Source organism: Amphiura filiformis, chromosome 12 (genome assembly GCF_039555335.1).
Source record: "Amphiura filiformis chromosome 12, Afil_fr2py, whole genome shotgun sequence".
Lineage (NCBI taxonomy): Eukaryota > Metazoa > Echinodermata > Ophiuroidea > Amphilepidida > Amphiuridae > Amphiura > Amphiura filiformis.
This window is the reverse complement of record NC_092639.1, coordinates 10,162,296-10,439,000: the sequence shown is the minus strand read 5'-3', so window position 1 is coordinate 10,439,000 and position 276,705 is coordinate 10,162,296. Positions and strand designations below refer to the sequence as shown.

General features: G+C 36.7%; 7 protein-coding genes across 10 annotated transcripts; 2 read left to right on the top strand and 5 right to left on the bottom strand.

The window, feature by feature from the left end:
* The first annotated feature begins 35,947 nt into the window (after positions 1-35,947).
* LOC140165771 (NXPE family member 3-like) lies at positions 35,948-50,064 on the top strand. The gene is made up of 5 exons (XM_072189096.1): positions 35,948-36,274; positions 42,892-43,642; positions 43,946-44,118; positions 46,457-46,515; positions 48,877-50,064. Exons 2-5 carry the CDS (start codon positions 42,893-42,895, stop codon positions 49,689-49,691), a joined length of 1,797 nt encoding a protein of 598 aa, XP_072045197.1. The 5' UTR covers positions 35,948-36,274; position 42,892; the 3' UTR covers positions 49,692-50,064.
* A 4,963-nt stretch (positions 50,065-55,027) lies between these two features.
* On the bottom strand, positions 55,028-92,841 carry LOC140165770 (mitochondrial carrier homolog 2-like). The gene is made up of 11 exons (XM_072189095.1): positions 92,697-92,841; positions 75,196-75,280; positions 74,204-74,310; positions 71,696-71,800; positions 70,805-70,914; positions 70,068-70,127; positions 68,766-68,859; positions 66,358-66,405; positions 62,648-62,715; positions 60,408-60,483; positions 55,028-55,669 (listed from the first exon to the last, which is right to left on the bottom strand). The coding sequence occupies exons 1-11, from the start codon at positions 92,793-92,795 to the stop codon at positions 55,577-55,579; spliced, it is 945 nt and encodes a 314-aa protein (XP_072045196.1). The 5' UTR covers positions 92,796-92,841; the 3' UTR covers positions 55,028-55,576.
* A 7,424-nt stretch (positions 92,842-100,265) lies between these two features.
* LOC140165769 (N-acetyllactosaminide beta-1,6-N-acetylglucosaminyl-transferase-like) lies at positions 100,266-114,249 on the bottom strand. The gene is made up of 4 exons (XM_072189094.1): positions 114,031-114,249; positions 111,696-111,880; positions 107,325-107,453; positions 100,266-101,545 (listed from the first exon to the last, which is right to left on the bottom strand). The coding sequence occupies exons 1-4, from the start codon at positions 114,218-114,220 to the stop codon at positions 100,616-100,618; spliced, it is 1,434 nt and encodes a 477-aa protein (XP_072045195.1). The 5' UTR covers positions 114,221-114,249; the 3' UTR covers positions 100,266-100,615.
* Positions 114,250-129,571: 15,322 nt separating this feature from the next.
* LOC140165768 (N-acetyllactosaminide beta-1,6-N-acetylglucosaminyl-transferase-like) lies at positions 129,572-157,087 on the bottom strand. Of its 3 annotated transcripts, none has more exons than XM_072189092.1 (4): positions 156,863-157,087; positions 138,507-138,691; positions 133,459-133,587; positions 129,572-131,228 (listed from the first exon to the last, which is right to left on the bottom strand). In XM_072189092.1, the coding sequence occupies exons 1-4, from the start codon at positions 157,059-157,061 to the stop codon at positions 130,311-130,313; spliced, it is 1,431 nt and encodes a 476-aa protein (XP_072045193.1). In that variant the 5' UTR covers positions 157,062-157,087; the 3' UTR covers positions 129,572-130,310. The 3 variants fall into 3 exon arrangements, with proteins under 3 accessions (XP_072045193.1, XP_072045192.1, XP_072045194.1); XM_072189091.1 differs by lacking the exon at positions 156,863-157,087 and adding an exon at positions 154,261-154,489; XM_072189093.1 differs by lacking the exon at positions 138,507-138,691.
* A 2,924-nt stretch (positions 157,088-160,011) lies between these two features.
* On the top strand, positions 160,012-163,074 carry LOC140165767 (NXPE family member 4-like). Its single transcript, XM_072189090.1, has 2 exons — positions 160,012-160,063; positions 160,321-163,074. Exon 2 carries the CDS (start codon positions 161,194-161,196, stop codon positions 162,607-162,609), a length of 1,416 nt encoding a protein of 471 aa, XP_072045191.1. The 5' UTR covers positions 160,012-160,063; positions 160,321-161,193; the 3' UTR covers positions 162,610-163,074.
* An 8,230-nt stretch (positions 163,075-171,304) lies between these two features.
* Positions 171,305-192,958, bottom strand: LOC140165766 (uncharacterized). The gene is made up of 10 exons (XM_072189088.1): positions 192,596-192,958; positions 190,876-191,054; positions 183,857-184,037; positions 182,822-183,052; positions 181,123-181,378; positions 180,570-180,632; positions 180,116-180,238; positions 177,273-177,628; positions 174,909-176,075; positions 171,305-173,719 (listed from the first exon to the last, which is right to left on the bottom strand). The coding sequence occupies exons 1-10, from the start codon at positions 192,944-192,946 to the stop codon at positions 173,585-173,587; spliced, it is 3,042 nt and encodes a 1,013-aa protein (XP_072045189.1). The 5' UTR covers positions 192,947-192,958; the 3' UTR covers positions 171,305-173,584.
* A 1,115-nt stretch (positions 192,959-194,073) lies between these two features.
* On the bottom strand, positions 194,074-214,094 carry LOC140165312 (sodium-coupled monocarboxylate transporter 1-like). 2 transcript variants are annotated; one of them, XM_072188647.1, is made up of 17 exons: positions 213,992-214,094; positions 210,602-210,835; positions 209,878-210,011; positions 209,157-209,222; positions 208,108-208,159; positions 206,289-206,356; positions 205,766-205,920; positions 203,196-203,336; positions 202,645-202,774; positions 199,161-199,249; positions 198,687-198,799; positions 198,071-198,138; positions 197,568-197,654; positions 196,994-197,229; positions 196,191-196,291; positions 194,987-195,111; positions 194,074-194,400 (listed from the first exon to the last, which is right to left on the bottom strand). In XM_072188647.1, the coding sequence occupies exons 2-17, from the start codon at positions 210,810-210,812 to the stop codon at positions 194,356-194,358; spliced, it is 1,821 nt and encodes a 606-aa protein (XP_072044748.1). In that variant the 5' UTR covers positions 210,813-210,835; positions 213,992-214,094; the 3' UTR covers positions 194,074-194,355. The 2 variants fall into 2 exon arrangements, with proteins under 2 accessions (XP_072044748.1, XP_072044749.1); XM_072188648.1 differs by having other exon boundaries at positions 194,987-195,032.
* Positions 214,095-276,705: the final 62,611 nt, after the last annotated feature.

The window sequence follows — 276,705 nt, the reverse complement described above, 5'->3', positions numbered from 1 at the left end:
GTAGTGGTTAAGTTGGATCAATATTTTCGGTTAAACAAAAACAAAAGCACGGTCATGGGCGAATTAATTAAGCTAGGAAAAATGAGAATTTCAACAATTGAATATTGATTTTATTTATTTATTCGAAATCACAATGAAATAAAACTACATGTTTTTATTTATAACAAAAAAAATCCAGGATATTTAAAATGGTTCTTGTTGTTGTGGTGAGACAATAGCTAATGACTAGACTATGCCATAGTCGAATTTTGATAAAAATATGTTATTATTATTTAATCATGATGAACGCATTCCGTTGAACTCAAATTTATACTGATGCTTATTAAACATGTTAAAATATTTTGTTCAATAGTAAAATGGTCATAAAGAGTTTATATAATTAGATGATTAGTGACAATAAAAGTTATCGAATGCAACATATCTTGCATAATAATATACTTTAGTAATGGGTCACTTCAATACTAAACAATTCTGATTTTGGAATCTATAGCGGTTTATTGATCGCGAAAGCCCGAGTAAAAAATCTGAAGCTAACAAACAGAGGGAGTATGGTGACTGAAAATATCAGATGTGAAAATCTATCAATTGCACACAAATTAATACAAATCAGCGTGTTATGCTTAAATGTAATAGCCAAAGTATGCAAAATGGGCAAGTGCACTACGGAGACGCTGATGACTGGCGGAAAGTTATGTCACTTCCGGTAGAGATGACTATAGCAGTCTCCATCAGTGGATCATAAACATGACTTAGATTGTAGATTCCTTTGTCTCTGTTCATAAATCCCCGTCCCCTATATTCATGCTATTCCTGACCTGAATCGACTGCGAAGGTGACATAACTTCCAACCAGTCATCAGCTGTTGGATTTTCATTATTTAAATCAATATATTATTGAAAAATAATATGTACGTTGATGTTGTGCAAAAGTTCATTCTACAAATCGTATACTTTAAAAACGTGCTTGATTTATTGTTGTTAATGAGTTATGTACGTTCTACAAAAGTTTTGTTGTTTCAGCCTCTTTTACAACATAACTCAAGAACCACTGGACCCCCAAAAGTATATCTTTGATATTTGAAATGATCAATGCAATTTTTGCCAAAGCTCACTACCATGCACAAGATACTGTGAACTACCAAATCGCAAACGTTTAAAATAGTGTATAATCTTAACTGTTTATATTTTGGGTTTTGGTTTGGTAAAAAACGTTTTAATAACATTAAATAGCGGGTTTTATAAAGGACATGGAAATCTTCAATGCTGCACTGTACAAGTCGTGTATTACGATAAAGTCATGAGTAAACTTTGCTCTCTACTATTCCCTAATCCAGAAAAATACAGCACTGCTATTTTAATTAATTAGTTAATTAATTATTAATTAATTAATTAATTAATTAATTAATTAATTAATTAATTAATTAATTAATTAATTAATTAATTAATTAATTAATTTATTTATTTATTTACTAATTAATTTATTAATTTATTTATTTATTTAAATATTTATTTATTTAAATATTTATTTATTTATTTATTTATTTATTTATTTCTATTTTTGATTAAACAATATTTACCTGTTTTGCCAAATGAAACATAGCTAAATCCTAATCCTTTAGTTAGTCCTAACTAGTAATAAAATTCAAATTTTAATATTTGATGAAAATTATATATACATTATGGCTTTAATGAAATAAATGACAAGAACATCTTCATGTATCTACCTTATATAAACGATTTGCTTTATCGTCTTTATATGAATGGTAATAATATCTCTACGGCATTATGAATAGACCGTTCAGTTTTTGCTGATGAAGTTTATACAGTAGGCCTACACATCAGCTGTCTGAATAACTTGTTTATGCAGTAAGAGGCCGGTCGAGTGCAGATCCGTCGGAACACGTTTTTCAATACGGAATAAATGCTAACCTCATCGTGACATCATCCAAGCAGCAAAGTTCATTTCCCATTGAAAAAGCGTTATCCGACATATCTGCAGTCGACCATTCTAGGTAAGGATGAGCCAATGTTACGTCATTATAAAATAGACATAAAGAGACGATTTAAGGCTATATTTTAAACTGTTGCGATTTGGTAGTTCACAGCATCTTGCGAATGGTAGTGAGCTTTGGCCAAAATTACATTGATCATTTCATAGTGAGTGTGTAGAAGAATTCAAATATCACAGATATAGTTTTATAGGTCCTGTGGTTCTTGAGTTATGTTGTAAAGAGGGCTGAAACAACAACATTTTTGTTAAACGTATAATACTCATTAACAACAATAAATCAAGTTTTCAAAGTATGATTTGTAGAATGACAATGTTATTTTTCAATAATAGGGCCTCTATATTGATTAAGATAATGAAAATTAATTTTTTGGGCTGCTTCGACCAACAATACATCGTGTACCCTTTAAAAGGTTACCCAGGACACGTCATCTTTGATATATTCGATCATATTTTATTAATTTATTTCCATGGGTTGTCTTTGAGCATGTTGACGCTTTCATCGATAAAGTATAATATTATAGCAATCACATTTTTAACCTTGAAGCAGATAAGCAGAAAGCAGCAATCTGTTACTCATTCATGATTGAAACGTCTTTTTGATTTCAATGTTCAAGAAAAAAATATTCCAAAACATCACGGAAGTGAAAATTGAACTTTTATTGTTGAGTTTCATTGCAAATTATTAAAAACTGATATTTTCGACATTTAACACTCCTCGAGGTAAACTAAATAAAAAAAGAAAACCTAAAAGTTTTAGGTCTTTTGGGGGGAAAATGTATATACGAAAGGTCAACATTTTCAAATGATGGACGGCTTTTCCTCCAAGTTACATAAGTACATATCATTTGATTGATAACGTTAACAGGTTAACTTCCGAGGACTGTTAAATATCAAAAATATAAATTTTTAATAATTTGCCATTAGGCATATATCGTGAATTTTAAAAATAAATCAAAATTATTTAATATCAGAAGGACATTCATTGTATTCAGAATGCAATTTGGTGTATCTGATGTGCTCGCAGGTTCCACAAAAAATACTCTGCAACTTAACAGTGGCGTGCGCAAAGGGGGAGGCACAGGCCCCCACTTTTGTTGGTCATTCGGGGGAAAATCAGTCATTTCCTCCGAAATGACTGATTTCGCCCGCACCTTACACTCCCAATCAGACACCATTCGGGGGGAACTGAACAACCTGCCCCCCCCCTTTCAATGTGCTGCGCACGCAACTGCTCTGCAAACGTTGCTACTCGATTCCTTAAACGCAGCTGAGACGAAAATACCTAAATTTAGGTATTTTCGTCTCAGAAACGCAGTATATATACAAAAGAAAACATACTAAAACTAAAAAACTAACATTTGGTAGATATAACATTTTTAATTAATATGATTAATTTGGCTATACTCAGAATGTCACTCTGGCCGTAATGAATGCACACTTACAATGCTTTTACAAACTGTTTTTCACAAGGCGATTTTGATTATTGTAAAAAAACATCATCGTTCCTGACATTGCCAAAAAAAACTAACATTTTGTAGATGCATTTTTAATTTGGGTGTACTCAGAATGTCACTCTAGCCGTAATGAATGCACACTTACAATGCTTACATCCATTTTGAGAAAATTGTCTTGCTTTTCAGAAAAAAGTAAAACACACAATGACAAAACCATTGTGTTGATTTCCAAATCACTTGCGGGTGACATTACTAATATAATAATACCAATCATAATATTTCCAAATTGAATTTTGGTTCACAGTAAATTGTAATATATATTTTTTGGTTTTATAATAATGGACAATCTAGTCACGTATTATTTGTAAAACATGGTGAAGCTAAAGAGTATATTGATTATATTTATTGTGCGGATTCGTATATTGGAGTGAATGCAATTGTGTTTTTACAGTGCATGTCAATTTTATAATGAAGTGATGAGAAATATTCGGTATTCTACGGAGTGAAATAATGTTGGTAAGGCAATGCGTGACAAGAGGCTTTTTAGCCCATTTTACACCATTTCTGTAAAATTTTGCCCCTCTTGCAAGTTGTAATTCCCACTTTGCCCACCTCTCATAATAAAGGGCACGTGAGATTTCACTTAAGATGGCACGCAGGACCACTCAAAGTGGGAAATTTTAGACATTGTTTTGTATTGTATCTTTAAAAATAATGGTGATAAGTATATAAAAGTATACATTTTCAGAAAGGAAATGATGCAAAGAATCCAACTAGCACAGCAGATTCCTGCAAAAATGATTTTCCATGCCAATTTTTTCGGTCAACCATAACAACTTACCCCAAATATCCAAATGGACGAAAATGGCATATTTGTGTTCTAAAGACACAAAACTAGATTCAGTTTTCTCAAATGTTTGATTTTTTCTTCATTTTAAACATATTGGTTAAAAAAAAAGGATCAAAATTTGGCTTTTTTTTTTCAATTTTGACCAAAATTTTTGGATATTTTAAGGTGTATTTTTAAAACGAAGAAAAAAAATTCAAAAATTTGAGAAAACCGAATCTACATAAGTTGTTATGGTGGACCGAAATTGTTGGATTCATTGCCTTATTTCCTTTCTGAAAATGTATACTTTTATATACTTATCATCATTATTTTTAAGATACAATACAAAACAATGTCTTAGAGCGATCCTGCGTGCCACCTTAAGTGAAATCTCACGTGCCCTTTATAATAAGAGGTGTATTAGGCATGGTAGGAAATACATCTTTAATTTAACTGATTTTAATACAAAATTATTGAACTTTTTTCAATATCCTTGAATTGCCGTGGTTTTACACTTCATCAGTTAAACATCACCATTAACTCAGACATCGACTGCTCAGTGCAGGCCCATACGCAGGATTTCATTGGGGGGGGGGGGGGCTGATTTTGAAAAAGTGGACCTTTTCCAAGGGGGGCGATTTTGTGAAAAGTGGACTTACTTCCTAAAATGTGGACCTTTTTTGTCCAAAAAAGCGTAAAAAACCTAAAATCAAATATGTTCAATTAAAGAAACATGGTTTGCCCGCTATGTATGTACTTCATGCCATTCAACATGTCACAAGTTAGTTCAATTGCCCTACTCTATACCCGTAATGAACTTGTAAATGTATGTTCTACTTGATGTTATCAATGTAAATTAAATTTGAAATGTAAGCTACGTGGTCACGCAAATTTCACTGATTTGATATAATTATTTGAACCCAATTTAACCATTTTGTTGATTAAACCCGTAGGGCATTGGACACGCACAAATATCTAATTGTACGTTAAGGTTTGATAAATCAATATTGCGAGTTAGTTTACTCCTATTCAAACAAATAGTACATTTCTTTCTGCAGTGGATATAATTGCAAGACTGGGTCATAGTTATAAAACAAACATGTTAAAAAAAAGTAACTAACCCCCTTAAATAATGACCATTATTCAAAAAGGGGCTATTGTATTACAAATCTGTAAAATGCGTTTGAAGCAGAATTTATTTCTGCGCATTTTGACACCTCATTTGATACGATAGCCCAGAAAACAGTAAAACACCGGTCAATTTAATGTAGTGAGGTCTAGATTTGAAAGTTGCACTTACATAAATTACAAATTTTTATAATACAAAAACACTCAGATATCATTACACAGATTTCCTTCCATTACACTGAATACAAAATCAATACAATTTACTGTAACTTTCAAATCTTGGGTTACATTGATTTAAATGTACGCTGTGATGTCAATATTGAATCAATTGCTGCAAATGAGGGGTCAAAATGTGCAGAAATAAATTCTGCTTCCAACGCAATTTACAGATTTGTAATATAATCACCCGTTTTTGAATAATGGTCATTATTCAAGGGGGGGGTTAGTTACTTTTGTTGAGATGTTTAGTTATAAAATGAATTAAGCAGGTGAGCCAGTTGCCTCACAGCAGCCACAAAAATGCTTTAAACCGTTAGAAACATGTTGTAAACGTGTTTTAGGATTGGTCAAAACGTTTTAATAAAATTTAAATGTCGGGATTTTATGTTTTTAAAATGTTTTACCTGAAAAAACAATACATGTACAACAACAGACTGTGACTCCCATATACATTGGTGAATCTGGACGCAAGCTCGAGAAGATGTTATTACAGAACATAATAAATCCAAAGCGGCCAGTTCTAAGTCAGCAATCAAGGAACATATTGACAGAAGTAAAGGGCACCATATTGACTGGGAAAACGTAAGAGTGTCAGAGAAGGAGTCTAAGGACTTCCCTCGTAGATTGTTTGGCAGAATTACTTTTGAAAGAAAATATCAACAATATTTCGGAAGTTTATTGGCATTAATTCGTTTCATAGACACCTGTGCACTTGAGCCGATAATTTCAAAAACGCCAATGCTTGATTTAAACGCTCAGGCTGAATTGTGAATGCATTTCTGTTTAATTCACAACGGGTTCCATGGGACATTATTACTCTCTCAAACGAATTCTTATTACTTGACTTAACTGCACAGGCCGGTGTGTCCCCTTGCACTCTGCCGAGTAAGCCTCCTCCATCCAGTTCTGTCTATTGCTTGTGTCTTTGCTTCATTTGGGGTCATTCCCAAGTCCCTCTGAATTTGGTCCTTCCATCTGGTTGGTGGACGACCTGGTGGTCTTTTCTTGCTGAAGTCATTAATGTAGGCTTGGTAGGGAAGCCGATGTAGAGGCATCCTGAAGATATGCCCAGCCCATTTCAAACGTCTCCGGCAGATAACATCATTGATGGAGCTAGTGATGTTGAGACTCTGTCTGATGGAATTGTTGCGGATTTTGTCAAGTAGTGAAACTCCAAGCATTGCCCTAAGGCATCGCATTTCAGAAACATCCAATCTGTGTCGATCGGATTCACGTAACGCCCAGGATTCTGACCCATAGGTGGCAATAGGGAGGATGAGCGACTGGTAGATCCTTACTTTCAGCGATCTGGTGATGTCATGGTTAGACCAGATGGTATTTTTCAATCTACCAAATGCCCAGGCTGCCAACTTTGTGCGACGTTTAATATCCTCTTCTACTGAGGGCACACTACTACCAAGAAAGACAAAGTTATTTACTTTGACAATGGGCATTTGGTTCAGCATGATATCTCTTGGATCGTCAGACATGATCTTGCATTTTGTGGGGTTAATTTTCATTCCCCAGTTTCTTATTAAATTAGTATTAAAGTTCAATTCTCTAACTCAATTTCACCTATCGAAGCTACAACACATTAAGCCCGTGAATTCAATTATTATCAATAAATATGAACTGAAATGAACTCAATGCCCGATAGGTTTTGATGTGATGCAAACTTCGACGAAACTGAACTTATGTCTTTAGCCACTATATTTACTAAGTTTTATACTATATATGTGAGCGTACACTACAGTGTAAAATGTGCGTGAAGGTCGTATTCATAGGTATCTCAATTAGGCGCGACATGTTTCTCATTTGATAGCGTTTAAACCAATCAATAATCCTATTGCTGAAGACGGTAATAATCTTCTACCTATTTCTATAGAATCTTTAAATAGTTCTAGTCTTTGTTTGCTTTGGCTAAATCCTGTTCAAGTGGTGGGTTACAATAATTTCATTGTATTTTGTCTAGGTATGTACGTATAACCAACAATTAACAATGAGAGGACATTCCTGAACCTCGTTGACTTGGGGATGATTTGAAATGGCCGGTAATTATGACTTTATTACTAGCAATGTGGAAAAAGAGACACATGTAGAACGAAAAATGTATCTTTGTTGAAGGAGCAGAGGTCAACAAACCATAACCCCGCTTCTGGATATCATTTGAAGTCAAATGGTATACCATTTTAAAGCTTATGATATATATTTTCTAAACACGAAATAAAACAAAATTGACCGGGGCCGACTTTACGGCTGATTCGTAGTGTCCGGTCACATATTATTGTATGAACTATCACGCATGAAGTGATTCGTTAATTCTATAGTATAATAGAGAAATACTAAACAATAGCATTGTGGGTAGGGGTAAAACTACATTGCATTCTAGAATATGTAGAAAAAGTACTCAGCGATGTGCAAGTAGTGATATCTACATAGAGTAATAATTATACTCAGTAGCGTAGCCAGCAGGGGGCAGAGTGCCCCCCTGACAAAAAAAAATGAAAGAAAAAGTGCCCTCTGACAAAAAATGAAAGAGAAAATCAGGAGGGCAAAGGAAAAGAAAAAGGGCAAGGAGTCCCTTTTCTAGCAAAATTCAGGGCCAAAATAGTGTAAAATACAAAATTTGTAACAATAAAGCCCTTTTTTAGCCGGATAATGGGCGAAAATAGTGTAAAATACCATTTTTTTCGTGCTACGCGCGCACATCATCCCAATAAGGCCCTTTTCGGGAAGCTCGAAGATATACAGTCTCTATGTATTGTATGATGCAACTGCAATTTTTTCGTTTGTGCCCCCAAAATTTTATTTTGCCCCCCCCGACCAAGAAAGCTGGCTACGCACCTGATTATACTATGGTATTGCCAAAAGTGATACAACTATATTTTTGGCAGAGTAATATACAATGGTATTGCAAGAAGTGGTAAACCTACATTGTTTGGTGGAGTAATGTACGATGGTATTGCAAGAAGGGTAAAACTACACCAGGCACAAAAAGAAACTCGTCAGTTATATTCATCCTTGCTGTTCAATAACTTGATAATTTTGGATTATTCTGAAATATACGTTTTGTTAATTGGACTTTGCTTTCTCATTTGGCACCCTGTTCGTGAAAAACAAACAAGAATTGACCAAGATATGCGTCTCCAAACCCGCAAACCCCAAAAACAAAAGTCGCATTTTCAACGATTTTCAATGGGAACGCATCGTTGTATAACACACAAGCACCACGGGCCAATCAATAAAGCACACAGTGTACAGGCACAATTGAATCAGTAAAATTGCAACTTTTCATTTTGGGGTTTGAGAGTTTGGAGGCGCATATCTTGGTCAATTCTTGCTCAATGTTCACGAACAGGGTGTCAAATGAGAAAGAAAAAATCAATTAATAAAATGTATATTTCAGAATAATCCAAAATTATCAAGTTATTGAACAGCAAGGATGAATATTACTGACGAGTTTCTTTTTGTGCCTGGTGTATATTGTTTGGCAGAGTAATCTACAATGGTATGAAATTACTATAGAAGTGGTAAACTTCTTTTGCTTTGCTTTTTTCTGTCTTATAAACGGGGTGGTCAATTCTGGCCTAATTGGCCTTTCGACCATTCACTCCATAATCATTTCGCTTCATCTTTCTTTGTAATAATGTATCTAATAAGTATTTGTCTGTTTGTTTGATCGTGGAAAATAAAGTTGAAGTTGAAGTCCGATGGTATTACTAGAAATGGTAAACCTACTTTGTGTGGCAGAGTAATGTACGGTGGTATTACGAGAAGTGGTAAAACTACATTGCTTGGCAGAGTAATGTACGATGGTATTACTAGAAGCGGTAAAACTACATTGTTTGGTGGAGTAATACAATGGTATTACAAGAAGTGGTAAAACTACATTGTTTGATGGAGTAATATACGATAGTATTGCAAGAAGTGGTAAAACTATATTGTTTGGCAGAGTAATATACAATGGTATTACTAGAAGTGGTAAAACTACATTGTTTGGCAGAGTAATATGTAACAATGGTATTACTAGATGTGGCAAAACTACATTGTTTGGCAGAGTAATATACAGTGGTATTACTAGAAGTGGTAAAACGTCTTTTGCTTTTCTTTTTTCTGTCTGTCTTATAAAAGGGGTGGTCAATTCTGGCCTAATTGGCCTTTCGACCATTCACTCCATAATCATTTCGCTTAATCTTTCTTTGTAATAATGTATTTGTCTGTTTGTTTGATTGTGGAAAATAAAGTTGAAGTTGAAGTACGATGGTATTACTAGAAATGGTAAACCTACTTTGTGTGGCAGAGTAATGTACGGTGGTATTACGAGAAGTGGTAAAACTACATTGCTTGGCAGAGTAATGTACGATGGTATTACTAGAAGTGGTAAAACTACATTGCTTGGCAGAGTAATGTACGATGGTATTACTAGAAGCGGTAAAACTACATTGTTTGGTGGAGTAATACAATATGGTATTACAAGAAGTGGTAAAACTACATTGTTTGATGGAGTAATATACGATAGTATTGCAAGAAGTGGTAAAACTATATTGTTTGGCAGAGTAATATACAATGGTATTACTAGAAGTGGTAAAACTACATTGTTTGGCAGAGTAATATGTAACAATGGTATTACTAGATGTGGCAAAACTACATTGTTTGGCAGAGTAATATACAGTGGTATTACTAGAAGTGGTAAAACGTCTTTTGCTTTTCTTTTTTTTCTGTCTTATAAAAGGGGTGGTCAATTCTGGCCTAATTGGCCTTTCGACCATTCACTCCATAATCATTTCGCTTAATCTTTCTTTGTAATAATGTATTTGTCTGTTTGTTTGATTGTGGAAAATAAAGTTGAAGTTGAAGTACGATGGTATTACTAGAAATGGTAAACCTACTTTGTGTGGCAGAGTAATGTACGGTGGTATTACGAGAAGTGGTAAAACTACATTGCTTGGCAGAGTAATGTACGAAGGTATTACTCGAAGTAGCAAACCTACATTGTTTGGCAGAGTAATTTACAATGTTATTACTAGAAGCGGTAAACCAACATTGTTTGGCAGAGTGATTTACAATGGTATTACTAGAAGCAGTAAAAATACTTTGTTTGGCAGAATAATGTACGATGTAATTATTAAAAGCGGTAAACCTACATGTTACGCAGAGTGATTGTGTATTGTGAGAAGTGGTAAAACTGCATTAGTTCTAAGAGTACGTCGTCGTTATCACAGTACCGGTGCAGCCGGTCCCTGTGTGAGAGGTCGAGCTTTCGTTAGATGTGTCTCAAACTGTAATGAAGTTAGAGACACATTTAAGGGTAGACGAGGTATTATTGGTCGAAGCAACCAAATAATCGATTTTCATTATCTAGATCAATATATTATTGAAAATTAACACCTTGATGTTTTGCAAAAGTTCATTCTACAAATCATATATTTTGCAAACTTGCTTAATTTATTGTTGTTAATGAGTTATGTACGTTTTACAAAAGTGTTGTTGTTTCAGCCCTCTTTACAACGTAACTCAAGAACCGCAGCACCTATAAAAGTATATCTGTGATATTTTAATTCTTCTACACGCTCGCTATGAATTGAGCAATGCAGTTTTTGCCAAATCGCACTACCATTCGTAAGATGCTGTGAACTACCAAATCACAACAGTTTAAAATAATTAATAACCTTAAAGGCCTGGCCAATTTTGTGCATATGTTTGCATTTTTCTCAAAAATTATAACGCATTGGTGACAAGTAAAATATGTATATTATAGGGCAGGGTCTTCAACTACTGTATTTTTTTTTTTTTTACTCTAGGTAAGTAGTTATTGATTTATTGATCATATACTGGTTTTCCCTCATTTTTGACTGTAACTCCACAACTGTTGTCTGTGCTGAAATAAAATTTACAGTGCAGTAATTGTAGTCCTTGCCCCTATAATATACATATCTTACTTGTCACCAATGCGCTATAATTTTTGAGAAAAATGCAAAAATAGGCACAAAATTGGGCAGGGGTGTAGTACCCCTTAAAACAACAACATTGTTAGGCAGATTAATGCACAGTGGTATTGCCAGACGTGAGAACACTACACTGTTTGACAGTATGCAATGGTGTTGCAAATATGGTAAAACTACATTGCTTGGCAGGGCAAAATACAATTATATTTCGAGAACTGGTAAAACTATTTAATTAACCTGAGTAATATGCCTATTCATAACATTAAAGAAACAAATTTATTCCATGTTCACATGGAATAAATTTGTTTCTTTTAATGTCATGTACACGCTCTCCTTCACAGGATCGAGCACTCTTTTTAATGAAAGAAGAAACACAACTTTATGTAATATGCCTATTCAATATTATTGCGATCAAACTACATTTAATTAGCCTGAGTAATAGGCCTATGCCTATTCATTATTATAATTATACGAGTACAGTGTACGCTATTGGTTCTCACGGTACCGGAGCAGATGTGTCTCTGATTGCATCAGGACTAATGAAGTTAGAGACACAATTAAAACTACATTGTTAGCCAGATGAATACACCATATGGTATTGCTAGAAGTGACAAACCTACATTATTTGGCACAGTAATGCACAATGGTATTGCGAGAACTTGCCGAGAAGTGTAATAAAAAAAACCAAAAAAACACTACATTGTTGCATGGTCGAACAATATACAATGGTATTGCCAGAAGTGGTAAAAACTACATTGTTTGGTGATGTAATAAAAAACATACCATGGTACTGCACGTTTAATAGCACGCAGATCAACCAGGTCAGGCAGGATGGTAACATTTATCACGTATATTATTAACTCTCTCCGCGCTGGTGTCGACTGCAGACGACAAGTTAAAAAAATATAAAAATTCAAAAAAATTCAGAATTTTAAATTTTCATGACCATATTTGGAATCATCACGAAAAATGGATTAAAATGAGTGCAAACAAGCCTAGAATTGGTTCAGTGGTTCTTAAAATAGTTCTTGATATTTTGAGAAAATATCTCAAAACTTGGGACTTTTTATAATATGGATGTCACGAAAAGCATTAAAGAACGTAACGAACAAACAAACACAACCAAGAACTCAATCAATCCGTTATGGTTATGTACACATTTTTCTTTGATTTCACATTTGAACATTTCAAGAACAATTATAACAAGCCACTAAACAAAAGCAATATCTCAGATAATTAGCTACAAAGTTGTAAATGCAAACTTTGAAAATTACAATACATCTACAACCTACCCCACTGTTATTGACTATCATCTTGAGTTCATACTCCGGCAGTATATCATCTCTTTCATTGATGTGATCTAGTGCCATTTGTGTCGCCGGGATAAACCCGCTACCATCGTAACTACTCCCAGGCATTGGAAAATAACCGCCGAGATAAAGAGGAATTTTTGTTGACATCGTTGTACTAGTAGTATTTCCATCCGATGATGCATATATAATACAAAGAAACGCTAACGATACTTGCAAAGGGAGCGACATTATTGCGTAGACCAACTGTAATAATAATTGATAGATTTGATCGTGCGACTCGACAACACAGTGAGCAAGGATGTTGTGATGCAGGACTTTGCAAGTAGAATACAAGTGGCCACACACTTCAATGCGAATCGTTGATTGGTTCTTATCTGTATTTGTTGTGTCGTCGTATTTGATAAATGATACTTAACAAAAAAATTGTGTGCAGGTATTTGTAAGTGAGACAACGGGTCCGCATGATGGATATCGGCGAAAGCAAATTTGTAGTAAAAACCAAAACAAAAATTATGACTGCGGCTTAATAACATGCATAACAGTTATTGATTTATTTTGGAAAAACCTCATATACATTCATATCGCATATCACCTCCTTCATTATTTGTTTCTTTATAAACGGTATCAAAACCTGGCAATGAATGTGTTATTTTGTCTTTTGAGACACTTAACTATTATATAGTTTAACTTTTCGGCACCAAATATGCAACTTTTTACTCTTGTTGTTCTGTTACAACGAAAATATTTTGGCGTATATAAAATTGAAATAAAATTCTCTGCCTCCTAAACCACATAAATTTTAGCACGATTGGGTATCACGAATCGTTATATATGATGTGCAGTTAATATTCATATATTCTTTTATACATAGGATGCTTCAGTTTTAACACAAAACATATTTCATTGAAAACCCTCCCACTCGGCGATTTCAAAAAGGTAACCACACTTCCCTAGAATGTGCAATAAATTAGCATTAAAATGTTTCTTATTTTAGCAGCATTCTAGAAACGCTGGCGTATGGCGAGTACTGCTGTAGACCAGCTCAGATCGCGCGCCAAATAAGTTTGCAGTTCAGAAATCGCATTTTTTTCTCAGCCTTGAAAAAAATAGGCAGAGGTGGGAATCGAACCCGGGACCTCACTTTTATAAAACTCAGCGCGTTACCACTAAGCCAACTGAGAAGCTGTAAGAAGTTTGATAGTAATCCTTGATATTGCTGAATAGAATAAATCAATACTGATAGGCTTATTTATCTAATGTAGGCCTACGATGCTATTCAAAATTAATAGACGTTCCATAGGGCCTATAAACTAGGAATATAATGTGAAATGATTATCAATCGACCAATCAATCAAGTTTTAAGTTATCAACAATCAATAATAAACCGATGAGTCATGGAATATTACTAATTTCTTACTTATCTACCAAATAAATAAATAAATAAGTCAGTAAATAAATAGGCATAGGCCTAAATAAATAGATAAATACAAAATGCAGTTAGTATTTTAGTAAGAAAACTCCAAACATTCTATTATAATTTTCTGCTATGCACGCAAAGGACTTGTGCCTTTAATATTCGCGCCTAATCAATAATGGGTCTTTAAACTACTGGCCATGCTGGCTGTATACCTGTAGGATTATCTACTGACCAGGTGCTAAACAACTCAGTAAAGTGGATGCTTTTACTATACCCAATCAAGTCTCCATATCAAGGTCATAGCAGGGCATTTACAAAGAATGGTCAAAGGTCAACGTTTCCAAAGAAGTATAGTTTAGATGTTGCATACTGCAGTTACTGTCCGTTTTCCTATACACAATACACAGTGCTCTTTCCCATTGACGCGTGACCTTTACAAATAGCCCTACGTTAACAGTATGGGGATATGACTAGTTAACGTCGCTGTGTGAAAAATAACCGGCCAATATTAAAAGTACTCTTCTAAAGTTCTAGAAAATATAGTTTTTAACATGTCCTAAATTTTTAGCTAATTTAGATGTTTGGAAATATTCGTACTTTGGTGTTTTAGTTAATGTTATAGGTAATAGTACATTGCCTAGTTAACGTCGCTGTGTGAAAAATAACCGGCCAATATTAAAAGTACTCTTCTAAAATTCTAGACAATATAGTTTTGTAACATGTCCTAAATTTTTAGCAAATTTAGATGTTTGGAAATACTCGTACTTTGGTGTTTTAGGAAGGATATGTAAACGACAGATAACACCAAAAATATGAAGAAATTATTTCTAAACCGTGTTAAGTCAAAAATCATTATGTTGCTCATTTTCAAGAATGCTGGTTTACAAAAAGCACGACATTGTCTGATTTCGTGAACAAAGCCACACATAACATTGTTTCCTTTCGTTTCCTTTATAATCGGTTACCCAACTGAAGCTATGAATACCAGCTTTATTGCGATATCGCACATGAAAACAGTCACTTGTGCACAACCAGAGAAGATCCGATTTAATCAGTTGAGCTGTTTCAATGAGTGTTATCTTGGTTTAATAGCTTTTAATGGGGTTAAGTCCTGCAAAGGTCGAGATGAATTCTACTGTAGACATGACTGCATCATGGACGCAAGCTTTCGTGCGGGAAACATAAAACCATACTCGCCAGTCGTGGCCTTTTTATGAGATACGGCGCTGAAGTCTATGGCTGTCCCAAAATTAGTTCCAGACCCGGTTTCCAGACGCAAATTTGTATGTTGTTACAAGGAATTCAAAGTAATTTTTATCATCAAGTGACCCACATAGAGCAATACGACATCTATCGTGAGCCAATCTGCATTATGTTGCCTGCAAAAGCCGACGATCAGGTAAGAATTCTAAAAGCAGCGTGACTATATATTCGCGTTAATTTCATGATAAGCTTAAAACGCATTGAAAACGCCAAATTGCAGTCACAAAATATATAATATTAGTAAATCACCAAAGCAAATGGTAACGTAGGTATGTGGAAAAGAATTGCAATAGCTATAACAAACTATGTACCCAAAGAGTTGTCTTTGGCATGTCGCTTTTTTGAAATATCACCAAAAATATCAAATTTTGGAAAAACGCCCCAAAATTTAAAACAAACACGAACCTTCCAAAATAAATAGATATTCGCACTCGCACTCGGCGGCCGCTGTGATTTGGGGTAACTCGTTGCTTCCCCTCTCCAGATACCTGTACTTCGTTATGTAACTGGGATATTTTAGTTAAAATATATACACCCCCTGTCTGTGAAAGACATGACCTTAATCTCTGCAGATTTCAAACGGAGTCATCCATTTAGGTAACGACATTTGACATTCACACTCCTGCCTTGTGTGGAAGATGTCTTCCATAGGAGCTGTATGGATTTCAACTGGAATAGCCCAATGTGACATAAATTTGGCTATTCCATTTAAAATCCACACTACCCCTGTGGAAGATTTTGGAAATATCTTCCACAGATGGAGTATGAATTTCAAATGGAATGAACACATTACGCAGCTCCATTTGAATTTCATATACACCCTCTGAGAAAGATTCAACCTGAACCTTGCACTGATGAGGGAGGATGAGTATCAAATAGAACTGCTAATATGTTCATCCACTTGAAATTCATACTCCCCCTGTGGAAGATATTTCCAAAATCTTCCACAGGAGGAGTGTGGTTTATAAATAGAATAGCCCATTACTAGTATTGACAATAAAATAATCTCATGAAATTGAACAACATTTTTCTAATAAGACTGAAGCAATTGACATTAAGAAGGATTTGTCAATGAGTTAGGATTCCCTTGATATCGTTATACTTCTGTATTGTACTGTAAGGACTGAGCGCAAGAAGACCGTAAGTCCACTTGGCCCCTCAACATGTATACACTAAAGTTACGTCTAGTTTCTTAGGGTTTTATGATGTTTAATACATGTTCCAGGGTGAAAACATCATGAAAGTTTGTGAAAGATATGTTTTGGCCCCATAACATGTATAAAACATTACCAAACTATACGAAACTATACGCAACTTTCGTGTATACATGTTGAGGGGCCAAGTGGACTTACAGTATTCTTGCGCTCAGGTCTGCAGGATTATGTTTCATGTCTTAGTCTTTGTAGTAAGTGGTAAGATACTATTCTACTAATCGCTTTATTTTAAAGCACTAACTCCAGACTTTGTATTGGAGCATGGAATTGGAATTCCCCTGTTCTTATTTCTCGACTAAGAGCCAAGAGCAAAATATCGTGTTGCATATCAATGGATAGCTACTTTATTCCCTTTTACAATGACACCACAATTAAAACAATCACTTTTTCACGGCTGAGTACACGTCTTGTGAATGTATTGGGGTCTCAAACAGAATGCGCTATTAAATTGACCATTATTCTGTGCTCAAACAGGGACCGTGTATAAAGGGACCGGAAACGGGATTATTGATAGCTATTGTCAAGCTATTGTTATCAGATTATCTTTCACGACCTTCGATTGTATGCGAGTTGCGCCGAGGGCGCGATGTTTGAATTTTATTATTTACTCATGTTGCTCTACAAAATATCAAAACGCATCAAAGTATTCCAATATCTTTTTAAGTTATGACAAATTGTGTAAAATGTCTATCCTTTGTCGAAAATAATTTCTGTGTAGCATCGAGAATCATTTACATAGGATTTTGGAGACAAAATGTGATAATTTTGTGGAGATACAGAATGCTAGAACAAACAAAATTATATTTTTCTGGAATGTGTACACCGTACGCTTGGTATTCCTACTGATTTCGATACTGAAATAATTCTTAAGATGATGTTCTTTGAAGATTTATGTTGGCATTTCTAGAGTGTGTCATTATACTAGCAAACATGTAGGCTCATTTCGCAATGTACAAGAAAAGCCAAGCGCAGTGTTGTAACCAACGCACTGAATGGTCTATTGTTCTATTGTGTCCGATTTGAGCGCTGACATATTGGAAAATGTTGCCAATCAATATTCATGAGAGTGTACATTCAACGTCCAATTTTCGAAATTGGGTGGGGTGTGCTTGGCAGGTGTAAAATACATCTGACCGGGCGTTTTTAAATACGTAACGCATATAAAGGCATTGACATCATCGAATGGCTGCCTATAGTGCTGCTAGTGTTAGGCCTATGCGTGTGTGTGTGTGTGTGTGGGTGGGGGGGGGTGTTTAGTTTCTATAATAATTATTATAAGGCCTACATTTATTTGTCATTCCTTTCTTTTCCTTTCTCTGTACTTGCTAAAGTATCACTCCCTCTTAATATCTCCCTTCCCTTCTCCATCCCCTCTTACGTTTTGTCCCCTCTCATTCCTATCATTTTCCTTACCTGTCTATTTATTTATTTCTCTTTATTTCTTCCTCTTTCCCTCTTCCTCCAGTCCCCTCTCATTCTTCGTATCCCCTCCTCCACCCTCATCCCCTCCCAAGACCTCTCACAGAAGAGCTGCCCTCTTCAGTACGCCACTGTTTATGACATTCTCCTTCTAAAAATAAAATATAATAAAATGTCAATTTGTGAAACAACTTTTATATAGGCCTATACCGGTATACTTATTATATGTTACATGTATACGTAGCTATTTAATACCATTATTGTACTATATATAGAAATGCCTACATGGCAGCCTTGATATGTAATCATTCAGCAAACGCATTCAATTTATTTAAATGAAGCACCTAATGTCAGTGGGGTGACAACGGACTATACATTAGCGGCTAATGTGTGCCTTTTGTGCTTACGGCTACTCAATCACACCCTTGGGTTTCATCGTAACAATAGGTACTTTTCGTTCCATTGGGCGCTTTCACGCGACTTTCATTTGATCACTTATTGACAGTGCTCTGCTAGGTAAAGCGTTAATACACTGTCGGGTCAGCTTACCGATTTAATAGCGGAAGCCCTTTGTCCCAAACAAAAGGTACCTTTCGATGAATAGCTTGTCAGATTTCAAATCGGCACAAGGTTTCAATGCGTTACGTAATCTATTTCTTCTCCATCTTTTAATAGCTCCATGGTTGTAACTGTGCTTGGATTCGTACTAGGGTCTATTGATCAACGTATTATTCATGCTTGCTCAACTGAGGATAATTTGTAAACCAGCAACTCGCATGGTACAATGGATGGAAGGCGTTTCCAGTCCCTCCATACAAGGTCCCTGGCTCAAATAATACCAGGGATCGATACAAAGGGATAGGCATCCTAGTATTACATAACAAACCGGAAGATGTAGTCTAAGTCTAGACAATAGGCGGATTAGCGGCCATTTTGTCTTCTACATGATTTTATTCACGTGTCCTTATACTTTAGTAGACAAATATATAAGTTAACAGGTTTACAATTTTAAAATTATATTTTGTGTATACAATATATTCTGTAGTAAATCGATCAAATGACGGTGATTGTTGAGGTATTATATATGCTTGATAGAATTAAATTGTCTGACCAGTTAGTATTCTCCTCCGCCGTCAGTGTGATTCCAGTCACTCCACGTACCGTGTTGCGAAGGTGGAGGAGACTAAAGCTGTATTGACGAACACGCATGCGTTAAAAATGATGTAGCCTTAGTCGAACAATAGCGTGACGTAGTTCCCGGCATTGGTCCTATGCACTTTCACCCTCCTGATAGTACTCACTAACCTCAATAGCCATGATAGCGGTTGGAAAAACCATACCATATATGAACTCCTGGATGGGGCAGCTTTAATTAGCATGAGGCCGCATTGATATGTAAATAGCGTATTGTTATTTAAATTTGTGCCCAGACGTATTGAGGGCGACAATCATGTTATCCAGACGGAGAATGGCTGCATATGCCGGGCATGTCAATTTGCTGAGTGAAGGTTGATAATCACCTTTCTGTATAGGTAATAAGCTAGTATTTCGTGTACCAGTTGGTTGTAACAAAAAAAAAAGAGCTTCGAAATGTAGCTAAGTCAGGTGATGTGAAATTCTGCTGCGTGACCCCCTCTGCGTGGTAGAATTATATTCATAAAACATTGAATTTAACAGATATCATGGGCAGCCAATCACGATTTATCAGCATTTAAAATATATGTCTTAATTAACAAAGATAAATAATAAAGAGTACAAATGGCAATTAACTAGTAAACAAGCCTGAAATCTTAAAATGTTGCCACGTGATTTCCCGAACACATGATATGTCATCATGTGACCACTATTCAGATTTACCGTAAATATTTGGAGTATGCTTGCACATCATTCACATACACTGTGCATTTCTTTACTTCCGTATAAAATCAATAATTCATGCTGGTAGCCAAGTAACATTGTCTGCTCAGTGCAGATTGGTATTTTATTTTACTTGAGAGCATAATAGAAATACATAAAGACGAATAAGGCGCCATGATGGAAGGTCAGGTCGGGTATCAAAGGTTATTATAACTTAAATACTACTTGTATTTCCCACCTTGCCTCTGTCACATATTTCCTTCATATTATTGACAGCAAGTCCTAATTTTGACTTTGCTATTGCAAAATGTCATTTCATATCAAATTAGTAGACTTTCTGAAAAAACATATCATTACATTACATTGTACATTTACAGGCATTTATGGCGCCATTCACAAAGATACCATGGCGCTTACAAAAATATACACAAAAAGTCAAATAACAAGAGAACAGTTGTGCCTGATGGGTACCCGTCCGCCATTTCATTAAACTGGATCGTTTTCGCCTGTTTTGTGCCCAGATGTATTGGGGGCGCGCTATACTCTCATTGAACAGGCAAAGTTTGCAAAACTAACAACGTTGTTATTTGCCAAACTCAATTAACATGATCCAAGGGGTCGAACATGAATTATTCATAACGAGCTATAACGGATCGATAACTGGCCTCACTTTCTAGCTAGTGTTGTGGCGATATATTATTTTATAGCCCGTGCCTTCTATTTTAATTTATTTATTTATTCAAAACTATGGTGTCATTCACCTCGAGTGAGATCACTCTCTCGTATCATTTCGATTAGACTATCGTTAAACGTCACAATGGTCTTTTGTGAACGAATGTCTTGTGTACGACGCAAACTGAGAATGAATTGTAGTCTGTGGCATTCACTCAGATGGTTAACATCTCTCCATAAACTCTCCGTGTGCGTCAAGATTTGAACACAACTTCTTAGTTTAGAGCGAGTACAATTCTCGCTAATTATTACTGGATAATGGAGTTTGTTCTACTCCTAGTTCTCTTGTTAGTTTTAATATAAAGTTTCATACCGAATGAAGAAGATGTAGTAAGTAATAAATATAACTTAATTAACAGTAAATTGGGTTTTGATTGTCTTCATGTTTGTGTGATAATACTCGTGCTTGGCTGATTCTAAAAGCCTAAATAAGTCCCTGGTTGAACCTCTGGTTCTATGAAGAACTTTATTTTAGCGCCCCTACTCAGGCCTATGATGAAGAGACGATGAACCGAATACCAATCTGAGGGACTAGTCGAGACGAGTGAACCAAGACGCATCTACCAAGCCGTGTGATTATTCCCTGGTACCTACCTCGCCGGTTAAAATATTTAGCGAGTCCTATTCCCAAAGTTCTTTATTAGAAATGGTGGAGAAAGCCAAGGCGTTTTGATATTTTTATATCAATGTTATTTTAAAGATCACACTTACAAGAGACAATTTTACCCAATATATTAATACATCTTGTTCATCGACGGCCGAAGACGTCAGCGGAGTTTCTGAGTGATGCTACGGGCTACCCTTACCATTTTTGTTTCAAATTTTATTTTGGTAAGTTAATATGATGGTGGTAAGTTTTATTTTGGTGGCATCAACATATATTGTGTGTTTTTATCTATAGTCTAGGCACGTAGTAGGTAGGCCTATTTCATTTCAAAATTTGGCGAGTTGAGTAATTTTGCGCTAAACATGGGCGTTGGCTGCCAATCGATACCAGCTGTGTGTGTGACGGGTTTGCTTTAATGTGTAATCAATGGAGTGTACAATTGTATTCATTGAATTGAAGCTTGCTTTCTTTAGTCAGTTATAAGCTTGGCTTTGTATTGTGTCTGATTGTTCATTCAGCCGTCATAAACTGTGGCGTGGCATGTATTTAAAATTCGCGCGCATATACTCATTCAATTGAATATGCTTTCTTTGTCAGTCAACCGGGTTCATTGATGGTCATCATGTTTGTAGTATGTATTATGATGGCTAATATGAATTATTTGGTCAGTGAATTAATGTCATGTAAATAGATAGTGGAAAATTTGTATATAGGTTATTTGCAAAACTTTGTTGATGTAAATTAATAAGTTGACTTTGAAAATATTCTAAATAATTGTGCTTTATTATTAAAGCGAGTCAATTTATCAACTTATTTTGATGACAAATATTGTGATGGATTTAATTTTTGTAAGCATCCATGGCTTCTGGTGATGATGAAATTAAATTAGAAGAAAAGTTGAATGATAGCTCTGAAGAAATTTCTAATACATCTGATAGTAGTTCTGATGATGAAATATTAGATTTTGATTTAAACATGGCTACTAAATACGACATGTACGATTTAAAAATCAAATATTCAGGAAATCCTGAAGATGATTTAGATTCTTTTATTACCAAATTTTCAAATTATGCTGCACTTCGAGATTATACTGCGCCAAAAGCAGCATTGGCTCTGACAATTAAAATTGAGGGCAATGCTAGCGTCTTTCTTGAGTCAATACCCGAAAGCGATAAGGATACGGTTGATAAGATTAAGGCTCTTCTTAAGGAGAATTTTGAGGGTGATTCGTGGCGTTGGGGAATTGAATCAAAATTGCTGTCGCGTAAACAACTCATCAATGAAACTTTGGATGTGTACGCGTCAGATATTATGCGCTGGTGCAGACAAGTTGGTAAAACAGATTCCGAGCAAATGTCAATTTTTGTCAGAGGTCTATTGCCTTCTTTGCGGGGATTTGTGTTTTCCAAAGAACCTAAGACATTCCGTAATGCCTTAGACGCGGCACGATTAGGTATCGCAGTGCAGCAAACCGCTGAAAGTGACACATCTAGTACTAAAACTGTAGAAAACTCTAGTAATTCAGTGGATGAAGTAAATGTAACATTGGATTCTGTAGCAAACATGGTTTCTAATATAAGTACTAGACTTGGGAAGTTAGAAAGTGACACAGATAGTAAAAAGGTTTCCTTTGCAAACTCAAGTCAAGATCATGTGCCCATCAATAGGTCTACCAAACGAAACATAACATGTTATAGATGTGGACGTATAGGCCATGGGTGGAGAAAATGTTATGCAATACAGGGAATTGACGGTAAACCTTTAAACTAATGTACCCATCTGCGAGGGATCGTAAGAGAAACAAGCATGTTCAAAAACATGCAGGTGGGAGTGAGTATAGTCGTAAGAATGAACATGTATTTGCCAATTGTGACAAAAAGGAGGACATAGCCCTTTACCACCTTTTGGACAGAGTGATATGAACAATTCCGATTTATTTGTTGAAATTAATTTGTCTGATTCAAATACCATTTCGGCTTCCATAAATTGTAATCCAGTTGAATGTTTGGTTGACACAGGTGCTTCAATTAATCTAATAAACCATGATTGGTTGTATTCAAACCTGCATTCTGTTCATCATATGATACAAAAACCTCGTATTAAATCTGCTCGAGTAGCAAATGGTAGTGATTTAGAGGTAACAGGATTTATTGTTTTGGTCATATCTGTCAATGGTGTACTTTTTCCGGTGCCTTTGAATATTGCACGCAATCTTAGTTCTTGCATCATTTTAGGCAAGAAGTTTTTGAAGAAACATTGTGCCATTATTGGTTGTGGTGATTGTAAGTTGAAGCTCAAAAAGCGTAGTCAGATTAGAGTGCTAGAGAAACAAGAAATTCCTCCTCACACTCAGTCTGTAGTTTGTGCAAAGATAAACAATAGGCTACCAGTACAAACCATTGGTCTCTGTCAAGGTGGTAGGCGTGTTACTGCCCTGGGAATTTTAGTTGCCAATACGGTGTCAAGTGTAATTGATCAATGTGCTCATTTAGTTGTAATGAATACAACTGATGAACCAATCATTTTGTATCCTAGGACTAAATTAGGCACCTTTACACTGATTGAATCTGAGAAAATAGTTCCATTTCCTAACTTGAAGGAAAAATTTGTCAATGAAATTCACTCATCACCAATAGATAGTAAGGATGAGGATCCTAGGCTTCAAGAAGTACTTTCTAAAGTATCTGTAAACACTGAACATTTGTCATCTTCAGAAATGTCAGAAATTACTAATTTGTTCAACGAATACATTGATATATTTAAAGTGGAAGGAGGTCCGCATGGAGATTATTCTGGTGTAAAACATGAAATAAAAACAAATGGACATCCACCAATTAGATATCGACCATATAGATATACTCCACATATTCAAGCGGAAATCAAGAAACAAGTCAATGAAATGTTAGATCAAGGAATTATTAAAGAGTCAACTAGTCCATGGTGTTTTCCTGTATGTATGGTACCCAAGGCTGGTTCTCCAGGTTCTTATAGATTTGCGATAAATTTCAAGAAATTGAATGATATTTGTCCACGTGACAATTTTCCTTTGCCAAACATTAACGACGCACTAGATAGCTTAGGCGCTGCCAAACCCAAATACTTCTCAACTTTAGACCTTGCTTCAGGTTATTGGCAAATAGGCTTAGAAGAGAGTTCAAAACCTCTCACCGCTTTTGTGACACAAGATGGTCTATTTGAATTCCAAAGAATGCCATTTGGCCTTCATAATGCTCCTGCGACATTTCAACGCGCTATGCAAGAAGTTTTGAGAGGTCTTAACTGGCAGTTTGTTCTATGTTATCTAGATGACGTCATCATTTTCAGTAATTCATTTTCTGAGCATTTATGTCATCTAAAACAAGTGTTTGACCGTTTTCGTCAAGCTGGTCTAAAACTACAGCCAAAGAAATGTTCATTTGGTCAGAAAGAAGTGAAATACTTAGGTCATATAGTGAGTGAAAATGGTGTTGCGACAGATCCTGACAAAGTCAAAATTGTAAAGGAGTATCCCCACCTACCAAGGTCTCTGAGGTCAGGTCATTTTTGGGTTTTGTAGGTACTACAGAAAATACATCAAAGATTTTTGTAAGATTGCAGAACCCTCACCAATTTAACAAGAAAAGAAGTGCACTTCGTTTGGGATGAAAAGTGCAAAACTGCTTTTGAAACACTCAAACAAAAGTTGCAAGAACCACCAATTTTGGCCTATCCTAGATTTGATGGCACGGAATTCATTTTACAAACCGATGCCAGTGGCGTAGGGTTAGGATTCATTTTGGCTCAGAATCAAGATGGAAAAGAACGCGTCATATCTTATGGTGGTAAAGCTTTGCACAAAGGTGAGAAGAATTACACGACTACAGAATTAGAGGCCTTGGCAGTTGTTGAAGGAGTCAAAAAATATGCCCCATATCTACAACATGGTGTAAAATTTACAGTAGTCACAGATCATTGTGCACTGAAATGGCTTTTCAGCAAGAAACAAACAATTGGTCATTTAGCTAGGTGGGCAATTAAACTTCAAGCATATACATTTGATGTAGTACATGTCAGGGGACGCAATAATGGTAACGCTGATGCACTTAGTAGGTTAAACTATGACTCTATAAACACCTGTGTCGATTGTAACCATTGTAAGTCTGATTCACAAAATTCTGAAGAATTAAACAATGTATGGATAGGTTCAGACTTAGACAGGATTTCGGAAGACGTCTTGTCTGAGCTGCCTGATGACAATGTAGATAGTGATGTTAGAAGTGACACAAAACCTGAAGTGAATGTTGTCAAAAATATACGTTATCAATATGGTAAACGTGTTGGGAATGACAAAAGGTGGAAAACAAAGATGTACCGCCTCTTCCAGCTGAAATCAATTTACAAGGGTTTAAAGATGCACTACTGACCGATACTTTTGCTAGTTCTATGTTGAATTTTCTAGAGCACGATCAATTGCCAGATGATGCTCTTAAAGCTAGAAATCTGTTGTTACAGGCTGATCAATATTATGTCCATGAAGGATTATTATATCACATTTGGCATACTCCAGCAAAGAGGCACATGCCAGAAAGGAATACTTATCAGTTGTATGTTCCAATTACTTTTGTTGATACAGTTCTGAACAACTGCCATGATCACGTGTTAGCTGCACATTTTGGATTTCAAAGAACTTACAGCAAAATTCGTCAGCGGTACTTCTGGAAAGGGATGTATCGTGATGTAGATAACTGGGTTAGATCTTGCATATCCTGTTCTCAACGCAAAACGCATAGGCACAAAGTTATCGCCCCAATGCAAATCATGAAAGTACCAGGTGCTTTCCAACGCGTTAGTGTTGATATTTTAGGACCTTTACCAATTACAACCTCTGGCAACCGTTATGTTCTTTGCTTTACGGATCACTGCACCAGGTGGCCCATTTTGGTACCTTTGAAAGTAACAAATGCTTCAACAATAGCAAGAGCATTTTTCGATAATGTCATATGTGTCCACGGTTGTCCAGAAACGTTATTAAGCGATAGAGGAACAAATTTTCTTAGCAAGATCGTTTTGGAAGTGTGTCGAATCATGCGAACACAGAAATTGAATACCTCAAGTTATCACCCACAATGCAACGCGATACAAGAGCGGTACAATGCTGTAATTTTAGACACCATTTCACACTATGTAAATGAATTCCATACTGATTGGGATCAATACATCACAGCCATACAGTTTGCATATCGTACAACTCCTGCTGAAAACTCCGTTGGATTCAGTCCGTTCTTTCTTTTGTATGGTAGAGAAGCGAGACTTCCTTTAGATGTAACGCTCACGTCAGGCTGCAATTATGCAGAACAGAATCTCAGAGAGCACATTCATCATCTAATCTCTCAATTAGAAATTGCGAGGAAGATCTCACAACGTCACGCAGAGCAAAATCAAAACAAGATGAAAGAACGTTTTGATGAGAGTGCAACGGAAGTTCCTTATCAAGTTGGAGACTCAGTATGGGTATATATTCCTGCATTGCAGCAAGGACTTTCACGCAAACTTCAGAAATTCTGGTCGGGTCCATACCTGCTTGTTGAACAAACAGGTCCAGTCAATTTCCGTGTACGTAATTTAGAAAACAACAAATTGATTACTACACCAATTCACGTCAATCGTATGAAATTTGCATATGATAGGTATGTCCGACCAAGCAATGATACTGAACCAACAGATTTAGAACAAAGAGATCCAATTCAGGACTTGTTCCGGACGATTGTCCTGAGGACTCTTTTCTTCCTCTTTTGGCCACACAAGAATCTGAGAAAACAAAGGTTCCAATCATTCCAGGTCTGCCACCAGTTCAGGATAAAACTCCTGAATATGTGATTGAGCATATTGTCAGAGGACGCTATAGAAATGGGCGTCTAGAATATCTCATAAAGTGGCGAGATTTTCCAAAATCAAGAAACACTTGGGAACCAGAGACAAACTTGAACGCAGCTGCTCTTGAGTCTCTGAAGACCAACCCTGTCAAAATTACTGGTAAACTGTAAAGGCCAGACTATGGAATCAGTATCATTGTTAGATCAGTTGTAAGCAACTCGATCAAAAGGCTGTGTAAAAAAAAAAATGATGTCTTGACAAATGTGAAATGAGGCATAATAATTATTATGTGATTTTATCAAAGAATACTTATAAAGATTTTTGTGTATTTACAAATTTATGAATGACTATTATAAAAGTCAAAGGATGTCAAAATGAAAACAAATATATTTGGCATTTGATAAATGTAGAAAGTTATATGTTGAATTGATTTTGAATTGTAATTTGAAAGTTTGTCACAATTGTACTATTTGTAATTGTGTGGAATTGGATTATCACAAAATAATGTATTTTGATTTATAATGACAATGAACCCGAATGTATATTTGGTTGGCGCGTATGTTGTGGATTTGTACATTATTGGAACAAATTGTTTGTAGGTAATTAAGTAATGAAACATTTAAGAAATTAAGAAATGTAGAATTGTAATGTTGATGCCACCATCATTTTATTTTGATTCAATTAAAGTAAGGTATATTATTGTATTTCGCGATATGTACTTCAGCGTGTTACAATATATTGCGATATTGAAGGAAATCAGTCCGGGAAAATCCTCAAAAGAAACATTCCCATCTCGATGTAATCATTTTGGAACCCCGGAGAAGAGTTTTGCCTAAGAATGTGAGAATATGTAAGGGATGTTTGTGTAATGTAAAATTTAGTCTTGACTTTTTCCGTGAAACCAAAATTACCTGAAAATTAGGCCTTATTAATAAATTTTCGGGTAAATTCGGTATCAGGAGTTCCACAGATGCAGATACGACAAGGCATTGATGAATTACATTTCGTAACAAGGAAACAATTTAAGCGAAGAAGAACTTACAATTATGATGAAGAACGATTTTCTACGCTAATTTGATGATCTTCGATAACTATTATTATGTTGAACATTTAAACATTGTATTTCAAACAGCAAAACTAAGCTGTACGCTGCTTTTTATAAAGAACTTTATATTATCTTAGCATATTGAAATCATTACACAACGAGGATACACTGACGAGGATAAGAGGATTTATATCGCATGGATATACCTTCATAAAATGTTGTTTAATAATCAATGAATTATAAAAATGTCCTGAACTGTTATCAGAGACAGTCAATGATTGTATAAACATAAATGAAATTTGCAATTTATTATGAACTGGAAAGTAGAACAAATTTGGTGTTCAATAAATTTACTTTTGTCAGGCGCCAAAACTTCTAGGGAGGGCGTATGTTGTGGCGATATATTATTTTATAGCCCGTGCCTTCTATTTTAATTTATTTATTTATTCAAAACTATGGTGTCATTCACCTCGAGTGAGATCACTCTCTCGTATCATTTCGATTAGACTATCGTTAAACGTCACAATGGTCTTTTGTGAACGAATGTCTTGTGTACGACGCAAACTGAGAATGAATTGTAGTCTGTGGCATTCACTCAGATGGTTAACATCTCTCCATAAACTCTCCGTGTGCGTCAAGATTTGAACACAACTTCTTAGTTTAGAGCGAGTACAATTCTCGCTAATTATTACTGGATAATGGAGTTTGTTCTACTCCTAGTTCTCTTGTTAGTTTTAATATAAAGTTTCATACCGAATGAAGAAGATGTAGTAAGTAATAAATATAACTTAATTAACAGTAAATTGGGTTTTGATTGTCTTCATGTTTGTGTGATAATACTCGTGCTTGGCTGATTCTAAAAGCCTAAATAAGTCCCTGGTTGAACCTCTGGTTCTATGAAGAACTTTATTTTAGCGCCCCTACTCAGGCCTATGAATGATGAAGAGACGATGAACCGAATACCAATCTGAGGGACTAGTCGAGACGAGTGAACCAAGACGCATCTACCAAGCCGTGTGATTATTCCCTGGTACCTACCTCGCCGGTTAAAATATTTAGCGAGTCCTATTCCCAAAGTTCTTTATTAGACTAGTAAACCAGCTGAATTTTTCATAGATTTTGCGTTGCTAATAGAACAACCGTGAATTTAGTGTCACCCCCTTGACCATACGCAGCCACAACAGCCAGGCACTCCTGCTCATGCTGCTCACCAGAATGGTCACACGTTGCTGTGGGATGGCATTCCGTTCTTCAATCAGAATTCGTCGCAGGTCATTCAATGTGGTTGCATTGGCTACTCTGGTACGCTGGTCCCACAAAAGTACAAGTGTTCAATTGTGTTGAGGCCTGGGCTGATGGCAGGCCATTCCATTCTCTTTACACCCATATTCTGTAGGTAGTCGTTGAATACCCTGGCTCTGTGGGGGCGAGGGCGAACGTTGTCATCTTCGAGGATTGCATTAGGTCCCAGATTGTGAAGATATGGGATTGCAGCTTGCTGCACAGAATATAACAAATGGGCAATTATTTGGCACATTCTGTTTGAGACCCCACTACATTCACAAGACGTGTACTCAGCCGTGAAAAAGGTGATGGTGTCATTGTAAAGGGAATGAAGTAGCTATATAGCCTAGATGCTTGTAAAAACTTTCCAAACTTTTGTTGAGAAGTTTATATCAGTTACATGCAGGCCCCGGGATGCAGGCCTGATATCACGCACATATCTGCGTATAGAAAATGTATCACAGCACAGTTCCAATATCTGTGCATGAATGTATCTGTGATATCACAATGGTTTTCAAACAATGCTGGGTTGTTTATGGACATGCCAAAAATTATTATTATACAATGATTACTTTTGTTGACTAAAATCGAATGATTTTGCTTGAATTTTGAAGAAAATCGCAGTTTTTCTTTTCTCCGGGTTCACAGTTTCCCCTTTTTACAATTTGAGACGCACCTGAAGTGCGTCATATTCAAACAGGACTCAATATAAGGCAAGCGGAAATTAAATAATAGTCACAATACACAAAAACATAACAAATCGCCTTATAATATCAAGTTATATGTGCGGTATGAGTCTAAGCACAAGACTGCATGGTCTAGGCTAACCTTTTCGCTGGTAACATTGCGACAATGAGACAGGCGGCAACCTTCCAGCTTATTTAAAATTTACCTCCAGGCTCCAACTGCCTTACTAAGACGCCTGTCGAGAAATTCGCATTCTTGTCCTTGCGGTTTGTATAATTTGCGACCCGTTCCATTTTATTAGTTTATATAAATCGAAATGATTCCTTAATTGTTGCGGAGCGCGGTACTTTACTACAAATTGAACTTAAAATGTTAAATTGAAACGTTTGTTTTCGTTAAGTTAGGGCCTATCAAATACCCAACTTTCCTAACAATATTGTTTGATATTAAACACCACAAACTAAACAAGAAGAAGAAAAATAAGAAAACGAGAGAAAATAATATATCTTTTATCCTTCAAATGGGTTAAAAGATGGGAGGGTCAACCGCCAAACATGAAAATATTATATGAAAACTGTTTTTGTATGGTCGAAAGAGCCATACTTTAGTTTTAATTTGCAACTTTTGTTCGCACGTTTGACGGGTTGTCTAGGCACTGTGTAGATAAGGCAGTTGCAGAGTAACTCCAGTCTCATTTGCCACTAAAAACTTCCCTCCCGTTCCTCACATGTAAACACAACCACTACCATACCATCACCCAACAACCTTACACACCAACCGCGCATGCCGAAAACCGCGCAACCCGAGAACCGCTCTAGTTAAAATACAAATATCTGAAGAATTTGGTTCGTATATTCGACAATAGTCATCATCATTGATTGGACACACGAACGCCGTGAAGAAGTTCAGAAATTTGAAATAACTCTCTTAGCCAAACATGCCAAAAGGCCGCATGGAAAATCTCTCAAGTTTGCTCATGCATCTTATATTGTCAACAATGCATAACATTTCATAAAAGTTTCTAAAGTTGCACAAAGAATGCTAAACTTTATAATAATATAATAATAATGAAAACTTATAATGCGCAAGTATCCGACAGAGCCGCTCACTGCGCAACAACAGGAAAATGAACACAAAGGGAACATGGTGAACAAAGCATAATACAGAAAATGTACAAAATACCATAATAAGAAAAACATTCTACACTACAAGTCATCAGCAAAAGCGATATTAAAAAGATGGGTTTTTAACGAAGATTTAAAAGAGTCCAAAGTAGTACAGTTTTTAATGTGAGTCGGTAGATTGTTCCAGAGTTTAGGAGCACAAATGACAAAAGAACGGTCTCCAAAAGAATTGCTAGATCTTGGTTCCTGAAGAAGATGTAGATTGGCTGAACGAAGTCCAGTGCGACCAGGTATGTAAGTGTGCAGAAGCTCGGAGAATACACAAATTTTACTAACTGACTTGCATTAAAAGGGCATTTCGTGATCCATAGCATCATCTCCCTACTTTTCTCAAAAAAAGTTGAGATTTTTATATCACTGGAAACCTCTGGTTACATAATGTTATGTACAAAAATTTTCTTGCAGATTAATTCGTTTGAATTTCGTTCTGGTACACCAGAACGAAATTACAACTCATTGTCTATTATATAGAGCAGTGGTATAATACACATAATCATGCATAACTCGCAAACGCAAAATCGAAATCAACTGGAAATTTGGGAATAAGCTTTTTTCGTGGATATCTACTAAAAATGTCATAAAAAGAGGATGCTATCACGAAATACTCCTCTAAGTATAATTATAGGTTCCGGATGCATTGCGTGTAAAAACATATCAAAATAAATTATTCACATTTCGGTATAATAAAATGAATATGTCTAGTCCTTCAAATTGGAGGCATAAAGTAATGCGAACAAGTCAGATATCAAATTTACCATGTTCATGTCCTTCGTGACTGTGTTTATAAACGTGTTAGGCCTATATAAAAGTCCGCGGTTTTTTTTTAACATATAGGGCCTACATTAAAACAGTTTTATATGAAAAAACACTACATTGCATTTTTAAAATGTTGTGAAAATGTTATTGAAAAATAGTTTTTAGCAACAATATTTGCAAAATATTTTGGCAGCATTGTTAGAATGTTTTGCATTAAGATTTCAAAAATGTTTTCTGAATATGTTTAACACATTTTTATCCTTTATATAACCCGACATTTAACCGTTTTCTGTAAAACGTTTTGTGTTTGTTGAATACGCATAATGTTGTAATCCACTGGGCTATTCCAGAAAATAGATGCACACACCCTATAGAGGAGTCCGAATTTCCGGACTTTTTGTCCAGTCGTGACTGTTGGAAATCAGACTTAAAAAGTGTCCAAAGGCGAAAAATCCGGTGGCTCAGTGGTTACGGCCTTGGACTCATAATCCGAGAGCTTGCTCGACGTGCGTGGGTTTGATTCCCCGTCCCACCACCGTAGCCTCACCGTGTTGCGCCCTTGGGCAAGGCGCTTTGCCTCGCTTGCCTCACCCCACCCAGGTGCAATGGGAAGCTGTTAGGGTTAGTCACAGTCGTTGTACTGATGGACCCTGCGCCACTTGTAGGCTGCAAACGTGGTTCCGACATATTCTAATGACTGCGGAATAAATGTAAAGCGCTTTGAGGCTGTTTACGGCATAAAGCGCTATATAAATATCTACATTTACATTTATTTTTTATTTTTAAATCATAAATCATAAATTTGAGATCTCATTTTCGACATTTCCGTGATTTTTCCTTCATTTAATTGGATTTCCAGGCTTTTCCAACTTGACATTTGCAACTGCAAATCCAGTCGTTTTCAGAAAGCAGACCTGGAAATCCAGACATTTCTGTGATTGAAAAGTTACTCCTAGACCCTCTATAGGGGGTGTGCACTTATTTTCTGGAATAGTCCATATCGTCAGTGCCATCTTTGCCTATGTTCAGGAATAACAGAAGTCGACCATTAAGGGTATACGATGTATTGTTGGTCGAAGCAGCCAAAAAAAGTAGTTCGCAGCATCTTGCGAATGGTAGTGAGCTTTAGCAAAAATTGCATTGCTCAATTCATTTATTTATTTATTTCATTCTTATTTAACCTGTGTTGACCTTTCAATGCACTGGCATTGTTCTCCCAAGGTGCCCAGGTGCTCAATTCATAGCGAGCGTGTAGAAGAATTCAAATATCACAGATGGCCCATTCCATGTCAACTCCAGGGATGTGCACCGCAGCACCTCTTCAATTTTTTCTTTTTCTGTGTGGTGGTAGATATTGATGAGAAAGTAAAATCCTGAAAATTTGAGCTTCATACTCCATTTCGTTTTCCCGTGGCATCAATTTGAAATTTAGGGGGTCAGCGTAAAAATGTGTCGCAACGCAAAAGACGATGTTTGGAGGTCCATAAATGTATAAAGGGAACCCTTTAAAACTTTGAAAAGTATGTATCCTGGTGTACTTTTTGGTGTAGAATTCAAATCTGCTATCAGAAAACTTGTAATTCCTTTACTTTAAAAGATATAGGGCCCTCAAAATGCAACTTCGTCCAACCAGGACCAACTTTGGGGGGGTCAGAACTCCAAAAGTAAAAATAATTTTTTGTCCATTTTTTTGCCAGTCAGAGCCCTTTGGTAGGACATTACTCTTATCCAATATTGAGCATATTAGAATACATTTAGCTGAGATATTACCCATGCAAAACCACTTTTTTTACATTTTGACCCCCCTGAAAACCAATGTCAGACAATTTGCCCCACCATCAACTTCAGGTATGTTGAAGATATGTTCTTGGACAACATTTCTGAGAGATATTGGCTTGGGGTCTTGATGGCTTCAACACATTAGTTAGGTTTGCCTTCTCCATAGAGTTGTACATTAAATCATTATACATGCAAAATCAAAAACCATGATTAAATGTACTTGTTGTATAGGCTATTTAGAGAATGAACTTGGGACCTTCTTTCTCACACAAGGAAGGAAGGTCTGCTGGCAATAAAATTCTGGGTCTGACTTATTTTATAAACAAGTGGAGTTGGACCCTTCTTCCAATTAGGTATTCCATTATTTCGCCGACTTTAAATGAACAAAGCTAATAAAAACCCATAAATGAAATTATTAGATGGCTGATTTTAGGGCATGTTTTGTATGCTATAGTATCAGTTGGCTGGATTGACAATCATATTACAATTTGACGATAGCATCGCCAAGTATAAAACCACGTTTTGTACAGCAACAAAATATAAGGCAACTGATGGTCAATTTTAGGCAATTATTCAATTTCAAGCCCCATTTGGTCAGTCATCATCTAATTTCTTTTCTAAAAATAACTTCCAAGTGTGAATTCTTATTGTCTTTTTATTTGTATATTAACTATTTATATACATATGTTTTTTCTAATTGAATAAAACTTTAAGTAAATAATTAAATTGCACCAGAGAGGAAGTGTGAAATTAAAGGAATGGAAGACGGAAGGCATTTATAAACATGATAAATGAAGACAGATTGACCAATGCAGAAAGGCTCGAAAAAAAAGAAAGAAAGAAAGAAAGAAAGAAAGAAAGAAAGAAAGAAAGAAAAGAAAGAAAGAAAGAAAGAAAGAAAGAAAGAAAGAAAGAAAGAAAGAAAGAAAGAAAGAAAGAAAGAAAGAAAGAAAGAAAGAAAGAAAGAAAGAAAGAAAGAAAGAAAGAAAGAAAGAAAGAAAGAAAGAAAGAAAGAAAGAAAGAAAGAAAGAAAGAAAGAAAGAAAGAAAGAAAGAAAGAAAGAAAGAAAGAAAGAAAGAAAGAAAGAAAGAAAGAAAGAAAGAAAGAAAGAAAGAAAGAAAGAAAGAAAGAAAGAAAGAAAGAAAGAAAGAAAGAAAGAAAGAAAGAAAGAAAGAAAGAAAGAAAGAAAGAAAAAATAATGTTTTTGGCTGTCTTAAAATGACATTCAAATTTTGTGCAACATATTGATGTTTACTTTCGCCAAGTTACATCACAATACTATTAATACTGGTAATGTGAAAGCAATTTATCTTTACTAATTTGACCTCAAGATTTATAAAAGCACCTCTCGTGACTTTACTTTAAAATGACCTTTTAATTATTTAGAAATATTTAATATTTAATATAAACTTATATCTGACACCAAGTTTCATCATTATTATGTTTTGATGGATCCAAGTGTGTGAAAATATTGGATCCAACACATAATAATGATAAAATTGGATGCTTTACGCCCAATATTTATTGGTCTCGCTATAAATTTAAAACTCATAGCTCGACCAATAAATATGGGCTCAACCATCCAATTTTATATCACAATAAGATAAATGAGTAGGAAAATATCAACAACAACAAAAGTAACCCTAACCAAAATGGAACACACGCCCGCCCCACCCTACCCCCTGTTCGGTAAAAAAAATGCATGCAGTCTCTTCAATGTGTGCTTTACTTAATTCTTCGAGGAACAAATAACGTTAACGTATCTTTCAAAAGAAGAATAAAGGAGGTAATTATCATTGTAAATTTTGATATACAACACTCCCTACATTTGTACTTTTAATAATGGGTAACCCCAGACTTTTTCCCCTTCCCAAGTTTTCATATTGGTGGTTTCCAACTATTCAACACTTTGCCTTGAATCCTATACTATAATCCATTCAGGACGCCAGGAATCTGTATGACTAACGTACATGTGCTAAGTTCCGGGCTTCAGCATGCACTATAACTTTATGGTCGTTCTAAAGAAAGTTCTTTCGGTCTTGGATGCTAGCAGCAAAATAATTCGGGATTACAAATCAACATAATGAATTACTTCAGCATTCTATGAACAGCACGGTGTATCTTTCTTTATAGCTTTGCAAAAGGAAATGCATGTTTTTACAGGTTCTGAACAACATGAACAGTTGAGATTCAACTTTAGTTCAAAGTTACTCAACGACGTATATGACTAACAGACTATACACATTGTGGATATAGTGTTCGGGAAATAATAGTGAAAGGTAAGTCTGCACATGCAAATAATTATGATACAGAAACAAAATTGTGAATTAAAAATTCAAGCATATGTCATCAGTGTTAACAAAACGGATCTGTTGAAACTGAAATTGAGGTTTCGTCCATGATATAGACTTAGAAATTAGTAATTTCGTATAACCATATAGTACATGTGCTGAAAACAAGTTTGGTCCTTACTTACATAGATAACTTAGCTAATAAAAGTTTATACAAATTACAATGTCGTCGCTGCATATTAAATTGCTGGTAAATCATTAAGTTGGCATGGTCATGATATTCCCAGCAATCAAAACGTTTTATATATAAAATTTAGATGTCTCGCAGTTGAAGGGTATAAAGTGTACAACATGTTTTTAATAATATTCAAAACTATTTTTAATATATACTTAGTACAACATATTATAACATATTTTGTTGACAAAATATTTTTCAAACTTGTTTGAAGAAAATACTTCACAATAACATGTTGACATTTAATTGTTAACAAAACGTTTTAACCAAACCTAAAACATATTAATCGCACATTTATAACGTTTTAAAAATATTTTTGTGTTAGCTGGGTATGGGTTATCAGGATTATAGACATAGCTACTCATTTAAATGCAAAACACGAATGACAATTTGATTAAGAATATGTTCAGCGATTAATTCAGAATTGGCATAACTAAAAGTAATCGACATTGTACTATTAATAACCAGAGGGGAAAAAACTTAATGCTTTAAAAGTACCGGGAAAAGTACATGAACTGTGCCTGGTGTTCTACTGGTAGTGATGATGACCATGATGACATTTCGCACAGCATTAAGTCTTCATCATCACCATCTCCTATTACACAATACACATGTTGAATTCATTTTGTTACTATTACTCCACACGCCATTGCAGATTTTTTTTTCAGCCAACAACGTAACAATTAAAAATTTAGGATATTTATAAAGTTGCCATATTGGCCCTACAAGCATTTCATTAGTTCAATTACCGTACTATAGCACGTTTTTATGGTATGAGCTATTACGTTAAAATATATGTAAAAAGGGAAAAAGTAGAAAAAGAATACCCACAGGCCCGCACGGAGCGACTATTTACAAACAAACAGCATTTATAGCACAGAGAATGTACTATTTAAAAAGATTTGGTCACTTTTGAAACAAGGTAGGCTATATTTTACGGAACGGTAGGCCTATAGCCTGACCATCAAACACAAACGTCGTACAGAATTAGGACCACTTTTGAGTCCCTTTTCAGGTCCTAAAGCAATGACTATAAGCGAATGTGAAATGATTTAAAATGAAAATATATTTATGGGTCTAATATAAAATAATGTAAAATAGTAAGTAAAAAAGTACTTTAACAACATTTGATAAATAAATAAATATGTAAAATAGTAAGTAAAAAGAACTTTAAAAATAAATAAATAAATAAATAAATAAAATAAATAAATGAAAATAAATGATAAATAAATAAATAAATAAATAAATAAATAAATAAATAAATAAAATGCATTTTCACAATACTGACTATAATAAACATGTTGAGTTCGTTCTTACTGAACGTAAACAAAGCAACAATAAGTCACAGTTGTTCAGTTATCTTAATAGAGTGGAAGTGAAAATAATAATTTAATTACTGGTATCACTAAGTAACAATAGTCCAGTGGTCACTTAACGGAAATCGATCATTGGTGTCTTCCAATGGCAATTACCCCAAAATAGGGTCAAAGCATTTTATTAAAAAAAATGCGGAACACAGTGATATACCGTGCATAATTACATTTTTCAACGTTTTTTAATTTAATCAAGATGTTTCTTTGCATAACTTTTGTGGGTTTATTTTGGTCTAGGGCAGCAAAAAAATTAATTACATAAATTACGTTGTTCCATAAGCGGTCACTGTGCTGTAATTTTATTCTGTTAAAAGAACATTTACAAATTTGACAATATTTTTGCAATATAAGCAACTGAATCTGCAAGAATTTTTTGCACACAAACATTATGTAGCCAGAGGTTTCCGGTGGGTCATGAAATATTATTATCCTTTAAATGAAACAAAGAAAATTGCTTGAGTAGTATGCATATTTTACTTTGGACTATAAATACTCGTACATTTATAATGAAATATATAAATTGAATATGATATGAATATAGGCCTACATATTATTTAAATGATATAAATATGATAAATAAATAAATAAATAAATAAATAAATAAATAAATAAATAAATAAATAAATAAATAAATATTAAAATAAATAAATAAATAAATAAATACATAAATAAATAAATAAATAAATAGCACGATAAATTTTAAAATGTTTTGTTAACAACATACATAGGCATAATAAAATACATGTATGATATCAGTATTCATTCATATTCCTATTTTACGAGTCGTAATGACTAAAGGCCAAAATCACCTTTTACCCGAATTCACACGAATGCACAACAAAAACACACTGTTTGATTTAGTTAACAAAATCTAAGACTTTAATTGAAAGTCAAACATGATTGGTATTCACTTGTCTTGCGAAAATCACTGTTCAGCGAAGTCCACTGTACACTTGCATTTATAATCCTTTGCGTATCAAAATCCTCGCTCCTTTCTCCAAGCGCAAGCACTTAATTCTTTGCACAGTTCTCCAAACACTTAACTCCTTGCGCAGTTCTCCAAACACTCAACTCCTTGCGCAGATGATAATCTCCAAAAAATGGTGTTTTTTTCACCAATCACTCTCTTTCTCCAGGAAATAGGCTTCTTTCTGCACTGCTCCACTTTATTGATAGATGTGTTGTTTTATAAACCAGACTCCAGCAAGTCTTTCATACACTCAAAATCTCCCTCGCACACCGACATCGCCTGGCTAATAATTACTTTGTCAGCAGAGATACTAAAATAAATACCCGGGGATCGATACACGTGAATTTGCCATGCACGAGTTTGATATGAGAAGAAAATCTTTGGATACCGGGGTAGAAAATGATGAATATCTCCCGTAAATGATTTGGTATAAAGAAACCAGATGTGGTTCCTTGCACATGAATATATATTTTGAACAGATATGATAGTCGTTAGCTTGCGTCTTGAGAGAGTAGCTTGCGTCTTGAGTCAAAAACTGACTATAATTCTGATTTATATGTGCCGAATTATATAGCGCAGTGTATAGGCCAATCGTGGGGGTAATCTAAAAGCATATGAACTACCCAGCAAACACAAAACGTTTTCGACATCATTCGCAAAAGGTTATAAAAGGTTGTCAGAAAACGTTTAAATGTCGGGTTATATAAAGGGTACATTAATGGTATAAAACGTTTTCATAACATTATATAACATTTGTTGGTAATTTACTGCAAAAGCAAACACAAATGTTTTACAGAAAACATTTAAATGTCGGGTTATATAAAGGGTATAAAAACGTTTTAATAACATTCCAAAAACATTTGTGAAAGCTTGGTACAAATCATTCTAAACAGAATGTTATTTTGGGGTTGACAAAATATTTTGCAAAAAATGTTTGCCCAAAATATTTACAATAACGTTTTTAAAATGTTTTCACGACCTTTATATAACCCGACATTTAAATGTTATTAAAACGTTTTGTAAAAAACATTTTAAGAACATTTCTGTGTTTGCTGGGTGCAAATATTTTAACATAATGTTATTTAAGTGTTGACAAAATATTTGGCCAAAAATGTTTACAATGACATTTCGAAAATATTTTAAAAATATTGTTGTAGTGTGTTTTCATACAAAACGTTAAAACGATTTTATGACCTTTATATAACCCGACATTTTAATGTTATTAAAACGTTTTACCTAAACCAAAACCCAAAATATAACTTATTTAAAACGTTTTAAAAACGTTTTTGTGTTTGCTGGGTATGGCCTACCATGCTCCACTGACACACAGCGAGGTCAGTCACCGAGCTAATCGGGGCTATTGTCAGTAGCCTTAGTCAGATGTCCTTCGGCCTATTATGCGACTCAAAACTATTAAACAGGTCGATACAAAAATGGCCATGCGTGGCGGTGGATTCAACCTACCATGGCGATTTCTGCCATGAAGATATCGGGGCGATGACACTGTGCCTCGTTGCTGTGATAACCAAATGGACAAACATAATGTGTCGGTGTAGATAATACACATCTGGCGTAGCCCTGTGAGCCATGGCCTCCCTGATATTTGAGATCTTTATGCTTTTATTTATTTTATAGCCCATTTTTGTGATTTTCCCCCTTGCATGATGCACGACCTTTGCCGGACTTTTAAGTTTAAAAACCCCATTAAACCAAGATAGCACTCATTGAAAACAGCTCAACTATGTTAAATCGGATCTTCTCTGGTTAAATCCACACTAGGCCTACACATGTTTCTGTTTTACCTGTGCGATATTGCAATGAGCTGGTATTATAGTTTCAGTTGGGTGAACGATTATAAAGCAAACGAAAGGTAACAATACTGTGTGGGCCTTTGTTTCCCAAATGAGACAATAGTCTGCATATTGTTAACCAGCATTCTTGAAAATGAGAAACATAATGGATGTAGACTTAACAGTGTGTGGAAATAATTTCTTCATTTTTTTGGGTGTTATCTGTCATTTACATATCAGGGGGTACGACCATTTGCAGATGCCCAACCTACTCAGTTTTAAGCCTACGTGTAATGTACCCGGGGTAATGTATTCATTATTCTTGATTGATATCAAGTACAAAAAATATCCGTCAAGTGGTTTAGCTTTAATGACCTTCGCAAGAGAGCGGTACACAAGTGAGTGATAGTCAGTAAAAGATGCATTCGATTTACACAGAAAATTTTGCAGGCCGTGCCGTGCCCTTCCTTCCTAAAACACCAAAGTGCGAATATTTCCAAACTATATTTTCTAGAATTTCAGAGAGTACTTTAAATATTGGCCGGTTATTTTTCACACAGTGACGTTAACTAGCCAATGCCCTATACTTACAATATACATCACGCAAACTGGTGAGAGTACTGTGTATTGTGTATAAGAAAATGAACAGTAACTGCAGTATGGGAAGTTATCTACCACCCGTCCCCCACCCCATTCCGAGAAAGTCTTGACTACGTCACTAATAATTTAGCCTAAATCCTTTACAAGATGACCCGTCAGATGACTAACAGAATTTTCGCGAGGTCTTTACTGAGACGTTTCATTTCCCATGTATTTTTGAGACAGGAAGAAGTCACTTTGCTCTGAACATTTTCCATGCTCTGAACTAGTAGATATACCACGATTCGTTATACATGTTCACTCTTTATACTCGCCTAATAAATAGCCTAGTTTGCAATAAGGCCAATGCATATTACTGCCATACTATAACTATGATATGACCTAAATTCTCTTGGCGTAGCAAGCGGGTGGACAGGGTGGGCGAAGTCAAGGGCCCCCAAGCAGAAGGGAACATGAATTGGTATATTACTGCCATGATATGACCTAAATTCTCTTGGCGTAGCAAGCGGGTGGACAGGGTGGGCGAAGTCAAGGGCCCCCAAGCAGAAGGGAACATGAATTGGTATATTACTGCCATACTATGACCTAAATTCTCTTGGCGTAGCAAGCGGGTGGACAGGGTGGGCGAAGTCAAGGGCCCCCAAGCAGAAGGGAACATGAATTGGTTAGGGAAATTGTGGGATAGGTTTTTTCGACGGGAATTCATAACAATTAGTGGGTTTTTAGCGGGTTCGCCGTCGGACAAGTTTAGAACTGTCAAGCCGTTTTTCGTCAGGAGTAGCTCTGACTCGAATGAGACATGTAGGCCGCCCCTTTGCCTACTGATGGCTCTGAAAAGCCATCAGAGCCACCAAACATTTAAAATTAGCAGATAGGTCTGTTTGTTTTCTGTAGACAAGGGGCAGTCTTCAGTGAACGGCTCTTTTCAGCACCACAAAACCTTTAAAAAATTAGCAGATAGGCGAGATCTGCTTGTTCTCTGTTGGTAAGGGAGGCTGATTAAGGCGATGTTAAAGGAAGTACAATCCATTGGCAGCCAACTTCACAGGTCGTCCGTCGTCGGTACAAGATGGTCCAGGGGCCATGTGTACCGACAGTTCACATATAGGGTGTATCAACATGATTGTTATCCATCAATTTCCATTAGTATGGCAACAGTCACATCAAAATGCAGGACATGAACAGTCACCTCATTTATATTATATATATAAAACGTCATAAAACTATTGTCATTTCAAGAGGATCTTATGATGATTTTGGAAGTAGCATGCATTTCATTAAACAAAGCTGATGGGTAGGGTCTACCAATCATTTTGATACACCCTGTATACCAAATTTGACCAACTCTGCGACGTGCTTCTTACATTTTGGTCCGATAACATGATTACGTATTAATTTTACAAATTTTTTCGCACTTCGCGCGTAATTGTCCGAGGAAAGTAATTCTAAAATTTCTGAACCGGGACGATACCAAAAGCTGCTCGTCGGTGAAATCATGCTTTTGTCGGTAATTATTCAAATCTGTATAAGTCTGATCCCCCTTCCGAAAACCTTGCTACACTGCTATAATTCAACTTGATTTGTTCTAAAATTTGTCGGCTTGATCAATTTTTGTGTTCTTGTTCACTTTCTTACAGAATGCCTAAAAGAAGAGTCAAATACCACAAATGGCAACCGTCTGCAAGACCACCGGCAGTCATGTCTTGTAACTGGAAGTATACTCGCCATCTTCTCTTTGGTTGTCTACTATTATACATCTTTCTATCTGTTAACGACGTTGTCTACCACCCAGGTCATGCCGTTCATTTCCTCATATTTGACAGTGGCTTGTTCCGAGATCGTAGTCCACTTAATATTCTACCTAACGGAGTGCTGTCCAACTATCATTTTGTCTGTCCGCCGAAAAAAGAGAAACGAACTCCTATGAACCAGCAACATATACCCATGTTCATACAACAACCAAACTTGATGGAGAGTACTAGTGTTACTAACTCAACGTATTCAATTGTGAACCCCAAATCATCTTACAATCTTTGCGATGAAATAGAAGTATTAATCCAAGCGAAAGATTGGAGAAATTCTCGTAAAGTTTACGGTGGGGATTATTTTCGTGCTAGAATTTATACCGCCAGATATAAGGCGAGCGCAGCATCAGATGGTGATATTGTTGACAATGGGGATGGCACTTATAGCGCTTTCTTCACTCTTCGCTGGCCGGGAGAAGTCAAAGTTGGCGTGAATCTAATACATCCAAGTGAAGGTATTTTTGTCCTGAATAAGTTACGTGAGGAGATGCCGACAAGATTTGCCTATACCGGAAGATTCATTTCACAAGACGATAATCACATGGAAAATGTGGATTGTCATGTCAGTATGGAAAAATATAAGGTACAAAAATCATTATAGCATTAAATCACGCATGCAGTTATACTCTCCATGTCCTAAGTATTCTCATACATGCGGTTAAACAGAATTTTTACACTTGTCCTCAAGGAAGCAGAGTCAAGTAGGAAGTATTCAGTGCTATTATCTACATTTTTTTTCTCAAAAATGTCGTTTATATATATAAAAAGGAGCGGACCAAGAATTGACCCCTGGGGTACACCACAGTCTATGTTTTCTGTCAATGAAAAACTCGAGCTTGTTTACCATATAACAGCAATCTTTGTGGCATATTTGCTTACTTTACAGGGTCCTGTCTGTGATTTCAGTCACAAAGCAACCGGTGCTACATGGTATTGTGTCAAGCCAAAGGACACCAACCTATCTTGTGATGACTGGCTATGGCACGTGGGCAATACAACTAAGTCACACGAACAGGCGCTGACTTTACTGACAAATTCAGAGGCGATGCTGTTTTACATGTAAGCTGATTTATCTTTAGTTTAATACTGGTCGATAGTCTGAAGGGCCATTTGACCCAATGACTCCGTTATACACCATAATCCTTACCCCAAACGTCACTCTAACCTAACCTAACACAAACCCTAATGCTAACCTTAACCCTAATCTAAAACGCCCTAAATCCTAACTTTAACCGCCTTTTGTTTACATAGGCCCCCTAGCCCTTTTTTGATTCTCATTTATGTATGCCAGTCCAGCAAACACAAGACATTTTCCTAACATTTTCAAAATGTCAAATGGGTATACCCGGTAAATAAGGGTTATCAGTAAACGTTTAAATGTTACGTCAAGGTTTTAATAACATTCTCAGAATATTTTTTTTTTAATGTTGCCATGCACAAACGGGCTAATGTGCTGTTCCTCAATTTTTGAGCATTTTAGTAACGTTGGGACCAATGTCGATGACTAGTTAGGCACGATATTAACCATGCCCCTGCAAGGTCTAACCCGCATAAGCATCAACTCAGCAAACACAAAAATGTTTTTTGAAACGTTATACACGCGTTCTGGTTATAGTCGAAACGTTTCAATAACATTAAATATCGGGTTATATAACTGTCATGAAAACGTTAAGCCACTACAACAGCATTTACAAAATGTTATCAAAATTTTATTAGAAAATATATTTTGATAAACATTTGTGCACAATATTTTATTAACACTTCATAACATTACGTTAGAATGCTTTGCATCAAGTTTTGAAAGATGTTTTATGAAATTATACAGGGTGAGTCAAAAAAGTGCAATAGAGCAAAGAATCGATATTTATTTAAGAACCAAGTTGAACTTTCCAATTATTGAACGTTTCTATAAATGCCACACTCAATAGTCACCTTTTGTGAAAAAATGAAGTGACTCACTGCTACCGCTTAATTTCATTTCATTATTTGTCCACGAGGTATGTATTGGAGCACACAATGCACGATAAAAGCTCTGAAACTGACTTTAAACTAAATAAGGTTGATTTTTGCGTTACTTTTATTTCGTTTTTTCTGTTCAAACAAATTTTCTAACATTACTTTAAGTCCTTCATACCTCACTCGACTCCAATTCCAGTTTTTTTAAATCCTAATATGTCCAACTTACTGGATGTTTTGAAATTCACTCCACTCCAATTTGCGCGCATTTCATTTCGACATTTGAAAAACCCGCCTACAAATTTATATGGTTTTGATAGAGAATAGACATCTTTAAAGTAAAAGGGAAATGAAAATAACAACAAATAATGTTTCTTCTCCTTAAACAAGACAAGGGCAATAACACTTTGGGTGTTCCATTTTATTTCAATGCCAATGAGGTTAAGAAACTGGCAGTTGTTCCAACTATACCTTACACAGAGTGGGCTGACATTCAAATTTTAGGTGTATCTTGGACAAACATTAAAATTGGGTATCGCTATAAAATGTGTCATAAAAACAATGCGGTAAATGCTAATTTCCTTGACTTTTTCGCACAAGATCACTAATGGATATGTTATTTATAAAATGTTTTAAAACCTAAAAGGTTCAACTCGGTTCTTAAATAAAAATTGATTCTTTTCTCTATTGCACTTTTTTTGACTCACCCTGTATAATTAAACGTTATACAATTTATAGAACCCGACATATATAAAACGTTTTGTGTTTGATGGGAAGGCGTATCCCAGCATGCCCAGGGGCGTTTCAAAGAAATCGCACTCAAGTATTTTATCTCGATTTTCCTTCATGTCCTGGCTGAGCTCCTTCATTCTGTAGTCTTCGTATTTCTGATGACTTCTCTCGATATCTTGCTCTTTTCTCAATGACCTTGTTCTTTTTCTCGTGCATCTCTTATTCTTGTCACTATGGACCACAATGGCCTCATCCCAGTGGCATAGTTCAATAACCTCAATTAAACACTGGTTGCGCAAAATTTGACCTCAAGTTGCAGAGTATGAGTTTTTGTACCCAAATTTTCAAAGGTCATTCAATGAATGTAAAATTGTATTGAGGTTAAAGAACTGTGCCCTGATAGATGAGCATGTTGTGGATCCTAGTGTGTTGTAGAGTTGAAATCCATACACCCCTATGAAGACATGACTTTAGTCTTCCACACAGGAGTGTGAATTTCAAATGGGGTTACCTGAATGGGTGACTCCATTTGAAATTTACACTCCTGTGTTTATGGTGAGGAAAATTAAGGTCATGTCTCCCATGCGGGTATTTGAATTTCAACTGTAGCCCATTGCTTTGTCGTCACTTTCGTATCCACTTGAAAAAAATACTTAAGCAACTTGCCTTGTTTTTTTAAAGTTTAAAATATTTCCGCATTTATTTTCAGACAAAAGGCTCCAATTCGAAGATTACAAACTTTCGCCGTTAACGTATCGTGGCCGTCACGTAAGTACATTTGAGTATTACTGATAAAAGGTGACCGTACACCACGAATGAGCCGTTAATTCTGCCCGGCCAATTTTGTTTTATTTCGTGTTTAGAAAATATAAATTATAAACTTTAAAATGGTAAATCATTTGACTTCAAACGATATCCAGAAGCGGGGTTATAGTTTGTTGAACTTTGCTCCTTCAATAAAATGGTATACTTTTTCGGTTCTACATGTGTCTCTTTTCCCACATTGCTGGTAATAAATATCAAACAGTCATAATTGGCGGTCATTTCAAATCATCCCCAAGTCATCGAGGTTCAGGAATGTCCTCTCATTGTTAATCGTTAGTTATACATAGGCCTACCTAGACAAAATATAATGCTTTGTAACCCACCACTTGAACAGGATTTAGCCAAAGCAAACAAAGACTAGAGATATAAGAAGTCTATAGGCATAGGTAGAAGCTTATTATCCTCTTCAACAATAGGATTATTGATTGGTTTGTTTGACTAGCGCTATCAAAATGAGATACATGTAGCACTAACTTGAGGTACCCATGAATACGACCTTCATGCACATTTTACACTGTAACTTAGAATACAATTTAGGACATTTGCGGCTCATCGTGCACAAATAACCATGCTGACAGACACACGCTATAAAACAAATACTGTCATATAATATTGGTTTAATGAAACGAACGGCTGGTTCTGAACGCGTTCAAATTTATTATTTTTCCCATTTCGTCCAAATATATATCCACTGCGCTTCTTAGTTATTAAACGTTTTATCCAATTAATTTAAATACCAAGCAAATGTGGCATTGTATTGAAATATGTTCAAATTCAAAATTGAACACAAAAAGTGATCAAATAGTGTTACACATAATGAGCCGCAGTATCAGAACGGTGTTGCAAAAACTGTGTGCAATGGGGTTGACATTCCTTTACGCCAGGTATTTATTTCATTGGTTTATTGTAGTTGAAATCCTATACACCCCCTTTGGAAGATAAGACCTTAATCTCCTACATAGGGGGTGTAGATTTCAAATGGAGTCGCCCATCCAGGTAACCCCAATTGACATACACACCCCCTGTGTAGAAGATGAAGGTCATGTCTACGAGGTGGATATGAGGTGCATATGAATTTCACCTGGAATTACCCGTAATAGAGTGCAGCACTGATAACTTGGAAAGCAGAAAAGATAGTAATGGTCTCGAATATTAGGGCATACCGTAAAAACTCGATAATTAGCATATGTGCTTACTATCGAGGGCTTTTGAAAACATGAAATTGTACCAAAGTCCGGCTCTTTACCAACTGAGCTAATGGGGTTGAGACACAGGTTTACTTGTTCGTATATAACTATGTGTATCGATGATTTGCTCAAAACCCTTTACACTTTTGTGGATGGGGCACTTCATGTTTGCATGTTTTAAAAGCGCTCGATAGTAAGCATATATGAAGAGCTTTGTTGCAAAACCCCTTACATCCACTTTTGACTTTTTGAGAAAAACAGCTTTTTTTTAATTGTGCAAGTATTACTTGTTCGATTTGATTCAATTTGGGATTGGATAAAGTGTTGATGAATAGAAACTAAAAGAATAGGTTTGGGACAATTTTCAAGGCTTCCTATTTATTTTATTATTTCTTTTATATCATACCTTTTGTGGATGTAAGGGGTTTTGCAACAAAACAAATTTACCCCTTTTCTAGAACCCACCTTTGCAATCAAATTTGAGCCCATTTGTTTGCACTACATTATGTAACTTGACTAATGCTTTGAAAATCAAAAAGAAAAATTGAAATATCTCATTTACTTTTTTAATTATGAATTTTTAATTAAATTCAGGAAAATGGCATTTTTGGGTATTTCGAAGCTACACCTTTTGTTAATTAAAATGATTTTTTCAAACATAGTGACCCAAAAACAGTTCCTTTTGTTTAATAGTAGCCTGGAATGTTCTTTACCTATTAAAACCAAAAGGAACTGTTTTAGTCACTATGTTTGGAAAAATCATTTTAATTAACAAAGGTGTAGCTTCGGAAATACCCAAAAATGCCATTTTCCTGAATTTAATTTCCAGGCTACCATTATACATCAAAAAAGATTTCCCAAACAGGAAATATGCGATAACTCCGGAAGGGAAGGTAGTATGAAGGTCAAACAACCACCAAAATGTGTATTTTTACCCACACTATAATATTATGCCAATAACTCAATTTGGCCAAAAGTGGATGTAAGGGGTTTTGAAACAAAGCTCTTCATATGCTAACTATCGAGTTTTTACGGTATACGATTTTGCATATATATCATTCAAAAATCGTTAGTCTATCAAACTAATAAACTACGACGTGTTTGTTCTTTCCTTCAGCCACAGAGTTGAGAGCCTTGTCAACACGACAACTCCCACCGTGCAAGCCAGGTACACCAATGACATCACCGTACGCATCTGGCTTCTTTTGGCATGACGTCTGGTTTTCAAACCACTGCAGTATACACAAATTCTCAATTTCTGAAGCCCGTGAATGCCTTCAACATAAAACTCTTCATTTTCTTGGAGACTCTACAGTCAGACAGTTCATGCAATTTTTCTTATCAAGGCTTGGTAGAACTTTAAAGAAGTTACCTCTAGAGCCTTTTGTCAACTGGAAAGTTGGTCCATTTGGCGCTTACGATGAAACTAACAACATCACTATGTTATATCGACATCACGGGTTTCCCATACGTAACTCATGGACTGTATCATCACACGTGGATTATATGGTTAATGTTATTAACACCATCCACGGCGGACCCGATACAGTTGTAGTTTTAACAGCATGGGCGCATTTTACAGCAACAAATTTGACATATTATGCCAACAGAATGCAATCTGTTTTACAAGCAGTGAAAGAACTGCACCAACGGAGCCCTGATACACTCGTAGTGGTTCGTAGTGCAAATACAAGAGAACACGATGGTACTTATGGTGCCGTGTATACCAGTGATTGGTATGCCAGAGCTTTGGATGATACAATGAAGGATATATTCTCTCAATATCCAAAAGTTGGTTTCTTAGATATGTGGGATATGACCAGCTCGCATTATTCAAACGATGTGGTACATCCTCCGGAGGTGATAGTAGCAAATGCCATCAATCAACTTTTAACTTATATATGCCCATCACAACCAGAACTAGATAGGTAGCAGATCAGTGACATTGCTCATTACTATTTTGTTTTTAAATTTATCACCAATTTATTACACAAATTTGTATAGACTCAAACATGTTAACGGCAGCGATGCTAACGTTTTTCGAACCTAGTGTTTTCAAGTTGTGCAACATGCGGCTTTTAATTTACAGTACTTTTTGTTAAGTGCCTTTGTTTATCCTTAGCTTGTGCTCCAAGCAACCCTAGCTGCTAATCTTTTGTGCTCTAAGCAGCCTTAGCAGTTAACACTTTTGTGTTCCATGTAGCCTTAGCAGTTAACCTTTTTTGGGCTCCACTAGCATTTGTGCTCCAAGCAGCCTTAGCAGTTTTAACTGTTAAAAAAGGTTAACACCTTTTTGTACTCCCAAGCTAGCCTTAGCAGTTGACACATTTGTGCTCCATGTAGCCTTAGCAGTTAACATTTTTTGTGCTTCAAGCAGCCTTAGGTGTTAACATTTTTGTGTTCCGAGCAGCCTTAGTATTTAACCTTTTATGTGCTCCAAGCAGTTAACCTTTTTAGTGCTCCAAGCAGTCTTAGCAGTTAACATTTAGTGCTCCAAGTAGCCTTAGCAGTACCCTTTTTTGCTCCAAGCAGCCTCAGCAGTTAATTAATTTGTGCTCCAATCAGCCTTAGCAGTTAACCTTTTTGTGTTAACACTCTGTACTCCAAGCAGCCTTAGCAGTTAACCTTTTGTGTGCCCCAAGCAGTTAACACTCTGTACTCCAAGCAGCCTTAGCAGTTAACCTTTTGTGTGCCCCAAGCAGTTAACACTCTGTACTCCAAGCAGCCTTAGCCAATAACCCTTTTTGTGCTCAAAGCAGACAATACATTTGGGCTCATTACAGCCTTAGCAGTTACACTTTTTTTTATACCCCAAGCAGCCTTAGCAGTTACACTTTTTTATACCCCAAGCAGACTTAGCAGTTAACACTTTTGTGCTCCAAGCAGCCTTAGCAGTTAACACTTTTGTGCTCCAAGAAGCCTTAGCAGTTCACACTTTCGTGTTCCATACAGCCTTAGCAGTTAACCGTTAGTGCTCCAAACAGCCTTAGCAGTAACACTTATGTGCTCCAAGCATCCTTAACAGTTGACATTTTTGTGCTCCAAGCATCCTTACCAGTTAACCTTTTGTACTCCAAGCAGCCTTAGCTATTATTCTTTTTGTGCTCCAAGCAGTCTACATCAATGGTGAAAATAAGTGGGAGCTGTTTGGCCCCCAGTAATTCTCAATTTTAGTTGACCAGGGGACACTTCTCATGAAACTGGCCCCCTGGATAGTGAACCAAATTCAAAGCAACTACCGGTAATGCTTATTTAACTCATCCAGCACATCTTTATTTGTGATTGGAAATGGCCCCTAGTTAAATTTATTGAACCGGGTGCCATTTTTAAGTGGCCATTGGTTCATCCAAAGTGACCCCCAGTTCACTCCAAATCTTGATGAAACGGGCCACTTTTTTGCCAAAGTGGCCACTGGTTCAAGCGCTCTTGTTTTCACCATTGGTCTACATGTATATTTTACAGAGACGTTGCAATACTGTAATCACTGCAATAAAAACAGCTCTATTTCAGATTTTGTCAGAATTCGTAAGTAGTATGTTGCAAACAAATATTAAGTGCAATAATGTAATTTTCAATGTTCTGGGAGCAAAGAACAATAAAGGTTGTCATGAAAAAAAAAGTTGAACTACAAGTGTATAGAAATTAGAATAAAAGACATCTTAAAGGTGAATTTAGTCTGCAAATAGGCATTTATTGTACCAGTTTCAATGATATTCATGAATATAAAATGCTATAGTCATATATTGATTGATACCGAGTAATATTGTTTAATTGAAATAAAATATTCACACAATTATAAATAAATGAAGGCAAAACATTTAATTATTTGCTCCTTTCCAAAGAAATCAATGTTTAATCAGTTTACAAACAGAATTTAACAAAGATCTGCATGAAATATAATAAGGAACAGTGCCATGATGACTTGTTCCATGTTCTCTATCTGTAACATCATTATCATTTTTACATTCCAACCCCGACCTTTAGCCTACAATAACATTCTGTGTACATTGCAAAAAAATAAAAATAAGAATGCAAAAAATCTTCATTGGATTTCTGGCTCTATGTTAGTTAAGGAATTTCCCGATGCTGCATATACCTGTTGATGTAAGTATTGCAAGTCAAAGAGCTGTAATCCTTTAGATATGCAAGACATTTTCAGGTGCTTCATTTTCAGATCATTATCAGAACAAAGAACATTTGTGACGTGTCATGTCAAAAACAGACACTTTTGGGCAGGTTATCAATTTTGAGGTTTTTACATATCTTAAATATAAACTGAGCTCAAAAAGAAACTTATAATTTTTCACAAGGTCATATCTTGAAATCCTGTCCATCAAATTGAACCAAAATTACACACAGATTTACTTCAATACTCTACTCTTAACACATGTCAGTAACCAAGCAGTTTTCCAACTGACATAGCAGTAAAATGCACTGACATGGGACAGCTTCCTGGACCACATTCACAGCCCAGCCCTGTTTCATGAAAAAAAGTGTATGAAAAGCAGAAAGCAGCACCGTTTTATCATCTGTGCAAGGATCTTGTGTGCATTCTCACACTTTTTTGCCCTGGGTGCCACATGTTGGGCTGTGAAAGTAAAGGAAGCCCAGGAAGCTGTCCTATGACAGTGCATTTTGCTGTTGTGTCAGTTGGACAACTGCTTGGTTACTGACATGTGTTTTGAGAAGAGTATTAAGGTAATCATGTGTGTAATTTTGGTTCATTTTGATTGACAGTATTTTAAGATATGACCTTGTGATTCACAAGTTGTAAATAATTATAAGTTTCTTTTTGAGCTCAGTTTAGATATATTTAGCTCCACAATGCCGTTTACCCCAATGAAATCAGACATTCCTAGTTTGTAAGTTATGGCATTATAAAATGGGAAATTGAGATATCAGACATTAAAAATATTATTGACAATGTTGAGAGTAGGAATTACCTTGAAAAATGTCTCAAAAACACAAGATGCCAGTTATATTCCGGTCTGAAACTATCAGACAATATTTTATACATCACAAAATCGCAACAAACCCACATTGTGAAAATTTGGGCAGATTTTTGGCTATTTCTCCATTTACGATCCTGCCCAAAAGTGTCTGCCTTCGATATACCATGTCACATTTATTTATTTTTAAACATGTTTAAATATGGTTATTTCTGCGGATTTGCATAGAGTAAATTGGCCTTGAAGCTGTTATTTTGTGCAATAATATCAAGAATATCAATGTAGTGGGAAAAATTGTACACAATTTGTGTCATGTATCAAAAGTTTCAACTGTTTTAACAAACTGTTAAAGCAATGAAGACAATACATTATACATAGTAATACATGTAATTAGGATGTAAAAGTCAATTCCTTTCCTCCGAGTAGTCAGTGTCCATCAATGTTGGAAAAAAAAGTGTGTGTACTACACAGGATTCGAACCACAGAACTTCGGATCTTTAGACTTGTTGCTTTAATACCAAGCCACGAGTACTGGTGATATTGGGGCACTCTGAAATCTTACTTTTGACTCTTGTGTTTGATTCCACAATGGATTGGGTTAGAACAATACAAGTCATGTTGGTTAGGTAAATACATTACCTTGTACTCGGGTCAATTAAGACATAAAATGTCTATCTTTCCCCACAGTGGCCAGCACACATAAACATCACAAAAAAACCATGTGCACTCCACATCATTTACCCTCTGTATTTCCTTGCACCATTGTCTTGTTCAGTCTTTCCCCCACCCCCATCTCCACCTGGCACAAGTAAATCTTTTTATATTAACTTACCCTTCACATTGACAATGAACATATTAGCAATATTTTTTACAAGGACAATCGTTATAGATTTCTTTACGCTGGACTGTCACTAGGATCCACAACATGTTCATCTATCAGGGCACAGTTCTTTAACCCCAATACATTTGTACATTCATTGAATGACCTTCAAAAATTTGGGTACAAAAACTCATGCTCTGCAACTTGAGGTCAAATTTTTCACTATGATTGTTTAATTGAGATTATTGAACTATGCCATCGGGATGAGGCCATTGTGGTCCATAGTGTGTGCAACATATGTAAAATGGGCTATTCCAGTTGAAATCCATACACCCCCTGTGGAAAACACAACATTAATCTTCCACACAGGGAGTGTGAATTTCAAATAGGGTTATTTGAATTGGCAACTCCATTTGAAATCGACACCCCTTTGTAGAAGATAAAGCTCATGTCTTCCACAGGGGTGTATGGATTTCAACTGAATTGCCCAATAAATGAATAATAAGACCGGTATCACAATGCTTTTCCTAACACTGAATATTTGAACAGAATGTTTTCTTAAGCAATGTAATTACATCAAGTAAAAACTATTAATTTCAATATATTGCCATACAGACCCTTATAATGAAAACATTGTATTGCATACGTGCATTTGTCTATTATATTTCCCTGTAAAGTAAACGGTTGACGGATATTGGTAATAAGTATCGTTTTCGATGTTTTTCAAGAAAATAAAATACTTGGTTAATGTTGGTACGTTTTGTGGCCATAACGTTGAGGAATCGATTTCACTATTTTGAATTAACCGAAACATTCTGCTTTATTCAACTAGTAATAGGCAGGGTTGTAATTAGTCACCAAAATGCAGTTCGAGTAAAGTCATTTAGCCTAATTTTTTTAGCTCAAGTCATATGTCACTGTACACAGTGATTGGGGTTGAGTCAGCTGAATATCATTTGAGTCAGTCGCTTCATTTTACCTCGAGTCACAACTCTGGTAATATAGGCCAGACTCATAGCATTGTGGATTGACATTACAAGGCATACACAACACAAAGGTGGGTGCAGCATCTAGGCACAGAGGGCTTCAATGTGTATATTATATGATCGGTCTGGGCTTTGGTGAATTTACATGAGCGTACAGTTTGGAATTCATTACTCTTGATATCGACAAATTATCAAAGCGGTTCTCCAACCCAAGAGTCTCACCTGCTTTCATGATCACCTGGAACATTGCAAAGGCTACGTTTCATGAAAATTTCATTATTATACATGGACATCAACAAAAAACAACAACAAAAACATGTTTTTGCCTATTACTAGATGAATAATTTTGATGAGGTTACAGCAAAATGTACTTACAAGTGGAAATCATATTATTTAGGAAAAGTAAAAAAAAATCAACATTTGACATTTGCTTTATCAATTACATTTCATATCATTGGTAAATTCTTTATATCTGTTGAGCAGTTTGCTTGTCTTTGTGTTTACGCGAAAGGGGTTTTCATCTGTGGCACTTCATGGAATGATCAGTCCTCATTATCGGGTGATGTTGAGACTTTGACTGCTGGAGTTCATCTGTATCTCCATGATTGGTTATCTGCCTGACTGGCAAACGCTGAAGAAAGTTCAACCCACTGACACTACTGCTTTCTTACATGGCACCTGATTGGTTAATTACATGATATAATCATCTGAGTAACCAATCAAAAGAGAGCTTTTAGATCTCTTAGCAATTTTAAGCTTAATCCCTTCAGGCCTACTGACTATTCTTACTTTACCTCTGATTGGTTCAATACATGATATAGCCCTCTTTGTAACCAATCAAAATAGGTCTTAGAGGCTGATTATTGGGCATATATTGCCCAAGACACCTCTGTTGCTCGAGATTAATCAATTGTACAATTTCTTCTTTATCTTAATTAAAAATAAACTATTTCATACCGCTCATAGCCAGTTTTATAATGTTTTTCTTTAAATGAAGGATACATAAAAACTATTCCTTGATCCCAATTCATATATACATATATATCTTTAGGGAATAAAACTTCAATCGAGGGGAGTCAATGCAACATTGTGTATGCCTCCAAGTTTAGTAGGAACTCTTCTGAAGAATAAACTATTTCCTCTCTTCAGTAGATTCTGCACAGGGAAGAAAACAAAAATGAACACAATACATCAGGCATGTGATTAGGGAATTCCCAGAATGGAGGAAACTTGCGAAGCGGAACAAGCGTAGCAAGTGAAGCTGTCGTCCATCACGGCTGGGGGTCCAGGGGCCCGCTTGTGGTCGGGTCTGGGGACGGGGTCGAGGGGCGGAGCCCCCGAAGCCAGAGGGCTTCTACACTGTAAAAATCCTATTGAGGCCCTCTCAGGAGAGCAATTTTACAGGGAAAAAAAAGACACATAAATGAAGACAAAATGTTTAATTTGAATGAAAAAATACCACATTTTAGTACAATGTGAGTGAAAATCAAATACTTAACCTCACTCATTACTCAGGGATGTAAGTGGGGTATTAAAAAAAATACGGAAATTAATATACAGAAACTATGCGAGCGAAGCGATCATCCCGAGCGCTTGCGCGAGACGTCGCCGGGGGTCCAGGGGGCAGAGCCGAGCGCTTGCGCCAGGCGTCGCCGGGGGAGGGGGCAGAGCCCGCGGCGGGGGTACGGGGGCAGCGCCCCCTTTGGAAAATTTTGTTATTTTAGCCTCAATTATAGTCAATTTAATGCACAAAAACTGTTAATTTCTTTCATTTTCCATTCATTGAAAAAAGGGAAAAGTTACCATTTTAAGCAGTATAAACATCATAAAGTACATTGACATCATTCTCGATACTTCAGGTCCAATAATTATTTCCAAGAAAATCGGTCACAATCCATTGAGCCAAATCAAAACAAACTTTCACGTGTGCAATTGTTACGATGTCAGCGCCCCTGGATGTCAGCAGAATTCACCTCCGTCAATCTCTTACACAAGTAATACACAACACGCACAAGCTATCGTTTCACCGCTATAGCATATCAGTTGTCAAAATTAAAGATGGCCGAACAATGTTGATAGAATGCAAGCTTATCAGTGATTGGTTTATATCAGCAAGTGACGTCAAAATGGACCAATCATAGAAATCGTTAGTAAAATTACAATAGCGTTTGTTTGGGCAACTTTTAAAATAGTAATTCATGAATAATCGGCAGTTTTTCCATTCATGTTCGCAGGAAAAACACATTGGGCAAATTTTTGCGTGTTTTTTTCAGCAGGTATTTGCCTTATGACTTGGCAACCATGGTGCACACGACCGAAACATTAAGTTCATTAAAAAGAGAGAAATGTTCTTTGCCAATGTTCAGGAGCTTAGAGGGGGCCTTTCCCCCCCCCCCCCCCAAATGTCTCAACGGATTTACATTGATCTCAGAGGGGTCGGATTTTGGTCTCAAAATCCGCGGAAAAATCACATGCCTGATACATTATGCATTATGTGTAGGCCTAAAGGGGTATTCTTAAACACTTGAGAATGTTCTTGCAATCTTATTGGTTCTTACCCGTGTGATATGACACAATATCACACACTTTAGCGCATGTGTGTCGACGCAATTCTCGTACGCGCTATTTGAACCAATCGGAGGTGCATAGCAACAACGGGACTGATCGATTCTAAGGCCTACAGTGCAACAGAGCATTAATGCCCAAAATTTACAAGCTATATAATTTATGAACAATATACACTACACATAAAAAATAATACTACATGGGATTTTCAACATATAAGAATCCTAACAATCAAGTACCAACATGCACAATTTTGTTCTTAGATCACTTTTGGGTTTTTAACAAAATGTTATCAAACCTCTACTGTGATTGGCAGCTGCATAAGGCATCTCTTTGATAGCTGATAATGCCCAGCCATTCAGCAAGTTGCTACTAAATGGCATTGATAGGCTTGAATGAGCACTGTCATCTGCTACAAAACCATCACACTCAAGGACCTGGTCACTCCATAATGCTGCAGGGAACACAGTACTTTGACAATAGGATGAAAGACTTCGTTATTGATTAGGCGCGGATTTTAAAAGAACAGCTCCTGTGCGTGTATAGCCAAAAATTGGAATAGAATGTTTGGAATTTTGTAACTAAAATACTAAATGCATTTTGCAAAATGTGCTCTGACAAATCTATAAAGCATTTCATTAGCTTTAATTTGACACATTCCTTGACATGTTTGGAATTATGGTAAATTATAAAAAAAATATTTATCATCGCAAATTAATTAATCAATATTATGTCCATTAATTAAAAAAATAAATACAAATATGCAATTTTTCTCTGACAGAATTGTAGGATTTGACAAGAGTCAATCTTTCCTGTAAGTTTGATTTTTATAACATAATTTACTTTTGACGAAAAAAAAAATAAATTCATTTTTTTCATACATTTCTTTTTATTATGCCAATTATATGAAAATGAACGAAAACGTGTCAAATTTGGCAACCTTATTAAGGATCAGAGTTTGATCAAAATCTGTTGTAAGTGGCATCTTTCACTTTAATCTAGTTTTTAAATTATGTGTCAATCTGTCCAAAATTCAGTTTTGGGCATTTATGCTCTGTTGCACTGTAGGGAATTCCTTGTAAAATGTAGGATTTAATTTGATTAAAATTTGGTATACTTATGATTAATATATTTATTTGAATTGAAGTGTTTAAGAATGAGAATAAAGGTATTGTTTTTAGCCGCTGTCGTGCATCTATCGTCTTATATCACACGCAACATCATTATACAGGGTGTCCCAGAATGATTTATACCGGAAAAGATGGAATTTTTTAGGTATGAAAGGCATTTCTATTGGTCATATTGTTTTGCATTTTAAGTTCTACATATATTTAGCTTTCTCAGATTTTTTAGATTTTAAGAATTGGACGTTTCTAGTAGAAGTTAGAGAGGATTGGGTAAAAATAGTGAATTCCAAGTTTTGTCAAAGCAACCTATTTTGAAAATCTGTAAAATTACTAACCGTTCAGCACAAAGTTATTTGGAAAATGTTATGCAGTATATTTGCTGTGTCCTGTTCTTACTTCTACTAAATAGTCGATATCTATCGTTTATTTATAATGTTACGAAGCTATCCTTGTATGGAATAAAGGATTTGCTACCCTTGAGTGACCTTAAACTATTCTTTCTTTGGCGGCAGTTTTGAAGACAATTATTGCGGTGTGTGAGTTTCATCATTTGAAATGCCGGCAGAGATGGACTTTTCATAAAAGTATAGAGAAAGTTCGTCCTTAGTGTCACAGCATGCATTTATGTCCACAGTATATTGGCTAACCCACAGCTACGTAACGAAGAAGATTAAAATTTACTGCGGAGGATCCTTGAGGAAGTTATATCCTCTGTAACAGTGACATTTTTGGGTAAAAATTGTGGTAAAAATCACATAAAAAGTATGTTTTTCAACCTAAATATCTGATGTCATATTGAAATGTTTCACTTAATCCCATATCAAGAATTATTTAGCGTTGCCAGCTCTACATCTGTGCCAAATTTGGTGTATTTCCTATAAAAGAATGTAGGATTTCTCCAATATATTGCACAGTGCGGCTGGACGATGGTGATAAAGGATTCATGTGTTATGATGCCTTTGCACTGTAAATTACACACATGCAGTTTTTGTCCATTGTCAGTAATAGCAATGTCACACCAAAACGAATCAAGCTATTTCCATGAAAGTCACAGAATAAGTAGGAGACATGTGTGGCATTGTATTGCACTTATTAAGATTAGATACACTGTTGACTATATATTTTTGATGTTTTGTTCAAACACGGTATAAATCATTCTGGGACACTCTGTATTTGGCATAAAACAACTCGGCTTCACCTCGTTGTTTTACTTAAAATAATGATGTCACCCGTGTTATATGAGACGATAGATGCACTCCAGCGGCTAAAAACAATACCTTTATTCTCTAAATTTAGGATTTTAATCCTGCTACACAGTGGTTCATCAGAAATCAAAAAATCGATGCACCCAAGTGGTATAAATATATGCAGATGTGGCAGGTGCTGAGGTGCATCATTGTTAATTTTTAATGAACCACTGTGTAAACAAACTAAATAATTGTCCCGCTATAAGTATATATCCCACCGATAATACCAGGCCAAAATCATACAACCGGAATTTTGGTTCCGTCTTTGCTCCCCCAATTTTTATTTTGCTCCACCTGACCTAGAAAACTGGCTACGCCCCTGAATCCACCCCTGACAAAAAGAATCCCCATGTGCTCATGTAATAAATTAACACAGGTGGGACTGAGTAGGTGTAGTTCTTAATCAGAGCCCCCTGTAAGATGACACAAGTCCAGAGACTGAAAGTCTGGTGACGTCTCCTTCCATATAACTATAGGCAAGTCCACTGATCACAAACCTCCAGTGACCACAGAGCTCTCATGAGATGGCACAAACCCAGCAACCATGAAAGTCTATACCATTTTTCACCCTGATGTGGCAGTGACGTTAGGTATCCCACATGATGTGACGTCAGTGTGCATTTCATTGGGCGCAGCTTATAATCGCAAGTGTGGGCTTTAAAGTGCTGGCGTTCACATGCTCATGTGACACAGCTGCATCAGCATGTTGACATCACTGCCACATCAGGTATAGTGGCCACCCGTTCCCAATAACCATATGCAATACCACTGATCACAAAATTCCAGTGACTGCCAAGCCTCTGTATGGCACAAGTCAGGTGATCTTAAAAATCCCAATGACAGCATTTTAACAGTGACTATATGGTGCAGGTCTTGTCGAGTACCCTTTTATTAATTAGTACATCCTCACTCATGTGGGTTAACAACCAGAGCAAGAGTAAGGGTGGTACTTACATTTCGACTGAGGTCCCTCCAGCAGTCTAGCCAGGAAGTATAAACAGGTGTGAATGGGGCACTACCAGCAACCAACCTACAAGCAAATAGCAAATTTTCATCAGTACGTTTCATGCTTACTCCCTATTCCAGAAAAATACCTTGACCTACCTTGACCTATGGCGTTCACTCCAACTTGGGGTTGAGTGGTGCCATCTGCTTCATGATGTCCTGCCACTTCCTTCTGTCTTGAGCTAGTCTGCTAGCTTTGACCAAAGAGTTGATGTTTACTTTGCTACAATCGGCTTTCAGGCAGTCACTCCATCTTTTTGGTGGTCTCCCTCTTGGGTCATGGATTTGCCAGTGCTAATGAAAACGTATGTGGCCTCAAGTGCTAATTTGTTGATATTCTGTCCAGGATGGTAAACTCCATGTCAAGGGTTTTGCGAATGGTGGTGTTTCTGATCATGTCGAGACGTGACACTCCCATTATTTTACGAAGGCACATCATTTCAAATGTTGAAAGTCTGTTTTCATCTTCTTTCTTTAGAGTCCATGTTTCCGCTCCATACAGCAGTATTGAGAGGGTAAGTACTTTGTAGAGCTCGATCTTAGTGCTTCTCTGTATGTCTTTGGCGCCCATATCTTGTGGAGTTTCTGAACAGTCCCTATGGCTTTCCCAATGCGTAATTTCACGCCTTCTGTGCAGGATCCCGCTTGACAGAGCTTCCTCCTAAGTATGTGAACTCCTCAACCTGGTCTAGTGGTGTTTCATTGATTTTTATATCTATCTTTGTGTACTTTTGGTGATTGCCTGTACTTCAGTTTTTCCTATGTTGATTTTCAGTCCCAGTGATGTGCTGCTTTTATGCACAAGGTCAACCAGTGTTTGCAGGTCGTTTTCACTCCCAGCAACAAGTGCAATGTCATCCGCATGAAGCGTAGATTATTGATAAGCTGTCCCTGAATGTTTACTCCTATGTTTGTGTCGTGTAGAGCATATAACATGACCAGCTCAAGAAGGATATTAAATAGCTGAGGTGAGATCACGCACCCTTGTCGCACTCCAACTATAGTAGTAAACCATTCTGTTAACTCTCCGCTCACTCTTACAGCGCTTTCAGATTTCGGTAGAGTGCTTCAAGGAGCTTAATGATTTTGTTGGGGAATCGAAGAACCGAAAGTGCCTTCCACAGGCCCTCCTGCCACACAGAATCAAAGGCCTTTTCGAAGTCAATGTAGCAGCAGAAGAGTCCTTTGTCCTTTTCGAGGTGTTTTTCCATCATCTGTCTCAGGGTGAACAGTTGATCAATTGTTGACCGTCCTGGTCTAAACCCAGCTTGCGCTTCTGAAAGGATTTCTTCAGCCCTTTTCATGATGCGTCTTTGAAGAATTAGGGTGAGAACTTCGCATGAGTGACAGAAAAATACAGCACTAATTTTTTGGGATAAAAAAATATTATTCTGTTTTGCCAAATGAAACATAGCTAAATCCCAATCCTTAAATTAGTCCTAACTAGTAATAAAAGTCAACTTTTAATATTTGGCCAATTTTTGGAAATAAGGGCCAAAAACATGCATTTTTAGGGTGTTTTTTGTATACTGTTGCAATCAAGCCCAAAGACTTGTACTGAGACTAATTTCAGTTTATGCATTCTAATTGCTGGAAAAGATATGTTTCATTTTAACTATTTAATTAAAGTACCACAAAAAAGTGAAAATTAGATCCAAATTTCGGCATATACTCAAGATTTTGAATGCTTAGGCTTGTTCCAAGTCTTTGATTTTTGTGACTCGATTGTCAGAAAACATGCCGAAAATGCATGTTTTTGGCAAAATAGTGAAATGTTTCTTTTATCTCCAGTTAGGACTAAATGAATGATTAGGATTGAGCTGTGTTTCATTTGGCAGAACTTGATAATATTTGTTTAATCCCAAAAAATTAGTGCTGTATTTTTCTGGAATGGGGAGTACAAATTATCGTATAACCCCTACTTCTAATCAAACAAATTTCATACCAATATGAAGTGGAAAATTTTACTACTATGTGTTCAATTAACTTAGACATGCAGCTTTAATTGTCTAAACGAAAACATTGTCATGTTTTACGGTATCGTGGAAGTTGAGTTTTTTTACATTGCTTGATCCAACAGGTTTTTACGTTTATATATCATACTTATACATGTGGTGTAGACTTGGGAATGAATTGGATAAAATAAGGTCCTTATTGGTTCCAGCACTATAGCATCTAAGTATACTTACCCCGAGTCATTAACAGCCATGATATTGCTAACTAGACCAAATGGATACGTCACCATGCCTCCTGCAAACTGTTAATGAATAAGACAATGACAAATCATTTTGAAAAATACATCCATTTTTGTATTTTGTGGATATTGCACATCAAAACACACCCAATTTTGAACACTGCAGTCTGCAAAATGTTCACGGAAGACCCGGAAGGGTAAACATCCCGGGCACTCACATGAAGTAGTAGCATGCCCAGGGGAAGTGGGCTCTTGGATCACTTTAAATCATATATTGTTAACTGCAGTCCCTGGTAGTTGTATATACAAACATCCTATCATAAGTGATGCTATAATGAAAGACAAAGATATAAAGACTAGTTTGCGTCTGACGTCATCTGTCAATCAAAGTCGAGCACGGTTTGTTTACAAGTGTCGTGATGATATGAGTTGCTTAACACGGCGGTAAAACCGGGTGCCTTATTGTTAATTTTGCACCTTCAAACATACAAACCATCTCAAAAGTTATAGTAGCAAACTTTCTTTCGCGAAGGCACCATGTCAACAATGCCTAGAAAAGTTGCTTTTTGCCTTGTAAAAGTACGTAATTTTCGCCATGTTCTGCTATTCCTTTTCTCCGATCGGCACCAGATAAATCGATCTACATTTTACGCGCTATTAACCAATCAAATATCGTAGGGAATTTGATTGACAGTGACGTCAGATGCAAACTAGTCTTTTTACCTCTGTCTTCCAGTATATGAGCAAGATACTAACAATGAATAGTTATGCCAAGAATCAGAATCTCAAATCCTCCATGAATGCACAACTTGTCTGTACTTTACAATGTATGTGTATATTCCTTCCCACAATGCAATATGCAGGTTCTAACAATGGGCTATTCCATTTGAGATCCACACCCTACCCCCTGTGCAAAAATCTGGTTGGATAAATCCATCTGTTTAAGGTTTGATTCTAGCTGAACAGTGTGGAAGATTTTTAAATCTAACATGATTCCAGTTGGATCCTGTGCAATTATGCATCCATATTAAGGCACCCCACACATGCGATCAGCGGAACGTACAGTATGCGTTTATGTGTACAGTATGCTATGAGTTGTTCTAAGATACGCAAACCCATGATCCACATATTGAAATGTATTTGTTCCATTGCATTCATACACCAAACCAACTATGCATATTTGGTTTTATACTGATTGAGGGCCAGGCTTCCAGGCATGAGAATGATTATCCATGAAAAAAGTGTTTGAAAAAGCCTGAAAAAGTGCGTGAAAAAGTGAGTGAAATTGGGCTAAAAAGGACAAAAACGGGCTGAAATTAAAGGGGGTAACCCTATTGGTTTTGGATATGGATTGTCTTTAAAATTACATAATAATATCAAATATCTCCCCTTTATGCTGCTTTGTGAAAAAACGAGAGCATTTTCAGCGTAAATGTGAATAAATAGCCAAATTTGCAATCCAATACCTTGTATACGTGAATTGCATTCTGGGTAGGCATGCAACAACAACAATTCCCGTTCAGTATGATTTAATGCTGACATGCTGCAATGCCGGCCCGTATTGAACGGAAAATATTTGGGTTTTTTTGTTTTTTTTTGTTTTTTCATAACAAAAAAAAAAAAAAGGAAACAAAATATATTTCCCCTTGCAATATGTACATTTCAAATGAATATTTAAAAAGTTTGGGTTAAAAATGGAGAGGAAAAAAACCTTCCGATACCGGGTTTTGAACCGGGTACCTCGCGGGTAAAAGAACGGCGCGCTAGCCAATTGAGCTATTTCACCAACTGAAATAATCAAGGAATTGTTTTAATTATATACGGCAGACCGTCTCCTCAGCACTTAGCGTAGTCTCCTACACAGCCAGTTTGCGTCGGTCTGACACTCGTCGATCCTCGTGATAGCCACATACAGTCTGGCCGCGAGACTACACTTAGCGTAGTTCGCTTTTTTCTCTTCCCATGATCCGAAGAAATTTTTATTGTTTACAAACTGGTAACCTGTAAAAACCGCTGTGATTCATGATTTCTCGAAATACATCGACTTGGAGCGTCAAATTTCAGGATAGTAATGAGAAAAATAGTATCTATTATGTGATACCAAAACCTCATCAACAATGAAAAAAATCGGGGATGATGCTGTCGATCGGGTTACGGACCTTTAAAAGAAAGTGCGGAAATTTGGACAACAAAAAAGCCTGAATTCAGGCTTAAATCTGAAAATTCTCATGCCTGGGGCCAGCTTGGAAAGCAGTGCTGGTCACTGAAGTTGTTACCCTCAATAAAGATAGACTGAACCGAACAAAGACAGGTAAGCTGCAGTAATACACTTAACATATGAATGACACTTACCCCAGTGACAGCATGGGCGTAAGACAGATAAGCCGCAGTAATACACTTAACATATGAATGACACTTACCCCAGTGACAGCATGGGCGTAAGACAGATAAGCCGCAGTAATAATACACTTAACATATGAATGACACTTACCCCAGTGACAGCATGGGCGTAAGACAGATAAGCCGCAGTAATACACTTAACATATGAATGACACTTACCCCAGTGACAGCATGGGCGTAAGACAAATAAGCCGCAGTAATACACTTAACATATGAATGACACTTACCCCAGTGACAGCATGGGCGTAAGACAGATAAGCCGCAGTAATACACTTAACATATGAATGACACTTACCCCAGTGACAGCATGGGCGTAAGACAGATAAGTGCAGTAATACACTTAACATATGAATGACACTTACCCCAGTGACAGCATGGGCGTAAGACAGATAAGCATGATAATACACTTAACATATGAATGACACTTACCCCAGTGACAGCATGGGCGTAAGACAGATAAGCCATGAGTAATACACTTAACATATGAATGACACTTACCCCAGTGACAGCATGGGCGTAAGACAGATAAGCCGCAGTAATACACTTAACATATGAATGACACTTACCCCAGTGACAGCATGGGCGTAAGACAGATAAGCCATGATAATACACTTAACATATGAATGACACTTACCCCAGTGACAGCATGGGCGTAAGACAGAGACGCCGCAGTAATACACTTAACCTATGAATGACACTTACCCCAGTGACAGCATGGGCGTAAGACAGATAAGCCGAGTAATACACTTAACATATGAATGACACTTACCCCAGTGACAGCATGGGCGTAAGACAGATAAGCCGCAGTAATACACTTAACATATGAATGACACTTACCCCAGTGACAGCATGGGCGTAAGACAGATAAGCCATGAGTAATACACTTAACATATGAATGACACTTACCCCAGTGACAGCATGGGCGTAAGACAGATAAGCCGTAGTAATACACTTAACATATGAATGACACTTACCCCAGTGACAGCATGGGCGTAAGACAGATAAGCCGCAGTAATACACTTAACATATGAATGACACTTACCCCAGTGACAGCATGGGCGTAAGACAGATAAGCCGCAGTAATACACTTAACATATGAATGACACTTACCCCAGTGACAGCATGGGCGTAAGCGACAGTAATACACTTAACATATGAATGACACTTACCCCAGTGACAGCATGGGCGTAAGACAGATAAGCCGCAGTAATACACTTAACATATGAATGACACTTACCCCAGTGACAGCATGGGCGTAAGACAGATAAGCCGCAGTAATACACTTAACATATGAATGACACTTACCCCAGTGACAGCATGGGCGTAACTCCTTAGCTCTCCTACATTTGCCATCTGTATGATCAAATCAAAACAGAATAGTTATGGGTTATAAATGGACACCCACTCGCAACGCACAAAAAAGAGTGAAAATAATATCATTGTTATATACCATGAGAGTATTAACAACTCAGTAAACACAAAATGTTTTACAGGAAACATTTAAATGTCCGGTTATATATAAAGGGTATAAAAATTTTCGGTAAGATTTAGGAAACGATGCGATAACTTGATGCAAAACATAATGTAATTTAGCATCAACAATATTTATTTTGTAAAAATATTTACCTTGTAAAAATATTTATGTGAAAATATTTTGCAATAACATTTTGAAAACATTTTTAAAATGTTGTTGAAGTGTTTTTCACATAAACCTTTTAATGACCTTTATCTAAACCAACATTTAAATTACAACGGTTTGACCATAACCAAAGCGTACATAACGTTTTAAAAACATTTTTGAGTTTGCTGGGTTATATTTTCCTTTCTCATTGTATTGTCTACATCTGCCCAAGCTGACGCTGACCCATCATGATTCTACTGATATTGACCCACCACAAGCCAAATAGAGACTTCTCACCCAGGAATGGCATAATTGCATTGTACAAGGATGTAAATCTTCCGGAAATTGCTGGAATTTCGGCGCGGCCACCTATCCAAGGACAGGGAATCCCTCATTCAACAGTAGCTTTAGCATTTGCAGCTGCAGTAAGCGTAGATTTAGTAGAGACATACATGTAGATGAGTATTTTGCTGGTTGCTGGAATTACAAGTGTGGTTTGTCAGCACGCTGGCGCTGCAAATTGTATAAAAGCGTTGATGTCACTACCAAACTTCAGGTGAAATAAAGTCCTGAATGACATTTGCTATATGCATAATTTCATGATTAAGTGCACTGCAACGGTGCAGTCAGGGATGACAGTGGCCTGAAGTGACTTTCCAGGAAAAGCATGAAAAAGCGCACAAATTTGGACAATAAAGCCTCAACGTGGGCTGAAGGTAAATTAGTAAATTAATTAAAGTGAGGAAATTTGGAGTAACAAAAAGTAGGAAATCGAGCAACTGCCAGAATACTGGCATCCCTGGGTGCAGTATTTACACGGTTTTAAGTTTGGAAAGTCTACAGAGCACTACGAATTTACACACTATACTGCTGTATCTAAATACTCGACAGCTTTGTAAGGTCAAACTTTTCACTGTGAGGTTACCACGCTTGTGCGGAAGCTGTTTTGTGTGACCTTTATGCTAATTCAGTGACCCGTGTTCACTCATGCTGCCCCGCACTTCCCGCCGTGAATCAAATCATCCTCCAGACACGCTCCATAAGATATGCTAATGCATGGAGTACAAAGAATTACTTTGATCAATACCAGTTAAACAGGTGATTGGTATTGTACTCCATGCATTTGCATATTATCTGGAGCGTGTCTGGAGGATGATTTGGCCGAGTAAAAATAAAAACATGTTTCTCGTCCGGGTTTAAAAAAGGAGGAAGAGGGGCTTGAGGCCCTTTTTTTTTTTTTTTTTTTTTTTATTGTTCTGGTAGGTACGCCCCGCCAGTGATCACAGAACCATCCAGAATTGTTTCTTGCATATTAGCAAGGCTATAGAAAACATCTCATCAACTTCCAAGACATCTTTCTTCAAAAGTTTTGACTGAATTAAAAAAAACTGAAAATAAATTTGAAGCGGCCTCAAAAAAGGAAGCGGAAGGGGACGAGAAACATGTTTTATTTTTATTCGCCTTATGATCTTCCGTGCAGTAGAAACGGGAAAATCCGAAATATTACTCAAATTTGGTCCAACTTTGGCCTAAATGTAACACAAAAATCGAAAATGTAACACGTTAAAACTAGCAGTGTTATACTGTGTAGTTTTCCGATGATGCAAAAAATCAAAGTATTCATCGAAAAAATCCAAGAAATTGTGAATCTTGCGATGAAATTTATACATCAAAATGTTTCAGAATTGTCAACTTGCCTAAAAATTCGTTGATCAAAAACATGTGCCCTGAAAAATGTCATTATTTTCCTTATCTCTTCACCGATTTTCAAGGTTTAAAAACTTCGTGTAGATTGCCATTTTGTCTAAATGGGAGTAGAAAGTTGTCAGATTCAAAACATTATTCAACCCTCAAAGACCTTTCTAAAATCCCCGTGCCGAACACACAAAGATTAAAAGTTCGGCTGGTCATTCGGCAAACATCGGCAGAAACTCGCTGAGTCGACTGTGATTGGTCAAGCAGGCTGGAGCATGCGCGAGTAATTTAACAAGCATTTGGATACAGTAATATTTGTAGTGCATAGGAGCACTAATTAAGTTGATTCCATGATTCAAGCTAGGAATGAGCCTGGGAGACATCTGTGTCCACCTACCTCGTCATCTAGCAAGAGAGTATTGAATAGATGATAGAGAGTCCTGCCTATCCATAGAGACAAGATATCTAACAGCATCCTTGGTATCAAACCACTGTAAAACAAAATCATACGACACACGCTAATTAGGCCTAAAAAAATTGTTTTATTGTTTGGCGTTAACCCGATCGACCCTAAAATTAGGCCCAATCCTGACTTTTTTTCTTCTTTTTTTTCCTTTTAAATTAAAAAAACCCTTTTTTTAAAGAAAAAGGAAAAGGCTTTTACCAAATGCAATTTACTGCTTTAAAAGTAAAAAATAAAAAAATCCCTACCTACCTACCCTAATTTTACGTCAATCAAACAATTTTATTAGGCCTTATGTTTATGATATAAAGAGATTTAAAAAGCCTGAACTCTGCCATGTTCACAGGTCGATCATGGAGGGCAAAATAGCGTGCTTGCGAATTATTTCACCAGATGCATGTCACACTTTGATTAAAAAATGCATGCTTGCTTGCTTTTTGTGTGCAATGCATTGCGCCAGAGGATGATTTAAGCACTTCCCAGCAAGTCTTGCGGTTAGCACAGCTGTGTGAGTGAACATGACACCACTGCCCGCCCACTGCATACACACGTGTATGGTTAAATTTGAATTTGGACAGATATATTTACAATAAAAACACCTTCAAAAAGTTGGTTGATTTCACATTTTATGTTATCTACAGAAGGTGTGAATAATCCTTCATGCATACATCACTTTAGATCTGAAATCGACCAAGTAATAATGACACACGGGCAATTCTAAAACAACATCTTTTGCACAGAGTTCAATGGGATTTGAAAAGTAAAGTGGCAGTTGAAACCCTAGTGATAACACTTTTACAGTGCATGATGGGGCTTCCTTAAATCATCCTCTGGCATTGCGCGGATAAAGTGTGGTAAGCACTGCATGCGCAACCTCAACCTCAGTGTAACACTCAAGCTTTAAAAAGCTTCAAATTGGATTCAAACTTTTTTTTCATCATCAAACGTGAAGTATTGCAACGGAAATTAATATGTACAACTGGGATTTTTCTAGGCCTAGTAAGCCCTTCTTACATATCACCTTGTAATTTGGGGTCATCGTGATAGCCGTAAACTGTTTGGTACAAGCATGACAACTACAATAAGCTTCAGTTATGAAAATCTATTACGAATTTTGGAGATCCAACTGCCTGGCCCAGCCAGAACTGGCAGTTTTACCCCCATTCTATTGTTCTGAACAATCAAAACCAAGCCCAACCAGTCTCTTAATGAAAATATTTTTTAAATCATTCTTACGCAAAAAAGCCCAAGATTCCATTTTGTTGATACACTTCTGAGTAGGGAGAAAACCAGCCACTGTAAATAAAAGAGAAAATTGTTATCATTTGAGAGTAATAAGTCGGGCGCAAACTTAACTTGCTAACTGGTTTCATTATCAACACTATACAGTCATGTTCATCAATAGAAAGTGCCAGAAGTGGGTAAGTGGTATAGTTACCCTGTGAACTTTTGGCAATTTACACAGTTTATTGTACACATGGCAGCTATTACACTTACACCCTTCTGGCACTGAGCAGTCGAAAAGATCAAAGTTTTGTTGTATCCTGCAATCAAGGGGAAAAGTTTGCACACTTGACTGTCTTTTGGTGAATCTCCACCCCCCCCTTCCCCAATTCAATGTTGGACAAAACCATGTTGTCAACAGGTCGGCAAAACATTTTTTCGCTGCTTGTAGAAGCAAAATTACAAACTCATTTAAGCACATTGCTGGTGCCATATTCTCAACAAGAGCTTTAGACAACCTAACAAGGATGTGCTCTGGGTCCCGATCCAGTCAAGTTTCACTTTTCAGTTTTTTTTTTTACTGTATGCATGTAAAATCATCTATCTTTTTTGTGCGTGCAAAATTGATTGATTTTGACTGAAAAAAGACAAGAGAAGGAAGTGACATTTTTTTTTCTCACAGATTTTGTTGATTTTAAGTCATTTATAAAAAATATTAAAAACATAAAAAACATTTTTCACTGCCTTACCTGTATTTTGTTTCCCTGCCAACAAATTGAACCATAGACCTAACAGCTACTACATGAAATGGATGAGAGGCTATCACTGCACAGCAGTGCGACACCGTCAGCTTTGATGTCTGTAGAAAAAAATAGCAATTTTTACATTTAGTACTATTTTTTTACATTTCTTTGGCATTAATTCTGCCCATATCAATCCAATTCTGCATGCAGTACATGTAAGTTACAATGCTCAGTTGATTTTCACTTATTTCTTACCAGATGGGTTTGTGAGAATCAATTTGAATTCATACAAAGCGGAAGGAAACTGAGCCCTTGAATCTCAATATATAAACTGAGCTCAAAAAGAAACTTATAATTTTTCACAACTTGTGAATCACAAGGTCATATCTTAAAATAGTGTCAATCAAAATGAACCAAAATTACACACAGGATTACAATGTACTTTAATACTCTACTCAAAACACATGTCAGTAACCAAGCAGTTGTCCAACTGACACAATAGTAAAATGCACTGTCATGGGACAGCTTCCTGGAAGTTCCTCCACCAGCACAAAAAATCTGTGAGAATGCACACAAGATCCTTGCACAGATGATAAAACGGTGCTGCTTCCTGCTTTTCATACACTTTTTTCATGAAACAGGGCTGGGCTGTGAATGTGGTCCAGGAAGCTGTTCCATGTCAGTGCATTTTGCTGTTGTGTCAGTTGGATAACTGCTTGGTTACTGACATGTGTTAAGAGTAGAGTATTGAAGTAAACCTGTGTGTAATTTTGGTTCAATTTGATGGACAGGATTTCAAGATATGACCTTGTGAAAAATTATAAGTTTCTTTTTGAGCTCAGTTTATATGAAAAACACAATGTTGAAAATTCTATGTTATACAGTATCAATACTAACCTGTGCTAAGAATGTTTGTGTGGATACTTTGGCAGTGCCCTTTGGTTTCTTCTTCAGTGCCTCCCTGTCTTTCTCATCAGAAACTGGGAAAAATTCATCCATTCTCTGCACAAGATGATAACAAATTATTGAAGAATTAATCACAGCATCAATACATGAACATGATTAGGCCCCCCAAAAAATTGTTTGTTTGTCCTCCACAGCTTTTTTTTTTAAATTTTTTTTTCGGATTTGACGCATTCCTGGACCGAGCTAGAGCTAAATGCTACAATCATTCATGGTGACTTTAAAAAACCAACATTTTGTTTCATTAATATGCAGTTAAAGTTATAATTTGTGTTCATATCATAGTCTTTTAATGATTTCAAATCCAATGTATTTTGAAGTCACAAAAAATAATAGACTATGACATGAACACAAGTTATAACTTTGCATATTGAAGACACAAAATGTTTTCGGTTTTTTTTTAACTTTTCAACCATAGTAATCTTAGTATTTAGCTCTAGCTAGGTCCAGAGATACTTCAAATCTGAAAAACAAATTGAATTTTACTTATTTTTATTATAAAAAAAATTGAAAAAAAAAAAAAAATTGGTCAGGCCTTCATCTGAGGAGCGGGCGGTGGAGGACAAACAAACAACTTTTTTTTTTGGGCCTTATGAACATAACCTGAAAAACACATTCCCTTTCACTGAGGAGCACTAACTAGTCTCAGCATAGAAGATGTTATTTTATGGATGTGGATAGTGTTATACCCAACAAAATTAGACCCAAAGAGTACCAACTCTGCCATGTTTGCATGTCGCTCACAGCCTCACACACGGCATAATAATAATAGTGAGTTAAGGTGGTACTACACTCCTTGATAAATTTGTGACTATTTTTGCATTTTTCTCAAAAACTAATAAAACGCTGACCAAAAGTTATGTATATTATAGGGGCAAGGAATCCAGTTACTACACTGAATTTTCAGAAACTCAAGACAAGTAGTTATTGATTTATTGATCAAATATTGGTTTCCCTCATTTTTGACTGTAACTCCACAACTGTTGTCTGTGCTGAAATAAAATTTTCAGTGCAGTAGTTGTAGTCCTTGCCCCTATAATATACATATCTTACTTGTCACCAATGCGCTTTCATTTTTGAGAAAAATGCAAAAATAGGCACAAAATTGGCCACGGGTGTAGTACCACCTTAAGTCATAACTGAATTCATAAGTTACTAGTTCATGCTTGGTTTGCACACCCGTTATCCCATTGTCTTAACATTGTGACCATTTTGATTGTGGTTTCGAACGCAGATAGCATGAACCAGTTGACCTGGCAAAGATTGACTTTTGAAATCTATGCAACATTCTTAATCAGTAGGTGTCTGACAGGAGCGCCATACTGGGCTATTCCATTTGAAATCCATACAAATCTCACACACAGGGGGTGTGGATTTCAAATAAAGTCACACATTCAGGTAACCCCATTTGAAATTCACACCCGCAGTGTGGAAGATAGATAAGTCATGTCTTCCAGGGGGTGTAAGGATTTCAACTGGAATAGCCCATTATCATGGCACTTGCATGACTTCTCTGAACATGGAAGTTAGCATTCAAATCCACAATGAATATGTCTGCTGACTCCTTGTATATTAGTAAAATAAAGTGATCACATAAACCGATGATGTCAGTTACACATCTCCAGGGGATACCGTAACCACTCGGGTATAAGCCCCCCCCCTCCCCGAGATGGCAGATTTCACTTCAAAAATGGGGGTGGGCTTATAACCAGGGAGGGGCTAGTACTTGAATTTAGAAATAAGAAAAATCATCCCCATTTGTATATGCCCAATCAGTAATTTGTATCATCTATGTCAATTTTCTTAAAATTCTAAGTGTGGAATGTTAATTATCACCTGATATTTTTATATACATTTGTTCTTAAATATGAGAGAAAAGCATTGATTTGATTTAAGAACTTGGCCAAAATTTAGTACTGGGCTTATAGCTGAGTGCACACTTGTTCCCAGAATGTTTTGAAAAATAGGGGTGGGCTTATACCTGAAGGTGGGCTTATACCCGGGTGGTTACGGTATTAGTAGACTACCTTTCAATTCAAATGTTTTCTTACTTCGACGAGATCATGGCTTGTTTAGTGCATGAGTGCGACAGAGATTTGTTGGGATATTGACTTGAGGACCTCTGGCAACCTCTGTAGGTTAAATATACTTCCGCTCTCCCTATGGTTCATTTAGAACTTGGTAAATGATTCATGAAAGTGCTCCAAATCCTTTGGAGGGGACGTTAAGCCGTCGACCCGTGTACAGAGAGCCATATCGGTACATGTATCTTGCAGCCAGTTTCGAAAAGAATAGGGTGTTAACTCCTGACTGTTCCCAACGCGTCCTTGTGTTCGAATGGACCCCAATGGAAATAAGCTTTAATAGAGGCTTTCTTGGGTTATCCAGGGTTGGCAAAACCCAAACAATTCAAATCAAATCAAATAAAAAAAAACCACTTACCTCACCAACAGTTTTGGACACTGCTGCTCCAACAATGGTTCCACAAACTCTAGGGAAGAAGCCACGGTATAAGCCAAAGAAGCCATCAACTTTGCGAATATGAGAAGCTGCAAAAGTTTGGGAGCAATGTTAGAGAACAACAACTGACATTCAGTGATTTATTTATATATTAAGTAATAATTAATTGCCATATACCTTTAATGAATTATAAAACTCAAATCATTTTGATCAGTAACATCAGTTTGACAAACAAGGCTACTCCAGTTGAAATGCATACTTCAACACAGGGTCAGGGTGTGTAAATTTTCAAACGGAATGACCTGAATGGGTGACTCCATTTTAAATCTACGTACCTCCTTGTGTAGGAGATCATAAGTTCATATCTTTCATAGGGGGTGTGTGGCGTTCAAATGAAATAGACCATTTATGCGAGTCATTGTAGTGAAAGCTCAAGTACCAGTACATGACCAATCATAGCCACATGAAAACTAAATGCCTTTTTACCTTCTATCCAGTAAATTAGGAACTTCTTATCATAATTTGTTTGTTTGTTTGTTTACTCAGGTTAGTCCATAAGGGACACATGCTAATCCATGGGAAATCCATGGACCGTTCCAAGCTCATACAATAAATGCACAAGCCTGGATAGCCAGTGTAGGCCAATTAGATCCATGCTGGCCCAGATAATATAGCTTTGATAAACAAAGCAAGAAATGGAAGAAAATAGCAAGGAAAAGGAGAAAGAGAGAGGGCCACTCCCAAACACAATTGTACAATTTTACTCAAGATTAGCCCATACTTTGTGAGAAAGGAAATTGGAATTCCAAACTCAAGCACCGATGCAATAATGGATAGCCCTTGAGTAAATGAACAAAACCAAAACTGAGTTTGCTCTTGAAACAAAACTAAATAAATCATACTGATTGAAGACATTGTGATAACACACGTTATCACAGAAAAAAATTAACCAAACCAAAGAATGACTGCCTTACCATAATCAAAGAATCCTGGTAATTGCCAGCATTGCCGAAAAAAGAGATTCCGCCCCAACTTAGGTGGTAGAGGTTCAAATCCAATCTAGATAAAAGCAAACCAAAATTATGTAGGCCTACATCATGTATACTGAGTGCAAGAATCTTGATTTCATTTTAGTCACTTTTGCAGTAGTAAAGCGTTATTGTGATTACCCATAGACAGAGAAAGGAAAAACCAAACGGAAATCACATTTGCCACACATATCAGCCATCCAATAGGATCGCATTTATTTTGCTTATGCGAATCAAATACATCATCAATGAATAAGCATTTAAAGATATTTAATACAACATTATCAAGCAAAATTGTCTAAGGCTTCAGCAAGCAAGCAATAAGCATATTAATAGATGGCACATCTGAATATATAAAATAAGGATACGGTATATATCACAGGACTGTGTGAGATACGCAGGCCAAAACCTGGGGAAGCTCGAAGTTAATCAAAACACATGATGAGACAATAAGGGGAAAAGCTGCCCAAAATCCTCCCAGACGAGTTGCCTAAAAGTGATGCATATGTGTGACTAGGGTGATTTACTCTAGAAGCTGTAAGGGAACCTGCTTACAAGCAAAGCAAAATAAGCAAAAAGCTGAAGCCTTAGAAGCATATTAATTAATTGAATATTTCTTGGAGGTCGCGAGAAGTTTTCACGATCATCCTTGCAACTGGCTGGAGCTCATGAGAAGTTTTCCGAGCATCCTTGAAGACCAAGTTGTCTATATTTAGAAAAATATTATTAATAAATGAATACATGTATAAAAATAAACATTTGTAATTTACTATTTTCATCTTATTCCATAATGTATGCCTTATATGGCTATTTTAATATAAATTATTTGATTTTTGCTACATCATTTTCCTCTCAAAATTCTTAAACTGCACATTAAGTAGACACAAAAATATTTCCATGCAATGGTTGGAGCTTGCGAAAAGGCTCCCAAGCGTCATTGTAGGAAAACCTAACGAAAGAAGCCTACTATAAATAATGTCTTGTTTAAGGACGATGAGAAAATAATTGTAGCTTTAATTACCATATTTACTCCTTTTAACACAAATATAAGCGTTTGTCCTTTGTAGCGAATAATTTTTTATTAATTACAAGATGCTATTTTTTCGCTCACATTGTTGAAATGTTATGCGAAAACTTCCTCATGAACCACTGTCGCCACTTCTAAACTTGCCCATTCTTTCAAAATTGAACACGAGATCCGAGCATGAGAAAACACCAATTTTTGGGAGTGGCGGGTGGGAAAATAAATATTTTGGATCCTTATCGGATGAAATCTGAATGTGATGTGATTTTAAGGAGACAACCCGAGCCGACCTTTCTTTGAAAGGCCTGTCCCCATTGGTCCACGCAACAACCCGACCAGAACACGCAATATGATTGGACCAACCCACACAAGCCCACACGCGCCAAACAGGTCATATGACAATCTCACCGGGTCGAAGCAAGATGACCTTTTTTGAGGTCACCAAAAGGGCGATAACCTTTCTCTGCTTAAGTAAATTGGTTTCTTCCTGACAAGCATTCAGAAACCTTAAATTATGAAATTTATGCAATGTTTAATTTTTAAACGGGCATCAAATGGGCATTCTTATTCGGCAGAAAGTTTGGTTTCAATAAATATCAATGATTTATTTTTAATATTTAATATCAATACTTAATATGAAGAATATCACCGAGCGCAGTGAGAAGGACATCTTGCACCCTGTGTTATAGACTATGCCATAGTCGAATTTTATTAAAAATATGTTATTATTAGTCATGATGAACCCATTTCGTTGAACTCAAAATTATACTGATGTTTATTAAAATTAAAGTATTCACTAGTAAAATGGTCATAAAGAGTTAAAAATATCAGATGATTAGTGACAATAAAAGTAATTGAATGCAACTTTATCTTGCATAATTATAATGGCTCACTTTAATACTGAACAATTCTAATTTTGGAATCTACAATGTACCAGTTTATTGATAGCGAACCCCGAAAATTCGACTATGGACTTTGAATTGTAAGCAGAACTTTACCCCCTGGACTTTGCTCTCTAAAAACACACTGTCAAGCATACTTGCTTATCATTCCATTAACCACAAGTACTAAACATGGTATAGTACAAGGCAGCGCTAGATGTTTGATGAGAGATTAACTTTCGGCGTCAACACAAAAGCGCCATAAATACCACAGACAGTTGTGTATGCGGTGTAGTTAATGGTAATGGCGCTTGGCCAAGAAGATTTTAAACCATAGCGAGATATGGGCGACCAATCACAAGGCAGATCCATTTAAAGATGCATTACATCATGGCCAATTTTAGTTAGGCCAGAAATTGGCCTAACTCTCCATAGAGTCCCGTGTTAAAAATCTTAACCGCAAGGCAAAGTCAGTAGTCCACTTGGGAAGCTAACAAAGAGAGGGAGTAGGGTGACTGAAAAGATCAGATGTGAAAATCTATCAATTGTGCACACATTAATTAAATCAGAGTTTTAAGCTTAAATACAATATCCAGAGTATGCCCAATGGGCAAGTGGACTACAGGGTAGTCTACCTGTGTTATCACTTTAAAAAGTTTTTAAAAAAGTTTAAAAAAACACCTAAAAATTAATTCCAAGTAAAAAGGATATGCCAAATGTGCCTAACATTAATAAGCCAAACTGGTCATGGTAATATTGCAACAGGTAAAGCAACTGCTGACTCATTTAATCAATTCTTCACCTCAGTAGGTGAAGAACTTAGTAAACAATTTGATAATATTGATATCATCTGCCCATGTAATGATGGGAAAAGTAGTATATTTCGATGTATCCATAGTGAGAGTTTTAGATTATATTCTGTATCCTATGATTTTGTATAGATGAGTTGACCTATGATGTCACATGTTTACATTCAGACCACCCTCTATTGTTTCAAGCCAGGCAAAATAACATAGGAGTGTCTATGACAGACCACATACATTTCTTTAAAACTCAACTTTTAAAAACCTTTTAAGTTTTGTGTGATATTATGTATATAGCTTGATGCATTTATAAACAAGTTTGATAAAAAATTTTGTATTATTTGCTTTGAAACCAACGTTAATGAATAAAAATCAACTTCTTCTATGTAAACTATAGTGTTTTTTGCCTGACAGTTTTGATCACAGACCAACAGAGGGCGTATCAAATGTAAACACATGTCACCTCATTGGCTGCACCTTATGTGTCAAAATCACTTGCTTATATTTGTAACATTTCTTTAGATGGATCAGGCCGGTTGCTGCCATTTTCGCAAAAGTTTCCGTATTGACGAGCAATTTGAGACCATTTGCATTGAAATCAGAGCATTTTAAATTTTTGGACCCTGTGTGGCCAAAACAAAACTGACCACCGCCCAAAATTTGACCCTTTTGCTTATAACTCAAGAACGGTATGTCGCAGGTAGGCCAAACTATACTTTTTCTGAATCCTTGCAATGAGAGGAATAAATAATAATGCCTTAAAATGGTATGCTTGTTAACCAGATTTGGGCAACTTTGAAATTTGGCCACTGTGTTGACCTGTAAGGGATCTGGAATGAGCGTTTTGACAGTATTTTTTGTGGGACATGAGAGCACATCAGACATATCGAATTGCATTATGAATACAAAGAATGTCTTTCTGATATCAAATAATTTTCATTTTGTGAAATTCACGATATAATAATACAAATTTTATGACAAATTATTAAAATTTGATATTTTTCACATTTTGATAACAGTCCTCAAAGTAAATTTTATAAATCTAATGACATATTCTTAAAGTGTATGTAGCTGGGAGGAAAAGCCGCGGTCAATTGAAAATTTTGACCTTTCATATTGAAGATATATCTTTTTCCTCAAAAGACCTAATTTTTTGTTGGTGTTTTGGGGAAAAAAATCTTCAATCTTCAATACGAAAGGTCAAAATTTTCAATTGATCGTTGGCTTTTCCTCCCACCTACATATGGTTTAATGGATTTTACAGATGTGATAGCTCTAAAACAGATGATTTTAAGGTGATATGAACTTGAGACTAATTCAGAGTGACATGTAAAGGCCAAATCAAGACATATTTGACCCCAGTGACCCTTTCATGGGTATAGACAAGTTGTTTTATATTTGAGGGTCAAATTTTGGTATCTGCTTGGACGGGTGGTTTCTGATTTCTGGCTAAGACTCTTGAGTACTGTTAAATATCAAAAATATCAATTTTTAATCATTTGCCATAAAATGTGTATTATATTGCTAATTTCAAAAAATCAAAATTATTTGATATCAGAAGGACATTCTTCAGTATTCAGAATGCAATTCCATATGCTCTAATGTCCCACAATAAATACTGTCCAAACGTTCATACCCCACCCCTTCGGCCTAACCTTGAATATGGCCGGAGTGCCGGGAAATATTTTTCGTTAACATGATAACATCTAGACTTGAATGTGTTATAGGACCATTAAAAGGAAACTAAAAAAGTTGGTTTGGTAGAGTCTGGGGATGCACATTAAAATCTGGTCGATACTGGACTATTTTAGGACATAAACAGTGCCCAAAACATCTGTGAGTGTGGTCATGTCTGTGGCACTGTGCCAAAAGTCACTTGCCTGCTGCAGGACGCAGCCTCCCCCAGCCCCCAGGTTTTTCAACCTGCTGCGGCTAACAAGTGCTTGCCCCCCTCCCCCCACCCCTTTTTACAAATTACACACATGAATGATGTCATGCATGATGATATGCAAAAAATGTTTGCCCCTCCCCTTTTGGCCTGCCAAATAATCTTTTCCCACCTATAATTCACCACCCCTGAGGTAAATATATATTAAGGTTATACACAATTTTGCCATTTTCAGAAGCAAAATGGGATGCACGTAGCCCCCTTTAAACTTATCTATTTCTGGAAATAAATATCGGAGAGAGAAAATAAACTACGTCTAAAAGCTGAAAGTGTAAGGGTCATTATTATGCTTGAATTTTCCACTTGGCTCAAAATGAAATGTACTTTTCAAACATTTCAAATTTTTTCAATATCCGGAGCATCAAGATTTTTGGGTACACGGCCATAATTTCTCATTGGAAGTGGCGATTTTGTTGGGAACTTCGACGCACATTACAAACAAGTCAATAAAAGAATGTGCATATTCATTCTTGATATTGGTTGTCTCGATTTTTTTTATGTAAGCTTAAAATGTTGGCCGAATTTGAAGTAAAATGGCCTCCACTTGTATGTCGTTTTGTAACCAGTAATAATAATTCCGTGCAAGATTTCATAGACAAAATTCTGACCTACATTATTTCTATAAACCCTCTTCTGCATGCAGGTGCTATTTAAATTTTCATTTCGATAGCAGAAAATTGAGATATTTGCTATTTTTCCGACTCGCTGCTGCCAAATTGTCTAGTTTCGCGATAAAAAGATACAGCGAAATCAATTTTGTTTTCGAACCATTTCACCTCGTTTCGGCTTGTGCTTTGAAGTACACACTTCAAAATTGATATAGTGATTCTATATTTCAAGCTGCGTCATACTGTGTTTTTCTTACCTCTGATTGTCGCTGCTCAAGGCCAAAATTCGAAATTTTTGGACAGAAGTGACACTCTCATTTCTTTTTAAAACACATGTTTACGTACGACATTGTTACGACGGGCTGTATTTGCCAAGTGGTGTTGCCGAGGGCAAGTGGTGTTGCCGAGTTTGGATTTTAAAATATTTAGGTATTTTCTAGCTTAAAATCCAGCGCCAATGCTGCGCTTGCAACAGGTAGATATTTAGAAATCCATTTAAGGTATGGGTATGGGTATGGAAATTGGGGATCCCAAAAAATTGGCATATGCCTATATATAGGCTATATGCAAAGGGATGGGGCATTTTGGCAGGCCAAGGGGAGGGGCCACAAAAATTTGGCAGTCCAGGGGGTGCGGACAAGCGATTTTCGGCTGGCCGAGACGGGAGGCAAGCGATTTTTAGCGTGTTGCTTGGCAATTTTGGCTTATAATTATTAGGCTAATACCGGTACTGATTGCACAGCCTTTCGAGAAAGCAATTTTTTGGCAAGCCGGGGCCGGGGAGGAATAAAATTACTGATTTTGGCAGGTCGAAAGGAAGAATGACTTTACCTAGCACACATTAAAGGGGCATTTCGTGATCCACAGCCTCATACAACCCCATAGGCCTACGTCCTTTCTCACAAGTTAAGATTTTTATACCAGTCATCCCGCTCTGGCCACATGTTTAGGCATTTTCACGCAGATCAATTCATTAAGCAATGGAAAATATTGCCAAATTTGAATTTCGTTTTAAAAGCCTACTCCCCATTAAAAAACCCACTAATTTTGGGGATTAAAAAGTTCTGTAAAATGAAACAAAAGGCTGCCTCAATCCTAATTATTCATTTAATAGGCCAGGCCTTCATTTCTGAAAATAGCGGGAGCTCAGTTAGTCACTCTCCTATGTGTAGGCCTACTGAGGAGCTTGACAAGGAGCTCAATTATATAATATCAATATTAAACCATAGGATTTTCAAGAAGTGAGCAGCTCAATAAATGCCATTAGTAAAATTATTGGGCCTACGATTTTTATATTTTATTTGACTGTGATCCGTTTTTCTATAGGCTATATACATGCCTACACTGTATATAGGCCTACCTTTAAAATTTCTAAAATTGGCGGAATTGAACAAGCTCTAAATTTCTCATACGTCCAGCATAACCAAGGGCAACAGGGGGCGCCCCTAGCTATAGCCATACCCGTAGTGGCGGAACCAGAATTTTTTTCCGGGGATGGTGCCCGGGGGCTCGGGAATTTGAGTCGGGGGCACTTATTCCACTTGAAATTGCTGCAAAAAGTGGAAAATTACATAATTGTGGGGATTTTGCCTAAAAACTGGATGAGAAAGAAAAAATATTGGAAATACTGCCCCCCCCTAGCAGCGCCACTGCATAGCCTATCCATCCATGATGCTAGAATGACGGAAGTTCTGGCGCTGAAATTCAATTTCAATATCACGAGTTTTTATCAGGGATTTTACCAAGGGAAGGCGATAGTGTAGGATTTTGCTGATATACCAGGCAACACGAGAAAGGTGTGGCTAAATAAGGGAGTGTTCATTATAAATTTTTCCATTATCATACTTTTGACGCCGAGAGCATAATTATTTGAAGCGTACATCGTGTCAGTCACATGGTCACATTATTTTCTGTTGAAAGAGAAACGCACATGTCTCTGATTAGCTCGGGGATTAGCTACTGCGCGCTGCGTGCTGGTCTGTTGTTGTCGAGTGGAAATGGGAAATTTATGAATGAACTTCCGCAACTTTGCAACATCATCACGCAGCGGCGTAGCTGGGATTTTTTCCAGGAGGGGCAAGACTGTAGGCCCTATGGGGAGGGGCCCAAATATCCACCAAATTTCCCACTGGGGGCGGGGGCCCAAATAGACAATTTTTGCCAGGCTTATCATAATCGTATATGGTAGGCCTATTGAGCTGTATTGCATATCGTTTGGATTCCCCATCTCTCTGCCCCTCCTCTCACCCTCTCCTCTCTTTTTTCCTCTTTCTCCCCCCCCTTTCCCTCTTTTTTTCCTTGCACTAGGGGCGGGGGCCCAAATAAGGCAATTTTGCAATTGCCCCCCCGGCAGCTACGCTACTGTCATCACAGTAGACATACGCGGTAGGCCTACAAGCAGGGCTGTCAACTCTCACGCATTGGCCGTGAGTCTCACGCATTGGGTCACTTTCTCACGGTCTCACGCCAAGGTAGTATAATCTCACGCCTACGTAATAAATCTCACGCAAAAAGCTGGAAAATGAGTAAAATCTCACGCATCGTCCTGAATAATTTGTTGCTCCTACTCCCCCCCGCTTTTCACATTCCCGAGCGCCGTGGCTCAAATATTAATGATTCAAAATGAACATTGGAGTCAGCAAATCCCGGTACGCCTAGCTCTTTATACAGACAAATATAGTAGGCCTATCAAAATGTTGTATTTTTATATTTTCTGGTGGACTCGCGGAGAATATCATGTCATGTAGGTCCCGGCGCTGGGTTGGGGGGGGGGGGGGGTCTCAAGGCATTTTGGTAGGCCTACCCATGCTTGATTCCGGGAGGTTTTTTTAGCAGGCCCGACCATTTTTTAAATAAAAACACCTCGGGCGGGTCTCTTCAAAACATTTGTACCGCGGGGATCAAAGTCATCCAAATTTGGCCTAATTTGACGCTTTTTAAGGGCACTTTTGCCAAAATGCGCCCAAAAGTTGGTCTTCGCTGTAAACCCACCCATCATAGTCGTTGAAAAGGTAGGCCTACCCCAAAACTGTGGCACATCCACGAACCCGAGGAGAGACCTCCGCGGGTAAAAACACACCTCTAGCGGGACCAGATTTATAATTTAAAATAGGCCTACATTTTGGAAGCCAGTCATCACGACAAATCTGGCCATGGCAGTGTTAATGGTATTAACACTTTGATTTTAGGCTTAAATAACGAGTGTAGGCCTATAAATTACAAATTTGCACACACCGGGGAACCTTCTCAAGCTGGTTTGGGTAAGGATGTGAGGCTGTGACTCCGAAAAACTACGGTACGATTTTAAACCAAATTTGAAGAAAACAGACCCAAAATTGTATCAACTTTTGGACTGAAAGTTTTCGCAAATATTTACTTTTTCGAGAAAATTATTGAAAAAACCCTTCTTGAACCTAATTTTTATGACACTGAGGGTCAATAAATTCATGGCTAAAAATACAACAGAGTCTAAACTAAATGGCTGAAAATGCACCCCAAATCTGCCGCACATCCCACGACACATTTCACCTTATAAATTATCCCCGAAAAATATTTTTTGCAGGTGAGGTTGAGTCTTATTATTTTTATTCTCAGAGAGGGGTTGATATTTTTAGCAGGGTACAATTTGTCTTGTTTTTTGACGTTGAAGTTCCAGATTCTTTTTTTTATATGTTATTATTCATTTATTTATTTATACCCGGGATTTATACCCTGTAGGCCTACGTGGGGAAAAGTACACACGGCAGCTACAGAGAAACCACGAAAAACTCCTGTAAAGTGCATGAAAATGCCCCGAAAATGTGCCAACCGAAACACCCGAACAGGAAGATAAAATAAAAAACAAAACCAAAAACCCAGGAAATTTCCCGAAATAAGTTCCAAATTCTTTGTCCCCACTAAAATATATGAACACTCCCTTATGAAGTCTGCCCTCTTCCGGCTATTCTGGTAGTAGGCGTTGACAATTACCTTCATATTTTTGAAGCATGTTTGAACCCGATTTGTTCTCTATTCACATTTTTAACGTTGCAAGTAACATTTCAAGACCTCTATTTGTGACAGGTATTTATTACCTTGCTAGAGATGTGCCTAAAGTTGAAATTCAATATTTCGGATCGCAAAGATCGAGAGATATAAAGTTGTTGAATATCAGTTTAACACCATGGATCATATGGGCGTCTTATATGAACGATTACGATAACTAGGCAAAAATGGCTGGGATACAGGTTGTGTAAATACTACATGAATATTCATGAACTATACAGATTCCATTCTTCTCTAATAATAAAGATGTCAATCACTTTCCCAGACGACAGTTGCTTGGCGCTTGTAAACAAATCGAATAATAGTGCTTGATAACAGCTAAAAAAATAGGCTAAAAACACATTTTCACACAATTTTTTCCGGATTTTTTTATTTCACATGATAAGTAGACATATTTTCTTACGTATAAGGTAATAATATATTTTTTCTGGAGGTAAAGCCCTTCAACACTTTGTTTAACCTTAATTCCACCCCTAAGCTAAGTAGCTACAGAAGCTAGTCCGAATAATCAGACCCAGAACAAAATATTAATTTCTGACATGATCCTGTTCTGGGTCTGAACTGTTTCCCATGTTCCATATGAAATCTTGATGGCAACTTGGACAATAGAAGCACATGGTTCTACTACGTGACAGCTTTTTAATCCCTATTCAGGTTAATTCTGTCGGTCCGTGTCACGTCACTTCCGGTTGATGATGTTCGAGTGAAAACAAGTCCGTGATTCGATTTTTGTTGATGATTTCTGAAATTGGTGTAATGTAAATTTCGATTGCAAATAGTCAGTGGAATCAAACAACCGTTTCTAAGTCTTCCGAGTGAAAGAAACTTACTTGATTTACCGTTTATATACTGACAAACTTAAAATTAAATTCCATGGTCGAGTGTCGTTTTTTCCGAAATTGAACGTCACTCCAGCAACATCGCTATGTAGCCTCCTTCACAGCCGGTTTCTGTTGTACACAACAAACCGTGAGCCACATGCAGTTTGGGCCCGAGACTAGAGATAGCCCGGATGTCCGACCGACAGAATACATGAATCACGCTATTTGTGGACCGTCTAGACGTTCGCCTTTCGTATCTCTTTCCTTGTTGGAAAGGTATAACGTTGAGGAGATAGGAACATGTACCGTCATCCGGGACCTACTCTGCCATGTTTGGCTGAGTAACGGTACATGAACACGGTCTTTTGTGCCTATGTAAATTAGTCATTGTGTAAAGCTGTGTTATACCCATGGGTTGCTCATCATCAGACTGAATCCTTGTCGTTAACTGCACAAGTTATGTGTGCAATTTTAGAGAACGTTGACCGACAGAGGGTGCCAATAATAGCGGACGTGTCGCTTTTGAAAAACAGCGAATCATGCGCATGCTCAGCAGGCAAATATGACGGCGATTTAGTACACTGATCATGCGTGCGATTCAGGTTTCTGCAAAAGCGATTAAAGTATAAATGCATCTTTAGAAATGACCGGCGATTGTGTGTTCTCAAGTGGGTTTTATCATGTTAATTAGTGACCTGACACACATTTGTATTGGTTCGATCAAGCATTGAAATGATTTCATTTTTTGTACTGGATCTTTCAAGCATTCCCAACAATTTTTTCAATGCAAGTGCCTCTGGCCCTAGTGGAAGTAAAAACGGATACTATGGCCAGAGGAATACAGGACACTTCGCCCACAATGCACTTCGCCTACACGCCATTTCGCCTACGTGCCATCTCGCCCCCTAATTAGCTATTCAGTATCGAAGTTACGTAAGGTTACTATGCCAACGGGATCACGCGCCAGAGTAATGAACTACGATCGAAACAATCACCACACAAAGTATATGGTACTCGAAGGATATCAAAATAGCGTGATCCGGTAACCAAGAGAATTACGTAACCACTTCGATGCTGAATTGCGGCAATGCAACACAATGGCATTGTGGATGTATACGATCGATGCGCACAGGATGTGTGTGTATTCAGACATAGATACTTTAGTATCTATGATTCAGATCGTACTATCAATGATGTATTCATTAAATCGCCCCCATTGAATGGACGAGAATATAGTGACCACGTCCTGTTGTAGTCTTGAGAATAGCCCGGTGTCGACGGTGATGATTATTTTTGATGATGGTGCTGTGGTGATTTGAAGTTGAGAAGTTTGTATTTCCCCCTCACCTAATTTAGCTATAGCGGCAATTAGAATAGTAGCTCAGTATTGCGTTTCCGAAATAAGGAAAGTATTTATAATGCATCAAAATTTAATAGTAGGGATGCCCACTCTCAATACAGTTTCCACTAGAACGATTTTTCATTTACTGTGTGCGTGCACTCACGCGTATTGTCTATGGAGAAACTGATCGATACAAGAAATCCCAGGCATGTTAAATGGCGTACATACTTGTTTTGATCCAAATGTAGGCCTATATCAGGGTGTTTCAAGAAATTCCTGATTCCACCAGAAAACATTCACCAAACTTTTTCCTGTTTGGTCAGTAAATAGAGAGGGCCTTCCTGCATGAAGAGATCAACTTTTTAAGGAAAAATTTAATGAGATGAGAACTACAACAGGTTGAAGTGACACCATTCCGTGCATCAGGTGTTCAAACGCAATTATCTCCGAATTTGGAGTGAATCAGACAAGCAAACTTACATACTCATAAAATTTAACTATTTATGAAGACAAAATGTGTAGGATGTTAAGAAATTTAAGAATGTTTAAGCCTACCGCGGCCCATCTCAAATCATGCACTTCCCCGTGCACTTCTCACTACCATGTCCATTTCATAGGGAGTATAAAAACCGGGGACCATCATGGCTTCCATGCACACAGTGTATTGCTCAATGTAGTAAAGATAACCTTTGAGTTGGAGCAAATTTCTCAAAATTGGTAGTGATTAATGTTACCAAACTTATGCCATGATGAAATATAATAATTTTTGAAGATAAAATGTGCTGACCTTAAAAGATTGAACAATGTTTAAGACTACCGCTTTTCATTTGAAATAATGCACTTATTGTTCATCTCCTCTATGGAGATATTTTCCATGGCGGCCATGTATGATCATGCTTGAGGTTTCAACAAACAAACCATGGGTTTTGAGGTCTTATAGTTTTTGTTGTATGTCAACAAAATCGATTAAATTTTCAGGATGATCTTATTTTCATGTTGTTATAAGCAAATATAATGTTCCAGATAAGATAGTTAATAAATACATTAAGAAAAAGTACCTTAAAGTTGCACTTTCTGTTAGTATTCCTTTTTGGACTTTAACTTTTTAACATGTTCTAGCAGCCCTATATAAAACCGTGACACTCGAAAGGCCATATCTCTGGAATGAAACGTCCGATTAAGATTATTTAAACGCCAAAATGTTTCTTTCATCAATTCCCATCCAATAAGTTAGGTCTGAATCAATTTAAAAGTACTTCAATTTTTAGTGGACATGCCTATTAATAGACCTACGTTTCCTACGGTACCGTTTTTTTAATAGTCTTTTGGACTTTTGCATGTTTTCTTTATTGGGTAATTTGTAATATTCTTCTTTTATATTTCGTAATGTTTTTTTAGTGTTTGGCTTTGTTGTTGTTCTTGGTTCTTGCTATAATTTGTTATGTTGTTTAATGTTTATTTGGTTTTCTTCGTTTGGATTTATTAGAGCTTTGTCTGAGTGGGTTTTTGGTCATATATTTTCAATTTAGTTTTTCCTTTAATTAGTGTATTGTTGTTTATGCTTTTCTTTGTTCGGTGAATAATTTCTTTGTTTGGGATAGGTCTATGGCTTTTTGCTTGTTTTTGTTACGTTTCTAGTTATATTTTGGCTCGTTTTGGTTTGGCTCGCTTTTCTTTATTTTGTAATGTTTTGTAGCTATATACTAATTTGGTACGATCGTATTGTTTTTTGTATATTATGCGTTCTTGTTTGTTTTATTTTGTTTGTATCAATTAATATTATGTCTGTCTGTATTTTGTACTGTTTCCTTTTGATTTTGTTTATTTGGTATTGTTTTTTGACACGTTTAGGGGTTGGGCTTTTTTTTTGTCTTATTTTTGTTTTTCCATTTTTATGATTTTCTTTAATTTTTTTTTTTAGCGTATATGCTTTTCTTTGGTCTTGCTTTCTTTTGGATTTAGGCCTTTTTGTTCTATTTTTATGTTTGTTTTTCTACTTTTTGTTATGTGTTATGTTATTGTTTTGTTATGTGTTCTACTTTTAAAAAAAAATTTTTAGTCACAATTTTGTTTAACTTTTATTCGCCTCTATTATTTGGTCTGATTTTATGTTTTACTGCATGTGTTCTTAACTTCTTATTATTATATTGCCACTTTTGGTTGGATTTCCGTGGTTCCTGGTGGGTTGTTGTTGGCATCTGAGTCTGACTCGCGGTAGGCCCTATCTGATCGGTATGGTTTGGGTCCAAATTGCAATTGGTCTTTTATCATTTTCCTTTAGCTACCGCCCGATAATAATATGATCGGCGAGCTAATACACAGATTGTAGGCGCTAGAATGAAATAGCAATTTTCTTCGTTTTACCTCATTTGTTTGGCTCAAAATTAAAAGGGGATAATGCGATCAGTCCGAGCTAATATATAAGAGCTATCAGTGAAAACTATCATTTAAATAGGAAGCTATTTTTTATGCAAATCACACATTATTGAAGGACCACTTCGTACGAAATGGGAATGTTTTGTGTAAGAAAATAATGTAACAACAAAGTAAATTAGTAATTACATAAATATAACATATTATTGTCTTTCTCGTGTGCCCACAGACAAACAAAGGAAAACGAATTTAACAATATGCATAATATTGTACTAGTCATATATTATAATGTTAGAGATGCTTTTGTATTTATGTTGTATATGTTGTTTTTTATTCTTTCTATCTTTTTTTTCTCAAGTTATTTGTCTTTTGTCCTGTTTAATATAAATGCAAAATGAATAATAATATTAAAAAAAAGGACCACTTTATATAACTTCCAAATCTGGGAGTTTGATAAACCTAGATTTGGAAGATAGGGGGCCTACGTAGGCCTATATCATGTGCGCTTTATTCATGCATGTCGTATAATTTATACGGTGTTGAAACTTTATAAAACAAACTGATAATGATGATTTATATGTTTAAGCTAGTATTCTATGAGTGTCGTACTCATGCAACTATTATTTAACCGTCTAAGCTTTTTGACAGTCGGACGAGTAGGACCTTTTTTTCTTTATAGTTACCAAACTATGCTTAGCTCAGAATAAATGATCACTACTAGTATCTCACATGGCGTAAGAAAGACCATGAAGACGAACTGGTGAAAGGTCCTTTTCGGGTGGGGCGGTTAGTGGACTTTCACAGTTTATCTTTCTTGACTGGCGAGAACTACTCTTTGACCGTTCCTCATCAGGGATTTCCCTTTTAACAAAGGAGCACCTGCGCATATGATGTAGCATAAACACCATCATCATGATCTTAATCGTTATACTTAATTGCTTTGGCTTCAAGTATTTAGCATGTATCCTATATAATATATTTATTTGATTCAAATGCAAGTAAGGCTTTAGGTATTTTAGTCTCAGCTCAAACCAAAGTCAGAAAGTTTGAATTATTTATGTATATGACATGACCATTGACAATACAATAACGTATCAAAGGGAAAAAGAATTAGGCCTAGGCCTCAAGAAAGAACAGGATTGAATAAAGAAAAATTAAGGACATAAGGAAAGAAAGACTTTGGCCTTATGCCTGAAGGAGGAAACCGGGTTTAACAATCTAATACGGTATTCGTTTATAGTTTGAACCATGTGATTACCGACGGAGTACAAAACAAGCATAATTGGACGGGAAAGAGAAAAAATGATTATAATGGGTGTACTGAAATAACATGTGAAAGACTAAGCTAAAACTAAAAGACCTACGCATTTACAGCTGCAAGTGTTACTTTGAGAATCCCGTGTCCACATCTCAGTTATAGTTAACTGACCACAGGTGGTTGAAATTGGAGTTGCCATCAGGGGATTTCCCTGCTAGCTGAGCTGAAATTGATTCCAAATGCCGTTAGTTTGTGTATCATTACTTGTTCAACAACTTATTTTACATGTATTTAGTATTATTGAAGTATGAACTTTCTATGAATGAAATTCTCTTGTAGTAGTTTTATGTACTGTTATAAACCTTTGAGTAAAATGATGTTTAGATTGTTATTAATTTTGATAATAATTATATTGTCATGAATAGTGAATAGATAATACCAATCAGGAAAAATAGGATAAACCAGGGGATTCAATAAGGCTACCCACTCGACTGGAATGTAATAAGACCAGCTTACGTTTCACTCGACCGGGCCACAAGACTCTATGTTTCGCTTGTCAATCATATGTTTAAGCTTGTCAATACCGTCTCGCATGTATTTGGTGCGAGTAATCCAATCAGCCAATGAGACCCAGTCGTAAAGTTTGCTTATTCATGATTGACACATGTGGTCACCTGAATCGGCATCTGAATCCCGCTCGTTAGCTCAAGTTTACAGCACCTTTTATAATGTATACATGCGACGTCGACCGGGATGTACAATCTGATTAGCTACATAAACCCACTCGTACCGAATTCACTTAATACATGCAGGGTTCACTCATGGGCCAGTCCTCGAAGCTTGTCTAGAGACAAAGCCTCTCAGACTTCAAACGGGGCTAGCGGGGGTGCTACCTCAATGGATATTATTTTTTATAGATTACCCCCCTAATTTATACATATTAAATATGACTAACACTAAATGTGTGAAATTAAATATATGGCTTTTTTTAAACTTACTAAACTGATTGGCAGACGACTGATCATACGCCCAATGGGCTGAGTGTCCTACAACCAAGAAACCGGTCCTTTATCGTATTTTCTAGGTGGGCATACCAGTTTTGAAGGCCACGCCTAGTATCACGGAAAATTACACGCAATGATATGATGGCAAATGAAGTTGCTGCATTGCGGACCTGTATATGCTTTACTGTCTTATAGTTATACAGTCATGTTTAGTATTTTTGAGCTGTGTATAAGTGGGAAAATGTATATACTTGGAATAATTATATCCATATATTTTGGTTCAAATTATATGAATAGGCCTTCTCAGCTTGCAGCACCCGATAATGTCATCCATCCATGTGTTGCATTCGATGTGTCTAATTAATTTTAAAATAACAATATCAATTTAATAAAGCAACAGTATTTAGAAATTTAGCTCTGCGATGCCTTTTATAACACAATACAATAATAATACAAATAACATACAATTGGTAATCCCGCAAATAAATATATTCACGTTCACAGTATTTTAATTGAGCCGGCCCGTTTATTGCAATAGAGTTGTGAATACCCCTGTGATTATATTATGGCGTAGCTACTACCAGTTATATCAGATAGCCAACAAAATTATTATCATGCTCTTTCCACGTGCCCTTTTCACAACCTCCACGCTCTGTGGGCGGGTCAAAAGTCCGGTCGCATGGAAATTCACCGAGTCGATAGTCTTGGCCGAATGGAAAACTGTAAAACCGAGTGGGCTCATTGCGTGATTGGTTAAGATGCTCGGTCGTGCGGATTTAACCCGGTCGACCAAAAAAAATCTCACTCGACCGGACCCACTCGAAAACTGATAGACATGGCCAACGATACGCACGACCCTTCCGGTCACATCGATAGTCATGATACATCCACAACCGCCATTGCAATGCATTGCATTGCATAGGGGGCGAGATGGCACGTAGGCGAGATGCCGTGTAGGCGAAGTTGCGTGTGGGCGAGGTGTCCTGTTTCCGGCCAGAGTTCTAGGCCAGGGGCAGGGCTAACCGTCCATGATACTTGCATGTGCTTGAGTGTTTGGACAAGCGGAACGGTTTTTTTGTCTACCTCTCTGTTTGTAAACAAACCAGGAGGTCGAAATCGTCCTCCTCGCCGAATACAAAAGTCAGCGTAATAGTACGGCACTAGTTATTATGCTTACACGAATGCAGAAGCTAAGCTTACATGAATGCAATTCATGCAAGTCTTCCGAATTTGGCACCCCAAGTCACGATTCGGTCCGACAAGCATGCAAGTTTATCAAGCATTGTCAAGTAACAAATACCCAATTGTCACTGGCAATGCCTTCATGATATTCATAAGTACCTGAACCAAAGTCTTGACATAGCCCATAGGATGGGCCACCGCAGTTAACCCAACATTTACTACTAATTGAGTCCACGGATCAGGGCCGGTTGCTGCCATTTTCGCAAAATTTTCCGTAAATTTTCTATTCAGGATAGTGTTGGGCGATACTTGATTCTCGGTTCTCGAGTTTTATTTGAGCAGTGATTTGAGTGAGACCATTCCCCGGGGGGAGGGGGGGGGGGCACTGCAACTTTGGAGGTGACGCGTATGTAGGGCTGTTAAGACCCCTTTTTTTTTATTTTTTTCACCCAAAGACCCCATATTTTTTTTACGAACACATACTCTGTCACCCGAAGACCCCGGCCTATTTCCGGGGGCTACGGTCCAGTCTTTTTCCATTTGATCTGTCACCCAAAGACCCTTACAAGTTCAATTTGAGACTAATTTGAACAGCAACTTTCATTTATCACTGATTTTGTTACTTATTTTGAAAAAACAATGAAATTTGAAGCCATTTAGAACTAGAAATTCGATTTTCGAGGTTTTTGTGGCGCTGTTTCGGCTCTCACCCAAAGATTCCATTTAAAAAAAGGTCATCATAGTGTTCTCACCCAATGACCCCATATTTTTTACATTTTGCTCTCACCAAATGCCCCTTAGTGCGAAAGTACCAGCCCTCAGGCTGCACCTATCATATTGAAGTGCCCCCCCCCCGGATCCATTCTACAGTGAGTGATTCATTTCGGGGATGTCGTTGGGTGAAGATCATAGAATTTTAAAAACTAAAAATAGGGGGGTCATATTTTTATAGCAAAAATAGGGGTTATAAAATTATCACAGTGAAAATTATCAAGGGCTTGTGACCGGGCTTGATCAACATTTTCAACAATGAATATTTTGGGGGTCATAGAATTTTTGTACCAAAAATAAGGGGGTCATAATTTTTCACACCAAAAATAAGGTGGTTATAAAATTTATTAAGGGCTGGTGACTCAAAAATTGTACAAAAAACAACAACTTATGGCAGTTAAGGGGTGTTATACTTTGGTTGGGCCCTAAGACCATTGGCACCTGGGCCTGATGTGGCCACTCTAACCTAGGCCCGGTAAATCTACCAATGGGCTTATGTGAACAAAATACTTCTGCAATGAGAAATACTAAACTGTAGTGTGCAGTTTACTACAAAGAAATCCAGTTTATTTGCAATATTTTCTTGATTTAGTTGTATTTTTCCCGCTTTTTCATAGCTTGATCAGATTGGTGCATAATCATGATTGTAGCCTACTTCGTAGAGATATAAAATTCTATGATAAAAATATTTCCTAGACCAGCCCAGATGTTGCATGTTGCTGATCATTTTTATTTTTTGTTAATTAATAGATATGTGTGCACTAAGTGCCATCATTTTGTCAAAAATAAGCATCGAAAACCCAAACCTGCCCATGTTAAAAGTGATATGGAGAGTCTCAATGCGCGCGCGCGCAGAAATTTTGAGTTTTAAAGCGGAAAACTTTTTGACCCCCTTTCGAAATACCTAAAACTTTTGGTCCCCCCTCTTTTAAGGTCCAAAACTTTTTTGGTCCCCCCTCCCTTTTTACCAGCCCCGGCCAAAACTAGCTAAAACTGATGCCTGTGTACGTGTGTGTGATTTTGACCAAATTAATCTCATATTTGACCATTTTAGCTTTTTGCATAAATTAGTTCCAATTTAACAATTTATATATTTGACCATTCAAGCTCTAATAGGGCCTATGGGAAAAAAATGCGCGGTTCGCACGTATTTGTAAAAATTTGAATGCCTTCCGCGAACTTATTTACACTTAGGCCTGTAATCAAGTTTTTGTACGCTCCGCGCCTTATGCATAACTAGCGGGATACCCGCGCTTCGCGCGGGTCCCCGCTAGTGAGTAGGCCTAAATGGGAGCGTTCGCTATACCAGGAAGAATATTACTGAACAGGTAGAATCATTGAAAAGGTACATTTTATTTAAATAAATCTGTCTCTTCTTACATTTCCTTTCCCTTTTTCCATGTTATTTATTTATTGAACCCCATTCCCATTATTTTCTAAGTCTGTTATTTCTTACTTTTCCCTTTTAGTTTCTCTTTTTTTTATTTGCTGATGCTTGCAATTCCCGTGTCCATGTTTTTTATTTAATTCTGTTTTCATTATTTTAGCTTCTTTTTTTCTTACATTTTCCTGAATGGTTTCTTTCCTTCTTTGTTTCGTTCCCGTTTCATCTAGTTACTTTAACCCGTTGGCCTATTACTCGTACCTCTTGTCATTTTAATTTCCATTTTCTTTATAGTAGGCCTACCGCTTCATGTTATTTATACAACACACATTTTTCCCCGTATTTATTACGTCCTCTCATAGCGTGTATGCGGAACCGTCCATTGTCTTTTATTTTCTATTTATTTTTCCTTCTTTCTATATTATCATGTCCACTTTCTATATTATCATGTCCACTGGTCTCTGGCTCGCAAGTCGCGTGGCTCTGCGCCGTTTACGCGCACATTGCGCATTACGCACGCGACGCTGCACGCGCTGCCTGCCAGCTGCAGTTTTTCATAACAAAAACCCCGTTTTTACCCATATTTTCACTGTTTTTGCAGCCAATTCTTGACCGATTTCAACCAAATAAAGTCGAGGCAATTTCCCGTATATTCCTCGATCTCCCGTATGAATTTGACGACATTTGGATCGAAATTGACGGAGCCTTTTACATGAACCACATACATACACACACACATACAACATTAGCCTATTTATAGTAAGATTTGTTGGGGGGATAATAAAATTGTCAACAGTGAGATACAATGTAGGTGGGGTCATAAAATTGTTAAGCCCCCGATAGGGAGTCATCAAAATTGACTTCGTTCACTGACATATTTATGCTAGCTCCTCTTCGGAAGAAGATGCGTCAAAAATGTGTCATTGTGTCGTGAAATGCGTAGATTGCGTAACGAATTGTGTCATTGCGTCATGAAATGTGTAAATTGCGTGCCATGATTGCATCGATCGCACAACGAAATGCGTAACGCAAAAGGAGTTAAAGAGGTTTAAAATTTGAATAATCAGATTTCCACCACCATTTACCCCGATCATGTGCAAAAATAGTGAGGCATATAAAATAAAAAATTTGCCCGCTACACGCGCACATTGTACCACTTTGATGTTTTGCAATAGTTCATTCTATTTCTCCAAATCATATAGTTTGAAAACTTGCTTGATTTATTGTTGTTAATGAGTTATGTACGGTACGTTTTACAAAAGTGTTGTTGTTTCAGCCCTCTTTATAACATAACTCAAGAACCACAGGACCTACATTTTTCTACACACTCGCTATGAAATGACCAATGCAATTTTTGCCAAAACTCGCTACCATTCGCAAGATGCTGTGAACTACCAAATCGCAAGTCAGCCGAGAAAGGAAACTATAGTTACGTTTATAGGACGTCATCGATCTTTTAATTGGTTTGTTCCTAAATTTCGTACCATCAATATTACACTACTACTACATTTATGATCATCATGTGGGTGGTTTATTCAAATGAGCCATAACTCATGTTTGGTATAATAAAATACAACAATTGTAATTTTTAATTTAGACGCTAGACGTTTAGATTCTACTCTTTTCGATGATATTTTCATTTACAGCGGATTCCTTGCATATTTTGTACAAAAGCACCACCGTCACCGTTGATATAATGTAAGAAAAGTTGAACAATGATGGCGCTATTTATCTTAAATCTTGTTTACATCTTTACAAGGGGTAGACAGTCACCTGTACAATGGTTTTAGAACATCTGAAAAAATACTAACAAATGACAAGGACATTTTCAAAACACTTTTTATCACGAAATGTATAAGGAATAAGAATAAACGTAAGGAATGTGCACACAAATGTACAGTTTATAGAATAAAAATTACCACAAAAAAGCAGAAAAAGACAAATAATTTGATATAGAAACGAAAATCTATCTTAATTAAAAATAGCTTTAAAAAATATGTGCATAGTGTGATAGCTGTTGTATTGTCCAGGTCTGAAATTTAACAATATATAATGTTTTTTTGTTAGAAAAATTAATAAATGTCCACATCAAACAACCAAGAATATAATAGCCTACGTCATTTGGGATACCCTGTAATTCTTATTTTGAAAGTATTCTCTTAAGGGATCTGGAATGAGCATTTTTAGCGTTTCGACAGTATTTTTTGTGGGACATGAGAGCACATCAGATATATCGAATTGCATTCTGAATACGAAAAATGTCTTTCTGATATCAAATGATTTTCATTTTTGAAATTCACGATATAATACAAATTTTATGACAAATTATTAAAATTTGATATTTTTCACATTTTCGATATAACAGTCCTCCAAAACTTCCTTTAGTGTATTAAGTTAGCTTAGGCCTATTGATCCTAAATTTGCTGGTAGGGTAAAACTCGTTTTAGGGGGGTGTTTAAAAAAGTTGGCCACACATGCGTATAGGCCTACATTATCATACTTGAGTGCCCCTCCCCGGTGAAATTTGAGACTCATTTGGTCACCGTCCTAAGCGTCCTTGCGTGTGGACACGAGTCGCCCAGGAGTAGGCCCTACCCGGCATTATTGATTATTAGTGGTTAGCCTCCCTAATACAGTCGCGTATCGTGTTGTCAATTATCGTTACTTGTGTCCATGGATATGACCCCATGTATAAGTAGGCCCCTAGTCTTCATAGAATTCACACAGTCTATGCCATGTCATTTACGGATACAAAGAGGATAATAATGTTGAGGGCGCCCACAAAATCTTACACCGTCTTACACAATGTTCCAAGGCAAAGTTCAGTTTAATATTTACTCATCGTAAAAATACAGACGTTTTATTATGTGATGATGTTGTCTGGATGGGTGGACAGTTGTCACACTGTGGAAAAACAACAACCGGGAATCCGCATTCATTTACAAATAGCATTAAATTAGTATCACATAGTGGCCTCCGTGCAGTGGAAAACCTTAATTCTTTCATCAAAAAGAAATGAAAAAAACAAAAAAAACGGATCCACCTGTACGCCTATAAAATGGGCACAGAAATTTGTCTCAAATATGAATGACTTTTAAGAAACATACGGGATATGATGAACCAATGACCTGACGCCATGATAGTAGGATCTATTAGTCGTTTTATATACAATGTATATACCGTGTTGTCATAATACCAATATTTGACATAATATATAACGAGTAATATTTAGTATTGTAAATATGCAGTTCATATGCACAAACGAACACTGATCTTTATGATATTCAGGTTGTTGTACATCTCATATAACATGTCATATAGGAGGTCATATGTGTTGACCTTCTCCTATTGTATTTGTTCATCTGTGTATGGAGAGGATTAGCGCCATTAAAACTCCATCAGTATTTGGGCGTAGTTCAGTGAACTCACCAGATTGCTATTCCAAGTACTTTGATAAATACAGATAATATGTATTAATGGGTCGAGGCGATTGCATTGAAAAACTAATAAATTATTCATAACAGTTACGTAATCAATCGATAGTGCGGACACTTTTCATTTACAAACCACCAAAATTCGTAATCTTTTAGCGTTGGAAAAGAAACCACGTGAATAGAGTGTCATCCCCCTGGCTATTAGCCTTGGTCTTTGCAATAAGTTTATAATCATTCGACTATAAGGAAATAGGACGGTAATTTTTAACAAAAATAGGATCACCGTTCTTTTCAGGAAGCAAAGTAACAACAACATGATGCGATTAACATATCAGCTATATAGTGTGTTTTAACCTTTGTTTACGTTTTACCGTGATAGTGATAATATTAATGAGGTATAGTAAATCAAATACAACATGTTCTATTTCGGGGAAGTACATACTGCAGTTACTGTCCGTTTTCCTATACACAATACACAGTGCTCTCACCATTGACGCGTGACCCCTACAAATGATGTACGTTGCAAGAATGGGCACTTGCCTAGTTAACATCACTGTGTGAAAAATAACCAGCCAATATGTTAGCTATTCTCCAAACTTCTAACAAATATATGTCTCTAACATGACCTAAAATTACAGCTAGGTTAGATGTTCAGAAATAGTCGCACTTTTGTAAAATATGAGTGAGGGCAAGGCATAGCTAGCCAAATCCCCGTGTTAATTGAATGGAGATTTGACCGAAAATATTGGTATCGGACCGCTCACTTCTGAAGGATGCCACAAAAAAACGGTACAAGCTACATCTTAACTATTCTCTGGCAATCATCATGATGAGTTTCTTATATAGTATGCCGAAATTGGGTACTGTAGGTGATTGACAAAGGGTCGCACTTTTCTGATAAATAAGTGACAGTGAACATGAAATATCAGCGCCCATAAACCCAAGTTAGTAGCTAGTTAGTGGAGGCCGTCACGGGACTGATTATTGATTATTGAAGTGCCTTATTAATAGATACGCACGATTTAGGGCAAGAAAAACAAACCGGGACACTTTTGGAGACATCATCATCATCATCATCATCATCATCATCGACATCATCATCATCATCACTTTCTACATTTTTTCTAAACAACATAGGGCCTACCGTTTTAATAAGATTTTTTTCCTTGAAATGCGTGTAACTATAATTATTGTTTAGAACGTGATGAAATAAAACATCACGATTTTCATCACAAAACAAATATAATGCATAAGAAATTTTAGAGCGTGATGATGAAATAAAACATCACGATTTTCATCCCGAAACAAAGTAATACATAAGAAATCAATTTTTCGTGAGTGATGAAATAAAACATCAAAATTGTCATCACGAAACAAAGTAATACATGAGAAATCGTTTGTTTTAAAGCGTGATGAAATAAAACATCACGATTTTCATCACAAAACAAAGTAATAGGCCTACAAAAGAAATACATTTTTCGAGAGTGATTAAATAAAACATCACGATTTTCATCACGGAACAAAGTAATACATAAGACATCGTTTGTTTGATTGCAATCAACCGCGACAGTTCGTCTCACACACATAACAATGCACTACGATCAAATAGGTTGATGACAACATTTGATTGAATGGACTGCACTGCGCCATGATTACGTGCACCGGTTCAAATCCTTTGTTTGGAGCCAATCAATAATTTCACGTACAGCCTCTATGCAAATTAGAGTTTACACACGCTGCAGCTGGGGTAATCGACCGAAGCTGGTTGCCGTTAGTGATCGAATGCATGAGCTTATTTGCTTTACTGAATCGATTTACTGGATTAATTTCCTGTTAACTGGGTTTAATGCCACAAAGGTCGAATCGCCTTTGCCATGGACCATGACTGCATCATGATTCAAAACTACTGGTCACTCGGTGTACGATGATTTGACTACTTCCCTCCACTGACGCGTCGGGAAGTAGTCAAATCATCTAACACCTCGGGACCAGTAGTTTTGACAACTTCCCCTCAAAACATGTTGTATTTGTTTGCTGTCCCATATGACAGTGTACTTCGCTTATATTTATAAATGCGCTTTTATAAATACGTACGTGACCCATGGGCACAACATACCAAGACCAGCAAGCGTGACATATGGGTGGATTGTAATATGTTATCAAAAACAACATTTTGAAAGTATTTGACGACGGAAAAAAATATTCAACGACACAAAGTTGAACAAAATAGACACTTTTGCTGCACAGTAGTCTCATGTTGTTCCGCCTTTGCATTCAAATGTATAGGAAGACCATCCGCTATGTAGAAGGTCACTTCGAGACGTACTGTCTACATGGTCTACAAGCTGTTATGTCAGCGCTGAGGTGGCCACGTGCGTATTTATAAAAGCGCATATATAAATATAACCGAAGTACACTGTATGATCTTTGGGTTTGGAGGAGATTGACAAAGGATCAACAAAATTCTCAAATAATGCAGTTACATGGTTCTACTTTGGTTTTGACCCATTTTTTCTTTTACTTTTTGTGTTAGTTTTCTTTCTCCTCGCTTCAAGTTGCCATGAATAACTTTTCACCGGAAAATTCTTCCATTTGTAAGTCTTCTTTGGATTTAAAGATCTGCGGTTTAATTCTTCTTCCATACACTGCATCGCCACAGGATCATACTCATAACCGAGTTTGTTTACAAATAATTCTGGCGTTCTGTAGAGGTATTTCAGATAACCAACACCAAAAATACATAAATCGCGTAAGTTTATACCAATGCACTTTGGACGGTGCTTAAATTTGAGATTATGCTTCCATTTACGATACCTCACATTACATTCATCTGAAGAATGTGTGCTACCACCAGGAGCAAAAGGCAACCGGTTTAGAGATGGAGTGAAATTTTCATCGGGTACATATGTGTCCCTCAACCAATACAAGAAATCTTTGGCTATTTGACTGTTGATGATGAATTTTATAAACTCACGAGTAGCGGCGATGTAAGTGTCTCCCTTATATATGGTTATATTATGAGGGGGCAATGTTTTCTTTTCATGTGTGTACCTCGTATACTTAGTTCTATTTTCATGTTTTTTATAAATATAACCTTCGATGCAGTTGTGATTTTTATAAGCTTTTAATTGACGGACTAATTCTAGGTTAGTTTTCAAAGGGAAATCCTTCCCACATAAATTTATGACGTATTTCCACTGCACGGGATGTTTGAGAAGATCACGCATGCAGTGAAGGTCGGCTTTGAGTGCTGATATAGAACCCCAATTTACATTGGAGTGTCTGGAAGCCACAAAAACGTTGTCAAAGCACCCAGATAGACGGTTCATTACTTGATGAAACTCTGGTGAGGATTTGCTGTCGACATGGAGGCAGTAAACATTTTGTGGATGGTATATGGCTCGCAGTAGACGTTCAACCTGCAAAAGTGAAAGACAGAACGAAAGGGACATTAATAGTGCAATAGATTTCAGTTTACATGCACTGCAACCGTGCAAATCATGTTAAAGTTGTCATATTTGGCAGATGTGTAGTACTTAAACATTACTCAGACTATACCTTTTCTGAATCCGTATGACTAGACTAGAGAAACACATTGTTTGTGTTTTAACCAAGTCCGAGCAATTTTGAACTTGTAAAAAAATTCTGTGCTGTTGAAATGCCCCAATAGCCTATAATGATCAGCGCTATAGTACTACATTGTACATCTTAGAAGAAACAAAATACTAATTTGTGCATTTTTATATAGCCGATGTAATGTCCTACACTACTGGAAAAGGCTGCAGTGTGAATTTGTGTCAATGTCATGTTTATGTATTTGTTTTGTTGTAATGTTGACTTTGTTGCAAGGCGACTTTTGTCTTATTTCAAATTTAAATTTCAAATGTAATTTCTTTGTTTTGGTATTCAACTGTTCATCGCGAACTCATTTTTTTTTTAACAAGGACGTATTATACAGTCTGTCTCAAAAAAAATGTGCAAGTGGAAAGCGTCATCTTTGGCAATTAGAAAATACTGTTGTGACATGATGCTTACATTAACGTCAAGGGAGCAGTCCTAGCTTTTAAATACCGTTTGTTTCATTCATGTTGGTTTCGGCAATCCAGAGACCTGCTTCACTAAACACAAATGTATGAAAACCCTTTGTGCCACTTTATAGGAAATTGAATAGAATGTTATATCCAAATAAATGGACAGTACAGTTAATGAACATTCATTTGTAGGATTAGAAAAGATTATGTAATAATTGCTCAATTTAATTGTATTGAAGACGAGGGCAGCAAGATGCACTGCTACAGGTGACGGTCCCAAGAAGGAAGGGGCTCTGACCCATGTTCACGAACAATAATGTTAAAGACCAAACTGTAAAATGGACTAAACTGTTGATTTCAAGCAATGTCGGATTTAGCTGCTGCGCACACGGAAATGTGCTTATGATTTGATGAATACCATCAATGATGTTTAAATCTTTAGTGTAAAATTTCAAACGTAAAATGATGTACAATATTGTGTTGATTTTAATTTTACAACAAAGTGTGCAATATTTGTCTGTCTTTTAACATACCGTAAACGTTCGCCTAATGGCGCTATAGACTTCATGGAAATGAGAGAGCGCCATCCCTGTAAAAGCCGACTATTATCACTGATCATTAAGGGTACGTGTAGTTAAAGGGTGAAACCTATCGACCCATACAATTATGAACAAGATCGAACAAACTTGTTCATGATAATGCGGTAATCATTCACCTGATACGCTGTGGCCCAGTGAGCAGAGCATTAGACTATAGTGCGAGGATAAAGAGAACTTGTGGAGAAGATTCATGGTTCGAATCTCATGCAGTAATTTCTGACAGATTATGATGTCTGTCAATGTTTTTTTCTGATTTGAGGAAATTTTATTCTCTATTTTCTTGATTTTATCTTTAACATTGTTTATATAATTTTATTATTTTATCTTGTATGTGTCTTTTTTCATGATTATTTGTTTTTATCGTTTCATTTTAGAGTAACTCAATCCATTCAATCAAATGTTGTAATGAACCTATTTAATTGTATAGGCATTTGTTATGTGTGTGAGACGAACTGTTGCGTACGACAAGTCTTTCAATTCGCGCGAGTGTCCTTGCCTATGCATCAGTGGTCATAAGAGGTATTTCATTTTATTCGAAGGGGGGGGGGTCCCAAATACGGGGGTCATAAAGTCTTGGAAAGAATAAAAGGAGGGGTCATAAAATGACCAAAATGTAGGGAGTCACACGATGACCACAGAAAGTGTGTTATTTTATTCAAAAAGACTGATTTCAATACAATTTTGGGGTTTGGGATCATAAAATTTTTGTTGCCGAAATAGGGGGTGCGCAGACGCAGACTTTTTGTAAATTTGGGACCCTCCTTCCGAAAAAAATGATAGCCCCCTAAGAGGATTCAAAAGATGTAATACGATAGCCCATTTTTGAATAATGGCCATTATTTAAGGGGGTTAGTTACCTTTTTTGAGATGTTTATATTGGGGTTAATCCCCTGAACAGTACTGGTCATCTAACAGCATTTCTGTTCGTTCGTTCGTCTCACATACATAACAAAATGCACTACGATCAAATATGTTGATGACAACATTTGATTGAATGGACTGCACTGCGCCATGATTACGGGGAAGAAACCGGTTCAAATCCTTTGTTTGGAGCCAATCGATAAACGCAAGGCATCTATAGCTATCATTGAATACTGGCTAGGATTCCACAACACAATGAATGAGAACATGTTATAAGGCGCTTTGGAAGGCACACAATACCCCAATGGCTTTCCATATTATGTGCACTCAACAACTATTCAGTATCGAAGCCCGGTATCGAAGTTACGTAATGTTACTATGTCAACGGGATCACACGCTTAAGTAATGAACCACGATCGAAACAACCAGTACACAAAAAAGGCATACCAAAATAGCGTGATCGTAATGATCGCCATACAAACAGTGCTTTGTTCCAATACCATCACGGAGTTACGTAACTACTTCGTGGTCTGATAGTTATATGATCAATGATCTGATCTACTTGGGTTCGATCCTTTTAAGAAAAGAAAAAATAGCTGATCATTTATAATGCATAAATGAATAAAGTAATGCAGTTACACAATGTGAAACATTGAGGCCGTTTTTTTTCAAAGGTCATTTAACTGTTAAATGTAGTGGAATATATCACGCATTGATAGGTAGCAGGTGGAGCACATTTTGTCAGCGGTTTTTGTTGCCGTTTGTTCGCAGTGCCTATTTACCTAAAAAAAATAAAAAAATAAAAATTAAATTTAAATTTTTTTTATAATATTCGTTCGTAAAATGGGGACAAAATCCAAAAACATTTCTTGACCCTTCTTCACATAAAAGTGGGAGCAGTAATCAAGATTCGAACAATTACCACTCACCATTTACCATTCAAGGCGCACCCTCTACCGACTGAGCTAACGGGTCAGACAATAGAAGGGTGTAATTTTGAACCGAAGAATATTTCAAAAATATGAAGAAATTACAATGTTATAAAAAGATTTACCAAAATGAGTTAGGTATAACGTATGAATCGATTTACAAATTTAGTCCAATGGCACTTTGAGAAAGAATACCTGAAGAAACCCCAAAACATTTGCTGCTTTAGCAACTAACCTAGTGACCTAAGGTATTGGGTCATGTCACGATATTTTGCATATTAGGCATTATGTCCAGGTTGCTCAATTTAACATACACGTATCCTTAATGCTGTTGAGAGTTTACAAGGATGGCGCTCTCACATTTCTAAGAATCCAAAAGCGTCATTAGGCGAACGTTTACGGTAGTAGGGCCTACATTTATTTAATTTTACAGCAGAATGTGAAATATGTATTTATCTTTTAATATGTTTTAGGTGGGAAAAAGGGAATCATTATACCTGTATCATGATAAAACAGTAAAAACAGTAAAACCAATTTTGTATTGTTGTGTAATCGATGCATTCTTTTGATTTCACGAAGGAACTCTTGATAATCTTGATGCTACAGGGTGTCCCAAAAAAGAGGCCCCTCATTGCGCCCTCTTTTATGCCTATTTCTGAAAAGGTGATCAAACATATTTTGGTATGTAAAGAAACCTTTAATTGTCAGCTTTAATAAACTAAAACAATTATTTCAATCGGCTTACAACTTTTGAAGATATGCCCTTTTAAAGACAAGTACCCGTTTTTCACTCTGCCCACGGATAGCAAACAGATTGGTTGGGATGGGTCATGCTGGAGAGTGGCCTGCAAGATCACCAGACCTCACACCACTTGATTTCTTCATTTGTGGCAAATCCAAGATTTTTGCAAACGTATTACTGCTATATTCGCAAGTATCCGGCGCACAAGGTTGGTACGCAACGCAATTGATGCAATGAGGACTAGGGCTGAAACCTGTAGGCTATTCGTCAAGGAGGCAACCACAATCCGCGAAATTAATAGTTGGCACACTTGCACTAAACAATGGAAATGCGTGCCCTATTAAAATTGGAAAGGCGAGAGAAACATGTGTAGTACAGACTCCCCCCTATATCTCACCCTTTCCCACTCCCCATCATTCAATGTTGGAGGGTCTCACGGACCTGTTTACAACATGGCTTGGTCCAACATTGAATTGGGGGAGCGGGGGCAGAGATATACCAAAAGACAGGCAAACTGTGCCAACCTTTTTATTCCTGGATTGCAGGTAGAGGGCAGAGCAGCACAGTAAACTCACTTCAAAAGAACCCAAGACTAAACAGCCCTTTTCATGGCTACCTTTTATTCCAAAAAGAGAAATGACTTATGTTGTCAATAAAAAGAAAGCAAGAAACAATAAAGTAAGAAAGTAAGAAACATAATAAAACAAAAAGGCATGAAATAACCGAGAAAAACAAAAGTAATTGCAAGTATAGCAAAAGAAGTCCCATCCCACATCAATTTCGCCCAAATTAATGACACATAAAGTTGTTATTTTATAAAGTTATCATCGAGAAATGTTTTATATTCATGCATGGTATATGCACTTTTCAATCTTTGAAGTAGCCAAACCTCCTCCGTGGACAGAGTGAAAAACGGACACATTTCTTTAAAAGGGCATATCTTCAAAAGTTATGAGCCGATTGAAATAATTGTTTCGGTTTATTAAAGCTAACGGGTAAAGGCTTCTTTACATATCAACATTATATATACTTGATCAACTTTTCTGAAATAGCAGAAAAAGAGGGCGCAATGAGGGGCCTTTTTTTTTGGGACACCCTGTATCATTGATTTACATGACTTGTACAATGATGTACAGCCCTGTACCTATATAGTAAAAGTGGTACAATTGAATATATGAATACAAAAGCCACCTAAGTCCATACTTTGGCCAAATTGAGTTAAGCATGGGAAATTGTTCCTATACATAGGCCTGTCATATGTATGAAAGAACAACTGAAATTCATTCTCTGTGTCTATTAAGCATGTGAAAAATAGCATGTATGAAAGAATCACCCAATTCCATGATTTAAGTCTTGTAACACATTGATTGAAATCCATTATGTATAAAAGTCCACTTGTAACACATTCATTGCTAGAGAGTGACTTTTGAACAAAAAATGGGTTTAATAAAGGAAAGTGTGTGGTTTATATTACATGGCAGAATGCTTATCAACATTATACATACCTGTGTGCTTTATTTTGTATTATCTTACTAGTGGTAATCTCATTCTAACATTGTTGTCTTTGTATATGATTCAAAAAACCACCTAAGTCCAAAATTTAAAATGAACCCCACGAAGTCCCTGAAATGCTAATCGTCATACCTAATACAGGTTAATCCACTCATTTGCACGTAAAACTTACCATATTGACCAGGTAAATCTAACTGAAGGAATTAAAATGATACACAGGTTTTTCTCTCAAAATCACTTCCTATGGACTTAGGTGGCTTTTGTATTCATGTATTCAATTGTGATTTTACCCTTTCGTTGTTAACTAAACATATCTCAAGATTAAAACAAGCAAATTGAACAGAACAAACGGCATTCGAGAGCCAAGACTGTGCCCTTGACGTTGATGTAAGCATCATGTCACACCGGTATTTTCTAATTGCCAAAGAGGGCGCTTTTTCCTTGCACAATTTGCTTTGAGACAGGCTGTAGATATGTTGAAAAACTGCACAGTGGCGTAGAGAGGCACTGTCTCTTTTATTTACCTGAGCAGTGTGATTATAAACAACCATACTGTATGCAATGGGATAATCTGCTTCTTCCTTTGATAGCGGGTGTTCAAAATACAGCCGTTCTTGTTTCAATCTGGAGCAATTATTAACCCACCTGAGTACCTGTGTGAATAATAGAAAAATAAATACAAAGAAACGATATTGTTAATTGAGGTGGGCATAAAAAGTATTGACTATTCGCAGTAGAAGTAGTGATGTAACAAGATTAATTACCATAGCGATAGGTGAAAACAATTTTTGAATGTATTGCCATAGATGAACTCCTGGATGGGGCAGCTTTAATTAGCATGAGGCCGCATTGATATGTAAATAGCGTATTGTTATTTAAATTTGTGCCCAGACGTATTGAGGGCGACAGTCATGTAATCCAGACGGAGAATGGCTGCATATGCCGGGCATGTCAATTTGCTGAGTGAAGGCTGATAATCACCTTTCTGTATAGGTAATACGTGTAAGCTAGTATATTTCGTGTACCAGTTGGTTTATAACAAAAAATTAGTATCATATTAAATATATTAAATGTATAAACTTTGAAAGTTACATGAATTTGAAGAGCAGAGCTTCGAAATCTAGCTAAGTCAGGTGATGTGAAATTCTGCTGCGTGACCCCTCTGCGTGGTAGAATTATATTCATAAAACATTGAATTTAACAGATATCATGGGCAGCCAACCACGATTTATCAGCATTTAAAATATATGTTAATTAACAAAGATAAATAATAAAGAGTACAAATGGCAATTAACTAGTAAACAAGCCTGAAATCTTAAAATGTTGCCACGTGATTTCCCGAACACATGATATGTCACCATGTGACCACTATTCAGATTTACCGTAAATATTTGGAGTATGCTTGCACATCATGCACATACACTCCGTTTAAAATCAATAATTCATGCTGGGAGCCAAGTAACATTGTCTGCTCAGCGCAGATTGGTATTTTATTTTACTTGAGAGCATAATAGAAATACATAAAACGAATCATGGCGCCATGATGGAAGGTCAGGTCGGGTATCAAAGGTTATTATAACTTAAATACTACTTGTATTTCCCACCTTGCCTCTGTCACATATTTCCTTCATATTATTGACAGCAAGTCCTAATTTTGACTTTGCATCTGCAAAATGTCATTTCATATCAAATTAGTAGACTTTCTTTGAAAAAACATATCACTGGTGCCTGATGGGAATACCCGTCTGCCATTTCATTAAACTGGATCGTTTTCGCCTGGTTTGTGCCCAGATGTATTGGGGGCGTGCTATACTCTCATTGAACAGGCAAAGTTCGCAAAACTAACAACGTTGTTATTTGCCAAACTCAATTATCATGATCCAAGGGGTCGAACATGAATTATTCATAACGAGCTATAACGGATCGATAACTGGCCTCACTTTCTAGCTAGTAAACCAGCTGAATTTTTCATAGATTTTGCGTTGCTAATAGAACAACCGTGAATTTAGTGTCACCCCCTTGGTATTGCCTTGCTCTATAAGTAGGCTGCCGGCTGCACTCATCACATGTCATGCTTATGTGCGCAATCATGGTAGATGTCAATTAGTGTCAGTGGTTACGGTTATTATAGTTAGGGTTACGGTTAGAGTTAGGGTTAGGGTTAGTAACCCCTGACCCTAATTAACATATCGTGATGGTCTTAAATGAGACATTTACCTCAATCATATATGAATACAATTCCGCTCTTTTCGAAGAAACTAACCGTACCCAGTGGGCACAGGTTAGGATTTCGACGTTGAATCATCAACGTTGATACAACGTTGAAATTTCAACCTGATTTCAACTAACCTCTAGGTTGAAATCAGGTTGAACTCCATCATTAAGTTGCAAATTCAACGTGATATCAACCTGATTTCAACGTCGAAATTGATTTCGTCGAAACCAGCATAACACTAAGGCCGTATAAAATTAATGTTTTGGTTCTCGTCCAGAGGATTTTCATGAATTGATGAGGGAGGGAGGTGTTTTTTGTTTGTTTGTTTTTTCAATGTAAAATCAGCACTGTCAGTAGTTTTCGGTCTTTTCCAACAGTGCTCGAGGAAACGATGAGGCACTTTTTTTTCCAAATGTGAGATTCTGAGGGATAAACCCCCTAGAGTACCACAAAAAGACTTGGAAGTGATCCTTGTTCTCTAATAAACTTATTTATATGTATGAAAAATTCATAAATCATTCCAAAGTCTAAAATAATTAAAAAATCTTTTTGAAAAAAAAATCTGACAAATCCCAGAAATTGAGGAGGGAGGGGACGAGAACCAAAACATTAATTTTATACGGCCTAAAGCAGTATGCAGACTTTTTATTAGACGTACAATATTGTATGTAACATAATCTACGTTATTTAAGGGATCTGAAATGAGCGTTTATTGCGTTTCGACAGTATTTTTGTGGGACATGAGAGCACCTCAGACCTATCAATTGCATTCTGAATACGAAGCATGTCTTTCTGATATCAAATAATTTTCATTTTTGAAAATTACAATATAATATAAATTTTATGACAAATTATAAAAATTTGATATTTTTCAAATTTTGATATATAACAGTCCTCGAAGTAAATTATATAAATCTAATGATATATTCTTAAAGTGTATGTAGCTGGGAGGAAAAGCCGACGGTCAATTGAAAATTTTGACCTTTCATATTGAAGATATGGATTTTTTCCCAAAAAGACCTAATTTTTTGGGTGTTTTGGGAAAAAAATCCATATCTTCAATACGAAAGGTCAAATTTTCAATTGATCGTCGGCTTTTCACCCCACCTACATACACTTTAAGTATAAATCATCAGATTTATAAAGTTTACTTCAAGTACTGTTAAATATCAAAAATATCAATTTTAATGATTTGCCATAAAATGTGTATTAAATTGCGAATTTCAAAAATCAAAATTATTTGATATCAGAATGACATTCTTCGTATTCAGAATGCAATTCGATAAGTCTGATGTGCTCTAATGTCCCAAAATAAATACTGTCCAAACGTTCATACCCCAGCCCTTAATCTATTGCCATTCGATTTCCAGTAATGTTTCAGTTCTAACGAATGTTTGATGACGTAAAATCGATAATATATTTCTACCAGATATTATACATATTATCGATTTTACGTCATCAAACATTCGTTAGAACTTAAACATTACTGGAAATAGAATGGCAATAGATTAAATAACGTAGATATGTTACATACAGGCTGAGTCAAAAAGAAGTAAACTCATGTTTGAGGGGCTGTAACTCGAGATCTGCAAGGAATCTGCTAAACATAAAAATACCACTGGAAAGAGCAAATTCTATACGTCTAAATAAAGAAAAGAATTGTTGAAATTGCTCACAGCAAACTAAAGTTATACTCATTTGAATACAACCACCCATTTTTGTAGCTGCACACGGCTGATTGATTTTGATCCACTTAAATCTCGATGAATCAGCAAAGTGCTAACAGGATTTATTGTTGAAAAGACAACTTTTGCTTTTAATTAATATTCAACAAAGTCCATGGCGGTACTATAGTTTGTAGGGATACCAATTCAAGTCTTTACGAACGATCCGGCAGAAGCTTGATTGGAGAATGTTGGGTAAAGGATTGAGCTGATCTTTGGTCTTGCTGTAACGCATGTCTAACTCTAGCAATGTTCACTTGTGATCTAGCAGTTCGTGGTCTGCCTGAAGCTTCCGGCTGTCTGTTCCTTAGTGTCCCATGCACATTGAGCTTGTTCACATTCTTATATACTGCTCCCTTACATGAAAACCGGTTAGCTGTAGGAAATTGGATGCGAAAAAGACGCTGAACTTCAGTGGGACTCTTAGTTTCATGATACTTCGTCGACAGAAACGTGCGCTCCCATGTGGTAAATTGTGGTGCCATGTTGTCATTTGGTCCGTTTTATTATAATGTAGTGCAGAGGTAAAATTCAACTTGAAAAGAGCCCTTTAACATGTAGGAATTATTGATCGAAACCACACCTGCCAAAGAACTTTATTTGCATTTGAATATCGCGCCTTACCAATCAATATAATAGGTATGCCCCTACTTGGGAAGTGAAACCGTGTGCAGCTACAAAAATGGGTGGTTGTATTCAAATGAGTATAACTCGAGTTTGCTGTGTGCAATTGCAACAATTCCTTTTTTTATTTAGACGTGTAGAATTTGCTCTTTCCAGTGGTATTTTCATTTTTAGCAGATTCCTTACAGATTTCGAGTTACAGCCCCTCAAACATGAGTTTACTTCTTTTTGACTCAGCCTGTACAATATTGTACGTCTAATACTCGGAGTCTGCATAGCCCTACTGCTTTAATCAAACACTTGAATTAACTCCATGTATATGACATACTCACTTCTTGAGTGCTGGGTACAGACATCATCCCATCTGCATCCCTCGATTGATTTAGCATTAATTCTGTCGATTTAATTACAGATTCGTTACCCACAAATATTGCTGAACAGTTGACAGGATATATCTTGTGGTACTGCAGAATGTGTGAATCGTCAAAAATATCGGCGTTCTGTCCAAATTCAGCGCCTAATTTGGTAGAAATGGATATAAAACCGAAAAAATATACAGTGGCTTTTATATAATTGATATGAAAGGTTTGTTTTTGATAGATCACAAATGTTTTTATTGTGAAAATTACTGATACGCGTCACCTGCAAAGTTGGAGTGCCCCCCGGGCTTTACTCTCATGTCAGATGCGGCAGATTTAGTGTCCTCCATCAGTAATATTTTTTACATTTTGCTCTCACCGAATGCCCCTTAGTGCGAAAGCGCCAGCCCTACATGTATATATAATCCATTTCAAATTGAAGTCCCCCCCCCCGGGGGGGCGAGAGTAGCATGCGATAAACAGGTTCAATAAAAGTGATCACTTAGTGAAGAAAATGTTTCTGTTATGACTTTGGTCCTAAACAGTGGCGTAACCAGACCTGACCTTCCTGACACCCCCACCCTCCCCCCACTGGTTACGCCACTGGTCTTATACCAAGTATACAGACTCAGAGAATTCGACGTCGAATATTCGATGTAACATCTACGTTATTTAATCTATTCCCATTCTATTTCCGTAATGTTTTTAGTTATAACGAATGTTTGATGACGTAAAATCGATAATATCCAGAATGGTCGTCTGCAGATCCGTCGGAGAACGCTTTTACAATGGGAAATAAACTTTGCTGCTTGGATGATGTCACGATTAGGTTAGCATTTATTCCGTATTGAACACGGATCTGCACTCGACCAGCCTCTATATTTCTACCAGATATTCTACGTAGCACTATAGGCCTATTATCGATTTCACGTCATCAAACATTCGTTACTGTAAGTAGAATTTGGGGATAGATTAAATAACGTAGATATGTTACATCAAAAATTCTACGTTGAATACTCGGAGTCTGTAGCGGCCCTTAAGGTGGTACTACACCCCTTGATAAATTTTGATTATTTTTGCATTTTTCTCAAAAAATAATAACACACTGGTAACAAAAGTTATGTATATTATAGGGGCAAGAAATCCAGTTACTACACTGGAATTTCAGTGACTCAAGACAATCGGTACGTTATTTATGATAAGAAAGGAGTTCCTTGCCCCCCCCCCCGGGCTTGCCCCTATAATACAGTAAGCCAAATAATTAAGGTACCAGTTTAAAGGTTCACCCCCTGTATATCCTAAACAAAGGCAGATATGTCATAATTGGAACCAACCACCAATAGCTGTGCATCTTTTAGCTTAAATTGTTCAAGAAATAAAGACACGACGATCCAAAAACCCAAGGAAGATGCAAATTTAAAGTTGCAGTTTGCCACATTGCATATCCTATTGATTTGTACACAAAGCGTTCGTGAACAGAGAACTAGCGCCGAGCTATCATTGATTAGCACGAAAAACTAGCATCGTGCTTTCATTGCTTAGAACACCAAAGTGCAACTTTTTATTTCGTATCTTCATTAGGTTTTGGATTCTTTAATTCTCAACCAATTTCAACAAATAAGATCTTAAATCAGACCTAAAGCGTACAGGCATCGGCTGCATGTTTAAATTTTGACACATTTGTCTTATTAAACTTAGGATATACATGGGGTGAACACAACTGCTACCTTAATTCTTTTGCTTACAGTTAGTCTTTGTCAAAGACTGACTCGAGATTTAGTGTCGGACTCGCGATCAAGGGGGGTGTGAGCGGCGAAGCGGCGAGTGCCCACTATGGTTTCCGAGAGTGTGGTTCCCAGTAGTTTCTCTCCCTATGGATAATATAGGTACACGGTCTGTAACACAGACTAGCTTACAGTATACTTAACTTTTGTTACCAGTATGTAATTATTTTTTGAGAAAAATGCAAAATTAGTCACAAAATTTATCAGGGGGTGTAGTACCACCTTAATAACGTATTTATTGTATTTGCACTTTTGTATAGGGGCTATTGCAACTTTTGAAATACAACCCTTAATACCCCTATAATACCTACTTTAACTTTTCTTAACGAGATCGCAGAGCAATAGTCCTGAATGAATAATAGGTGTCTAAAATAGCAGTATTAGTAGGGGTGGGGTGCCAAACACGCTCTTCAGTGGAATTTAAAAAAAGGTCCACATTTTGTCCACTTTTCACAAAATGTTACGATACTTCTTTTGAGCAGTGTATTGCAAAATATGTAGGCCTACAATTTTAATATACTCACTCTTATCATGAAAGTTCTCGGTGGTTTCTACTTCTGTTGCTCTCATCTGATTCACATTTTCGCTGCTTTCACTAATAAGCGCCTTAATTTCACTTAAAACGTATATTTCTTGAAGTATCGCAACGGCCAAAATTGTTAAAATGCCGTAAAATAAGTGATTCACACGCAGTCTTCTACAAATGTTCATCATGCCACCGCGCGATATTTGTTGCGTTGTTAATTAACGTTCATGTTATTGCACATGCATGGAACTCTGCATTCGATTAGTCACTACCTAGCTCGAAACGGAAATGACATTATTGGGTATTAGATTAGGGACCGGTCACAAACACTTGTAACGGGGGGGCTGATGCAAAAGGGGCCCTGAAAATGTTTATCCCTCTGAAGGGGGGGCTTTAAAAAATCACCTTAATTTTTAACGTGGAACATGAGTTTACACTAATTTCTATGTGGTTGACGTTCATTTTTCATGGCAAAAAAAGGGGGGGGGGCTGAAAATGATTTTAGGTCCGAGAGGGGGGCTCTGAAAATAATATGTGAATTTTTCTTTTTGCATCAGGCCCCACGTTACAAGTGTTTGTGAACGGTCCCTTAGTGTTTGAAACTAAAGGACAAATAGGGCCTACACTTTCACATTTTTAATGTTATCACGTGACAAACTTACAGCCTTGGTATCAGGCTTGTATCTGGACACGAAATAAGAATTCCCAATAAGCTCCAATAATTTCTTATTTCCAAAGAGCAAAATTTTACACGTGATGCTGTTGGGACTGGGAGTGGCCTTTCTTTTCTTTATTCTCTTTTTCTTCTTTTTTTCTTCAATTCTGTTCTTTCTTTACTCTCAATAGGCCTACTAGAAATCAACACACTTTATATACACTTTAATAGCTTGACCAATTTGCTTGAGCCTGATCCCCTGGGCCTGGTTCTCCGCCCAGAACAATTGGTTAAACACTTGGGACTGGTGGGAGGAAAAGACACATAGATGTATAAGCCACGAAAAAACTCCTGTGAAATTCTTGAAAATGCCCGAAAAAGAACCAAACGAAAAAAACCCCAGGAGATACATCTCTGGTACAAAGATAATAACCACCAGCCACCTGCTCTTAATCAACTACAGTTCATACAATCAAATCACACATCATGGAAGTTATATATCCAAGTACATGGAGATGATCTGTGTCCAGAAGAAAGGGAATGCACATGGCAAGAAGCACAGGCTGCCAAAAAGCTGGGAAATAACAGACACATATCAACCCAATAGTTGCATTGACATAATAAATAACAAAATCATGAAGAGGAATCATTATTCATAAGCAAACAACACATAATTAATTGTACACAGAACTTTGGCCTCACCCACAAGACCAGCAGAGATTTTAGTTAAACATCTTCCTGAATATTCTTGGAATTCTGAAACCAGTTCAAATAAATCCTATTCATTAAAGAATTAGGAATATCAAATTCAACAACTAAATCTTCAAATGTTTTGACCAAATTGCTACCATAAAGATCTGATTATGATGAATACTCTTTTCATCCCACTCAGGGTAATAGAAAAACCTTTTTGTTTTCAACCAAACATTTTTATTCCACCAGATTGGGTCCTGAAAGTGAAAGTCAGGCAAGCCTAAATTCTCCTTGATTTTGTTCCTATATAAATACCAAAGTTTAATACTTTCCACAAGTTGGAAAGTTAGATAAAGTTAGATAAAGTTAGATAAAGTATTCAAAAGTCAGGGGCATCAGACCTAAACAAGAATGTCCAGTCAGAATGAAAATATTCCAGAACAGAAAGTTCCAAATGCTTCCAAAAGCTAGAATAGTCAGGGTCAAGCAAGTGCTTAATCCAAATCAATTTTTGAGCCTGAGAAAACACAAGAGGATCAAACATGCGAAGCCCACCATGTTAACATTCATTACATAAAATGTCCCGCTTGTCTCTATCGTTACCCCCCATTCCAAATGAATTTGTAAAACAAGTGATTCAACTTTTTTATATAGGTTTTGGGGATATTGATGCAAAGAACTGAAAACAAATAAAGGATAAATTCCTTTGCCTCCCCAACAGTTAAGGGTTTGCTCAATCTGATTAAGTTTGGGGATAAAATTGAGTTAATTGAGATAAATAAAGTAAAAATTAACGCCCAAGTGTTTGAATTCCACCTAAGGACATCATCCTGAAATGGACAAAGATTGGTTCCCTTAGGACTAACAATGTGGATAGCTTCAGATTTAGACACATTAATTATTAAAACACCTTTTTTATGTGCTTTAAAAAACACAGAAAAAGCCAGAAAAAGAGGCAAAACATCAGCCTTTGTTTTAGTCCTTTCTTTTTTTCTATACAATGACCAGTAATGAAGCATTTCAAACTATCCCAAAGAATGTTGGGGTTTGCAAGAGATTCCTTAAGGTGGTACTATATACCCCTTGATAAATTTGTGACTATTTTTGCATTTTTCTCAAAACATAATAACACACGGTAACAAAAGTTATGTATATTATAGGGGTAAGGAATCCAGTTACTACACTGGAATTTCAGTGACTCAAGACAAGCGGTACGTTATTTATGATAAGAAAAGAGGTACCCCTAGAATGTACCTCATTTAACATATATAATGAATCACTTGTCTTGAATCACTGATATTTCAGTGAAGTAATTGGATTCCTTGCCCCTATAATATACATAACTTTTGTTACCAGTGTGTAGTTATTTTTGAGAAAAATGCAAAATTAGTCACAAAATTAACAGGGGGTGTATAGTACCACCTTAAATTCAGTAATTTTGGATTTAATAAACTGGATGAACTCTGCATCGTGTCTCAAATAGCGACAGTTGCATTAATTGTTACAAATTTGACAAAGTCTGTATAGTCAATTCATTTCCTGTTCAGGGCATAATGTCAAATTTCCGGGGCATCGCTAATTTTTGTACATTGATAATCATGATAATATTAGGACAATCGCGAACTCACGCAGTCTACCGATTGTTAGGACCATTTACTATTGAATTCTGAAGGTAGTTTTTGTACCGGGGCCAGCAAAGCTGGCCACGGTACTTATTAATTGGTTGAAGTTTGTTGTTGTTTCTAACTTTCTATTTGATAGTTTATGAATAAAACAGAAAATATTGTCAAAAAATGATCAAGTTGTCATAGCAAATAGAAATACCAAAATTGGTGTGTGAAGAAAGCAGAAGTTTTGTGTTGATTTTGCATGACTAAGGTAAAATCAGTATATATTTTAGGAACTTTCTTTCTAGATTGAAAATTGGGCAAATTCGCTGGTCCTCTTACCATGCACATTGACCTTATTAGAGTATAAAGTGCAGGGGACAATAAAATACTCAGTAAATGTGTCAGTGTGTGGTCATCATGTCATAGTGCTTTTCAAGCAGGGTCAAGGTTATCTAGCAGCGATCTTGCTATAGGTTAATGAAAATGTTTTGATGTCATTACACATCTATTCCAGAAAACTTACACATGAAAATTAATTGGCAGTTGGTGGGCATGCGCGTATTTTGGGGGGGCTTTGGGGGCGCCAGCCCCCCGGGGTAAAAGTAGGGGGCGGCAAAAACGAAGGGGCGGCAAAAACAGGGGCGGCAAAAACGAAGGGGCGGCAAAACGAATTAGCAAATAAAAAGGGCGCAAAAAAATTTGAAAATAGGTTGCCTTTTTTTTTTTTTTTTTTTTTGCTCTTCACTTTTTCAAACGACCGTGAAAAAAAATTGGGTCAACCTTTTCGGGCTGTTAAGGAAGGGGCGGCAAAATTGTTTCTTCTTCAGCCCCCCGGGGTTGGGGCGGCCACGGTACGCCACTGGTGGGAGATAGAGAATAATTGGCAGGACAATTGGTTCTACATTTAGGAGTTTCACATGATAATAATAATATGTTAGGATAGAAGAGGGTGTATGTTATGCCCTTAATCAAAAGTCTGGTATCAAAAGCTATTTGCACACATGATAAACAATTACCTTCTTTTGGATAAGTTGATTAACTTCATATATTTTTGTCTATAATATTATGATGATATACAGAAAAATCAGAAATCAGTAAAATGTAGCTTTGGTGCAGATGTAACGAATTATGTTCCTACGTTTATATCACTAGTCTTTAACCATGCTATAAACAAAATTAATACAACAATAGCATTGGGTTTCAGTATGTGTAGGCCTATAATATATTTGTTGTTTATATATTCCAAAAATAATTATTCTTGATATAGTGTTTAACATTCTGTGTGTTTAAATTTTCAAACCAGATTGTTATGAATTAATCTATACTAAAAGATGCGAATGTTGTTTGCTTTTACAAATTTCATTTGTGCAATCACAATTATACTATATATAGACAGTTTTGACGTAAGTATAGTGTGAGAGAGAATACAAAACAGAGTGTAACATAAACTATTGGGCAAAATCGCCAATGAATTAGCTTCCGAAATTCTTGAGGATGTAGAAGGGATCACATTTGGTACCAAATGTTTGGAATCTATTCCATCTTTTTTCAAATTTATGTAACAACGTAAAGACTGATGTTGAAAGAATAGCAACAAATGGAACTTGGCTCAAAATGTTCAAACAACCACAATCTTTACACTTAAAAATTATTTTTACTGTATATTTATATTTTAAAAAAGAAAATACAATAAAACAAATATTTCTGGAATATGTTATAAAAGGTGTAGGTGAATTGATGGCACAAACTTGGATGAGTTATTGGCAATGGGTACATTGTAAAGGAATCACTGTGATCTACTTTTTGTTATATAATCTTCACATGAAATCATTCCTGTCCCGGTACATCCCTTTTTAAAGGGTTTTTTATTATTTTGAATGACAATATCCTAGAATAACCGTTAGTCACAATCAGCGTTCGAAATTGTGGTTGTCCGTTCGCCCGGGACAACTAAAAAAGTCTCCGGACAACCAAAAATACTGATTCGGTTGTCCGCCGGACAACCATAAATCTGTAGCCAAAACTCACCTTTTGTACGAGTATCTTTTAGCCGATGGTAATATTTAAAATGTGAAACTGTTTTTGAATAAAATAAACATGAATTTAAAGGTGGTTCCACAACCCATGAGCTGCGAAACTCAACCGCAGCCATTATCTGTTTACTTTATCGAGCCCCTCGATACCGGAAAAAAAGTTTATGCATCGGGGGAAGTTCAGTCCTTTGCGTTCGATTACAAGTCTGGATTACAAGTTACAACCATAAAAATGTGCACCACTGTTACTGAATAAGCTTAACATAAAATGCATTGCATTATTATCTTGAAATTTTCAGAAGAAATCATGACCAATGTAGTAAAAAACACCCATAATTTGTAGCCAGTATTTTATAAATACCCAACCCTGGCCATATGCATCGGTAAATGTAATTATGTAAACAGCCGGTTTGGGCATTTTGACACATGGTCGGTCGAGGGCTAGCATGGTTCCCGAATCTGTCAAGCTCTTGCAATAGTAAAATCATGTCTAAAGAAAAACTGGCTGTCAGCAAAAACCCAGGCAAAAAATCTGACCTCTGACCGTTGCTAAGTGACTACTGATGATGATATTATTATTATAATTATAATGTGCATAAAAAATATTCAGATCAGATCAGTTTCAAAACACCCATTGGTTTTTCGGGGGATTTCCCGATGAACTCATGAATAATTAATGAGGTATATTTCAATGGAGATTTTTGCGTACATATTAAAATCCTGACTTCTTGAAAACAATCATGAATTCTGATGGCTTTTAAGCATAAAATACGGCACAAATATGGAATTATTGATGATAGATAATTGATGAACATACAACCTGTATTTTCTTGGATATATTTGATATTTTATTAGCAACAAGGTGAGTTTGGGGAAAGTGTGTGACTGTGTGAATTTGGCGGCTTTGTATGTTTTTAAACTTGCAACTTTAAGCTTAAAAAGTTCATTAAAATTTCGGACAACCAAAAATATTTTCGGACAACCAAAAAATTTGTTGAGGTTGTCCGGCGGACAACCTCAAAAAATTGCTTAATTCGAACACTGGTCACAATGTAAACATACTCAAGGTCGTTTTCAGGGTTTTTTTCTCATATCTGGCTTAAATTTCAACGAATTTCTCCAGTTTTTCAGATTAGATTTGGTTTCATATAGGTGAAATATCCTGTAAGATTTACCCCAACGGTGGTCGAAGTTACAGAAAATCAAGAAAATTAAAATTTGACAGGGTAGTTTAGAAACCTGCTTCGCTCGCTTGCGCAAAAAGCTCCCGTCACTCAAAATCCTGTATATTATTCAAAAGGGTTCAGACTATATTTGGTATGCAGTAAATAAGGGCACTATTTATTAATTATTTATTTTATTTATTAAGTCATATTTTACCAGGGTAGCCCAGTCAGTGCATAGCACATGATATACATAGGGGCCCTGGAGAACATTACACACAATATAAAACTAGATTGTTAAACTTACACAATTATATACAAAGTTCAATTTAAATACATAAAAAACTACATAACAATCTTAAACATGCACACATTATAAATATAGGTTGTTAAAATTACATATTTATATACATACAAAGCTCAATTAAATATATTAAAACTACATAACAATTTAAAACACAACAATAATATTATATTTATATACAATTATTGTTATATGAGTATTGATAAAAATTAAAAAGACAAAAGAATAATAAAATATTATCAAAACACACATGAAGGAAATACAATTCACAATTCACATAAAATATAATAATAATAAAAGACATATAATCTGAATTGCCATTATTTACTGAGATGTTCAAAGATTGTTGATTTAAATAAATATAAGCTATTTATTGCACGAATATGATGTGGTAATTTGTTCCATTCTATTGCACCTTGATATTGAAACGAGCGTAAGTGACTTTCACTATTCCCCGTGTTTACCAAGAAACAGTAATAAATCTTGGTTTTGGCCCTATTTTTCAACTCCCAGAGAAAATATCTTACCCTTCCCATAATACTTTGCAACATAATAACATCCCCTCGTTTCCACAAATGACGCTCCAATTACCCCGGGGGGGGGGGGCACTCGAATTTTTTTTTGGTAGGGGTGTGCCACCGCCAGTTTCGAACTTGAGGTCTAAGGAACTGATCGGCCAGCCAAAAGGAGGGTCTAGGAACTGATTGGCCGGTCAAAAGGGGTCTTGGGAACTGATTGACTGGCCAAAAGGGGGTCTTGGGAACTGATCGGCCGCCAAAATCTGAAAAATCTCGGAAACTAAACCCGCAGGCCAAACCAGGGTTCAATTTTGTTGCGTTTTGGCCACAGATTTTTGAAGGAATCGATTTCACTTTGAATTGTGCATTAAATTATTAATCAGGAAAATCAGTAATGCAACATAGGTCTGGTTTGGCCCATTACGATGGAAAAATCGAAACCTCAACAAAGCAAAACAGCATTCAAATCAAAATTACTAGACCCTGTAGACCTACAATCTATGCTATTAGCCTACTGATAATTATAGCAGCATTACAAAAGCCCACCATAAAAACAAACCCACAAGAATTATTTTTTTCAGTGCCGAATAGAAAAACATTAAATTCATTGTTTATGGAGAGCTGCAAGGATGTGTACATAAGTATTAAGGTACTTTTCCTCATATTTGGCAATTTTATTCCAAAAAGAGATCTCAAAATCATTTATTTCTAGCTAAATGTTCACCAGCTGGACTCTCGCGATCGGCATTGCTGCAATGTTTATTTATTGTCAGTCAACCAGTGTTGCCACTACTAAAGGAGCCCAAAATCCCACCCAAAGTTCACCCTATTCCTTACAATGTGTTTCAATGGGGAAGAAATTAATGGAAAATTCCCTTTGAAGTTTTTGGGCTCGCAAAAGTAGCTTTTGGGTCTGCTTTTGGGCTTGAAATAGTAGGACAGAAAACACGTCTCTCAAGATGCCGATGAGAGCGGAAACGGGAGCGGAAATCGATGATCTGAGGGTCTATGGAACGGCTAGAAAAATTTTTGGGCTTCAGAGCGGGCAAACAATGAATTCAGAGGGTCTAAGGAACGGCCAGTGGCTCTGAAAAAGGGGGTCGTCGCCGCGGCACATACCCGTATAGCTGGGAAATGTGAGTGCCCCCCCCAGGCACGCTTCCTTGTTTTCATTTTGAGAATAGACTGGCTGAACATGGGTAGTCAAGAAATAAACATATTTTGCAAGATCTGGATGTGCTCTGTTAACACTGATGTATATTTCGTCACAGTGACATGTGGCACAACATGCGAATCAGTACAGAAAATTGAAATGGAAGAATTGCATTATGGGACGTGTAAGATACGTTCTCTGCTCCGAGCCAAAACTTATTAAAGTTGTTCCTTGTTATGCAAATGAGACATTTTACGCGGGGGGGCTTTTTAACACATATAGTTCGGACCTTGCTTTTGTCATTTTCCCTATTCGTTCCCACACAGGTGAACAGCATCGGTATTAAAAACAGGAGGGTGAAAGTGCATAGGAACAATGCCGGAAACTACGTCACGCTATTGTTCGACCTAGGCTACATATTTTTTAACGCATGCGTGTTCGTCAATACAGCTTTAGTCTCCTCCACCTTCGCAACATGGTACGTGGAGTGTCTGGAATCACACTGACGGCGGAGGAGAATACTAGCTGGTCAGACAGTTTAATTTTATCAAGCATATTAATACCTGGACAATCACCGTCATTTGATCGATTTACTACAGAATATATTGTATATTCAAAATATAATGTTAATATTGTAAACCTGTTAACTTATATATTTGTGTACTTTAAGGTATAAGGACACGTGAATAAAATCATGTCGAAGACAAAATGGCCGCTAATCCGCCTATTGTCTAGACCTGGGATACATATTCCAAATGAGGGCAGCAGTCTATGATGCTTATCCCTTCGTGTAGATCCCTGTTAAAAGTCTATCAGCCGATGTTCAAGTGTATGATGCGTAAGCCTCTTCCCTTGTTTGTATGATTATGTTAGGCTGGCGGGTAAGCATCATTAATTGATCTCGTACACTGGTATGCAATGTGTTCTTTGTACTGTTTACCCTGACTGCTCATGAGCAGTCAGGGTCAAAACCGATAAATCGGCAGTACTTGGAAATAAAAATTCCTTTAAAAAAGGAATGAGGCGCCCAATGTGAGCTTGGATGTGATATGGTGAATTCCATGGTGTGTAGATTTGGTATTATAATGATTTTTCTAGGGAAGAGTAGAAGCTGATCAAATGCAAGAGAAATGTGTTTGATTGGGGAAGGTGTTCTGACAATCCAAATATATACTTAATCCACCTCAGATGACCTGTAACAATTGTGATCGACATTACTTAATTCACCTCGGATGACTTTGATCTGACATTCAACATTTTCGCGCTTACACCAATCATGTTCATAACAATTTAACTCTTATTATTATTATTATTATTATTATAACACATTTATAAAGCGCATAAACGTAAAAAACATCTCAATGCGCTAACAAGCAAAATGACAAAGGCTACAAACAAAGAGTACTCATTACATTGCAAAATAAATAATGTGGGAAAAACATGGCATAAGTTAAAGGAAAGCAATTCTGTACAGGTGGGTTTTTAGCTGTGATTTAAATTGAGCAAGATTGGGTGATTTGCGGATCTGTTCCGGGAGGGCGTTCCACAGTATTGGGGCGGCAACAGCAAAAGCCCGTTCACCATAGGTCTTTGTTCGGGAACGGACAATTTGCAGATGGTCATTGGGGCGCACATTACCTGACCTAAGGCTACGAGGTGGAATATAAAGGGTGATCAATTGAGACAAATATGGGGGTGCAATACCATGGAACGCCTTGTATGTGAGGAGGAGGATTTTGAATTGGATTCTTTCCTCAATTGGGAGCCAGTGAAGTTGGTCGCGAAGAATTGGAGTTATGTGATCCCGCTTTTTTGTAAGAGAAATTAGACGAGCGGCCATGTTTTGGATTCTTTGAAGTTTGTTAATATCTTTCTGTGGGAGACCGTGGAGGAGTGAATTGCAATGATCAAGCCTGCTGATGACAAAAGCCTGGATGAGTTTGTGAGTGGAGTCCGGGTCAAGGTATTTGCGCAGCTTCCCAATCTTGCTCAATGCAAATGTAGCGCCGCGGCACAAGTTATTGACATGCTTGTCCATCCTAAGATGTTGATCAAGAACTGCACCAAGATTTCTCACTTGGGGTGTAGGATTGACAGCAGCATCACCCACACTGATAGAAGGCAATTTACGAGGCATTGCAAAACGAGAAGTGAAATGAATAATTTCTGTTTTGCTATCATTTAAAACAAGAAAATTTGAGGACATCCATGTTTTTATGTCCTTGACACAATTCTCAATTTTCTCTATAGCGCTGTCCTGATTTTTGACATTGAAACTGATATACAGTTGAGAATCATCAGCAAACTTCATACAGGAGAGTCCATGAGCAGTAATTATGCTCTCCAGGGGGGCAGTATAGAGAATAAAACAAATGGGACCACACACCGACCCCTGTGGCATACCATAATCTATCTCAACAGGATGAGACAACACACCATCAACAAGGACACTTTGACTCCTGTTTTGAAGATACGAGGAGAACAAGTTGAGTGCAGAGCCTCCGACACCATAGCGTGATTTCAGACGATTAATGAACACCTTATGGTCTATGGTGTCGAAGGCTGCAGTTAAGTCTAGGAGGACCAGAATGGTCTCACCACCTTGTTTATCGAGATCCATGAGAATGTCATTATACACACGAGTTAAGGCAGTCTCAATACTATGGTACTGCCTGTACGCCGACTGAGAAGAAGCAAAAAGATTGTTTGAGTTTAAATACTCAACATACTGCTTCATAGCACAGCGCTCTATGACCTTACTCAGAAATGCCAAGTTAGAAATAGGCCTGTAATTTTTCATTGTTTCTGGGTCGAGACTGGGCTTCTTCAGAATCGGCATAACAAGGGCAGATTTCAGAGCATTGGGAAAAGCACCCGTTTTAAGAGACATATTGGTAATTGCAGTGATATGTGGCAAAAGCAAATCTAGATTGTCTGCTATCAAACAAGCAGGAAGGGGATCAAGAGAGCATGATTTAATTTTTTTTTTAATTTTTGATCCCTTGATAATTTCAAAAACCTCGTCTTCGGTCACTGGACAAAATTTGGTAAAAGAGCTACTACACGATTCCTCGTTGAGCCCTGCAACAGAGCAATGACTCTGTTGTTTTGCAGCAAGAGTACAACGGAGAGTCCTAACTTTGTTGTTGAAAAACTCTGCAAAATCTTGGACAAGGTTCTCCATAGAAGTGTGGGAAGGGAGCACCTGTTTTGGTTTGTGCACAAACAATCTATCAATGACACGGAAAAGTTGTTTTTGGTCGCAGTTTTTGATTTCAAGTTGATGATATTCTCTCTTGGAAGCATTAAGTGCTTCTCTGTATACTTTACATTTTTCAGTAAGTATTTGTTTGTGAACTGTCAAACCCGTCTTTTTCCACTTGCGCTCAGCTGCACGTTTAACACGTTTGAGGCTGTGGAGGTTTTCATTGTACCAAGATGTATTTGGTCTTGGAATAATACTATGTGTAGTCAATGGGGCATGGTTATCCAAGACTTCACTTAAAACTGAGTTGTAATTACTAACATATATGTCTAAATCATTACAAGGATCATAGAGATTAGAAGACAGAATATCATTACGAAATTCTTCAGTGTTTATTTGGCGGATCTTGCGAAACTTGATCTGAATACGCGCAACTGGAGGACGAGCTAGATTGACATTAAACCTGATAACATAGTGCGGTAAAGGCATAGTATGCACCACATGAACGCCACCTATGCAGTTATTATTCTCATTAGTAATGAGAAGATCAAGCCAATGTCCTGCAGTATGCGTTGGTTCAGATACAAGCTGGACAAGACCTGCTGAGGCTAGGATCTCATTTAAGGTTCTAGTGTCACTTAAGTCAGGTATGTCCATATGGAAGTTAAAGTCACCACAGATGATCATGGGTGTAGTACACAGACATGCAGTTTCAAGTAAGCTGTTGAATTCTTGGAAGAAGACAGATGGTGGAACTTTGCTACACTTGCTGGGCGGTCTGTAGATGGTTATCAGCTTCAGATGATCTTGCATTCCCGAGGTGATTGACAATTCAAGGCAATCAGATGATTGGAAACTATGTTTTTTCTCAACAGTTTCAAATCCGTCACGGAGGATAACACAAATGCCTCCACCTCTCTTGCCTAAGCGGGGAAGTGTATGGAATTTGTAACCAGGGAGAGTGTTTGATATGTCTGCAAAGGCATGATCATCTCGGCTATCACCATAGAGCCATGCTTCGGTCAGTGCAAATATGTCCAGTTGCTCAGATTCTATGAAATCACAAATGTCAGTGATTTTGTTCATCATTGATTGTGCGTTCCACACAGCCATCTGTGCGTTCCACACAGCTTACAACTTCCTGTCAACTCTCTAATTTAAAACTCTAAATTTCTGTCTGTTTACCTTTTCTGTCTTGTACCATTAAGATAAGCAAACATTGCTGGGTAGATAACAGGATTTAGTTAAGACTGCATGATTACTTAATCCAATCATGGAGGTAGTACTACCTCCATGATCCAATCTTGCATTTTCTGAATGAATTGAATTGTCAAATAATGTCGTAAAAACTTTATTTGTGAACGGATTTTAATCGTTGACAAAACAAAATGTATGTTTAATATATCAATTATTTCAATGAGAGCAGTTCCATTAACTTTCTTCCATAAATAATCACAGAGTATTATCTGTTTACAAAATCGTTTTTTAATTGTATATTCAGATTTAATTAGCGTGCAATTATCATTATCAGTATACTACTCAAAAACATGGCCTTGCTCATGTTTACATTGTATAGTCACTGCCTCGTTTGATCTTAGGCCAATAAAAAAATGTTTGCTTGCCCTCAAATGATTTTTCAAAATTGGGTCGGTCGGCCGGCCGCGGGATTTCTTTTTTTTCCTTTTTTTTCTTACTAGCAAACTCTACTGTTTGTATTAATTAAGGTTCAAAATATGAAAAATCAGACAATTTTGGTGTCAAAATGAATCAACTAACATTACAAAACAACTAAAATGTTGAACACAAGTTCTAAAATACATTTTTTTTACATCTTTAGAATGCAACAATTTGAAAAAAAAAAAAACTTTGCAGGAATTTCCAAAAATAAGGTCGGTATTCTTTAGAAAAACACCTTTTTTTCTGATTTCCAAAACTTATAGGGCCGGTCGGTTGAGGGCAAACAAACAATTTGTTGCCTTATGTTCAACTTGCACTAGGATACATAACATGCGCATCTATCAGCACACGGTTCTTTAACCTCAATACATTTGTACATTCATTGAATGACTTTGAAACTTTGGGTACAAAAACTCATACTCTGCAAATTAGGTCAAATTTTGAACTATGATTGTTTATTTGAGGTTATTGGACTATGCCATTGAGATTAGGCTATTGTATTCCATAGTGTTGGTCATCGTCTATCGGGTTCTAAGAGGCGGTAAACTGGTTTAAGCCACACAGAGGCCAAAGGTCGCGGATTATTTGGTGTTTTTTTGTATTTTAAACAAAGAATATACGCACAAGATTTTATCCCGTGCATATCAGAAAACAATAATAAAATAAAATCCAAGCAAATTGTGGTTTTATTTTTAAGCTGGGCATACTTTTAGCAAAACAATTGCGAAGTAAATCTAGCAAGAGTGAAATTAGAAGCTTTTCACAAAGTCATGCCAATAAGGTGCCCCGCCGTTGCGAGCGCCCCAAAAATCGTGTCGCCACACATTCAATTATAATTTTCACGAATGCTTTAACTTCCATTGTTAATTTCTTTTATATAATCAAACAACCAGACTACACTTAGAAAAATGGTAATGTTTTTTAATCTTGCATTAATTCCTTTTATAAACCACGGCAGGGTTGTTTGAGGGATTTATGGCCAAAACACTGTGTCGCAGATGAAATAATTTTGATATTTAAAGTTGCTCATTCTTAACCAGACGTATATTCCGTTGGAACATGGTTCGTGTTTGAAGTAACAATCCATACTGATACAAAGCAGCGAAAATTTAAATGCCATGGCCTACTTTGAGTTTTTAAAAATACCATCGAAATATGTCGCATGCTTTCGTGAAACCTACGTTACCTCGATATGTTAACACGTACCTTTAAGTGGTTGCAAACACTGAAATTGAACCAAAGTGTCCTTAAATTTCGATTTATCATGTAAGTTATATGATAGTAATGTTTTCAGGTCCACATGATTTATGTATTTGAGAAAGAAATCCGAGGAAATTCGAAGGTTCAGACTGCGTGGTTAAGAAATGTAACATACGTTACCATAAAGTGCAGAATTTAAACAAAAAAGTGACTATAAACTGTTCAGCAGGTGTACTTGATCAACTTTATTAATATTATTTCGTTAAAGCATTTCCAACATACTTTTCGGGCATTTTTAAAGCTAAAATGTAACCTACGCGCCAGAAACATACGTTACCATTAATTTTAACACCCTATTAAAATTTACTCAAAGCGCCCCGATTACCCGTGTATCATTTTCTTATGACGCCCCCATGCATTATAAGTACTTAGGAAAGGGTCATTACAGAAAATAGGCTCAATAAAAAGTATTCTAATTAACGTAAGTTTCATCTAAATTTTTGATTCTTTTGCAACTCTTTTTTGAGGCAATCAATTCCCCTTTAACAAAAATTTCTTTTTGGAACTAAAAAACGACATTGCATCGTTTTATGCCAAAACAATAATTATTAGTTTATGTATTGTCAACAAAAGTATATTCAGATTTAATTAGCGTGCAATTATCATTATCAGTATACTACTCAAACACATGGCCTTGCTCATGTTTACATTGTATAGTCACTGCCTCGTTTGATCTTAGGCCAATAAAAAAATGTTTGCTTGCCCTCAAATTAATTTTCAAAATTGGGTCGGTCGGCCGGCCGGGATTTCTTCTTTTTTTTTTCCTTTTTTTTATTACTAGCAAACTCTACTGTTTGTATTAATTAAGGTTCAAAATATGAAAAATCAGACAATTTTGGTGTCAAAATGAATCAACTAACATTACAAAACAACTAAAATGTTGAACACAAGTTCTAAAATGCATTTTTTTTTACATCTTCAGAATGCAAGTCCAAAAGAGCTTGCACTATTCCTTTCAATCTAATCATGCTAATGGTAACGTATCACTTTATTTGAATTTTTGTTGAATTAAATATTAAATACAAGCATCAAGCGTTGACAAAGGAGTGATTTTGAAAATATGAGATGTATCTTACAAATTATATGACAGCAATAATTGTCTTACATTTAAGTGTTTTACTGTTTTTAAACAGTAACATGTTTAATAACCCTTAGTAACGTAAGCTATACATAGAAAACACACGGGCATTATTGAAATTGATGTAAAAATAAAAGTTCACAAGATTTGATCTTCATATTTTCCAGAATGAAACTTAGAATGACTGCCATTGATTTATGAATAAAAAGGATTAGTTTAGAGATTTATTTTTGCCGATTTTTCAAATTCAAGTACTGCCGATTTATCGGTTTTGACCCTCATAAGACCAGACTTGAGCCCTGTTTATCAGGGATAGCCTATGTAGGTCAGTGGTTAGAGAGCTCTGCCATTCCCTCCATTCCAAATGAATTTATAAAACATACTATTCAGCTTCTTGAAAAACCTTTTTGGAATGTTAATACAAACAACAGAAAAGAGATACAAGAGCTGTGGTAACAACAGGGATTTTACAAATCTTTGCCCAAGAGAGATACATTTCTACTCCTCCATCAATTGAGTGTCATTGTATTGAGAGAAAGAGTTAACACCTAAGGTTTTGAAAGTGTTTGTCCTCCACTTAAGCCCAATAGCGTCAAAGGATTTAATACAACCTGAAAAGGAAGCAAATTTATCAAGGATGTTGAAGAGAACTTGCAAAGATTCTAAATCCCCTTGTAAGAAACATGTGGTATCATCAGCCAGCAAATTAATTTTCTTTTCTATGTTGTCCACTTCATGTGGTATATAATTTGAAATGTGTCATTACTGGCCAATCTAACACCTTGGGACCAGTAGTTTTGACTACTTCCACTCAAAACATGTTGTATTTGTATACTGTCCCATATGATGTTTGGGTTTGCAGGAGATTGACAATGGATCAACAAAATCGGAGGCATTTCTCAAATAATAGCATGGTTTTATTTTGGTTTTCATTCATTGGTTCTTTCACTTTTTGTGTTAGTTTTCTTTCTCCTCGCTTCAAGTTGCCATGTATAGTTTTTTACTGGAAAATTCTTCCAATTGTAAGTCTTCTTTGGATTTAAAGATCTGCGATTTAATTCTTCTTCCATACACTGAATCGCCACAGGATCATACTCATAACCGAGTTTGTTTACAAATAATTCTGGCGTTCTGTAGAGGTATTTCAGATAACCAACACCAAAGATACATAAATAGCGTATATTTATACCGATGCACTTTGGACGGTGATTAAATTTGTGATGATGCTTCCATCTACGATACCTGACGTTACACTCATCAGAAGAATGTATGCTACCACCAGGAGCAAAAGGCAACCGGTTCAGAGATGGAGTGAAATATTCATCGGGCACATATGCGTCCCTCAACCAATACAAGAAATCTTTCCCAATTTGACTGTTGATGATGAAATTTATAAACTCACGAGTACCTGCAATGTAAGTATCACCCTTATATATAGTTATATTGTGAGGCGGCAACGTTTTCTTTGTATGTGTGTATATCGTATATTTAGTTCTATGTTCATGTTTTTTATAAATATAACCTTCGATGCAGTTGTGATTTTCATAAGCTTTTAATTGACGGACTAATTCTAGGTTAGTTTTCAAAGGGAAATCCTTTCCACATAAATTTATGACGTATTTCCACTGCACGGGATGTTTGAAAAGATCACGCATGCAGTGAAGGTCGGCTTTGAGTGCTGATATAGAACCCCACTCTACATTGGAGCGTTTGGAAGCCACAAAGACGTTGTCAAAGCACCCACAGAGACGACACATTGCTTGAAAGAACTCTGGTGAGGATTTGTAGTCGACATGGAGGCAGTAAACATTTTGTGGGTGGTATATGGCTCGCAGTAGACGTTCAACCTGCAAAAGTGAAAGACAAAACGAAAGTGACATAGTGCAATAGATTTCAGTTTACATGCACTAATCGTGCAAATCATGTTAAAGTTGTTATATTTGGCAGATGAGTAGTACTTATAAGTGCTGATTAATCTAGGCTATGAGCAGTACCTTCATTTTAGTAGAAAAAAGGTCATTGCACTTTGCAGAGAGGGTCAAATTCACAATTACTTAAACCTGTCCAAGCGCCATCGTGATCCTCTGGTATTAAACTCCGGTGAGCGATTGGTATTGGTATCTCATTGGCTAAAAACTAACCGCTGTCTCAGGGATGATTAATTCCAGAGGATGATTTAAGCACTTCCCACCACGCCACTGTGTCGACTTGCGGTTAGCACAGCTGTGGGAGTGAACATGACATCACTACTCGTACATTGCATTGACGAGCATGGTTAAATTTGAATCTGGACTGATATATTTACAATAAAAACGCATTCACAATGCTGGTCGATTTCACATTTTATGTTACCTACAGAAGGTGTGAATTATCCTTCATACATACATCACTTTAGATCTGAAATCGACCAAGTAATAATGACACACGCACAATTCTTAAACAACATCTTTTGCACAGAATTCAATGGGATTTGAAAAGTAAAGTGGCAGTTGAAACTCTGGTGATAACACGTTTGCAGTGCATGATGGGGCTTCCTTAAATCATCCTCTGGATTAATTCAGTGTAGTTGAGTTGTCTTTCAAAATATCCAGGCAAAATTCTATTGGTGAATGTCGGACAATAAAGCCTGTATTTACACTGTCTCTATAGAATTGAAAACGACTCGCATTCATGAAGCACATAGTTGCATTGAGATGAACTGTGTGACCCGACCGCTTGAAACCATTTCTGGTATTTTTTCTGGCTACATGTAGGCCTATGCTGGTGTATTTACTAGTAATATTCAAAGTATGATTATATCTCAAATCCTTGAATTTATTTCGTTACTTTTGGTATTTGTAAAAAATCGAATTTTCTTGAGCTGGTAACGTTAAAGAGGGTAATGAGCATACGCAGACCGTAAAAATGAGTCATTTCAGCTGATGAATGGCAGCGGCGCATGCGTATATGTTAGGGAAAGAAACGTATCTATTTATCTTACAGGTGGTATGCATACAGGTACAGGTGGTGTGTTATACTTAGCCTGAGCGCTTGACCTTTATCTCGAAACTATTAAACACGGCGGAACAAAATCGCCATGCGTGGTTGTTGAAGAACTAGTGGATCCGCCCTACTGTTATGGCAATTTCTGACACGACGATATTTGCGCACTATATAGCGGAAGTAATGTCCTACACCATGTACACTATTGGAAAAGCTGCATGCTGAATTTGTGTCATGGTCATGTTTTGTTATTTGTTTTAAAATTGTAATGGTGACTTTGTTGCAACGGCGACTTTAGTCTTATTTCACAATTTCAAATTCATTGTTTTGGTCTTCAACTGATCATCACGAACTCACTTTTTTCAACAAGGTCGTACGTATTATAAACCCAGCAAAATTAAAAAGTCTCCACTAGTTCCATCCCCATTTAATAGGAGTCTGATGAGTTTATGGCAAAATAACTTATATCATAATTTTCTACACACTTTCCTTCGAAGGTTGATACCAAATTTGATCAAAAGTTTAATCATCGGGAGCATAGCATCTACATCTACATCTGCTAGGATCCGTTGGAGCCGTTGTTTGGAAATTCGTGCAATTTTAAAAATGACAAATTACGAATTGACCACGCAAAAGCCAATGCATTGTATCAGCTTATTATGTGGCCTAAAGCAACCCTTACAGGGATCATTGTACACTTGCTTGTGCACAATTGAAAGAGCGGGGTTCCATTTTTGATTTGCATTTGGACATGCATGGGTAAACCTATAACCTGCCGGCCTATTCAGGCGACTTAATTCTTGACACTCACGCTAGCTTCGCTACGTGATACAATTCCCTATGTCATTTTTAAAATTGCATGAATTTCTAAACAGCGGTTCCTATGCGCACGATGATTAAACTTTTGATATCAAATTTGGTATCAACCTCGAAGAAAAGTGTATAGAAAATTATTATATGAAATATTTTGCCATAAACTCATCAGACTTTGATTAAATGGGGATGGAACTAGTGGAGACTTTTTATTTTGGCTGTGTTTAGATATGTTGCGAAACTGTACAGTGGCGTAGCAATTGGGCACTCCCTTTTATTTACCTGAGCAGCGTGATTGTAGACAACCATACTGTATGCAATGGGATAATCTGCTTCTTCCTTTGATAGCGGGTGTTCAATATACAGCCGTTCTTGTTTCAATCTGGAGCAATTATTAACCCACCTGAGTACCTGTGTGAATAATAGAAAAATAAATACAAAGAAACGATATTGTTAATTGAGGTGGGTTAGTATAAAAAATATTGACTATAGACGAATCCAATTTCACGCATCCCTACACCTCTATAGCAGCCATAGCTTTGGTCCCCGTAGTGTATATCCCACCTAAAATATGAAATGATGCGTCCTTGGCGGGGATTTTAAACTGCATTTCATCACCCGTGTTATACGTAGACAATAGAATGATGAAAGTTACGACACAATAAAACATAACATAGATTTTTAAGCGGCTTTAATCCACCCAATTGGGCAGTCACAACACCAGTTTGGTGCGACGGGGACCAATCGGATTGACTACCATAGCAATAGGTGAAAATAATTTTTAAATATATCGCGCTGCACTGGTACGATCACTCGGTACCTCTGCATTGACACATGTGATTGAGGTCACCACATAAAGATGTCGAAAGTTTATTGAATCGAACCTGCTGAGGAGAGTAAAAAACGCCCTCTAGCCGGGTCAGACCCAGAGGATGTTTAAAGGCATTGGCCACAACCCTTGTATGTCTGGCTTTTGTACACATGTGGTACAGTTGATCATACCTTGCATTGGGATTGTGTGCAAATATCTGGTGTATTCATCCTATTATTTAACATTCAAAACATCGAGACTTATGAATAAAATTAATGCAGTGGGACAATATGAATGTTTCCTGTAAGAAAATCAAATATCAGTCATAAGTCTCAACTATATATTAGCTCGTTGGCTGCAGTTTTAAAATTACCATTTTGTGTGTGTGGCAATGGGGACTTTGCCTTTAAAATTAGGTTATATTGCTCAAATTTCCCAATCATAGTGCATTGTAGGAATGCCTTTAAGCCTCCTCTGGGTCAGACCGGAGGGAAGTGGGTCAACTACTATGATCCCATCAGGCAGCAGTGATTTGTTTTTCCAAGAAAGTCTTTTAATTTGATAAGTGAATGCCGTTTTGCTAAAGTAATGTCGAAATTAGGACTTACTGTCAATAATACGAAGATAATGCATGACATGTATATGATATGAAATCAAGCACAGATCCTGGAAATAAAGTGAGCATTTGAAGTCACAAAATATGTGACACGTCACGTGATCTTGCATTATAGCGCCGTATTTGTCTGTGTATTTGCCATAATTAGATATAATGGTATTTGGCTCCCAGCATGAATTATTGATTGTATAAGTAGGTAAAGAAAATCACACAATATTGACTACGGGGTTAGAAGCTGTTAGATGGAAGCACCAATGAACCAAAAAATACGACTGTACTGTGGTCACACTAAGGTTGCAGTGAGCGTGGGCAGCCTGATGATTTTAAGATTGGCGGCTGTTACATATAAACTCAACCCAGAAAGTATCGAAACGATTATAGATGGTCAGATAAATCGGGAACTGAAATATATAGCAAAATTTTATTTAATGTATATAAAGGGCAGCTTTGTCCTGCGCATTTTGATACCTCTTTTGTTGCTCTACGATATCATTTGGTCGAGTTATGGGCGCTTTAGTGGCTTCAAGTCGGATTTTGAAAGTTGCACTTAGCTCATATTCAAACCAAATGCCTTCGTCGTGTACACACACCCCCACACACAAAATCAAGACAAGGGACACCGATGTGCTCTGTTTACTTAAGGTTAGCCGAAAGGTTTTTCATGCGCTTGATTTCAGAGGGCGTAAGTTCATAACAGAAACAGCCATGCAGAAAATGAACAAGCGTACCGGGAGGTATAAGCCTACTTTAATAATCATAATAGAATATCGATCCACGGTCAAGACATGAAACTTGGCTCTGCTCGTGCCCGGAGCTCGTGATGCGGCGGGGGGCACAAGCCGTTTTCGGCAATTTTCATGAGGATTTCATAAATTTTAAAATCGATTGGGGGCACTTCCTCTGGCCCCTATGCCCGCCCCATGAAGATACGTCACCGTCTAGAAAATGTGTTGATATTAAATTTATAGAGCCTTGATATCTTTGATGAAATAAATAAATAACATCAACAACAACATCACAAAGCAATTATTTGTAAATTGAATTTGGGAATATTCACCAAGACAGACTTAGCAGGCCTACAAATTTGTGAATTATATAAAGTGAAAAACAATCAATCACTGTAGTCAGCGAATCAATCAAATCACTGAAATAGGCCTATACAAAAACTAAAAAAGAAAGGAGCAAGAAAGAATAAAGAAATAGTGAATAAAAAAAGAAAGAAAGAAAAAAAAAATGAAAAAGAAAAGGAGAAAGAAAAGAGGGAAGAACAGAAGTAAAAATGAGAAAAGAGGAAAAAACCGAACTTTCAGCCACACGGGGACTCGAACCCACAAAAATTAATTATAATAGATTCAAAGTCCAACGCTCTATCCGCTCGGCCACACATCAGCTTACACAATTGATTGTCCTGGAAGGGGATATATAATTATAATTTGACGCAATGACGTGATTACAATTGCGTCCGCATACTGGCTCTTAGAATAAACACGCATGTCGGCGCTGAAATTTTGGACGAACCCGATGGAGAAAAACCTCGTTTTTTGCAAAACTAGCTTCAATTTGGAGTAAAAATCAAATGGAATAGCAATTGGCAGAATGTTGAGAAATAATGTAGGTATTCAGATGTCTAAATTAACGTCCCGTAATCAAGATATCGATAATTTCACAAACCAGCTTTTTCTCAAGCAAATTCTCCAAACTTTTCCCCCAAAACGGGCTTTTAAAATTTATTCGGTACTGTATTTGGTTCTTCCCCATGGCAACATTATTTCTTTGATCGATTTGTAGTACAATACGAAAAAGAAGAAAACAATCACTCGGCGTAGATTTATACGGGGCGCACATTTGAAAAAACGTCATGGAACGTGTTTTTGTTCTTGTGAACATGGTGCGTAAAAATGCTTTAAACGAAGGATTTTCAAACTTATTCTAAAAATTTGTATATAACACACGAAAAAATGTTAAGCTACATCTAATGCACCAACATTTCACTCGCTGCGAAATTTGATTACTGAGAAAACTCTGTTTTAGAGAACAACTTTATACGTCTTTTATACGTTTTTTATACGTTTCTTCGTGTAACCTTAACCATGAACTTTACTTTATTTTACTCATTCGACTTCCAACTTCAATACTTGCTACCCTTTACTTATGTCCGACTTATCTCATGAACTCTTTCTGCTGACATCTCAATACTTCAGTATATGCATGCCCACCATCACTGTCTATCACTGCCTGGATTCGTCGTCGTAAGATTTCTTATCTTTTGGCTTGAATAGGAGCTAAGTGCAACTTTCAAAAGCCGACTTGAAGCCACTCAAGCGCCCATAACTCGACCAAATGATATCGTAGAGCAACAAAAGAGGTATCAAAATACGCAGGAGAAAGCTGCGCTTTATATACATTACATGGAATGTATTGCCCTGCACTATAAGGCCTAACAAATTGTTTGATTGGCCGAACCCGACCGATCCTAGACTTTACTTCTTATTTTTTTGCACCTCCCCATCTCACACAAAATTAAAAACAAGATTAAAATTTTAAAAAAAGGCAAAAAGAATTTAAAAAGCTCCAAACCCTGTATCATACGCAATTTACAGCTTAAAACGTGTGTGTAAAAAAAATAAAAGAAAGAAAAAAATGCCCACCGACCTACCTATAATGTTACGCCAATCAAACAATTCTTTAGGCATAAGTAGCCTGCACTATAATGGTAGATGATGTCTCACTTAAGACAGACCATCACGATATGTTAATTAGGGTCAGGGGTTACGGTTATTAGGGTTAGTAACCCCTGACCCTAATTAACATATCGTGATGGTCTGTCTTAAATGAGACATTTACCGCAATCATAGATTGAATACAATACAGCTCTTTTCGAAGACACTAATCGTAGGCCTACAGATCACACCGACATCGCCTGGCTAATAATTATTTGGTGCAGCAGGGACATTAAAATGAATACACGGGATCGATACACGTGAATTGCTATGCACGATTTTGATATCAGACGAAAATCTTCGTATACTGGGTTAGAAAATGATGAATATCTCCCGTAAATGAATTTTTCTCAAGAAACCAGATGTGGTCTCATATACTTGAAAATACGTGTTGAACAGATATTATAGTCGTTAGCGTGCGCTTTGAAAATTGGCCGTGCGCTTTGAACTCAAAATTTGACCCGCAAAACTCAATTTTATATTGCGTTGGTCCATGGACTACAGCGCGCAGCAGGCTATATAGCGGCACTCACTCAAGTGGAGACAGTATAACCATTGACCGCAATGTCGTATACAAGCTTGCTCACACAGCGAGAAATCAATTACCCCGTCTTGTCAGTAGCCTTAGTCAGGTCACTTCGCTAATAATATGCATCTCATAAGGTCCGAATAAAATGGCCATCGGTGGCTGTGGATTCAACCTACCATGGCGATTTCTACTATGAAGATATCGGGGCGATGTCACTGTGCAGATGCAAGTGACACGTGACCCTCCCTACATGGATCATTTCCATAGAATTACGATCCAGGTCTGCATGCATATTGTTTGATAATTAATCCTGTTAGGTATGAAAACAAAACTCGACCGGCGGTTGACCACCGGTTCCGCCAGGTACCGTTCCGCTTCCATTGTTTCGAACAATAGAAACCGAACGGAACCGGCGGTCAACCTCCGGTCGAGTTTTGATTGTATCCCTTACATCACTACTTCTACATACTGTCGATATGATTTCCGAAAATGTTGTCAACATATTTTGCAACAGCTCTGTACAGGCGTCACAAAAGGATTGATCAGGTTAAATATAAGCTGTTAATCAAATTGCAAATTACCTAACCCAAAACTAACATTTGAATTGACCCAATGTATATTGAATTGAGTTGACCTACATACGACCGTACTCACTTCTTGAGTGCTGGGTACAGTCATCATCTTATTTGCATCCCTCCTTTGATTTAGCATTAATTCTGTCGATTTAATTACAGATTCGTTACCCGCAAATATTGCTGAACAGTTGACAGGATATATCTTGTGGTACTGTAGAATGTGTGCATCGTCAAAAATATCGGCGTTCTGCCCGCATTCAGCGCCTGATTTGGTAGAAATGGATATAAAAACCGATGAAAAATCGCGTTGATTGTTCCTTTTTAAATATACAGTGGCTTTTATATAATTGATATATCTACGATCTACGATCTACGGTTACAGTAACAGAGTTGTGAGTAAAAAAGTAACATTGTGACGTCATATGTCTAATTGTGGCACCACAGGGAGCACAATTATTGAAAAATGCTCCGATTTTGTTGAAAATGGTCCCATATTATTGGTCTTTCCATGATAAATCAGAAAAATAATAGTTTGTACGCTCATACTATGTAGGATGTTTCGTTACCTCAAAATCGACATTATCCATTGAGTCGCATTGAATTCTCTGAATCAATTTGACCTTGAGAAATTGTTACGTTACCTGGGGAAGAAAGTATCCAAGATAGTTAAAACTATTCTTTTTCTGATTTCTTGCAACAAGATTTGAGACCAGTTTCATCAAAATCACAGCAAGTTTCATTTTCGCCCACAGCGGGTGCAAAATTTGACCTAGGACGTCACAATTTTACTATTTTGCCCGTAACTCCATGAACGAACATCATGTAGGTCAAAGTATACTTTTTCTGGATCCTTATTACCAGATGTTCACGAAGGTGTGAGTTTTGAACATGTCTAAGTAATGGCTACCATTGAGGTGTAGGATTTCCAATTTCACGCATTCCTACACCTCAATGACAGCCATAGCTGGGTCCCCGTTGGCTCCATCTCACCTAAAATGTTTAATGATACGGCCTTGGAGGGTATTTTAAACTGCATTCTATCACCCGTGTTACACAAAAGAATCTAACATCGAATTTTAAGCGGCTTAAATCCACCGAATTCGGCAGTCACAACACCAGTTTGGTACTGCGGGGACCCAGTAATGGCCGACCAAATCTTGACCATGACTTGGCTCGTTGGATTCGTCTATAGGGCATTTTGCAACTTTGGAAATCCGACTCTTTACCATTAAAACTTTTCTCAACAAGATCGCAGAGCAAATACAAAATTCGCTGCATTCAGCGAGATTATTGAAATAAACAAGTCATGTTCAATAAAAGTTATCACTGAGTGAAGAAAATGTTTCTCTTATGCGTGTTTATTGGCTTTGCACTTTTGTACAGGGCCTGCTGCAACTTTTATAATCCGACCCTTTACCATCGCAATGCTTGTAACTTTTCTCAACAACTTCGCAGAACAATAAATGAGGCGGCAAAATTCGCAGTATAGAACATGCTGCATTCAGAGTTTATTTTTGCAATCATCGCAACATTTGCAAGTGTAACGATACTTTTTTGAGCAGTGTATTACAAAATATATAGGCATGCTTTGTGTGCTAGCCACAAAGTATGGCAAGCCACAACGGTCATAAATGCGAGTTTTATCCGCTTTGCCCGTCGAGAATCACGCTATACTGGTCGAAATTCACGCTATACTGGTCGAGATTCACGCTGTACTGGTCGAGATTCACGCTGTACTGGTCGAGTTTAACCACGCCGAACGTCGAGTTTCAGCACGCTATACTGGTCGAGTTTAACCACGCCGAACGTCGAGTGTCAGCACGCTATACTGGTTGAGATTCACCACGCCGAACGTCAGCACGCTATACTGGTCGAGTTTTACGCTTTACTGGTCGAGTTTCACAACGCCGAACGTCGAGTTTTTCTGACGTCGATCTAATAGTCACGAAAAAATACTACATGTATTATATAAACACAGCCAAATTAAAAAGTCGCCACTAGTTCCGTCCCCATTGAATCAGACTCTGACGAGTTTATGGCAAAATAATTTATATAATAATTTTCTATACACTTTGCTTCGAAGTTTGATACCAAATTATTTTGATATCAAAGGTTTAATCATCGTGAGCATAGGAACCGTTATTTTTTTGGTGTTTGCCTTAGTTTAGATTATTTATGTTAATGAAAGATAACACCAAAAAAAATAAGAAATTATTTCCAAACCGTGTTAAGTCTGCAACCATTTAATATGTTTCTCATTTTCAAGAATGCTGGTTAACAATATGCAGACTATTGTCTCATTTGGTAAACAAAGGCTCACACAGTATTGTTATCTTGCAGCTCCTTGCGTTTGCTTTATAATCGTTCACCCAACTGAAACTATAATACCAGCTCATTGCAATATCGCACAGGTAAAACAGAATGTAGTGTGGATTTAACCAGAGAAGATCTGATTTAACATAGTTGAGCTGTTTTCAATGAGTGTTATCTTGGTTTAATAGCTTTTAATGGGGTTTAAGTCCTGCAAAGGTCGTGGTGATTTCTACTGTAGAGATAACTGCATCATGAAGGGAAAGAACGAAGGTAAAATGACACAAAGCTCTCTCTTTCTTCAAATATGGATAGATGTAAATATAATTGAGTTTAATATACATGGTCAAAAGTTCTATAGCTCCAGTATTTACATTAAACAGCATTTTACATCAAACAGCATTATATCAAGGTTGTTGTTTTGATCGCAGTATTCACAAGTCTGCTGCAGCACGCATAGATGAAGTTGTGATAAATTTTCATGCAACTTTTCCCAAAAAATTTACTTCCAGAATCCAGATTTTAGTTTACCTTTTGATTTCACATTATATAGGATCAATGTTAGATCTCTTTAGCAATGCAAACGTGCTGTCAATATATTAAATATTAATTTGTTAATATATCGCATAAGACTGTTGTGACCAGACATTCACTTGAATGCTGTTACCGCTGGTATCGCTGTGAGCATGGTGAGTCTCTTGTACAAATACTATGCGTACAGTGGTGGTCACTCAACTATGTAGAGCGTGTAATATATAACTGTGCAAGAGAGTCGTTGTCATGGAAACTATAATAATATATAATCGTAGGTCTACTTGGCGGCCCGCCCCATGGGAAAATTCTATTATTTGTGTGTAGGTGGGCCGTCAAACACAATTATATTATTAAGCTTGATGATATTTATTTATATATTTATTACATTATTTACCCAGGGTTAAACCCGATCAGCAAAAATGCTGTTCTTACACGGGGCCCTGCAGCTGCAGAAATTAAACAGAAATTTAAAAGCACATATAAAAGTACATCAAAATTATTAACACATATCAAATCAAATCAACATGACAAAATAATATAGCATCAACGAGAGGAACAATTATTTGAAAAAAAAAATAAAAAAATAACATCTCTCTCTATTATATAAATACAATGTTAAATGCACATTAAAACACTAATAACATCATATTATAGCTTAAAATAATTGCAACGATAAAGTGAATTCCATCCTAATATTGGAAACATAACATTTGACGAGGTTTGGGAATTAACGCTCAAAATAATTCTAGCACATCGTTTTTGTAAGACATTGAGTTTGTGTACATCATTTTCATATCGACTAAACCATACACCACAGCAATAGTCAAAACAGGGTTGAATCAATGACTTGTACAAGATATTAAGGGCGAGTTTCCCGACAGGAGTCTTATTAAGCCGTAGTCTTAAGGTGGCCTTGAGGCTACTAAGCCTAGCCCGCTCTCGAAGCCCGAGTCTTAACTCTAGCCGGATTTCTTCAACGCAAATTCAACCTAGTCTTAGTGGCCTGGCAGGCTTAACGCTTGACAACCTCGTCCCTTTCAACCAGCGACTTAATTGTATAGGCTGTTGGAGGTATAGATGTACATAAGCTGTGGTCCTCACGGTTTTCCGTACTAACAAGGTTGCCGTCTCATTATCGCAATGTTCCTGGCGCAAAGACTAGCCTGGACCCGCGGTCTTGTGCTTGGGCTTAAATACCGTACACAAATTGATGCAAGAATATTGTGTCTGTTTTTGTGTCTTTTATGTATTATTTTATTTCCACTTGACCTTTTATGAGTCCAACTTGTATGAATGATAGGCCTACGTCTATATGCTTTATACTCGTGGTTTTTTCTTTGCATCCCAAAAAGGGTAAAACTGTTAAGCCTAATGGAAAGGAGCTGTGATTCCCCTAAAAAGGAAAGCAATCAACGTGCTATCTACTGCTGATATCAGTAGTCTTCTCAGATCTCACATGAAGTTACTGTTGGTACAATATTTATAATTATTTAAGTAGATATAGCAATATTATATGCATCTTATCCGTAAATTCAGTTTTAATACTGCATGCATTATTGTTTCGTGTCAAATATTTACTATATCTTTACCAATTTTGTCGTTCTTCTATTGTATTAAATTGATGTCCAACCTGGTATAATATAGGCACTCCAAAATAATATTGTAATAGGCCTACTTATGAAAAGTACGAGTATCAAACTATTAAGGCTTGGATAGGGACAGGTGGTAATATATAGGTCTTCATGATGATGATGATGATGATGATGATGGTGATGATGATGATGATGATGATGATGATGATGATGATGATGATGATGATGATGATGATGATTATGATCATGATGATCATGATGATCATGATGATGATGAAAGATTTAAAAACATATTATATTCGTTGCTAAAAATATCATCATTCATTTGGGGGTGGGGTGGGGAAAGCGGGGAAAACATAATAAATGAGGGCAGGCATCGTTCATGCTGTTTGGGTTTGTAAGGGGTGGAGTGGGTCTGAGGAGTTATGGGATCTGCTTGGAATGTGTCCCAGGAACACGTTGGCGTAGATTTCTTTTTGACATGGGGGGAGGTGGGTTTGAAAAAAAATGGTACAAATGCCATATTTAAGCTATTAAAGCTGGTGACATATAGGCCAATGGTACAAAAGTGGGATAAATGCAATTTATTTAACCTTAAAAATTGAGTTTTTAAGGTTTAAATGACCAAATATGAGGTTAATTAATAACTCTCAGAAGTAAGCCTAATTTACCAAGAGCTCCCCCGCTCCACCCCACCCCCCCTAGTTACGCGACTGCTTACTCATGTTAATTGAAAGACCGTCAAAATATGAAAGATACACTTTGCGTTACAATTTAAATAATTTGTAAATTGAAAAAGACCAAGGCTTACGACCTAAGACCTGCTCTGAGGCAGGGCCAAGAAAAGCCGCTGTAAGCCTGGTCTAACAGGCTTGCGTAGACTACGGCTACAGAAGACTGATTTCGAGAAATGCAAATTTTACTAAAGCCTGGGGCTAATCCTACAAGCCTGGCCCACGGGCTAACGAAGCCTCGAGGCTATGGTAGCCGTGCTTCGGGAAATACGTTTTCAGTTAAGCCTGGTCTTACGACCTCTTAAGCCTTGAGGCTAGACAAGCCAATTGCTAAGCCACCCGTCGAGAAATTCGCCCTAAGGGTGTTACTATCAAGAAATGTGCTCAGACGTCTTAAAAGATATTTTACAGAACAATTTCTGAATAACACAATTTACTTGCCTATGCCACAGTAATTCATCATCAATTACAACACTCTCTCTAGTTTCCAACCATTAACAATTACTGACTGAAAGAATCTTATTTGTATTGAGGAAAAGCTTGTTTTTATGCAGCCATTTAGTTATCGCCTCAAGATCCTCCGTAAACTTCTTTGACATATTAATGTTAACATCACTTTCATTGACATACAATGTAGTGTCATCAGCATACATAGAAATCTTTCCATGTTTTATTACTTTAGGCATATCATTGATAAAAATTATAAACAAAAGTGGACCGAGGATACTGCCTTGTGGAATACCTGTATTAATGGGTAATCGACACTCGTTGCATTCTGCCACTCAGATAGGATTTAAACCAATTGAGGGTGTTGTTTGATGCTCCAATATCGTGAAGTTTATTAATTAGGATATCATGATTCACGGTATCGAACGCCTTTCTTAAATCAATAAGGGCTGATTCTGTTGAATGCCCAGGACGAAAACCAGACTGGTGCTCATTAAGAATTTCATGCTGCGATATATAAAAATACACATGATTGTGAACGGCCTTCTCAATAATTTTACTGACAACAGGCAAGATAGATATAGGCCTGTAGTTGTTTGTGTCGTCAAGATCACCACCTTTGTGCAACGGAATAACTTTAGCGTCTTTCCAGGCAGATGGGAACACGCCTGTTGATAAAGAAAGGTTTAGAATGTATGTTAAACTCTCAATTATTGCAGGACGAGCTAACTTTAGAATTCTGCAGCTTAAGTCATCAAGACCAGTTGCCTTGGTTGCACTCATTTTACGAATTTCCTTATCAACAAAATCAGGTGATATATGAGTGGTGGCAAGTCAAGGATGGATCTGAACATAAAATTATCATTCTTTTTTATCATTATCATTTATACTAGCTTATACTCGTAGTTGTACTATTGAGACCATTAAGGGGATACTACACCCCTGCCTAATTTTAGGCCTATTTTTGCAATTTTCTCAAAAATTATAGCGCATTGGTGACAAGTAAGATATGTATATTATAGGGGCAAGGACTACAACTACTACACTGGAAATTTTGTTACAGCAAAGACAACAATTGTGGAGTTACAGTCAAAAATGAGGGAAAACCAATATTTGATCAATAAATCAATAACTACTTGCTTTGAGTTGCTGAATTTTCAGTACAGTAGTTGTAGTACTTGCCCCTATAATATACATATCTTACTTGTCATCAATGTGCTATAATTTTTGAGAAAAATGAAAAAAATAGGCACAAAATTGGGCAGGGGTGTAGTACACCCTTAATCAATTTAGTTGCAACATTTGCAAAATGCGTATTAAGACCATTTGATATATCATCATCAGATGTTAAAACATTACATTCAAACACGATGGAAGATGGTTTACAAGTTCTCTTTGATGGGAGGACTCTTTTAAGAGATTGCCAAAGTTTGCTCGAGTCATTACAATTTTGACTGATCAATTCTTTATAATACTCAGTCTTAGCAGATCTTATAAGACTAGTTACCTAATTGCGGGCAGTTTTGTATGCCTTCCAATCAGAACTGTTATTTGACTTAAATGCCTGTCGATGGAGAGAATCTCTCTTCCACATTTCTTTCTTAATCTCGGCACTTAACCATTTAGATGGAGAGGTCTTAACACGTTTAACCTTTTTAGGTAAATGATTATTTACAACATCGAACATGTCGAAAAACATATTTTATCCCACAATTTCAACGCATCATCAATATTATCATGTTTAGTAATATCAAACCATGGCTGTTTGTAAAGATCATTCACAAAAATTTGTTCATTGAAATCTTTGAAACAACAGTAATTAATTGACTTGTGGCCATTTTCTATAGGCCATGCTTTACGCACTGCATAAATCATACAATCACCGATGGAGGTTTGTATAACACCACTCTCATTATACAGTTCACTTTTTGAGGTAAAAAATAAATCGATGATTGTTCTACTCGTAGGTGTTACACGAGTTGGAATCGTAATTAATTGCTATAATTGAAACATGTTGCAAACAAATTTTAAGTCATTTAGTTTGTTTACAATTTACACAAATTGAAACATCACAATAGAAGTCACCAAGCAATGCGATTTCTTTATTCTTAACAGAATTCAAGACCTATATATAATCGTGTTTCGTGGCCATGGAAATTCGTAGGGCCTATAAAGGCGAGTTTCCCGACAGGAGTCTTATTAAGCCGTAGTCTTAAGGTGGCCTTGAGGCTACTAAGCCTAGCCCGCTCTCGAAGCCCGAGTCTTAACTCAAGCCGGATTTCTTCAACGCAAATTCAACCTAGTCTTAGTGGCCTTGCAGGCTTAACGCTTGACAACCTCGTCCCTTTCAACCAGCGACTTAATTGTATAGGCTGTTGGAGGTAGATGTACATAAGCTGTGGTCCTCACGGTTTACCGTACTAACAAGGTTGCCGTCTCATTATCGCAATGTTCCCGGCGCAAAGACTAGCCTGGACCCGCGGTCTTGTGCTTGGGCTTATACCGTACACAACTTGATGCAAGAATATTGTGTCTGTTTTTGTGTCTTTTATATTTCCACTTGACTTTTTATGAGTCCAACTTGTATGAATGATACGTCTATGCTTTATACTCGTGATTTTTTCTTTGCATCCCAAAAAGGGTAAAACTGTAAGCCTAATGGAAAGGAATCTGTGATTCCCCTAAAAAGGAAAGCAACTAACGTGCTATCTACTGCTGATATCAGTAGTCTTCTCAGATCTCACATGAAGTTATCTGTTGGTACAATATTTATAATTATTTAAGTAGAAGATATAGCAATATTATATGCATCATATCCGTAAATTCAGTTTTAATACTGCATGCATTATTGTTTCGTGTCAAATATTTACTATATCTTTACCAATTTTGTCCTTCTTCTATTGTATTAAATTGATGTCCAACCTGGTATAATATAGGCACTCCAAAATAATATTGTAATAGGCCTACTTATGAAAAGTACGAGTATCAAACTATTAAGGCTTGGATAGGGACAGGTGGTATCATATAGGTCTTCATGATGATGATGATGATGATGATGATGATGATGATGATGATGATGATGATGATGATTATCATCGGATCATGATGATGATGAAAGAATTTTTTTAAAAATTATATTCGTTGTTAAAAAAAATTATCATTCAAAATGAGTAGGTCTTATGATAGCAACAGCTAGGCCCCCTACTTAAAAAAATTCAACTAACTCAAATGAACACTAAAATAAAATGCTGAAATGTTCAACTAAATCAAACAATTACTTACCCACAGTGGCGTAATTAGACATTTTCATTTGGGTGTGGGGTGGGGGAAAACGGGGGAAAACATAATAAAATGAGGGGCAGGCATCGTTCATGCTGTTTGGGTTTGTATGGGGTGGAGTGGGTCTGAGGAGTTATGGGATTTGCTTGGAATGTGTCCCCGGAACATTGGCGTAGATTTCTTTTTGACAGGGGGGGAGGTGGGATTGAAAAAAAAAATTATGGTACAAATGCAATATTTAAGCTATTAAAGCTGGTGACATATAGGCCAATGGTACAAAAGTGGGATAAATGCAATTTATTTAACCTTAAAAATTGAGTTTTTAAGGTTGTTTTTAAGGTTAATATATCTATGAATATTCTCAATCATCCAGGTAGTTGAATAAAGTTAGATTAGGTTATAAATCTTTGCAACTGGACTTACTGTTTTTGTTGACTACAGTATCACGTCATATCTCTGACGCTTCATCAGGCCTAGTGATGTGAATTGGCTCTGTGTTATTGACCTGTGACGTCACGGTGGTAGGAGTGTCTTTATCCTCAAAAGTATGCTTGGCTGCTTTGAGGTGCGTGTAAACGGATGAATCGTTTAACCCTGTTGAGCTGGGGCGACGATGTTGGTACATCCGTTTATGGAGCGGTCGTTATTGTGCTCGACAAAGAACATAGGTGGTTCGTACACCACATTTCGCCAAAATACATTCTAGAAACGCTTGCTGTTAGAATAAGAAAAATTTTAATGCTAATTTATTGCACATTCTAGGGAAGCGTGGTTACCTTTTTAAAATAACCGAGTGAGAGGGTTTTCAAGAAAATATTTTTCCTGTCAAAACTGAAGCATCCTCTGTATAAAAGAAAATATGAATATTAACTGCACATCATATATAACGATTCGTGATACCCAATTGTGGCACATTTGATGTCGTTTAAGAAGCAGAGAATTTTATTTCAATTTTATATACGCCAAAATATTTTTTAATTGAGCAAAAATAAGGATAGAAAAAACGTTGAAAATCCTATGTGAATATTACATTAGACCCGGCAAAAGATTACTGTTTCGTTTTTATGGTAATCTAACCTTATATTTCCTGAAAAAAACATTTGGGGTCTAAAATGGATTTTTTATGCAATTGATAAAAACATCGAACGTGTATACAAGAAAATGGTAGGTTTTCCTCTATAGTATTTTACTGACCATGGAAATGTACTGAGACACAAGCACGTGTCAAAATCGATATAATGTATTGTCCATACAGACGCCCAGTTATCATGTTTATCATTGGATTTTTTTTTGTATAAAACACGCAGTTAACTTAATTGAGCGCTAAATACACATAAATGTTTTTAGGCAAATAAAATTCCAAAATATGGTACGTTTTCTGCCTTTGCTTGTCACGTGGTAAGCCTATGTTGAAGTTGCGATTATACCTTCAAATAAGTTTCAAATAAATTCCAAGAAGACAAGTGGTCGAGTGGTCTAAGGCGCTGGGTTCATAGTATATCCAAAGCAGTCCGCCGCCATGAGTTCGAACCCCGCCTCCGCCAAACTTTAATGAAGTAAAATTAAAATTAAAATTTTACTTTAAACAAATTTCATATTGGGGAAATGTGACTGGCAGAATTTATGTATGGCGTGGAGTGGTGTGGGTGGTTCGAAAGAGGGGTAATTAAAGGAAGCAATATATGTTCGCAGGGAGGAACCAACTTTGAATCGCGGAGGGGGACTACGCCACAACCTGTCTCACAGCTACGAACCAACGATCAGGAAAATTCCTCGGCGACTCCAGTGTGACGTCACTCCTACCACCGTCAATAACACAGAGCCAATTCACATCACTAGGCCTGACGTGATACTGTAGTCAACAAAAAACAGTAAGTCCAGTTGCAAAGATGTATAACCTAATCTAACTTTTTAAGGTTAAAATGACCAAATATGAGGTTAATTAATAACTCTCAGAACATGGAAATAGTAGCTCAGAAGTAGGCCTAATTTACCTTTTTTCATGGGGGGCAAGAGCTCCCCGCTTACCCCCAGTTACGCGACTGCTTACTCATGTTAATTGAAAGACCGTCAAAAATATGAAAGATAAATTTTGCGTTACAATTTAAATAATTTGTAAATTGAAATAGACCAAGGCTTACGACCTAAGACCTGCTCTGAGGCAGGGCCAAGAAAAGCCGCTGTAAGCTTGGTCTAACAGGCTTGCGTAGACTACGGCTACAGAAGACTGATTTCGAGAAATGCAAATTTTACTGAAGCCTGGGGCTAATCCTACAAGCCTGGCCCACGGGCTAACGAAGCCTCGAGGCTATGGTAGCCGTGCTTCGGGAAATACGTTTTCAGTTAAGCCTGGTCTTACGACCTCTTAAGCCTTGAGGCTAGACAAGCCAATTGCTAAGCCACCCGTCGAGAAATTCGCCCTTAATAGGCTTTCTCAACCAACAAGCTAAAGTAAGCCCCCGTCCGGTAGGACGAGGGGTTTCCGGAAATTGCGCAGCAAAAGCGGAGTTTATAAAGTTTTTCGAGGCTATATATAAGCTTTAATTTTTACCTTAGCCAAATAGCGTTTGGCTATAAGGTCCTTTTTCTGTCAGATTCTTTCTTCTATCAATCGTATGAGCCATCGTAACCATATGCCTTTGTCAATTTTGACCAGATTTGTTTACTAGGACCATTGACGGGTGTCACAAATGTCACGTGTCGCGCAAAGGTCATATCAAGGTCATTATGGCCAAAAACGTGCGTGACGTCACTTGCACACATGTATCGTCTATAGCCAGTGTCTAAAAGTTGTACACAAAATTGGGGTCAAAGGTCATTTAGGGTTATTTCCGGTATGTATCCAAATACCTTAAATCGGCCATCGTAGCCCTATGCTTTCTGTGTTGGTCATAGTTGGTCACTAGGACCATTGGGTGGTGCCACAAATGTCACGTGATCATTTCCGGTCAAAGGTCACCCACTTCCGGTCAATGGTCAACAACATAATTTTCACTAAAATTGACTATGACACCTCCCCCAGTCAAGTATAATTTACATTTGCGCTGGAATCACTGAATGGGACTTTAAATACGGGACCTATATATGGGCAGATGGAATCTTTTATTACCAGCTTTTGTTGTAACATTTATCAAGATAAGATAAGCCTAGGCCCTGGTATTCTGATCTATTTAAGGGGGTATAATACCATGATTTTCATAAGTATCCCTCTTCTTTTTTTTGTTGCAAATTTATGAAGTACATAAATATGTTCATCACCTCATGTCCTTATTTAAAAAAAATCTCTTCATAAAAAGTGCTTTTAAACCATTTTAGTAATAAATCATTTTGACCCCACACCACTCCACGCCACACAGTGTCGACACCCTGCATTGTAAATATAAACTTAATACTCCGTTGGTGAGCGACGGGCGATTGGTACCGAACGCAAGAAAAGGAGTCCTATGATCTAATTGGCTAGAAATCGATCGCTAGATCGCTCAGTGGTGAAGTACAAACTCAAAATGGAGAGATGTATTCAATTCGAATATTCAATGTACATTGTGTTCCTTTATATAATTGTAATTCTCAAACAGTTGAATATATCACAATTTTGATGAACGATTTCAAAATCGTTATGGGTAAAATGCAGTAAAATATATCCACAGCAAACAGCAATCCCCGCTAATTAGTGTATTGCATTTCCAGTTAGTGTATTGGAAACAAAACCTGGGTTTTACCTGACAACAAATCGAATTTTCTTGTAATGGCAATATCATATGGGGTACTGATCATGCGCAAATCGTAAAAACGTAGAATAGACAGTGGTAGGCTCTGTGGTATCTCATATCGTGTAAATGGTATGCTTAGCCTGAGTCGCTCGGGCGATATAGGGATGATGACGCTGTGCGCCATACATAAATTCTCCCAGCCACATTTCCCTAATATGAAATTAAAAAAGTGAAAAATTAAGTTTGGCAGACGGGGTTCGAACTCACGGCGCTCCGCTATCATGGATACTCTATGAGCCTAGCGCCTTAGACCGCTCGGCCACTTGTCTTGTTGGTATCCATTTTGAAACGTATTTGAACATATAATCGCAACTTCAACATAGGCCTACCACGTGACAAGCAAAGGCAGAAAACGTACCGTATTTTGGAATTTTATCTGCTTAAAAACAATAATGTGTATTAATAATGACAATAAATGGGCTAGGCTACATGGACAATACATTATATCGATTTTGACTCGCCGGCCACGTGCTCGTGTATAAATGTGGGTCAGTATAATAGTGGAGCCTACCATTTGTCTTTTTATACACGTTCGATGTTTTTTATCATTTGTATAAAAATCCACATTAGACCTCATTTTTTTTTTTCAGGAAATAAAAGAGTAGATTACCATAAAAACGAAACAGTAATCTTTGACGGGGTCTATTGTAATTTTTATATAGAATTTTCAACGTTTTTTCTATCCTTATTCTCGCTCAATTAAAAAATATTTTGGCGTATATAAAATTGAAATACAATTCTCTGCCTCTTAAACGACATCAAATGTGCCACAATTGGGTATCACGAATCGTTATATATGATGTGCAGTAAATATTCATATATGTGACGTGTCATGTCAAAAGGAGACACTTTTGGGCAGGTTATGAATTTTGAGGTTTTTACATATCTTAAATAAAGAGATATTTTGCTCCCAAACGCCGTTTTCCCCAATGAAATCGGACATTCCTAAATAAAAGATTAGATTACCATAAAAACGAAACAGTAATCTTTGACGGGGTCTATTGTAATTTTTATATAGAATTTTCAACGTTTTTTCTATCCTTATTCTCGCTCAATTAAAAAATATTTTGGCGTATATAAAATTGAAATACAATTCTCTGCCTCTTAAACCACATCAAATGTGCCACAATTGGGTATCACGAATCGTTATATATGATGTGCAGTAAATATTCATTATTCTTTTATACATAGGATGCTTCAATGTTGACACAAAAAATATTTCATTGAAAACCCTCTCACTCGGCTATTTAAAAAAGGTAACCACGCTTCCCTAGAATGTGCAATAACCCAGCGAACACAAAACGTTTTCGACATCATTCTCAAAAGGTTATAAAAGGTTGTCAGAAAACGTTTAAATTTCGGGTTATATAAAGGGTACATTAATGGTATAAAACGTTTTCATAACATTAAATAACATTTGTTGGTAATTTACTGCACAGCAAACACAAATGTTTTACAGAAAACATTTAAATGTCGGGTTATATGAAGGGTAAAATAACATTCCAAAAACATTTTTGAAAACTTGGTACAAATCATTCTAAACAGAATGTTATTTTGGGGTTGAAAAATATTTTGCAAAAATGTTTGCCCAAAATATTTACAATAACGTTTTTAAAATGTTTTCATGACCTTTATATAACCCGACATTTAAATGTTATTAAAACGTTTTGTAAAAAATATTTTAAGAACATTTTTGTGTTTGCTGGGTGCAAATATTTTAGCATAATGTTATTTAAGCGTTGACAAAATATTTGGCCAAAAATGTTTGCAAAAATAGTTTACAATGACATTTCAAAAATATTGTTGTAGTGTGTTTTCATACAAAACGTTTTTAAAACGATTTCATGACCTTTATATAACCCGACATTTTAATATTATTAAAACGTTTTTACTTAAACCAAAACCCAAAATATAACTTATTTAAAACGTTTTAAAAACGTTTTTGTGTTTGCTGGGAAATTAGCATTAAAAGTTTTCTTATTTTAGCAGCATTCCAGAAACACTTGGCGTTTGGCGAAAAGAGGAGTATTTTGACCCTATATATTTTTTTGTTTACTGTATCCTAGTAACTCCGATGTGTGTTTCATAACAAACCATCTATTCAAGTTATTAAGTAGAGTACATGAATAGAATACATTAAATCCTTTGTTATACTATATATAGAAATGTACTCAGCGATGCATGCTAAATAACACTGAATAAATTAAATAGGCTCTTCCACAATGGATGCACTAGCCAATTTAATAATATGTATACCTTTTATAATGTGTTGTTAGGAAAAGAGAGTTAAAAAAGCTATAGGTCATCATAGGTCAGGTTATAGGTCACTTGGTTCAGGTCAAATTTAGGCATCCATTTTGAATACATGTGATAGTCTGTGATATCATAATGAAGCATCAATTTTGATATTTTGTTTTTTACTGGATATATATTGAAAAGGTGTGAGGTGGATATACTAAAATACCTTGGTATGTATATAAATGGTGAGTACAATTTAGATTGCCTAGTTGAAATGGATTGGACAACCAAACATAAAATAGTTATCAAAATCACAGAAGTGAAGCTTACGAAAAACTACCTAATATGGTGGTATAGGTGACAAGAAATACAATTTTTTTAAACATTGCTGTAGTGTGGATGTGGTTGTGATAACCTGTTACCTATGGCTTAATTAAGTTTCAGTGAAATAATGTCGCAAGTTAAAAATACAAAATATAGCTCAACATTGAAAAAAGAAGCATTTTAACCAGTTCGTTTTTTGATAGATGAGGAGCACCAATTTCATGAAATCATAAAAGAAATCAGGAACCACTTATTCCCATTTTACATAGCAACACTATTTCTCTAATGTGTTAGCAACACATATCCAAAATTTTAACGAAATCCGTTGATAGTAAGTAAGCTTTCCAAAATGAAGTGAATTTAAAACATCAGTGATGTACCTTTAAAAGCATAGGCTACATTGATACCGATGCCACCAATAGAACGAGAAGATTTGCCCCTTCATTTTGCATACCACTTTAAATCCATTTTTCATGTTGATTCCAAAAATTTATAATTTTGAAATGTTTGAATTTTTGCAAATATTTTGAAATTTGTCGTCTGCAGTAGACAACCGCATGGGGAAAGTTGATAATATTAAAACTGTATATTAATAATATACTCACTCTCATCATAATAAAAATTCTTGGTGATTTCTACTTCTTTTGCTCTCATCCGATTCACAGGATTTACGCTGCTTTCATTAATAATCGCCTTACTTCCAGTTAAAACGTATATTCCTTGAAGTATCGAAACGGCCAAAATTGTTAAAATGCCGTAAAATAAGTGATTCACACGCAGCCTTCTAGGACTACACATGTTCATCATGTCGCCGCGCGAAACTGTTGTGTTGTTCATGTTGCACATTCATGTAACTCATTTCGCTTAGTCACTACCCAGCACGCGAGAAATGACATTATGTTGGGTATTATTGTTTGAAACTATTAAAGAACATTGAACTTATTTTCACATTTTGAATGTCAGTCATCGCGTTGACAAATTTACAGCCTTGATAATTGGCTGTGCAATAATATTAGCTAATATTATGAGCCCCCGAGGGCAACATTTTCAAACGGCTCGTTAAAAATCGCTTGCCCTCCTCTCGGTCCGTCAAAAACGATTTCCCCCCCCCCCCCCTTCTGGGCCTGCCAAAAAATCTTTACCCTCTTTGCACATGCCAAATTTTTGAGATCCCAATTTGCAAACCTTGGTCTTGCGAGCGCAGCGAGCAGGAAAATTTCCATTTAGGGTTTCTGTACTGATTTTAGAGCGTTTTATTTAAAAGGCGCCCCACATGAAAATCGCTTGCCCCCACCCCTCTCGGCTTGCCAAAATCGCCCCCCAATCAACGAGATTAACACAGAAAGAAGATTTGCTTTATATAATAGGCCTACATTATTCATTGGTAGAGATACAGCCTACTGCTGCCCATGTTGTGTAGCTATAGGGCCTACATGTACATCTGCCTAGCTTGTGTACGTGGCAATGAACTACCCTGAGCATGGTGGTTGAAGAGTTCAAGTTCAAGTGATATGCTGGTTTCATACTACCCTGCCGCTTGCCGCTGAGCGGCGTGGCGCACGCGTATTGCAGACAGACACAATCAAGGCTTGTCATTGGTTGAAACGCCTATGCCGCTTGCCGCAGCGGCAAGCGGCAGGAAAGTATGCTGGAGGCTTAAGGTATCTCAGGTATCAGGTACTGGGTTGCCGGTTTGTTTATCACTATACCTAAGGATACTACACCTAGGGCTCAACTTATTGCACAGCCCTTAAGTTGGTATCAGGCTTGTATCTGGACACGAAATAAGAATTCCCAATAAGCTCCAATAATTTCTTATTTCTTATTACACTTGGTGCTGATTTCATTGGGAGTGGCTTTTTTTTTCTCTCTTTTTTTCTTCAATTCTAGCTAATTCTGTTCTTTCTTTACTCTCAATTGAAACCAACACACTTTTTATACACTTAGCTTGACCAATTTGCTTGAACCTGGTCCCCGGGGCCTGATCCCCCTCCGCCCAGACTAACTGATTAAACATTAATTAATAGTCCCGGGTGGCTTTATATTTGTATTTGTTACAAATTTGACACCGTATGCAGTGTTTCAGATCAGCCTTTTCTACAAAGCCATTTTAAGGGTCTCGCAAATTTTATTTAGTTTACTTGCAGCGCAAAATTACTATTTTCGAAAATGTTATAATAATTAGGAGTAGGCCTAGTTCAGTAGGTCTGTATACTGGTATAGTCAATTCATTTCCTGTTTAGGCGCATAATTTCACATTTCATTTTTGCACATTGATCATCATGATAATGTTGGGACATTCACGCAGTCTACCGGTTGCTAGGAACATAATTTCGTAAAATTTCCAAACGACTGACGCCAAAATCTGTTGCTCCCCTTTCGGCCCGCAAAAATCGCTTGACCCCCCCTCTCGGACCGGCCAAAAATTATCCCCCCCCCCCCTGCACATGCCAAGTTTTGGGGATCCCAATTTGTAAACTGTTACACTAGGCAGCCATTCAATGATGCCAAAACCTTTATCATGTTTATGCGTTACGTAATTAAATCACCCAGTCAGATGTATTTCATGTATTTCACACCTGCCAAACACAAGTCACCCAATTTCGATAAATTTGGATGTTGAATGGCAACATGGTTGATTGGCAATATTTTCCAATATGTCAGCGCTCAAATCGGACACAATAGAACAATAAACCCTGCAGTGCGCTGGCTACTGCAACTTTTTTAATCCGACCCTTTACCATTGAAATGCTTGCCACTTTATTTTCTCAACAACATCGCAGAACAATAAATGAGGCGGCGAAATTCGCAGTATTAATGCTGCATTCAGTGAGTTTATTGATTTTCTCGATTCTCTTTTTTTTTTTCAATCATCGCGATATTGACAAGTGTAACGATACTTTTTTGAGCAGTGTATTACAAAATATGTAGGCATGCTCTGCGTGCTAGCCATAGAGGCTTCAACATAAAAAATCCAAGTTTTGAGATATTTTCTCAAAATATTAAGAGCTATCTTAAGAACCACTGAACCAATGCTAGGCTTGTTTGTACTCATTTAAATGCATTTTTCATGCTGATTCCAAATATGGTAATGGAAATTTACAACTTTTCAACAATTTTGAAACTTGTCGTCTGCAGTCGACACCCGCATTGAGAGTTAATTAATAATATTAAAACTGTATATTAAATTATTAATAATATACTCACTCTCATCATGATAAAAGTTCTTGGTGATTTCTACTTCTTTTGCTATCATCTGATTTATATTCTCGCTGCTTTCATGAATAAGCTCCTTAATTCCAGTTAAAACGTATATTTTTTCAAGTATCAAAACGGCCAAAATTGTTAAAATGCCATAAAATAAGTGATTCACACGCAGCCTTCTACACATGTACAAGTTCATCATGCCGCCGCGCGAAACTTTTGTGTTGTTCATTAGTCACTACCCAAATGACATTATATTGGGTATTTAGTGTTTGAAACTAAAGGATATTGCACTAATTTCCACATTTTGCCTTCGTAAGGAGCTGTGCAATAATTATGAGCGGGGGGGGGGGGGAATTTTCAAACGGCTCGCCAAGAATCGTTACTCACCCCTCATATATCGCTTGTCGTGCAGTGCCGTGTTAATCCGAGCCGTGTACGCGTGTTTCAGATCAGCTTTTTCCACAAAGCCATTTTAAGAGTCTCGCAAATTTTAGTTTACTTGCAGCGCAAAATTACTAATTTACCCTCCCACCAGGGCTCATATTTATTGCACAGCCCCTTATGAACTATCGCCCTCCTGATCATGCTGATTGCGTGCGTCAACATACAGACAGGAAACCTTATTATGAGATTGAATTTTGTTGTAAAGAATTAAAGCAAAATGGCGGAGATCGGTGATCCCGTAGCTATTAAAGCCTTAATGTACGAATTTAAACATGTTATTATATACTCAAAATGGTTCTATAATGGTTCTATAATGTCATGATTCTTTGAATTTTTATGACATTATGTCGATCTTTGCTCTGTTTACCTACCAACACAACAAATTTGGCTGATTCCATTTAGGTGAAAGTTGGGACATGTGTAAACATTACAAATATGCCAAAAATTCATTGGGAGTGGCTTTTTTTTCTCTCTTTTTTTTCTTCAATTCTAGCTAATTCTGTTCTTTCTTTACTCTCAATTGAGGTCAACACACTTTTTATACACTTAGCTTGACCAATTTGCTTGAACCTGGACCCCGGGGCCTGATCCCCCTCCGCCCAGACCAACTGATTAAACATTAATTAATTGTCCCGGGTGGCTTTATATTTGTATTTGTTACAAATTTGACACCGTATGCAGTGTTTCAGATCAGCCTTTTCTACAAAGCCATTTTAAGGGTCTCGCAAATTTTATTTAGTTTACTTGCAGCGCAAAATTACTATTTTCGAAAATGTTATAATAATTAGGAATAGGTCTAGTTCAGTAGGTCTGTATACTGGTATAGTCAATTCATTTCCTGTTCAGGCGCATAATTTCACATTTCATTTTTGCACATTGATCATCATGATAATGTTGGGACATTCGCGAATTCACGCAGTCTACCGGTTGCTAGGAACATAATTGCGTAAAATTTCCAAACGACTGACGCCAAAATCTGTTGCTCCCCTTTCGGCCCGCAAAAATCGCTTGACCCCCGCCCCTCTCGGACCGGCCAAAAATTATTCCCCCCCCCCCTGCACATGCCAAGTTTTGGGGATCCCAATTTGTAAACTGTTACACTATAGGCAGCCATTCAATGATGCCAAAACCTTTATCATGTTTATGCGTTACGTAATTAAATCCCCCAGTCAGATGTATTTCACACCTGCCAAACACAAGTCACCCAATAGAGGCCTTGCATGTGACGTATCATCCCGTAAATATGGCGGACTACTCAAATGCATTCAACAAAAGCATGATTGCAATCTACCGTGACAGTTCGTCTCACACATATAACCCTGCACTACGATCAAATAGGTTGATGACAACATTTGATTGAATGGACTGCACTCCGCCATAACTACGGTGAAGAACACCGGTTCAAATCCTTTGTTTGGAGCCAATCGATAAAAGAATGCAGGGCCTCTATTTCGATAAATTTGGATGTTGAATGTACACTCTCATGGTTGATTGGCAATATTTTCCAATATGTCAGCGCTCAAATCGGACACAATAGAACAATAAACCCTGCAGTGCGTTGGCTACTGCAACTTTTTTAATCCGACCCTTTACCATTGAAATGCTTGCCACTTTATTTTCTCAACAACATCGCAGAACAATAAATGAGGCGGCGAAATTCGCAGTATTAATGCTGCATTCAGTGAGTTTATTGATTTTCTCAATTCTCTTTTTTTTTCAATCATCGCGATATTGACAAGTGTAACGATACTTTTTTGAGCAGTGTATTACAAAATATGTAGGCATGCTCTGCGTGCTAGCCATAGAGGCTTCAACATAAAAAATCCAAGTTTTGAGATATTTTCTCAAAATATTAAGAGCTATCTTAAGAACCACTGAACCAATGCTAGGCTTGTTTGTACTCATTTAAATGCATTTTTCATGCTGATTCCAAATATGGTCATGGAAATTTACAACTTTTCAAGAATTTTGAAACTTGTCGTCTGCAGTCGACACCCGCATTGAGAGTTAATTAATAATATTAAAACTGTATATTAAATTATTAATAATATACTCACTCTCATCATGATAAAAGTTCTTGGTGATTTCTATTTCTTTTGCTCTCCTCCGATTCACATTCTCGCTGCTTTCATTAATAATCTCCTTAATTCCAGTTAAAACGTATATTTTTTCAAGTATCAAAACGGCCAAAATTGTTAAAATGCCATAAAATAAGTGATTCACACGCAGCCTTCTACACATGTACAAGTTCATCATGCCGCCGCGCGAAACTTTTGTGTTGTTCATTAGTCACTACCCAAATGACATTATATTGGGTATTTAGTGTTTGAAACTAAAGGATATTGCACTAATTTCCACATTTTGCCTTCGTAAGGAGCTGTGCAATAATTATGAGCGGGGGGGGGGAATTTTCAAACGGCTCGCCAAAAATCGTTACTCACCCCCTCATAAATCGCTTGTCGTGCAGTGCCGTGTTAATCCGAGCCGTGTACGCGTGTTTCAGATCAGCTTTTTCCACAAAGCCATTTTAAGAGTCTCGCAAATTTTAGTTTACTTGCAGCGCAAAATTACTAATTTACCCTCCCACCAGGGCTCATATTTATTGCACAGCCCCTTATGAACTATCGCCCTCCTGATCATGCTGATTGCGTGCGTCAACATACAGACAGGAAACCTGATTATGAGATTGAATTTTGTTGTAAAGAATTAAAGCAAAATGGCGGAGATCGGTGATCCCGTAGCTATTAAAGCCTTAATGTACGAATTTAAACATGTTATTATATACTCAAAATGGTTCTATAATGGTTCTATAATGTCATGATTCTTTGAATTATGACATTATGTCGATCTTTGCTCTGTTTACCTACAAACACATTACACAACAAATTTGGCTGATTCCATTTAGGTGAAAGTTGGGACATGTGTAAACATTACAAATATGCCAAAAAAAATCAGGTTTGAAAAAAAAAAAAAATTTCATATTATAAGATCGTACATTATGGCTTTAATTGTAGCAGAGAAGACACACTAGTACCACTGCCTGATCATCCTATTCCAGGAAGTAGACACCGAGGAAAAATAAAATACGTCACGCTTGTCTTCGTGTTCTTCATGTTTGTTACTCTGAGTCTGATGATCTCAAACTCCGGCATTCGCCGCGATAAGCGACCTCTAATTGTTCAAAAGCAATATTCGCACGATTTCAGAAACACAATGCGTACTACAAAGACCGGGGTGCGCCTCGACGGATTGAACTCGACATTACACTCAAGACAACCTGATTCCGATCCATGGCTTCCATCATTCAATTGAATATATGAATACAAAAGCCACCTAAGTCCATACTTTGGCCAAATTGAGTTAAGCATGGGAAATTGTTGCTATACATAGGCCTGTCATATGCATGAAAGAACAACTCAAATTCATTCTCTGTGTCTATTGGGCATGTGAAAAATAGCATGTATGAAAGAATCATCCAATTCCATGATTTGAGTCTTGTAACACATTGATTGAAATCCAGTATGTATAAAAGTCCACTTGTAACACATTCATTGCTAGAGAATGACTTTTGAACAAAAAATGGGTTTAATAAAGGAAAGTGTGTGGTTTATATTACATGGCAGAATGCTTATCAACATTATACATACCTGTGTGCTTTATTTTGTATTATCTTACTAGTGGTAATCTCATTCTGACATTGTTGTCTTTGTATATGATTCAAAATTCCAAAATTTAAAATGAACCCCACGAAGTCCCTGAAATGCTAATCGTCATACCTAATACAGGTTAATCCACTCATTTGCACGTAAAACTTACCATATTGACCAGGTAAATCTAACGGAAGGAATTAAAATGATACACGGGTTTTTCTCTCAAAATAACTTCGCATGGACTTAGGTGGCTTTTGTATTCATGTATTCAATTATTACAAACACTTGAATGGGATTTACTCGTTGTCCTCTAATCCGTGGACTCGTTCAGATGACGCAGGAAGCATGGGCACTACAAGCGCTGAAAAGTCGTATTATAAATTACTAAATCCGACGGACATCAAAGTTGGTGATATAGTACATTTTGCTGTCATAGCACGAGATGCCAATAAGAGGAAGCGTGTAGGAGGTGGTGACTTCTGGTTTGCTGTGCTCACTTCTGACAAGAACCCTGCAGCAAGCACTGCAGGCAAGATCGTAGACTATGATAACGGGACATATAGCGTATACTTTGTCGCAGCTTGGAATGGATTTGCCGAAGTCCAAATTTCTTTAGTTCATCATGCAGACGCTACTCGCTTCCTAGATTATCTATGGAACACACAGCGTGCACAATGGGCAGCTTCATATGAGATTGATAACAAGAAAACCGACACATCTTGCTTTCTAATAACATCCGGAATAAGTACATGGAATAATATGTGTGAATACCCACATCCAAAAGCACTTGGAAAAACTGGTTTTATGTGCGAAAAACGAAATGGCTTTCCTTGCTCTTCACTGAATCATACTAGCCTTAGCACAAATCGGAAGAAACCGGCAATGATTGATGAAATAAAACGACTTGTAAAAGGTCACGAAAATTTATTTGGAATATCGAATGGAGCTTGGAAAATAAATCGACGTCTATATTCTGGTCCTAAACATATAGAAATCAAAGGACATGGATATTTAGTACCACCCATCAATTTGCCTTACTGTGGTCCTAACCTAGAAAGACCTATAAGTGATGGGTTTTGGCATGATGGAATTTGGACGTCTTTTAAGTGTAAAAAACCTAGCCTAGACGTCCAATATGTTGGAGAATGTATGAGAGATAAAGAAATACATTTACTAGGTGATTCTACGTTAAGACAATGGGCACATGTATTGGTTTCATTAATGTCTGGTCATGAGATTGATGATAAGATTGTTAAACACCATGTTAAAGCTTATAATTTCACATTGACATTCCATTTCCATCAAATAAGAGTTGGTGTAGTATATTCATATGATTTCAACGAATATGAGGTCGATGTGATTGAATCTTTAAGAAATCCTGAATGCAATTATGTCGTAGTCTTTGATGCTGGTTTTTATTACGTACAGTGGTCAAGAGAAGCTTATAAAGACCGCCTTCTCCACCTTCGTACTGCATCCATGGAATTACTTGCAAGATGTCCAGATGTACCGATTGTTTTCAAAGGACTTCATCCTCGAGATCATCCTTATGACGTTTACATAAATATTGCAATTAGTGATTATATCATTCATGAAATGCTACAATTGGCGCGAAACATTTTCAATCAACCAGGAGTACAGATTTATTTTTAGATACGTGGGACTTTGCACTTTCTTACCCGTCCCCAAATCGAGTCCATATGCCCTACCATACGGAAAAGGAAGAGGAAGTTGCCATGTTTTTGTCATATGCCTGCCAAATTAAAAGAACAAAATAAATGAACAAACAATAATGATATACTCTGTAACTGTCGGGTTATATAAAGGTCATATATATTTCCATGTAAACGTTTTATATGAAAAAACACAATTCAACAACATTTTAAAAATGTTGTCAATATTTACAAAAATATCTTTTTGGCAAGCACTTTTGTAAAATATTTTGCCAACACTTAATAACATTATGTGAGAATGTTTTGCATTAAGCTTTCAAAAATGTTTAATGAATGTTATCAAAACGTTTTATACCATTTTGTATAACCCGACATTAAACATTTTCTGTGTGAAACGTCTTGTGTTTGCTGGGTTCGTATTAGTGGTGCTAATTTACTAAAGATAATAAAATACTTAACTATACATGCTAAATGAGGTGGTGCTACATGTACGTAGGCAGAATCGGTATTGTAAAAACCGAAAACCGATAAAGATATGTAACATCGATATAAACAACAACAAAATCGATTTTCGGGAAAACGTTCGGTATCGGTTTCTGTATTGATTTCAAACCGATATAAACCGGCAAATTCGGTATACCGATTCTGCCTACCCCAGATAAGTCACGTAAACCATATATGTGACTCCTCGCCACAACTGAGCCCGGATGTCGCCAGTGCCACTATTGAGATATGCTCCATCGAACTTAACAATAAACAATAGGAAAGAAAGGATTTATTGACTGTTTTATTGATTTTCACTACTTAAATGTCAAGTACTATAGACATGATATACATCATTTTAAAGCTAATTTCAAGCAGAATATTTTGGTTGAATATCTCAAAAATGATGATTGGCGACATCCGGGCTCAGTTGTGGCGAGGAGTCACATATAAGGTAGTCTAAATCCCAGATAAGGCATTTAAACCTCACATAATTCACCGTAACCCCAGATAAATGACGTAAACCCCAGATAAGGCAGTGTAAACCCAAAAAGGGCGTCTTAATCCTAGATAAGGAACGCAAACCCAGATAAGGCGCTTTAACCTCAGATGAGGGACGTAAACTTAGAAAACACAGTCTTAACCCCAGATAAGGCATCTAAACCCCATATAAGGTGCCATAAACCCAGATAAGGAACGTAAACCCTAGATAAAGCAGAAGGCATCTAAACCACACATAATGCGCCATAACCCAGATAAGGGACGTAAACCCCAGATAAGGCAGTGTAAACCCCAAATAAGGCGTCTTAATTCTAGATAAGGAACGCAAACCCCAGATAAGAACTCTAAACCCCAGATAAGGTATCTAAACCCCAGATAAGGCCTTAACCTCAGAGGAGGGACGTAGATCTAGGATAACACAGTCTGAACCCCAGATAAGGCACCTTAACCCCAGATAAGGGACGTAAATCTATACTAATACATTCTAAACCTCAGATAAGGTGCCTTAACCCCAGATAAGGGACGTTAACTGTGGATAACGCAAGCTGAACCCCAAATATCGCGCCGTAACCCCAGATAAGTAATGTAAACCCCGGATAAGGCGCCTTAACCCCAGATAAGGGACGTAAACCTAGGGTAACGCAGTCTAAACCCCAGATAAAACATCTGAACCCCAGATAATGGACGTTAACTCATTTTAGAATTTAGCCATAAAAGGGGGTTAATTCATGATCCTAGGTGCTCCCATTCAAAAGTTACGTTTACGCTTTACCATATGAGGGCCATCTTGGATTTATGGGCATTAATTATGTTATAACGTCAAACTGATTCAAGATGGCGCCGGCGGCAGCCATCTTGGATTTCTGGGTAAAAATGAGATCGTAATGTAAAAGTAATGTCAGATTTGAAATCCTTTTGGTCGACTTATCCGAAAAAGTGTCTTTGTACACGATTTTTAGGTGCTCTGGTTCAAAACTAAATTTTTTAAGATGGCGTCAGGGGCCATCTTGGATTTCTGGGTGAAACTCACGCCGTAATTCAAAATAATTTCAGAATCGGATTCCTTGTGCTCGACTTACCCGAAAAAGTGTCTTTGTACATGATTATAGATGCTCTGGTTCAAAACTTAATTTTTCAAAATGGCGCCGGTGGCCTTCTTGGATTTTGGCCTCTAGCGAAAAATGCCGGGTTTTTTGCGAGGGACATGGAGGCTAATTTTTTTCTAAAAGGTCCATAGGAGTCAAATCAATCGTCAAACCTTACTAGCCAAAGAATGGTCGCGGAATTGAGGTTTTGGACCCTATTAATATTAATTGGACCCTATTAATAGGTATATGGGCAAATCATATACCGGTAATAATGCATTTTCGGAATAGTCTGATACCCGCGTGTACTATTTCATTTCCATTGCAACAGTCATGCTTACTTACATGAATTTCAAGAGGCCATAGGTCAAAAACCATAGATCACAGAAAAATGTTGTGATTGACATTTTTGATCCAATATTATCCATCTTAATAAATTGATACACTTTCTATGACGCATTTAAGTCATTTTACACACAAAAACATGTAAAAATCAAAACTGCACACAAATTACCAACAATTTTTATTTGAAACATGATGTCCAATGACGAATTTTTTTAATGGGGTTGGCCCCTGTACAGTGCACCGGGGCCAGCAGCCACGATCTAGAGAGGCAAAAATGTATGTGTGTGTGATTTTGACCAAATTAATCTAATACAGTGTGTCTCAGGAAAAAAAACCGGGTGAATTAATTTGGACATCATAATCAAATAAAAGCAGAATGTATTTCATGTTTATATACTCCTAGATAGTGAGGAAAATACGCATTAATTTATTAATCTGTAATTATTATAGTTTATATAATTTATTATACGCCAATTTTGAGCGGTTAAGTTTACATAACATATGTGCCAATTCACTTCATTTTAAGTTTGAAAGAAAGATCGCTCAACACAATGCACATTCTAAAAGTAGCATTCACCAGCAATCTTCGGAAGACATCATTTAACAAAATATATAAACTGAGAACTGAGCTCAAAAAGAAACTTTTAATTTTTCACAAGGTCATATCTTAAAATCTTGTCCATCAAAATCAACCAAAATTACACACAGGGTTACTTCAATACTCTACTCTAAACACATGTCATTTCAGTAACCAAGCAGTTGTCCAACTGACACAACAGCAAAATGCATTGAAATGGAACAGCTTCCTGAACCATATTCACAGCCCTTGCACAGATCATAATACCTAAAGGGTAAGTGGAATAGTGTGGAACAAGACCCGTTTTATGAAGAAAGTGTGTGAAAAGCAGAAAGCAGCACCGTTTTATTATCTGTGCAAGGATTTTGTATGCATTCACACATATTTATTGTGCTGGATGCCAAATAATGGTCTGTGAAAGTCGTCCAAGAAGCTGTTCCGTGTCAGTGAATTTTGTTGTTGTGTCAGTTGGACAACTGCTTGGTTACTGACATGTGTTATGAGTAGAGTATTGAAGTAATCCTGTGCGTAATTTTTGTTCATTTTGATGCACAGGATTTTAAGATACGACCGTCTGATTCACAAGTTGTATCAGTGTATTTTGCTGTTGTGTCAATTGGACAACTGCTTTGTTTACTGATATGTGTTATGAGTAGAGTATTGAAGTAATCCTGTGCGTAATTTTGGTTCATTTTGATGGACAGGATTTCAAGATATGACCGTCTGATTCACAAGTTGTGTCAGTGTATTTTGCTGTTGTGTCAGTTGGACAACTGCTTGGTTACTGACATGTATTATGAGAAGAGTATTGAAGTAATCCTGTGTGTAATTTTTGTTCATTTTGATGCACAGGATTTCAAGATATGTCCGTCTGATTCACAAGTTGTGTCAGTGTATTTTGCTGTTGTGTCAGTTGGACAACTTCTGGTTACTGACATGTATTATGAGTAGAGTATTGAAGTAATCCTGTGTGTAATTTTGGTTCATTTTGATGGACAGGATTTCAAGATATGACCGTCTGATTCACAAGTTGTGTCAGTGTATTTTGCTGTTGTGTCAGTTGGACAACTGCTTGGTTACTGACATGTATTATGAGTAGAGTATTGAAGTAATCCTGTGTGTAATTTGTGTTCATTTTGATGCACAGGATTTCAAGATATGACCGTCTGATTCACAAGTTGTGTCAGTGTATTTTGCTGTTGTGTCAGTTGGACAACTGCTTGGTTACTGACATGTATTATGAGTAGAGTATTGAAGTAATCCTGTGTGTAATTTTGGTTCATTTTGATGGACAGGATTTTAAGATATGACCGTCTGATTCACAAGTTGTGAAAAATTATATGTTTCTTTTGAGCTCAGTTTAGTATTATACCACGTCTACTGTCGATAGAAATCTACTATCTATTGACGACACCATTCACCACCTACTAAGATAGCATTACCAGATATCGGATGCCACATATCTACTGAAGATAACATTTGCTAGCTATGCATTTTAATAATATTATTAATAACATTCACCAGCTATTTACTGAAGATAGCATTTGCCCGATTTTGTTAAATGATTTATTTTATTTAGACTTTCTGTGAATTTGGCTGAATCCCATTACGTGTAACTTGATACATGTGAAAACATTACAAATATGCCAAAAAATCAGGTTTGAAAACAATTGGCCAAACTTGTTTTAAAAGTTCGTACAAGGTGTCCCATAAAAAGGTTACATGTAGAAAATGAGCCGCATTTTGTGATGGTATAACAAAACAATGGCTTTTTTTTAAGATATTATTTATAGATCCTTCCTGTAACTGTTTGCCAAGTTTCAATTCCGTATCTTAAAAGCAACTTAACTTATGAGTGCAAGATGACAGGGGTGTCAAGAGTGGCTAACCATCAAAATATCGCACAACGAAAGTTGAATACAACCACACCTTTGTTTTCAGATTTGTTCTGTATTACTTTTTATGTTTCTCTTGTTTTTCATTGTTGAACTTAATGCACAAAAGAAACAAATTGAAAAATTGAATATTGTACACTGAATATAAATCAGTTTTAGAACTTCTTGACTCTTGGTGGTAGCAAATAAAGGAAGATGCACTCATAGAAATTGTTCGTTGGCATTACTCAGTAAGTTGATATAAGTCGTTGCGTCAACTTTCCGAGTAATGCCAACGCGTACAATTTTGAGTAACGCTGACTCGATATCATTATGTTGGTCGCACTCATTTGCACTTACTTTATTGAGTTGTTACAACTCAGAAAATGAAACTAGGTTAGCATAATTTTCTAGAGGTGTGCTATAGTATACAAAATTTTGCACTGATTACAAAATTTTATTTGAATACTGCTAATTGTGCAGAAAATGATCCAATTACGTGAATTAAGTAACAAAGTAACCAGTAAGTACGTAGGTGGTGAACTTGACATTCACAGGGGTGCTAGTAGAGGGTACATAGATTATGTCATGAAAAGGATATTTATATTTGTTAACATTAACTTCATTAAAATCTACATGTAACCTTTTTTGGGACACCCGGTACACTACGGCTTTTAGTAAGTTTGATTGAAGCTCAAATTCAAGAATAATTGAATTTACAGAAGTACAAAAAAGAATTGTGTCATCTGCGTACATAGTATATTTACAGGTTACAATACTTGGAAGACTGTTTACAAAAATGATGAAAAGTGGCCCAAGCATTGAGCCTTGAGGAATGCCAATATATTAAAATTAGAAACCTGTGATATTCCACTAAGATATGATTTCAACCAGTCTAATGAATATCCCATAATCATGATAATACCAAGCATAATTGCAAAGTTTATGAAGCAGAAGGACATGATAAATCCAGTCACAAGCTTTGCTTAAATATTGCCACTGGTGCATGCACATCCTTCATTCATATTGTTCAAAATATAATCTTCAACATCAAGTAGTTGTTGTAGAATGATTGGCACGAAAACCAGACTGATTATCACAGAGAAAAAGTTGATTGTGTACAGTTCTTTCAACAATATTTAAGAACAATTGGTAGAACAGATATTGTCCTGCAGTTTCCTACATCATATTTATCACCACGTTGGAAGATAGGGGTAACTTAAACCTTTTTTTTTCAATCTGCTGGGAATATGGATGTACAAAGAGACAAATTGCAAATACGATAGAGGGATACATATTATGTAGGCAATTGAACGCTGAAATTGCCAGGGCCAGACGACTTACTATATTAGACAATTATGATCATACACAAAATCAGTAGTAATTTTGCACAGGATTTTAAGATACGACCGTCTGATTCACAAGTTGTATCAGTGTATTTTGCTGTTGTGTCAATTGGACAACTGCTTGTTCACTGATATGTGTTATGAGTAGAGTATTGAAGTAATCCTGTGTGTAATTTTGGTTCATTTTGATGGAGAGGATTTCAAGATATGACCGTCTGATTCACAAGTTGTGTCAGTGTATTTTGCTGTTGTGTCAGTTGGACAACTGCTTGGTTACTGACATGTATTATGAGTAGAGTATTGAAGTAATCCTGTGTGTAATTTTTGTTCATTTTGATGCACAGGATTTCAAGATATGTCCGTCTGATTCACAAGTTGTGTCAGTGTATTTTGCTGTTGTGTCAGTTGGACAAATGCTTGGTTACTGACATGTATTATGAGTAGAGTATTGAAGTAATCCTGTGTGTAATTTTGGTTCATTTTGATGGACAGGATTTCAAGATATGACCGTCTGATTCACAAGTTGTGTCAGTGTATTTTGCTGTTGTGTCAGTTGGACAACTGCTTGGTTACTGACATGTATTATGAGTAGAGTATTGAAGTAATCCTGTGTGTAATTTGTGTTCATTTTGATGCACAGGATTTCAAGATATGACCGTCTGATTCACAAGTTGTGTCAGTGTATTTTGCTGTTGTGTCAGTTGGACAACTGCTTGGTTACTGACATGTATTATGAGTAGAGTATTGAAGTAATCCTGTGTGTAATTTTGGTTCATTTTGATGGACAGGATTTTAAGATATGACCGTCTGATTCACAAGTTGTGAAAAATTATATGTTTCTTTTTGAGCTCAGTTTAGTATTATACCACGTCTACTGTCGATAGAAATCTACTATCTATTGACGACACCATTCACCACCTACTAAGATAGCATTTACCAGATATCGGATGCCACATATCTACTGAAGATAACATTTGCTAGCTATGCATTATAATAATATTATTAATAACATTCACCAGCTATTTACTGAAGATAGCATTTGCCCGATTTTGTTAAATGATTTATTTTATTTAGACTTTCTGTGAATTTGGCTGAATCCCATTACGTGTAACTTGATACATGTGAAAACATTACAAATATGCCAAAAAATCAGGTTTGAAAACAATTGGCCAAACTTGTTTTAAAAGATCGTACAAGGTGTCCCATAAAAAGGTTACCTGTAGAAAATGAGCCGCATTTTGTGATGGTATAACAAAACAATGTCATTTTTTCAGATATTATTTATAGATCCTTCCTGTAACTGTTTGCCAAGTTTCAATTCCGTATCTTAAAAGCAACTTAACTTATGAGTGCAAGATGACAGGGGTGTCAAGAGTGGCTAACCATCAAAATATCGCACAACGAAAGTTGAATACAAGCACACCTTTGTTTTCAGATTTGTTCTGTATTACTTTTTATGTTTCTCTTGTTTTTCATTGTTGAACTTAATGCACAAAAGAAACAAATTGAAAAATTGAATATTGTACACTGAATATAAATCAGTTTTAGAACTTCTTGACTCTTGGTGGTAGCAAATAAAGGAAGATGCACTCATAGAAATTGTTCGTTGGCATTACTCAGTAAGTTGATATAAGTCGTTGCGTCAACTTTCCGAGTAATGCCAACGCGTACAATTTTGAGTAACGCTGACTCGATATCATTATGTTGGTCGCACTCATTTGCACTTACTTTATTGAGTTGTTACAACTCAGAAAATGAAACTAGGTTAGCATAATTTTCTAGAGGTGTGCTATAGTATACAAAATTTTGCACTGATTACAAAATTTTATTTGAATACTGCTAATTGTGCAGAAAATGATCCAATTACGTGAATTAAGTAACAAAGTAACCAGTAAGTACGTAGGTGGTGAACTTGACATTCACAGGGGTGCTAGTAGAGGGTACATAGATTATGTCATGAAAAGGATATTTATATTTGTTAACATTAACTTCATTAAAATCTACATGTAACCTTTTTGGGACACCCGGTACACTACGGCTTTTAGTAAGTTTGATTGAAGCTCAAATTCAAGAATAATTGAATTTACAGAAGTACAAAAAAGAATTGTGTCATCTGCGTACATAGTATATTTACAGGTTACAATATTTGGAAGACTGTTTACAAAAATGATGAAAAGTGGCCCAAGCATTGAGCCTTGAGGAATGCAAATATATTAAAATTAGAAACCTGTGATATTCCACTAAGATATGATTTCAACCAGTCTAATGAATATCCCATAATCATGATAATACCAAGCATAATTGCAAAGTTTATGAAGCAGAAGGACATGATAAATCCAGTCACAAGCTTTGCTTAAATATTGCCACTGGTGCATGCACAATGTGCATTGCACATCCTTCATTCATATTGTTCAAAATATAATCTTCAACATCAAGTAGTTGTTGTAGAATGATTGGCACGAAAACCAGACTGATTATCACAGAGAAAAAGTTGATTGTGTACAGTTCTTTCAACAATATTTAAGAACAATTGGTAGAACAGATATTGTCCTGCAGTTTCCTACATCATATTTATCACCACGTTGGAAGATAGGGGTAACTTAAACCTTTTTTTTTCAATCTGCTGGGAATATGGATGTACAAAGAGACAAATTGCAAATACGATAGAGGGATACATATTATGTAGGCAATTGAACGCTGAAATTGCCAGGGCCAGACGACTTACTATATTAGACAATTATGATCATACACAAAATCAGTAGTAATGACTGAAGTTAAAAATACTCTGGGTTTGATACATGCGGTGAAGGATTATTATTTAGATCATTAATATCTTAATATCTGCAACACAAAGTACCGATTGAAGTAAAATACTTAATGATAAAAACATTTACAATTACAGTTCCTTTTGGTGATGATGTAAAGCCATTCTTAGTATTAACGTTTCTTAAGAATGGACCATTATTTCTTTGAATTACGTACATTTGAGTTATGTACATTATTAGCAATATTTAAGATTCACTAGAATTTCGCGGTTCTCGACGCAAAACGTCGGCCGCAATGCCTCCACCTTGACGCACGACATTTTAACCGGTGCAATTTCACTTGACTCCGAAGTGACCTTCACATTATTTGCCTCGCTAAGGTGATCGTTCCTACAAAATGTCATGACCCTGCGGCAGTCTATGGCGATTTAACCCCGTATGACCCCAAAATGACCTTGACATTCCCACCAAATTTTATGAACCTGCGACAATCTATGCCGATTTGACCTCGGATGATCCCGAATAACTACACAATAACCTTGCAAATACGTATATTTTGCGCTGAAAATCTATTCAGGTCAAGAATCTCTGGCTGCGCTACTCCACACGGATTTCCAGATAATCAGTGCACAAAGTTATTAAGATTGATATGCATAAATTAGGCAAATTAGATACTTAATTACCATATTTTGCGACGTAAACACTACTGAAATTTGGGGACTGCAAATTGCCACCACTCCACCAAATTGCATCATTATACGCCTTACCAGTTCCGAGAAATTGCACTCGCAACCTCGGACGGACAGATGGACAGACAGACGGAATGGCGGACGGACAACCAGGAAACATAATACCTCCGGTGGAGGCATAAAATCGTTTCTTGAGTAATGCATGTTCAAACACTAGTAAACAATTCTTTCTATACTTCACAAGCTTTATCTACATCATTATACTACACTACATTGCAGATTTTCAAAGTCACATTCATTGAACTTTTTATATGATCTTGATTATTACCCCATATCTACTGAACACAGTATTCACCAGCTATCTACTGAAGAGAATATTTGACCACTACAGATAACATTACCTGCTATCTACTGAAGATAGTATTTGCCAGCTATTTACTGAAGATAGCATTTGCCTTCTACTGAAAATAGCATACACCCGATATCTACTGACGATAGCATACACTAGCTATCTACTGAAGATAATGCTTACCAGATGTACTGTAGATCACCAGTAGTGTTCCGTCTTTGTTAAGGGTAGACGATGTATTGTTGGTCGAAGCAACCTAAAAATCGATTTTCATTATCTAGATCAATATATTATTGAAAAATAACACATTGATGTTTTGCAAAAGTTCATTCTACAAATCGTATACTTTGCTTAATTTATTGTTGTTAATGAGTTATGTACGTTTTACAAAAGTGTTGTTGTTTCAGCCCTCTTTACAACGTAACTCAAGAACCGCAGCACCTATAAAAGTATATCTGTGATATTTTAATTCTTCTACACACTCGCTATGAATCGAGCAATGCAGTTTTTGCCAAAGCTCACTACCATTCGTAATATGCTGTGAACTACCAAATCACAACAGTTTAAAATAATTAATAACCTTAAGAAAGAATTTTAAAATTATTGTACAAAACATGTGCCCAATGATGAAACAAATGTCTTGTTTTTGTTATTTCACCCATTCCGTAGGGTTAGTTGCTAAAACAATGGGTATCAGCCTATATGGCTGAGACACCGTAAGCTTCCGTATGAGGGTGCTTTTTTTTTCTTTACGCCTGGCATAGCGACATCTTAGGTGTTTTGAAAGATGCTTGTCGGTCGCCAGCCCTCATGAGAAAAGAGATAAAGCTTCTTAGCCTGTAATTCAGACACACCTAACTCTTTTATCATGTACTCAGACATATGCATGAGTAAAGTGCCGTCAACTTGCTCTTCTTGTAGTACGTCAATAGTTTTACTGTCTATTTTAGTAGACGAAGACACTGCGAAAGTTCAGAGACCGAGAGTTGTCCGATATTGTGTGGAATTTGGCGTTTACGGCGGATAACCGGGTTGATGTTTGTTGCTGCAATTGTCATGGCAGACATGCGTTGAATCTGTCAAAGAAGATGAAAGATGAAGAAGAGGAGGAAGAGGAATAGGAAGAAAAAGGGAAGAAGAAGGAGGAGGAGGAGAAGAGGAAGAAAGAAGATGATGATGATGAAGAAGAAGAAGAAGAATGAAGAAGAAGAAGATGAAGATGACGAAGAAGAAGAAGAAGAAGAAGAAAAAGAAGAAGAAGAAGAAGAAGGCGGAAGAAGAAGGGAAGGTGAAGAGGAAAGAGGAGGTGGAGGAGGAGGAGAAGATACGCATTTGTAAAAAAAAAAAATCGTAAACTGAAATGTAAGGTTTCAAAGGCATTCATACAGTAGACTTCGGTTGTATATATAAATGCGCTTTTATAAATGCGCACGTGACCAGATGGCCAGCGCCATATTTGCATTACATCACTGTCAATCACTGAAATGGCGACCATTGAAGGAGTGGCTACAGTTGTGACCTTGTTTCTGGCAAGGAACATTGGCTGGAGGTTCGATGCTATAAATTTGCAAGGATAAATCATGGATATCAAAGGATCATGATTATTGCACAGCACCCCCATGTACAAACATAACTAATGTTTATTTATTTTATTTATTTATTTATTTATTTATTTATTTATTTATTTATTTATTTATTTATTTATTTATTTATTTATTTATTTATTTATTCGACGAAAAACGAAAACCCTGTTCTATTTTGAACAAATTGGGAAACAATTTTTTTTCCTGTACAATTCAACAACTCTTCATATACCTTTGTACAGGAGCCAACCGTTGTTAAACCGTGATGAACACACACTTTTACTGTAGCGTATACGCGAACGCGAGCGAGACGGTATGGCGACTTGTAGATGTCACGTGCGCATTTATAAAAGCGCATTTATATATACACCCGAAGTCCACTGTCATATGGGAAAGTTAAATTTTCATTTTAGCTATAGTTATTATCAAAGGTCCAGTTGTTCAAATTCTATACTGGCTTTCTAATAACATACCGGTAATGCCCAAATTTATGATATAGCAACACGCATCAAAGGAAAAACAAGCATAAAGATGTACAGTCAGTCTCCAACACAAAGTGTAGTTTCTGATATAGGTTTTTGCCGAGCTATGAGGTCGTAATGTATCGACTATATAGGACAGGATCGGCGAATATGGTACGGGTAGCCTGGTACAGGGATTTAAAATGTACGTTTAGACATACCTCTTGCAGATATTCTGGAGACGGTGGTGGAGGGAACAGATCAGCAGTACTTTCGACCACTTCCATCTTTTGTAAAATGTCGTATTCTTCGTCGTCTTCGCCCATCTGTGAATAACCAGGTGATGCTCCGAGACGGTTACTTTGTAGAGCATGGCTCTGGACATTCGTAATTGACACCGGATCACTTCGTGACAATGGATTCTCTCGAACGCCACCAGTACTTTTACATTGGTCGTCGTAATAGTTATATGACTCTTTGAGGAAATCAGTGTTATGATGGACATCTGAACGAAACGGAACAGGAGGTGGGGTTTTCTTACTACTTGAAATTGGTATAAAGTTCGTAGAGTTGTCTTCACATTGGCTTGAGCGTCGCGGCATGACATAACCATGCACAGACCCTTGATCTGTATGAGACGTCGATGACGGTCTCGGGTAGAAGTATTTAATAGACGTGTTCCTCGCTGTCGTGATTTTGTGGCTGTTGTCGAAATGTTGTGGCTCCTGTAGAGAAAGCGTGGAATGTGTTGTGGAAGAGAAACCGGTGCGTGGAGGGGGTCGAGGTGGTAAACGAGGAGGGATGAGGTCTGGTGAGATACGACAGACAAGCGGGTTTGAAGGGCTTGGGCAGAGGAGGTTCTCTAAGGATTGCGACTTCATCCGCCTCTGAGCTACTTCAGATGAATCAGGTACTACAGGCATCCGTGGTTCATTTATATAGCCACTCCCTTGGAATCGAAATCTATGTATCGTCGATGGATATGGGGGTAGTTCTTCGCATAGCATATTTCCACCGTGGTCCATTTTTATATATCCGTCTCCCAAGGGCGACTCTGATCTATGAAACTGATGCCTCGTCATCAAGTTAGCGGGTGTCGTTTGACAACGATACTGATGTTGATCATGGTGCAATGATGATTGATGCACTGTTGTCCTTCCATAGGATCCAGGTGGTGGCGAAGACGATTTGTTTGCGATGTAGGGAAAGGAATCCTGCCTAGAGTCCTGCGGATGGAGGAAATTCTTATTAAATGTTCTGATACCACTGTTCATATACATGTAGCTAGGTTCTTCTTGACATTTATTAACAGCAATTGATGGTACTGCAGCAGTGACTCTGCTGTTACATGTACTTGGAGTGTGTTCACCGCATGGCACTGAGGTCATCTGTGCAGATATGAAAAATCAACAATATTATTTTCAAACATTTCAATTTGCATGTAAGAGATTTAATGCACTTAATGCATATCACCATTAAGCTCCCCATGATCAGATTACACAATTCCCAAGAGGCCGTCACACTTTTGTTTAAAAAATACAAAAGTACACAATTTAAAGTACAAGGTCTTAAACATAATGTGCAATTTTTTGAAAAACAAATCGATGTTGTTAGCTCTATTGTTTCTTGGAAACGGCTAGGACCCACCTGGTCAGATGACGTTGCACTGACGCTACCGAATTGCTGGGTTTGCCTCACACAGGATATAATTCCATTTCAGTGTCTCGGTTCAATTGAGGTTCTTGCTTTTTGATCTGGTTGACCCTCTTGAGGAAGTCTTTTGTGTCCTTCTCCAATAACTTTACGTTATCTCAGTCTATTTGTGCGTGTTCTTACTCGATTTGGCGTGTTCTTGTACGAGCTTGTACGGCTGGTATGGAGCCAGCGACATTGGACTTGTGCTCGGCAAGCATCTTTTCAACCTTCCTGCTTGATTCTCCGATGTGTACGTGACAATCTGAACATGATTTTTTATAGTCCTTTTAATACATAGGGAAAACGTAAAAGTAATAAAAGACTTCACCGAGAGTTCAAAAACAAGGACCTTCATCGAACCAAGACACAGGATTGGAATTAGCCTGATCAAACCCAGCAAAAAACAGGGACAAGAATTTTCCAACTTCAGCGAAATCTGATCATCTGATCATGTTCGTCTTTTGCCGTTTCCAAGAAACACTAGAGCTAACAACATCGGCTGACGAGGATTTTAATCAGTCTCATTAGTAATACTATAACTAAAGCATGTTAGACATTTTGTGAGAGTCGTTCTTTTACACATCCGATTGATGAAACATTATGCTGAAACGAAAGACGAAAAGGAGCTGTTAGCTGTTTTAAGTTTATTAGAAAGAAATTGTGGTCCCATAATTGACGAAGTAGTCATATCAGTCTACAACCATGGAAATTATGCAGCAATGTACAGCATGGGAATATTTACAACTTAAGTCATGGGGACATTTTTCATCAAGGTATAAAGCTGCCCAACCAGGCCCACTGTGTATGTGCTGCATTACGTAGAAAGTCAAGTAACCGTTAACATTTAAGAGCATGGACATGAAAAGTAGTTTCAAGAATGATCATCTTACATTTGCTGAGGTGAACCGAGGCTCGTCCGTTTGATGTAGTGTTATCTGCACGTCATTGTGTTTTTCACCAGGTACCGAAGACTGTCTACGTGGTATTGGCTTAATCAGCGGCAAGGTACGATGCAAATGGCTTTGGACGTGGCTACTGGATCTGAAAAGATGGGTTTGTTTCACGTTTGCGCCAGGCTGTAGTTGATCTCGTCGTTCATTAGGAGGCCTAGGCGGTTTGCTTCTGTTCCTTCTGGAAGCTGGGATCGTATAGAATTGGCCTTCTCCTGGGTTGGGATAGTGTGGTGTGGACTTCTGCTGTTGATCCTCCTGAGCCAAACTTCTTGACAATGAAGCAATTGACTTGCCTGAAATTAATGATGGCAATAATAATAATAATAATAATAATAATAATAATAATAATAATAATAATAATAATAATAATAATAATCATACTGCAGTTACTGTCCGTTTTCCTATACACAATACACAGTGCTCTTTCCCATTGACGCGTGACCTTTACAAATAGCCCTACGTTAACAGTATGGGGATATGACTAGTTAACGTCGCTGTGTGAAAAATAACCGGCCAATATAAAAAGTACTCTTCTAAAGTTCTAGAAAATATAGTTTTTTAACATGTCCTAAATTTTTAGCTAATTTAGATGTTTGGAAATATTCGTACTTTGGTGTTTTAGTTAATGTTATAGGTAATAGTACATTGCCTAGTTAACGTCGCTGTGTGAAAAATAACCGGCCAATATTAAAAGTACTCTTCTAAAATTCTAGACAATATAGTTTTGTAACATGTCCTAAATTTTTAGCTAATTTAGGTGTTTGGAGAGGGTCGTACTTTTGTGTTTTAGGAAGGACATGTAAACGACAGATAACACCAAAAATATGAAGAAATTATTTCCAAACCGTGTTAAGTCAAAAATCATTATGTTGCTCATTTTCAAGAATGCTGGTTTACAAAAAGCACGCCATTGCCTCATTTCAAATATATAGTTTTAGTTTTGGTTTTGGTTTTGGTCACGTGGTTTCCTATTGTCCTGCCTAACCACTTGAATCATAAGATATCGAACTCATTGTTTCTACCTTTTGTTTAAAACCGAATATTTGTGTCAGTCAGTTTCGGTTTTGGTTTCAGTTTCTTATAAGTGGTGTGGATCGTAAAATTATTTGATTTGAAGTTACCTACTCTAAGTATACAAAAGAAATGTTTAAATTTCGCAGTGCAATATTCACGAGGAGAGAAATCGAGCATGGTAATCTACATTGAAAGACGTGGTTTACAAAACCGAATAAGTCTAGGCTAATTCACCTGTGAAAAATATAGACCATCGAAATATTTGCATTCGACATTACAAAAGGGGTCACTATTGTAATTGTATAGGTGCTATAAACAAAATCGATTCATGTCCTTAATCCCATGTACCAGAATCGATGGAAGGCCATTATATGACCTCTAATAACCTAATGACTTTTACTGAAGCAATTTTACTGCAAAAAGTAGAAGATAGAGGGAAAAGAGATTGTGTGGGGTGTGGGTGGGGGTGGGTGTGTGTGTGTGTGTGGTGGGGGGGGGGGGGGTTGGCGGGCACAGGGGGATATGGGCCGGGAGAGAGAGAAACAGATGAGAGAGAGCATTGGAAGTGAAAGAGAAGGGGAGGAGAGCTCGAGATGAAGATATCGAATGTAGGGGAGGAGGAGGGGAAAGGGGTAATTTAGGGAAGAGGTGGTTATATAGGGAGGGGAGCCCCTCTTAAAGAGGTATGGGTTGTGCTTCCGGGGATAATAAACTAATTCATAATCAAATCATCTCCATGCATCGTTTATGTTTCATACAAACAAACAAATCCCCCACCCCGCCCCATCCTTCAATATACGCGCATGTATATGATTTCTAGGCCTAGAACTCGTGAGTGTAATATGCCACCTACCTTCGACAGAGAGCATCAACTGTCGTCCGCGGGATAGATTTCCGATATCAATCATGATAATAATTATGTTAGCACAATAGGCTATTGTATACTTCTGGTTATATACCCTATACTTTGTCCTTCCAGCATAATAGTGTTATGATTGCAAACCAGATCAGCTCTACTTTTTAATCCCTTGATTTTTGGTTTCCAAACAAAAGAGAAACCAAAACTAAATATTTGAAATGAGGATTGTCTGATTTCGTGAACAAAGCCACACATAACATTGTTTCCTTTCGTTTCCTTTATAATCGGTTACCCAACTGAAGCTATGAATACCAGCTTTATTGCGATATCGCACATGAAAACAGTCACTTGTGCACAACCAGAGAAGATCCGATTTAATCAGTTGAGCTGTTTCAATGAGTGTTATCTTGGTTTAATAGCTTTTAATGGGGTTAAGTCCTGCAAAGGTCGAGATGAATTCTACTGTAGACATGACTGCATCATGTAATAATAATAATAACACTAACGATGATAATAATAATAATGATAATAATAATGAAAACAATGATGATGATGATTATGATGATAATAATAATAACAATTAATATTAATACTAATACTATAAATAATAATACAAATACTATACTACTCCTAATAATAACAACAGAACAAAGTTTAACTATATGGGAAATTTATCATAAGAATCGGCTTTCAGTTCAACAGCCACACTCGATAATATTCATTAGTTTTTTTTTATAAAGCTTCTTAAAAGCGTGGAGGGGTTGTGGTTGTTCTCTATGGGGTTGGGTGGAAGGGGGAGGGGTGTGCGTATTTTATTGCTATTAGGCCTACATCCAAAGACTAGCGCATGTGCAAACACCCTCACCCCTACACTTCACACAAAGGCAAGCTTCCATGTCAAATTTACCTTGCATTGTCATTGTTCTTTGCTCGATTTCGGCGTTATAATCGTTGTCAGCAGCCGAATACTGTTCTGTGATGTTTCTCGCTTTTTCAAGTTTAGTTGACCGCCGCAAAGGTAAAGCAGGCCCTAATAATAAAGCAAATACATGGAATGCAACTTGAGTATTTTAGTATTTGCCGATGTGTTTATTTGTGTGTTTTACGTATTATTAAGTCGATATCATTTTTAAAATTCGAATATAAAGTTCAGCTTTAGAAAGTTAATAAAAATGGGTAACTTGATCTTGATTTAACAAAACCGTACCAGAAAACGATGAAAATGTGGAATTGAACACCCACAATTGTATTTAACAAACGCCGGATTGCGCCCGACACACACACCCACTCCCTTACACCCCAGCCATCACAGGCAGCGCCCCACCCCCGTACACCCATGATGTTTTACATCCTCTTCTTACCTTTATACTTGATCCTTTCATACAAGGGTGAATCGTCACTAGACACACTTTGTTCGGATATGTCTGCGGACAGAAAAAAAAATTAGATAATAGAAAGATTGTGATTTCCAAACGTACGTATCGAACGCCCGTGTAATTTATTCAAAATCCCGTCACAGCAGAGTGACTTTTAATAGGTTGCACGGACGTTCGATACGTAAGTTTGGGAATCGCAATCTCTCTAATAATACTTTCAGACTCATGCCAAGCATTGCTCTGGTGTCTGGAATTATGTTTATACCATTTTTCACCCTAATGTGGCAGTGACGTCAGTGCACATTTCATTGAGCGTAGAGTCTAATAGCTAGCCGCTATATTCAGTATAAATTAATAAATTTATAAGCTTTATAAATCCAAAATTTATTAATTCATTAAGAAGTATCATGTTATTAGCCCGCGTTCACTCAAAGCACTATAGGGTACACTACACACACACATCCTCTTCAAGTCGGTTCCGACACTGAAAGTTATGGTTTCCAAAAACTAAAAGATGATCTCGATACCAGAATCTTACCTTCTTTTCCTTTTAATCGGTCTTGAAATCTGACATTCTTGTGTGACTTAATTTTTCCATAATTTGGTAAACTTCCTGATTCTCTACCGTGTTGTGATCTCAGCCTTTCAGGTATCGTGTCGACGGGTCTTGGTGGTGGAGTTGGAGGTTTGTCCACAGGCCCTTGAAGTCTGGATGGGCAGGTGATCGACTTTGTATGCTTACGGTAGTTGAGACATGCAACGAAAGGCATTCCATGCTCAGAGATAAAGAGTTCCTAATTAAAGACACATCATACGTGATCGTTATCAAAAATTAAGTAAAAATGCCCGGAAATGATATATAAAGAGCTTGTTTCCAAAGTTAAGTCCACAACCACATGTTTCTAATTTACTTGTGTAATACAATCACAATTACTTGACAAGATTGACATTAGCAACAATGAGTTGTACCATCAACAACCCAGCAAACACAAAACGTTTTCGACATCATTCGCAAAAGGTTATAAAAGGTTGTCAGAAAACGTTTAAATGTCGGGTTATATAAAGGGTATATTAAGAGTATAAAACGTTTTCATAACCTTAAAAACATTTTTGATAATCTACTGCTCAGCAAACAAAATGTTTTACAGAAAACATTTAAATGTCGGGTTATATAAAGGGTATAAAAACGTTTTAATAACATTCCAAAAACATTCTTGAAAACTTGATACAAAACATTCTAAACAGAATGTTATTTTGGGAGTTGAAAAAATATTTTGCGAAAAATGTTTGCCCAAAATATTTTCAATAACGTTTTAAAAACGTTTTCATGACCTTTATATAACCCGACATTTAAATGTTATTAAAAGGTTTTGAAAAACATTTTAAGAACATTTCTGTGTTTGCTGGGTTCAAATATTTTAACATAATGTTATTTAAGTATTGACACAATATTTGGCAGAAATGTTTGCAAAAATAGTTTACAATAACATTTTTTGAAAACATTTAAAAATATTGTTGTAGTGTGTTTCCATACAAAACGTTTTAAAACGTTATCATGACCTTTATATAACCCGACATTTTAATGTTATTAAAACGTTTTTACCTAAACCAAAAGCCAAAATATAACTTACTTAAAATGTTTTTAAAACGTTTTTGTGTTTGCTGGGAAGCCATTATTTACCACAACAATGCTGCTTAACAATATGCAGACTATTGTTCTCATTTGGGAACCAAAGGCCGCACACAGTATTGTTACTGTGCATCCATCCACTGTTTGCTTTGTAATGGTGCATCCAACTGATATTACTATACCTATAGTATCACAACCCATTGCAATATCGCACAGGTAAATCAGAAACATGTGTTTGTAGAATTAACATGGTTTGGAACCAAGCTCTTCATATTTTGTATATAATTTCATTAAAAACTATCCGTGTTTTATGTACAAGATCCTGCTTAAAGCAGTGCTCGTATAATTAAAAGTATGAAAATTTGAGATATCGTCAACATCTTCCAACAGCATCGATGAAGCCTTTTGAATGAATAAGTAGTTACGTTTCTCGGTCTACCCCCTCTCGCCCTGCCAGAAACGTAATCCTGAATATTGATAATACCAGATCGACGTTTTTCATAAACGTATTTGAGATATGTACTTCCCCCTCCAAACAAATCTAGTTCCATTTATAGGACGTCATTGCTCTTTTGCTTTATTCCTTAACACGGAATACGGAACATACCTGTGGTATTCCCTTGAGAGCAACTGATCCGAATGACTCCAAAACTCTCTGATATTTCTCACACGCCATATCCTCAGCAACCTCAAACTGGACATTGGCATTCTTGGAGAGCACCAGTACAGTAGTCTGGTCGCTAGTTTTGTGGACAGTCGTTGACGCCACAAAGAATTCCGAAGCAACTTCTCGTTGTAGCGTCAAAGTCCCACCGACATGGTTTAATAATGACAATACCTTTAAATAAAATGAATAATTTTATAATTGAAAACCGAATTTAAAAAAAAGTTTGTGTCTGACGTCAGGTCAACGGTGCGGGGTGATTGGTTGCTGACCTGTGCAATACAGCATTTTTGGTCTGGTTGACAGGATACGTCAGACGCAAATCTTTTTAATTCGGTCTTCAATACACCAACCACAAGCTGTGCTTTATTCTGCCGGTATGTACGTTCTCTAAATAATCAGAGGGTGTGGAAGTGGCGTACGAGATTCTAAAATATTGCTATTTTAAACACTATAAACAAAATATTTCCAATTTCGCGTCGAATGGCAACAATCTTACGCAATATCCGTTCCGTTTTTGCAATAAGTGGAATACGGTTAACCCAAAAGATTGTACTCTTGATACTGAATTTAAAAGTGCTTAAATCGTAATTCAATGTAACTTGAAAAAAATGTACGAGATTGACATGATACCTAAAGCGATTCGTCTCTTGGTTAAATTCATGATACGCATGGAATTCATTAATTGATGAATAGGAATCAGAAGGCGTGGCCATGTATCGTTAATTAGCCCTTCATGGCGCCCTCTTTTGTTCACTTATCACGCTGAATCACCGTTAAATAATTGATATGCTGCCCTCTGGTTCTCTACCGGCTTATCTATAACTGCCCTCTTGCATAAATCTTGCATAACATGAATTTAGCAAAAAGGCGCATCGCTGTTCGGCATGATGTCAAACTCTTAACGATTGTATAGTGAATCTTACGCAAAATATTTGATACAATTTTACCGATAAAAAGTTTTTGCAATAAAAATACCTCAGATTTGACGTTTAACGCTTGCTTAGACTTCTTCGGTAGGTTGACCATAACGGGTAGGGAGAACAACTCTAGAATCTCTGATAGACTGTAGTGTTTGGGGTCGACGAACGTCTCAAATTTTCCCTTGCATCTCATGCCCATTTTGATAGGTTCGGCGCCAATTTTGTTTCGCTTGATTCTGTAGAAGATTTAAGACAAAATGATGAAAATATCATATAGGCCTAGTTATAATAGGCCCAATCGCCATTGTAACTTCCGGTTTTTGAGAGCAGTTAGACACTTTGACCGCTGACATATCGGGGAAATTGATGTAATTATTATTTATTTATTTATTTATTATTGTCATAATGTTATCATCGAAAATATTTAACTAATTAATCCATAAAATAATAATATTTTTTATATTTGTTTTAATTATTGTAAAATATTTTAGATGATATTTTTTACATACAAAAACTAGCGACCATACTACTGTACTGGTGCTGTCCAATTTTCCCAATAGGTCAGAGGGTAAAGTGTCCCAAAACTGCAAACACTGTCCCACAATGCATTGAAAACTTCCAATGCCGATTTGGCTTTTTGAAACTGTTGAGAATTTCCACTGAACTTCTAGACGTGTATTGATTCAATTCAAACATTCATTTTATAAGAAACGAACCACAGATTGATGAAGTCAAAGGAACGAAATTAGTTTGCTCTAGGCATATATGCTTTAAAATGTCGATCATGTTTGATTTTATTTTGACACACTTTTGATTTCGTTACATAAATATATGAGCAGATTGTGTCAGATTTGTAACAAAACTAGTTACGTACATTGAACTGGAAGGATTTCATCCAAGTTTTGGTTTGAACACTGAACCACGCTGAAGTAACAAGTTAGTACACACTTAAAACGACGTGGTCAAATATCAACGAGGTCCATTTTATTTAACCCTATTCGTAATTAAATCAACACGGTCGGAGTCGTTTTCAGTTGTTTGACATCATATTAAATTGACCCCTAAAAGGGTCATATTTAAATGACCCCAAATATAATCATTTTTCGACCCGCGTTCCGGGTCATTTACCCCGGGGGGGGTCTTCGAAAAAATTTGTACGGGGGTGTGCCACGCAGACTTTCGGATGCTGACTTTCTCTATACCTACTTTTTGCTGTTTTTGCTACCCATCAGTATACCAATTTTCAAGAAAAAGCACCCAAAAAGCACCCAAATTTGCCATAATTGGGCGCTTTAATGGCATTTTTGCCCAAATGCGCCCAATTGGGCGCATTGGTATCCACTGAAAACCCACCCATCGATATACCAAAATCGCTGAAAAGGTACCCCAAAACCGTGGCACATCCCCGTATACCTTCAACCAGGAAGAACCCCCCCGGGTCATTTACTAACCGGGACCCCTGAATGCAAGCAACGATCGGCTCTCACGAATATGCGAGAATTCACAGCATACAAAGCACGAGAACGTTGACTGTTGGTGAATAGTCTGTGACTGTAACCATGGAAGTACTTCCATGCTGTAACGCACTTACAAGAAACGCGCTCAATACGCGATCATTTCTCAGATGCGGATTCGAGTGTCGTGTTGACCCTTTCTATTATGGATGCAGATCCAAGAAGATCGCATTGAATCGTTTGAATTCGGATCCCGCTCTCGTACGTGCGGAGTCACCCAGTGATATATATCTATCTCACCTTGGTCTGGGGCGGACATTTTAAAAATGAATTTAGAAGAGCAGCAACAACATCACTTGCATTACATTCCAGATGTTAAATCTACATCATATGCAAAATTTGAGGAAATTCGCACGAGTCCGTTTTATTTTAGAGTCATTTGTCTATAACTGGTCTTTACATGTAGCCCTATGGAGAGAGTGCCCGTTGAGGGCGCTCTAACCACCATTTAGGAACAAAAATGTGATTTAAAAAAACCGGACTCGTGCGAATTTTCTAAAATTTTCAGAATATGTAGTATGAACATGTAGAAATATAATCAAGCAGTTGCCCTACCTGCTCTTCTCCGAAAAAATAAAAAGTCCTATACCTCAATGATAATGAAACCTAGGTGATCTATATATATATACCCGTATATAAATAACACGACACTGAATAAAGTTTGTCGAATTAATATCAACATTGATACATGTATTATGGATCTTTTACTTTTACTTTCCATTTTAAAACTAACATTAGATATTTTCATATTTGAGATATTCTGTACCGGATAATTAATATTGATGATAGATCAGCAGCATATGGATAATAAAAATAACAACTATTCATTGAAAACCTTTAAATTTCTCTGTACAATTCAGGTGTATACCTCGCACAAAAGGCATACATCAGTCAGAGACAACTATACACCTATCCGACTTCGCCATAATTACTGCGGTGTCCCCGATGTAAAACTGCGGTGTCCCGAGGTCGGGGGTTCCATCCATTATTTATTTTGTGCTATATAGTATTGTACCCGGGAATTGTACACAACAGTGATATTCAATACACAATCATGAGTATTGAATTACGAATTAAATCTCCCGCTCTGGTACATCTGTGTTGCCGTCAATAGAGGGCCAAATACAGTAAACGCTTCTCGGATTGGTGTATATGTTACAGCGGACTACTTAGTATATGAAGAGCTTGTTTCCAAACCATGTTAAGGTAGCTGTGTACTCTCAGATACGCATGTAGTAAAAGTGCCATAACTTGGTAATTATTCACGCAAGACATGTAAAAGTATACATTTTTATAAAGGCAAGACATCAATGAATCTCAATATAAGTACAGTTTTGGTGTAAAAACAACAATTATGAAGAAAATCACAAAAAAATGAATTTTTGGCAATTTTTGTTCGGTACATCATAACAAAAAAACACTCTTTCCAAAAATGTTTGTTTTGCTTTTTTCTTAATCTTGAGGCACCATTCCAAAACTGTTTTTTTGATATTTGCATATTTGCATATTTGTATATAGCATATTTGGAGATATTGACCATATAAGGCATCAAAATGAACTTTTTAAAATGCACAACAGCCTATTTGCACTAAATGATGCCTAAAATTGGAAATAGACCAAAATATTAAAAAAAATGTCAATCATGCTTTTTATGATGAGCATAATTGCTTACCTATAGATGCTGTATTTATTGAGTTATCGTGTACCTAAATCGTCATTTTACCGAGAAAATGAACATTGAAATAAAGGCCGTTGAAGTTTTAAGTGGTCACATTTTGCACTTTCATCGAATCTCACAGCAGAATGCGGCAGTTTTCGTTTTTCTACCTTACATTACGTGAACATCGGGTAAATCCACGGCCCCTTGAGAAGTTTGGGCGAAATCTATTCATATCTTGATGTTTAAATCGGGGAAAGAACTTGAACTTTATCAGCTAAAACGGAGCCATTTGACCGCTAGGTTTTTGTGAAATCAGTGCTTCCGTGGTGTTTCCATAAGTTGCGTCACGCATGCAGATAAGCGTCGCGTATGCGTAGCGTATCTGTGCGTTACCAAATTGCGCGATACGCAACGCGATGCGTTGTTGCGCGCGTGTACCCTGCTGGTACAACAAAGATTTTCTTTCCTTTTAAATTTCTAACACGAGTGGAATAGTGAAATAAAATCCTTAAAATATTGCAGTTGGAGTTTATAAATCTGGATTTTCATTTCTTGTATTTATAAAAAACATAACAAAGTACAAACATATAAAAAAACTCAATTGCTCAAAAGAAACAATCTCTAGAATACACAGCCGCGTTAAGTCCACAACCACATGTTTCTCATTTACTTTTGTGATAGGCCTACAATAAGAAATTATTTACCACAATACTGCTTAACAATATGCAGATTGTTCTCATTTGGGAACCAAAGGCCTCACACAGTATTGTTACTGTGAGTCTGTGCATCCATGTAATTGTGCATCCAACTGGAATTCTATACCATAGCATCACAACCCATTGCAATATCGCATAGGTAAATCATAAACATGTGTTTGTGGACTTAACATGGTTTGGAAACAAGCTCTTCATATTATTCGTACTATAAATGTAAGACGATTCTATTACAAAATCACCTTTTTGCTTTTTGTAAAGAACGCTTTCCCGTACCTTTGTTTTTAAAAGCTGAGCTAGCGCAGTGTTAACTGACATATGTTTGAAGGAAAATTTTAATTTTGTATTATTTACTCTTACATTTTGTCATTCGAATAAGTCACCTTTTCGGTAAATCCCATAAGCCTTTGCGGGTAGATCTGAGATGTCGTCATTTGACGTCACGCCGATGTGCATCATTTGGCGAACATCAGTGTGACGACATCAGAGGTCTTCCTGTTATTAAAACAATCACGAGGAAACGAACGCGAAAACTTCCATAGTAATAGTCTGGTACCTAAAAGCCCAAAAGTAACTTCCGCACAAAACACCGACCCCTTATTCAAGTCTCTCCGGCCGCTTAAAATCCAAGACCTTTACATTTTCCAAACTGCCCAATTTATGTTCAACTACCTTCATGACCAACTAGCATCTCATACTACTGACCCAGACTATTTTATAACCAACAAACTGAACAAAGACATCCACACCCATGACACCCGTTTTTCGAATGACCTTCATGTAAGCCTTACCAATACCAGGTTGGCTGAAAATATCCTTCGGATTCAGGATGCCCTGCTCTGGAACTCCCTCGATCAATCATTAAAACAGTTGGCTATTTTCAAACATAGACTTAAAGATTATTTAATCGAATCGTATACCACAACTAAGGAGAACATGCAAATCTCCACTAATGAATTGGAAAAGCATGCAGCAGCTGGGGAATGAAAATTAACCCAACAAAATGCAAGATCATGTCTGACGATCCAAGAGATATCATGCTGAACCAAATGCCCATTGACAAAGTAAATGACTTTGTCTTTCTGGGTAGCAGTGTGCCCTCAGTAGAAGAGGATATTAAACGTCGCACAAAGTTGGCAGCCTGGGCATGTGGTAGATTGAAAAATACCATCTGGTCTACCATGACATCACCAGATCGCTGAAAGTAAGGATCTACCAGTCCCTCATCCTCCCTATTGCCACCTATGGGTCAGAATCCTGGGCGTTACGTGAATCCGATCGACACAGACTGGATGTCTTTGAAATGCGATGCCTTATGGCAATGCTTGGAGTTTCCCTACTTGACAAAATCCGCAACAATTCCATCAGACAAGAGTCTCAACATCACTAGCTCCGTCAATGATGTTATCTGCCGGAGACGTTTGAAATGGGCTGGGCACATCTTCAGGATGTCTCTACATCGGCTTCCCCACCAAGCTTACATTAATGACTTCAGCAAGAAAAGACCTCCAGGTCGTCCACCAACCAGATGGAAGGACCAAATTCAGAGGGACTTGGGAATGACCCCACATGAAGCTAAGACACAAGCAACAGACAGAACTGAATGGAGGAGGCTTACTCAGCAGAGCGCAAAGGGCCACACCGGCCTGCGCATATAAGTCAAGTAAGTCAGTCAACTATAAACAGACTATAAACAATTTTTTGTGATATAGGTCCACTTTAGAAAAGCCCCGCAGGTCTAGTATGGCCAAATGACTTATAAAAAGCTTTTCTACTTATTTCTATAAGGAAAATTAGCTCTGGTTAAGAAGGTTTACACGATATGCAATTCGAAATATTAGTGAATGCACGTGGGAATAAAGGGATACCAAAATAGTAAACTTGTCGTAAATCACTACGAAGATAAAAGGAAAGTCTTGGAAGGAACAGTCTGTTAATAGCTTCTAATATTTAAAGTTAGAGCTGTACGAATGACAACATTCTTTCCAAATAAGGGACATTTTGCATTTATTAATACAATAATTATTCCTGAACTGGTTTCAATTTCACGGACGTGCAAATAAATTCCAGTTTCCGATTTCACGGAAGTATAAACTAAAACCTTGATTTATAATAGAATCAAAGGATATGTTAATACGTGTAGGGTGATATTCTGGTTTCTATTCTCTGACCAACTTCGTACGTACTAAATTAAAATTTTGACAGAATGCAATCCACATGTATTATTATTATCATTAGAGCTCATTAGTAGTAGTAGTAGTTTTTAAAAAAAAAGCGCAGTGATTTATAGTGCACTACGCACAGGCACAACGGCTAGACGTTGATCCACAAACCTCAGCACACTTTACAGGTTGTCGCTGACCACTACAGCCCACATCATTCCACAAACCATTAAACAACAAATCGGGGACTTTGCTGCTTCAAGAGCGCACACCCTAGACATTTCACATATAACCATCGCAACCAGGATCAGCTCCCCGAATTTCGTACGGGTTACAACGAGACAAATTAGCAGTGAGTTCCTTGTCCAGGGGAATTTCAAGCTAACTCATTTTTTTTTTCACGTGAGCGTACTAGACACCGCCAGGGTTCGAACCCGCAACCTCTCGCACCACAGTCGAACGCCTTATCGATTGATAAGGCGTATTGTTGTTATTAATATTATTAATCCTATGAACATGATGAAGACAAAATGACGTTTACTACGGCGAACTTTGTACACATCTCTACGGGACTTGCATTTGGCATCGTGGAAACAGAAAAGCGCTCGATACACCCCCCCCCCACACACACACACACAAATGTAACATAAGTGGTAATAAAATGATTGTCAAACTTGAAAAGGGAATGAGATGGATGTTTGCAAGACACCCAAAGCCTGCATACTCTGATTGGAGCAATCACTGTGAGAAAAGTCGACTATCGAGCGCTTTTAAAACATGCACACATAAAGAGCCCATCCACAAAAGTGTAAAGGCTTTTGAGCAAATCATTGATACACATAGTTACATACGAACAAGCAAACCTGCAAATGTGTGTCTCAACCCCATTAGCTCAGTTGGTAAAGCGCCGGAACTTTGGTACAATTTCATGTTTTCAAAAGCGCTCGATAATATGCACATATGCTAACTATCGAGTTTTTACCATATATGCCTAATACCAATACTAATTACTACAAATTATTTACCTTATATATGTCACTCCATCCTCATTAACTTCTCCAATGATTTGTATGATATCTCCTTCTGATACATCGTCTGGAAACTCATGACCACATTTCACGACTTTGACTATTCGTGGCAAATATTGCGCCAATTCCTTAGCATTTTTGAACTTCTTCTTCATCTTCTCGCCAGGTTGTGCAAGCTACGATCAAAATTAAAAGAGAAAAAAGTTCACAAACGCATTTTAAGGTTAAATACCACGAATTATGTATTACACGGGTTTCAATGGGAAAATGGCTAATTTTGGGTGGAATTTTCTCATATTCAGAACTCTCACAGTTAAATGCCACTAATATCAGGTGAAACTATATGATTTAGATGCCAAATGATCAAAAAATCAACATAGGTTGACCTGAGACTTTTCTTGTTTTAACGCACTGAACCGTAAACACCTTAAAATGGCAGCGCGCCCTCGAAGCTGAAAGTTACAATATGGTTTGGCGAATATTTACTAAAAACTGAAGCCGTGCGTATGAATTTTGGTACTATTACAACAAAAATGTCATATAATGAGAGAAAATATACCATTTTGAAGCATCAAATCCTAAAAAGTACTTTTTTGGCTATATAACTTGATCAATTTCAGCGATTTTAATGCAGTCTTTTCAGATGCTATGCAAACAAATAGTTACTCGTCGTATTTCCATGTATCGCCCAGGCCTATTAGTGGTATGTAACCTTAAGACCTCAGTTGTAATCGAGTAATGGAGTCAGTCATCTATTCAGGTAACCCCATTTGAGGGAGATTAAGGTCTTCCATAGAGGGTGAATGGATTATAACTGGAAGAGTACAATCTGAGTGCAAGGTAGACATTCTGATCTGATGTTTAACTTCATCACAGTCTCTTCTAATCAAAGTTAAATACATTTTAACATTTATTCATAACCTCATTAATATACGTGATACATGCGATCCAATCATTTTCATTTATTTGGCAAAACGCAAACGCTGAACGCGGTCACTGATAAACAACAGTGGACCTCCGCGCCGTCAGCGTAAAAATTAGTAACCTCCGCGTGCGCCGTGTTATGCGTCGAACAAATTGCGAGAGCGCTGGCCGCCGTATTTGAATTGCGCGCTACCATATTTGCACAGATTGTGATTCGCACTTCTGTTATTGGTCGTCCTGTTTTAGCCTGATGGATTTTTGGAAAGGCAAAGCGTAAAAATTGTCTATTTTTTAGGAAAATCGTGTATATTATAAGTGAAGAGACGAAGGTGACGGTTATGAATGAGGTTAATAACTTTGCATCGGTAATAAACTAGATTTCCAAATAACCGATGCGCAGTTATTAACCTCTACATGAATAGACTTGGCAGAGTTTGAAGTTCGTTTGGCAACTTTATGCGCTTTTTAAAAGACCAGACTTGGGGATCGACCACGGGATCTTTGTGTCAAAAAAGGATGACCAATCTGCTATAATATTTTTCACCCTGACGTGGCAGCGACGTCAGCGCGTTGAGGCAGCTGCTTCCCGCGTGCATCTACGCGGCATATCTCTAATCGCGTGTGCGCATATGCCAGCGCTGTGAGCGTTCGCTTGCTACTTGAAGCCGCACCTAATTAAGTACGCACTGACGTCACTGCCACATCAGGGTGAAAAATGATATAAGCCAGCGAGGGGTGTGCTGCCAGTAATGTACACAACATAATATTGATATGAAATTCAGAATACACCAACCTGAAAAAGGCCACAGAAGTCTTTCGGAAAGCAGATTTGAACTGACGACTCATCCACCATATCTACTGTTAAGTCTGAACTATGCTCCCTGGTCTTGGAAGGTTTTCCACTCCTTTCAAATCTGGCCAGTACTAAATCTACGATCACCGCTTTGTGGATCTTCAACATATCGAGTCGCGACAAAGCGCTGAGGTCACTATTGCCGTAGTGACTTGCCAAAGCGCGTGCCAATATAGGTAAAGCGTAAGATTTTGTGATGCTAGCGAGATCATGGACGCCGGTCCATTTGATGCTCTCCATTGCTGCATCATCCTTAAAAATATTTGGTGCGGAACTGCGTCTAGGAAACATCGTGATTCGACACTATGTACAAATGAGTATTCACAAGCAATAACACAGAATGCATGTATGCGTAGTGTATGAGGCAAAATTTTCAGTACATAGATTGCATTCCTTGATGCATCTCTCCACCCAGGCTTTCGTAGAATCAAACGTTGTTGAAGTGAAGTAGCTATATAGCCATGACTATAAAGTCATTGATTATAAAATCATTGATTATAAAGTCATTGATTATAAAGTCTTTAGTACAATTTTGACTCAGCTCGTCCAGATAAGCGCGGGAATAAGCGACAGTGCAATACACATGATATCTGAAATATAAAGTCCAGTCTAATGTATTTGGTTCCAGTAGAGAGATTAATGCAGAATACACAAGACACATTTGAGTTGGAGTTTCACCTTGGGTGTTTCAGTTCGACTACGTAAAAATGGGGGAAATCCGTTTTTGCATCGTTGTAATACACAGTACGGTTGGATTTGTTTTGGTTTGAATAAAGTGAAAGTTGAATTGATAATTAATTATGCGTAATTATTATATGTTATTGTGGCCAGAATTCAACTATCGTTTGTTAGCTTTTTGTTTAGTTCAGCTTATAATTTTTTAAGTTTGGGTTAAAACGAGAGAATGCATTCCCTTTAATCAAATCTCGTAAACCCAACAATTGAAATTTAGACTTAAAAGTTGGAAGCGATTTGCCCTTCCACTTCCAAAAGAAGACTGGTGTTCGCCTTGTCTATTGTTGGGGACAGAACACACTTTCCATGAGTTGTTGTATTGTGCGTTAGGGACGCACCATTAGACCTCAAGGGTGGTAGGAAGTTGGGGTTGGGGAAAAAAATTCGCCGCGAAGGCGTCGATTTGGTTTTTTTTGTTTTCATGCATTTATACACTGTGAGTTTAATTGGGGGAAGTTTTTTTTTTAGTGTTGGTGGGGAATTTTTTTTTTTTGGCTTATGTAGTGGGTGAAGTTTTACCCCACCCTTGAAGTCTAATGGTGCATCCCTAACAAAAAGTTGTTTGTAAAGAGATAACATACCCGGATGTCCGAACGCTAGAATGTGATACGAACAGACACCGTCTTTTTAAAATGAGGACATAAAAAAGTAAAACAAGTCCAAATTCATTTGATAACCTTTATTTTCTATACATACCGGTAATTATTCGATTTTTGTGCAGACAAATATAAGGTTTACATATCACATTACAAACGTATTTACATATTTTAATTATGTTTCGATATACAACATAATGATAGAGTTCAATAGAAAATGTAGGGAGCTGAGCTGGCTGCGACGGTTATTTTAGATCGAGGCATCTTATGGTACTACGCCAGATCAGAATTGCGTGATGTAAATGGGATGTCTTGTCCACGGAGATCAGCAAGTGTCTATAAAGCACATGTCGTGCTCAGTAGATGTGATCAAACTTTTGTGCTCTCAAATTCCAAGTCAGCAACCATAGAATTCTGAAAATAGTGGTATCAGTTTCGACATTAGAGAATGTAGCATTATTACGTCGATGTTAGGAACAATAGTTGCACGTTGTGGATAAAAACCCTGCATCAAGCCGGAAGCAGTTGAAATACATACACCAAATAAGGAAGACATAACCTATAATTACCCAAAACGGGGCGTGTTAATTTCAAATGGAATACCCATTCAAGTACCCCATTTGAAATACTCACTCCCTTCCATAACGGGTTCATTCATTGAGACGTTAGATCACTCTGGCCTGCATGGTCTTTTACAGAACCATTTCACTTCTTTGTACAAGATAAAGTTGAACATTTATAGTTTCCCCTTGGAATCGTTTTCCTAAGATGTGCCAAATACACTGTTTGTAAAGGATTCTTATAAGCTTTTTCGGTATAACTATTTTAGGTTCTAAATTTAGGACAGTTTAAGAACCTGTTAGGTTCTCCTTGGAACATTTTTGTAAGAGATGACAAAAACTAATGTGTTAATGATTCGTATAATGCTTTATACCTTCACAGAATAAAGATTTCAATTATCTTTCATTTCATCTTTCTCTCTTTTTTACAACTTACTTACCTGATAGTATTCTTTGTTCTCACTTCTGTCTTCCGTCTTCCGCCATCTGGTTGGTAAGCAACAGATGAATATTTCAGAGATGGGACACAATAAACGTGGATCTACTTTCTGCTTTTCCCCACGATCTGCTCAATGTTAAATGGAAAGCAAGTCGTAGTAAGTGTATAATCATAAGAGTGTTAGATTCACGTATTTTGTACTATAATAGCGGTAGTCTATACCTCGAGAGGGTGACGTCAGTGCGTGCTCCAGTTCGCGTAGTATTAAATCGCGAGCATTGACTCAAAGAACTGACGTGTTTACTTGGACAAAGTGACTCTGACAAAGTACAGACATCACTCTCTTGAGAAAGCATGGACTATAATAGGATCTGCAACAAGCATATATTATTGTAGCCTCTAAAAATGAGTATCAATTTAGTAAGATGAAAGATAAGCGCCACAAACAACTCCTTTAGTATAGATCATCTAATAGCATCAGCGCTTGTGTAGAACCTCTATCATGAAAATTGATAGAATATTGAGAATGCCCTTTGAAGAAATGCCTCCAGTGATCATGGTGATTGTTCCACTAATTTGAGTCATATGTTACGCTTTCAATCCTTACGGACTAAATTTGATTTTCTCTACTTGATTTATTGCACTGAAATTTGTGGCTGACCAAGAACCTTGTAGAAGATCTTTGTCGTTTATGGCAATTCAGAAGTAATCAATGTATACATTTTAGCCAAGTTTATTTTATTTTTACAAATGTAGGTAGAATGTACTTCACGGTTGTTTGATGCGATCATTTATTAATATTTGTAACAAAACATTATTATAATGTTCAATTCTAGACATATATTTTGCAGCAATTTTTAACATAGATTTCCGTTTCTATATCAAATTATTCATCTTCTCTGTTCTGTTGGGGTAATTTTAATTCTATAAACTGTGCATTTCGGTGCAAATTGAGGGCGCTATTTTCATATATTTTAAATTGAAATTATCCAAATAATATGAGTTCTACCTTACTTTTTTTTTTTGAAAATTCTCCTGTCATTTGTTAGTCTGTTTGCTGATGTTCTAATACCATTGTATAAATGTCTACCCCTTGTAAAGATGCAAACAAGATTTTCGATAAATAGCGCCATCATTGTTCAACTTTTTTTTAAATGACGCAGTTTTACATGCCATCAAACAACCGTGATTTCAATGTGACATACCTTTGATAATGCTGACCGGTAGTCCTATCAGAATGGTTATTAAGCATAAAATACAGCAATACCAGGTGTAAGATAATGAATACAGTCCCATAATGCCAGACCTACATCGGGAGGAGAAACAGAACAAAAGTACCTTTATACCAACTGATATAATATTATATACCTACGCGGTGTCAACTATGACGACTGCAAATTTGAATTTAACAATTTTGGTTAGCTTACAAAGAACGCATCTAGTTGAGTAGATTAGTAAATCTCCATCAAGGATGACTGTTGACATGATTTGGGGAATTGTTGGCCAAAAGTTTTATAAATCTGACTGGGAGACACAAAGGATTCATCAGATCTCACGTATATAAGCTGACAAGCAGATTCATTGGAATTAAAATTACAAAAAATAAAACGAAGGTAAATTAAACACTTGAATCCGCCCAGTGTATGTTTGTCCTCAGCAAGTAGGTTAAGGTTTCCTTTGAACCATAGCTTCACAATATTTGTGAACAAAAGCTACGCCGAATGTTTTAATACACTATCACGTCACTACATTTAGGGCAAAAAATAAAAACACATGTTCGTAAAGTGTGTCGAAGCTATAGGATCAACGTTCAGACGTTTGGGGGGTTTGGCTGATATTCGTCCCAGGTTTTGGCGTTGTGCCTGTGTGTAGTGCACTATAAATCATTAGGCTTTTTTCATCTTCTTTTTGTGTAGGCTTTTTTCATCTTCTTTTTGCCAACCGTACCAAGTATGTAGGAAAGAATGAAAAACTTACAGAAATAGGTAATTAATTTTGTTCTGTTTACCTATAACCAAATTCTTCGTTTTCCTGGATCTCTGTCATTGTCTCGTTGACAAATGACATCGGATTCTCTGTCGTCGACATTGTAAATAGCGCTGTAGAATTCCCTGCCACATCTTCCATACAATCTTCCGTTGAGATAGGTAAGCTATTGCCACTTGAGGCTGATGGGTACATATAGGCACCAGTGGTTATCCACAGACCAAAGGTAAGTGAAACTAAGAAGCCTGTAATCGCTCCCTGTATTAAAATAGAAAACTGTTTCATGAATACCAAAGAAAATAACGATTGAAATATTGCTTTTAAATTTTTACTTTTTCGTGCGAAATTCGTTCTTTGTTTCGTGACTTATGCTTGGGGTTTTGTTGGCTAATTTCATTTGTGCTATTTTCTTACTATTTTTGTTCTTCATATTTTTGCGTGTGCAATTTAAATGATTAACCTAAACGAAATTTGGAACATACTCCGGGAACTGCGCGTTCAGTATTTTGCCACCCACCCAATTTTGAGCTTTCATTTCACTCAATTTGAGTGATCACTGCAGATACTCTTTTTCACTTTTGCATTTATATTCTTACCACGTTATTTGCACGAGGGCAGAATATACCAAGACAAAATAGTCCGAGTAGTGGTCCTCCAAAGGTACCTGCAAAAGCCAAAACCGTCTGCAAAAGAATCGGTATGAAAGAGTTGATTAAGCGAGGTATATGTTGATAATTTTAATTGGAACTTTCAGCGTGCAATATTGCAATCTTATATAGTTTGATTTGGGTAGGGATGTGCCGTTGAGAATTGAAGTTGGCCTATGGATAGGCCCCCATACCAATTTTGAAAAAGAAAAATGGACATATTGCTATACAAAAACGTTACCCAAACTCTTTGGCAAATTTAGAAAATATTGGCTACCGTGAGATTGTTTTCGAAAATAATTGATGAACTTTTGAAAAATGACCTATCCATGTACCGAAATTAATCTAGAAAAGGGTGTCATTTATATATAAAATGGCCAGAAATGCGAGTGCACTCCCCAACAGATCGCAGCTTATAGATAACCCATGTGCAGTGGCATCGATTTTCTCACCTGTATCAATTTGCCTAGTACATCTGCTAGAAACGTCAGACCAGCAAACACCAATCCGAAGAAAACCACTGAAAATATCAGATAGAATTATTAGAACTTGATCAAGTCAGCCCTGACTGTGAAACGTGGACCAGCCAAGTTGCACGCTACGAGCTGTTACGAAACCCAAAAAGAAACCGCTGCGATTAGACGAACGTGTGGGAGCTGCCATTGAAAAGGACAATTCTACTATTTGAGATTTGAAGTATGACGGTGGAGACAGAACTTTTTGAATGACCTTCGTATAATAATTGTATACAGCAGTGTGGCCAGCTTTCTTGTCGGTTGTATTATTTTGACCCGATAATATTGTTGGTGAGATATCTAATATGTTTCAAAATTGGCTTTATGGGATAATGTACGCATGTAGCGCGCAAACATTTGGTATTTTACACTATTTGGCGCCATGATCGGGGTTAATTTTGTTAGGAAACGGGCTCCTTTCAATTCCCCGTTTCTTTTAATTTGCCTTCCCGATTTTCTCTTTATTTTTCTCTTTTATTCTTTGGAGGGGGAACTCCCCCCCCCCCTCCCCGACTACGCTACTGATTGTATATCCTAAAAGGTGCATTCTTACCAGTTATTTTGTTGATCATTGTGTACCTTGTATCGCTAATATTTGGCCACATAGCCTTGACAATGTCTTCACCTGTTATTGCAGCTAAACTGTTCAGAGCAGACGACATCGAACTGTCACAGATATATATAAAATAAAGCATGCATTAAGAACAACACCCATGACAGTAATTGGATACGCCCCAAAATATTTCGCCCAAAAATTAAATTTGACTATTGCACCCGCGCGGAGTCTTTTTCTAAAAATAGCCAAAATAATTAATAGTGACTTTCCAATCAAATGACCAGAATCTTTGCATGAGTTATATAAAATAAATTATATAATACTTTGCGTAAATAACTTCAATTCCGTAAATTCAGTCTCATGGACACATGTACATGTTGGTAGATAACACCGTATTATATCTTTGGGAAGATGGTCTATTTTTTAAGAAGCATTAAGAGATGGGATCAGTTTGTAACTCGCTGTGCTCACCTTAGCGCCGCGCTGAAACAAGATGATACAAAAATTCCTGGTAATCCCGGAAAATCTCGAAAAATATCCACTACAAGATACGCTACAATCTGAAAATAGATCACAATGCAGCAATTAATGTAACATTCTCATCTGCAATCTTGTGCGAAAAGCGTTGCGACACTAGATGTTTTGAAGATAAAATTTCTGTGAATTGTATATACAGGGTGTCCCAAAAGTCTCGATACCTTTTTAAACCTTTGTATCTTTAAGAAGAAATGTTATACAAAAAATTTGAAAACATATTTTGAAAGAAGACACTTGGGCAATTTGTTTGGTACCAAACTTGCCCCCTTTTGTGCCTCCTACTTAAAAATAATGTTAGATGAATGTATAGGCACATAACGCGTAGTACCATACAGCAGTCATTCCTTTTCTGAACATTCACAGATCTTCTTGGGCTTGCTGATACAGCACGTCTTACTTTATCAATATTTCGTGTATCGCCTTGTCTTCCTACGTCCATAGCGCACTGAATCACGTACTGATCCTGTCTTAAAATATTTGTTGACAATTTGATGGTGCTCGAGCATGTCCAGTGAGTTGATAATGTTCGTTGAACTTCTTTTGAGTAAGTTTGACCGATTTCGTTTTGGCATAAAACCAAAGAATGTGAATTTGTTGTTGATACAACGCCATTTATCACTTATTCGTGCATACAAAATGTCAGCATTGTGCAAAAACAAACCGCTTGAATGCAATGGGGGGTAGCGGAGCAAAACAATGTCAATCGTTTCCATGAGAAGATCATGTTCTTCAAAACTGATCAAACTTGGCCACCTCATTCTCCGGATTTAAGTCAACCTGATTTTAAAGACTGAGTGTATAGCACAAAACCTCGCAGCATACCCGACTTGAAGGAAAACATAAAGAGTGAGATAAGAAAACTTGAAAGAGACACTTGCAGAAGCGTCATTCAGTACTTCACCGTCAGAGTACGCGAGTGTGCGAATTTATATGATGGACATCTTGAACATATTCCGAATAGACTACTTGCAAAACAAAAAAAGTCCAAACTACGGAAGAACAAAATAAAGATAATGTGAAGTTGTTGGGAATAGTGTTTCAATTTGACAATGTTCCTGGTGATTTGTTCCCATTAACCATTTTTGCATATGCGCTATATTCATGCATAATGTCTTCTGACTTAGCATGAAAAGGGGAGTTTCAATGTGACAATTCAGTAATGATAGGGGTATCAACTCAATCAAAACATTATAAAATTCTTGAGATAAGGAAAATTACTTTACCAAGTCACTTTGTTAGGATTGTGAGCAAATGCAGAAGAGGGTGTTAATTTGACAATTCGTTTGCATTTAATTAAGTGTTTTTGTTTCTCCGGTTGAAAGAGCGATTTTCCAATATGATAAACATTTGCTCGTATCTTCATATAGACTATGCCATAGTCGAATTTTATTAAAAATATGTTATTATTAGTCATGATGAACCCATTTCGTTTAACTCAAAATTATACTGATGTTTATTAAAATTAAAGTATTCAATAGTAAAATGGTCATAAAGAGTTAAAAATATCAGACGATTAGTGACAATAAAAGTAATTGAATGCAACATTATCTTGCATAATTATAACGGCTCACTTTAATACTGAACAATTCTGATTTTGGAATCTACCAGTTTATTGATAGCGAACCCCGAAATTTCGACTATGAACTTTGAATTGTAAGCAGAACTTTACCCCCCTGGACTTTGCTCTCTAAAAACACACTGTCAAGCATACTTGTTTATCAGTCCATTAACCACAAGTACGCGCTAGATGTTTGATGAGAGATTAACTTTCGCGTCAACACAAAAGCGCCGCAAATACCACAGACAGTTGTTATACGATGTAGTTAATGGTAATGGCGCGGGCCCAGACGATTTAAACCATAGCGAGGTATGGGCGACCAATCACAAGGCAGATCCATTTAAAGATGCATTACATCATCGCCAATTTTAGTTAGGCCAGAAATTGGCCTAACTCTCCATAGAGTCCCGTGTTAAAAATCTTAACCGCAAGGCAATGTCAGTAGTCCACTTGGGAAGCTAACAAACAGAGGGAGTAGGGTGACTGATCAGATGTGAAAATCTATCAATAATTGTGCACACATTAATTAAATCAGAGTTTTAAGCTTAAATACAATATCCAGAGTATGCACAACGGGCAAGTGGACTACGGGGTAGTCTAATCTTCATACTACAACATGCAAATATTAGCAAGTTTGGTACCACAAAAATTGCCCAAATGTCCTCTTTCTAAATATGTTTTCATATTTTCTGTATACTATTTCAATGGTTTAAAAAGGTATCGAGACTTTTGGGACACCCTGTATATACATGAGGATGAAAATATCCTATATGATGCTTCATAGCTAATGTTATGTACTTGCTTACTCCCCTGGAAACAAAATTGGAGCGGACACCTTCCACTATTTTTCAGTATTCAACAGCTAGGATTCTCGAAATAAACAAAGTGTCTCAACATTTTCGCGCAAGATTGTGGGGCCATCGATTTGCGCGGGAAAAATATATACATATCGCGCTCAAAAAGTGACAAATGTCGGAGAATTTTGGAGAAACATTGCGTTGTTTATCTTTTTATTACTTTACTTATCTCGTAGATAAATATTATTAACTTGAGGAGAAGCGTCTTTCACTTTTGAAGAAGTCAGTTACCACCTGTCCCCGAGTTCCCGTCGTTTAATCCTCTGTCCTTCATCCTTGTTGCTCTATTTGAGTACCCACGGTCACCATTGTATTTCCACAAATATTGCGTTTTATTAGCTTTTGTATTTATTTTGACCACTTTTAATTAATGCTACTGAATTTGTTAATTATTTCATTCTGTTTCATGTTTCTCCTACTAAAATTAGAACTCATTGGGTAACACTACACGGGAATGCGCTTCAAATCTTGTGCGGACAGACTGGGCCCAGTATCAACAAAAAAAATCAAGGCCACAGACCCGCCCACCCGGCAGGCCCGAGGCCGGAACTCCCATAGTAGATTAATTTACTAATGGAGTTCCAATATAGAAGAGCCCCGCAGGGAATGAAAGCAAGAGTAACTTAATATAAATCTTGATGGATGACTCTACGTGGGAAACGGGATCCACATCAATTTAGCACTTCTGGGATGCGGATCAATGTGTGATCTCTTCTTGTTCGCGCAGAGGGCATCGCGTCATTAGCATTATACACCCACCCCAACGCACTTACAAGAAACACGCTCACTACACGATCAATTCTCGGATGAGGATCCGAGTGCCGTATAGAAAACTCTCTGTTATGGATGCGCATCCTGGAAGATGGCATTGATGTTGATCCCATTCTCGTGTGGATTCACCCATTCTGTATCACATGTGTTACTGGAAGAAACGGTTGTTTTAAATTCAAGGTCAGTCGGGTTTTTTTTCTAGATTTTCGCAGCAGCTGACAAACTACCTCACCTGATCATCTCGCTGTATCTTTCCCGCCAATCTGGGATCGCACTTATTGTAGTATGCGTATGCTACTAATGCAACCATACACGGTAGTGTTGTTATAAGAACAAGACCAAACCCATATAGTATCAGAGATCTATATTTAGATAGGAAATTGATTATTACGAATTGGTGTTAATTGTGTGCACGCGTAGGAGTAAGGTGGGGTAAGTGTGTATTTTTATGTCAAGATAACAGCTTTATTCATTACGGAAAAGCTGACGGGTTTGCGCCTAGCTAGTTGTTGAGCTCCTTTTTGAAGCTGATATGTGAACTGTACAGGGTACAATAGTAATCATATCCTTATCGGTAACGTGTTTTGGTATGCATTGTCATGATTGTGGACACATGTTAAATATGAAGAGCTGATTTTGCAAATTACTGTATTACTTGTTCGATTCACTTTGGTTTTGGATAAAGTTACAAAAAAATACATCAAACTCATAAACAGCAATTTTGAGTATTCGTATATTGTCGCTATTTTTATTGATAGTAGATAGTAGACACTGCTTACTTACAATCTTGCCGTATTTAATGTTTTGCAAGCCAGCAAACGCTGCACTTGCATCTGGTTGACAGCACTTATATACAGCCACACAAAGGTACCTCCTATAACAATTGACCAGACAGTGTGACGAGCTCGCGGATCAGGGCTTAAACTATTTAGACACACAAATAAACAAATACATAGTTATGAAGATTTAACACGCGAAGCATCTTAAAGGAAGTGTCCGGCAATCACAACATTATGTCTTATACGAAAAAAAAAAAAAAAAACCGCAATATTCAAACTAGATGCCACAGTAATGTGTTTTACCAAACACGAATATCTATGCCCGTGACCACACCTAACCCCCTTCCCCTATTCACAAACGAAAACTTAGTGAGCACCATGTGAAAGCACTTGTTTTAAGCTTTCATTTGATATACATGTAATGCTAATAACACTGGACTGGCCCACACTCTCTCTAATACCCTACCAAGCCTTCACTCTATTTTATACCCCATCAGACCACTCTCTCTAAAACACCACCAGACTGGACCACACTCTCTCTCTCTTATACCCCATCAGACCCTCACTCTCTCTTATACGTCACCAGACCATCACTGTCTCTGAAACACCACAAGACTGGACCACACTCTCTCTAATACCCCACGCTCTCCAACCTCCCAGACCCTCACTCTCTCTTATACTCCACCAGACACTCACTCGCTCTAAAACACCACCAGACTGACACGCACTCTCTCGAATACCCTACCAAGCCTTCACTCTCTCTTGTACCCCATCATACCCTCACTCTCTCTAAAACACCACCAGACTGGACCACACTTTCTCTAATATCCCACCCCTTAACCAACCACACCCCTTGTCCCATCATGATAACCATTTGAGGTGGTCCAAAATTAAAAAACAAAATGCCTACACATTCCCTTTTAAGGGAGTTTTTGTCAAGTGATTAGTTTCCTTGATAGACGAGAACAACTGGTAACAGGCAGTAGGCCTACCGGTCTGCTATCCCTGTATTACCTGTAGCCTATGACCTTTGATTTCTGGGGTTGAAGCTACTACAGGAAATATTTAGGGGCCATGGGCCTCTTAACCCACCATTGTAGGCTACGTCTTGACGTAGGCCTATGTTGGCCTTTATCATTGCAAATACAGGTAGGGCCTAGCCCAAAATGCTCATGATGTGCTATACTGTGTTAATACGTAGGCCTACCTTTTTTACTTTTTATTTAAAACCTTTGAACTTTGACGTGTGAGGTTGCGGCTACCACAGAATACATCTAGGGTCATGGGCCATCATTGTACCAAGTATGAACCCTGAGGGCGCTGTAGTTCTTGAGCTAGAGCTGTTTAAAATTTTACACATATTGCTCCAAGCAGCCTATTTTCCATGTAGCCTATGACCTTTGACCTCTGGGGTCGATGTTACAGCCGAAAATATCTAAGGGTCATGGACCATCATTGTATCAAGTATTAACCCTCAGGAATGCTATAGTGCTTGGGCTAAAGCTGTTTTAAAAGTTTAAACATATTGCTTCCTGTAGCCTATGACCTTTGACCTCTAGGGTCGTGGGTACCATAGGTTACTTCTAGGGGTCATGGGCCATCATTATACTAAGTATGAACCCTGATGGCGCTATAGTTCTTGCGCTAGAGATGTTTCAAGTTTTACACATTTTAACCCTTGTAGCCCATGACCTTTGACCTCTGGGGTCGGGGTACCATAAGGAAATTTTTTGGGGTCATGGGCCATCATTGGACCAAGTATGGGCTCCGAAGCTACTTTGGTTCTTGAGCTAGAGGAGTGCAAAGGAAGCGTGAGAAGAAGGAGAAGGAGAAGTCGAAGACTAAACACAACAAATACAATATCTATGCCCCGTTTACACGGGCATAGATAAATTCCCGCGCCGAAATTGTCTAGAGCAATGACGTCCTAATAATTCAATGAAGCCTGACGACATTTGAGCACATATAACCGTGAGGTCACTGCTCTAGAAAATTTCGGCGCGGGAATTTTGAATATTGCGTGTTGAGAGATGACTGTTTTTATTCGTTTTTATGGTTAATATGAGTTTGTTTTCAATAAAACCACGTGATTCGTGCTTGATAATTATTTTTCTAACATATAAGACACAATGTTGTGATTGCCGGACACTTCCTTTAAGGTTAAGAATTGGAGAAATCTACAGCAACTTGAATCGCCATATCGACATTCATTTTGTTGTCTCTTTGACATACGATATACGAGCCAAACACCTCACCTCAATCTGTAAGCTACATGTAAGATACGACCGGCTTTCTGTACACGAGCGTATCAGCTTAACGTCCCCCTAAGGACGGTGTAATATCATGGTTCATTTACCCAATTCTAAATGTGCCACGGATAGAGGGCCGGTTTGAAGTAAACACGGGTAATCAAATACAATGTTACCAACTAAATTTATAACTTTTTGTCTAATGAATATCTCAGCAAGTCGCTGGGGATTGAGCCCGGGACCTCTTGCATAAGAAGTGGGTACATTCATACTACGCAACGCTCTCCCCGTTTGCACAAAGTTATACAAAATAACTAACACTTACTTAAAGAATTCAATTCTTTGTCCTCGTTCATTAATATCCCATATATTTGAGAAGCCACCGAAGTCGACAGATCCTTTGATGATTATTGCGAAGAAGCCACTAAGAGCTACTGTCATCTGAAACACATCAGTCCACACTACGGCTTTTAAACCGCCCTAAATGGAGAATGTAACAGGTTACATAATACCAAATGTTCGTTTATCGATGGTACGCTATCATGGCTATATGTCGAAGGTCCGCTACGAGGATACGGCATAAGTTTTGCTATGTCGAATCATACACTAACCCCAACCTTAACCCTATTGCCATGACCAAAAACTTATAATACCCCTAACCCTAGCGAACCTTATTTCATATTCAACATAACGAACCTTAATATTTCATATTGACATAGCGAACCTTCGGCATATTTGACATAGCGAACCCTCTGATACTAGTTTGACATTTATAATTATTTTGCATGTGTAAACTATGGCACTTGAAGACTACAGTTACAAAAATATATAAAATAAGATCAACTTACAACACATGTGTAAAATGTACAGATAATAACAATAAGAAGAACAGACCACTCAAATGCCATACCAGTCACTGAAATTGAACAATAAATAAGTTTAGTAAAAGTTTAAATTCTTTACAGATTCAGTTTAAGAATCTTAGATTCAGTTTAAGAATCGGGAGCACACAACTTTGTGGCTGGTAGGTTAGGGAAAGGGTTACTGTTGTGCTGAGGATAACTCAATTTTGCGATAAGTATGTAATGCAATTCTGTGGTGATTTATGAAGTGATGAAGAGTAAGATGATTTTATTTACACGCAGAATGTGGAGAGAACTTAGCTGGAGGTTTTTTAGTACACTCTAAATTTCAAGGATTTAAAATAAATCCCAAGGGACTGTGATTAGGGACCAATCAAGTGTTAGATTTAAAATTAAATCTTTAAGATTTAAAATTAAATCTTTTAGATTTAAAATTCAAATCTACAAGATTTATTTTAAATCTAAAATTGATTGGTCCCTAACTACAGTCTTAAGGATTTATTTTTAAATCCTTATAATTTAGAGTGTATGTATTGCTCTATTGCCAAGAAAAGGAACTGAACTATGGGACAGTCTATAATTAATTTGCTTTGATATGTATAATGATGTTTATCAAATGTTTTAAAGGAAATCTTCAACATCGCCATCCTCACTGCCGTCTTTCCTCGTCACTTTCGTCGTAATTGATTACGATAATGTAATTATTGCGATGGCGCTATTTTCTATCGATTTATCAATTCTTCTCATCGATCACGCTTGCCTACTATTCTTGCTAGTCGTCAGCCAGCTGACCTCTACAAATAGCCCTACGTTAAAAGTATGGGGATATGCCTAGTTAACGTCGCTGTGTGAAAAACAAACGGGCAATATTAAAAGTACTCTTCTAAAGTTCTAGAAAATATAGTTTTGTAACATGTCCTAAATTTTTAGCTAATTTAGATGTTTGGAAATATGCGTACTTTGGTGTTTTAGTTAATGTTATAGGTAATAGTACATTGCCTAGTTAACGTCGCTGTGTGAAAAATAACCGGCCAATATTAAAAGTACTCTTCTAAAATTCTAGACAATATAGTTTTGTAACATGTCCTAAATTTTTAGCTAATTTAGGTGTTTGGAGAGGGTCGCACTTTTGTGTTTTAGGAAGGATATGTAAACGACAGATAACACCAAAAATATGAAGAAATTATTTCCAAACCGTGTTAAGTCAACAATCATTATGTTGCTCATTTTCAAGAATGCTGGTTTACAAAAAGCAGGCCATTGTCTCATTTCGTGAACAGAGGTACACATACCATTGTTTCCTTTCGTTTCCTTTATAATCGGTTACCCAACTGAAGCTATAATACCAGCTTTATTGCGATATCGCACATGAAAACAGACACATGTGCACAACCAGAGAAGATCCGATTTAATCAGTTGAGCTGTTTCAATGAGTGTTATCTTGGTTTAATAGCTTTTAATGGGGTTTAAGTCCTGCAAAGGTCGAGATGAATTCTACTGTAGACATGACTGCATCATGACGGGAAATCATAATTTATGTTGTGAGACTTTGTTTATATTTGATATGCGGAATTCTTCGTGTATTCAGCGAGTCATTCCCCGTGAAACTTTGAGATCCGTCGGTGATGATTTCTTTCACAAAATAAATGGTTAACGGAACTTGTAAGTTTTATTCACAACATTATTTATGCCGTTGTGATGATATCTTGAGGACGATAGTGCTGATAGTAACCGATGCTGGCTTTTGAAAAACTAAATTTTTTATGGCATGCCACTACTCAAATAAAATAATAAAGTCACATACCCGTAGCCAATACCAGACATGGCGCATATACTACCAGTCCCATATAAAAACACTGGAAAAGAAAATCAAGACACAGGAAATGCAGATAAGATTTTGAAAATTGACTACGTTCTTAATATATAAGACATGTACGATGACACTTGATTTCTAATCCTGTCCACGGATTTAATCCAGACGTCAATGAGCTGTACCTAAAGTATCAAGCACTTGGTATTCTCTGGAATTAGGTAAGAATGGACCAACTCGGCTTCGTTTCGTTGTTTTACTTATATGGAGTTTTCGATTTCCACGACGGATGGTTCTGAGACGGTAAAACACCAAACGTTGTCGTTGTCGATTTTGTAATGCGTCGTCATCCTCATTCTACAACACGCGAAGAGTCTGATAACCGTCGTGCCGGCGACGACGACGTTTGGTGTTTTATCGTCGCAGAACCATCCGTCGTGGAAATCGAAAACTCCATATCATTTTAAGTAGAACAACGAGACGAAGCCGAGTTGGTCCATTCTTACCTAATACCACAGAATACCACGCGCTTGATACTTCAGGTACAGCTCAGAACAATGCAGAACCATCCGTCGTGGAAATCGAAACTCCCTAATGATAGATGCACGACAGCGGCTAAAAACAAGAGGCCTACTTTTATTCTCTAAATCAAAAGCATGCTGAATTAAAGTAGACATAGGACCCGGGCATATGCCCTAGACCGTTAAATATCTTGTTAGTCGCCCTCGTGTATACCGTAAAAACTCGATAGTTAGCATATGTGCTTACTATCGAGCGCTTTTAAAACATACAAACATGAGGAGCCCTTTCCACAAAAGTATAAAGGGTTTGAGCAAATCATCGATACACATACACGAACAAGTACACCTGCAAATGCGTGTCTCACTTAAAGCTCGGTTGGTAAAACGCCGGACTCTGGTACAATTTCATGTTTTCAAAAGCGCTCGATAATAAGCACATATGCTAACTATCGAGTTTTTACGGTATGTTATACAATGTCTAGAACTGAGATGCTCCAACGCCGGTGAAAATAGTTATCTTACCTTCTGTACAAAAAATATGAAAGCAGCACACAGCCTTGTCGTCCTACTGAATCGTAACTCCAAGTACTAAAATCACGTGAAACAAAATGGATAAAATTCAATTCAATTCAATTCAACTTAATGTACGCTGATGAGGCTTATACGCACTGCACTATATCACCGCGCTTTAAAGGATGACTCCGGCACTCACAACATTATGCCTCATATGTTAGAAAATTAATTATAAAAGCACGAATCAGGTGTTTTTATTTTAAACAAACTCATATTGACCATAAAAACGAATTAAAAGCCCGTCTCTCAACACGCGATATTCAAAATTCCCGGGCGCCGGGATTGTCTAGAGCAATGACGTCCCAGTAATACAATGAAGGCTGACAACAATTGAGCACAAATAACCACGACGTCATTACACTGCACAATTTCGGAACAGGAATTTTGAATATCGCGTGTTGAGAATCGGCTGTTTTAATTCATTTTTATGGTCAATATGAAATTGTTTAAATAAAACAATGTGGTTCGTGCTTGATAATATTATTTTTCTAACATATAAGGCATAATGTTTTGATTGCCGGAGTCATCCTTTAATAAGGGTTATTATTAATCGAGTTAGGTAAAACATTGTCATGTTAAAAATAATGTTATAGTTATGGTTATGATTATGGTTGAAGTTGCTCCGTTTGTATCCTAAATAAAGTGAATCGATTTCTGTCATTAAAATTACCTCGTTTACACTGACAAGTTTTAATCTATAAAACACAGGCATAAATGTTGTGGTTGTAATCCAGATTGCCAGAACATGAGCCACAGCATACCACCACCACATCGTACCATACTTGTATACATCAGCTGGTATTCCTGAATGAGGATAACAAATCTCAAAACATTTCATTCAAGAAAAATACAAGAATCGACGTTTAATATTTGATTCCGATTTGATTGATTTGAGTTCAAGTCAGTTTAGTGTACGACTTACGGAAAGGTTTTCACATCGTACCTATCACTGCTTATTGACGAATAGCATTCCGAGATGATACCACTTTAGAGGGGGTGGCGTTGCTTTGTCAATTAGCATGATGATCGCAAAAGATTATATTCGTGGCGCACTAGTGAGTAGCGTCAATTCAAAATGTTATATGCTGCACATGTTGGCTGTTATCAGTTTCACAGGCAGACACACTGATGAAAAGGCAATTTTGCCATGGTTGTTATACCAACGCGGAACGGATAGCAAATTGTTATTCGGCATTATGCTAAAATCAAGCATACTCAAGACAAATCTGTTTAGCGATCTTAAAAGACGTTTCAGAATTGTACAGCTCTTAAAGTAAGATGGATAACTCATTCAACTAAAGTGTCGATATTTATTTATTTTCTTTTAAGCGGCTGGGTTTTGGGCCAGGATCCTTATTCTTTCATATTTTTTTATTAATTACATTGATATTTACCCAAATAAGCTATTGCAGACATAAATCCAGCGAGTAAAGACATGGCAACTGGAAAGAAGGAGAGATCGCGATCCGCTAAGAGGTATTCTTCGGTAGTCCTTTGCTTGTTGCCACGGCAGGCGAAATAAAGCCCAACTGCAGCAGAGATGAGCAACATTAACAGCAGCAGGATGTAGTCCACTATGCCGAACGTAGGCTCGTATGCAACCATTGTGAATTCTTGTTATTTTTTCTCTGAAAAAAAGTTATTGGTTGATGATATGATTGGTTATGTAAAACAATTAATCTTCTTAATTTTTATTAATTTTTAAAAAGATTGCTACTAAGTTCATCCATTCATTCGCAGTTGCGTAGCCAGCGGTGGGGCAGGTGGAGCAGAGCGCCCCATGCCCCTTGACAAAAAAATGAAAGAAAAAAGTGCCCCTCTGACAAAAAATAAAAGAGCAAATCAAAAGGGCAAAAGAAAAGAAAAAGGGCAATGATGAGCCCTTTTCTACCGAAATTCAGCCCGAAATTTTTGCGCACTACGCGCCCACATTGTACATATAAAGCCCATTTCCATCCTGATAATGGACACAAATAGTGCAACTTGAATACCAAATTTTTGTGCGCTACGCGCGCACATCGTCCATGTATTGTATGATGCAACTGTAATCTTTTCGTCTGTGCCCCCGAAATTGTATTTTTCCCCCCACCCCCCACCCCGACCAAAAAAGCTGGCTATACGCCCTTGTTCATTCGCATATGCCATTTTCACTTGCTGTTCTCATCAAAGAAACATCTATGGAACAAAATTAATTACCACTACCAGTGACATGAGTGAAATTTAGTCAATACAACATAACCTGTGCACAAAAAAGTGGCAGTGGCGGCGGCAGCATTAAATATATTTGGGGGCAAGCTTATTTTGTGCAAGTTTGCTAGAACATTTGCGGGCGAAATTTTTCAATTTCAGACTATTTAGCCCACAATGAAGGTAAATTTAGGTATTTTATGTGCAAGTGCATACGAATCGATTGTGCAATTTTACCCCAAACAGGGTGTTTTCTACTAAAAAGGAAGATGCATAGGGCAATTATAGGGGATGGGCGATATTTGGCACACATTCATGGGGCGCCTTTTAAATAAAACGATCTATAAAAAAGGCTTAGGAAAACAGTACGGACACGCTTTAATATGCAAATTCTCGCTGCGCTCACAACATTAGACCATAAAACATGTACATTTGACATGTGCAGGGGTGGGGGGGCAAAGATTGTGTAGCAGGCCGAGAGGGAGGCAAGTGATTTTGGCAGGCCGAGAGGGGGGAATTAAAGCGATTTTTGGCGGGCCGTTCTGTAACCATTATAGGGTACCTGCAGGTAATATGGGACCATTAAGGACGTTTAGCTTATTTGCATAAAAACTAAAGAAGATATGCCCACAAGAGATTGTTATGATGAACAACCTGTCCTTTAAGATTAATAAAACAGGCAATGTTACCTTGTTTTTATGTTTGTTTGGACGCTATGACGTCAAAATGACGTCATCGTCAAGTGTCCCATATTACCTGCATGTGCAGGTAATATGGGACACTGTGTTATCTCTATGGTGAAAATCAAAAGTTCAGAAAATCACTCTTTTGTTCTAAAAACATTTTTGTTACATGATTTTGAATGTTAAATGCAAATTTCTACAAGAAAATTCAATTTTCTAAATAGTTTTGCTTTTCGCATTGACAATGCACACAATTACCTATGTGTCCCATATTACCTGCACCCATTCAGTTGAAAATCAGAGAAAATAATCATTTATAAAAGGAAAGTGCCACTTGTCAGTGGAATTTTATCTGCTGATAAGCTTAACCCATCACCTAAAGATCATAAAAAATGACAAATGCCCCCTCAGTACCAGAGTTTTTGGATACACAATCATAAAATGTGACGTCATTGATATTATATCAGGCCAAAAAACGAAATAATTTTTTGGGCAATTTCACTCTTTTTGGCATTGATTTCCAAGAGTTTGATACACAGACTCCAAAACTGCATTTCTAGAAGCACAATTGATGTCTCTAAACACTTAACAAATCAACTTAAAGTGTTTACCTTCTCTAAGCTACTTTTTGTTAAAATGAAAACAGGTGTCCCATATTACCTGCTGTCCCATATTACCTGTTATTGTAAATTCTGACTTTAGGCAATCACGTTAAGGTCTATTAATAGTGGCACTTCCCTGGTTCAAGGTAGGCTAAATATTATTTTGGCATGCACAATGTCATGTCATGTGACAAAATTCAAAACTTTTTAACACTTCAACACGTTTATTTATGTACTTAACACGTAAAGCGTTGCGTACAATTAACACTACAACGCGTTTACAAGGATATTTTTTTTATAAAAAAAATTATAAACACACAATGCATGCTTAATATATTAATTAATTCCAGGATAACACTTCAACACATTTATTTCTACACTTTTAAAACACGTAAAGCGTTGCGTATTACAATTAACACTACAACACATTTACAAGGGTAAAAATTATAAACACACCAACAAGTTTAATATATTGAAAATAAATAGGACTATAAGCATGTTGAGTGTTAATAATTTTAAGAATACCATTCTACATGCGTTGTAGTGTTTATCGTAAGCAACACCTCGTAAGCATATAAGTAAGGAAATAAACGCGCTGAAGCAAAAGTCCAGAAAAAATATTTCCGGGAATTTTTACAGTGTACGAACTCGGCCCAAAATAATCATACCTTATAATTTGCATGACCGGGATCAGATTTGAGTAAATGACCTTGCTCAACATGGATCCAAGTTCAGGTTAAAATTGACCCCGCATCAACTTTTAATACCAGGTATTGTACACTGTACAGTACCATATAATATTATTAGCTATTATTCACCCAGGGATTTACCACCAGTTTTGTGCCACATTTTTAATACTGAACATTCTCTCATTATTCTTTCTGCATAAATGCTGAAAAGCAGAGGGGACAAGATGCGGCCTTGTCTGGCACCTCTTCCAATTTTAAACCTCTCGCACACATACAACGTTTTAAATGAATAAAATCACACAACTGCAAAAACTGGGCTACGTGTTGGGGAAAGGGTATCCCGTATAGGGATAAATGGTTTTTAATAACATTCAAGATATTTTTGAAAACTGTACCTGGAAAACATAACATGTTATCAAAAATGTTTTCAAAGAAAAATTTTACAATAACAATTGCCAACATTTTTTTTTGTTTTTCACATAAAACGTATAAATTAAGCATGTTTAGCAGACATTTTTAAATTTTAAAAATGTTATGACCAAAACCAACACACGTTTAAACATGTTTTTAAAATTTGCTGGGGTGGTAGCGGTGTTCGAAGAAAGAAATCATAATGTACTCACGTTGAAAATGCTGCACCACGATTCACGTCTTGCTATGTGTATAACCCACTATTACAATGATAGATGTTGAAATAGATCTTCCTGCAGTTCCTTTCGGGTCACCTGTTTATAATGTGATTTCGTATTTCTGTCCAGGCAAGCTATTACGACGGGGTCACGAAAAAGGCATTGACATTGGTTCAAGTCTTCTCAATTTCTATTATTTTTGTTATAGAAAGTTGAGGAGTAACCAAAATTGATATGTTAGTTTTCCATCAACCCCGCCATATCGGGATGAAATTCTTTTTAATGACCCCCTATTTGGGTTGAAATGGTTAATACAATGTATGATACATGGATATTTAAAAACAAATCCTGGCCAATAAAACAACAACAACAACTCAACTTCCAGCCCCCCCCCCATTTTGAAGTCAAATAATGCGTCCCTAAAGCAGGGAAGCGAGAGTAGACACTTCCCTGTCTAAAGTAAATAAGTAAATTTGGTTTAGGGACTGTACAATACTTATCTGTCCCCCAGGGTGTTTGTTTTAAAGCTTTTTAAATGATCTACCCCTCCCCAGTCTACGATTTGGGTGAGCATATTCCAAACTGGCCTGCCAAAAATGAATAAATACAATAGAGGTTATACACTTTACTCATGCGTGACTTCTAACAAAAGGCACTGGTTCCCGTAGTATTCCTCATTCAAACTAATTCAATGCACGACCTCGGAGTTACCTGCATGACTTTGGCGGGCTATTTTGAAATAGTCATGGTTGCACATGCAGGTACTTCTTTTGAAAGTCCTAAACATTAACAAGGTATAGGAGTCGCTGGTAGGATATGCAGCTTATAGAACACGGATAACCTCTATAGTGCGTACTTCTCTCGGCAATTAAAATAAACCTTGCCCCCCCCCCCCTCTCGCCCTGCCAAAAGTTGCCTGGTCTATTTTAATAAAATATATAGTATCTTTCATTCTTTATTTCATATTACATTTCTACGTATAAAATTCATATATCACAACAATGCAGATTAGGCGTACTGAGATTTCAGTAGGCCAGTATGGGATGAGGGGATGGACCCCCCCAAATAAAAAAATTATCATAAACTTATTCTGCCGCCAAAAAAGGGCTGGATTCACCATGTTCACTGAAATCTTTCCAACCCCCTCCCCCATGTCAGAAAGAAATCTGCGCCACAGATTCCACCTGTGTTATTTTGTCCACATGCAGATTCCATTTTCGTTCCTCTCTACTATCTTTCTATATCGGTTGACTTCATTATCCACGATTCTGAACCACATGATGCTATTGCGAAGGCTGATGACTTGATTACCTTATACCTTTAGGGGAGTTAACTAGTCTACTTTTCCACGGGCTTTTCCATAACTTACTCATGTTCAATGTGGACCACATTTCGTGCAGTTGCCAGCTTATGCTTGATCTCATGGGTACCGTCACCTCTGGTATTGATGATGGATCCCAGCACCACCTCTTCAATGACTCCGTGTGCAGTTTTCGATTTAGTGTTTCTTTCCTACAACTCCTTTCATATAGGCCTATCATGATCTTGGTCTTCTTAGTGTTCAGCATTAGTCCCATCTTTTCGCTTGTTGTTTTCACTCGGCTCTCAGAAGTTTCAGTAGCTCTATCCTGTTGCCACACACCAAAGAGATGTCGTCTGCGTACCTCAAGTTTGTAATTCGCTGACCATCAATCTTCACTCTTCAAGGCTTTTTTCTGCATAAATGTTGAAAAGCTGAGGGGACAAAAGATGCAACCTTGTCTGACACCTCTTCCAATTTTGAATCACATGGTATCGCCCCTGCTAGTTCTGACAGCCGTCTTCTGGTCTCTAAGTGTCCCTTCCAGCTCTTATCCTGCTTGTTCTTGGATAATCTCACTTTCCAGCTTCTTTGCCATCCTCCGGTTGATTTTCAAAAGCACTTTGATGGCGTGGCTAATGAGGCCAATGGCCATGATGGTTCGGTGACACAGAGGTCGGTATACACAAGAGTCGCATTAGTGAACATGTTCACGTAACCGCCTCAACTCATTTGCATAATTTTGGAGGTGGGCTGGTTGGATTCTGATTCGTCAAACACCTAATTTGCATCGTTTTGGAGGTTTCCATATTTGGTATCACCTAATTAATTATTTATACCTCTACGGTATGTTGTTTACATAGTGACGTCATTAGAGCTGGTCTCTTCGTCAAACATCCGACGAACGAACGTTTGCAGTTTTATTTTTATTACCATGATTACTGTTATATCGTGAAATACCATATAGCTGACGTGTTAGTCCAATATGATAGGAAAATATTTCTGGCGATGACCCCATGTTCACATTGACTAAATAAGCTGTATTTTCGCTGGAAAGGGGCCGGGACTTGTCGGCCATTTTGTTTGCAAAAGGCATGTTCTTCTCCCGCGTTATTACCCGGAAGTGGCAGCACCAGAACAAATGACGTCATTTCTGGATTTCAGCCGTAACGGTTACGTTCACTGCCGTGCAGCGGTATACAGATAAGCTCATCTACATGATCTAGGTTTTACTAAAGTAAAACATCTTTGTTCGGTGATTAGAACATTCCTTTATTTCCTTGTTTGTTATCTTATCACACAATTTCTGATTGATGTTTACTATTTCCTCTTTAGATGCCTTCCTTAAGGTTAAATGCAATTGATTTTCAAGGCTTGATTCCAGAGGGGCGGAAGTTAATAATGGAAACAGCCATGCAGAAAAGAATGAACTCACGCGTACAATAGTGTATCAATCTGAACTAGAACACGGACAAACCGCGGCTCGTGAGTCATCCTATATGTTGCAGGGATAGGGAAGGGGCGACCATGATAGGACCATATGGGCTGATATGGGGGGGGGGGTGATTGCGGGCAGCCGTTTTCGTCAATTTTCCTTTGGATTTTCTAAATTTTTAAAATTATCCTGGATGATATCTGTCGTGAAATAAATCAATGCCTATAGGCTATAATAGCCCTAGTATGCCTATTTATACCCTGATTATGCAATATATAGGCCTACAACAATAACTACAACAACAGTAACAAACCAACAACCAATATTTTGTTAATCTAATATGTAAAAATATATTCATAGGCCGCGCCTAGACTAGTATAGCCTAAAAATTCCTGAATTATATAATGAAAAAAAAACCGGGCAAAAAACAATCAATCGCTGCAGTCAGAAAGAAAGAAACGAACAAGAAAAAAGAAAAAAGTGAGAGAAAAATAAAATAAAATAGATAGAATGGACCACATAGGGACTCGAACCCGTACCAAAGTTTTCCAGCTCAAAACTATAGTATTATATAGTCGAACGATACCAGCGCGCTAACCGATTGAGCTACTGAGTGATCTGTGAAATCGATTGATCTCAAACTGACTATTATGGAATAGTGCATACCAGGCTCTTATGATAAACAATCTCATCACCGCTGTAAATGTCGGAGGTATCGATGGCGAAAAACCTCGATTTTTGCAAAAGTAGCTTAAATTTGGAGTGAAATTCAAATGGGAAAGGAATCGACATACTTTTGAGAAATAATGTAGGCAGTTAGAAATCAAAATTAATGTTCCACAATCCAGATATCGATAATGTAACATAACAGTGTTTTGTGGTACAAGATTCTCGAAAATTGTTCCCAAAAACGGGCTAATAAAATTTAATCGGTACTGTTTTTGGTTGTTCCCCATGGCAACATTATTTCTTTGGTCGATTTGTAGTTAAATACAAAAAAGGAGAAAACAATCACTCGGCGTAGTTTTATACGGAGCGAATATTTGAAAAAAACTGCATGGAACGTGTTTTTGATCTTGTGAACACGGTGCGTAAAAATGATTTAAACGAAGGATTTTCAAACGGATTCTAAAACTTTGTATAAAGACACAAAAGTAATGTTAAGATATGTCCATGCACCAACATTTGACTCACTGTGCGATATTTGATTGCTGAGAAAACACGGTTTTAGAGAACAACTTTATACGTCTTTTATACGTTTTTTATACGTTTCTTCGTGTAACCTTAAAGCCATATTATAACATTTGCTGAGTAGAACGCCCTCAAAAAATTTTAAATTCTGGTTTTTACTGGAAATTACTGTCAATTGCCGGAAATTATGCTAAAATACCGATCACTACGAACTGTGTTAAATTTTGATAAATCACAGCAAATTGAGGTAAATTTTACAAAATTGCCGTTTCAAATTTTGGTCACCAAAAAATCTCATAAGATCACAGTAAATTGCTGAAAATTATGCTAAATTGCGCTAAATTTTGATCAACCACAGCAAACTGAGGTAAATTTGACAAAATTGTTTCAAATCTTGACCAATGATTAGCTAAAATCGCCGAAAATCACCAAAAAATCTGCTAAGAAGACTTAAAAGGCCCACATAAACTAAAGCCTGAAGTTTTCCACGTTGCAGATTTTCCGTGAATAAAGCAGGATGGAAAGCAGAGAATGCAGTGTTCATAAAAAGAGGATAAAAAACATCAAAACCCCACAAAAAATAAAATAATGAATCTTATCAATAAAATGATATAAATATTAAAATCGACTTCAAAATGTAATATAATAAAGAATGTTTTACCATAAAGTCTATACATCAGGTCCAAATCGTAAAATTTGCGAACAAAGTAAAAAAATTGAAAATTGCAAAATTTACAAAGCAGAATTTGACATTTATAAAGCAGAAAATTGTTGGCTTTAACATTCAATTTAATTTAATTTTCTCACTGCCAGGTTTGACAAAGTCTTGATTTGTTACAACTCTGCTACATAATACTGATACATTGGGTTTCACTCGTGTGCAAATAAACTGAGCTCAAAAAGAAACTTATAATTTTTCACATGGTCATATCTTGAAATCCTGTCCATCAAATTGAACCAAAATTACACACAGATTTACTTCAATACTCTACTCTTAACACGTGTCAGTAACCACGCAGTTATCCAACTGACACGACAGCAAAATGCACTGACATGGGACAGCTTCCTGGACCACATTCACAGCCCAGCCCTGTTTCATGAAAAAAGTGTATGAAAAGCAGAAAGCAGCACCATTTTATCATCTGTGCAAGGATCTTGTGTGCATTCTCACAGATTTTTTTGTCCTGGGTGCCAAATGTTGGGCTGTGAAAGTGAAGGAAGTCCAGGAAGCTGTCCCATGACAGTACATTTTGCTGTTGTGTCAGTTGGACAACTGCTTGTTTACTGACATGTGTTTTGAGTAGAGTATTAAGGTAATCCTGTGTGTAATTTTGGTTCATTTTGATTGACAGTATTTTAAGATATGACCTTGTGATTCACAAGTTGTAAAAAGTTATAAGTTTCTTTTTGAGCTCAGTTTATATAAAATGTAGCTTTGGTAAAGCAATTTGAAATTTACTTCAGAAATGTGTATGAGGAAATCTTCAAAGTGGTGCACTCCATGCATTGACAAAATTCAAAGCATAAAACATACTTACAAATCATGATCAGCCCCTATTGGTTCATGTGCCTCATGATAATTAAAATGTTTATGAATGATGTTTTAATGACTGGATATCAATGTGACGTGTACAAGATATATATATTATGCCACGCAAGATCATGTTCAGAGTTAAAATTTAACAATGTCATTTTGGTTCATTATTGTGTGACAGCTGTCAGGGTTAAACAAGTGATTTTTTTAACCGGGAGTTTTTCATGCGCTGGATTTCAGAGGGGCTTAAGTTCATAACAGAAACAGCCATGCAGAAAATGAAAAAGCGTACCGGGACGAAGGCCTACTTACAATAGAAAATCGATCCACGGTCAAGACATAAAACTTGGCTTAGCTCGTGCCCGGAGCTCGTGAGTCGGGTGGGGTGGGGTGGGGGGGTGTCATGAGGGGCGGCATGCCGGGTCGGATGACGGGGGGGGGGGCACAAGCCGTTTTCGGCAATTTTCATAAGGATTTTATAAATTTTAAAATTGATTGGGGGCACTTCATCAAGCTACGCCCTGGAAAATGTGTTGATTATGAATTTATAGCCTTGATATATCTTTGATGAAATAAATCAATGCTGCTATTCCCCTGATTACAATGTAATAGGGTACAACAATAACATCAACAACAATATCAAAAAGCAATTATTTGCAAATCGAATTTGAGAAGAATATTCAACAATACAGACTTAGCAGGCCTACAAATTTCTGAGTATATAAAGAAAAACAATCAATCACGATTCACTGCAGTCAGCGAATCAATCAAATAAAACTAAAAAGAAAGGAGCAAGAAAGAATAAAGAAATAGTGAAAAAGAGAAAGAAAGAGAGAGAAAGAAAAAGAACGAAAAATAAAGAAAGAAAGAAAGAAAGAAAGAAAGAAAGAAAGAAAGAAAGAAAGAAAGAAAGAAAGAAAGAAAGAAAGAAAGAAAATGAAACAAGAAAATGAAAAAAGAAAAGGAGAAAGAAAAGAGGAAAGAAAGGAAGTAAAAATGAGAAAAAAGAATAAAAAGAAAATTCAGCCACACGGGGACTCGAACCCACAAAAATAGTTCTTAACAGATTCCCAGTCCAACGGTCTATCAACTCGGCCGCACATCAGCTTACGCAATTGTTTATTCTCGAAGCGGATATATAACTATAAAAGGATGCAATTACTTGATTACAATCGCGTCCGCACAATGGCTCTTAGAATAAACACGTATGTCGGCGCTGAAATTTTGAACGAACTGATGGAGGAAAAACCTCGTTTTTTGCAATACTAGCTTCAATTTGGAGTGAAAATCAAATGGGATAGCAATTGGCAGAATGTTGAGAAATAATGTAGGTATTCAGATGTCTAAATTAACGTCCGTAATCAAGATATCGATAATTTCACAAAACAGTTTTTTCTCGGGCAAGATTCTTGAAAATGTTCCCCAAAAACGGGCTTTTAAAATTTAATCAGTACTGTATTTGGTTCTTCCCCATAGCAACATTATTTCTTTAATCGATTTGTAGTACAATACAAAAAAGAGGAAAACAATCACTTGGCGTGGTTTTATACGGGGCGCACATTTGAAAAAAACGTCATGGAACGCGTTTTTGATCTTGTGAACATGGTGCGTAAAACGGCTTTAAACGAAGGATTTGCAAAGTTATTCTAAAAATTTGCATAAATCCACAAGAAAAATGTTAAGCTACATCCAATGCACCAACATTTCACTTGCTGCGATACTTGATTACTGAGAAAACTCTGTTTTAGAGAACAACTTTATACGTCTTTTATACGTCTTTTATACGTTTCTTCGTGTAACCTTAAGGGCTGGGGTATGAACGTTTGGACAGTATTTATTTTGGGACATTAGAGCACATCAGACATATTGAATTGCATTCTGAATACGAAGAATGTCATTCTGATATCAAATAATTTTGATTTTTGAAATTCGCAATTTAATACACATTTTATGGCAAATCATTAAAATTGATATTTTGATATTTAACAGTACTTGAAGTAAACTTTATAAATCTGATGATTTATACTTAAAGTGTATGTAGGTCGGATGAAAAGCCGACGATCAATTGAAAATTTTGACCTTTCGTATTGAAGATATGGATTTTTTCCCAAAACACCCAAAAAAAAAAATTAGGTCTTTTGGGAAAAAATCCATATCTTCAATATGAAAGGTCAAAATTTTCAATTGACCGTCGGCTTTTCCTCCCTGCTACATACACTTTAAGAATATATCATTAGATTTATATAATTTACTTCGAGGACTGTTATATATCAAAATTTGAAAAATATCAAATTTTTATAATTGGTTATAAAATTTGTATTATATTGTGATTTTCAAAAAATGAAAATTATTTGATATCAGAAAGACATGCTTCGTATTCAGAATGCAATTCGGTAGGTCTGAGGTGCTCTCATGTCCCACAAAAAATACTGTCGAAACGCAATAAACGCTCATTTTAGATCCCTTAAATACATGCAGTTATTTTTACAGAATCAAGCTATTGTAACGCCGAGCGTTAGGAATACCTTGCCCCCTTTTCATGTATTTCTTAAGTGTCCCACGCTTTACTTCTGTGATTAATCTCACTAATTGATGATGTAAATCTGTTATCTAGACATGCTAAAAGGTTAATCTCTACAAAGCAGAGTTTTACCTTATCCCCTAATGATGGGATCTATCTGATTCCCTTATTGTTATACAATATTTCCCTAATTATGGGATTGATCTTATCCCCTTATTGTTATACTATCTTTGCCTTTGCCATGGTAAACTTGTGAGAAGTTTCCCATGCTTTACGCCATTGTTCTGAAACTCTTAACTAATGGATATGTAAGTTAAATCCATTAAAAGGTAAATCTCCACAAATCAGAGATTTACCTGATCTCCTTACAGGTTATTGTTATATGATATTTGCCTAATTATGTGATTATGCAAAGCCAGATAATACCTTGTATAGGCCTACCTTTTAGTGCTGGATTATACCTTTTAGGCCAGATTATACCACCCTGTAAGCTGGTCAAGCTTACACGATGGTATGGCCGGAATGTTATGGTTAGTTAGAGATAATATTAGTAAAGAATGACTTTGCTTAATTAACATGACCAATAGTAAAAAGAATAATTAACATGATAAAATGATAATGCAGTCTTTGAGAGATGACACGTCGCCATTACGTAACTATATAGCTATATTAGCTAATTATGCCGACGTGGCAACCCTAAAAAACTGTATAAATATGGGTCACAAACCCAGTAGAAGACACACTTGTATCTTGGATCCTGATGGGATCACATCATGCTAAATAAATGGTATTCACACGTATACAGTAAAGCCAAGTCTCTCTGTGTTTGCTTCGTACCATGGTTTCACTAGTAGCCACTAGTCAGTAATTACTAACTGAGTTTCCCCTTCTCCACGATGTCCCCACTCGGCATATAAGCGTTATATTGGTGGCAGCGGTGTGGGATTTCATCACGAGGATGTTTCATCTCAGCAATGATGAAGTTCCATAAAAGAACTCAAGGGGCAGAATGTGGAGGAACCAGGAACATGGCGAGCATCGTGATAACAACCAACAGAGGCCCACTTTCGAGACAAATTACAGGGCAGCCAGCGGTGCAGACTACTGGGACATGGTGCACCAAGAGGCAAACTACAGACCATACCGTGACAAGGTAGACTACCGAGCAGACTACCGAGTAGACTACCATGACTACAGGGCAGGCCGCATGCCCTCCCACGGGGTACATGAGATCAACCAGTGTGCATGGGATCAACCGGTTTCAACTGGTAATTATGGTAACTACAGGGCAGAACAAGAGCGACCATTTATACCAGTCCACTACAATGATGACCAGCGGAGACACTGGCAAGACTGGGAACCAGCAGAGCAACAAGTCCGATACCAAAATGTAAGTAATAAGACGTGGGATGCGTACCGCGCTTTGGTGACGTTGCTCCAAAGAAGTGTTAGGGAAAGACGCGATGCGATTTCCCAGAGTCTCAACAAACGGCGAGCTGATGTTACACAGAAGAGGTGCCAGTTACCGAGAAAAGAGGATGATGCTAGCTACAGAGTACCAGTATCGCTACAAGCTAAAGGCGGACCAGTACCAGAAGTGAAGAACGTTGACATGTCATGTCATTCTTCGGGGAGTTCGGTAGAAGAAACACAGAAGTGTGAACTCGAGATAGATGCTATAGCCGTGGCGGAGGCACGAGTGAAAGGTGCAGGAAGCGGATCGGCAAGGAAAGCAGAGGTGTGCAAAGCATCGACAGAAGAAGTTCAACGGTGTGTTACAGTCGTAGACGAATCCCCAGGAAGCAGTGGCAGTGCTTCGACAAGTTTCAGTAAAGAAATTAAGGTAACGTCCGCAGAGAACAACGCTTTGGGGAGCTATGTAGATGGTACACCAGAACACTTAAAGGAAAGTGTGACGAAGGGTTCAGTAATGTTAGCACGCAGGAGCAGGCCATTACCTGTTAGAGAAGCACAGGTGTGCAAAGCATCAACAGAAGTTCAACAGAGTGTTACAGAAGCACAAAAGTGTGAACTGTGTGATGTTGAACTTGAGTTGGATGCTGTGGCCGTGGCGCAGGCACAAGTGGAACGTGCAGGAAGTAGCTCGGCAAGGAAAGCACAGGTGTGCAAAGCATCAACAGAAGAGATTCAACAGTGTGTTACAGAAGCACAGGAGTGTGAGCTCTGTGATGTTGAACTTGAGTTGGATGATGCAGCCGGGGCGCAGGCACGAGTGGAACGTGCAGGAAGCAGCTCGGCAATGGAAGCACAGGTGTGCAAAGCATCAACAGATGAAGTTCAACTGCAGTGTGTTACAGAAGCACAGAAGTGTGAACTGTGTGATGTTGAACTAGAGTTGGATGCTGTGGCCGTGGCGCAGACACAAGTGAAACGTGCAGGAAGCAGCTCGGCAAGGAAAGCACAGGTGTGCAAAGCATCAACAGATGAAGTTCAACTGCAGTGTGTTACAGAAGCACAGAAGTGTGAACTGTGGGATGTTGAACTTGAGTTGGATGCTGTGGCCGTGGCGCAGACACAAGTGAAACGTGTAGGAAGCAGATCGGCAAGGAAAGCACAGGTGTGCAAAGCATCAACAGAAGAAGTCCAACGGTGTTTTACAGCCGTAGAAGAATCCCCAGGAAGCACTGCCAGTGTTTCCAGAAGTTTAAGTGACGAAATTAAGGTAATATCCACAGAGAACAACACTTTAGGAAGCTATGTAGATAGTTGGCCTACACCAGAAGACTTAACGGAAAGTATGACGAAAAGCGCAATGAGACCATGCAAGGGCAGGTCATTTCCTGTGCAAATTGAATCGGTTCAATTTACAGGTCATGCGCACGATACCGGGAGAAGAATCAAGAATGCACAACGTAAACCTGGTACACCACATCATACCAAGAGAAGAACCAAGAAGGCACAGCGTAAATCTGATGCACAACTTGGTACCAAGAGAAGAACCAAGAAGGCACAGCGTAAATCTGATGCACAACTTGGTACCAAGAGAAGAACCAAAAAGCCACGAGTACGACATAAATCAAATGTACAACGCAGAACCAAGAGACAGACCAAGACCATACAACAGCCGACGAAAATGGTTCCAACCCGAAAAATATACCAATACTAAGCAGAAGAGGTCGACCAGCAAGTAGGGCCTGACAAGGGTGAACGTGCCAGCCCCAGAATCAGACAGAAGTTACGTAATTCCGTAATTGAAGTTACATCTATAGGCCTACTCAGAAACATGGCGACTCACATGTCATGTTTGTTTACATTTTGAGTTGTCTATATTTGGATGAACCACGGTACGGGTCAAGTGGTATTGACCAACAGGGGTTGAATATAACGGTTGCAGCATTTATAACGGGCTCGTATAACGGTAAAGTAGACCGTTAATCACCTCTGCGCATAAGTGGAGATTTGGAATTCCCGGCGATCGCCCAGTAGGAGGGATCCAGGTGCACACACTTAAGGAGATTAGTTCTCGTACAAGTCATCATTGGATTGGTAACGGATAAGCTGGTGGCCCATTGAGTTCCAGTCAATCGCCAATCAACCTGAGAGCTGTTGAACCAGATCATCATTATTGCAGCTTATGTTCAGCTCCAATCGGATTCCCACTGGTCATATTGTAGCTTATTGTGACAAAGAACATGTCCATTAACGCATGTGAAAATTTTTTTTTAACACCTACTTACCAACCACTTAACCTTAAACCAAGGCTTTTTAGGCGCAATTGGGCCTATCTTTAATTTCGGGTCTAAACTTTTAATTGATATCCCTACTTTGGCTGAATGGTGGTGGTAGTAAATGTAAAAGGGTATGCGACAAAAGTTACTTCCAACGAGGAAAAGTAAGACCGACAGACACTGCTTATTCTTCGTTGGAAGTAACGTCGCATCAGTCAGCCAAATATCAAAATGTTTTTGTTGTTTTAAATTAAGTTTGGACATTTTTTTCTAATTTTTCTATATGGTTATGTATATGTAAATGTCAATAATGGTGATGGGTAGTAAATGTAAGATGAACTTCATTATAAAATGTTGAAATAATCATTTGAAATATATAAAAATATGGTGAGATACAAGGAAATAATATGGTATAGAGCATGGAAGTTTAGCGCAGTTTATTCTGACGAAGGTGATGAAAGACCCTGAGACACTGCTGAACCTTCGTCAGAATTAACGTGGGTCCCTTATTTTATGATTGATTAGGCTAAAAGTACGCCTAAATGTTTTTTTTTTTTTTCTTGATTGGCAAGATTTATGATTTTGCGATTCAGGGGAATCGAACTTGGTTGGGGAGTATGTAACGCCGAGCGTTAGGAATACCTTGCCCCCTTTTCATGTATTTCTTAAGTGTCCCACGCTTTACTTCTGTGATTAATCTCACTAATTGATGATGTAAATCTGTTATCTAGACATGCTAAAAGGTTAATCTCTACAAAGCAGAGTTTTACCTTATCCCCTAATGATGGGATCTATCTGATTCCCTTATTGTTATACAATATTTCCCTAATTATGGGATTGATCTTATCCCCTTATTGTTATACTATCTTTGTTTTGCCATGGTAAACTTGTGAGAAGTTTCCCATGCTTTACGCCATTGTTCTGAAACTCTTAACTAATGGATATGTAAGTTAAATCCATTAAAAGGTAAATCTCCACAAATCAGAGATTTACCTGATCTCCTTACAGGTTATTGTTATATGATATTTGCCTAATTATGTGATTATGCAAAGCCAGATAATACCTTGTATAGGCCTACCTTTTAGTGCTGGATTATACCTTTTAGGCCAGATTATACCACCCTGTAAGCTGGTCAAGCTTACACGATGGTATGGCCGGAATGTTATGGTTAGTTAGAGATAATATTAGTAAAGAATGACTTTGCTTAATTAACATGACCAATAGTAAAAAGAATAATTAACATGATAAAATGATAATGCAGTCTTTGAGAGATGACACGTCGCCATTACGTAACTATATAGCTATATTAGCTAATTATGCCGACGTGGCAACCCTAAAAAACTGTATAAATATGGGTCACAAACCCAGTAGAAGACACACTTGTATCTTGGATCCTGATGGGATCACATCATGCTAAATAAATGGTATTCACACGTATACAGTAAAGCCAAGTCTCTCTGTGTTTGCTTCGTACCATGGTTTCACTAGTAGCCACTAGTCAGTAATTACTAACTGAGTTTCCCCTTCTCCACGATGTCCCCACTCGGCATATAAGCGTTATACTATATACATGACCATTTAGCATTCCATAATAATTAACACAAAACATTATTTCTTTAATCGATTTGTAGTACAATACAAAAAAGAGGAAAACAATCACTTGGCGTGGTTTTATACGGGGCGCACATTTGAAAAAAACGTCATGGAACGCGTTTTTGATCTTGTGAACATGGTGCGTAAAACGGCTTTAAACGAAGGATTTGCAAAGTTATTCTAAAAATTTGCATAAATCCACAAGAAAAATGTTAAGCTACATCCAATGCACCAACATTTCACTTGCTGCGATACTTGATTACTGAGAAAACTCTGTTTTAGAGAACAACTTTATACGTCTTTTATACGTTTCTTCGTGTAACCTTAAGGGCTGGGGTATGAACGTTTGGACAGTATTTATTTTGGGACATTAGAGCACATCAGACATATCGAATTGCATTCTGAATACGAAGAATGTCATTCTGATATCAAATAATTTTGATTTTTGAAATTCGCAATTTAATACACATTTTATGGCAAATCATTAAAATTGATATTTTTGATATTTAACAGTACTTGAAGTAAACTTTATAAATCTGATGATTTATACTTAAAGTGTATGTAGGTCGGATGAAAAGCCGACGATCAATTGAAAATTTTGACCTTTCGTATTGAAGATATGGATTTTTTTTCCCAAAACACCCAAAAAAAATTAGGTCTTTTTGGGAAAAAATCCATATCTTCAATATGAAAGGTCAAAATTTTCAATTGACCGTCGGCTTTTTCCTCCCTGCTACATACACTTTAAGAATATATCATTAGATTTATATAATTTACTTCGAGGACTGTTATATATCAAAAATTTGAAAAATATCAAATTTTTATAATTGGTTATAAAATTTGTATTATATTGTGATTTTCAAAAATGAAAATTATTTGATATCAGAAAGACATGCTTCGTATTCAGAATGCAATTCGGTAGGTCTGAGGTGCTCTCATGTCCCACAAAAAATACTGTCGAAACGCAATAAACGCTCATTTTAGATCCCTTAAATACATGCAGTTATTTTTACAGAATCAAGCTATATACATGACCATTTAGCATTCCATAATAATTAACACAAAAATTGCATCAATTCGCTTTAAAAAATGTGAGAACACTAAAAACTATCCTCACATTTTTAGATGACCTCACATTGTATGCTGAGTATTGGTTACTCACGTAAACCATGGAAGAAAGAGATAAGAAGGAACCACAACGAACGCATTCACTTTGTCCACTCCCTTTACCGACATTTAATTGACATTGTTATTCATGAGGATTTACTTTGATCAATACCCCGCGTTAAATAGGTGATTGGTATTGTACTCCATGTATTTGCATGTCTTCTGGAGCGTGTCTGAAGGATGATTTGAACTAATGACCTTCCGTGCAAGCACTCTATAGGATTTTGTCTGGTGACGTGATCATCGGTCATTGATGGCCTACATCTTTTTCTTCCATTTCGCCCAATTTTCCCGAACTTTGATGACTTTTTTCTCAGAGTTGGCAGTCTTTGGCACTGAAACGAGTTAGCTAGTTACGATTATACACATATAAACTATTAAATTAAACAGGTTTCATGTACCGGACTCAACCGGAACATTGTACATTATTTAAGAACATTTTGCATCTATTTTAAAAAAAAAAGTCACCAAAATCTTACCTTATTTGCTAAAGATGAAACTCAGCAAAAAACGGCCGATCTTGATGACCTTTTCGATTTTTTAAAGGACATTTTCTACACAACACGATCAAGAAAACAGTTTGACTGTAGATCCCAAAACAAAGCTACTATACATGTTCAGAGCATCAGTGAAATTCCATAATCTTACTTCTGGGTAGCGTTTGTTTGTTCTTGGATGGGTTTGTTATAGCTTTTTCCAGTAATGATTTCGCCAAGCATCGATCGCGGTAAATGGATCATACATGAAAGTAAGTACCATTGATAGCTTTTCTTTTCATGCGTCAATAGATAAGCGGATTAAAACTTGGCCGATCGAAGTCGTTGTGGTTCCTTCTCATCTCTTTCTTCCATGCGTAAACCCACCCTATCTGTAAAAATAAAAATACCATAGAGGTATATCCACTTCACTCATGTGTGACTTCTAACAAAAGGCGATGGTTCCCGTAGTATTCCTCATTCAAACCAATTCAATGCACGACCTCAGAGTTACCTGCATGACTTTGGCGGGTTAGTTTGAAACAGTCATGGTTGCACATGTAGGTACTTGAAACTCCTAAACAAGGTATAGCAGTCGTTGATCATGTTGATACGATATGCAGCTTATTGAACACGGATACCCTCTATTATACCGTCGTTTTATCTTTTCAGTTTCTGTTTCCGTAACCGTAATAGTTTTTGTAAGTCATTGTTATTCTGGAGTGGTAGTCTCCCAGGTGTGACCAATCTTTTATTCTAGCCTTTTGTTAGTTACTGAAAATTTGAAGCTCGTGAATTTCAGTTTTCGTTTTGGTAAGTTATATTGATTTTTTACATAAATCCTTGAGATGTGCGGTTGGGTGCTAATCTAGACAAAAGAAGAGTCTAAATTTTACGGTCATAAATTCGCGGGAAATTGTACGTCTTCAATTGACTTGTGTTTGGTGTATATGCACTTACGCCTAGACGTAAGTGGCTCTTAAAAATAGTCTTGCAGTGAAATATATATTAACCATGTTGCCAAGTTATAAGCAAATTGGCGATTAAACGAGCGTCTAAAATAGTCAAATATCTCCCAATGAGGCGAGTACAAGTGGTGATTTGGTAATCATGTTTGATATTGAAATGCAATACAAAAGAAATGCATTGGAGCAAAGATAATGTATTCTATTCATTCGTACCAATGGCAAGCTAATCTGATAATTGGTTGGGTCTATATGCAAGGCTCGGGTTTATTTTAAATGTTTATTTTTGCAGAGCTTATTTTCAGTCATGGATCATACTGATAAATTTCACAAGGAAGGGGGAGGGAGGGAGGGGCACACCGTCGACGTCCTATACGATAAATATAAATTTAATACTCCGTTGGTGAGCGACGGGCGAGTGGTAGTGAGCGACAGGCGAGTGGTATTTCACTGAACGCAAGAAAAGGGGTTCTATCTGATTGGCTAGCAATCGATCGCTTAGGTCGCTCAGTAGTCAACTACAAACTCATGCATTCAATTCGATTGAAATCGATTATTCTATTATTGACGAAGATAAAGAGCGTGATAGTGTGTCAATAATGTACATTGTATTGCACTTGGTTTTACCAGCATTCCTTTATAAAATAATTTTCTCAAAGAGTTGAATATTATCAAAATTTTTACTCAGGATTTCAAATTTTTACCCGCAAATTGCAGTTAAACATATCCACAGCAAAATACCGGTCCTCACTAATTAGTACATTTAATTTCCAGTTAGTACATTTAAACGAAACCTGTGATTTACGTGACAACAAATAAAATTTTCTTACAATAGAAATATCATATGGGATACTGATATGGTAGGCCGCAACCGCCACAACGTGGAGCTGCTACGCGTAGCTGACTTTTTGTTCCGTGGAGCCAAATTGACCAATCATGTTAGAGTTTTTCATTACTCGGAGGTAAAACTGACCAATCAAGTACGACTTACTCATTACGTGAAGCGAATTTAGTCATTAAGAATTTGCCAGACGAGCTTCACGTAGTTGCAAGATATCCTCGGTCACGATAGTAATTTATGAAAAGTACGAACCGACTTATTATTAAGATGGACATGCACTCACAAGAAACTCATACAGTATTGTACACAACTATATAGCTAGGCAGAGTGGTGGTAAACCATGCACACAATTCTGCGATCTGCAGTGTATCGCCGGGAGCTGATTTGTACATCTTGCGCGGCGTGGCCTGCGGAATTCGACCGTCAGCAAACCAGTTCGGATTTACTGTATACTAGTAGTAGGCCATACATACTGTAGTTACGGTACTGCCCGTTTTCCTATACACAATACTCAGTGCGCTCACCATTGACGCGTGACCTAGTGTATGTTAGAAGTATTATGCCATTGCCTATATGACGTCACTGTGTAAAAATAACCAGTCAATATTTAAAGTATTCTCTGAAATTCTAGAAAATATAGTTTTGTAACATTTCCTAAATTTTTAGCTAATTTAGGTGTTTGGAAATATTGGTACTTTTGTGTTTTAGGAAGGATATGTAAACGACAGATAACACCAAAAAATATGAACAAATTATTTCTAAACCGTGTTAAGTCTGCAAACCATTATGCTTCTCATTTTCAAGAACGCTGGTTAACAATAAGCAGACTATTGTCTCATTTCGTAAACAAAAGCCCAGACAGTATTGTTACCTTGCGTTCGCTTTATAATCATTCACCCAACTGAAACTATAATACCAGCTCATTGTTCATTGCACAGGTAAAACAGACACAAGTGCAGTGTGTATTTAACCAGAGAAGATCTGATGTAACATAGTTGAGCTGTTTTCATTGAGTGTTATCTTGGTTTAATAGCTTTTAATGGGGTTTAAGTCCTTCAAAGGTCGTGGTGAATTCTACTGTAGACATGACTGCATCATGATTATTTTAAAGTCAACAACATTCAACAATATGATCACCGTGATAGTATGACAGTATCAGTACCGTGGGTGTCAGTGATCCTGGCCTGACACAGTAGACAAACAAACAAACACGCCACACACATGGCACATGCATGCAAGGTAACATTGACTATACACTAATCAAACAATGGTATTGATCCTGTACAACTGTTTGTGGTTTATTTACATTCGATTCATTTAAAATCCACATAGTAAACATTAATTTTGGCAAGAGTTTTTCTCTCTGGAACGATGATGCATCAACTGGCTCCGCGTAATGAAAAGATCTAACATGATTGGTCAATTTAGCTCCGCGAAGCGAAAAGTAAGCTACGCGTAGCAGCTCCACGTTGTGGTAGTCCTTCAAGGAGGACCACGCTCCATTTAGTACGATAGTCCACGCCGTCAGGCGTGGGTCCTTCTACATTAGACATATCCTTCCCGGAAAGTCGGGGAAATGTCAACTGATTAACCACGCCTACTGACAGCTACTAATGATATTCAGCCAATCCGATTGACTGAATATCATCAATAGCTGTCAGTAGGTGTGGCTTGCCTACCTGCTACCAGAACACTAGCTTCTAGCTTGGGATTGACACAAGTATTGCGTAACAAAATTGATTATTAATCCTCTTCACTTGATATATGTTAATGCTATTATAATACTCGGTTTTCTTCTTACCCTCAGTTCACTGACCTGTAGGTTGCACACAATCAGTTCCTTTTGTCATCCCTACATTTAATATTGTCCTGGTTAACCACGATTCGTTACTATTTTTATATAGAGGTTGTGCTTGAAATTATTGATTGGCTACAAACAAAGGATTTGAACCGGTGTCCTTCACCGTTATCATGGGGCAGTGCAGTCCATTTAATCAAATGTTGTCATCAACCTATTTGATCGTAGTGCATTTTGTTATGTGTGTGAGACGAACTGTCTCGGTAGATTGCAATCATGCTTTTGTTGAATGGATTTGAGTAGTCCACCATATTTACGATAATATCGTATTAATATAATATATTATATGATACGTCATATGCACAGCCTCAATAGTTGGCCTATTCGTTTAACATGTTTAAGAAAAATATAGAATTGGAGGGTACACGCTTTATAAAAACTTTGGGTTTCACTCATTTATTTACTTTAATTCCTTTTCTTGAAAATAATAAGTTCAGCAAGTTATTTCTTTCTGTCATTCAATGAATATACAAATGCATTGGGGTTAAAGAATTGTGCCCTTATTAGATGAGCACGTTGTGGATCCTAGTGTAAGACCATGGAGACTGATTATAAATTGAGTGGTTGCTTGACTCGATTACTTGATTGATTGATTGATATTTTAACACCAAGATACGGTACATTAATTGCGAGACTACAATGTAATTTGTTAATAATTGATCGATTGATCAAGCGAATGATTATTGATTGATGCTTGATGAGTAGTTCAAATTTAATTAATTAATAACTATACTATGCATCGATTGTGATTGTGATTGTGATTCTGTTATATTATATTAATATATCTGTTATATTATATTATATTATATTATTATATGATATTGATTGATTGGATGACCATATCAATTAATTGATTAATCAATCAATCAATTCATTAAATGATTCTGATTGTTTTCTTGATTGTTTGTTGAATACTTATTGGACGGATGGTTGGTTGAATGAACCAACGATTGAGTGATTAATCAAAGAACCCCTTGAACTTGAAGAACAGTTTGCATCCATTTTTCGAAAATCGGAGTAACTTTTAATTTTTCAGCCCTAGCATGCATATTGACCTCGGACCTGTCGAGCCTCAAAAATTGGTAACTATAATTATGTCCTACGTATGTTACACTTTTGTGATCCTTAGACCCAGGCAAATAATTTGACATTTTTTAGTGAATTTGGAGCATGTTTTATTTTTGCCCCCTATATGACTAGCATGTAGGGTGTTTGAGGGTTTTTATTGAGGGTCACGGAATTCTTATGGTAGACAAAAGTTTTGAATTCAGCATACCCGAAATAAACAGAACAATTTGGTTGCCAGCTTAAATAAGCACATTTCCAAAATAGAACCAGACTAATATAATAAGACTGATTTTACAAAATAAATCAATATGATATCACGATTTAGGCCTACACTGGTCTATCGAAACCCAGCAACTTCAAAAGTGTGAAGTGTTTTGATCCATGCAATCTCAAAATCAATCGATTGAGATGACTAGCGTACTCGTCTCAGTTACATAACAGATGCGGTTAAATGATGGGCGGAGTTACCAACCATATTCGGAGTTATTACGTTGTCATTAACTGGGTTGGTTCAGGTCACTGCTTATGGTAATTCGAGTACGCTGCTGGGGGTAGAGCACCAATCTATAAGGACCAACGCCTGACGGCGTTGATTATAGTGCTAAATATTGCGTTGGTCCTGTATGGACTACGTTGTGGCGGTTACGGCCAGCCATATACTGATCATGCGAAAATCGTAAAACATAGAATAGAAACAGTGTGGCCGGCTCTCAAAATCTCAAATTGTATGCATAGCCTGAGTCGCACGGCCTATCTCGAACAAAATAGCTCAAAATCACCATGCGTAGTTGTTGAAAAACGTGAGGATTTATCGTACTACCACGGCAATTTTTAACACGAAGATATAGGGATGATGACGGTGTGAGGGGATACTTGAGACTGAACAAGTGAGAGTAGGAGGGGGTGAGGAAGAAAGAGAGGAGAGGGATCGACGGAAAGACAAGAAAGAGAAGAACTCGAGAGGAGAGAGAAGGAACCGGGTAGAGAGTGGGGAGACTGATCATTCGGAGAGGGGGGGGGGATGAAGCAAAATAGGGAGATAGACATTGATACGAGGGCAGGGCGAAACTGCGGCCCTGCACAGGTGCATTGGGGTGCGACATGCTTATAAGCGGACCTTTTGTGATTTTCAACGTTTTTACAGAAAAAGGTGCACCTTTTCATTCGGATTGGCATTTTGTCATAATCATGATAAGAATGTGAATCAATTTTTAAATTGATAAACAGTGTCAAACACGAGAGGGCGCTAGACCATTAAAACACCGGTCAGACATCGGTTTTCCATACTCTTTTATCTCCACTCCAGCCTTTTCATATTGACACAGGCAATCATCTCTATTGAAATAAGCTGATTGGTACTTCAGAGTTAACAATGAAATCAGATCACAGTAAACTTACTGAATCCCTTGCGTTTTCGTATCTGAACAATAGAGTTACGGAAACTGAAAAGATAAAAAGACCCATAGTATCAATTGCTACCTTCAATAAAATAACTTTACCTGCAATGGTCTTTGGAAACTCATTTTGTGTGTTTCCCACACCACATTTCGCCAAAATACATTCTAGAAACGCTTGCTGTTAGAATAAGAAAAATTTTAATGCTAATTTATTGCACATTCTAGGGAAGCGTGGTTACCTTTTTAAAATAACCGAGTGAGAGGGTTTTCAAGAAAATATTTTTCCTGTCAAAACTGAAGCATCCTCTGCATAAAAGAAAATATGAATATTAACTGCACATCATATATAACGATTCGTGATACCCAATTGTGGCACATTTGATGTCGTTTAAGAAGCAGAGAATTTTATTTCAATTTTATATACGCCAAAATATTTTTTTAATTGAGCAAAAATAAGGATAGAAAAACGTTGAAAATCCTATGTGAATATTACATTAGACCCGGCAAAAGATTACTGTTTCGTTTTTATGGTAATCTAATCTTTTATTTCCTGAAAAAACATTTGGGGTCTAAAATGGAATTTTTATGTAATTGATAAAAACATCGAACGTGATACAAGAAAATGGTAGGTTTTCCTCTATAGTATTTTACTGACCATGGAAATGTACTGAGACACAAGCACGTGTCAAAATCGATATAATGTATTGTCCATACAGACGCCCAGTTATCACTGTTTATTATTGGATTTTTTTTGTATAAAACACGCAGTTAACTTAATTGAGCGCTAATAATACACATACATGTTTTTAGGCAAATAAAATTCCAAAATATGGTACGTTTTCTGCCTTTGCTTGTCACGTGGTAGGCCTATGTTGAAGTTGCGATTATACCTTCAAATAAGTTTCAAATGAATTCCAAGAAGACAAATGGCCGAGTGGTCTAAGGCGCTGGGTTCATAGTGTATCCAAAGCAGTCCGCCGCCGCCGTGAGTTCGAACCCCACCTCCGCCAAACTTTAATGAAGTAAAATTAAAATTGAAATTTTACTTTTAAAAAATTTCATATTGGGGAAATGTGACTGGCAGAATTTATGTATGGCGTGGAGTGGTGTGTGTGTTTCCAAAGATTATTTTGTGGATCAACAGAATCGCATGATTGGCTAAAATTTGAGTATGTTCTCTATTTTAAGCAAAATTTTTGACACAACATTCACAGAATGGACTATTCCAGTTGAAATTCACACTACCCCTGTGGAAGATTTTGGAAATATCTTCCACAAGGGGAGTATGTTTTTCAAATGTAATTGGTCAGGGTTAATCATTTTGAAACCCATACTCCCCCTGTATAATATGGCTTTACCTATATCTTCCACAACTGGAGTGAGTATTTCAAACAGAAGTTACCTAATTGTCTAATCTATTTGAAACCCATACTCCCCCTGTGGAAGACTTTAGCTAAATCTTCCACAGGGGTAGTGTGGATTTCAACTGAATAGCCCAATCACGTGGACCAATGTATAAATTTCATCATTTTGACTTGCTTGGACAGGGAAATTACCCAAATTAGCCCTACCAATGACTTGATTGCATGAAATTAATTATTAACTTAGTGCCGCAGCAGCGTTATACACTATACATACTACAATAGATCAATAATAAGTGCACTTGATTCTTAACATTCAGTAGCGAATAAAAGTCCCATACAATATTTACATATAGATGTTATCTACTTAATAAATGACTTGTCTCCCCTTATACCTAGTTGTTATTCTACAAATATTTACAGGTTTTGAATTCAATGATAATAATAACAAAATTACAAGATGTACTATGTTGGCTCATAACAATGAAACAATGTGAATTAAAGGCCCATTCAGTGATTTACTCATCCCAACGATCGAAAAAATAATCAAAATTCAGATTTTGGTACCATCATCATTGTCATCCGATGTGCTAACATCTAGGCCTATAGCCTGCTAGTGGTTCAGCCGAAAGCTGTGTATTTAAGACAAAATAAGGCAATTTACATGATTCTGTAATTTATATACTGGCAGTATATAAATTAGCTACACATATTTGAATGGGACCTCAACTTTGTCAATACTGCTGTTTTCCTCATTTTTTGCCATTTTTTTTTCATTTCAAAAATTTTAATGACTTATGCTTCACTTCTAGACAATTTATAAACAATTTAAATTTGTTTGCACTCTCGCTGGGATCACTGACAGGGCCTTTAATGAAGAATGAAACATTCACTTCATCAGTTGTATCACATACTGATCTATCTGACGAAATAAGCTTTTGGTCATGTTTTTTATACTGGGCACCTAAAAAGGGTGGCTCTGTTGCATTCTTACTCATCAAGACATGTTTACATGCATGTCGTGTATTTATTTGATGTTTATTATGAGCTTGTCTAGTACTATTTTGTTCCTTAGAAATTGGCCTTTCAATTTCTGAAACAAAAATTTATGATTTTCATTTGTACTAATTACTGTAACTCGTTAAGTCTAATTAGTCAGGGGTGGCTCATGTGGTGGAGGATCATGTGGTGGAGGATCACAATGCTGTACAATGGTGATCCTCCGCCACATGATCTTCAATAAACATTATTGATGGATTTCTACTTGTTTCTGTACTTGATCTCGGCTAAATGATATCATGTTTAGCATTCATTGCCTCAGTATTTGTTAATTAGACAATTAAATTTTACTAATTACTTGTTGCTACACTAATAAAGTTCATTGACCTCTATGTATTTGAATAGGGATTTAATGTAGGGAACATTCAAAAGGGTGCTACGGGCAAATAAAACATGATAAAATGCTCAAATTTCTTAAGCAGACCTTGGTTGTGATCCTCTTTACTTTAGTAAACTAAAAACTAGTAAAACATAGAAGGTTTGCGACAAATCTGAGAGAGCGCCCTCACACTCAATTTTGGTCCAAAAAGTCAATTTTTACAAAAATGCTTTGTCGAATTCTCTTTTAACTTTCAAAACTGGATTGTTGAGCTTATTTTACATCTAGTTACATACCTCAATCATGAAAATGTGCATTTCCAGTGCCAAATAAGGTGTGTTTTGAAGAAATTTATATAAATATAGATAGATTTTTGACAACCCTGTATCTACATTTTGAATTACTTGACCGCCATAAGTTCCATATGACTGGGTGGGCAATTAAGTTAGCTATTTTAAACATTTGTCAAATTTTTACATTATCAATGTACGTCGGGGGGTGACACCCCTAACTTAATTAATATTTTCATCCTTATTTTGATTGTTACACCCTGTATATTTTATGGGTCACCCTGTATAATGACTCCCATTGTTTCGTTTGAAATCATCCGAGTATATGCTCTCAGAATATATACTATAATTGGGTTCTAATGTAAACTTTTGAAGTTATAGTACCAAACCTGTAAAAGCATGTGATTCGCTTGAAAAATACACATGCAACGCAATTGGTGCCCAACATAAAAAACATGACCTTTTCGAGAAATTCCCTTTTGAAAACTTTGAAAGGGAATTTCGTGATCCACAGCATCACCCCCCCACTTTTCTATAAAAAAAAGTTGAGATTTTTATACCACTGGAAACCTCTGGCTATATATTGTTTATGTACAGAAAATTTCTTGCAGATTAATTCGTATAGCAAATATACAGTGAACGAAATACAACACATTGTCTATGGAGCAGTGTAATACACATATACACATAACGAGTCATGCATAACTCGCAAACGCAAAATGGGAATCAACTGAAATTTGGGGAAAAAGTTTTTTTCGTGGATATCTACTGAAAATGTCATTTTAAAAAGAGGATGCTAGGATCACGAAATACTCCTTTAAGTGAAATCCTTATTTATGACAGTTTCTAAGATAGAACACACAGATCATTATGTGATGTATGTAATAGAACTGACAACCCAGCAAACACAAAACGTTTTAGACATCATTCGCAAAAGGTTGTCAGAAAACGTTTAAATGTCGGGTTATATAAAGGGTATATTAAGAGTATAAAACGTTTTCATAACCTTAAAAACATTTTTGATAATCTACTGCTCAGCAAACAAAAATGTTTTACAGAAAACGTTTAAATGTCGGGTTATATAAAGGGTATAAAAACGTTTTAATAACATTCCAAAACATTCTTGAAAACTTAATACAAAACATTCTAAACAGAATGTTATTTTGGGGTTGAAAAAATATTTTGCGTAAAAATGTTTGCCCAAAATATTTTCAATAACGTTTTAAAAACGTTTTCATGACCTTTATATAACCGACATTTAAATGTTATTAAAAGGTTTTGAAAAAAAAAATTTTAAGAACATTTCTGTGTCTGCTGGGTTCAAATATTTTAACATAATGTTATTTAAGTATTGACACAATATTTGGCAAAATGTTTGCAAAAATAGTTTACAATAACATTTTTGAAAACATTTAAAAATATTGTTGTAGTGTGTTTTCATACAAAACGTTTTAAAACGTTATCATGACCTTTATATAACCCGACATTTTAATGTTATTAAAACGTTTTTCCTAAACCAAAAGCCAAAATATAACTTATTTAAAACGTTTTTAAAACGTTTTTGTGTTTGCTGGGAAGATTGTATTTATTTAAACATAAATCTGTATCATTCATATACTGATCTACAGACGTTGTGCATATGATGTATAATCATGATACCGTAAATATGATGGACTACTCAAATGCATTCAACAAAAGCATGATTGCAATCTACCACGACTGCTTTTTTCTATGTTATTAGATGGTCTATGGTCTCACACACATAACAAATGCACTACGATCAAATAAGTTGATGACAACATTTGATTGAATGGACTGCACTGTGCCATGTTTACGGTGAAGGACACCGGTTCAAATCCTTAGTTTGGAGCCAATCAATAATTTCATTCACAACCTGTATATGAAGTAGCTCTGTATGTGAAGTTTGAAATTAATGCATATCCATAGACCAAATAGAGGTTATCCGTGTTCTATAAGCTGCATATCCTATCAACGACTGCTATACCTTGTTTACAACTTTCAAAAGAAGTACCTGCATGTGCAACCATGACTGTTTCAAAATAGCCCGCCAAGAGTCATGCAGGTAACTTCGAGGTCATGAATTGATTTGTTTTGAATAAGGAATACTACGGGAATCGGCGCCTTTTGTTAGAAGTCACACATGAGTGAAGTGGATAACCTCTATTAATTTAAATCACATTAAGGACTCGGTCACCCAACTTTGCCCGGTATTTTTTGTGGGGGTAGATAGCACATCAAATGCACCAAATGGCAAATTATTAAAAAATGATATTTTTGACATAAAACAGTCCTTAAATTTGCTATTTTTATAACAAAGTTTTTACTAAAAATAATGGAAAATACAAGCAAAAATGAATCAATGTCCTACACAGCAGGAATGCATTCTACACCACTGAACATAGTACGTGGAGTGCAATGAGTCGCTATCAATATCATCTGCACATTTTCTCACATTTTCTGATTGGTTGCTATATACGTAAATGTGAAAATGATTCTATTTACATTAACCATAACCATACTACAAAATACTACAGCACCAAGCATTGCACATCGTCGCTCGCAAGACATAGTGGTCTATCACGAAAATGGCCATTTTGAGATAATTGCATCTGAAGTTTTTGCAACTTTTAACCGTTTGTCATAATTGCCTCGATTAAAATGTCCCCTTTTCTTGAATGGATATGAAAATATAAATATTTAAGTTAATGCATAAAATACATTGTTGTCATTCACCAATTAATTGTAATTAGTCATTGAACTTATATGCCAGAATTTTTTTTGGAAAATTATTCTCCATTCAAAATTGACATAGGACACGTATCATGTCAAATAATAGTTGAATTCATATCCATATTGGCCACACAGCCGCGGTATACCAGAATAGTGGTGTATGTCACATATTTACGACATATATGCGTATGTCACTGATACGCCATTATGTCATCCAAAACACGGGGAATGTTGTACACAATTATTCCATTAAGTGAGATACGCCAAACCTAATTAGTGATAATACTTGATTAATTAATGACATGCATGTCTTGAAAGTTTGTCAGAATGTAGAGCTTTATACATAGATTATGAATCTGATCTTATCTCATTTTGTCAAAAATGGTGGATAGACCGGTATGTCTTGCAAGCGATGGCATGATCAGATTGCCTAATCACCCGAAATCATGATATGACACAAAATATTGTTGGCCAGGCAATGTTCACAGTCATGCCTTGCTATCCTCGGTTAACTGAGAAGTCGGTTGTGCTTCAAAAAAGGGGCAGAGAAAACAACTTCATCAACTTCCTTTCAATCGCCCAAAAGTAGATGTGGGGGTTATGGTTAAACTTCTTGGTTTTAAAAAACCAAGAAATGTCTTGAACATAAATGAAGACTATCGTTCAGCTTGATATATTTTGGGTCACAAATGCTTGTTTTGCCATGTACCATTTAGCTGGAGGGAGGAGCTATATATCAATAGTAATTTTGCCTTTTTAGATAATTTTATATATTTTGACACTTTTTACATCACATACGACAAGGTTTCTGTCATATGTTATAGCCATACCTTGGGGATGATACAATCTTTGTACTAGACATGCTACCAACCTGCCTGTAATACAGCAATACTGCTCTATTACACCAGTGTTGAGTTTTACCTTACTGGGAACATCTCTTGCTGGCTGACTCCTTGCAATCAACAGACATTCAGTTTGCTCATCATAACAAATACCATTCACCTGTGGAATATCAATGCTAAGAGTTTCCAGACCAGTCTCTTTATTCATCATGCTTACCCTACCAGTCCCCCGGCTACTCACTGCAATATTGTTATCATGGATGAGAGCCATATGATGTGGCTTTATGTTTGTCTGTATTGTTTTTATAATCTCACCTGTAGGCTTGTGCTTTGTGATAACTGATCTGCTTGTATCTCCAGCTAGAATACTTCCATCACCCTTGGCAATTACACTCCATACATTTGTATTAGTAGTAGTACTATCCTCTTTCACCGTCTTGATTGTCTTCTCGTATGCACCTCTTGTAGTATACATTTCAATACCACTGCCCCTTCCTACTAGGAACTTGCTATTACCACTGCCCCACAGTTGTTTGATAACATGTCAAACTGAGTCATTTTAAAGAAAAGTTGAACAATGATGGCGCTATTTATCTAAAATCTTGTTTGCATCTTTACAAGGGGTGGACACTTGTAAAATTATTTTAGAACATCAGCAAACAGACTAACAAATGACAAAGTAATTTTCAAGAAACTTTTTATCATAAAATTTAAAGTATAACTCATATTATTTGGCAAATTAAAATTTAAAATATATGCAAATAGCGCCCTCAATTTGCACAAAAATGTACAGTTTATAGAATTAAAATTACCACAAAATAGGAGAAAAAGACGAATAATTTGATATAGAAACGAAGATCTATGTTAAAAGTTGCTACAAAATATATGTGTATACAGTTTATTATTATGACAGCTTTTGGTATTATTCAGGTCTAGAATTGAACATTATAATAATATTTTGTTAGAAAAATTAATAAATGGTCACATCAAACAACCGTGGCCCCTCCGTGATAGAAACCTGCTACTGGTGCATACAGCCACACCATAGGGTCGCAATTTGTTACTTGAAGATAGTGACAAACTAACATGCTTTTCATATTGACCATGTTCCTTCCTGTAAACTAACACTTCTTTCTTATCACTGAAAACAAGTAAACCATCAGGTGAGCATCCAATATGATATGCATGATCAAAACCACCAATCTCTTGTACTAGTTGCAGTTCGTTTTGCTTAACCACTCTACCTAGTTTCAGATCAGGCAAAAATTTCCTTTTAACATGGAGTTCCCTTGGCTTAACCACTGTACCTGGTTGCAAGTCTGGCATGCCTTGCCTTTCAATAAACCTCGCTTCACATGGGATCTCGGCAGCTGCTTCACTAACAGACAGTTGCTTCATTTTGTCCATGAGTGATGCATGCTGTGTGATGTAGGCATAATCTGAGAAGGCTTTTGTTTCAGTTGCGGCTTCATTAACTGCTTTCAGCTTATCAGCATGGTTTGTAAATTTAGTCACTTCCTGATTTAGTTTAGCTACTCTCACCTGAGTTACTTTTTCCAGTTGCTCCTCAATTTCACTCTTTTCTTCGTCAAGTTTTCTTTGAAGATTCTCCACATTCTGTAGAACTCTAAGCTTTTCAGCTTCATTATTTTGAAGAGTTTGGACTTTAAGGGCTATCAGGTTTTGTATGTAATCCCTACATTTGTCTTCCTCGGCTTGTATATCATTCAAGACAGGGTTCAATTCTTGCTTCCATTTCTCGGATGTAGTCTTTACATCTTTGCTGCCATGCTTCTTTCCCTTGTGAAATGCCAGGATGCAGCTCTGGCAAGCGAGTTGATTACATGGTTGGCAATAGAGGTGTGTCTTCTCATCATGATGAATGCATCTTGGAACTGTAAAACACGAACCAGTAACATAATTTGGATGTTGTTCAGCGAGGTTCTTCAGATGTAAATTTGTCCTTAAGGCTGAAACACCTCCTGCTGGAAGAGGAGTTGTTTTTGGACATCGCATTGGACACTGGATGGGTTGACCTGGTTCATTCAGTGTGACCATTCGTTGTAGACAAAGCTGACAGCACGTATGAGGGCATGCCAAGTCTTTAGGTGTGTTGGGAGGCACAAAAAATTCATAACACACCAGGCATTTAATTGTACTCTCTGCAGTTGCTATAAATTCGGCAGCCATGATTTTGTTTTTGAAACTATCTCGTCACATGGATATTAGATATTATAGACCAATTATGGCACGCCACAGGCTGCATATTGCATTGAGTCGCAAAAAACACATCGAGTTTAAACAAAACGCATCGAGTTTAAACAAAACGCATCGCGTTTTAAAAAACGTAAAAACACACATCGAGTTTAAAAAACGTACATCAAGTTTAAACAACGTACGTCGAGTTTTAAAACCACATGTCGAGTTTAAAAAACGCACGTCGAGTTTAAAAACACACATCCAGTTAAAAAAACAAAAGAAAAACACGCCGAGTTTTGAGGAAAAAGAAATCGCATCGAGAAGCGCCACCTAGAGTTTCTGCTAGACTACGGGCTAATAGAGGGGATCATAGGGGAAATATTCTTGACATTTTAAATGGTCAACTGACATGTTTGGTGTTATTACAGACGGGGCGTTTTGGAACTTTTATTTTGATTAACATGATACTACCAGCCCGGACTACCAGGCGGGGTTCTTTCTATCATATCCGAGATATATCTTAGTATATGTCACGTGTCATGTCAAAAAGAGACACTTTTGGGCAGGTTTCAATTCTCGCTATTCGCAATAAGGCGCCGCCAGCAGTTTGCGATGTAATCGTGATGTATCATGGGAAAATCGTGATGTATCATGGGAAAATTCGACATCAAGTCCGGCATAATACGAATATTACCATGCTATTACATAGGAACACGTGACAATATTTTTAGCTTGTCAATATAACGGTATTACACGCAAATCGATAGAGAAAAAATTAATTGTGCACATTTCAAATCACATTATTAAGTATTATTGAGTATCGATTCGCGTGTAACATCTTTATTTTGACAAACTAAAAAATATTGTCACGTGTTCCTATGTAATAGCATGGTAATATTCAGATTATGCGGACTTGATGTCTAACCTTTTCCCATGATACATCACGATTACATCGCAAACGCTGGCGGCGCCCTTATTGCTATGCGAATAGCGAGAATTTTGAGGTTTTTACATACCTTAAATATACAGATATTTTGCTCCACAAGGCCGTTTCCCCCAATGAAATCGGACATTCCTAAGCGAAGATATTGAGTTCGTAAGTTATGGTATTATAAAGTTGGAAATTGAGATATCGGCCTTTCAAAATATTATTGACAATGTTGAGAGTAGGAATTATCTTGAAAAATGTCTCCAAAAATACAAGTTGCCAGTTATATTCCGGTCTGAAACTATCAGACAATATTTCTAATATTAATAACATCACAAATTCGCAACAAACCCAAATTGTGAAAAAAAATCACCCAGGCAGATTTTTGGCTATTTCTCCATTTATGATCCTGCCCAAAAGTGTCTCCTTTTGACATGACACGTCACATATAGGAGACTTCTTTTACAAACGACATGAGACTACAGAAGAGTTGACCCCTTATTATCATTAACATGACAGATTTAACAGATTGGGGATAGGGGGTATTTCTATAGGGGGCTCATTTTTGCAAAGACATAAGACTAACGGAGAGTTTTCGACCTCTTACTACCATTTACATCAGATTACCGGGGGGTAGGGGGCCCAGGGGGTCATTCTAATATGTCCGTGATGAGAATGCTGTTGTCATATTATGGGGTCTTTTTATCCATGTCTAGCAAAGATATTGTCTTCTTCTACAAACGACATAGGCCTACCGTATAGAGTTTAATGAGCTCATCAATATTATTATCATCATAACATGACCGGGGGTGCGCTCAACTTCAGAAGTGACGGTATATGTGCCTGTCCTGTCCGTTTTAAAAAGTTACCCGATTTTTTTAGGTGCGGCTACCCAATGACCCCCCTTTTTTAGGTACGGCTACCAGGACCCCCTTTGTCTAGAATTGTACATCAAAATGCTACAAAATAATGCGGAAACTGTCAAATTCTCTTATTTCAGCTAATTTGTAGGCCTATAGTGTAAATTTGGGAAATTTGGAATAAAAAATAGAATTTTGCTCCATTTTTTCAAAATGTTCTACCTGGTGAATCCTTTTTTGAAATTGTATACCCAATGACCCCTTTTTTCAAAATATTATAAAAAAACCCAATGCAATGACCCCCATTTTCATTTTGTTTGTACCCATGACCCCCCCTTTTTTTTATAATGTTTTGTATCGATGGGCCCCTACCCATAACGCCGGTATATCACTTCTAAAGTTGAGCGCCCCCCCCAAGTGACACTACCGATGGGATTTTAGGTGGTCTTTCTTAAATGTTTAGCATAGGCCTGTTGCCTAATCTTGTATCCCGGTGGTATACTGAAGAAAAAAAGTGATCTAAGCGACCATTCGTACAATTATAACCAAAAATAGCAATTATCTTCATGCACTATTTATATTATCATCCATTTGTGGAAATACTATTTAAAAGAGGAATACATGTACTAGATTCCTTTAATTATACTTCAACATTCAACACCCACCTACTGACACGTCTACGGCCTTGACCGTAATAATATACCAATATACAAGTGACCATATCCTGCATAGACTCTGTGTTCGATCCTTGTAAACCATCATATCGCATCGTTGCAGTGATATGAAACCCGTACACATGTTGACTGAGCCACTGACTGTTGCAATTTTAATGTTTCCCCGAATTCGAAATGTCACTACAGCCTGTAATAACACCAAACATGTCAGTTGACCATTATAGAACAATGTCAAGAATATTGCTCCTATGATCCCCTCTATTAGCCCGTAGTCTAGCAGAAACTCTAGGTGGCGCTTCTCGATGCAATTTCTTTTTCCTCAAACTCGTCGTGGTTTTTTTTTCGTTTTTTTAACTGGACGTGTGTTTTTTAAACTCGATGTGCGTTTTAAAACTCGACATGTGGTTTTAAAACTCGACGTACGTTGTTTTAATTCGATGTTCGTTTTTTAAACTCGATGTGTGTTTTTAAACTCGATGCATTTTTTAAAACTCGATGCGTTTTGTTTAAACTCGATGCGTTTTGTTTAAACTCGATGTGTTCTTTGCGACTCGATGCAATATGCAGCCTGTGGCGTGCCATAACCAATATGTCAGAAATTCACTCGCAAGGTAAAACTGTCACCTGACTATAATGACACTGTGATGAGTATATGCATGCATTTATGAATATATTCAGACTCATTTTTGTTTATTTGTACATGAAGGTGGGGCTCAGTATCAGCTTGGAGGCCATAATTTAAGAATATGTAGGTACCCAAGATAATGATATATTTGACTTTTGAAGGATTTTTTTATCCATTTTTATAATGTTATGTAAGTTAAAATAATTTACTTTTGCTCTTAGTACAAAGTCAATTGAAAATCCAAGTTGTGTTAAAAACCAGGGTTTTGTAAAGAAAATCAAAAACAACAAAAACAAAACAAAACAATTAATGCTACATACAATATTTAAACAGAAGGTTATGCATTACACATTACATTATTTGATGGGTATGGAAGTTAATGTTTAGCTTAATCATTATACCAGATTAGATATTATTATGTTTGCAATATGATACAGAATGACGGGCATTATTTTTTAACAGAATTGATAACTAAACTTCTGTCCACTCAACCAAGAAGAAGAATAAATAATAATATATTATATCTCATATAAAAATTAAATAACATTTCAAGAATATTTTATTTTTACAATACTGCCCACAATTTTACAGTTTGTCCTCCTTTTTGGGACTAGGTTGGAGAAGAATTAGGGGCATACCGACTGGGTGTTAAAATTTATATCCTGCAGAAACTTTCCATCAAACCTGTAAAATAATGGGAGAAAACATGTCATATCTGTATGTTACCCTGAAATTTGCACATTTTTGGCTATTCAGCTTGGTATTTTTTCAGTGATTTTTAAGCACCTTTTTCAGATGCCATGCAAGAAATTAGTCCCTCTCTTTTTTTTTCAAAGCATTGCACACCTCTCATTAGTGGTAAAGTTTAACCATATGAGTTTCAATCTGTTGACTACCAAATACTTTCATAGCTAGAAAACATGATCAAAATGAAACAAATCGTCGGACGCATCACACGGGTCTATCTCGAAAAATACACATTTCGAGAAAATCACAATTGAAAATCTTTGTATTAAGTTTACCTTTCTGTAATTTAATTAGACTATGGATTTTAATGAAAGTGGTTTTGAATTAAAGCATATACTTAACAGATTTATTGGAATCAAGTGGAATCTTGAATCATATTTACATATGCAATATTGCGTAAAACTACACTAAAGTTGTAGTTCTGTATGTGAAATTGTTAATTTCCCGATAATCATATTTAAAGTGCATTTCATACTGGTCTATCTTGGGGGCTATCTCGATTTTGCAAACAGTAACATGAATTTAGACCCATCACACTGATCTATCTTGAAATACATATTTTGTAAAAATCATAGATAGTTCAAATTTAACATTTTATAACTAATATGGGCCTATATAACGCAAGATGTATGATTGTGTACCTATATGATGAATGATGTACAATGTATCAAAATTTTTTGATATATGATACTGTTTGTCGGTCATGTTCCCAAGTGGAACTGCTTGTATCTTATTGTAGCATGATGCTTGACAAACAGACACACCTTTTAAGTGTTGTTACAATTTATGCTTCTTATGAAAAATAGAATATTTGTCTCTATATGGTATAGGATTGTGTACAATATATTGCCATTATTAATAGTATGATATTGTTTGTTGGTCATGTTCCCAAGTTGAACTGCTTGTATCTCATTCTACTATGGCTTGACAACCAGACACGCATTATGAATGATGTTATACCATTATGTTTCTTATGAGAAATTTAACATGGGCCTATATAACGCCAGATGTATGATTGTGTACAATATATTGCCATTATCAATATATGTTTTTATATATAGGTTGAATTTGCCTAGATTATCTCAGGAGTGATTGAAAATTTTGATAATGTGTTTGGTAAATTATGATAAATATGACAGGTGAAATTGGGTATGTTTTAGTACATCTATTGGAGAGTTAATGGTTTTCTAAAATGTGTTGTTTGTGTACATGCACATTAATGTTTGTTGTATGACATCTCTAATACAATAATCCTGTCAACTATTATAAAATGATATTATGATAATTCTTACAAATATATGATATTCTGGTTGAATATGAATATTATCTGAAATGAATTGTTTCTATCTTCTTCACTTGTCTTTTACACATGAAATTATCTTTCTATATTCCTAAGTCGTTCTAGTTGTGCCATCATTTGTCATAATGATTGACAACCAGACATGTTGAGGATCATGTCTTTTGTGAGAATCATTTTATTTATTTTTTGTTGAAAAATTGCCACCTACATGAACATGTATCTTGGGTTCTTGTAAGTACCAATATTATTGTAAGATGAAATTGATGATATTAAATGAGGTGGGTAATCCCAGGAAATATCGAATGTATTGGTAATGTGTTTAGTAATCTTTGATGAAAATGACTTGTGAAGTGTGTATGTTACATTGCCATCACTAGTAGACTGAGATGACGAGTTAGTGGTATTACAGTACAAAGTTGTTATACTGTACAGCTTTTCTCTAAAATCATATCATGATATTAATGGTGCACTTTAATGGTCATGTTGTTACAGTTATGTTTCTCTCAATGATAAACTAAATAGGCCTATTGGGCTATGTTAATTATTATAATTTTATAATTAGTTGGTTGAAATGATGAGGCTGACATTGTTATGGTTAAACACATTTATGATTGCAAATACTGCTTATGTGTTTGGAATATCTGATGAGTGTGACAATATATAACTTATATTATGTTATAACTTTGTTGTTGTATACATACCTTTGTACTTCAACAATTCAGCTTGTAGTATGGTGTTAGATTTAAAACTTATTTCTGTATGATGCAGGTAAAGTGAAATCTAATTCAAATCTTATTGATCGCTGTAGTAACAGCATCTCTGAGTAATTTTTTGCCTATTTTTCTTTATGTCTTGTGTATGCAGTGTATGTTCCCATCTTGTTAAAAGAAATCATAGAAAGCTAACGTGAAATTATGTATGAAATATGTTCATAAATGCTGTAGTAACCTAACATAAAAGAGTTTAGATGTAGTGACACTACTAAATATTGGCATTGTGCTAGTTGTAACGAAAGTCTTACATTACCTTTTAATCATATAACCAATGAATGTGAATTCCAACTTCAACTATACAGGTGTTTTGAAAATGGTGATCTAAACACTGACCATGTAAAAACTCACTTTGAGAACATGAAGTTCAATCCTGTTGATGACAATGTAGGTATACCTGAAAATATTGATTGTAATAGTAACTCGAAATATTATTTCACTGATGAATTAAAAGATACTGCTGGTATCAACAGTAACAATTTAACAATGCTTTGTAGTAATGTAAGAAGTGTAAAAAAAGAATTTTGATTCACTCACAGAGTTACTGTCAGAAGTCGACATCAATTTTCAAGTCATTGGACTTGTTGAGACTTGGTTGGAAGACAAGCCTCATGATTATTATCATCTTAAAGGCTACAACCTTGAAGTATGTAACAGAATTAATAAGAAAGGCGGTGGTGTGTGTATGCATGTTGAGGAGAATATTGTTTATAATATGAGAAATGATATCAATGAGCTTAATTGCCTCAAAGACACAGAATCTCTGTTCATTGAAATTGAAAAGCACAAATCACAAAACATTGTCATTGGTGTGATATATAGGCCACCTGACCAGAATATGAAAGAATTCAACAAATGTGTTGATACGATATTGTCTAAAATCACAGGTCAAGAAAATAAGCTTCTGTATATAATGGGTGACTTTAATATAAACCTGTTAAATAATGACGCCCATGAATCAACTGGCGAATTTGTTGACATTTTGTCTTCATATTCCTTGTATCCGAGTATCATCAAGCCAACTAGGATAACACGTACGTCAGCAACTCTTATTGATAATATATTTACCAACAATTATGCTAAGCAAACCTCTGGTATCTTAATAAGTGATATAAGTGATCACCTACCTATATTTGTATCTACAGATGTAAGTGTCTATGACAGAAATTCCAGTACTGTCGATATAGAAATCAGGGACATGAGTAAACATAATATAGATGTACTTAAAGACAAACTGAGCCAGGTTGACTGGGATAATGTGTGTGAAAACGAAAATGCTAATGTGTCATACAACAATTTTATAGATAAATTCCAAGAAGTGTTTGAAGAATGTATCCCAAAAAAGTGCTTAAAAACATAACGCTAAAAACAAGACGCCAAAGGCACCTTGGATAACCTACTCATTGTTGAAATGTATACGCAGGAAGAACAGGTTGTATAAAAAATCTATGCAAAAACCTACTGAAACTAATGTATCTAAATATAAGATGTATCGAAACAGATTAAACTCCCTATTAAGGAGAGCAAAACAAAACTACTTCAGTTCTCAACTGGATAAAGAAAGATGCAATATGAGGAATACCTGGAAAATCCTGAACTCAATACTCAGAAGTCCAAAAAAGGTACAATGTCAAAAGTTTGTAAGTAACAATAAGACCTATACTGAGCCCTAAAGAAATTGCAAACAATTTTAATGAATTTTTTGCCAGCATTGGACCAACATTAGCTGGATCAATCAAACATCAAGGTAAAGATTTTAACCAGTACCTAGCTAATAGTTGTAACTCTACATGTTTTTTCCAACCAACAGATGAAAATGAAATCTTGAAAATCATCAAAAACTGGGTAACAGAAAAAGCCCGGTCATGATCTTGTAAAATCTGACTTAGTAAAATTGGTTGCAGCTGAGATTGTGTATCCGCTTAAATTAATATTCAATAAGTCGCTCTCAGATGGAATTGTTCCAGATACCTTAAAAATAGCAAAGGTGGTGCCAATTTATAAGAAAGAATCTCCTGAATCATTTGGTAACTACCGGCCTGTATCTGTGTTGCCTTGTTTTTCCAAGATTCTAGAACGAATTATACATGATAGATGTTGTAACTTTTTAGATGCCAAAGATATTCTTTACAACAGACAGTATGGGTTTAGACATAATCATTCAACATATATGGCGGTATTGGATTTTATTAAAGATGTAAATAATGCTATTGATGATAATATGTACACTGCTGGTATTTTTATGGATTTATCGAAAGCTTTTGATACCATCAACCATGAAATTTTATTACACAAACTATATCATTATGGCTTTCGTGGTGTATCTCATAAATGGTTTGAAAACTACCTGTCAAACAGAAAACAATTTGTATCCTTTAATGGTGCTCAATCATCATATGAAAATGTACTTTGTGGAGTGCCACAAGGGTCTATCCTTGGTCCTCTTCTTTTTTATTATATATATGAATGATATATGTAACACATCAACACTTTTATCATTTATACTGTTTGCTGATGATACAACAGTATGCTACTCTGATAGTAATATACAAAGATTATGTGATACTATGAATGTAGAGTTAAAAGAGGTTGTAAATTGGTTCAAATGTAACAAACTGTCTTTAAATGCCACCAAGACAAATCTTATGTTCTTTGGCATTCAATCTAATCTTATGCAGCTCTCCTGTGGAGTTCCACAGGGGAGCCTGCTTGGTCCGCTGCTTTATCTTTGCTATAGCAACGACATGGCTATGTCGGTGAAAAACAAGCTGCTCCTGTATGCCGGCGATAGTGTTATTATATCTTCAGACACAAACCCGGATGTGATTGCCCATGATCTTAGCTTAGATTTGAAATCCTGTAACAACTGGCTCATCAACAACAAATTATCCTTGCATGTTGGTAAAACCGAACTGATTTTATTTGGCTCACGTAGAAAGCTTAAAAAAGCATCCAACTTTCACATTTCATACAATGATCATACCATTCAACCAGCTCCCTGCATAAAATATCTTGGGGTGTCACTTGACCAACATCTCTCTGGAGAAGTTATGGTCGATTCTCTCATTAAGAAAGCTACTGGTCGGCTCAAATTTTTATACAGACATTCTCAATTTTTCAACCTATTGTACTATTTTATGTCGCTTTTTGCCAAATAAATATGAATGAATGAATGAATGAATGAATGAACACCTCATCAGACTAATGATATTACCAATGATTATCAAATATATCTTGATGGATGTAAGTTGACACGTGTATATGATGCAAAATTTCTTGGTATTACTCTAGATCATAACCTCACATGGAGGTCGCATATAAATAGTATTTGTAAAGCATGCTGTAAGAATATTGGTGTACTAAACAAACTCAAACATTTCTTACCAAAACCCAACATGTACCAGTTGTTCTGTACCCTTATCTTACCATTCTTAACTTATGGTATAATATTGTGGGGCAATGCCAATAAAAATATTTTGGATAGAATTGTAAAGCTTCAAAAAAGAGCTGTAAGGGTCATCTCTAACAGCTCCTATTTGTGTCATACAAAGCCATTGTTTGAAAAATTTAATATTCTTGATGTGTATCAACTTTATAATAAGGAATTGGGTCTATTTATGTACAAATACCACATGTGTCTATTACCAAGATCTTTTGATAATACTTTCATCAATATGAAGTCTATCCACAATTATGATACAAGAGGTAAAAATGATTATCGGGCCGAGGTCCATCGACTTAATAATGTTTTGTCACTTGGCCCTAGGCTGAGGAATAGCTTACCAAAGGAAGTCAAAGAAGCAAATTGCATCTCCAAATTCAAAACTGGTATTATTAGAATCGTTAAAGGTGATCACTAACTCTTGATTATCGCATTCATGTAATAATTCTGTTTTTACTCTATTGTACAAGTTGCTGAAGTTGTTACATATAAACACTTTTTAAAAAAAATTGCATTAATTTGCCTGGTTAATGTATATAAGTGATATTCAAGATGGGTTCCGTGCTGTCTCTTTTTTTTCTGTTTTTATACTGATTTTTTTTCTTTCTTGTGTAAATATCTTAACTTATATATTATTTAATGTAAAGGTGATGCATTGTCTTTCAGGCCTTTGGCTTTGTAATGCATCTACCTCATCACATCATTATTTTCAACATTGTTTATATCTGTTATGCTGATTATGTATGTATTGATGATGATGAAAAAATAAAATGAATGAATGAATGAATGAATGAATGAATGAATGAATGAATGAATGAATTATTTAGGAAAAATTGAGGTCTACAATTTGTTAAATTGGAAGAGCTCCGTAAAAAAGATATACCAATTTTCTCAGAAGTCAAAAATTCAAGATAGACCAGTATGTGATGCACCGGACGAAATGCAGCAATGTGTTGTCCAATGGTTAGTGTACTTGAAGCTAAAAATTTCAAAACTAAAATAATGCCATGGGTCTAAAAGATATGGGTATAAAATGTACACCAATGGGTAATTTGTCAACCTGGTTTGTTACATTCTCTCCTTGGCTGGTCAAAAATCTCTTGCTCTCTTTATACTGGTCACAAATCTCTTACTTCCTCTTTTGACTTGCCAAAAATCTCATTGGAATATTTATGTAACTTCTAGCTGCATTTGGTTTAGTTTCAGCAGTACTAGTATATGTTTTAGGAAATATTTTAAAACTCAGGCAATCTATAATAATGTACACATTCATGCTCTGATCAGCATCTACCTGAATCAGACTATTTTTGTTAATGTGTCACCAAAAGATTTTTACCAAGGTTCATCCTATATGGAAATTGAACTTCTGAAGAAAAAAATTTGAATTTTGAATTCACATGTAAAACGTGGATGAAACAGTATAGGCCACTGGTAATAAACTGGTCTTGAAACAATGTTTATTTGGTGAAGTAATCACATTTCTATTTTTCCCAATGAATTACTCGGAATGATTCCGCAATAGCCGTTTGTGAAAGGAATCGGAATCAGAAATCGTGAATTCGGAATTAATCGTAATTCCGAATTTATCTGAATTTCCCAAACAAGAACATCCTACAAAAAGTATGGATTCCCCGTCAACATTCTGCACTGTTACACACATGTATATAAGAATTTTTAATCACAGTAAAGTTTGGAACACTACATTGAACTACAGGAGCTTACAGGGTGGTCCAAAAACAACTTTTTAAAATGATTTGTACATGCATGTATCCGCCGGATGCAATACTGACGGTAATATAAATAATGGCTGTACATTTGGCAAGACAGATTTTTGATTATCGCAACAATCCTCACCTTAGTTTGTGAGAATCAAAATCCTCCTCAATTCAACCCTATTCCAAGTTAAATTGATTCGCTCTTGATTCTTGAGTTTATGAGAATCAATTTTGATTGGTTATTCTATCCTCAAAATACTGCAATAACACTTAGTAATAAATGTCAGGAAGGGTTTCTGTCCATTTTCAGCTGAAATAACAAGATGAAGTGAAAGAAACCCTACTGTTTATTTTGGCAATTTAACATGTAGTTCTATGGGCATGTTGGGAGGACATAAAGTCATACAATTATTGAATTATGACTTTATGTCAAACTTTGCTCTGTTGACCTACAAACACAACAAATTTGGTTGCTTCCATTTAGATGCAAGTTATAAACATTACAAATTATGCCAATTGAAAAAAATCAGGTTTGAACAAAAATTAACCAATTTCATATTATAAGATTGTACATTATGGCTTTAAAAAGTTAAGAAAATGGACATTTAAAAAGTTCATCATAGCTTTGCAACCAATGAAGACCTGAGCACAAGAAGAATGTAAGTCCACTTGGCCCCTCAACATGTATACTCTAAAGTTGCATATAGTTTGGTAATGTTCAAGGGCCAAGACAAATCTTTCACAACCTTTCATGATGTTTTCACCCTGGAACATGTATTAAACATTATAAAACCCTAAGAAACTATATGTAACTTTAGTGTATACATGTTGAGGGGCCAAGTGGACTTACGGTCTTCTTGCGCTTAGTATCCCTGGGATGTGGGAATTTCAACACCAGTAATCATAGGTAATGAGCAAGTTTGAAATGGCTATAACTAAATTTATCAAAATTTCCAACTTTGGTCTGAGTGGATTAGATCATGCCTTTATTTATATATTATGATTAATATTATTACTTCTGCAAGTTTATTCACCACCTGTGAAATGAAATGCCTACGAAAAGCTGTAAACAAGACAAGACGGGACAAAATTAGGAATGAAGTCATCAGAGACATAGTTGACACCAAGCCAATGCTAGACCAGATTGAAAGCCATTGCATCAAATGGTTTGGTCATCTTATGCGCATGCCCCCAAATCAACCAGCCCTGCGGACCTACAACAGCAAACAGTCCTCTACCAAGCCTGTAGGAAGACCAAGAAGAAGATGGATTGAGGGGGTCAAGAAAATCCTGACAAGGCACAGCACCAACCTGACAGATGCTACCAATGCAGCCCAAGACAGGCGTCCCATCATTTCCTCACGACTCTGAGAGGAATAAGTGGAAGTAAGTGAAGTAAGTACGACATCAAATTTGCTGATACATATACAAATGCTGATTAGTAAATTTCAACTCAAAAAAATCAATCCTTTTATATATCATATTTTACTTATTTGCAAAATATATTCCTTTCCATCACTGTCCATAGCACATCAAATGCATACCGAAGAGAACAAAACATCTGTACTCACCCAAATATCGGGCCTATCATTTTATCTGTTTATATAAATTGATAGATACCAAAAGGTAAAACCCCTTTTGCAGTTTGCTATAGACATTGCATGCAATATTTCAATTAGCCTCGTTTGTAGGCATAATTGAAGGGCAACTTACTGGCTTAGTCCTATTTCAAGGCATGGACTAAACTATTCCTGAAAAATTTCTGTGGGGGAAATTCCTCAGCAACCCCCACTCCCTCGGGTTTCACCACTGCTGTTTATTACTAAATTTTACACAAAACATTTTTAGTTCTAAATTATTTTTGCATAACATTTGCTCTCTGAATAATTCATTTGCAAAGAAGCCAAAGAAGCTAGGAATATGACACTAGCAAAATCGTTATGTTTTCCAGTGGTTTATGGGAAATCCTTAGAAACAATGCACTTTTAAATTTGTCCTCTCAATCTTTTGTGAATACCAGCCCTTTAACTTTGTTCAACTTATAAATGGCAAAATTAATTTTAATTTTGTGCGTGCCTCAACTTATGAGGTGAGTTTTGCTATTTTGTTGGCGTGCATGCAAAGCACACACAATTTTGCAATCTTACCCTATTTGGGCCCTAAACAGTGTTTTTTGAACTAAAAAGGCAAATGTACAGGATAATTATTGCTTTATTTTTTCTTCTGTTATGATTTTTAGAGGGATGTCCCCCTTGCAAAAATTTTAGGGGGAATGTGCCCCCTTGCAACCCCATCCCTGTTTCCACTGCCTATTATATCAGTTATATTTATATATATTAGTAGAACAAAGTTATTGATCCTGCTGATAAACAATAAGTGTCATATCACATTTGAACAGTACAATGTCCAATTTGGTCTAATGATGCATAGCTAAACATGAACTTTCAAACCCATTAAGAAAAATCATTTGCTTAACTCTGAATTTTTTATTTAAATATTGTTTGTATTATTTGTTATCAAAAAAAAAAATGTTTTATTCACAAATGATTTTATTCTTCAATTCAAGCTCACTGTTTAGCTTTCCATTTGACTTACAACTCACAACAAAATCTAAAAAAAAAAAAAAAATCAGAAAAAAAAAGTCATCATTTATTTTGTGTATCTATATGTTATTAAATTATGGCCTTCAAGCTGATATTGAGCCCGCCTTTATGTACAAAACAACCAACAAATATTACTTATCGCTGTGCCATTTAACTGCTGCTTGTGATATTTTTACGCTATCCTGAAATCTGGACCAATATCTGCATGCATATTGAAAAGGTGACTTTGTAACCAAGATCATGGCTGCAGAATTCATAGCAACTTCTGAGAGTAGGGTCACATGTCCAGTGTGTTATGAATTTTTTGTGCCTCCAAACACACCTAAAGACTTGGCATGCCCTCATACGTGCTGTCAGGTTTGTCTACAACGCATAATCACTCTAAACCAGCCTGGTCAACCCATCGAGTGTCCCATGCGATGTCCCACAGAAACTCCTCTCCCAGCAGGAGGTGTTTCAGCTTTGAGGACAAATTTACATCTGAAGAACCTTGCTGAAGAACATCCAAATTATGTTAAAGGTCCGCGTCATACGGTTCCAAGATGTACTCATCATGATGAGAAGACGCATCTCTATTGCCAGCCATGTAATCAACTCGCTTGCCAGAACTGTATCCTAGCATTTCACCAGGGAAGCAACCACAACAGCAGAGATGTAAAGACTACATCCAAGGAATGGAAGCAAGAACTGAATCCTGTATTGAATGATATTCAAGCAGAGGAAGACAAGCGTAGGGACAATGTACAAAAACTGAAAGACCTTAAAGCCAACATGCTTCAAAACCTTGTATCAGAAAAGCAAAAAGTTGATCAGCATGTACAGAATTTACAAAGAAAACTTGACCAAGAAAAGAATGAAACAAAGGAGAAGCTGGATCAGGCAACTCAGGTGAGAGTAGCAAAAATAGATCAAGAAGTGACTAGACTTATAAACCAAGCTGACAAACTGAAAGCAGCTAATATGGTAGCAACTGAAACAAAAGCCTCCTCAGGCTATGCCTATATCACACAGCATGCCACCCTCATGGACAAAATGAAGAAACTGTCGGTTAGCGAAGTAGCACCTTATGTTAGCGAGACCTCATATGCAGCACGGTATATTGAAACAGAAGATTTGCCTGATCTGAAACCAGGTAGAGTGGTTAAGCCAAGAGAACTGAAACTAGTACAAGAGATTGGTGGTTGGGATTTTGCATATCAGATTGGATGCTCACCTGATGGTTTAATTGCCTTCAGTGAATTTGCAAAGACACAAGTGTTAGTTTACAGGAGGCAAAATGGTCACTATGAAAAACATTTTAGTTTGTCTTTACCATCATCTAATACATACAAACCCTGTGGTGTGGCTGTATGCACTAATGGCAAGTTTCTAGTAGGAAGGTACATTGGTATTGAAGTGTATTCTGCAAGAGGAGTATATGAGAAGACAATAAAGACAGTGCAAAATGTAAGCACTGCTAATGTATGTAGTGTGAGTACCACGGCTGATGGAAGTATCTTAGCTGGGGATATAGGTAGATTGGTAATTACAAAGCACAGGCCTACGGGTGAGATGATACAAACAATAAAGACAAACATAAAGCCAAATTATATGACTCTCATCCATGATCACACTATTGCAGTGAGTAGTAGGATGATTGGTAGGGTAAGCATGATGAGTATGGAGTCTGGAAAGGAAACTCTTAGCATTGATATCCCACAGGCGGGGAGTATTTGTTATGATGAGCAAACCGAGTGTCTGTTGATTGTAAGGAGTCAGCCATCAGAACATGATCCCAATAGCTCATACCTCAACACTGGTGTGATAGAACAGTATTGCTGTATTACAGGCAAGTTGGTAGCACGTCTAGTACAAGGATTGTATGCTCCTCAAGGTATGGCTATAACACATGATAGAAATCTAGTTGTATGTGACAGTAAAAGTGTCAAAGTATACAAAATGATCTAGAATGGTAACATTACTATCTCTGTATAGGTCCTCTCCCCTGCACTGCAAAATGGCATGGAAAAAAACTTAAGCATTGTGACTCAAAATGAGTATAAATAAAGCTGAATGAATATTGTCAAAACTTAGCTCTATATATTCTACATTTAAATTAATGAAACTTCTTGGTATAAAGTGACTAATATACATGTAAATAGATTTTATTTTGACTTTGTAAGTCATGTTGTACTATGGAATGTTTATATCTTATCATGTTAAGATGTATGTATAATGGAAAATATCCAACAAAATTCAAGTTCAAACAGCTAGTTTTGACTATATTTAAGAAATAAAGGGTAATGCATGATCCTTAGCACGAAAATAATGTGTACGAGGCAGGAAAAACGTAAATAATGGGTGAGGCGCAGCGAATCCATTATTTAAACGCTTTTTACTGCCGAGGACACATTATTTGCGTGTAAAGGATAATGCTGCACCCTTTATAAAAACCTGACATTTTTTACTTGTTTCACTCGCAAATTGGGATTTTTGGGGACTTTCTTTGGCAAAGACCTGTGTACACATGCAAGATTGGGCACAAAACTTGCACTTAATACATGTAGTACTTTGCACAGCGGCGTAGCCAGGATTTTTGAACCGGAGGGGCACAACTTGTAAATGTACCGACGGAAATATTTTTGGGCGACGCGACGGAAGTTGTGATTTGTTGACCCAACAATTTTTTGCATGGTTTGAAAAAGTGAAAAAGTTGGTACCAACATAAAACATAAAAATTTTTGATGTATAACAATTTTTCAGCATTTTTTTACAATTCTCCCCTTTTTTATATCACCCTGGGTAAAAAATAGTCTATTGTTAACCCAATTTTTTTTCACCAACACCTTTTGTCTACCGACGGCCTTACATGAACCGACAGCCATGACGAGCTACGCCACTGACTTTGCATAATGTTTAACTAGTGTGGGTTTATGTGAATGTACATTGGGACTTTGAAGCGTGTAAACTAAATAATAGTTGTTGCCTATTAGAGTTGAATAAAGTATAACCTGATGTAACCTGTTTTTAAAGTCAACACACTGTAACCTAGAGTCCGAAGTTTACCGTTTTTAAAAATCCATTTTCCGTGTTGTAATCTGTGTTGTAAAATTTGTAAATCCGTGTCATGAATAAAGCTTAAAATGTATAAACAATGATATTAATGTCACAATAATAAAGTGTTCAATATCGCAATCAATATGCTCCGATTGGAACATTCTCACGATAACAGGCCAACTATTACGATGTTTGCAGAGATATAGGGGGTTCATGCCTTGGTAATATAACTTTATTTCGGTATTATTACACAGTATTTATCATAAAAATTGACATCCACATCTTATGATTGTTTTTACCATTTATTTCTCTTATCTTTTAACAATTTTTGTCACATTATACAAAAATGTCATTTTTCGTGTTGTACTTCGGATTCTGTGATTTTCTTCCGTTTTCCGTAAAACGGAAAACTTGGGACTCTACAATAACCCTATTCTTATCCTGCCAATAGAAGGCATGGCATGTTTCATGAAACACATAATTACATGATTACATTTTTGAAATGCACAACTTTATGTAAGGCCTACTACAGCATATAAAAAACAAACACCATAAAAGCATATGTTTTTGACACTTATTTCCCAAAATTGACCATAATTATATTAAAATTGTCATTGCCAGTTACAACTAGCTAAAGGATTCAGATTTAGTTATGTTTCATTTGGTAAAACAGGACAATAATTTATTAATCAAAAAAAAATAGTGCTGTATGATTTTTCTGGAATATGGAGTATATAATATGGACTGAAAAGGGTTAGTAGGATTTAATTTCCTTTTTTTACAGCTCATTCAAAAATGTACTTTTACCACCACATATGTGACCATCCAGCACAACTGAGCCCTGAAGTCGCTAATCATCATTTTTGAGATATTCAACCAAAATATTCTGCTTGAAATTAGCTTTAAAATGATGTATATCATGTCTATAGTACTTGACATTTAAATAGTGAAAAATCAATAAAACAGTCAATAAATCCTTTGATTCCTACTGTTTATTGTTAAGTTCAATGAAGCATATCTCAATAGTGGCACTGGCGACATCCGGGCTCAGTTGTGGAGGATGGTCACATATAGTGTCCGTAAAGGTGCTGGAACACATGACTCTATCCGTGTTTTCCAAGCATTGACACCGGAAATGTTGCATTACAGACATTTTGATGTTTACATACTTCCATTGTTTCAGCACAGTAGCAAAAATATTTCAGGACTTCAACATAACAACCATTCCCTTGAGTGCATTCCGAGCCAAACCGAATGCCCCAATTGTTGCTCCATGAGTGATCAAGATCCTGTTTCTCTGGTTTTAATTCTATGATTCTTATGCATTACAGATTTTTAAATCTGTTAAAACACCTTCTTAAACCCTGAAGTACTGTATAGGACATTTTAATTTTTAAGGACGAGTAATGATTAGCGAACCATGAATATAATACCTTGACACTCTACCAACATGCTGTGCAAAAATTAGGAAAATAAAAATATGCTTTTTTGGCTATAAAACTGCAAAAAGACCACAACTTGCACCTAAATTATTTAATAACATTTGCACATTATGTTTTCAAACAATACTACATAAATAATATTCAATGTTTCAAAAATGTGTGCCTGTTTTAAGCAAAATAAAATGTCATGTGGGTTAAAAGGTGTTAATTAGATCCAGAGTAAAGTAAGGTAACAACATAATGTGGTTATATTTGTTATACTAATTGTAATCAAATCTGCTTAAACACTTTTTCTTTGACACCCTGCATCGTTTTCATACTTTGTAAGGGATTATACCTAAATAAAGCTTGTGTGGTAAATATGTTACACCTGCCTACCTTCTTCTTGAGTGATATGGCTTGGTAATTACCCTTATGAAAAAACAACGATCAAATCATGATCGTAACGACCAAAAAATTTGGTCGTTACGATCAAAAAATGGTCGCAGCGACCAAAATTTTGATCGCCGACGATCGTACGACCATAATAGGACTGCTGTGATCTTATAAAGAATGGTCGTAGAAATGATCGTAACACAAATGTTGATCATATTTTTGGTTGTAATCCAAATATTGATCGTAAATTTGATCGCTTTTTGAATCCAAATATGTTTGATCATAATTATTACTTCGATTGTGACTAAAGTTGATCGTATTTTTGGTTGTAATCCAAATTTTGATCGCTTTTTTGATCGCTTTTTCATTCCAACTAAATTTGATCGTATATTATGATCACAATTCTGATGGTTGTAATTTTACGATCATTCAAGATGGTCGCAATACTTATGATCGGAAAATTACTATCAAAAATTCAAATTCATCATTTGAAAATTACAATCACAAATTTGTCATAGGACATTAGGAACACAGCCTATAAATCTCAATCAAAACCATGAAAATGACCAGATATTATATTTTAATAACAGAAATTGTCCTTTTTTTGCCATTTTATTTTATAATCAATGTTATTTCCATAGTAAAAATTGCTTTTACAATAAAATTGACTGCATATGTTACAGAGATATATACCACCCATAGAACATAATTACGCCTGAAATTTTTGTGTTCTGAACTCGCCATACACCCTTAGCGTTACACTGTTATTACGACAGCTAACCGGTGCACTACTATAGTGCTTAGTCTCTAAATTTACAATGTGTTAAAAGTTTATGGTGACAAAAAATGAATTGCAAAATAAACATTGAATTTAAAGCATGCAGATATCAATTGCTTCAAGAGATAAACTGAAGTTATTACCAGTAAACTACTATGGTACATGTAGTAAAAGAATATAAAGCCTATAAGGTACTGCATATGATATTGTATTGTTATTTGAGTATACCAGCCTGGGATACCAGCAGAGTAATTGTGTTTTAAACCAAACTTACTATAGCCTTCAGCTTCATGCAGCTACTTACAAGAAATAAATGTCCTCAAATATAATCCTTGCATATTATCTTTTATACAGCACAGCAGTTCAGCACTCACGTACTGGTATCAGCTTTAGCTTAGGGACAGCCGTAGCCCATTAGCTGATGACCTTTTGTAGTTAATTTGCATATAATTATTAATTTTTGACTCATTTTTTAAAAACTTCTCTACTAAATAAAAGTGATTAATAATTTTGTCATCATATGCATAAATATTTGTTACATTTTTCTCAGCCAATACAACCAAATAATATTTTGAAATCTAAATTTTCTGAAGGGTCAAAGCCCGTAGCCCATTACAGCCAATCACAATTCACATGGGCAAAGGTCATTATATTTAAAATTCTGTCATTACATGTACATGAATTGGATGCAGTTGCAGTTGCAGAGATCAAATAATATACATAATATTAATGTATCTTCTGATTAAAAAAAAGTCCATGAGAAAGAAAGTGAGAAACATCCCTGGCTGTAAAAGGACCAGCCAGCCAGAGCCAGCGCCAGTAGTGAAATGAGAGATGGGCATGAATGATGAATATGAGTTTCTTCTAGAAAAAAAGGAGCATGTCAGTTAGGTAAGCTTAAATTTTTTTACTTCTATACTTCTACTACGATAAATTCTATTTCTTCGTAGAAGTAGAAGTAGAAATGAATTTGAGCTCCTTTAGCATGCTATAGGTAAGCTTAAAATTTGAACCCATCAGTATATACAAACTTAAAGGGCATATTTTTATTATGGCGGCCATGATCAGATGATGGTTGGCAATCCTTTTTTTGAATGCACCTAGCTGGCCTGGCTCTGGAAATTATCCGGGAAATTATTCTCTTCCATTGTCTTCTGACATTCTGCAACTATATATATTTATATACTCACACGTGATTCGAGAACTTTTACTTTAACCATGTTAACAGCTGAGTAATTATATATTAACTCCAGTTTATAGACTTACTATTTCCACTGACTTTGACTCTTTGTTTTAAAGAATTATTTAGGCCTAAAGTGAACATCTTGTCCAGCATACCATTCATTATAACTTAACTGTTGATGCTCTTCTTGGTTTGTACGTACTAGACATTTTTGGTCGCAGCAGGGAGAAATTTCAAATTACGATTATTAAAATGTTGATTGCGATAGAAGCAATCAAATGCAGCGATCAAAAATAGCAATCGTAATAATGCGATCGTTTTAATGGTCGGATTACACAAAATTACGATCATTATTTGCGATCAAAAAAACGATCATAAGTTGGTTGAATAATGGTCGCATATTCGCGATCAAATTTACGATCATTAATAACGATCAAAATAATGATCGCTGTGGTACCACTTCCGATCAAAATTACGATGATAAATACAATCAAATTTGATCGCAATTATGGTTGCAATTTTGGTCGTAATTACGGTCGCAATTTTGGTCGTAAATATGATCGCATCCACATGGTCGTTCTTTTCATAGGGGTAAGGGCTGGGACCTCTGCCTAAAATCCCTTGTTTACATTACCCTGCTTTAAAAATGCATCATCCACCCATACCTGTTATAGAAATATCAGAATGAGAGGAAAATTTGAAGTTATCAGGAGTTGATCAAGGATTGATGGTCGATCCAACGATCAAACCAATTTGCATGCAGCGTCTAACTAAAAACAACTTTGAGTCACATATCCCGAGTTGCTAATTGTTGAAATACAGGGAAAATCACTCACTTTGTCCGTCTCTTCTTTATGAATATAAGTATGGCAAAAGCAGCAACAGCCAAGAATACCAAAGTGAAGCAAATAGGCCTACTCAGACCTAGTGCCAAAGCAAATGTGGAATCTCCCTCTATAGAAGACAATTAAGAAATACAACAAATATACAATACTTTTATGCGAACATACATTTTCATGATGAGTCATTTCTCCCTAAAACTAATTCTGATGTGTTCTATCTCTCTTGTTCTTAAGTGTTTGATAAAAAATATGTGCTTGTAGATTAGGCCTACATATTAATTTTTCCAACTCCATTGCATTGTTTAGAGAAACAGACTAACTAAACATTGGCAGATTTAACCTCAAACATGGCAAACAACATTTGGGTTTAACATCCAGAAACCGATCTATACTTACTAATTATGCAAATGAAAAACACTACCAGGATTTCTTCATATTTCATCTGTTGGGTACCTCTTTGCTGTATCTGTGTACTCTCACACAACGTTGCCATCAGTTTTACTCCAAAATTTTAGCAATCAGTTCAATCATTAGTATAGATCTTCAAAGGGAAAATTAATAATGGGTATCGGATGACCCCTTTAAATGATCATTAATTCCTCAACCTTGTTCCTGGAATATAGTTCATAATTACCATAACACACTGCAAAATCAATGTTGTAATTGTATTATAATCAGTTTATTATAATATCATATGATGAGGCTCAAATGGTGCTGATTAATAATGTACAAAACACTGGCTTACTTGTATCTTGCATAGATGACCAACATCACCATGTTCTTTTTTAAAAACAAATTTTAAGCAGCTGAAGTTTCAATTTAACACAAAACATGGCTAATTGAGTTTTCTACATTTGCAAGTCTCCTGTTTTCTCGATCAACATTTGAAACAGATAATTCAAATGTTATATACAAGATGAATTAATTAGTTCTGCAAGTTTATTTGCAATTAATGGCATTAAATTTACTGATGCAAATATTGGTTAGTACATGTCAACTCAAAATAAAAATAGATTCTTGTTTGCACAATATTTCATATACTTTCCAGTGCACACCAAACACATATCCTGAAGAAAGCAAAACTAAATTTGTATTTACATAAAATCTATATCTATAAAGATAAAGTACCAAAGGTAGAATCCTTTGCATTTTGCTCTAGACACTGCAATATTATACAAAGCTAAACATTAACTTTCAAACTCATTAAAAAGGTCATATGTTTAACCCTGAATTTTTATTTTAAAATTGTTTGCATTTTATTATATAAAAAAACATATTATTCACATGATTTTATTTTTGAATTCAAGCTCACTGTTTAGATTTCCATTTGAATTTGTACTGGGAAAAATGTATGAACTTCACAACTAAATCTAAAAAAAATTTTAAATCAAAAAGTTATATACCATTACTTATCTTATGTATCTATTATGTTATTAAATTATGGCATGCAAGCTGATATTAGGTCACACCTCCGTGTACAAAACAAAAACCCGCCCTGATTTATACATCAATTTATGATGGAAGGAGGAAGACACTTACATGTACTTGTTACTGTGCCATAATTGGATATTTGTGGCCGTTTTACCTTGCGGATCTTTAAATTTGTGAAATATTTGAAATATTCCACGTAAGGAGACATTTTTGTAATCAAAATCATGGCTGCCAATTTTACAGCAACTGTAGAGAGTACAGTTAAATGCCCTGTGTGTTATGAATTCTTTGTGCCTCCAAACACACCCAAAGACTTGGCATGCCCTCACACCTGTTGTCAGGTTTGTCTGCAAAGAATGGTCACTTTGAACCAACCAGGTCAACCCATCAAGTGTCCACTGCGATGCCGCAAAACAACTCGTGTTCCAGCAGGAGGTGTTTCAGCCTTGAGGACAAATTTACATCTGAAGAATCTCGCTGAAGAACATCCAAATTATGTAAGCGGTCCGCGTCACACAGTTCCAAGATGTACTCATCATGATGAGAAGACACATCTCTATTGCCAGCCATGTAATCTACTTGCTTGTCAGAGCTGTATCCTAGCATTTCACCAGGGAAGTAACCACAACAGCAAAGATGTAAAGACTACATCCCAGGAATGGAAGCAAGAACTATTGAATGATGTTCAAACTGAGGAAGACACATGCAGGGATAATGTACAAAAACTGAAAGATCTTAAAGCCAAAACTTTGCAAAACCTTGAAGGTGAAAATCAACGAATTGACCAGTACATACAGACTTTACACACAAAACTTGAACAAGAAAAAAATGCAATGAGGACACAGTTGAATTGGGCAACTCAGGTGAAAATTGCAAACATAGACCACAATGTGACTAGACTTACAAACAAAGCTGATAGACTGAAAGCAGCTAATAAGGTAGCAACTGAAATAAGAGCCTCCTCAGATTATGCCTACATCACACAGCATAGCTCCCTTGTGGACAAAATGAAGAAACTGTCAGTAAGTGAAGAAGCACCTTATGTTAGGGAGACCTCAAATGTAGCACGGTTCATTGAAAGGGAAGATTTGCATGATGATCTGAAACCAGGTAGAGTGGTTAACGCGGCTGTGTACTCTAGCCATTGTTTCTTTCTCAAAATTGAGTTTTTTGATATGTTTGTACCTTGTTATGTTTTTTATAAATACAAGGAATGAAAATCCAGATTTGTAAACTCCAACTGCAATATTTTAAGGATTTTATTTCACTATTCCACTCGTGTTTGAAATTGAAAAGGAAAGAAAATCTTTGTTGTACCAGCAAGGTACACGCAGCAAGAACAACTCATCGCGTATGCGTATAGCGCAATTTGTTACTTGCGACAAATACGCTGACGCGACACTGCGACGCTTATCTGCATGCGAGGCGCATCTTATGGAAACACCACGGAAGCACTGATTTCACAAAAACCTAGTGGTCAAATGGCTCCGTTTTAGCTGATAAAATGTGGGTTTTTCAAGTTCTTTCCCCGATTTAAACATCAAGTTATGAATGGATTTCGCTCAAACTTCTCAAGGGGCTGTGGATTTACCCGATGTTCACGTAATATAAGTTACAAAAGCGAAAACTGTCGCATTCTCCTGTGAGATTCGATGAAAGTGCAAATGTGACCACTTTAAACTTCAACGGCCATTATTTCAATGTTCATTTTCTCGGTAAAATGACGATTTAGGTACTACGATAACTCAATAAATACAGCATCTATAGGTTAGCAAATATGATCATCGTAAAAAGCATGATCGACTCAAGAAACGGTTTTCTCATTTTTTTATATTTTGGTCTATTTCCGATTTGGGGCATCATTTTGTGCAAATAGGCGTTTTTGAATTTTAAAAGTTCATTTTGATGCCTTATATGGTCATTATCTCAAAAAATAAGGCCAATATCAAAAAAAATAAAAAAACGTTTTTGGAATGGAGCCTCAAGATTGAGCTAAAAACAAAATAAAATATTTTGGAAAGAGTGTTTTTTGTTATGATGTACCTAACAAATATTGCCAAAACTCACTTTTTGTGATTTTCTTCAAAATTGTTGTTTTACCCCAAATCTGTATTTATATTAAGATTTATTGATGTCTTGCCTTCATAAAATGTATACTTTTATATGTTTTATGCGAATAATTACAAAGTTATTGCACTTTTACTACATGCATGTCTGAGAGTACACAGCCACCTTAAGCCAAAGGAACTGGAACTAGTACAAGAGATTGGTGGTCTGAAAAATGCATATCAGATTGGATGCTCACCTGATGGTTTAATTGTCTTCAGTGACTTTGAACAGAAGGAAGTGTTAGTTTACAGGCGGCAAAATGGTCAATATGAAAAACATGTAAGTTTGTCACTCCCTTCATCTAATACATGTCAACCCGAAGATGTGGCTGTATGCACTAATGGCAAGTTTCTAGTAGGAAGGTGCAATGGTATTGAAATGTATTCTGCAAGTGGAGCATATGAGAAGACAATCAAGACAGTGCAAGCTGTAAGCACTGCTGGTGTATGCAGTGTGATTACCACGGCTGATGGAAGTATCTTAGCTGGGGATATAGATCGATTGGTCATCACAAAGCACAAACCTGCAGGTGAGATTATACAAACAATAAAGACAAACATAAAGCCATATCGTATGTCTCTCGTCCATGATAACAATATAGCAATGAGCAGCTGGAAGACTGGTAGGGTAAGCATGATAAATATGGAGTCAGAAAAGGAAACTCTTAGCATTGATATCCCAAATGTGGGAGGTATTTGTTATGATGAGCAAACTGAGTGTCTGTTGGTTGCAAGGATTCAGTCAGCACTCAAAACTGGTGTGATAGAACAGTATTGCTGTATTACAGGCAAGTTGGTAGCACGTCTAGTACAAGGATTATATCATCCTCAGGGTTTGGCTAAAACACATGATGGAATTAACCTACTTGTGTGCGACAGAAAAAGTGTCAAAATTTACAAATTAAAATGATCTAACTGGGTAAAGTTACCATCTTGGTATAGTCCCCTCCCCTGCAGCAAAATGGTATGGCAAAAATTAAGCATTTGTGACTCAATATTCATGAAGCTGAACATTGTCATTACATACCTGTAGTTATACCATGTATACATGGTATTACAATAAAAGCCAAACACTGACTGAACCTCATTAACCAAAGTTCTTGATATCTGATCCAGAAATTGCACTTACTTTGTGTACGTTTCAGCAACACTGTTGCCTTTGTCAACACTTGATGATGAGTGATTCCTACTGGCAACCGACGCTAGATGTATCTCCAGCGTAGGTCTTGGTGTTGCCAGTTGATTTTCCATCTGGGGATTTTCTTGAACCCAGTTCTAGAAACTCATCAAAAATGTGTGAGAGTTGATACTGCCCCTCGTCTCTATTCATGGTGGTGCCCCTCCTCTTTCTAAGATCACGTAGTGGACAAAAATCATGTTATTGGATGGGGGGACGCTGAGATCATTGGCACGGAACAAGAACGATTTACACGCTGGATAAAGGAGGCTATATTTTGTGCCATTTTTACTGGGACACTTGAGCATGAAGGGCACAAAAAATGCTTAATTTCATAATAATTTTGCCCAAAATGAAGGTATATTTGGTACTTGATGGACCAGTGCTCGTACAGAGGATTTAAGGAAGCCCCATCATGCACTGTAAAAGTGTTATCACTAGAGTTTCAACTGCCACTTTACTTTTCAAATGTGTGTGTGTCATTATTACGTGGTCGATTTTAGATCTAAAGTGATGTATGCATGAAGGATAATTCACACCTTCTGTAGATAACATAAAATGTGAAATCTACCAACTTTTTGAAGGTGTTTTTATTGTAAATATTCAAATTTAACCATGCACGTGTGTATGCAGTGGGCGGGCAGTGGTGTCATGTTCACTCACACAGCTATGCTAACCACAAGACTTTATTTTTTTCTGTTATTAGGATTTGGGGCAGAGGATGATTTAAGCACTTCCCAACATTCCACTATGTTACTTGCGGTTAGCATAGCTGTGTGAGCGAACATGACACAACTACTCGCCCACTGCATATAGACGTACTGCACGTTCATGGCTTAATTTGAATTTGTACAGTTATATTTACATAAAAAACGCTGTGAAGATGCTGGTCGATTTCACATTTTATGTTATCTACAGAAGGTGTGAATTATCCTTTAAACACACATCACTTTTGTTCTGAAATCGACCAAGTAATAATGACACACGCACAATTCTAAAACAACATCTTTTGCACAGAGTTCAATGGGATTTGAAAAGTAAAGTGGCAGTTGAAACTCTAGTGATAACACTTTTGCAGTGCATGATGGGGCTTCCTTAAATCATCCTCTGGATTTGGGGGAGCCATCCTGCCTATGGCGTGCATATTTTTGCATACCTACGCAATATAATATCTAGACACTTGCCATTTATTTTCATCACAATGCACTCCCTTGTTAGTGTTCGTGTATTATTATGTATTAATATTTTGTACTGCTGCAGTAAATCATACTTAAAATTTGTTTGGCTTATAATAGGCAAAAATTATTTGGTTTCTGTTGGTTACTGCTCGCATAAATCAAGTCCCAACTTACGCTCCTGTAAATTCATGTAAGTGTGCGCCAGTCACGCAATAGAGGCCTTGCATGTGACGTATCATCCCGTAAATATGGCGGACTACTCAAATGCATTCAACAAAAGCATGATTGCAATCTACCGTGACAGTTCGTCTCATACACATAACCCTGCACTACGATCAAATAGGTTGATGACAACATCTGATTGAATGGACTGCACTCCGCCATAACTACGCCAAGGACACCGGTTCAAATCCTTTGTTTGGAGCCAATCGATAAAATGATGCAGGGCCTCTATACACAACACACAACAAGTGTAATGCCCACAACTGCGTGCATGCTATTCTATATCAATATACAATGTTATGAGAATAATTTTTTAGCCTGTTATAAGCCAAACAAACTTTAGCCATTAGTCTCTATGATACAATTTATGTAGTAACCTTATAGTCGGGTATCTACCAGGTTTTAATGTGCATCCCCCCCCAGGACTCTACCAAACCAACTTTTTTATCTTCCTTTTATGGTCCTATAACACATTCAAGATGTTAACAAAAAATATTTCCCGGCACTCTGGCCATATTCAAGGTTAAAAGGTCAACACAGGGTCAAATTTCAAAGTTGCTCAAATCTGGTTAACAAGCACACCAGATTATTCCTCTCATTACAAGGATTCAGAAAAAGTATAGTTTGACCTACCGTTCTTGAGTTATAAGCAAAAGGTCAAATTTTGGTGGTGGTCAGTTTTTTTTGGCCACACAGGGCCAAAATAAAAAATGCTCAATTTGAACGAAATTGGTCTCAAATTGCTTGTTATGTAAAAATAAGTCAAATAAGGAATAGTTGTAACCATGTAGGATGTTTCGTTACCTAGGAAATGTCACAACATAGGTTGTGGTCAATAGGCTGTAATGGGGGATTGACCGTTATGGCCAATTTTGTCAATAACGAAGCATTTTAGACAGTGCAAACAATTCCTTTTTTGACTTGCTTTTGCATGACGAGCAATTTGAGACCATTTATGTTGAAATCGGAGCATTTTAATTTGTGGCCCTGTGTGGCCTAAAAAAAACTGACCACCGCTCAAAATTTGACCTTTTTGCTTATAACTCAAGAACGGTAAGTCTAAGTTAGGTCAAACTATACTTTTTCTGAATCCTTGCAATGAGAGGAATAATTTGGTGTGCTTGTTAACCAGATTTGAGCAACTTTGAAATTTGACCCCTGTGTTGACCTTTAACCTTGAATATGGCCGGAGTGCCGGGAAATATTTTCTGTTAACATCTTGAATGTGTTATAGGACCATAAAAGGAAGCTAAAAAAGTTGGTTTGGTAGAGTCCTGGGGGGGATGCACATTAAAGCTTGGTAGATACCCGACTATTATGAGTCTTTGATTCTGACAAATATTTGAATATTTAGTAACTTCAATCTTGATGAAAATGTTCTCAGTTTTCAGGCTCATCAGATTACAAATATTCTATTCATAATATACAACTGTAGTCTGTATATAATATATTCCGAAGTTATGTGTCTGTTTGCTGTGAATTGTATTTACTCAGTTTTATGGTAACACTACCATGACTTTTGTGTTTAATCTCTTTCAAATTTGTTTTAAAAAAATAGAACACTACATGTAACTGCAAAAATTCTGTTTGGAAACTGAAATACATTTCAAATTGTTTTACCAATGCATTGTATATATTTGCCCATGAAACTTATGCTCCAGATGACTGTTGTGAAGAATCTAAGAAAGCGAAGTTGTTATGAATCATGAATTGTGTAAAAAAGGCAATATAAAATGCATGTTGTTTTGTTTGTTTGGGGTTTTTTTGGTTTTTTTGCATATGTGGCCCACTCTTTTAATGACTGAATTATTTCATATTTTCTGACAACTAAAAAATATGCAAATTTGAAAAGCTATGCATGCTATTTTGTTAAAGCCTCTCCCCATGCATATATCATCAAACTTTGGCACCATGATTTTCCTTTGGATTTCAAATTGAAACATGTACCTTTATACACAGAATGATGTTTAAGTTATGTAGTATAGATGTATATAACACAATTATTGTAGAAATATAAAGTGCAGTCAACTTCGGTAATATAAATTCAGAATTTCAAATGAATGAACATGACATAACTTTTGCCCACACTCTTGTCACTCATCCATGAAAGTGCACTGACAGAGAGGTTCTGGATTCGGACTGGACACAGCAGGTGCATGTAATTACACATGCATCCAAACTAGCACATTGTGTTCATTCATTTGAAATTCTGCCTAAAATAGAGTAGTAATTATAACATGATACATAAATTGTTTCAAACCAGTGTGTACTTAGATGGCAATGTATAATATATGAATTCATCAAGCAAAAAGATAACCAAATTCAATTACAAAGTTCACTTTTCAGTCACTAAACTTTGTTCAATACTAAATAAAGGCAAGACTTGCAAACATTGCAGATTGACATATGGTGTACACACAGTTGGGCACAACACTTGCTCCAAACATGTTTTGCATATTGTGTGTCTAGTGTGCGGATGTACATTGGGACTTTGAAGTGTGTTAACACATTTTTTCCTATTAAGAATTAAACAAAGTGTAACCTGGTGTAAGACTTTTCACGTCTGGTCCCACGGGACCTGACGCTGATATAGTGTTGGAATTAAATCCCCAGTGAGTTCCAGTGACACATTCTAGAAGTTATCTGTTATAACTCAGCTGAAGATATACATACAGTGATAATTGACATACTGAGACAGAGACGGCAAAGCGTACCTGGCCTAGGTCGATGTCAGTGAACTTTCTCCATCCCACACATGTATGCATATGAGCTAAGAGCTCATATTACCATTAATAGACTGGCGATATGAAACTAGGCCAAAAAAAAATATTGTTGTGTTGTCCTCAAGTACACAACCATTTTTGTGGCCCTATTTTGTGACAGGGATTGGTTGAATATATTAACCCTTAATAAATGGAGAAAGAAAGAGTTTTCAGTTAAATAAATAAATTTAATTAATTAATTAATTAATTAATTAATTAATTAATTAATTAATTAATTAATTAATTAATTATTAATAATTAATTAATTATTAATAATTACTTAATTAATTAATTATTAATAATTACTTAATTAATTATTAATAATTACTTACTTAATTAATTAATTAAATTTATTTATTATTAATTTTTAATTAATTAATTACTTGTCATCCAAGGTCAGAGGTCATCAATCAGAGGTCATCCTTGGTCAAAGGTCATATGGGGTCAATGGTGTCAAAAAGTATCTATCAAATTAGAGAAAACACCTGTCGCTGCTCCACCAGCATATTACTATTCAAACAGTTTACTAAACTATTCAAACAGTATACAATCAGTTAGACAAATACAATTTGCACATTTTATAATTGTTCAGACATAACTCAAGTGCATCTTATATCTCTAATACCCCTATAATTGTCAAGATGTCAAAACTTTCTTATCATTTTTATATTTAATTACCACCAACTACATTTATTTTTATATGTCGACTAATAAACCGCCATGAGAGTACATAATTATACTAGTATTTGATTTCTGATTCTTCAGGTCTGTTTCCATGCCCACAACGCACCCAATCTTCTCTCTGGACCAGACGCATCCCTTTTTAAAGGGATTTTTATTAAAGTCTACTTGATTAGGAACATGCATGCATGCCTTTTGACCTTACTTTTTCAAGGGGCATGCTTCATTATGCCCTGCATTATTCACACCCTCAATGAGTAAAATTCTGATTACATGTTGCAATGGGCTATCCCATTTAAAATCCACACTACCCCTGTGGAAGATTTTGGAGGTATCTTCTACAGATGGAGTATGAATTTCAATTGGAATGAACACATTAGGCAGCTCCATTTGAATTTCATACACCCTGTTAAAGAAAGATTCAACCATCGTCTTTTACAGAGGGAGGGTGAGTTTCAAATAAATTTGGTCAATGTGCTAATTCCATTTGATATTCATACTCCCTGTGGAAGATATTTCCAAAATCTTCCACAGGGGGAGTGTGGATTTTAAGCGGAACAGCCCAATGAGCAGTGGTGTCCACAGGTTTTTAAAAATAGGGGGGACTGGTCTTGAAACCCCCGACTGTTTAAACTTTCTTGGCTAGCTTCACGCACCGTACTAGGCAACTCCCAAATATTGTATCTAAAAATATTATCTTATCATAAAGAATAAGTCTTGTAAATTAAATAGTATTTAAGTATATATAGGTATTTAAAACATGCATGATATTAATGTGGTATCAACCATACACATACCACCTAGACCTATGAGTGCCCATACCTTACCACAGCGAGAGCCACATATCCAAGGTGATTTTGACGGATTGACGGGGTTACTATACTAGGCGCAGAGAAATATCGCATACATGTCTGACGCGCTCGTTTGCGTGACTGCTGCGCGGTTATCGCTCGTGTCAAATGCAACATGTTCCGTAGGCGTGAACATGCATGTCTGCTTGTTTGCGTCCGTGTTGCGATGCAGTGTTGACTTCACTACGCGAAGCAAAGTCGGTTATCTAGGTACTTGTTTGTCTGGGGTATCAACTGCAACAATTTTGCTTAGCTTCGCGAACATTAGACAACTGCTGGGTATCAAAATAAAAGTGTGTATGTAAGGCATACTGTTAATTTTTTACAAATTTTGTACACTTTTTAGTGTGTAAACAAATTTGTTTGCCCACTTTTACTTTGACACCCTCATACAAGTTTAAATCTGCATTGTTTTCAGAATTTGTAAATGATTATATTACCTAAATAAAGCTTGCTGGTTGGTAAACACCTAATACCTGCTTACCTTGACATCCTTTTCTTCTTGAGTGATATGGTTTGGTTATTTAGAGCTGGCACCTTTGTTTTCATTTCCCTGCTTAGGTGCGGTACAACCATACCTGTTGTAGAAATATCAGAATGAGGGAAAATCTGAAGTTACAGATGAAGTATTACATGTTTCAAACTTATTTACAATTTTAAATCATAATAGTGAAATTGATGGATCACCCAAACAATCAATCAAAAATAGGGAAGGAGGTTTACCAAAGATATGGGTAGTGAGCACCACGCATAGTAAATATTCGTGTGAAACTTTTTTAAAATTTTTATGAAACCGTTTTTTTTCTTCATTTTCAGCCAATTTTTCAAGTTGACCTTAAATTACCTTATACCTCAGTATGTGACCTTGAACAGAGGAGGGATCAGACTTTTTCTTTTCTTAATATTGCAAGATTGCATAATGGCAGGTCAGCTTTTTATTGCATTTAGTATGGTGTCCCACTTATCCCATCCACTTGGGGTAGGTGGGACAGTGGTTCTTGAAATAAATTTTGATACAAAAATAACAAAATTATTAAGTTAAATTGAATATAATGCCGCCAACAAGCTCAACAATTAAATTAATACTGAAAACGCCTATTGAATGACTTGATTATTGATTTT

What these genes read in the sequence shown, in the direction of transcription:
- LOC140165771 (XM_072189096.1), top strand. Translation starts at nt 42,893, where the DNA reads ATGCCTAAAAGAAGAGTCAAATACCACAAATGGCAACCGTCTGCAAGA. An exon ending in GAGGCGATGCTGTTTTACAT is followed by an intron (nt 44,119 to 46,456) that starts GTAAGCTGATTT and finishes ATTTATTTTCAG; the next exon opens with ACAAAAGGCTCCAATTCGAA. An exon ending in TAACGTATCGTGGCCGTCAC is followed by an intron (nt 46,516 to 48,876) that starts GTAAGTACATTT and finishes TCTTTCCTTCAG; the next exon opens with CCACAGAGTTGAGAGCCTTG.
- LOC140165770 (XM_072189095.1), bottom strand. Translation starts at nt 92,795, where the DNA reads ATGGCAGCAACCGGCCCTGATCCGTGGACTCAATTAGTAGTAAATGTT. An exon ending in TGTCCAAAACTGTTGGTGAG is followed by an intron (nt 71,801 to 74,203) that starts GTAAGTGGTTTT and finishes CATCTTGTGCAG; the next exon opens with AGAATGGATGAATTTTTCCC. An exon ending in CACAAACATTCTTAGCACAG is followed by an intron (nt 70,915 to 71,695) that starts GTTAGTATTGAT and finishes TTTTTTCTACAG; the next exon opens with ACATCAAAGCTGACGGTGTC.
- LOC140165769 (XM_072189094.1), bottom strand. Translation starts at nt 114,220, where the DNA reads ATGATGAACATTTGTAGAAGACTGCGTGTGAATCACTTATTTTACGGC. An exon ending in CGAGAACTTTCATGATAAGA is followed by an intron (nt 111,881 to 114,030) that starts GTGAGTATATTA and finishes CTACCAAATTAG; the next exon opens with GCGCTGAATTTGGACAGAAC. An exon ending in CTGTACCCAGCACTCAAGAA is followed by an intron (nt 107,454 to 111,695) that starts GTGAGTATGTCA and finishes TTATTCACACAG; the next exon opens with GTACTCAGGTGGGTTAATAA.
- LOC140165768 (XM_072189091.1), bottom strand. Translation starts at nt 154,462, where the DNA reads ATGATGAACATGTGTAGTCCTAGAAGGCTGCGTGTGAATCACTTATTT. An exon ending in CTGTACCCAGCACTCAAGAA is followed by an intron (nt 133,588 to 138,506) that starts GTGAGTACGGTC and finishes TTATTCACACAG; the next exon opens with GTACTCAGGTGGGTTAATAA. An exon ending in TCTACAATCACGCTGCTCAG is followed by an intron (nt 131,229 to 133,458) that starts GTAAATAAAAGG and finishes TCACTTTTGCAG; the next exon opens with GTTGAACGTCTACTGCGAGC.
- LOC140165767 (XM_072189090.1), top strand. Translation starts at nt 161,194, where the DNA reads ATGGACTTAGGTGGCTTTTGTATTCATGTATTCAATTATTACAAACAC.
- LOC140165766 (XM_072189088.1), bottom strand. Translation starts at nt 192,946, where the DNA reads ATGTTTCCTAGACGCAGTTCCGCACCAAATATTTTTAAGGATGATGCA. An exon ending in CTCGGTTCACCTCAGCAAAT is followed by an intron (nt 176,076 to 177,272) that starts GTAAGATGATCA and finishes ATATCTGCACAG; the next exon opens with ATGACCTCAGTGCCATGCGG. An exon ending in CTCCAGAATATCTGCAAGAG is followed by an intron (nt 173,720 to 174,908) that starts GTATGTCTAAAC and finishes CTTCTTTGACAG; the next exon opens with ATTCAACGCATGTCTGCCAT.
- LOC140165312 (XM_072188647.1), bottom strand. Translation starts at nt 210,812, where the DNA reads ATGGTTGCATACGAGCCTACGTTCGGCATAGTGGACTACATCCTGCTG. An exon ending in GTCTGCAATAGCTTATTTGG is followed by an intron (nt 210,012 to 210,601) that starts GTAAATATCAAT and finishes ATCCTCATTCAG; the next exon opens with GAATACCAGCTGATGTATAC. An exon ending in ACCGGTCAGCATTATCAAAG is followed by an intron (nt 195,112 to 196,190) that starts GTATGTCACATT and finishes AACATTGAGCAG; the next exon opens with ATCGTGGGGAAAAGCAGAAA.